The sequence below is a fragment of the Notamacropus eugenii genome, chromosome 1 (assembly GCF_028372415.1).
Source record: "Notamacropus eugenii isolate mMacEug1 chromosome 1, mMacEug1.pri_v2, whole genome shotgun sequence".
Lineage (NCBI taxonomy): Eukaryota > Metazoa > Chordata > Mammalia > Diprotodontia > Macropodidae > Notamacropus > Notamacropus eugenii.
Window position 1 is genome coordinate 618,854,231 of NC_092872.1, and position 262,251 is coordinate 619,116,481.

Consider the following 262,251-nt stretch of genomic DNA (forward strand, 5'->3'; position numbering starts at 1 on the left):
GCACACCAGTCCTGGACATGGGGTTTTCTTAGGGAAGATACTGGAATGGTTTACCATTTTCTTCTCTGGTGAATTAAGTAGCAGAGTTTAAGTGACTTGCCTAGGGTGACATAGCTCATGTGCTTCTGAGGCTATATTTGAACCTGCGGCTTCCTGATTTCAAGCCCCAAACTTCAGTACCCACTGAATCACCTAGCTGCCTCTGAATCAGGAAGTCAGGAAGACCTGAATTCCAATCAAGTCTCAGGCATTTAATAACTATGTGATTCTGGGCAATTCATTTAACCTCTTTTGGCCTCAGTTTCTTTAACAGTAAAATGAATATATAGATCTGGATTGTTGAGTCTGTCCCCTTATACTTCCTCTTTACATCCTCACCTATTGGACTCTTTTTCTACCTTCAAGAACCAGTTCAGGGGGCAGCTAGGTGGCTCAGTGGATATATTATAATAGATCCTTAGGACTGTTGTGAAGATCGAATGAGATAATATTACAAAGTACTTAGCATGGTTCCTGGCACATAGTAGTCACTTAATAAATGCTTGTCTCCTTCTATGGGGGAAATTTGATAGGGAGAAAAGTAAGATACAATGGAAGTGTGATGTGGTGCGTGTGTGTCTGGGGGCGGGGGAGGTAGACAGGAAAGGGAAGATGAGGTCTAGATAAAGGGATCACTTTCATTTGTGAAAATCTAATGAGGTAATATTTGTAAAGTGCTTTCCCAACCTTAAAATTCTATATAAATGCTAGCTGTTATTATCTTGGGAGATCAGGGAAGGCTTCATGGAGAAGATGGTTCCTGAACTGGGTCTTGTTTTTTTGTTTTTTAGGCAACCAGAGTTAAGTGACTTGCCCAGGGTCATACAACTAATAAGCCGAATTTGAACTCATGTTCTCCTGACTCCAGGGCTGGTGAGCTATCCACTGAGCCACCTAGTTGCCCCCTGAACTGGGTCTTGAAGGTAGAAAAAGAGTCCAATAGGTGAGGATGTAAAGAGGGAGTACGAGGGAACAGACTCAGCAATCCAGAAGAAGGTACATTTAGAATTTAAAATTCTCCAGTAGTTCAATGTGGTTGAAAGACAAAGCAATTATGTGTATGTGTGTGTCTGTTTGTGTGGTGTAATGGAGTTTGCTCTGATGGATTGGAGAGCAGGAAGTCCTTGGCTCTTAATTTCCTGTGCACAATTAATAGAAATCTAACTCGGTCACTTAGCAGTGTGAAAAAGGAACTTGATGTTTTCATTACAGTCCTATGGCTGGTGAAAATTGAGTCACTGGCCTAGAAATCTTGTCCTGGAGGCTCCTACTTTTCCTTTTCTCTCCCTACCCCCTTCTTCCTTTCCTCTCCACCTTCTGTTTTGTTGGAGCCTGCTACCACTGTCAGGAAGGCAGGGCAGTTGATAAAGGAACCCTTGCAGCGAGTGGTGGTAGGACCCTGCCAAAGTAGATGTTCACTTTTAAAGCTATGAATGATGCATCCCTTCCATTTTTGGTTTGTGCCAGTTTAAGGATACAAAGAAATTTATGATCCATTTCTCTGATGGCAATTTTCTGTTCATATCTGACATTTTGGCTGTATCAGGAGACTTTGCCAAATGTCCTTATCCTAAATGCCTAAAAAGTCCCTTTGAGGAGTGAGACCCATCCAGGGTCTCTTCAGCTCAGTATTCTGTCTCTGATAGAGTCATTAAGATTTGGTCGGGCAGGGTTGTTTTCCCTAATGTTAAGCTCAAAAGACTAGGAATTCATCCCAAGTAGCTTAGTTTCCTTTAATAATGCATTATTATTATTATTAGCTAAACCCTTCTTAAATCTATTTATATTTTCATCTTATAGTTAGGTAATAACACCAGAAGTTTACAACCTATTGGGTAAAATACCACTTCATTTTTGTTATCCTGAAACTACTTCTTTTAACTTTCAAGGGGAAGGGAGGCTCACTGATTCTAGATCCTGCTTTTGGGTGAGTAAATCTGTATTTATCCAGTCCTTGCCTATCATTATTGCATATTGTCTTTGATCTTAACTGAATCAACCCTCTTATTTTCCTTCTGGAAGGCCTATTGCCTGTAAATTTCTCCCCTGTAACTTGGATATTTTATTTTGATGCTTGACTGGGTGGTACAACTTGGTGATGCAGTGGATAGAGTACTAAGTTGGAACCAGAAAGACTCATCTTCCTTAGTTCAAATATAGCCTCAGACACTTACTACCTGTGTAACCCTGGGCAAAGGTCATCTAACTCTGTTTGCCTCCATTCTCTACTTGTAAATGGAGAAGAAAATGGCAGACCACTCCAGTATTTTCGCAAGAATGTCCCAAATAGGGTCACGAAAAGTTGGACATGACTGAAAAAGTACTCAGCAGCAACAAAGTATAGAGGTGCCTCTGGATTAGGGGCAAAGGAGCAGACAACATAACCTCTGACAGCTGTTCTAAAACTAGGAAGGTCATCCAGAATCATAGATTTAGAGCTGGGAGGGACTTAAGAGTCAGCTAGTTCATCTCCTTCATTTTACTAGTGGAGAAACAGAACCCAGGGTGACTTGCCCCACTTCCCATAGGTGGGAAGTGGTAGCATTTAGATCTAAATCTCTACCTGTGATGAAGGAAGTTTGTTACCAAATGGGCCATAGAGAGACGAATTTTTCAGCTTTAGCCACTCTCAAAGATTATCTGTTCAGCTGGTTTCCCTAAAGAGCGATACTCCATACTCAAACTTCAGTGGTTCCCTTTTACCTCCAGGATCAAATATAACATTTTCTGTCATTCAAAGTCCATCACAACTTGTAATCAGAGGGAGTATACTTTTCCAGTCTTACACTTTACTCCTTTCCATGTAGTCTTTGATCTGGCCTCACTGGCCCCACTTACGGTTGGCTGTCCATCCTGACTCACCCTTGCGTCCCATCTCCCCTGACTTCCTTCAAGGCTCAGTTCAAATCCTGCCTCCCAAGAGAAGCCTGCCCTGACCCCTCTCACTGATAGCACCTTCCTTCTCTCTGAAATGACCTTTCACTCACACCATATTTATTTGGCACATACATAGATGTTTACATATTGTCTCCCCTGTTAAGATGTAAGCTCCTGGAGGCAGGGACTGACTCTGCCTTTCTTTGTCTCTATGGCACTTAGTACACAAGAAGTGCTTAATAAATGCATCTTACTTAACTATCTATTCCCTGATGGCATCACTTCCTGTTTCCTCCAGGAGCTTGCTCTTTTTATAATGTACTCGATACTGCAGCCATCCTGTTCCTTATCGTTCCCATATGTTCCAGCTCCCTCTTCATCTTCCCTTTTCACAGGTCTGTCTGTCCACTATACCTGGAATGCTTTCTTCCTGTGAAATATCTCTCTTTATCATTTTTGATCTCTCTTTATCTGCTGGCCCTTTTCCCACTATCTCCAAACATTCTTAGATCTCCTCCATCCTTTCAAAAGAAACACCTCTAAAACCTTTCACTTGACTCTGCTATCCTGTCAAGCAATCATTTGAAATCTTTTCTCCCTTTCTTTGCCAAGTTACTAGAAAAAAAAGTGGTTATACTTATTGGGTGAAGAAGCATTTATTAAACACTTGTTGCATCCTTTTTCTGCCATGTCTGACTCTCTGTGGACCCCATTTGGGGTTTTCTTGTTGCTGGATCCAGATAACTCGGGAGGAGAAAGAGAGGCTGGTGACCTTGCACAGCCCTCCCTCACTCAAATCAAAGTCAACTGTGTCATGATGACATGGTCCTTTTGGAGAACGAAGGACAACCACCACAACCTGGTGTTTTCTTGGTGAAGATGCTAGAGTGGCTTGACATTTCCTTTTCAGTTCATTTGACAGATGAGGAAACTGAGGCAGAGTTAAGTGACTTACCCAGGGTCACACAGCTAGGAAGTGTCTGAGACTGGATTTGAATGCAGGAAGATGAATCTTCCTGCCTTCCAGGCCTGACACTCTGTTCACTGCACCACCTCGCTGCCATGATGATGATGCTAATGATAATAATACATAATGATGATGATGATGATAACAGTATATATTGCTTACTATGTGCTTTATAATTATTATTAAATGTAAAATATAAGCTTGTTGAGTCCAGGAACTGTTTCTTTTTCTTTTTCTTTTTTTGTCTGTCTCCCCAGAACTGTGCTGAGCTCATTGTAAGAATTCAATAAATGCTTGTTGAATAGAAAGCCCAGATTCTCTGATTCTCCCCATGTAAGAATCCTGCCCAACCTAATCAATTCCTTCTTCGAGCCCCACTCTGCTTTTTCCACAGCTTGTCCAGATCCAAGATCTCTATTTGTTTCCCTGAAATTGGATTTCATAAGGCCATGGGCCCTGAGGACCACTTTGTACTTGTTAAAATCACGTTGTGCTAGTCCCCCACATTCTTGTCCAGGCAGATCACTGGGTCTGAACAAACAATGGGGTTGGACTTGGCTGGCCAACAGAGATACGGAGAAACATGAAAGTGGATCTTCTGAGACTTAAGCCCTCATTAAAGCAGGACAGGAGATGGTTGGGAGAGGCTGACTCTCTCCTTGCCCACACTACAGGGGCGGCTGCTCCATTTGGAGAGATGGTTTCCAGCTGGAGGTTCCAAAGTATGCCAGTTGTAATTAAGACTTTTTATTTGGACTGGATTTCACAGTTTATCCCTCAGGGGAAAAACACATTGAAATGTGGGGAACATGTATAATTTCTTAATTTGTGGAATTATCATGTTAGAATTAGAAGAGGATCTTTAAGGTCATCCAATTCCCCATCCAGTATAGAAATCCCCCTCCACAACTTCCCTGGCAGGTGGTCATTCCACCTCTCCTGGGGAAATACCTCACATTGCATTCCATGTAGACCACTAAAAATGTATTTGACCACTAAAAAGTGTTTGTTTTTAACTCAGGCAGTGGTAGAAGATGGAAGGGGCAGCTAGGTGATACAGTGTCTAGAACATGGACCCAGACTCAGAGAGACCAGAGTTCAAATCTGACCTCAGACACTTACGAGCTGTATGACCCTAGGCATGTCATTTAACTCCTGCGACTGAACAACGAAAGGAAAGAGAATTATAAGAAGTTTTTTCATTGGGAAAATATAATTGAGTACTTATCAAGTTCTGCTAAGGAACAGAGATCATAGGATCACAGATCTAAAGAGACCATCCAGTCCAATCCTATTTTACAAATAAGAAACTGAGTCCTAAGAAGGTTAAGTGACTTATTCAAAGCCACATAGGTAGTACAGCCAGAGGCAGGATTTGAACATAGGTCCTCTGAATCCAGTTATTCCTCTTTCCATAGACCTCTTAACCCTATAATATATGAATTAAAAAAAACAAAACACCCTGTCCTTTTCCTGTTACACGGAAGTTCTAGAATGGAAGGAAGGTATTTAATTTGCACTTGACAAAGAGAATCTTTCATGAAGTTTTTTTTTCCTTAACTGGGAACCTGAGGTTTTAAACTTATAACATCATAGATACAGTCCTGGAAGAGATTAGATGCTTCCTAGTCCAACGCTTTCACTTTACAGATGAGGAAACCAAGGCCAGAGAATTTAAGCAACTTACTTAAGGTCACACCGGTAGTAAGAGTAGGGGTGGGATTTGAATCTATTTCTTCATACTCTGGGCAGCTAGGTGGCTCAGTGGATAAAACCACATTTCCCTCACAACAGTCTTGTACAGTATAAAGTACAAATGTTACCACCTCAATTTTACAGATGAGGAAACTGAGACTCAGAAAGGTTAAATAACTTTTGAGGATGTATCATAGATCTTGAGTTGAAAGGGATGTCAGAGGCCACCTAGTCTAGCCCTGATGGAATTCAAAACCAGATCCTCTGACTCAAGAGCCACTCTTTCCACTTTTTCTCTTTCCAATGTAAATACTGATGTAGCAACTCATGATTTGCAGACACAACTGCCCTGTGAAATAGGGGGTATAAGTACTTATTATCCCCATCATGTAGAAAGGCTGCTCATTTTACTGTATTCTAATTAAAAAATCAAGTATTTATTGAGCCCTTTGCTATGTGACCAGAACATTGTTATGGCTTTGGGAGAAATGAAATATAAGACCTGATCCAGGCCCTCAAAGGCCCTTTAGTCTAGTGGGTGAATCTACCCAATAAAACAATGACAAAAATGATATAATCAAGTGCTGGATTGTGTGGCCCAGACTCCAAGCTCTGTAAGAGTCTAGAAGACATCAGAGATAAGAGAGATCCAGAGTGATCAGGGAGGACTTCATGGAGAAAACTTCATGGAACATGAGTGCAAGCTCAAAGAACAGAAAAAATGTGAGTACAGATAGACAACAGAAGGGTGGGAATACTAGTGGAAAGAGCAAACATGAGTGAAGTCCTAAAAGTCAAAATAAATCTGTAAGACTGTTGTGCATGTGTGAGAATTGGGGACACAGATGCACTCTGTGGACACTTAAGCATGTCAGTTGGTGGTGGTGGTCCTTTGTTTTCAAAGAGGACTGATGACAAAACAGGGTGATAGCTTGACTCGATTGTGAATTGGATTTAGATGAGGCAGCGTTGCATCAAGATGTCAGCCTCACTCTGAAATCCAGCGGCAAGGCAAAAGTCAAGATGTCTGGCCACATGTCTCAAGATTCCAGGGCTGCAGGGGACATGGGACCCCTTAGCACAGGTCACTCAGAATTGCTAAGGGACAATTATATGCTCTGACAATTATATGGCACATACATCTTGGAGACTGGAGAGAGGATCAGGGAATTCCTCAAGAGTGAAAAGTCCTTTGTCTCAATTAAGTAATAAATAACTTATACAAAAAACATGAACAAAAAGCTGTATCTCTAACAAAGTATTAACCAGCCTTTGCTTGAAGATTTCCAATAATGGGACACCCACTACCTCCCAAAAGTACATTTGATTTCTGAACCGCTTGAATTACTATGAATTTTTTCCTTGCAGTGAAGTGAAATGGTTGTCTTGCAGTGAGCTGAAACTCACATGTTCCCAGTTCTGTCTTCCAAGACCAAGAGCAAAACAGGTAGAAAACTTCTTTCTCAGGATTTCCCTTCAAATACTTGAAGTTGGCTACTATTTATCCACTCTTTAGACTGACTTCCCAGTTCTTTCAAATAGTTCGTCATTTATGGTCTCTAGTCCCCTCAACACTCTATTCATCCTCCCTGGCCACTCCTCAACATCCTATTCACTGTCCTCAGGCCACTCCTCAATTCTTCTGGCCACTCTATCGCTTATCAATATCCTTCCTAAAATATGGTGCCCTGATGTAGAGAATATTCCCAATGCCATTTAATCATCACATCATTTAACCTTGCTCCTCCAGGTGGACTCTCCCCAGTCCCAAGTCCTAGATGCAACCTTGGTTTCAGCTGTTCCTGTCCATCATGATGCTGTGATAATGCCTTATTACTGTTGAATTTTAATAGGAGACTTTTTAAAGACTTAAAATGCTTTAAGACCCAAAGGAACAAAGATCTGGTGATTGAAATTCAGACATAGTGATAGCTGAGGGACAGGAGATTGTGTACATGAAGAGGAGCCCTGCCTAAATCACCCTTGAATTATCCTATTGGAAGTGGTCACCTACTCTGCTCACATGTAATACTGGCTCTCATGGGAAGTCCCTGTGACTTCCATTCCTTTGGAGAACCCAGAGGTGACCAATGGTATCTTTCTCCTTCTGAGAAAGAATAGCTGCCCTGAAAGCTATGGTTCTGACAAAGCGTCATTGTCTTTTGGCCCAGATATGCCTGGGAGAAGGGAGAAGAGTTCTGAAATTGTCAAGGCAGTGGTGTCCTTGGTAGATGTTTAACAACCAGCTTTCCAAAACACACAACACACGGTTAAGTTTAATCTGCATTTTCATCACTTTCTCCATAACTTTTTTAAGTCTAGATTGCAGGGGTGGTAAACCTGTGATCTCAAAGCCACGTGTTGTCCTCTAGGTCCTCAAGTGTGACCCAAAGAGGGTCACATGTGGCCTTGAGGCCACAGGTTCCCCACCCTTGCTCTAGACAGTCAACAAAACAATAAGTTAAGTCTTGATTTATAGTGTGTTCCAATTTCTGAAGTATAAATGTTCATACTGAAAATTTAATAACTGTCTCTTGAGAACCAGTTTGAGCTGGCTATAGTACAGCCCTGTAAAAGCTGTCAGTGATTATTCAACACATAGATATCAACCCTAGCACCAGTATCTCCAAAACTGTCTCCTAGCAGATTGTAGACACAAGACTTCCTCAGGTATATACACAAGAAAAGGAAACAGAGAGGCATACAGAGGAAGTTGCCTTTAAACAACAGAACCCTGACACCCACTGGTTTCCTCTGATGAGGTCTCATCTGCTTCTCTCTTTCTCACCACTGCTTTTTTCAATGAATCTGCTTTTATAGCCAACAGGACAGACAAGCTCCTCCTTTGTCTGCTATGCTCAGGAGGCATCTGAGCAGGAGAGAAGCTCCGGTCCACTGCCTGCAGCTCTGTTTGCCATCCCACAGCTCAGCTGGCTTCCTTTGTGTGCTAACAGAGGGCTCACAGTGGATGTTAGATCCACTAGCAAGTGGAAACTCATCTATCTACATGCATTTATGACCTTGTACCTTCCCACTACCGAATTCTTTCTTATAGACCTTTGAGAAAAGGCCTACTCTGAGTCCTTGGGAGAAATAAATATATTCTTCATCATGACCAGGAATGTGAACAGTTCCCCCACTGGGGATCAGCAGCCCCTTTTCTCCCAGGGACAACCTCTCTTTTTTCTCTATGTAACCAGCTCTCCCAAGCCATCTTCTCATGTCAACACCATTCTTTAGATTATGGTGAATCTGCACTTGTCTTCAACATCCCATTCTCCTTTGATGAAATCCGAGGATGAAACTCTTTAAGACTGAGGTACTTTGTGAGCTATGGATTGGGTGGGAGTGGTATTGGAAAGATGGAGGAGAAGATGATCAGCAGGGGGCAGCAAGGAGCTGTCATCCTGCAGATTTTTCATCCTCAGCCTTTGGCTTTGAGTTTAACCTCAGACTCATAGATTATGAAAGTTGGGTTGAATGTTGAGAATCATTTCATTCATTCCCTTTCATCTGAAGGAACTGAGCTCAAAAGAGAAAAAGAGGCTTGTCCAATATCATAGAGCCAGTTGATTGCAGAGAGAGCAAAAGGATTTAAATCTTTTGACTCCCAAACCAGGCCCTGAAGTGGTCATTTCAGACATATTCCTTATACTCTGGCCTTCTGGCTCTCTTCATAACAGCATACTTCTTTCCAGCAGGCTATGAACCTAGTAGGTTAGAATGGACCTGGTAGTGTCCTTCTCTGATATGTCCCAAGCCCAGCCTGACCAGGATTAAAGACAGCTGGGATGATGAGGCTAAGCCAGCTGCCAGAGTCACAAGGCAGGCTAACCTATGATCTGCTACAGAGAACCCCAGGTGCTGTGCTCAGGCTCAGGGGCTCTGGACTGGGTCTGCTTGTCAGAAGAATTTTTGAAAGGATAGACTTAAAATGCAGCCTTCTGATATCATAGCCTGGTTGTTTATGTGTCTCCAGAGCTGATAATGTTAAAAGCTAGGATAGTGGCACTATATGGGAACCTGGGGCATCATCTAATTTAGAGGTCCTTCACCTGGGTCTGTGAATAGATTTCAGGGGAGTCTATAAATTTGGGTTTGGGGGAGGTAGAGTTAAGTGACTTGCCCGAAGTTATAGAGCTAGGCAGTGTCTAAGGTTGGATTTGAACTCAGGTCCTCCTAACTTCTGACCAGTGCCATTGTATCACTTAGCTACCCCTATAAATTTGGGGGTTTTTGTATATTTTGATAACTACATTTTATTATAATTGGCTTCTTTGGCAATCCTCTGCATTTTATTTTATGCATTTAAAAACATGATTCTGAGAAGGGGATTACCAGACTGCCAAGGGGAACTATGTCACAAAAAAGGTTAAGAACCCCTACTCTAGTTCTTCCCTCATCATTAGGAAGGCCCATACCTCTAAACCAGGGGTGGAGAAACTGCGGCCTTGAGGCCACATGTGGCTCTTTGACTGAATCCAACTTCACAGACAAATCCTTTATTAAGGATTTTTATTTTTGTTTTATTATTATTCCAGCCAGGTAGAGACCACCTGGAAAGATTATCTACTCATCTTCAGTGTTCAAAGCTTTCCTTGTCAGAAAGGTCTTACTCACCAGCAGGACCATGATTAGGAATTATGGCACCTGAGGCAATTTCAGTTGAAGAGAGTGGGGTCCAGGAGATGATCACTCCAGGAAGTGATGGAGAAAGACTGAAGACAGAGGCCATGGGAGCTTGGAAGGCTCCATTTCCTCAGAAATGGAAATCCAAGGGGCCAAGAGATGACAATTAGCCAGATACAGAACTTCCTGGTGAGGAGGGAGAGCATATTGGAGATCCAGAGACAACACTGATAAAAATCTTAACTTGGAGGAGAGAAAGCCATGGAAAGATGGTGACAGAATGGCAGTGGGCAGCAGGGAGTATATGCCAAATCCTCCTCCTGGCTGTGAGTGTGTGTGTGTGTGTGTGTGTGTGTGTGTGTGTGTGTGTATGTGTATGCAGGAGCTATCCATGTGGCAAAGGTACTAAGAGACATGGTGTCTTTCTTTGAGGGGAAATGAGTTTCAGTGAACAGCAGAAAAATAGAAGGATGTAAGGGGAAGAGACCTAGATTGTGTTCCTAAGAGGGGAGGGTTCCAGATGCTATGGTGGAAGAGATCATGAAGGAAAATGGGAACTAGAGACAGATAGTGCTGAGCTGAACAGGAATGAGAGTGTGGGGCCAGGTACAAACACGTCAACCTGGGAGAAGCAGTCTAATCCTTCCTAGTTAGTCTTAGGGGACGAAGGGGTGGCCCATTGCCCTCTTCCTCCATGAGCCTCTGTTTTGAGTGACCATATGCTCTCTCGAAGGATTTTCTTTTCCCCCAACATCCTCAAGGATATGAGCCATTCAAGTACCATGAGGTACAAGGCAGTGGAAAGGGAGCTGCAACCCCTCCGGGATAACAATAATAACTAGAATTTATATAGAACTTCAAAGTTTGCAAAGCACTTTCTATGGCTTATTTCATTTTGCCTTCACAACAATTTCATGAGTTAACCTTTGTCATTGTCTCCACTTTACAGTTACTTGCCCAGGGTCATTATATCTATATATATATATATATATATATCTATATATATATATATCTATATATGTATATATATCTATATATGTATATATATCTATATCTATCTATCTATCTATCTATCTATCTATCTATCTATCTATCTATCTATCTATCTATCTGTCTGTCTATCTATCTATCTATGGCACTTGAAGAAGCGCTTCTGCTATCCTACCCTGGTTGTGGCTCTGCTTGTATATAATCTAACCTAAGTCCAATATGCTGCAGTTTGACCATGTTTCATCTTGGATGCAGGTGAAGAAGACGTGTTTAACAAAAAGAGGGTGATGAAATGCGGTGAAATTCTGGGCAAAATTTCCTTTTCTCAATTGCATAGGCAGCAAAGCCACAGCAAAGAAGGACCACTCCCACCTTGTGGACACACACTCATACATACACACATACAGCTTTGTTGGGATTCCCTGCAGTGCAGGAACAGCTTGGGAAGTATCTGCCCTGTAAATCTACTGCAATACTGTAACTTTTCAGATTCATTTCTATGCAACAAATGTTGATTATATTGGTCCTTGTGCTAGGTGAGAGGGATCTACAGTTCTGTTATCCAGGAGCATATAGTCTAATGGGATGGAGACAGGACGTGACAAGTGCTCAGATAAAAATGGTAGAATGGAACCAAAGGAAAGGAGATATCCAGACAAAATTTGACAAAAGGCTTTATTATTTTTAGTCTCTTAAAATGACGCCGGATCACCTAGAACATTGGATCAGTTTCAGAACTAATCTAATCATTGGGAAAGTTCCAATAAAGACTCGTCTCCCAGGTTCCCCACTCTGAGCCCTCCCCTAGCACCCTAGTCTGGCTGTGTTGGAGTGGACCCTCTGTCCTGAAGTCTGAGCTAGAATAAAACTAATCTTTAAGGTAAACTAGCAGAGGGGAGGGAGAGAGAGAGAGACGGAGACAGAGAGACAGAGAGAGAGAGTAAAAAAGGAGGGATGAAGGGAGAAAAGAATTTCACATCTTTGACCTTTCTTGCCTCTTTGTGGTAGATCATTTTATTGATCGGTTACTAAGTCTTTCACTCTTTATTATATTGGCATTAATCTCCTGGTTCTTCTCATTTCACTTTGCATCGATTTATACAAGGCTTTTCAGGTTTTTCTGAAATCATCCTGCTCAGTATTACTTATAGTACAATAGAATTCCATCACAATCATATACCATAACTTGTTCAGCCATTCCTCAGCTAATGGGCACCTCCTCAATTTCCAATTTTTTATCCCCTCAGAAACAGCTGCTATAAATATTTTTGTATGTATAGGTCCTTTTCATTTTCTTTGACCTTCTTGGGATATTGACCTATAATTGTATTGTTGGGTTAGAGGGTATACACAATTTTACAGCCTTTTGGGCATAGTTCCAAATTGTTCTCCAGAATGGTTGGACCAGTTCACAGCAATAGTGCATTAGTGAACATATTTCCCCATCTTCCTTCCAACATTTGACATTTTTCTTTTCTGCCATTTTAGCCAAACTGATAAGTGCTAAGTGGTAGCTCAGTTATTTTAATTTGCAATTCTCTAATTATTAGAAATTTAGAGCATTTTATATGAATTTTGATAACTTTGATTTCCCCTTCTGAAAACTGCCCATTCATACCTTTTGATCATTTATCAATTAAAGAAGGATTCTTTATTTATAAATTTGGCTCAGTTCTCTATATATTTGAGACTTTTATCAGGAAAATGGTATAAATACTTCCCCTTTTCCTGCTTCACTTCAAATTTTGGTTGTATTGATTTTCTTTGTGTAAAATCTTTTTTAATCTTATGTAATAAAAATGAACTGTTTTACCTCCCATGGACCTCTCTATTTCTTATTTGGTCATGAACTGTTCCCTTATTCATACATCTGACAGGTAACTTCTTTCATGCTCCCCTCATTTGCTTATACTACTTTTTATGTTTAAACAATGCACACATTTTTGTGACTCAATATGTGACATGATATGTTGGTCTATGCCTAGTTTCTGCCAGATTGCCTTCCAGTTTTTTCAGCAAATGATGAGTTCTTGCTCCCATTGATTTCTGATCCTCTCTCTGACTTACCTAAGTTAGCATCGCATGATTACAGACTTAGAGATGGACTGCACCTCAGAGATAATGTAGTTCAACACCCTCATTTTACAGATGAGAGAGAGAGAGAGAGAGAGAGAGAGAGAGAGAGAGAGAGAGAGAGAGAGAGAGAGAGAGAGAGAGAGGGAGGGAGGGAGGGAGAGGAAGAAGGAGAGAGGTTAAGGGACCTGCCTAAGACTGTACAAGTGGTAAACGGAAGTGGTAGGAACTGAATCCAGGGTCTATGACTCCAAATCCAATGAGATTTCCACTGTAGTTCGATAACTCTGGGACAGATTGGTATATAGCATCAGCACTGGATTTGAATCCAAAGATTCTAGGTTAAAGTCTCAGTTGTTATTTACTACTTTGTGACTTTGACCAAGTCATCTCCCCTAGAGGTAACAAACTCACTGTCTGCAGGCTGCAATTCACAGGTGTCCAAAACCAGATTAAAATGTAATTGGGAAATGTTTAACAAAATAAATAAAAGTACAACACAGAAAAATGCTAATTTGTCATTTTCTAGGTCAATATTTGACCCACAGAATCTGTTTCTCCTTAAATTTGATACCACTGACTTAGGCTTCAGTTTCTTCATCTGTAAAATAAGGGACTGGAGTACTTAATCCTAGATTTAAGATTCTGATCCTGCACTCCAAGGGACTAGCCACTGACCTCCTCTCATTCTCTGGATTCTAGTTGGAATCAAGATGGTGGGCGGTCTTTCTCATGTTCACAGTGAATTCTGATTTCCCTACAGTTCCTGCTTTGAACCTTCACAATGTGAGATTAATTACAATTTGTACTTCTTTATGATGTAGGTCACTTCTTTTTGGAGCAAACTTCCTCTTTGGATTTTTATGATCCATGGAAGGCAGAATAGAGAATGCTTTTGATTGATTGCAAATTTAAAAATAGTGTTTTCTATTTTAATAAACTCATAGCAGAGCCAGAGGGAGAACTAAGCATTTCTCTTATACCCTGAGGGATAATGTAGTGGTACTTCTGGTACTTTTAGAGGTGGAGGAGGAATGATGGTCACTGGTCAGTTTTTATTGGATATTCTACCTGGACATTTGGCATAATGGTATTTGTACATCATCACTTTCCTTAGAGTTGATGCAGTGGATAGAATGCCAGACCTGGAGCAGAAAGATCTGATTTCAAATATGGCCTCAGATACTTATTAGCTGTGTGACCCAGGGCAAGTCACTTAACCCTGTTTGCCTTGGTTTCCTTATTTGTAAATTGAGCTGGAGAAGGAAATGGCAAACCACTCTAGTATCTTTGCCAAGAAAACCTCAAATGGGGTCATGAAGAGTCAGACATGACTGAAAGAACTTAACAACAGCTCTACTGGGAGGCAGATGGCTTGCGCTGACCTGCACCTTTAATTCAGAAGACTGTAATATCCCTGCCCTTTAGAGGAGTCAGGATCAGTTACCATAGACTGCTACAGAATCACAGAACCTCAGAGCTAGGACTTTAAAGGTTCTACTTCTAATCAAAACAGGATTCTCATCAACAACCTGCTTCACATACAGAAAGGACAGTTTTGTTACTATAATGTTCAGTTTAACTCACTCTGAAAACAATGTAACAAAAGGTCCTGGTTTCTTTTTTGTTCTTTGTATATTGAAATGTTCATATTTGTTGAGGTTTATTAAGTTCAAATTTTTAAAAATTCTAAAAATCCTGATGTACCTGACAAGTGCTCATTCAGCTTCCTCTTGAAATCTTTAAGAGACGGGGAGCTCACTACTTCCAAAAACAGCCCAATACATTTTAAAATAATTTTATTCAATTGTTAGGAATTTTTTTTAGATTGAACTGCAATTTAATTCCCTGTGGTTTCTACTTATTGCTTTTGGCTCTACCCTTTGGAGTCAGTCAAAAGTAGTCAAATCTCTTTTCTACTGAGGCAATGACAAGGCAATATGGTGTGGTAGAAAGAAAATTGGACTTGGGGTCAAAAGAAATGGATTTGAGTCTTGGTTATGACCACTAAAATCAGAGGATCTAGAACTTAAAGGGACTTGCAAGCTTATCTAATTCAATCCCCTCATTTTAGAGATGGAGAAACTCAAGCCAAGAGAGGTGACTTACCCAAAATAACACAGGTATTAGGTGGCAGAGCTCAGATTCAAACTAAGGGCTTCTGAGGCAAAATTCCATGTGTTTTCCATGGTATCATAGCTACCCCCCATTAGTTCTGTGACCCTGGGAAAGTCGCTTCATCTCCTGGACCTCAGTTTCCCCTTCTGTAACATGGTCACAGTCATGCTTATGCTATCTGTCTTGTCTGGTTGTTTTGTGGTTGTGTGTTTGTTATGTGAATTGTGCTTTGTAGACCTTAAATCTGAGCTATCCTCATGAAGAAAATCTAACATATGATAATCTAAATTTTTAAAACAGGTCAATTAGGAGTTTATTTGCTTGCTAAAGAATTTTTCACCTTGCAAAGAGATTCACCACAGGATTCTCTTTAAAATGAGGTCCCCCAATGTGACTTAAATATAATTTAATTTACATGCAAACTGCTGAAATCCATTCACCAAATATTTCTTAGGTTACAATATTTATGAGTGGTTATTATGTGCAAGATACTGTGCTTGGCTAGGGAGAGTTTAACGATGAATAAGTTACAGTTGCTGACCACAAGGAACTCAGAGGCAAGTAGGGGTAACAAGCCATATACAAAATAAGTATAATACCATAGAATATGATGAGTATGTAGGAGAGGCACAAAGAATGTGTTACTGGAAGGCAGTAGATCAGAGAAATTTCATGGAAAAGGGGATGTATGAGTTAGGTGTTCAAGGATGGGTAGGATCAGACAGAGATCAAGGGAAGTGGATTCATTCTAGGCATATAAAACAACTTGTACAAATGCAATATAATGTATAAAAAGTTCGAGAGACATAATTTCTGGATAATTAGTCATTTTATTAATTAGGCTTAGAGAGTAATTAATAAAAGGATTGGTCATTTAGCTGTCTCTCCTGAACCAAAGATGGATTATGGTAGCCTATTGATTCTTATATGCCCTTGGTAGAGTGGGTGTTCCTGACAGGAAGAGAAAAAATCCTGGATCTACCCAATAGCGAAAAGTTATTAATAGGAGAGAAGTTCTCATTTCTCTCAGCAAAGTGATAGGAAATTGCAGTCCAGTATGGTGGACTATTATCTGTGCCTATTATCTGTGCTCCCAAGGAGACTGAGGCTGGTGAATATCTTGAGCTCAGGAGTTCTGAGCTGCAGTGGGCTACGCACAGTAGACTATGACCACCCTAAGTTTGGCATCAGTATGGTGAGCCTCTGGGAACAGGGTAGGTCACCTAAAGAAGGGAGAACTAGCCCAGGTCAGAAGTGGAGCAAAGAGAAGCTTTTGTGCTGATCAATATTGTGAACAGGCTTGTGAATAGTTCCTGCACCTTCAGCCTGAGTGAAATAAGGAAATCTTATCTTAAAAAACAAAATTTTAGTAAAAAATTGTGGTCAACATCTGCGCAACAACAGTAAGTGGTACAGTTGGGTAGGATTACAAAATATGTGAATAGGAGTAGAGGGGGAGAAGGCTGGGAGGATGGGTGAGCACCAGTCGGTAGAGGGTGATGAATACCTGGCTAAGGATTTGTGCTTCTATTTGGTGGCCAATAGGGAGACATTAGAGCTTTTTAATTAGAGGAATGATGGTGATCGGAATGATACATTAGGAAAGTTACCCTAGTAGATTACCCATGATTTCAGGATACTGCGAAGATGTTTGGGGATGAGACTTCTGGGACTGCTAAATTTCTGAAATGATGTCAACTGGGGGTACGCTTGAAGAAGAAAATCAGCATTCAGCCACCACCACTCTGACACATGGATAGTGCCTCTTAAGATCTATTCTCACTCTCTCTTCTCTCCTTACTCTCTCCCTGGGTGACTTCATTTACTCTCATACCATCAGATAGCAATAATAAATTTTAAGGTTTGTAAAGCACTTTACAAATATTATCTCATTTTATCCTCACAACAACCCTGGTAGATGGGTGCTATTCTTATCTCCATTTTACCGATGAAGAAGTTGAGGCAGACAGAGGTGAAGTGACTTGACCAGAGTTGCAGTAGCCACCTTTAAACAGATAACACTCAGATCAACGTCTGTCCTGAGTCTGTGGCTGCTCCTCAAACTGGACATGACTGTCTGATTATCCTTTCAGACCTTCCTTCTTAACACACCCAAAACTTGACCCATCATTTTTCTCTTCCAAACCTGACTTTCCTGTTGACTTTTCCATTTCATTGATGGCACCATCATCCTTTTAGCCCTCTAGGCTTGAAAGTCACCCCAGACTCACACCATCTCCTCTCATTTCCTTGCCTTCCTTCCCCCCTCTGTCCATCGAGGCAAACCTATCCATAGACAATCCATATAGATACATATATGTATATAAATATATTTATTTACATATATACATACCTAAATATGTATGTAAACATAAATATGCACATATAAATCCTATAAATAGATCTCATCTCTATGATGACTCTCATATTCATCTGCCCACTGCTAACTCAAAGGTGATCCCTCATCACCTCAATCCTGGTTTGCTACAGTTCCCTAACTATTCCATTTTCCAATCCATCCTAGATTAATCTTCCCAGATCTGATTATGTCACTCAAAACAAGTCCATTTGACAAGCATTTATTAAGCACCTACTATGTGCCAGCACTTCACTAAACACTGGGAATACCAAGGAAAACAAAGGATGATTCTTGCTCTCAAGGAGCTTATTATAGTCTAACAATCTATTCCCTTCTGTTTCAAAGTCATCAGAGGTTGCCCATTATAAATTACGTAAAACTTAAGCTTTTTAGTCTGACATTGAAGGCCATCTATAATCTGGCTTCCAATTACCTTTCTGATGATCTCACACTTCTCTGTCCTCCAGACTAGATAACTATTCCTAGACTCCCTGCCTCTATATGGTCCCTGTACATTAGAAGTACCCTCTCCTCCCATTCCTACCCATGGAAATCTTCTCCCTCTGACTCCAGTTCAAGTGTTACCTCCCTGACTAGCATAGAACTAGAATTGATTGATTTCAATACAATTACAGAAAAAACTTTCCAATACTTGAGCTGTCCAAGAATGGAATGACTTGCCTTGGGGAGTGATGAGTTCCCTGTCACTAAAGGTATTTAAGCACAACTGGATGGTGACTATTTTGGGATATTGTAGAAGGAATAATTTCTCAGTAGCTGAGAAATCCATTCATTAGTTCAACGGTTCTTAAATGTTCTGTGTGTCATGGACCCCTTTGGTAGTCAGTCCAATGGAGTCTATGGCTTCTCAGAATAATATTTTTAAATGTAGAAAATCAAATCTATAGGAATACAAAGGAAATACAAATACAAAGGAAAATAGTTCTACTGAAATACATACATATGTAAAACATATATATTATATATAAACACATATAAAATGTATATACATGTGTGTGTATATATATATGTGTGTATGTATACACATATACATACATATATGCATATAAACATTTAAATTCACAGACACCCCCCCCGAAACCTGTTCATGAGGTCCATGGATCCCAGATTAATAACTCTTGGATTAAATCATCTCTAAGATGTCATCTAATTCTGATACTCTATTATCATATAAAATGATTCCTGATTGTTTCCTCCCCATCTTCTCCCCTCCCCAAACTGGAAATAATCCCATTTGTTCCTGAATTTTCATAGTTCTGTTGTGATTCACTTATCATGCTCTGTATTGTATTTCTCTATTTACCTATCTAAGGTCTATACTAGATGGGAGGAAAGTCCATCTTTGTGTTCGTTGGTGGCAAGAGCCTAGCATGGTGCTGCCTTGTTGAAAGTATGTATCTAGTAAGCATTCAATAAATGTTTGGAAAATGAATTAATTCTTTCTCATGCACCCTCCCCTCCTCCCAACCTCCACATGCCCCCAGATGAAGCTATGACCATGCAGACACCTGACTAATGATCCAGCAGAACCACTATTTACTCAAGCAGCCTGTGCATTCTCAGGATCCATGGAATGGGTACTGGATGACTGAAGGAATGAAGGCAGCCTCTACAGAATTTCTTTGAAGCCTTAACATTTGTAGTCATCCATTAGAGAACAGAAAATTAATGTTGCATTTCCAAGTCTCTCTAAAGTCTCAGGAAGCTGCTGAGCTCTTGCAATGTAATGAGTTTCAATTTCTGTTCAATAGATGCTAAAGGGCAATCTCCTGGCGAAGATGAGAGGGCACAATCAATAAGCATCATTGGCACAGATGTGATTAAAATGAAAATGTTATTAAGCAGGCTAATTCCACAGAGGGTGGAGGCTATAACATTTCTTGCAATTAACGAACAAATGAATCAATCGATTACCAATATTCACAGAAATATTTTTGTTTAGCTGATAAACAGAAGGAGAAGCTAATGGGAAAGAAAATCATTTAGCGTGGAGTCTCTGAGTCTACAAATGTGCCTGTGTAATATGAAATGCCACACACATCTGGGCAGGAGGAGTATGTGTACTTTGGTTGTTTTTCCAGTAAAGGGGCTCGGTTTCTGTAGACCTTTCACCTTCTCTTGCCCATTTCCCCTTGGGAATAAGAGACAACAAATCAGAGAAAAGCAGACTTTTTGAGTATGAGTACCTCTTTACAATGTCAAAATATTTTTGCAAATTCCCCCCTCTCCTGATAGTATTATGGTAGTATGACAGGCAGTATGGTGCTGTGGATAAAGTACTAAAAGACTTGGGTTCAGATCCCACCCCAGACATTTATGAGCTGTGTGTCCCTAGGCAAGTCACTTAACCTCCACAAGCCTCAGTTTCCTCTCCTAAAAAATGTGTACCAGTAGTGCCAGCCTCACAGGATTGTTATATCAGATGAGATAATTCATGAAGATACTTTCTGAACCTTAAAGCACTTTACCAATGTGAGCCATTATAGTAAATATATTCTTAGTGTCTGTTGACCGAGGGAAAAAACACACATCAAGAAACTACTATGAGTTCAGTAGTACTTTTACATGAATTTGTAATCTGCTATTCATAACAGAATCTACTTATATTTGAAAAATCAAAATAGATATTCAAGGTACACAGACCTATAGGAGGAATGTTTACTTATTTACAGAGTTGCTGATGGTAGACTCAAACACAACCCAAGGGTTGTGCCCACATACAACTCACAACTCACAGCTTCCCAGCTAAAAAATCCCATCTTCTCCACAGAAGTCTTTTCCAGTCCCTTTAAATGCTAATGACTTCCTTCTGAGATTATCTCCAAATTATCCTATCAATATCATGTTTATACATAACTGCTTGTATTTTGTCTCCCCCATTAGAGTGTGAACTTCCTGAGAGAAAGGATTTTTTTAACCTCTCTTTATAGCCCCAGGACTAAGCACCATGCCTGACCCATAGTAAGTGCTTATTAAGTATTTGTTGATTTGACTTTACCTTGCTGTGACTCAATTTCCTTACCTCTAAAATTGGGGTGATAATATCTACACAAGAGGCAACTTAGGATAATAATAGATGGAGCGCTAATCTGAGAGTTAAGAAGATCTGAGTTCAAGTGTTTCCTTTGGCACATTCTGGCTACGTGTCTCTAGGCAACTCTCTAAGAAGAAAAATTATCTATAGTTCTAGACCTACATCAACAGAGGCTGTTTTCACCTTGGAAGCTTACTGTACAGATAAGATCACAGGTGTGGTCCAACAAAAATACTTGCACTCCCCACCCAGCAGGGTTGAGTGTAGACCAAAAAGTACTTTATGCATACAAAGTATTATTATTGTTGATACAAGAAACCTATGTGAGGTCAGGGCACCTCCTATAACCAGGGAGCAGAGTGAAGTTCCCAGGCCTGCACAAAGGACTCTTCTAAGATTTTGACATCTTTAGCACAAATTTTTAACCACCTAACCTAACACATTATAGATCCCTCAGGAACTAAACATCTTATGAGTCCAAGACAGACCCATCTTGTTCCCCATCCCTTGCCAATAATAGCACTCCTTGAGTAAGATCTCAGAGAACACTCCTCTAGAAGAGACGCCCCAGTTTTCCTTTTTTGGGGGTAAGAGCTTTGATCAACATTCAGGGCATGTACATATGCAGAAAAAACACAGCATTTTCTGAATTTCCAATATCACTTTCTGCCTTGCTCAGCGCTGGTAATTTTGACCAGGAAATGGCCTTTCTCTGCAAGAGCCATGAAATGGAAAAAACAGTGGAAAACTTGCAATGTTTGAAATGTAGGGGACATTTCTCTCCCACATTATTTTGACATCATCCTAAAACCAGGGAGATGGAAGAGATTTTTCTTTTTCTGGTTATTACCACCACTACTAATGATAAAATATTATATTATGGTATGATCATGTAATGGGTATTTTTAAAACTTTGTCTAATTATAATATTGTTCAACTGTGCAGAAAGTGGAAGGAGGGAAATAGAAAGTAAATATTTCTTCTTCCCAAGAGTTTGGCGCTCTTTCTCACATTGAACATGAGCCCCTCCCGCTCCCCTTCTTATCTACAACAACCACTTCTATCCTCTTAGACTTGTCTCTTCAATATGTTTCTAAGTAACTATATCTTCATCTACCAGCTAAAAGAAAAATACATTGATGCATTCTGAATGGTTTGGCTGCCTATCATTCTGACACATCCTTTATATGGAGACCATCCTTGAACAATTCTCTCTTTGGAGACTGGATGACCACTTGTTGGAGACAAAGGGGGATTACTGGTCAGGTGTGGATTGGACTTGATGATCCTGAAGGTCTCTTCCAACTCAGAAATTCTATGACTTAAAAAACTTATTGACCTAGCCATTAGAAGTAAGGCCTATACTTTGAGTTTCTTTTTTCTACTAGTAGAGATGAATTTGTACTTATCACACATACTCTTCCTCTCCCCCCCACTGCCAAGACCTCTTGTAACCAATGTCACAAATTTGTGAAATGGGTACCTTAAAAAGATCATCATAGAGTCATAAATTTATTCAATCATAGTGCTAAAAAGGTACCTTAGAGATCATTTAGTCTATGTCCATAGAAGACAATGAGATCAATTGATCTTTTTTGTTGCTGAAACATGTGATTTTGACTTCATTAGTATTATACTGTGGGCAGCTAGGTGACACAGTGGATAGAATGCCAGGTCTAGAGTCAGGAAGACTCAGCTTCTTGAGTTCAAGTCTGGCCTCAGACACTTACTAGCTGTGTGACCTTGAGCAAGTCACTTAACCCTGTTTGCCTCAGTTCTTCATCTACAACAAGCTAGAAAAGAAAATGGCAAACCACTCCAAATATCTTTGCTAAGAAAACCCCAGATGGGGGTCATGTAGAGTAGGACACAACTGAAACTGCAAGTATTATGCTCTAACCATTTGGCATTAATAGACTTTCCCTATAAAATTTTAGAAAGGCACATAGTCTATTCCACATAACCTGGGAGTAGGGCAGCCAGTTGTCCTTCAGGGTGGTGGTGTTGGGGCATAGGAATGTGGAGTCCAAGGTTCCATCTGAGTGAACAAATATCATGGAACATTGGTAGAGACCTATCAATACACTGATACAATAAGCTATAAAGGAGTTAGGCATTTAGGGGATTACTGTCCAGGTGTGGATTGGACTAAATGATCCTGCTTCTAATTCAGATATTCTATGATTTAAAAACTTATTGATCCAACCATCAGAAGTATGGTTGAGTTGTTTTTTATTCTAGTAGTAGAGATAAATTTGTGCCTATCTATACACACTCTTTCCCCCATCCCCCTTATAACTAATGTCACAAATCTGTGACAACGTCTACTTGGCAAAAGCAAAGGCAGTTAGTTCATAAGCCTAAGCATGAAGGTAGGAGTCAAGTCCATAGCACTGGCCATAACACAAATTCAGAGACTTTATCAAAAAAACAGTTAAGAAAATATCGTCCAAAAGTGTAAAGGCAAGAGCAGGGGAGAAAACAGGTCAATATTAAGAAGATAATTAATCCAGGTTTAAAGGAGCTTAAAGAACCAAGGGAATAATTGTTTTTCTCAAAGCCTAGAGGGTACCTCACTCATTCTTTTAAATTAATTAGCACAAAGTTAAGCCATTTTTCCCAATTCTATCTAATGTGATGTAACCTATAGACCGTGTAGATGAATTGATCATCAAACTACACAGTTTTGAGTAATTAAGCGAAAAAAAAGTAATGATCTCTAGAAACTAGCATGGGTTCATTAAAAAGAAGTCACATCAAGACTATACTAGACAGGCAGATTGGGGAATTCATTCAGTAAATATGTATTGATTGCTTACTTTGTGATAAGTATTGCAAAGGATGCAAAAATTAATAAATTTTAGTCTTTTCCCTCAAGATGACAGGACCTAGACCTATAATTTTATTGGCATAGGGAACTCCCAGGTGATAAAACTCTACCTACCTATGCAGGTTGGCATCTTCTCTGCTATTTTCAGTGAAGCAGTTGTTAGAGAATTGCCTGAAGCTGAGTTAGGTGACTTCCCCAGGGTCATGTGACTAGTATATATCAGAAGTTGACCTTAAACCCAAGTTTTTTCCATATCTTTGATGCCAGTTGTTGTTCCATTGTGCCACACTTATCTTTCCATTAATGAGGCTTAAAAATCTAGCAAGACTGATAAGGCACGTATACAAATAACTATAATAAAAGGTGATGTGGTAAATGCCATAAGAAAATCCTCCAGTAGTCTGGAAGGAGAGAATATCTATCAAAATAGGATTCCTCAACTTCAACAACATATTTGACAAAAATATCTTATGTGAGGGCTTATGGAAAATTATGTCAAAATCTGGTTGCCTGGAGAAGTTCATCAATATTGTACGTCAATTTCATGATGGTCTGTTCGCCTGGGTTCTAGATAATGGGCAATGCTCTCATGCCTTCCCAGTCATCAGTGGAGTGAAACAGGGCTGTGTGCTTGCTCCCATGCTTTTTAGCATGATGTTTTCATGTTGACAAATGCTTTCAATGAAGATGAACATGACATCAAGGTCAACTAAGTTCTTTGATTTGAAAAGCCTGCAAGTCAAGACCAAAGTGGAGGGAGTGTTGGTGCATGATTTTCTGTTTGCGGATGATTGTACACTCACTGCAGCCTCTGAAGCTGAGACGCAACGAAGTATATATCAGTTCTCTGCTGCCTGTGCTAATTTTGGCCTAATAATTGACACCAAGAAAACACAGGTGCTCCATCAGCCACCACCATCATACGTGGAACCATTGGTTACAACAAATGAAGAAGTTTTGAATGCTGTGGATAAGTTCATTTACCTTGGTAGTATATATACAGGGATATACACATTGACAATGAGGTTGATGCACACATTGCCAGAGCTAACTCAGTGTTTGGGAGGCTCCAAAGAAAAGTTGGAGAGAGAAGAGGTATTAGACTGACTACTAGACTGAAGGTCTACAGAGCCCTTGTGCTGACCTCATTGTTATATGCTTGTGAAACATGACAGACTACCAGTGCCATGCCAGGAAACTGAACTGCTTCCATTTGAACTGTCTTAGGAAGATTCTAAGGATTCTAAGGATTAAGGATAAGGTACCAGACACTGAAGGTCTTGCTTGAGCTGAACTGCCAAGTATTCAAACTATGCTTCAGAGAGCACAGCTCTGGTGATCTGGCCACGTTGTTCGAATGAAAAACGTAGGCTTGCCAAAAAGACTATTTTATGGAAAACTCACATGGTGGTCAGAAGAAACGATACAAGGACACTCTCAAGGTCTCTCTCAAAAACTTCAGATTTGACTGTGCAACCTGGGAGACACTGACACAGGACTGCTCAGTATGGCGTGCTCACATAAGTAAAGGTGCTGTGCTGTTTGAGCAAAGCAGAATTGAGACAGCACAAAGTAAATGCAGGATGCGCAAATTTGGGATATCCACCCCAAATATTCATACAGACTATCTGTGCCCAACCTGTGGTACAGCATTCCGAGCTCGTATTGGTCTGATCAGCCACAGTCAGACCCACTGAAATTTCACTTTATCATGGCAATGTCATTTTGGTCCTCTTCGAGAACAAAGAACAATAACCAACCAGATATCAGTTGGGAAGGAGGTCTCAACACAGTAGATATGTGTTGAGAAACAGTGTGCTGGTATACACAGGGCTGAGCATTCCACTGGTCTTTCCTTTTCCCTTCAGGAACCGTGAGGCCTGTGCTCTTTCTATACTTATGGAGGTCTTTAGTGGTATGTTAAAGGGTTCTGTTTGGGATACATATAAAGTAAGAGGATAACACAAAGACGAGAGGGATAGTTAATTTATTGAATTGACAAGATCAAGACCTCAAAATATTTCAGTAGGTCAGAACACTGGTCTAAATTAACAAATTGGAATTTAATAAGGACAAGTGGGGAGTTCCATTTTTAGATTTAAATGATGAATTAGCAAATACAAGATTCCTTGATGACAGTTGATGTGAAAATATCTTTGAAATTGTAGTTGACCACAAGGTCCAGATGAGTCCCAAATGGGATTTGGCTGGTAATAAAACCAAAGCAATCTTAGTCTAAGTTAGTAGAAATAACCCATCTAGCTTAAGGAGGTAATAAATGCAAATTGGGCAAGTCAGAAACATCTGGAGTATTGTGGCCAGTTCTGGGAGGTCATGTTTTAAGAAGGACACTGACAAATTGTTCAGATGTATGCGACTAGAAAACTTTGCCATGTGATAAATGGTTGAGTGAATGGAAAATGTGTAACTTGGAGAAGAAAAGACTTAGGAGGGTCACAATAGCTGTTGCAAGATATTTTTAGAGCTTGCATGTAGAACTGGAAATAATTTTTTTCTATATTGTTCCAAAGAACAGAAGCAATGGATGGAATTTTCAGTGAGGTAGGTTCCAGCTCATTATAAGGAAGGACTTGAAGATAACACTAGTTGTGCGATCTTGGTAAATCACTTGACTGAAAGGAGTCTCAGTTTTCCTACCTCCAAAATGGGAACAATGAAACTTGCATTCTTCAGACCAGATGAGGTAAAATGCATGTAAAAGTGCTTGACAAAAAAAAAAATTCTTTTTATTATCATGAACTTGACCAACACCAACATTTCCCTTTGCAAGAACAGGAAAAGAAGACTAAAAATGAAACCGTGCATTTCCACTACATATAGGTCTTTTTTGTTTTTGTTTATTACAAACTTAATATCATAGTTCCAACACTGTCCTGTTTGTCTATTCCCTTCTCTTCTGTGTATTTTTAATGATTTACTGATGCTGTTTTCTTTCTTTCCTTGTTTTTTTAAAAGCATTACTATCACTAGCTTCAATTCCTCCCCTTCAATGGTGCTCTCTTCACCCCATGAAAAAAGCCTTCCCTTATAACAAATAGCTATAGCCATGAAAAACAAATTCATACATCACTTGTGTCTGAAAATGTATGTCTTATTCTGTCCCTCCAGTCCATGATGTGTCTGCCAGGAAGCGGGAAGCTTGCTTCATCATCAGTCTTTAGAGTTGTGATTAATTGGTCTGTAGAGCTTAAGTCTTCCCCAGGTGTTTTCCTTTCCAGTGCCGTAGTGATTGTGTAAATAGTTCTCCTGGAACTGGTTCCCCTCTCTTCATTCTGCATCAGTTCATATAGTTTCTACCTCAATCTGTCCCTGTCACCATTTCTCATTTGTGCAATAACATTCCATTATGTGCCTGGAAGACTTCTCCTCCTCAATTCTGCCTCTTGGTTTTTCCAGTTTCCTTCAAGTTTCAATTCAAATCTCAGTTTCTGTAAGAGACTTTTCCTGGCACCCCAAAATTCTCATCTCAAATCCTACTTTCTAAAGAAGGACTTTCCTGATTCCCCTAGCTGATAAAGCCTTCCCTTCAGAGACTGTCTTCCATCTACTCTCTATATATCTTATATAGGCCTAGCCTACGTATTCACAGTTCTCTTCCATTAGACTGTGAATTCCAGAACATGGTCATGCCTGACCCATGGCAAGCATTTAATAAATGCTTTTTGAGTGATCTATGATTTTTTTGTTCAGCTATGGTAAAAGCACTTTCTAACCATAGGGTTCTACATAAATGTAAGCTGCTATTAATTTTAACACCATTACAGTTGTGAGACCTGTCCAACAATGGAACAATTTACTCTATAAAGCAACCAAATCCCCATCTCTGAAAGAGCTCAGAAAGAAGCCAGATGTACCACAGACAAGAAATCTGGGGAGAGTATTCCAACCCTGGTTGAGGGAATGAACTACAGGATCCCTACAGTCTCTCATAGTGCTGAGTTTCACTTCTAGGCCAATTAGTGGAGCTCTGGTTCACTACTTGTAGACAGCATATTACTGTCAACAGTTACCAGTGGCAGGAATTTTCCTTTGGGGGCCAGTTTTTTTTGCAGAAGCCACAACCAGATGAGCTACAGAAATTAAATTTCCTTCACTAAATGATCATTCTACATTAAGATGTGGGAACTGATAGAGAGAAAAAATTGCATGTTTGTTGGACTGAAGATGCTTTAACCTAAGATTCCAGTCTTCTTTGGGTTGGTAAAGGGCCTTCAGTCTTCATTCATTTTAACCTGATTCTCACCATGCTTTACTTTCCTTCCTTCCTACCATTCTCCCCACCCCCTGCCCAACTTTTCAGAAATAATAGATGTTTAAGAATGAGATGGACTTTCCCATGTTTGTAGATTGCTGATCAAGAGGTTGGAAATTTAAATGATAACTGTTGTATAATAATAGGTAACATTTATAGAATGCTCTAAAGTTCACACAGCACTTTGCCTACATAACCCTCCTAACAACACTGGGAGGTAGATGGTATTATTATCATCCCCATTTTACAGATGAGGAAACTGAGGCTGAAAGTGGTTAAGTGACTTGCCCAGAATCCCACAGCAAATAAGTATCTAGTTCAGGATTTGAATTCATGTCTTCCTTACTCCATATCCAGTACTCTCGCCATTATATCATCTAACTGGCTTTTAAAACAATTACTTAATGTTTTAAACTTTTGTGCCACAGAGGACATTCAAAGAAGTTGAGAAATGGGGGAGGGGAGTTCCAGACACAATTTTAGAGAGCCCCCCAATACACACACACATGACTCTTCCACCTTACTTTCAGTTTGTAGGAAACAGAACAGCTCTCCTGCTCTCCTCTAGGGAAAAATTCATTTGAGAGCTCCAGCAGGGTACATACTCCCATGGAGAGAGGCAATCCAGGCAGCTTGCAGGGGCTTGTCCTGACTCCAGCTTCCTTCCCATTGTCTTTTGTACCTTCCTAATGCAGACCTCAGCTACCTATGAAGAATTCATTCTCAATAAATTTATTAACTGACCTCCAACAAGTGGGTACCTCCTGAAAGCTTGGGCTTTGGCCAAAGTGAATATTATGTGTAAAGGTAGTGTTTCATGGTGTCTTAGAGAAATAGGATAAATGACCAGGTATGAATATCCCCTCCTTTTACCTTTGCTGTAGAGGATGTATTTATTGTCCCAGGTGATAATGTAAAAATGATCATGTAAAAATAAGACCCTTAATAGGCTGACTTTGACTAATTTGAAGAGTTTAGATCTTGTGGGTATTGGTACTCTAGTGATCACAGATCAACTATAACCATTCGACAATTTTGTTGAGAATTTCTTTGGACAAAAGAATATATCACCCTATGGCTAACCTGATGAAAAATTTCCCTAATCTTGGCTGGACTGGTCCTCAGAGCAATTGATTGCCCCATCTATTCCTGAAGTCTTTGCAGTTCAATAGGATGTGTCAGTTTGTGGTCCATTGGGAGAGACTCCAAAAGCCCTGGATCAGATCTCCATGCCATAATTAAGCTTTAAGTGTTTAGAACTGCACAGGATATTTGGGATATTCTGTATTCAGGGGACATTTAAACAGGGAATATGGTTAGGATGACCCTTCACAAGTGCACTGCCTAATACCTGTATGCATAGATGGCAAGTTGGTATAGTGGATTGAGTGCTGGCATTGGATTTAGAAAGACCAGGGTTCAAATTCCACCTTAGTCCCTTAGCTATATGACCCTCATTAAGTCACTTAACCTCTGTTTACCTCAGTTTCCTCATTTGTATAATGAGAGTTAGATTTGATGCCTGTTGGGGGTGTAAGCTCAGTTCCATGTGGACAGTCTTGGGCGGGTAAAGGTGAGAACTTCTAAACCTTAGAGTTCTCATGAGGCCCCCCAGGGAACAGCAAAGAATTGAGGTGTGAGACCGAGCTATCTCGTGCATTTCCGCCTCTTCCCGTGAGAAAAGTGCTGGGAGAGAGCATCCCCGCCCTCGAGATTGGCCCAGATCTGAGCACACCTATTGTTATCTAACAGGCACGGTATTCAGGTGCAAACTATGCGGCCGGAGAGCTTAAGTAGGGTCAGGAAAGCCTGAAGGCGCTCTTAGCGCTGAGGGGCCCTTACAGGACAGAAGGCCCCTCTTCCTTCTCTCCTCTCTTCTTTCTTCCCTCTCCCCTCTGTCCCCACTTCCACTTCTGCTTTCATTCTCTTCTGTAAGATCTTTGCCTCCTTGGGAGATTTCTCTCTCCTAAGGAAGAATTCCCGCTGCACATGTAACCAAGACCCTGAATAAAGCCTAACCCTTGTTCAACTCCGGAAAGTCTCTTCTCTCATACATTTATCCGGTTTGGCCAGCCGAAGACCTGCGATAGGTAAGGTAAGACTCGGGTAGCCCTCAGGCCTCTAGGCCTGGCAGATGCCTGCTCAGGAACCTTCCAGCTATAATCTATAATCCTATGACCTTCTGTGGCTGGCCCTGGACTTGAGGGACAGAGAGCCCAGAGAAAGAACTTGAGACTGTCATGAACTTGGATCAAGACATAGGAAGCAACCATCAAACTGACAGATGGCTTGAAGCTGAAAGGATTAGCTAATAAAACAGATAATAGTAAAAATTCAAAAATAATTTGACAGGCTAGAACCCTGGGCCAAATCCAATAAGAAGAAATGTAATAGGGATAAATGAGAAGGTCCCTACTCAGATTCAAAAAAATCACTTTAACAAATACAAGATAGAGGGAAAGGAAGGGAACGTGCATTGGTTAAGCACCTACTATGTGCATCAGGTTAAATGTTTAACAAATATCATCCCATTTGATTTTCAAAACAACCCTAGGAGATAGGTACTATTAATATCCCCATTTGACAGTTGAAGATACTGAGGCAGATAGCGGTTAAGAGATTTCCCAGGGTCACATTAAGGCCAGATTTGAACTCAGGCCTTACTGACTCCAAGGCCATGGTTTTATCTACTACACTACCTAGTTGTCTCTAAGTGAGGTGTGATTAGATAAAAATGTGTCTGAAAAAGACCTGGAAGATTTAATAGACTGCAAGTTCTATATATCCGCAGTTTGATAGAGCAGACCAAAAAAAAAGTGTTGAGGGGGGAGGGGAAAACAGGTTTACTATTTGAAGGGCTGTCAGGTGGTACAGTGGATAGAGTGCCAGGCTTGGAGTTAGAAAGATCTGAGTTCAAATTTGAACTCAGACATTTATTGTCTGTGTGACCCTGGACAAGTCACTTAATCCTATTTGCCTCAGTTTCCTTATCTGTAAAATGAGCTGGAGAAGGAAATAGCCAACCACTCCAGTATCTTTATCAAGAAAAATCCCAAATAGGGTCATGAAGAGTTGGACATGACTGGAACAATGACAAAAACCTCTCAAAGAGGGATTATGCTTATTCTTCTTGGCCCCAGAGAGCAGTACTAGGAACAATATATAGAAAGGCGGATTTAGACTCGATAGAAGGAAAAACTTCCCAACAATTTGAGCTATCCCAAAGGAGCTAAAATGGTCATAGGACCACGGAAGTGGAATCATCTTTGGGAACCATCAAATCCATTTTCTCATTTGAAGTTGAGGAGACCAAGGCCCAGGAAGGTTGTGACTCATCCATTATGATACAGGGAGTAATTGTCAGAGGTGGTGTTTAAATGACTCCTTAGTCATTACTCTTTCTGTTGTACTGTGTACCCTACCACCAGTAGGGGCTGAAAGTCTCCAATCAAAGGCTACATAGCCACGTGTCAGATTAGTTGTAGAGTATACTTGTTCATGTATGAATTGGACTCAATGGTTCCTTCCAGTTTGTATTCTGTGATTCAGCAGCTTGACTGTATATGTGACTGGGTGGGTGGGTGGAGGCAGTACTGATATGTATCTTCAGATATTTGAAGAAAGATTAGACCTATCCTATTTGTTCCCAGAGGACAAAACTAAGACTAATGGATGGATATAAAGGAAGCACATGTTAGTTCAGTATAAGACCTTCTAACAGAGCTGTCCAAAAGTAAAATGGATTTCCTTTAGAAGCATTGTCACTGAAAGTCTTCAAGCAAAGCCTGAATGAACATTCGTCTTACATGCTAATCATATGAAAGAGTTGATGAGATAGGGATTAGATAATTTATACAATGAGTTGGATTTTGAAGTATTTGAACGGCTGGACTGAAAAGTAGTCATTAATGATTTGAAGGAACCTTGGAAGAGCTCTAGCTGAGTGCGCAGGGCTCACTGATTGTTTGGTTTACCATTTTAAATATGATTTTGATAAAGACAGAGAGTACTTATTAAATTCTTTGGGGGGATATAAATTGGACAAGATGAACTCTGAAGTTCCTTCTAGCTCTGAAGTGCTATGATTCTATGACAAGGTTACTATCTCATTGTTCTGGCTGATTGCAGTAGGCCATTGGCAAAGCCAAAATGTAGAGGTCATAGTGTTCGTCTGGGTTAGTTAAGTTGAAATGGGATTTGTCTGCTCTAATTAGAAAAGATGAGGAAAATAGCTAGTACAAAATTTTGGATACCCTCGGGGATGCCCAAGCACTAGAAGTTTTTGACATTCTAAGGCTTTCTAGTCTATTTGTCAACAACCAGAGAAATATATAACATGGCTCATTTTACAACACTAAAGGATAGGATTCCTGGAAGTGCACATGACTGCATAAAAGATGGAAGAGCTCTTATGAGGTAATGAAGCTTTCTTGACAAAGGCGTTTTCAGGGAAGGAAAATTGGTCTAGGACTTGGCGCAAAGGTTCATTTCCCTCAGATTCTGGTTGGAGACTAAAATTCTATTGAGAGTCCTAGGACAGCAAAGTGAAACCATTTTATTTATTTATTTGTTTGGAAATAATTTAGCACATGGCAGCAGAGTCCATGATGCAGGTCTGTGCTCTTGAAGAGGAACAAATGTGCCCAGGCCCCATCTATCATCTTGAACCAAAAAACACTTAGAGGGCTAAGAGAATTGTTTACCTGGGAACATGCCAAGCACGTTTTGTCATCCTCCTTCTCCTTCTGCTTTTTTTCTCCTTTTTCTTCCCCTTCTTCCTCTGCCTCCTTTTCCTCCTTTTCCTTCTTCTTCTCCTCCTTCTTCTTCTCCTTCTTCTTCTTCTCCTCCTTCTTCTTCTCCTTCTTCTTCTTCTTCTTCTTCTTCTTCTTCTTCTTCTTCTCCTCCTCCTCCTTCTCCTCTTCCTCCTTCTTCTATTCTTCTCCTTCTTCTTCTCCTTCTTCTTCTTCTCCTTCTTCTTCTCCTTCTCCTTCTTCTTCTTCTTCTTCTCCTTCTTCTTCTTCTCCTCCTCCTTCTTCTCCTCCTCCTCCTTCTTCTATTCTTCTCCTTCTTCTTCTCCTTCTATTCTTCTTCTTCTTCTTCCTTTCTTTATTTTCTCCCATTTTTCCTTGGACTTCTCCTTGTCCAGCTCCTCCTCTTCCTTTATCCAATTTATTCTACAATCTTAACTCTTCCTCTTTCTTTTCTCCTCCTTTCTTCTTCATAGAACTTACTAGAAGGAAAACAGTTCTATGCATATAGCTTTATTCAGAGATATAAAAGGGGAGGGGAAGAGGAACGCAGTGTAACAAAAGCACTCTAGGTCTGGAATCAGAATCACTGCATCCTGGCCAGGACTGGCTCTTCCACCTACCTATCTGTGTGATGATTTTAATTTCTCTGGGCCTTAATTTCTTCATCTGTAAAATGAAGATAAGAATTCTGCTACTTACCTCTCATGGAATTGTAGATATAGATCCAGGAGGGCTAATCTAGTCTAACTCCTTTATTTTATAGATGAGGGAACTGAGGACTAGGGACGTTAGGTGACTTATTCAAGGCCATATGGATAGAAGAACCAGGATGAATCCAGGTTCACTTACTAGCTATGTGACCTGGGGCCAGTCACTTAACCTTGCTTGCCTCAGTTTCCTCATCTGTCAAATGAACTAGAGAAGGAAATGGCAAACCACTCCAGTGTTTTTGCCAAGAAAACCCCAAATGGGGTCATGAAGAGTCAGATATAACTGAGCAAAAACAACAACTATTTTTGACTTCTAATTCAGCACTTTTTTCCACTATGGCAAATAGTATTCCCCAGAGCGAAGGAGATGACATATTTAAATCAGTATAGTCATGAGATTTTTGTTATTAATAATGTTTGACCAAGGGATGTCGAATTAAAGACATAGAAGCCAATAGTCATCACTGAGGAGCCCAGAACTCTTTAGGAGTGAACAAAGAGATTTTGTGAGCTTATCCAATGACCACACCAGCTATGAGACCTAGTGAAAAGAAATTTACTTCTGAGGGACTTTAGTAGCTGGTCTATGCTCTGGACCTTCCCATCTGTTTTTTTACCATCTGTTTTCCCTCCCTGTAGAAACCTCTGCCCTGAGGTCTACTTTACTGATTGCTGAATCACTTTTCTATTATGTATCATCATTTCAAGAGGTGTCCTAGCCACATTTGCTTTATTTCAAGCTTGACTCACTCTCCAGAGCTCTCCATCTCTTCATCAGCCACTTTGTTCCTGCTTGGGCACCCTTTTCTTCCTCTGTCCCCCATTAAAATATAATCTATTGGAGATTTGTTGTATTTATTTGTATTTGTGTTTCCAGGGTGAAGCTTAGTGCATGGCATATAATAGGAAGGAAATGAACATTTATTAAATCCTATAATTTAATAATTAATGGCCTATGTGCCAGGTACTATGTAAAACACTTTACAAATATTATTTGATTTGATCCCCACAACAACCCTGGGAGGTAAATGTTATATTATCCCCATTTTACAGTTGAGAAAACTGAGATAGATAGAAGTTAAATGATTTGCTCAGTCACACATCTAATGAATGTCTGAGATCATATTTAAGCATTTAATAAACTTTCTAGCTATAATCTGTCTTTCTAACATTTATCTATTCAGATATCAGCTTCTTGTCAAATTGTTAGAGCAATAGGCCTATGGATATTTGTGGTGAGACTACGATGGATGAGTCAGGATCTGTTGAGTTTGGGGTTGAGGAGAAAGACAGAGGTGAAAGGGCCAAGAACTCCCAGCAATGATCATTCTACCACTGTAGGATATTCCCAATTATCTGTCCTGAGGAAAGAAGAGACAGAGGGAAGGAAGGTAGCAAAGCACAGATAAAGGAAATTCAAAGACAATCCAGAGTGTTCATTTCCCAGCCAGTTCTGCAGTCTTTTAGATTTGGGGGACTTCCCCACTTGATTATGCCCCTGCACTAGGTACCTCCTCATATTTCCAACCTCCTTTTGGGTGTTGTCTCTTCTCATCAAATTACATACTCCTCAAGGACAAGGGACTGGTTTTTTTTTTCATATTTATATCCCCTGTTCTTAGTCCAGTGCCTGGCATATAGTAGGAGCTTAATAAATCCTTGATTGACTGTCAGTAGTTTTAGGTTCCTTTTTTACCAACTCTTTTACAAAAAAATGCTAATGAGAAGGAACTTCTGAATTGATTTTCATCAAATTTCCCCAAATGCTAAATATAGAAGAACTTTTGGAGATGTTAGAATCCTCAATTGTCCCTAAAGTGAATATTTCTCTCCTGAAGTAATCAGCTGGTTCTTTGAGTCCCCACTAGCTACTTTGCTATGTGGAGTGTTTTCTTCTGTTTTTTTTTTCCTCTTTCTCCTCATCCCTCTCCTTATTCACTTTACCTCCCTTTCTTTCTCCTGCTTTGGTTTCTTCCCTCTCCTGCCTCTTCTCTTCCCCTGCCTCTTTTTCCCCTCTTATTTTACTCAGGAGCCAAAGCATCAAAATTATTTGGGAGCCAGGTTGGGTTAAGTGCCAAAAAATAAAAAATAAAGGATCAATTAATCTGTATACCTGAAAAAAATGGAGCTTTGTGTCTGGATGTGTTTGATTAATTGAGGATTATTTTCATCCTTCATAATGAAAGTCTTTCTAAGATATATTTATCTCTGCCCTTCTTAGAAAGTATAGTGTTCTGAATGTCAAGTCAAATATTTCTTTGAAAGTTGTTGATGAGTTGTTTCACTCGTGTCCGACTCTTTGTGATGCCATCTGGGGTTTTATTGGCAAAGACACTGGAGTGGTTTGCCATTTCCTTTTCCAGTTCATTTTACAGATGAGGAACTAAGGCAAACAAGGTTAAGTGACTTGCCCAGGGTCACATTGCTAATGAGTGTTTGAGGCCAGATTTGAACTTAAGAAGATGAATCTTCCTGACTCCAGACCCTAGGCTTTATTCACTGCACCATCTCGCTTCCCTCTTTCTTTGAATACTGAAAGTCTTAAGGTGCTCCAACTGGTATAATTCTGAAAGTTCAGTCTTAAAGTATTCGAGAGGCCTCATAGTGTCATAGATACTATGTACTATTACATAGTACTGGATTTAGAGTCTGGCAGAGCTGGATTCAAATTGGACCTCAGACCTTACTAAATGTGTGACCCTGAGCAAATTTATATACAAATAAATAAGTTTGCATACAAATATCTAATCTTATCCTCATGACAACCTTGAGAGGTAGGTGCTATTGTTACCTCCATTTTATAGATGGGAAAACTGAGACAAATGGAGGTTAAATGATTTGTCAAAGGTCATACAGCTAGTAATACATACACACATATATATGCATGTATATATATTTTAAATTTGCAAGTATTTTTCAAATATTAATGACAAATATTATCTTAACTAGATGGAATTTATACCAGGAATGCAGGGTTGATTCAATATTAGGAAAACTATCAGCATTATTGATTATATCAATAAGAAAACCAATAGCAATCATATGATAATTGCAATGGATGCAAAAAATAAAGCTTTTGACAAAATACAACATCCATTCCTATTAAAAACACTAGAGAGCACAGGAGGAAATGGAGCTTTCCTTAAAATGATAAGCAGTATCTAAAACTAGGAGCAATCTGTAATGTGGATAAGCAAGAAGACTTCCCAGTAACATTAGGGGTGAAACAAGGATGCCCATTATCACCACTGTTATTCAGTATTGTACTAGAAATCTTAACTTCAGCAATAAGGGAAGAAAAAGAAATTGAAATCTAGGGGATGCCCTTCAATTGAGGAATGGCTGAACAAGTTGTCATATATGAGTGTAACGTAATACTATTGTGCTATAAGAAATGATGAACAAGCAGACTTCAGAAAAACCGGGAAAGACTTATATGAACTGACACTGAGTGAAGTGAGCAGGACCAAGAGAACATTATTCATAGTAATAGCCACAGAGTATAAAGACTGTTTCTGATAGACTCAGCCCTTGACAGCAATCCAAGGACCTAAAACATGCCCAAAGGACTCTTGATGTAAAATGCCACCCACATCCAGAGAAAGAACTATGGAATTGGAATGTAGAATGAAGCAGACTATCTTCTCTTGTGTTATGTTTTGGTTTCTCCCATTCATTTTAAGTCTTCTATGCAACATGACTAATGTGAAAATGTGTTTAATAAGAATATGTGTGTAGAGCCCATATAAGATTGCATGCCTTCTTGGGGGGAGGGGGCAAGGGGAAAATTTAAGACTTATGGAAGTAATTGTTGAAAACTGAAAACAAATTAATTAAATTTTAAAAAAGAAGTTGAAGGAATTAGACTAGGTAATGAGGAAACAAAACAATTACTCTTTGCAGATATGATGGTATACTTAGAGAATCCTAGAGAATCAACTAAAAACTACTTGAAATGATTAACAACTTTAGCAAAATTGTAGGACATAAAATATACCCCCATAAGTCATCAACATTTGTATATATTACCCTCAAAACCCAGCTGCAAGTGATAGAAAGACAAATTCCATTAAAAATAACTGTAGACAACATAAAAATACTTGGAAGTCTATCTGCCATGACAAATTCAGGAACTATGAGAACACAATCACAAGACACTTTTCACACAAATAATGTGAGATCTAAACAATTGGAGAAAAGCATCAATTGCTCATCATAGGCCAAGCCAATATAATAAAAATGACAATTCTATAAATGTTATATTATTTGATCCTTGTAACAATTTCAGGAGATAGGTATATATTATTTTTATTATTTTTTATTTTATTTTATCATTGCTTATATTTTACTATATTTTTATATTTATTACATATAATATAATATTTTTATTATTTATTATCCCTATTTTACAGATGAAGAAAACAAGGCAGAGAGTTAAGTGATATGCTTAGTTTCATAAAGCTGCTAAGTGTATGAGGCAGGATTTGAACTGAGGTCTTCCTGACTTGAGACCCAGAGCCCTAACCACTGCACCCTCTAATTTACTTTAACTTAATCTCTCTGGAACTATCTCAGTTTTCTCATCTGAAATATGAAGAGGCTGGATTAATTGATCTGAGCTCCCTTTCACGATTGAAACCTCTTGACCTATGAGCATATGTGTGTGTTCATCCTTCGTTGCCGAAGAAGACAATGCCATCAGAGAAATAATGACATGACTTGCACTTGACTTTGTTTTGTGTGAGGGAGGACTGTGCACGTCACCAGCCTCACTTCTCCTCCAGAGCCATCTGAATCCGTTGACCAGATATTCATCAGGATGACTGGATGAGGCAGTTGGGGTTATATGACTTGCCCAAGGTCACACAGCTAGTGAGTGTCAAGTGTCTGAGGTGAGATTTGAACTCAGGTCCTCTTGACTCCTGCACTGGTGCTCTATCCACTGCATCACCTACCCTCCTCTACAAGCATGTAGAAGCCAGTGGAAAGACCACCAGTGAAAAAATCAGAGAACCAAGCTTTGTCTCAACTGGGTCCATCTCCAGTTATCCTGATCTATATCTGGCCATTTGACCCAGATGGCTCTGGAGGAGAGAGTGAGGCTAGTGACTTTGCACAGCCCTCCCTCACTTAAATACAATTCACTTACATGTCATGGCATCACCTCCCTGATGTCATTGTCCTCTTCAAGAATGAAGAACAAACAACAGTCTCAACCCTGACATGAAAATAGCAATGCAGCCATTGACAATTCCTTTACCCATTCTGGGCCTCAGTTTCCTTATCAATAAAATGGAGAAAAATCACATACACACTGACAATCTCACAGTGTTGTGAGTAAGAAGCTCAATAAATCTCTATACAAATTTGAACTGTAATGACTGTACCAAAGATGAAACCTGAGAAACTGAAAATTAGTCCGAACGTGTCTTGCCCTCCAGAAATGTTCTAGGAGTCACTTTTGAATACATCCCTCCCTTCTGTCAGCTTGTGTACCCGTCATTAGTTTTCTTTCTCCTGAAAGTGAGAGAAGGAAATGTTCCTTAAGTAGAGGGTTCAGGTGAGTTGAGTTGCATTAAATTAGGATGGACTAAAAATGGTCACTACCCACTAGAAGCTGAGTGTTTAAGACAGAAAACACCAGCACAGACAAATATAGCAATTCGCATTTCTGTAGTGGTTTTAGCTTTATGAAGGTTTTTCCTCACAGGGGACCAGCTCTGGCAGGAATTACTTAAGATGGAGAGGCTGCTACAAGCAAGGTGCCAGTGACGCAGTGTGTGTGTGTGTGTGTGTGTGTGTGTGTGTGGCCTCTAAGGCTAAGTTTGGTAGAGGGGGTTCATTCTCTGAAGCTTACCAGGTAGTAACTTGAGGGAGAAGGAGCAGGAAGCATAGTTGCCGCTAGAGTTGAGAGAGGGCACAACAAAGATCCCTGAGCCTCAGTTTACCTACCTTGAGTATCAAATATAAACTCTCCTTCACAACCTTACTCCTTCCTGCTTTTTCAGGTTTCTCATACATCATTCCCTTCACTGATCTCGACTGGTCCAGATACATCCCTCCCATCTTTGAGCCTTTTCCCTGGCTGTTCCCCCTATTACGGATTGTTCTCTCTCTTCTTCTACATCTTAGAACCCCTGGCTCCCTTTAATATTCAGCTCTAACTCTTGCCTTCTGCAGGAGGCCCCATAGCTGCTACTTTACTGTAAATTTACCTTCCACCTATTCCATGTGTATCTTATATATACATCTACTAATGTACATGTTTACTTTCTCATTAAAATGTAAGCTCTTTGAGGGAAGAGGCTGTTTTTTGCCTCTTTTTGTATCCCAAGCTGTTAGCACAATGCCTGGCAGGTAGTAGGTGCTTAATAAATGTTTATTGATTAATTGATTACTGCCTTTAGCAGCAGGCTGTTTGTAAGGAGAATGCGTTGTAACTTTTCTAAGTACTTCTCTCAGTAGATGTATGTGCAGCAATGGAATACGAATCTTTCAAAGTATTAAGAAAAAAAGGCCCCCAAATCTTGGTGGTTAGCCCTATCCTATCTCCCTGCACCCCATCCTGCAATTCAGTTTGGCCTGATTTAGCAGTGGGTTTAGGAGTGCAGCTCCTCTCACCCCATGAAAGCAGATGAGAGGATCTTGGTTGGATCCTGTATCTGAAATCAGGGCAGGTCCACATGGACTAGAGAGAAGGTTAAACTGTGGAGGTGATTGACATTTCAGGGTGCCTGACCTGAAAGCTGCTTACTGCTGCCTGGAAATGACCGATAAGCTGCTGGACATAGTCACACAGATAGAGAGAGAGTGAACTGGTAGGCCTGAGGGCTGTTTTTTAATGGATGCATTAGTTTTAGTTTTTCCATCATGGATTGGATCCCTCGGCTGACTACCCCAGACTGCAGTTGTAAGTGACAGAAATTATTTCAGGGTATCACTTATGTTTGATGGTTTCCTCATGTGGACCTCGCTTGTGCAGGCAACCATGAACAACAAAACATTGTGTTTGTTCATAGAATCACAGTATGTCGGAGCTGGAAGGGACCTTAGTAGTTCTTGCTTCCAATTCCCTCATTTTACATGTAGGGGGAAGGGAAGATGGGTCAGGAAAAGCCCAGGCTTCAAATACAGCCAGGGAGAATCATTTGTCTGGTTGGTGCCTTTTGTACGCACCTCCACTTTCAACCCAGCAATCAAAAGGCTGCTCTTAGCAGTTCAATAATCAACTGGGAAACAATTTATTTGTTCATGCCCTGAAGTGGAACAGTTGGCCCCTCCATTCCTGTCATCATGCTTGTACAGAAGCAAGCTAGGCATCAGACTCTATGTAGGGAATTAAATCAGGCAGAACTCGCTGCATGCGCTCTCTGGACTAGGGCCCAATTACATACAAATGAAGCCCCTGAGGCTAAGAGAAAGGAGATAACTCCCCCAACCCCATAGGGTCAGTGAGTATCAGAGACAGAATTTGAGCTCAGATCCTTGGACTTCAAGTAGAAGGCTCTTGCTCAGGTACTCTGCTGCTCATCTCTGGAGGGGACTGGGTGGTGTGAACAGGATTTCTTGTATCCAAAATGGTGACATAAGAGTAGCTCACATTAATGTAGTACTTGGAGATTTACAAAGGGTTCTTTTCACAAGAGTCCCATAGGCTGATAATAAAAATATTATTACCCCCATTTTCAAGTGAGGAAACTGAAACTTTTAGTCATTGTTACAAAGTTAATGTCCTAGCAGAGAGAAAGACAAATCTTATCTTCTGACTTGATCCAAATTCAGTGTTCTTTCTTTAATATCAAGCTGTCCATCTCTACATGGTGAATGAAGTTTTCTTTACCCATCAAGGTTTCTCCTCCTCCTCCTCCTCCTCCTCCTCCTCCTCCTCCTCCTCCTCCTCCTCCTCCTCCTTCTCCTCCTTCTCCTCCTCTACTTCTTCCTTTTCTCACTCATGCTAGAAGTGCAGTAGCCACTTATGGGCTCAGTCCTATTGCTGATGGACACAAAAGTTTTGACCTGTTCTGTTTCCAATCTGAACCAGCACGCCTCTACTTAGATAGCCCAGTGGTCACATAGTTCCTGGGGGTTTATCATACTGGTGCCAGATTTGGTGAGGATAACCCATCACCTTTAGCTCTACCACAGCCCAGAACTCCCAAGCTCAAGCAATTCACCAGCCAAAACCTCCCCCAGTAGCAGGGATTTCAGGTATGCACATGTTACTTCTTTATAGAGGTAACTCTCACACCCTCTCTTGGGTGTGGGACACTCTTTCTGTGAAAGCTTGAGCTAAACCAGCATGAATAGGTATGACTGATGACTTCAAATCTGTGATGAACTATTGTGTGGAGGGCTGGTCATACCCTGCTTGGCCCCAGGGGGCAGAACTAAGAGGAAAGGGAGGTAGACTTTTGGCCATTTTCAGGAAGAATTTTCTAATAATCGGAACTTCTCCAAAGTACTATAGTATAGACTGTCTCTGGAGGTGCAGTGAGTGTTTTCTATCTCTGTGGGGTCTTTAAATATAGACTGATCAACACTTGGGGATGTTACAAATGGGATTTCTATACAGGTTGAATTAAACGACCTCTGAGGTTGCTTCCAACTTTGAGGTTCTATGATTCTCTGAATTTTATACCAAGAAAGAAATTTTTTTCTTATAATACAAATTATTAAAGTTGAGTACCATATTTAGTGATTCTGAGTCTCCCTCCAAGAAAAGGTCATTTCTCTTCTTATATCCTATGCCTCAAATTACATCTGCTAAGGATTTAATTTCTGATTATTAATGAAATTTTTCAAAGATGTGTTCCCTATTTCATGCTTCCCATGGTTATGGTCAGATGCTCTGGCCCTGTTCTGCTATGATTCCCAGGCTCTGCTGATTCCTGCCAATACAGCTGCTTTGGAGAGTGGAGGCAACCCATGGGTGGGACCACAGAGGGTCATTTTTTTCCCCCTATGGCAGCTGTGACCTCACAGCAAGGTCCATTTTGAAACTGTAGAAAAGTGGAAGAGACAGATGGCAGCCACACTAGGGGACTGGAAAAGCAGGAAGAGAGGGGAAAGGAGAGTATCAGGTGAGGGAGATCAGAATCCTCCTCCCTCCCCCACGATCATTATTGTTCAAGTCAGTTCAGATCAGGACACAACCAGACAGTAACACAAAGGTAGAAAGGTATGTCTTTATAAATAATTGTAATTTTATATTTTATAAGTGCAGTAATGGGAACTGTCAAGGTAAGGATGACTACATCATTGTTGCAAGACACTATAAAAAATCTCTCACCTAGTTTCATATGTCATTGATTTCAGGTTCCTCCAGTTTCTTTGCCCAATGACCCCTGCCATTCCAGGGCATGGTGTACTCACTATATAAAACAACACTGTGCAAATTCCATTCCATTCCACTTGGCCTCAGATGTAAATGAAACCACTTCTAAAACCATAAGTTGTATAGACTCAGAAAACCAAGTCACGATAGGAGGATAGTCTTAGGAAAGCCATGCAAAGGTAAGCTTTTTCTTTGGAAAGAAGATCTGCTGAAGCATCAGTTGACTTTCCTGGCAGGCATGTAGAATAGTTCTGTAGCTTTTACTTCAGCCCCATCTTTCCTCCAAGCTGCTGTTTGGTGGTGACTCACCTCTGGTTCCCAGGAATGTTGTTATTTTTGGTCCCAGTGTCATTAAGATTGTGCCCAGAATCCCTGCAAATCAGTAATTAAGGAACACATGGGCCCCCAGTCTAGGCAAATTAAAAATAGAGGGAGACATAAGCCTGTCATGTGGCCCTTGGGCTGGTTAAACAGAGGACGGTAGCTACTCTGGAGGAAAGTCTTTTGGCCATGAGAGAAAAGCCAATGTTATTTGGGGTTTTGTCTCAAAGGATACCCCCAGGCATCCTGCCTCTGGAGGACGCCCCAGTATTCAGCCCAGACATTTGGAAGCATAGAGAGGGAGACCTCCATTGTGACATGAAATTCTCCACTTGGTGGATGGCTTTCTCACTGGTAGTCTTTGATGCTGGGTTCTGCTGGAAAGGTTTAAAGGAAAGATCTCTTTTTCAGTGATTCTCCCATTGTTTCTCTGTTGGAACCCTTTGGAAAGGAGTTATGCTGGAAGAAAAATGGTGAGTGAGTGGGTCTGCTGTATTTCCAATTAGAAATTCCCTTGATGCTGGGACTGAGGGAGGGTGGCGGGAGAAAGGGAGTGTTTGTTGTAATCTGCAGCCTCCATGCTGGAACCTCCCCTTTCTCCTTCTGCCTCTAGGCAGCCGGTGAGACCCGATAGAGAGCACTCTCTGCTCCTGATAAGGCCTAATGGGCCCAGGGGTTTGGGGCCCTTTCTGAGTTCAGGTGTCTTAAGGAAAGGCAGTAGCAGTGTGGCATCTGCCTCTACTGTTCAAACAGCAAAGCCCAGTGCAGGAAGGCTTTCTGGACCTTTAGCAACTAGAATGCGGGGGCCAATGTGGTCCCGGAGGGTGAGTATTTGCCCAGGGGTTGAAAGGAGGGTTTGAAAAAAAGATGTGTAAGAAGGAGGTTGGGTTGGAAGGAGAAGTGGGGAGGGGGGGAACATAAAGATGGAAAAGGCCAAGACTGAGATTGGGGGAATTGCTTCTTTTTACAATAACAAATCTGACTGAAAGAGAAGAATGAGTTTGAAATTGAGAAGTGATCTTCACCTACTTGGGAATGTGTGTGTGTGTGTGTGTGTGTGTGTGTGTGTGTGTGTGTGTGTGTGTTTTCAAACTGAGGGGTATATTTTATTGGTTAATAGCTTCACCACTTTCTAAGTTTTGTCACCAGAGATAACACTTTAGACCTTTCTTGACTAAAAGAGTTCAATTTGTATTTTTTATTGTCATTTGTTTACTCTCAAAGAATTCTAGTCTTAGGCTTAAGTTATGTGCTCTGTGTAGTAGAGGATTGGGGAGAAGGTCTTTGGGGTCATTAATGTACTCTTGCTTTCAAATGGAGATTCTAGAAGCTTATGTGGACTCTGGGATATGTCCTTTGAGCTCCTCACCTGGTAAGAGGGAGCACTCCAGAGTTACTGGTTTTGTCCTGTTTTCTGTTGCTGGATTAGTGGCACTTGGTTTGACCAAGGAATCTGTGTGATAGAGCTACTTTGGGGAATGAGGAGGCCTGGGGGAACTAGCTTGTTGATCCTTCATACAGTTTAGTTGAAAGAGCCCTCGATCTGGTGTCAGAGAACCTGAGTTTGAATATTGACTCTACTGCTTAGTAACAGTAAAACCTTAGATAAGATAGCTCATTTCCCTCCTATATTAAATGAAGAGGTTTCAGCACTATGCTAAAGAGGAGGATGATGATGATGATGTCTAAGGGTCTTGTCATCCCCAGATTCTTTGACCTGTCTGTGCAAAAGGGATTCAACTACTTTGTAGCCTAAACATAAGCAGTAGACTTCATAATTCACTTCATTATTCACCTTTTAGGATCCTGGAATTTTAAATTTTTACTATTTAAGAGGCAGAGATTGGAGGAAAAGTTCAAGTAAAGAAGAAAAATATTCCAGTGTGACCTCAGAAATTTGTGGGCTAAAGAAAAAAGTGATGGCATAAGATTGTTCAGAAAAAGATAAACTGATGTGGCTTCTCTGCTTTGGAATACCTCTAGGCTGGATGTTTCTGTGGTTGTTATTGTTTAGTTGACTCCTTGTGACTCCATTTAGGGTTTTCATGGCAAAGAAACTGGAGTAGTTTGCCATTTTTTTTCTCCAGCTCACTTTACAGATAAGAAAACTGAGGCAAAAAGCGTTAACTGACATGCCCAGGGTCACATAGCTAGTAAGTGTCTGAGGTCATATTTGAACTCAGAAAAATGAGTCTTTCTGAGAGTCCAGAACCCAATGTTCCACTTAGCTTTTCAAGGCGCCCTAATTAAAACTTACAGCCCTTTTTAGTTATCAAGCTTAGGGAAGGGATGCCAGGTTGGGCTTGATAAAGTCCCTGCCCTGCTTGACTGGTGGCTTAGGGAGAAAATGGACATTTTTGTGGTCTTCCAGCTAGGGGAGAGGGAACTAGCCTGCTAGTTCCTGGAAACTGTTTAGTGGCCTGCCATCTCTGAAACTTGGACCACCTGTGTTGCCTTTGGCAGGTGAGGGGGAAGTCACTATCATCAACCCCAAATTCATGTGGATTCTTTCACTTGTATACTCTTGACATAGAGTTGAGAAGTCTGGGCATACATAGGAGGATGAACCTTAGAACTAGTAAGACCCAAGATCATCTGGTCCAATACCCTCATTTTACAATTAAGGAAACCCAGGCCCAGAGAAATAAAGTCAAGGTTACTCAGGTGATCAGAAGAATTTGTCCTCCAAATCAAATCAAATAAGATGTTTGTGAAACTGTCTAAGTTACTAACGCTTAAAACTGCAGTAAGACTTTGGGAACATCCTGTTTGTTAAGTACCTTGGAAACCTGTAGGTGCTAGCCATCATTAGCAGCAGTGATATTATTGCTACTGCTAATAATAATAAATAGTATTAGTACAAGTAATAGATATACTTACTACTAATAAATGTTATTAGTATAAGTAATAGATATTAGTAATAATAATAATGAACATTATTGTAAGTAATAATAATAAATACTTAACTGAGAAACTACAGGATCACTTTCCAGTACACAGACAAAATAATGACCTTGGGCAAGTAATTTAACTTCTCTGGGCCTTGGTTTGTTTATTGATAAGAACAGGAATAGTATGTATAGGAATGGTGTGAGGATAAAATGAGATAATAGGTATGGAAATATTTTGAAAGGCACCTTATGTTCTTGATTACAATTCTATCAAAGTCCATTCTTGATGGATTATCTGAAATTGATTATAAATTCCAACACACTTCTCCTTATTGTTCAAGCCAGAGTGTTCTCAGAAAATGCAGACTAGTTGTAATATTATCCTAAGTGAATCATAATTAGAAAGGTAATTTTGTGGCAGTTCAATTCAGTATATACTTATTGAGCACCTGGTGCATGCAAGGCACTCAGTTCTGGAGACACAGAATGGAGTCAGACACAGTCTCTGACCTTGGAGAGTTGACAGTCTAGTAGATGGAATGAGCTATTGACTTAGAATATGATTGAGGGAATAAGAGAGGTCATCAGAGAGATTCAAGGAGGATCATTCAAGGAGCATTCCTAGCTAAGGGGACTGAAGAAAAAGCTTCATTGCCAGAGTAGCACCAAAGCTGAACCTTGAAGGAAAAGAAGGACTTCACACTAATAGAGACACTGAGGTAGTCTAGGCATGAGATATGGTCACTGACTCAAACCAGCGTCATCTCCTGTTCAATATTTTCTAAATAATTTGAGTGAGGGCATGTGTGCCAGATTTGCAGATGACATAAATTAGAGAGGCAAATAAAGCAAGCCCAGAGGATTACAGTCAGAATTCAAAGAGGTGTTGACTGGCTAGAAATATGAGTTGGATCTAAGAAGATTAAATGTAATGGAAGTAAATGCAAAGTTCTGCAACTGAGCTCAAAAATCAACTTCCCAAGTACAGAGTGAGAGACACAAGACAAGATAACAGTTTTTGTGAAAGAGATCAAGGGATGTTAGTGGACCAAAAGCTTCATGTGAATCAATAGTACAACACACCAGAGAAAGGACAAATGTTGTTCTAGTTAATAGTATTTCTTATTTTGTGTTATGAACACTAAACTAAGTTTAGAGAGATATAGATTTCAGAATGAAGGAGGAGGTAGGTATGCTCTACACTGTCAAGGTCAGACCACAGATCAAATACTGTGTTTTCTGGATACCACATTATGGGAAGGACATTGACAAATTAGCCCTCATCCAAAAGAGATGGGGAGAGGATTGAAGACTGAAGGATTGAAATTGCTAGGGATGTTTGATCTGGAGAGAAGTCTTGGGGATGATGATAACTGTTTTCAAGTATTTGAAAGGCTATAAATGAAAGAGATTAGATCTGCTCTACATGGCTCCAGAGGTCAACAATTAGAGTGGTCAGGAAAGTCTAAAAAACCAATTTTGGATTTTTGTCAGGAAAAACCTTCCCAACAATTTAGTATTCAAAGGAGGAATAAGCTGTCTCAGGGCTACCAAGGTCTTCATCACTGGTGGTCTCCAAGCAAAGGCCAGATGACTATTTGTCTGCTGTATTGTTGGAGGTGTTCTTATTCTGTTGAGTACAGCTTGGACTAAGATCTCTGAAGTCTCTTCCAATTCTGAGATGCTATAATCCTGTAATTTTCTTTTGACAGTAGTAAATAGTCCCTTAGTCTAAAAAGTTTGTCTGCAGACTCTCCTCCAATTCCTGATGCCTATCACTCACTCAAAAATCTTCAATGGCTTCCAGTTGGGTACAGAAAAAATTCTAAACAAATTCACTTGACATTCAAGGCCCTTAATAAGATAACCTCAAGGGATAGTTTTAGCTTTCACACATTCCATACTTTTTTAGACCATTGTCTCCAAACTTCTGATCATGTACATTTATTGGTTAAAAAAAGAGAAAGAGAAAACTCACTCCCAACAGATAAATTTACTTATTTGTAAATTATCTAACTGCATTACTACACCAATAGTTATATGCATTATAAAATGTATACATTTATAAATTTAAAAGGATAAAACAAATGAAATAATATTTTAAAATAACTTCTTATTAATGATACTAAAACTTTTTGTTCTCACTAAAATATCATTAATCAATATTTTAAATGTTTGTTGTTCAGTTGTATCAGACTCTTTGTGACCCCATCTGGAGTTTTCTTGGCAAAGATAGTGGAGTGGTTTGTCATTTTCTTCTCCAGCTCATTTTACAGATGAGGAAACTGAGGCAAACAGGGTTAAGTGATTTGCCCAGGATCAGACAGCTAGAGTCTGAGGTCAGATTGAATTTATGAAGATGAGTCTTCTCCATTCTAAGCCCAGTGCTCTGTCCACTTTGCCACCTAACCTGTCCCTATTTTAAGTGAGGTCAATGTAATTATATATGCTTCATTATTTTTTAAAATCTTGGTTTAACACTTTGTGATAGTGATTCAAAGGTCTGGTTCAAAGTTCAATTTGTTTCAATACCTGGTTTTAACATGTCTTCCCTGCAGGAAATAGTTCTTAAAGATATGAAGGAACACATGGAAGGACATTTATTGGTTGTGCCTCCATGATACTCATTTTTTGATCCCATTCACCAGTTATGCAAAGGTTTTGGTTGAGATTCAGTTAGTAAATGTCCATCTTCCCTGATGTCAATTAGTTGCTTTTGAAACTAACTGGAAGGTGTTATATTAAAAAAAGATTAACAAATGGTTCAAAACCCACCAAAGTGCTTTGCTTGGAAGATTTTAAAACAAGTTATAAGTCTATTTTCAAGTTTTTGAAAGTGCAGATGTGAGAATTTTTGTAGCAACCCAGAGAGGAGAGATTAAGTATCCAGGAGAAGAGAGGGCTCAACAGTGTTAAAGGCTGCAGAGTTGTGGAAAGGAACGAGAGGTGAGAAAAGATTGACCGATCTGTCCGTTAAAAGACCATTGGAAACTTTGGAGAGAAACTTGTTTCAGTTGAGTTGAAGAATGAGGAGGAGGTTGAGAACCTAGACTCTGGAAGGATGGTGCCACCCACAGAGACAGGGATGTTTAGAAGGAAGGAGAGTTTGGGGTGAAAGGTAATGTAATGAGATCAGTAATGCTAATCCTAGCCCTTCAAAGTCTGCCCATCCTGTGTGGCTCACTCTGTCACACCAAAAATGAAAAAGGGGTTATGGGTTTTCCTCACCACCTACTGCTTCAAAGTGGAGAGTTCCTGGTTGTCTAGATGGGGTGATAGGGGATGAGAAGTTGAAGCACAGAGGGATTTTGCCTGCACTATAGCTGGTGTGTCTGCTTAGGTCATGCTTATAAAGGGGGAAAGGGAACAAGCATTTATTAGACACCAGCAATGTACAGGCACTTTACCAAAGATTTGCAGTTATGATGTAATTTATATCAACTACTCTGAAGGGCCAATGTAGAAAGGGAATAGTTGAGCACTTGCACAGCCACAGGAAAACACCTCTAAGAGGGTATGACGTAGGGTGTCTTGCTTGCTAGTGAGTTGTTGTTTGGTCATGTCAGTCATGTCCAACTCTTTGTAACCCCATTTGGGGTTTTTCTTGGCAAGGAAAATGGAATGGTTGGCCATTTCCTTCTCCAGCTTGTGTTACAAAGGAGGAAACTGAGAACGAGGTTAAGTGTTGCCCAAGGTCACACACCCGATAAGTGTCTGAGACAGGATTTGAACTCAGGTGTTCCTGACTCCAGGTCTAGTGTTCTCTCCACTGCACCATGTAGCTGCGTTAACGGGAAAGGGGGATGAAATAATTATATAGGAGATAAATTCCATGGTTGATTATGGAGTGACAGTGTGATGCAGCCATCTTCCCACCCTCTGATTGATTGCCCGCTGATGTCCCGGGTCTGTGGCCCACCTTGGGGCTGCAGCCCTCACTTGGAGACCTCTGCTCTAGACATATTCCAGACTTTCCTCTTTCCACGCCCTTTCCCACTTTTCTCCTCCCCTGCCCCCTTCTCTTTCATTCCCTTTCAGCTTGGTCAGTCAGTCAATATTAAGCACCTACGAGGGCCAGACTAGGTGTGAAGAGCAGGAAATTCAAAGAAAGGCCAGACAGACCCTGTCCTTAAGGAGCCTGTAATTCAATAGCAGGAGAATATCTACAAAAGGAAGCAGAAAAACAGGGGGGAGAAGGTATCCAGCTTTGGGCCAGTGGGGAAGTCCAGAGAGGCATGGCTCTTTCTATCTGATGCTTAACTTTTCTTTCATGGCCAAGCTCAAATTCAGCCTCTTGCATGAAGTCTTACCCCATTCTTCATAACTGAGAGTACTCTCTTTTGTCTCCCAAATACCATAGAGAGTCCTTTAAAACTCTATCATCGGACTTTCCAATTTTCTGTCCCACTATCCCATTACCTCATGGGTACCTCAGGAGACCCTGGAGTATATACTCTATGCTTTGGGCAAGGCACTTATTCCACCTCTCTGATCCTCAGTCTCCTCATCTGTAAAATGAAGGGATGAGAGTAGATAATCTCTAAGATCCCTTCCAAATTCAAATCATAGGACTTCCTATGTCAATGTCTTCATTTCCCTACTAGGATGTAAATTCCTCAAAGGCGGAGACTCTGTTTTATTCATCGGTGTGACTTCTAGACCACTTAGCATTACTTTATACGTAGTAGATGATCCATAAATGTTGTTCATTCTTTGGTCTTGAAGAGGACCACCTGGATTTGATTGAGGTAGAGCTACGCAAAGTTATCGGCCTCACTCTCTTCTCTGGTCATCAGAGTCCAAAGGCAAGACAAAAGTGAAGTAGACTGGTGATGGCCTGGGATGCAGAGGGTGACCTTGGCCTTTCTAAATGAAGGCCCTTCCCAGGTCTCAGAATGTCTGAGGCCACACCCACTGAATGACTAAATGCTAAGTAAGCATTGAGACAAAAGATGGCCTTATTTACCATCACAAAATATCTATCTGAGAGGGGAAGACCCTGGAAGCTTTTGACCAGAACAAAAAAACACTGCTGTTTATACTGCTGGTAATAAACATGTATTCAGTGAATGAAAAGAGAGGAATGAAGGCTTACACAGTAAGATTCTAGTAGTATGATTTTAGCATGTCTATACTACTGTTTCTTTAGTGGGGGAGGGTAGCAAGCAGGGTTAAGTGACTTCCCAAGGTCACACAGCTAGTATCTGAGGCTGAATTTGAACTCAGGGCCAGAGTTCTATCCACTGCACCATCAAACTGCCCTATATACCACTGTTTCTTGGAGGCAAGTAGGTGTCACAGTAGGTAGAGAGCTACAAAATGGGGATAAAAAATAGTACCTCTCTCCCCGGGTTGCTAAGAGGATCAAATGAGATATGTGTAAAATGCTTCGCAAATCTTAAAGCCCTGTCTAAATACTAGTGATGATGATGATGACGATGATGAACTTTGATGAAAGTGCATTGGTGCTGTACAAATGTTTAATTCTCAGTCTCTGACACGTACAGACTCTGTGACCCTGGGTAAGTCACTTAACTTCTCATTTTTTAAGACTGTAAGCTGCAGAACAGAAGTCCATGTCCATGTTTCTTCATAAGGAGTTCTCTAAATAGAAATATAAAAACCCCTCCACCGTGTTGGCTGTTATTATCTGCTAGGAATCACAATTAAGCCTGGGTCTTGTGTGCTGGTTTTGGAGATCACCGCCCTGCAGTTGCTCTCCTGATGTGTGTATCCTGTCTCCAAAGGTGTCTGATGACAGCTATCTCTGATTGTATCATTCTTTTCTGACAGCCATTGACGGTTCTTTCAATAACTATAGCTCATCTGGGAGTTGTTCTCCCTTCTGCCCCTGGCCCTCCCTCCTCTCTGTGTATTCCTAGTTGAGCAGTGACTGATTTATTTCCTGAATTTGCTGTCATGGCACAGGAAGCATTAAGAGAGGAAGAGGTAAAACCAGGAAGTCCCATGTTGCTACTGTGCCTCTAACCAGCTGTTAAACTCCATTATGTTGTAACAAGAGATGGTGTCTATGAATGAAAAGCTTTAGAAAATTGTCTTCCACCAGACCTTATTTACTGACAGAACACATAAAAATAGCAATGTTCTCTCAGGACACTAAGACCAGAGGGTGTTAATCCATCTTGAGAAAAGGGTAGGCCCTGAGCATTACTCATCAGATGTAGAAAAAGTCAAGCAGTAGAGTGTTTGATAGTTCTTCCTGGAACTAATGGGCTAGTATTGGTCTACAAGCTGGGAATCTGTTAACTCTTTGCTTTCTAATGGTAGTTTTGGCGTCATTATTCGTGTGGAATGCCATTGGATTCCAAATGCCTGTCAGGTCTGTATAAAAGACAAAAATAAAAAGCCATCTGGTCCTTTTCCATTCTGTCTCATTCCCTAATGGTTACTATTGATTGAGGGTGATGATTATTTGCAAACAGTGGAATAGATTCCTAATAATATGACAGGCTACTTAGAAAACCCATTAGAGATGGTGAGGAAGCTGCTTTGAAACAAAACAGGGGACAGGATTTAGCTTGGGAGGAGGGGGATGGGGAAGGAGATAGAGGGAAGACTTTCTTTCCAAAGGTAAAGAAAACTAGGGGAGAGCACATGAAATGTAGGGCCTTCATGGTTAGCAGCTCCTGATGCCTCTGTTATCTGACTTAAAGACCAGTCCTCTCACTCAAAATACTCCTTTCACAATTGTATAGGCCCAATATGCTTTTCTCACAGCTCTCTGAGAAAGGACTGAGAGTCAGGGAGACCTGGGTTCTAACCCTACCTCTGATACTTATTAACTATGCAAGCACAGGAATAACAATTTCTCTGAACCTCTGATTCCTCACCTGTAAAATGAAGATAATAATACCATGGGGCAGTGGTTCTCAAAGTATGATCTGGGGACTCCTTGAGAGTCTCCAAATCCTTTCAGAGTCCATTAGACCAAAACTATTATCATAATAATGATGGAATGTTTTCATTTCTAATATTAACTTGATCAACATAAACTGTATAAACAAAAGCTTTTTGGAAGAGAGGGGTCCTCAGTAACTTATGTGTAAAGGGATCTTGAGACCAAAAAGTTCTAGAACTGCCACTATAGGCTCTAGCTCACACAGTTATTGAGAAACGTCAATGAAGTGACATTTGCAAAGCACTTTGCAAACCTTACAGTGCTATATTGTCAACTCTTGTTACCTGTTGGGCAAGTATGGTGATCTCCATTTTGCAGATGAGGAAAATGAGGCAGAGAGAGATTTAGTAATTTGCTCAATCACACAGTTAGTAGAAATAGGAGTAAAATTGGGATTAGCACCTAACTTTCCTGACTCTAAGACCAGAGTTCCTTCCATTATTCCACATTTTGAGTGTATAAAAAATTGCTAGAGTGGGGCAAAAAAAAAAGACTTCACCAAAAAGAAAGAAAAATTCATAAGTGTGTCATGGTTTGTCCTAAGAAGTCTCCTTTGTTTATTCCTCAGCTGCAAGTCCACAGCAGTGTGACTAGAGGTCTTCAAAGGAACGTTGGGCGACCTCTTGCCAGTGGTGCTCGTCTTGACTGGTTGGATTGAATGAGAGACTTTCCCACTCTGACTGGCTATGATTTTGACTTGGGGAGGAGGGAGGCCATTCCAGGAATAAAATAGAACATGAGTTAAAAACTAGAGATGAGAAAGCCAAGCTCTTGTTCAGGAGCAGGAATACAAAGGACTCAGAAGGGAGTAACTCTACTTGTGGAAGGCCGTGAAGGCCAAGTCAAGTACTTTGGACTTTGTCTGAGAGGCAAGAGGAAGTCACTGAATATTTGGGCACAGAGGAGTGGCATGAGCAGTTAATCATATACTTCCTCTTGGGTTGTCCTCTTAAATGGCTAGGCGACTCTTATCTTATGTTATTTAGTTATTATTATGTATGTATTTTGGTCAAAGACCTCTAGTTAGGGAAACCCACTTTCCATTTGGAGAGTTAATTGTTAGGATGTTTTCCCTTTTATTAGAGCTGAAATCTGCCTCTCTGCCACTTCCATTCACTGCTCCTGGTTCTGTCCTCTGGGACTAGGCAGATTAAATCTAATCCCTCTTTCCTAGGATAGCTCTTCACACACTTAAAGACAGCCATAGTTTCCTGTCACCCTTCCCTCATCCCTCAAGTCAACATACCTTCAGTTCTGCATTGGATCCCTATTGGCTGAGTGAGCCTTGTCACCTTTGGATGCTTTGCATAGTAATCCAAAAGGTGCAGATCTGCATTTGTAGATAGAGTTTCGTTATTACAGAGTTTTCTCTACTAATGAAATCCCAGACTCCTTCTCTATCTCATGTCTTTCCTGAATTTTCTCTTCTTTTCTCTGTCTCTTCAAAGTGTACTCAATGTTTAAAGACCAACACAAAAGCCATTTCCTTCTAGAAAACCTTCCCTGATCTACCCTGTCAGTAATGACCTCTCCTCTCTGCCTTCACATATCACTATTTCTTTCATAGAATACTTAAGCTTTGATTGATCTGTAATCTTAAAAGTGGGGTACATGCACAAGGGTGCAGATCATGATGCTTCCATGCCAGTCCACCCTGCGCCACGCTTGTTGGCAAGGAACAAGCCTTGGCCAAGGAACAAGCCTTTATTGATCAACTACCTACTATGTGCTAAGTGCTGGGGATATATGTATAGTACAGGGAAATACTCTCTACTTGGGTGAGTCTTATGTTCCAATGAGGGAGACAACAAGAACATAATTAAGCATCTTCAGAATAAATATCAAGAGAATAAATATAAATAAATGCTAGGGGCCTTCCTTTTTGACAAGCTGACATTGGATCCCAGAGAAGCAGGTGAACTGTCTCCTCCCTCTCTTAACTGTCTCTATGTGACTAGCCCACATGGGCCCAGGATTGGACAGGAGGAGAGTGGACTGGGATGTCTTTGGGAAATTACATGGTATGTTTGTTATTTTTTTTTAATTACCCCAACCTTTGCTCTTGAAACAAAGCCTCATCAACTTAATGCCAATTCTCTTTTAATCATGCAACACTATATAATGGTTGTTCATCTATTGTCCTCGATTCTTGAAAAGGACCAAAGTTGGTCCAACTGTGGCTGATAAGACCATCGTGTATTAAAGGTATCTAGGCAGTATTGTGGAAAGAATACCAGACTTGGAATCAGGAAGATCTGAATTCAAATTCAGACTCTGACATTAACTAGCTATGTGACCCTGGACAAGTCACCTTACTTCTCTGGGTCTGTTTCCTCATCTGTGAAATGGGGATAATAATAGCACCTACCTCCCAGAATTGTTTCAAGATCAAATGAGACAACATATTTAAAGTACTTTTCAATGCTCTGGATGTATTTACTGCTATTGTAATAATCATGGTTATTCCTCTATGAGGAATAAGAGGCTTTGATTCTGAGCAGTCAGAGGATGGGAATGGTGCCTCATGTCTTGACATAACTTCCATAGCAGCTAGTCCAGAGGGACTAGATGTTCAATAAATAGTTGTCAAGCAAAGGACCTGATGTGTCTTTCTGTGAAACAAGAGTTTTGCCTGTGAAGCTGTATCATGTCTATAGCCATTGAAGTATTTCTTCAAAATAAAATAAAACCTGGGACTAACTTTCCACACTGGCTTTCCCCAATGCCAGGGATGAAAGGAATCCCCAATAAACTTAGACAAGACCCTGAACTTTCATAGACTTTGGCTGAAGAGTACGAGCTTTTGTGGAATGATATCATAGTAGCCTGGAACAAGAACCATAGATTGGCGGTTGAGGGACCTGAGTGAGAAGCCCAGCTCTGCCATGTACTCCTTGTGTGACCAAGTTAATCTCTGTCTCCCGGACTCTGTTTCCTCGTCTGTAAAATGAGACATTTGTGCCAGATTCTAAATTCGTTGATCTTGTGATCCAAGAAGTTCACAGATTTAATTTCTTGGTTTTCATAGCATTTACTGCTGAAAATTTCATAGAATTTAGAACTGAAACTGTCTAGTTCAATTGTCCCCATTTGAAAGGGGAAGTGATTTGTCTAGAGTTACATAGTGCGGAAAGAAACTGGGATTCAAACCAAGACCTCTAAGACTCTAAATCTAGTGTGGTTTTTCTCTGCCTTATACAATGTTGCCTCTTGACTTCATGCAGTATTTTAAAGTCGATTCATTTCCATTATCCCTGTTTCTCTGTCTGTAAGCAATAAGACTTGCAGTTTGGGACAGATTGCTGAGTTAACATCAGCTGATTGTTTGGAGCTTTTAGGGCAAAAGTCTCTTTAAACAGGGACGACAATATTGCAGTTAGCGCTTGTGGGGTGGGACCAATCCTGTTTTATTCATTCGTGTCTTGTCCAATTAAGAACCTTTGCTGGCTTTAGCTGCAGATAGATTTACAGGACCTTGAGATCAGAGGAAGAAATTGAAACCCAAAGGGATTGAATGACTTGGGGAGGGAGGAAAGGAATAATACATAGTGCCCACTACATGCTAGGCACTGTGCTAAGTGCTTGACAAATATCATCTCATTTGACCCTCACAACAACTCTGGGAGGTAGGTGCAAACATTATCCCCATTTTACACTTGAGGAAACTGAGGCAATCGAGATGAAGTGACTTGCCCAGGGTCACATAGCTAGTAAGTATCTGAAGCTGGATTTGAACTCAGGTTTTCCTGACTGCTGGCCCAGTGCTCTTTTCACTGCACCACTTAGCCATCTCAAGGTCATGTTGGTAGTAAGTAGAATTTCTGTTTGAATGCACATCCTTTCACTCTCAGTCCAGTGCTCTTTCCACTGTACCACGCTTTCTCTCTTAAGCCTATGAGATGCATTTAGTTGGTGTCCTGGGCAGCCACTGAGTTAGGTCTTATTTGAAGAATTCCTTACAATAAAAGGGTGTTTTGTTTCAGGCCAGCCCAGCACACTAAAACAAACTGTGAAGTGTGGAATCACACAGCTGGGCAAAATTTGATTTCAAATTTTGCTGCCCCCTCTAAAGAAACATCCTCTTCTCTCACCCCCATACTCCTATTGAAGTCATCCCCAGCATTTCTAGGCAGCCTTTTCCTATGATTTCTTGTTCTCAGAATCTATCATTCTGTGAGATGGCAATCCAAGCTAAGGGGAAAATGGGATATAATTTACAAAAATTCTTCTTACTGCATAAAGCAGGACACACCCACCCTTGACTGTGGAGTGATTTTTCCATACACAGTTCATTTTCTTTCTGGCTTTAAAGGGCCTGGAGGACCATGCTAGTTAGAGCCTGGCTGCTTTAACAATTTTCTATGGATGTCAGAAAATCAGTAAGAATCCTATGAAATGGAATCAGGATGAGCAAGGCAGCTTCTGAGCTATGGGTATATTAGATCTGCCTTTACCACTCAAGTATAGAATCTAAACATCTTTCTGATCTGTAGGTATCTAATGAGCTTGTCTGCAAAATACTTCTTGCAGAAATCAAGCAGCTGTGTGGTTTCATCAGCATGAAGAGTCCTTTCACCAGCTCAGGTAGCAGACTTGACATTTTGTAGATCTTCTCCTCACAGCCTACCTAGGAATGATCTTCTCTGAACTTAAGTAGACTGGTTCTCAGGTGGTGGGCAAACAGGTTCTTGTTGGACCAGTACCTAAAGGCCTTACAGCTTTGAATACTACAGTCACAGAGTTGGAAGTGATCTCTGGTCAGGAATGTGCTCATATAGACTCCTGAGCCCAATGTGATCATTTATACCTTGGAAATCAGCAAACATGTTTGATTGACTGTCTAAACTAAAGAAAGTAATGGAGAGAACATTAATAATGCAAACAAAATTTAAGTGTATTGTGAGTACATTTTTTCCTGGAGTGTTGTTTAAGAATTTAGCAGCACACCCCTGCTTCTATTCCAACTTATATCACTTAAACTCTGTTTGCCTCAGTTTCCTCAACTATAAAATGGGAAAAAATAATAACACCTATCTCTCAGGGTTGTTGTGAGGATCAAATGGTCTAGTAAAGCACTTAGCACAGTGCTTGGCACATAATACGTGTTATATAAGTGCTAGGTATTCATTCTTATTCTTATCTTCCTCCTCTCCTCCTCTACCTTTTCTTCCTCTTCATCACATGAATAAAGATCCCGTCTATAGTGTAACCCATCAAGTCATCCACCATAAGTCACCCAGGTGGCATAGTGGGTATAGAAGGAGAGACTTGGAGTCAGAAAGACCTGATTCTGAACGCTTGACTCACATACTTCCTACCTGAATGCCCCTGGGCAAGTCACTCAGCTTCTGTCTCAGTTTTCTCAAATGTAAAATGGGAATAATAATGACACTTAGTGTTGTTGTGGGCATCAAATCAGATAATATTTACAAAATACTTTGCAAATCTTAAAGCGCTATATAAATGCTAGCTGTTGTTGTTAGCCATCTTTGCTTCCCTCTGAGAGGGAAGTCACTGGCTCCCAAAGCAGCCTATCACACTTTTGGGCAACTCTAACTGGCAGCTTGGTTGGCACCATGGATAGAGGGCTAGACCTGAAATCAGGAAGACTCCTCTTCATACAGAACTCTAAGTGGGTGAAATTCATATAGACTACTACTAGTACCACTACCACCACCACCACCACCACTACTACCTCTACTACTACCATTACTACTACTACTACTATCACACCACCATTACTACTACTACCACCACCACCACCAGTACTGCTACTACTACGACTACCACTAACACCACCATCAATCATTTATATAGCTCTTTAAGATTTGCAAAGAACTTTACAAATATTATATCATTTTTGCTAGGGTATATTATTTTTTATCATATAATGATATGATATATCATATCATTTTATCCTTACAACAACCCTAGGAATAGGTAATATTATTATTCTTATTTTTTAAGAGAGAAAATTGAGGCAAACAAAAATTAAGTAACTTACCTAGGGTCCCACAATTATAACTAATACTTATATAGTGCTTACTACATACTAGTCACCATGCTAAGCACTGTACAGTTATTATCTCATTTGACCCTCACAACAACCCTGAGATGTAGGTATAACTATTATCCTCATTTTACAGATAACGAAACCAAGGCAAACAGAGGTTACATGACTTGCTCAAAGTCACACAGCCGATAAGTATCTCAGGATGGATTTGAATTCAGATCTTCTTAACTATTACAGTTAAATTCAGGTCTAATATTTAGGGTGAGTCTCACAAGTATATATTACTTGAGAAGAAGTGGTATGTTGGAGGGTTGGGAGTCTGCCATAGTTTAGAATTGACAGGCTTGGCTTTGCTCTTTATCCTGATGGTGGCCCCCAACAAAGGACTTCTTCACTATAAAATGGGGGATAGTTCGTGGCTCAAACTAAGACAGCAGATAGGAGAAACAGTCTCCTCTCCTGAGAGATATTTGATATTCTTAGCACAAGAGGATGAGTTCATCTCTGTGCTCTCATCCATGTTAAGTTAAGTCATTCATTGACAAGTATGTATTGAACAGCTCCCTATGCCGCATACTTTGAAACCTCAGCTCTTTAGATCCAGGACTTATTTGTACAAAGTAAAATCCTTCCTGGCTTTTGAGAATTGCAGAGTCACAGAGTTTAAAAGTTATAAAGGGCCTCCAAGGCCACGCAGCCCAAACCACTCACAAAGAAAACCCCACCATAACATACCTGACCAGTGGTCTTCCAGTTTGTGCTTAAAGACCGCCAAGATGACGCAGCTACCACCACAAGAAGCAGCTCATTCCACTTTTGAGCAACTCTGATGATTGGGAAATTTTCTTCATATCCAGCTTGAATTAGCCTTTCTGTAGCTTTGACCCGTTGCTTCTCATTTTTTTCCCTCTGGGGCTAAACACACAAATTCAGTTCTTTCACATTAAATACTTGAAGACGGCTGTCATGACTTCCTTTAGCTTTGCTTTCTTTTCTTCAGTCGCTTGCACATAGTTTTGTTGTTGTCGTTTTCTCAGGCGTGCCCAACTCTTCAGGACCCTATTGAATGTTTTCTTGGCAAAGATATTGGAATGGCTTGTCATTTCCTTCTCCAGCTCATTTTACAGATGAGGAAACTGAGGCAAACAGGGTTAAGTGGCTTGCCCAGGGTCACACAGCTAGTCAGTGTCTGAGACCATAGTAGAACACATGAAGATGAGCCTTTCTGTTTCTAAACCCAGTGGTCTATCTGTCATGTCACCTCATTGCCCAGAGTTTTCATATAGTAAATGCTTAATAAATCCTTATTGGTTGATAGATTAATAAATGCTTTTTTGGTCTTCATTTTTTCATTGAAAAAGTTTATATTATATCAAGGCATAGCTAGTTCAGGCTTCAAATTAATACATCAGGCTCAAAATGCCTAGTTCTCTGATTCTCTCTAATATCAGAATGTAACAGTGTTACACATGGATGCTCTGCTCCCATGATCCTTTGCATCTAGAGGAAACTACTTGGGGTAGTCAAGGAGCAATGGACTGTGTATGCCGCAATGCCTATTGATATGCTAAAAAGAAACTTCCAAAGGAAATGAAGGAAGGGGAAGTTACCAGAGGGTCTGAGGAATGAGGAGCATCTTAAAGAGAGCCCTTCCATTCCCCCACCAACCCTCTTTCCCCACCTAAATTCCTTCCCCATCTTCCACTTGGAAATCTCAATTGAAATAGGAACCAGTGATGGTTTCTCTTTCTCAGCAGGAGCGCATTCCTCACTGTGATCCCCAGGCTCAATACTGGAGCCTTTCTAACATAAATCCCCTGCCATCTGTAGCTGGAGCATGTCCTGTAGACCACACATCATCCTAGTAGAAAGAGCAAGAAGGGACCCTGGAGATCATCAAGTTCAAGCCCTTCATTTTACAGAAGAAGAAACCAAGGCTCACAGAGGTTTCATTACTTGTCCAGGTCCTCATAGTGGGTCACTAGGATTCAGTTTTCCTGACTCCAAGTTGATCTCTAGAACCCTTGCCAAGACATATCTCTCAAAGTGGTCTAGGAAAGTATTAAAACCAAAGCTGTGTCCTGGGCCCTCTTCTCCCTCTATACCATCTCTCTTGGTGATCCTATCAATCGCCATGGATTCAGTGATGATCTCTACCTATAGATGATTCCTGTATCTACATATCCAACCCTACTCTCTTTCCTAAGCTCCAGGCTTGCATCACCTTTGATTTACTATATGTGTATTGTATGTACATAGTTATTTGTGTGTTGGTTCCCCTTTAGATTGTGGGCCCCTCGAGATTAGGGATTTCCATGTGATTGACTTTTGTATCCCCCATTGTTTGGCACATAGGAAGTGTTTGCCACATGCTTGTGAGTGACAGATTGACACCTCAGTGTTCACTTGGCTCAAGAGGACACCCTTTTGAAAGAAAAGACAATGCTCATCTTTCCCTTAGACATCAGAGGGAGGGGAATAGAAATGAATGTCTGGTATTGGATAATCAGAAGGGAACTCACCGGGTTATGAGTCTGTTGGGTTAATTCAACAAACCACTGCAGATATTTGAAAGGTGTTACCACCTGGAATAAGGAGAAAAGATTCAGAATAAAGAGAATATAACTGAAGGTTAGAGGTTAAAAACTGTGAAAGCAAACTCAGGCTGGGTTGAATAGAGACCTCCTCATTTGAAATCATTTCCCTAGGGAGAGCTCCAGGAAGCTTACTTCGGATTCCTTTGATTCAAATATTATGTTGTTGCCTCAGCGCACTTAGCAGTACATTTAAGAAATGCCTAATAAAAATAATGATAATAATTCGAGCAAACAGCCTGGGAGAACGCTCTCTGAGAGCAAGGGCAGCCACCTAGCATGGATCTTTTCAGGGTAAGGAGGAACAACATCCCCGGCTCTTTGTATCTTAGTCTGCCCCTCACTCAGTCCTCCTCAGATTGCTTTCCTTATGCCCACAGCCCTGTATGTTTATTTCTCTGCCCTCCAGAATACTGCCTTCTTCTAATTCCCTTCACCTTTCTCTGCCCTCTCTGTACAAACCCTCTAAGTTCAGCAAAAAATCAACCAACTCTGAGAGAACAAATTATGTAAAATTTTTAAAAGAGTATGTTTTGGGGGTATTACCTACTTCTTTGATTTTGTCCTAAAAAATCATGCCTTCTCATATGTACACACAAATAAGTGAGGAAGAGGAAGGGGGCAGGGTTGCTACTTGCCATCTCATTAATCTTCTGCTATTTGTTTCTAGGTACATGTGTTGATATTAAAATAGGTTTCATGAGGATGTGGAACATCTTGCCATCTTTCCTCCATAACCAAGTGCCTTGTACAACAGGCAAGAAATACATATTTGTTAATGATGATTCATTTATTTACTCATTTCTTTAAAAAAACACACATTTTATTGATGTCTTCTATTTTTATTTAATAACAATAGCTAGCCTGTATATAGTATCTTGAGATTTGCAAAGCACTGTACCTATGTTGTCACATCTGATCCTTACAACAACCCTGTGAGACAGATGCTATTATTATCCCCTTTTGATAGGTGAGAAAATTAAGGCTGAGAGAGGTTAAATGCTTTGCCTAGGATCAGATGACTAGTAAGTGTCTTTGGGCAAGACTCGAACTCAGATCATCTTGATTTCATGTCCAGAAGTTCTTCTTACCCACTGAACCACCTACTTATCCTAGTCATTTATTTATATACCAGTCATCTCTGGATATGCCTCCCCTGACTCCCCTGCATCCGGGTTCTACCATTGTAACCCTTCACTGTAACAAGGAAAAATACTTAAGTAAATGATAAAATGACTTCACCTGGGGAATTACGTAGCACTTTACTTCCATGGTCCCCTGCATCTGCGCCTAGAGAAGGAAGGCATGTTTCATTTTCCATTCTCTGGGCCCCATATTGGTTGTCCATTCACCTTTCTTTTAGTGGGACTTTCATTTACACTGTTACAGTTACCATGTATATTGTGCTCCTAGTTGGACTTATTCCTCTCTGCCTCAGTTCATCTAAGTCTTCCCTTGTGTCTGTGAATTCCTTATAGTCACCTGGTCTTACTGCACAGTAATGTTCTATTATATTTACATATCTAGGTTTACTCAGTCATTCCCCAATGAATGGGCACTCATTTAACTTCTAGTTCTTTGTTTCCAAAAACCAAATGTAAATAATTAAAAAAAAAAACAAATGTATTGCTATGGATTTTCATACATGTGGAACCTTTCTGTTTTTGATGTCTTTGGGGTCTAGGCCCAGAAGTGGGATTTCTAGGTCAAAGTATGTAAATGAGTTGGTGGCTTTTATATAATTTCAAATTGTTTTCCAGAATGACTGTACTCACTGATTCATTTATTTATTCAGCAAACATTTATTATGTGCTCACTATACGCTGAGGAAGATACAAACAGGGTGCAGGTAGGTACCTTCAAGGAAAATATAGTAATGCTAACCTTGCCTTTACTCTGAAAAACCTAGGAATCTTTCAAGGCCCAACTCTGGCCCCACCTTCTATGTGAAGCCTTTCCTAACCTCACTGTAGGCAGCTCTTCTTCCTCCAAAGCCCTGGGGCATTTAATACTAGGAAGACTCAGCTGGAACTTGATCATGATTGAAAGCACTGCTGTATTATTTAATCAGTTAGCAAACAGGTATTAAGCACCTTCTATAGGCCCAGCACTAGAGATGCAAAGACAAGAATTAAACAATCTCTGCTCTCAAAAAGAGCTGGAGAAGGAAATGGCAAACCACTCCAGTATCTTTGCTAAGAAAACCCCAAATGGGGTCACGAAGAGTTAGACAAAATGGGAACTACTGAACAACAAGTCTTCTGACTGTCTATTTACGCACAAACTAATTGGCACAGTGGATAGAGCACTGGGTCTGGGATCAGGAAGACCTGAGTTCAAATGTGACCTCAGACACTTACTCACTTCACCCTATTTGCCTTAGTTTCCTCACCTGTGGCAAAAATGTGCTGGAGAAAGAAATAACAAACCATTCCAGTATCTTTGCCAAGAAAGCCCCAACTCATGGAGTTGGAGATAACTTAAAATGGCTGAACAACAATGAGCTCTCAAATAGCTTACTTTCTGTCTGTAGAAACAGCATGCACACGTTAGTTTATACAAAATAAGGATACTCAGCAAAATAAACACAAAGTGGTTAGGGAAGGAGGGTATCAGCAGTTGAGCCACCAGGAAATGCTTCATAAACTACATCTCCGAGGAAGCAAGGGCCTCTTTGGTGCACAGATGAGGAAGGATTGAGTTCCACACATCTCTGACTTGTTTTAATTGTTCATGGACACGTATCATGCCTGCCTAACTAGATTATAAGTTGTTTGAGGTCAAGGACCATGTGTTATAAATTTCTTTGGATCCTCCACAGTGCATTGTAGCTTGCCTTTGTAGAAGACATATACCATGCATTCATGAATGAATGATGAGAGGAAAGATAGTGCTTATCCCTGGGTACTAGCACTCCCAAACTGTCTGCATTCCATGCATACCTATGCTTGGGGCTACCTCTTTGGTAGTGAACTTCTCTGAGCTTAGACAGGCAGACCATCACATGATAGATAGTGTATTGCTAAACCACACTGTCCAAAACCTTTCTACTTTGGTAAGATCTTCCGGAGCTTTTTACTTGACTGGCATAGTTCAGTAGGCCCAGTGTCACCTCTTGGCCATGATGAACCTTTGCAGGAGGACTTTAGCAAATGAATGGTCTGCCAGACACATGTACCTTCTTTCTAGCTTTTCCCAGGAACAACTCAGATATGTAGCCTCAGTCAGTAGAAAGGACACTGGACTTTGAGTTCTGATGCCATCTCTGCCAGTTACTACCTGGAAGACTTTAGACAAGTTGTTTTCCCATTATAGGTCTCATTTTCCTCCTCTGCAAAAGGAGAGTATTGGATTAAATGATCTCAAAGCCACTTTCCAGATAAAAAATTTCAGTTGTTCACCATTTCAAAGTTCAGTGTTGGGGGTGAGGAAGAAACAAAGTCATTTTGAAAAAGTTTTATGAAGACCAGGAAAGTAAGTCCCCTTAAGAAACGTCCAGCATGCAGCTGCTGGAGGACTTTTGCTGAAGCACCTTTGGCTTCTCAGGTCTGGAGTTCACTACAGACGTAGAATGGAGGGGAATTTGGACAGGGTTTGACTGCCGATTCATAGATTATTCTTTGACTTTTCCTATCAAAGCAATTATAGATCGATGATATAAATGTTTTATGAAAAGGGAATTGGATAGAGAGGCCAGCCAGAATTCACTGAAGGATTAAATAGAAGGATAATGGGCCCTATTTAATTATTAAGAATAATATGATGAGTCTTGTGTAAAAGATTATGTGTGGCACCTGCTCTCATTGCTTTGGTCCTAAAGAGAAAATAAGACTGGGAAGTGGAAAGGAGATGCCAAGGTGGTGTTTAGAGAGAGATGCTAAGTACCTTGTTGATAGGAGCTTAAAAGGACAGTGGAGGTTAAATATATATGTGTGTGTCATTTCTTGTTGAGTTTTGAGGAATGGCAAAATCTAGAGATGAAAGACTGGTCAGTGGCCTAATTGGGTTTAATTGCTTTCAAGTTGTTTGGCTCTAGGAAGAGCTAGGAAACTCTTTGAGTCAGCAGAAGCATCTTGACGAAGGCCAGCTGTATCCATCCCTGATCCTCAGCACCTGGCTGGAGCATAGTAGCCTTAGTCTCAAGGGGCAGAGTTCAGTTCCAGAGCAGAGTGCCCCAAGGGCACTCAATATCTCTCCCTCAATATCCCTCCTGTGGTAAGGTCTATGGATTGCTATGTAGGCTACCAAGCTTGATAGTACTTAGGAGTGGCCAGTGGAGCATTCGACTTGCAGAGGAAAAAGCCATCCTTCCAATCTTCCCACTGAGGTTAGATCTTGTCATTTTTCTCCCTCCTGAAGAAGTACTACCAGGACAGACTGGGTATGGGGGTGGGGAAACTGTGTTTCCTTACCCTTGAACTAGGACTAAGCATGAGTCTTGGCATTTCCAACCTCCCTCTAAGGGCCAGTGTGACTTGCTTCTGCTACTACCCTTCCATCCATTATAAACATGCATTTATAGCAAACAATGAGATATTTACATAGCGTTTCAGAGCAGGTTTTATAGGTGATATCTCTAATTGGAAAAGATTACAGTCTGAGGAATCTCAGAACTGATAAAGAAGCCTAGGGTACTCTAAAAATTGCCTGGGGAGTCTTCCCTTGGGTATGGCCAGCTTTGACTTCACTGGCTCTCATGTACAGCATTTTGAGAGCTACTTCATGTTCCGTAGTAGTAGTAGTAGTAGTAGTAGTAGTAGTAGTAGTAGTAGTAGTAGTAGTAGTAGTAGTAGTAGTAGAAGTAGCAGCAGCAGCAGCAGCAGCAGCAGCAGCAGCAGTAATATTTCTATAACATGTTTCAGTTTGCAAAGTACTTCGCAATTATTATCTAACTGGGTCATCACAACAACCTTGAGTGCTGTTGTTATTCTCATGTTACAGTTGAGGAAACTGAGGTAGACAGAGTTGTTAAGGACTTATCCAGGGGCATACGCCTAGCAAACTTCTGAGGCTGGATTTGAACTCAGTCCTTTCTGATTCCAGTTCAGTGCTCTATCTACACCATCTAGCTCCCATAGCATAGTGGAATGGGCATTGAACTACTCTAGCCAGAAGACCAAAGTTCAAATGTTGGCTTTATTATGACCTGTCTGTGTAACTCTGGCAAGCCATGGTCACTCCTGAACCTCAATTTCCTCATCTGTAAAATGGGGATAATAAGACCTACCCAACCTCCGCCAGAACACTGTTGTGAACAAATCAAGCATTTATTAAGTATTTACTATGTGCCAGGTGTTAGGTGCTGAGGCTGCAGAAACAATGAATGAGATAAATTCTGCTTTCAAAATTGTTACAGAAATGTAAACTCACACCTTGGTTTCCTTCCCCATCCCTGAGGTAGACCTCTCCCATGAGTATGTACAGAGCTGGGTAGCACATCCCAGGGTCAGCATGATCCTCAATCCTTCTGCTTCTGCTCAGGAGGACAAGGTGGGGAAAAGCTCCTCAAAGAATAGAGGAAGAACCAAGGGCAGAGCTCCCCCCAGGGGCTGACCAGACTCATTACAAGCATGCTTGTGGGACCCATCCTCTTCAAAGGATGCCTCTTGGGCCTTGTTCTGCCCTCTTCTTGCCTTCTTTTCAATCATTCATTTGAACATGATTTTACTTAATCACTACTTACTACCTCCTTCCGTCAGTCATCAAGCATTTATTAGACATTATTATTATATTTTGAGGTATTTATTAGATCAGGAATAAGTGCGAAGAAATATTGAGAATACCAAGAAAGGCAAAAACAAGGAACTCACAACCTAATGGGGGAAAAAAACATGCAAGCAACTGTGTACATGTAATATGGAGGCACTGTAAGGGGAAGGCGATATCAGAAAGTAAGTACTAGCCATGTGATGCCAAACAAGGTGTTTAACCTTTGGGGGCCTGAGTTTTCTATCTGTAAAATAAGGGGATTGAATAAGACGTCATCTGAGGTCCCTTTCATCTCTGAAGTATGTGTGTGTTTGTCTTTTGTTGCCAAAGAAGACCACACCATCAGAGAAACGATGACATGACTTGCACTTGACTTTGTTTTGAATGAGGGAGGGCTGTGCAGGTCACCAGCCTCACTTCTCCTCCAGAGCCATCTGAATCCAGTGACAGATATTCATCAGGATGACTGGAGATGACCCAGGATGAGGCAATTGGGGTTAAGTGACTTGCCCAAGGTCACACAGCTAGTGAGTGTCAGGTGTCTGAGGTGAAATTTGAACTCAGGTCCTCCTGACTCCTGCACTGGTGCTTTATCCACTGCACCACCTAGTTGCCCCCTCTGAAGTATTTGAGCCCTTGATTGTGGAGGTTTCTAGCTTGGATTCTTAGGAAATTTTTCTTCCATCAAGTCTAAGTCTGCCTTTCTACCCACTACTGTTCCTATTTCTTCCCTCTGGGACCAAATAACTAATCCTTCTTTCACAGAAGGTAACTATGGGTACCTGAAGATAGCAGTCATATTCCTCTGAGTCTTTTTTTCAAATTGAACATCTCCAATTGTTTTTTTAACTGTCCTCACATGGAAGGATTTCTAGTCTCTTCAGCATCCCACAGTCACCCTTCCCTGGTTACTCTCCAGCTAACAAGCTATCTTTATTGTCTTTCCTAAAATGTGCCCCCACCCCAAAAGTGGGCCTGATACTCCAGAGGTGGATCTGAGCAGAGCAGAAGGTGGCAAGACACAGCCTTTTTTAATGTAACCCTAAGATTACATTGCAGTTTGGGGGGATTGCCCTATCACTCAATTGACTTATCCAACAATCCCTCCACCAAAACCCTCATATCTTTTCTAGACAAATTGCTATACCTTATTTTAAGCTTTAGACCTAAAGAAAAGATGAGATTGAGAAACTGAAAGCAGAAGCCATAACTCCTCCATCTTGAATTTGTGAAATTGACTTTTTTTAATCTATGTACAAGATTTAACATTTATGCCCTATTAAATCTTATAGTGATAATAACAATAAGAATAGCTAACATTATACAGTACTTTCCATGTGCCAAACATGGTGCTAATTTCTTTACATTGATTATTTCATTTGATCATCTCATTAGAATTGGTCCAACATATTTGCTTGTCAAGATCCTTTTAGATCCCGACTCTATTAAATGTGTGAGTTGTTCCTCCCAGCTTTGTATTACTTGCAAATTTGATAAGTATGCCATCTGTGCTTTTATCCAAGACATTGATAAGTCTTGATAAAAATGTTCAATAGCCCATGGCCAAGTATAGATCCCTGGGTCACTCTAATTTCACAGCTGGAGGTGGTGGTCCACCAAGAGTCTACTTTTTTCTGGTCCTCACATCTCCCAAGGGCTGGCTAGGACCTATCATCCCCTAGGGAAGAGGTTGACCCATGGGGTGGTCAATAGAGGTTCCTCCGGTGAGACCTAATAGTCATTTTGGCCCACCTATGGACACAGGATTAATTGGCCTAAATGGGATAGCAGCTACTAGACCTGTGATTTCATTGCTATAGGCAACTCTCAGGTGAGGAAACACCTCCCAAGCAGGTCAGCACTTTCTCTACAACGTAAGTCTTAGAGAATTGTCTAGAGCAATGAAAGGTTCAGTGACTTATCAGGGTTATACAGCTGGTATATATCAGAGGCAAGACTTGAACCCAGATCTCTCAGGCTTCCAGACTGGCTCTATGTCCAAATACTAAATAAATCTAATTTAATCCTGTTTGAAAACAAATATCAAACAACAGCAAATCTAACTTGAATTTCTACAGCACTTTAAATACTTACCTCACAACACCACTCCAAACCAGGTGGTAAAAGTCTTACTATACCCATTTTATAGACAGGGAAACAAAAGCTCACAGATGTGAAGGAAATGACTTGCCCAAGATCACACAGTAAGTGGCAGAGCCTGTTTGTGCTATTTCCTTTAAGCTAAAAGTTCTCAAACTTTTTTTTTTTTGATAGTCAGGTCTTAAAGCCTCTTTCTAGAACAGGGGTGGGAAACCTGCAGTCTCAAGGTCACATGTGGCCTTCTAGGTCCTCAAGTGGGGTCTTTTGACTGAGCCCAAGTTTTATAGAACAAATCCTTTTATTAAGGGTATTTGTACTGTGAAGTTTGGATTCAGTCAAAATGCCCCATTTGAGGACCAAGAAGGCTACATGTGGCCTTGAAGCCACAGTTTCCCCACCCCTGCTCTAGACCCCTTCTCAGTGTAATATTTTTAAATGCATAAAGTAAAATGCACAAGATTACGAAGAAAACCAATTACATTGAAATAGTTTATCCATCCATCCATCCATCTATCTATTTATCTATCAATCAATCAATCATCTATCTATCTTAAAAAGCTTACAGACTCCAGGTTAAGGACCTCTGCTCTAAACCAAGATTGCCTCTGTTTCCCCCTCCCTATGGCAAGGGTCCTGTGTTAGCAGGCAAGGTCGCCCATGGTGCAACCTCAAGGTCATTCCTAGAAGAAAGGGGTGTGCAGAGAACCTCAGACTTGGCAGGTGACCTCCAAGGCATCCGGTAGGAAGTCTGGGACTGTGGGACTCCCGGCTTACTGCAAGCACACGAGCAATTTTTCTTATTTTTGGTATTAGCATATGCTGAGCCAGACTGATTTTTTTCAGTTTCTCCTGCTTACCCCATCCATCGTCCTAGGGAAGCAGGCGGTGGACTAGAGTTTCTGGAACATTTGGAAACAGTGGTCTGCGTTAGGGAAATGGAGCCATCTGGGATTGTCTCTTTCTAAGCATTTCCCCAAATTAGTGGAACTGGGGCTCTAGGTCCAGCCTTTCTAACTGGCCTAGAAACCATGACCTTGAAAGGTTGGTCTCTCAGTGCAGCACCTAAAATGGAGGGGATGGAGGGAGGGATGGAAGGAGGGAGAAAGGGAGGGAGGGAGGGAGAAGGGGGCCTGGAAGGTGATTTTAAATGGCTGCCTGACATACATGACCAGGGGCATTACTTCTAGAAACTCATTTGTATTCATGAGCCTCAAATGTTATCTCCACATCTGCACACTTTAAATACATCTGCAGCAGTTTGAGATGAAATACTGAGGCTCTTCTTTCTTCCCAGGCTTTGGGGTTAAGAAACCTATTTGATCTGCCTGGGGTCTCTAGCTGCAATTGAGCACTCCAAAGCAGATTGTCGAGACTGACTGACGCATGAATAAGATTACAGCTTGTCCCCAGAACTGCCAGGAGCTCTAAGCAAGAGCCTTAGAATTTGGAAGCAGATGGGAAGAAAAGCGAAATGTTCCATCACTTAGGCAGTCTGTAGGACCCCCGCACAGATAATTTGATTGATGTTTTTCACACAGAAGTCAAAGATTTTTTTTAAAACTAAATTATCAATTGCACTGACGAGTCATTTTTGACTCAAATACTTCTTGTTGGCCTGGAAAATGTAATAACCTCAGAGAAAATACAATCTCAGAACCACTAATGATGCCTGTGTAAGCTTGGACTATTCTAGCGACTGCTCAGAAAACTCTCTACTTAGGATTCAACTAAGGCCCTGTAACAGAACCAGTACTTATAAGCAGATGTTCTAGGTCTGTTAAGGGTTCCCAGCACTGACTTTCTCTTATCAGAAATGAGAGTCAATAATTTTTAGTCAGCTGAGGACTTCTTACCTGACACAAATATATTTCTTGTATTTAAATTACTGTTTTTTTTTCTAATGATGATGATTTGGGAGAGACAGTTGACTTGGGTTCTTGTGTTTAATCTTTACTACTGGAACAGATTCTTTCCCTGGCTCCTCATTATGGCCTGGAGTGAAGCTGGGTTCTTGAGGGTAGGCCAACATGGAAGCCAAAAGCACTGAAGCTGTTATGTACAAGAGTCCCTTTCTGATCTCTCTCCCCACCCCAACCCCCACCCCAGCTGTCAGAGCTTCTCCACAAAGCTGGAAAGGCCTCAAGCTCTTTGAGAAAACAGCATAGTGGAGAAGTGGGTAGGGAGACCTGGGTTCAAGTCTTTGCTCAGACACTTACTAGTTGTGTTACTGTGGATAAATCACTTAACTGCCTAATTTCTTCATTTGTAAAAGGAGTGGGATGGGGGAAAGAAGGGAATTGACTCGATGGTCTCTGAGGTCCCTTTCGGCTCTAAATCTTCAACCCTGTAAGTACAGACCTGGTCAGGCACGGTGTGTCTGTTTTCTGAGGACTAGCTAAATTCTGAAGAGATTATCTGACTACCAACTGATTAATTTTTTGGTCACAGTAACTAGGAGACAGGGCCTGGAGTCAGGGAGATTTGAATTCAGATCCGTCCACAGACACTTACCTTGTGACCCTGAGCAAGTCATTTAACCTTGGCTTCCTCAAATGTAGAATGGGGATCATAATAGCACCCACTTCCTAGAATTATTGAAAGGATCAAATGAGATAATATTGGTGATGTACTTAATACAGAGCCAGGCACATAGTAGGAGCTTAATAAATGCATGTTCCCTTCCCCACCTCCTCTTTCCTCCCTCCCCCTTCCCCAGCAGGGCTGATGAGGGAGGGAGGATATCTCACCTAAAAAACTCCACCAAAGGCAAGTCTATTCCCTCTCTCATCCCCCTCCAATCTCCTTCCAGATAATTCTTCCTTACCGCTAAGCTAAATTCATTTTATTGCAATCCAGACCTAAGTGGTGATAAGTGACATTTTAAAATTGTATTTTGTTCTTCCCCACAGAGTGAAGAAATTCAAATTCAAAATATTTAGAACTCATTGCTCAACTGTTGATAGATGTTTTCTCTTGGGGGAGATTTAAAATTGTGTTTGTGGTTTGCTTGTTATTTTAAATTTCAAAAGTGAATTTTTTTCAGATAAAATTAGCAAGTTAAGAGCTGAGCTAACATACTCTGGATCCCAAAGCAGACACAACCTGGGTACGATCACTTAAAATTCTTTCTATCTTGTCATCCATCTACTCAATAAACTCCAGTAACTCCCTATTACCTCCAGGGTCAGATTGAAAGTCTTCTGTTTGGAACTGAAAGCTCTTCATAACCTGGCCCCATCCAACCTACCTTCTTACATGTTAACCCCACCTCTATACAGTCTATAATCCACTACAATGACCTACCAGCTGTTCTTCATAAATAAGGATCCATTTCCCATCTCCAGATATTTACACAGGCTGTCCCTCCCATGCCTGACTTACTCTCCCTCCTCACCTCTCTTAGTTTCCTTCAAGACTCAACTTACAGTCCCTGCAGAAGGCCTTTCCAGCCCTTGCGGCTTCTGGTGACTTCTCTTGAGATTGCCTTTCAACCAAGCTGTCTATGGTTTGTTTGTACCTAGTGATTTACATATGAACTCACTCATTAGAATGGAAGCAGGGACCATGATTTTTGCCCTTCTTTGTATCCCCAGCTCTTAACCTCATGCCTGGAACATCTGTTACTGCTGTTCAGTTGTTTCAGTTATGTCTGACTCATCCTAACCCCATTCGAGATTTTCTTGGCAAAGAAACTGGAGGGTTTTAACCTTTCTTCTCCAACTTATTTTACAGATGAGGAAACTGAGGCAAACAGGGTTAAGTGACTTGTCCAGGGTCACAGAGATAGTAAATGTCTGAGGCCAGATTTGGTCTTCCTGACCCCAGGCTTGGCCCTGTAACACTAGCTGCCTACCTAGAAAAGAGTAAGTTCTTAGTCCATGCTTTTTGACTGATTAATTTTTCCTGTGGGAACTTTAAGAGAACGTCTAAATTTTTTTTTTACTTTTGAGGGGAAAGGGTACAGTAGAAGGAAGTTAGGATTCTGGGAACCTCTTCTTCCTCCCATTCTTGTCCCTTTTCCTCAAAAGTGTGCTGAAAAGCTTTTTTGCCACTTTGCCTGTTTGAGCTCCAAAATGAACTTTAGTGAAAAAATATGATATATCTTCATAGGTAATATAATTATTACATAAGTTTTCGGAGATAGTATAATAGAATATGTCTTAATGTGTCTTTCCCTTCACTAGGGCAGTTTTGGACTTGGAAGAGAGCTTACCCCCCTATCTTCATTCTCTTATCTTTATAATACCATAGCTGGGCTTCCATGGAGAACTCTAAGTATCTTAGAGCATAAACCTTGAAGTGAGGGGGGTGAGAAGAGGGAGCAGACACATGTGCTAAGTCCTGAGGGGTATGCAAAGATGAATCACCTTCTCTCTTAATCATTTTCTAATTTGTGTCATAGTAACTTTCCACTAAAGCCCTCCTCAAATATCTTGGCATGGCTAGAGGCAACTCTAAACTCTATAAGACTTCTGTCAGAGGATTGCAGGCCTGCTAGGGCCTACTGAGCTGAGAAGGCTTTCATTATGGACCTGGTGAAAAAATGCGTATTTTAGCTTAGTTTAATATAAGAAGTCCATCACCAAGTTGCATAGGATCATGAATTGAGAGTGAAAAGGGATGCTAGTGGTCACCTCACCTAACCCCTTCATGGTACAGATGAGGAAACTGAGGTCCAGATATGTTAAATATTTTTCCTAAGATCACACAGGCAGTATGTAGTAGAGCTGGAATGTAAACTCAGTTCTGGAAAATAAATTTTTTTAAATCAGCAGCCTCTCTCAGATATGATCTACTAAGACATAGAGGGATGACAGCCTGTATTAGTAGAGGGAAAGTAGGAGGGAAAGAGAGCAAACATTTATCATTATCTACTATGCACCAGAAAATATGCTAAGCACTTTACAAATATGATCTCATTTGATCCTCACAGCAACCCTGGGAGGCAGGGGCTATTATGATCCCCATTTTACAGTTGAGGATACTGAGGCAGAAAGAGGTTAAGTGACTTGCCCAGGATACCACAGCTAGTGTCTGTGGCCAAATTTGAACTGAGGTCTTCCTGACTCCAAGCCCAGTTCTCTATCCACTGTGCCACCTGGATGCCCCTCACCAGTGCAAGCACAGATCTTTGAACTACTGAATCTGTGTACTCATCCCACCCTCCTAGTAGACTGTGAACCCCTCAAGGGATGGGATTGTGTACTTTTCCATCTTTATGTTGACTCCACACAAAGCTCTAGGGGTTTTTAGTCATTAAAGTTCTAAACTCACTAATCTTATTTGAAGAAAAGTCATTTTTAAAATCTACTTTTTCCTGACAAGGAATTACTGTAGGCTAACCTGAGGGCTCAGGGAGAGAAAGGGGGCAGTGAGAAGGGATAGTACTGAGCAGGATGCAATGGCACAGCAGCTGAATGTGCTCCCACTTCAGTTGGGAATTTTGGGAGAGTTGCATCCATCCATAGGAGCGAGGACTGGATAATTTCAGATCAAAGTGTAAATTACAACTGATTGGTCAGGGACTCTTCACCTGAAGGTGAAACGATGTACAATAGTTTTTAAAAAACATATTAATGAAAGTGATGACATCAATCAGTTCACCTAAGGGTACTCCTAATGCCTTTATTTCACTGTTCTTTTCAATAAAATAAAATAAATATGTACCCAATAACCAATCACTCAATCAATCAACACATATATTAAGACCCTCTGTGACAGTCACTCTGGTAGGCACTAGGAAAGCAAAGAAAAAAGTCTCTGCCCTGGAGGAATATATAATTTGGCAAGGGGAGACAACATGTAAATAGATATAGGTATAAAACATATGCAAAATGGACACAAGGCAATTTTATAAGATCAGTATTTAAAAAAAAGTATTTCACACATAAAAGTATCCCATACATTTATATCAATGAATTTTTTCTTCTCTAAATGTCAAAAAGGAAAAGAAAAGAAAAAGGAGATCCAAGACACATTTTTGATAAAATATAACATCCCCACTCACCCTCCCACCCCCACCCCCAAAAGTTTATTGAATCTAATTGAATGAGATCTGGTCCTTGCCCACAAGGAACTTAAAATCTAGTAGAGGAGAGAATTGCATACTAAAGGGCCAAGGATCCTTTTTTTCACACTGGAAAGAAGGGGGAGAATAATTAATGAAAAGAACTTCAAATCTGCCCCAGCAGCAGAAATCCTTTTCCAATCCCAGGACTCATTAGGAGTTACAGAAATTCCACTGAGTCAATGCCAAATGAAAAGAATGCAGACCAATAGGTCAATATTTAATTAGAGTTTCCCTTGGAAGAATAGTATATGTCCATACCTGGGACTAACAAGGGAAACCCCTGTGGCTAGATGACATTGAAGCAAGAATCCTAGAGTCTCTCTTGTGGTTTATTACCCAGAGATCTCCAGTTCAGCAACACTGGCCCTCTCATAGGATCCATGAAGCACTTCTCTCGTTGGTATTAAAAATAGAACATGGGGCTGCCAACCCTCTTAAAAGGAACACATTGGAGATGAGTGCCAGGCCATGGGAGGAACTGATATTCGACTCAGATCACCTCCTTAAATAAACTCCAGGGCCTGGGATCTCTTGCTGCTGCTAATTACCCTGACTGCGAATTCTGGCTCTTCTCTGTGGATAGGAGAACTAAGAAAAATTCACTTTTTTCTTTTATTTTTCATTTCTCACTTCCAAGTGTGTTACAAAAGGATTGTAAAGTCTTGGGGGACCAGAGCTGTGTTTGATCCTATGTTTTGTTAAGTTAATACTCAGTTAATTGAATTGAATAATGAGGCTGGGAGTATGTGATGGAGTTGAGGGTGGGGATGGGGAGGGCAGGGATGCATAAGCAAAGAAAACCTGTTTCTTTCCCATCACTATCTTTATTTATGGTTCACAAAATCCCCAGAGAGGTCTACCAGGCCCCAGGTAACTGATAAATTAGCCTGGCTTTCTTGGTAATGGGTGGAGCTACTTTAAACTACCTTTATCGACAAGCTACAGGGTTTCTGAGAGCTAGGGTGACTCCCCTGCCTGTGGATGAGGGGCAGGAGAGATAGGAGATAGTCAAGAGCAGACATGCACTGCACCTGTCAGTGGGCTAAGGTTATAACACTCTTGGAGAGGAAACTGCTGGTGAGCAGGCAGAAGCAGAGATCTCAATACTATGGAATCTAGCCATACACACAGCTTGGCATTTTCTCCAAAATTGGCTGGAGAATTGTTTTCCAGAAGTCTGTCTCTAGCCTGGCTCACTGCGGAGAAAGCTGAAATTGAGAATGGTGTACTACTGTCCCACGTGATTTAGTTCCTACATCAGAGATTTGGGGAGGGGAGGGGTGGTCTTACTTCAGAGCGTTTCTAGATGGAAGGAACCTTTGAGACAAGACAGCGGGGAAACAGTGACAAGAACGCTGGCTGAAGAGGACCTTGATTCAAATAGCAACCCTGGAATTAATTACCTTGGGCAATCCACTTAATCTTACCAAGCCTCAGTTTCCTAATCTGTAAAGTAAGAAGGTTAGAATAGATGTCCTCAGAGGTCCTCACCAGCTCAGAATCTTTGATCCTGTCATCTTATCCAGCTTCCTAGGCACTGTGATAAAGGAGACTGATTAAGTGATAGGCCTGGAGTCAGGAAGACTTGGCTTGAGCCCTGTTTCTATGGAACTGTGGGAAAGCTGCTAATCATACTGCTCTTCTGTGTCCTCATCTAGGAGAATAAAATTCATAGTACCTACCTCATAGGGCTGTCCTGAAGCTCACAAGAGAGCATGTAAGTGCTATATAAAATTCTGTTATAATTATTATTTCAGATGAAAGTGAAGTAATACAGATAATAAAATAACAATAATACTAATGATAGCTAGCATTTACACAGTACTTTAAGGTTTACAAAGCTCTTTACAAATATTATCTCATTCCATGTTTACAATGCCGGGGTAATCATAAATATCATTATCCTCATTTTTTTCAGATGACGAAATTGAATCAAGGGAAGTGACTTGCCTAAGGTTACACAACTAAACAAAGGACTGTATCCTAGAGGTAGTAGGGAGTTTATTTGAGAAGGGTAACATGGTCAATCTGACTCTTTAGGAAATTATTTTGGTGGCTCTATGGATGATGGATTGGAGTGGGAGAGACTGGTAGCTTGGAGGCCAATTCAAAGTCCCAATGAGAGTCTGTGAGGGCCTATGCTAGAGTGGAGGCTACATATGGATGGAGAGGAAGGATGTATGCAAGGCATATGGTAGGGAAAACAATCGCAAGATTTGGCAACTGATTGGATATATAGATAGAGAGGGAGAGAAGAGAGCTAGAGAAAGAGACAGAGAGAGGAGAGAGTATCAGAGAGAGAGAGAGTGAAACAGAGAGAAAGAGAGAGAGGAAACAGACACAGGGACAAAGAAAGAGAGACAGAGACAGAGAGGGATGGGCTGAGGATGACACTGAGGTTGTGAACTGGGGGACTAGAAGGGTGGCGGTATCCTCAAAGTTCCAGATAGTGCCCCATTGAGCACCAGACCGATTGCTTTAGTTTGACCCATAGAGGAGCTGCAAAGCTAGGATCCCAACGTAGGCCTTATAGTGCTCTTTCTGCTACGTTGTGATGGACAAACCTTCTAGCATTTAGAGCTCTATACACATGGAACAAGCGACTTTGAGAGGTGAGCACCCCCTCATCTCATCAGAGCTTGTCAGGTGGAGACTTGATGGTCACTTGGCAAGGGATGTCATAGAACAAGCAGTTTTTAAAGTGGAGTCAAAACAATATTCATAATAACGCTATGATGTTTTAATTTCTAATGTGGCAAATATCAATAGACATAACCCAAAGAAGCCAAAGGTTTTTAGGGTCTTCATTAATTTTTAAGGGTAGACATGGGTCCAGGGACCCAAAAGTCTGAGAAGCACTGTTGCGGAAGATATTCCTGTTGAGGCTGCCAGGGTTACTTCCATATCTGAGAGTCTACATTTTAAGGGCCATCTCTGACCCCAAGACAGTAAAATACTACAGGAGCTCAGAAGAGGGAGACATCATTGAGGGCTGGGTTAATCAAGGAAGGCTTCCTGGAAGAGGAGAAGACTCAAGCTGGGTCCAGAAGGGAGATGGTGAGACAAGACATGTACATGGAAGATTAGCTAACAATAATGAAGCTCCTGCCTAGTATTCCATGAGAATGGACTAAACAAGTGTTACAGGATGAGAAGCAATGAGATGTAATGGAAAGGAGAATGGACAAGAGATGAAGGAACTCAAGTTCAAGTTTTAGCAAATCACTTCCAACTGAGGCAGCTAGGTGATAGAGTGGATAGTGGATAGAGTCCTGGATCTGGAGTCAGGAAGACCTGAGCTCAAATCCAGTCTCAGACACTTATTAGCTGTGTGACCTGGGCAAGTCACTTCACCTCTGCTTGCCTCAGTTTCCTCATCTGTAAAATGGGGATCATAGTAGCATCTACCTCCCAGAGTTGTGACAATAAAATGAGAGTATATTTTTAAAGCATTTTGCAAACTGTAAAAAGTGGTACAAATGCCAGCTATTATTTATTTCATCTCTGGGCCTCAGTTTCCTCATCTGTAAAATAAGAAGATTGAACTAGATGGTCTCTAATGCCCCTTCCAACATCAACATGCTATAAATCTTACCCACTGTTTCTGGGGCATGGCCTTGGAACCATAGCCTTTGCTATGGGGGTCCTTTAGCCAGGTTAAGAGCAATGTTTGTCATGTCACTCTGGGCTAGCAGGTGGTCAGGGACAAAGAGGTAGGGACAGACAGCTCTTGACATTTCAGAAAAAAACAAATAATGTCCACTCAAGCACCCTAAGCTTCATCTCAGGGTACTTCTTTTGTATTTTCCTTAGTTCCTGATCGTGTGTGTGTGTGTGTGTGTGTGTGTGTGTGCTATGTGCGCACGCTCGTGCAGAAATACGTCACAAAAATAGAAATGAGCCCAGAGTCTGAAGTATCACAAAGTGTATCTTTTTCCTCCCATAGGGAGAAAAAAATCTGACAAAACCTAATTTATCTAGAAGGACAAACCACACGGCATAGGCCCCCAGTGCTTTGTTGTCCTTACTCAAGAAAAAAAAACCTTCACAGACTTTTGCTAGAATCTCCCAGTTTCCTTATCTATAAAATGAGTGGATTGGACTAGATCCTACGTCCCATGGCACTTATGGACCTATCTTTTTTTAATCATACTGTATTATGGTTAGAGTGCTTATATGTGTGTCAGTGAGAGAGACACACACACACAGACAAAGACAGAGAGAGACAGAGAGACAGACATAGACAGACAGAGAGAAAGAGAGATGAGAGTAAGAGAGAGAAAGAGAGTAAGAGAGAGAAACACAGAGAGAGAGAGACAGAGACAGAGACAGATCCCACATCTGAATTATGAGCTCCATGAGGACCCCAGGAGTATCTAAAGATTATCTCCCCCAGCACTTATACACTCTGTACATAGTAATATGAATTTAATAAATGTTTGTTAAAATTGAATATTATTCCTAGGGGTCAGTTCCCTTTTAGCTCCAACCTCCCATATTCTATATCTACACTCTGACATTCTATAATCTATGTTCTGAGATCCATTCTGGTTCTGACAGTCTATACTCTAAGATATATTCTAGTTCTGCTCATCTAAATTCTAATTCTGACATTCAATGATCTATAATTCAAGTTTTCAAGTTAGGGAAGGCAGGATGGTGAGAGAAACAGAGAGAGAAACAGTCTCAGAATAGGGAAGACATAGGTTCAGATCTCAACCACCAGCACCCCCACCCCATGCTTACTACCCATGTAACCGTAGGCAAGTCATCTAACTCTCCTGGGCCTCAGTTTCCTCATGTGTAAAATGAGAGGGCCCAATTGATGGTCCTATAAATATACTGATTTTGTCATGCTAGAGAAGCCATGTAACCTCTCGATGGTTCTAGGAAGTTGACAACTGCAGGACAGTTGAAGATCTGAATGAAGATCGAGAGATAGATAGATAGATAGATAGATAGATAGATAGATAGATAGACAGACAGACAGACAGACAGAGAAAGAGAGAGAGAGAGAGATAGATAGGTAGATAGATAGATAGATAGATAGATAGATAGATAGATAGATAGATAGATAGATAGATAGATAGATAGATAGATAGTTATAGTTTGGGGGACAGGTAACTAGTGTAGTGGTTAGGGTACAAGGCCTGGAGTCAGGAAGACTCCTCTTCCTGAGTTCAAAACTGGTCTCAAACACTTATTAGCTGTGTGACCCTGGGCAAGTCATGAAACCCTGTTTGCCTCAGTTTCCTCATCTGTAAAATGAGCTGGGGAAGGAAATGGCAAACCACTCCAGCATCTCTGCCTAGAAAACTCAAATGAGGTCACAAAGAGTCAAACACCACCAAAAAACAACTGAACAACTAGATCCATATTACAAATAGGGAGAGATGTTATAAGAGGGAGTTTCCTCATTGGAAATTCCCTACCCTGATGAAATGCCAGGTTGGGATCACATTGCAAGGTGCCTGCCAACTCCAAGGTTCTGAGTATGGTTCTAAATATTTAGCAAATCTCTGAAAAACAGCCTGCTTACACACAGCATGTACACGCTGTCTGACCTCCAGGGAGTCTGATAGCCCTTTGCCTCCCTCAGCCCCAGTCTGTCAGAAGCTTTCGAGGGAGGGTCTGCTCAGACGTGCATGAAGATGATTAGAGCAGCTTTGGGGGAGTTAGAAAAGAGCATTTAAAAATAGGTGACAGTAATAATAGTTCATATTTATATAGCCCCTTATGGGTTGCAGAGCGCTTTCTTCCCACAGCCCTGGGATTTAGGTAGTACAGGCATTATGAACCCCACTGTACAGACGAGGAAATGAAATCTGAGAAATTCAACAATCCCCCCCCCCCCCCCCCCAGCCATGCAGCTAGTAAGTGCTGGAGCTGACACTTGGACTCAGGTCATCGGACTCCAAATTCTGTGCTCTTTTAACTAGGCCACAAAAAGAAGGGAATACCTTTGTGGTCTAAGAGTGTGGTGAGGGAGAATCAGCTGGAAAACCATTACTAATGTTTCCTTCTTCTGAAATCAGAGGCCTAAAAGACCTCACTTTCTCTCTCTCTCTCTCTCTCTCTCTCTCTGTTTGAGTGTCTCTCCTCCTCTCTCTTCCTCTCTCTCTCTTGCTCTCTGTATGTCTATCTGTCTCTGTCCTCTCTGTCTCTCTTCCTCTTTCTTTCTGGAAAATGTGGCAACTCACAAAGAAAAGTTTACGGGGTGCCTTAACATTCCTTAACAATCTCTGTCTGTCTTTCTCTCTGTCTCTCTTTCTCCCTGTCTCTCTTTCTCCTTCTTTTTCTTTGTCTCTCTGTCTGTCTTTCTCTCCTTTCTCCTTCTTTCTCCATCTCTTTCTACCTCTGCCTCTCTGGATCTATCTCCTTGTTTCCCTTTGTCTCTCTCTTTCTCCCTTTTTTCTCTGTCTCTCCATCTGTGTCTGTTTCTGTGTCTCTGTCTCTCTTTCTCCCTCTTTCTGTCTCTCCTTTCTCTCTGTCTCTGTCTCTCATTCCTAAAATTCTCCAATAAATATTCCAGGGGTTCTCGCAACTCAATTATTTTTCCTTCTGTCTCATCCAGAGTCTCTCTATTGCAATTTAACCCCATTATCTTCATGTCCCATCCTTGCTGCATACGGAGAACAAGCAGACACCATCTTCTCTCCAAGAAGGGGCCTGATGCAAGCACGTTACAGATACGTGAATGTGACAAGGCATGATAAGCGGTCAGGACCAAGACCTCATCATCTCCTCTGCACTTAGGCATGGCCCCAGCAAGGAGAGAGGTGAAGCAAAGAAAGGAGATCCCATAATCCCCCGAACTAGGGGCAAATATCAGCTAAAAGAACTGGGGTTATTTATGCTGCAGAAGAGAAGTCTCAGGCAAGATGTAATCGTTGTCTGAGAGTATTGGAAGAGTTCTCATGTAGAAGACAGGTCAGTCAGCCAGTCAACAAGCATTTATTTGGCACTTATTAGATACCAGACACTGTTTTAAATGCTGAGGTCACAAAGGAAGGCAAAAACAGTTACTGTTTTCAAAGAACTTATATTCTAATGAAGAAGACAATAGATAAATACCAGGGAACATATATCTACATAACATATACGGAGACTAAGTGGAACATAGTTTCAGAGGGAAGGCACCAGCAGATGAGGGGACTTGGAAACACCTGCAGAAGTTGGGATTTATGATGACTTTTGATGAGAGCCAGGAAAGTTAATAGGCAGAGAGATGAGGAAGGAGAACTGAAGTAGGAAGATAGAAGTTCCAGAGAGGTAAATTTAAGCTTGATATAGGAAAACAAACAAAAAACAAATAAAAACTTCAGAACAAGTCTCAAGTGCCTCGTAAAGTAGTGGTATCTCCTATTGGTATGCGGATAAATATGTATCAACTGGTTCTTGCAAAGGGGAGGAAAGTGCATTTGATACACTTTAAGTTTAATCTCCATTATAAGCATTTTCTCCTTCACTTTATTAAGTGAAGACTTAGACAATCAAAAAACAATAACTCAAGCTTTAATTTACAGCATTTGCCAGTTTTTGAAGTGTGAAGGTTAGGTATTTAACAACCAGCTCTTGAGCATACCCCTGGCTCTCCTTCATTGTAGGCCTTCAAGTTAAGGTTGGGTAGAAATGCTGAGGAAGAGACTCTTATTCAAGTCCGGATCCAGTTAGATTACTTAGGAGATCCCTTCCTGAAGGGACTTTGCCCTTCATGTGTCAATCAACTGATCACCTCCTGTTTGCTCAGCACTGTCAATTCAGGAGCCAGAGCAGGCTCTAAAAACTTTCAATATTGTCCCAGCACTTAGGACTGAATAGGGAAGATAAGGCCTAGGCATGAAATGTGGAAGAGCTATGAGAAAAGTAGAAACCAAATGGCCAACACTGATAGTTCATGTATCTTTGGATTGGAAGGACAAGAACAGCCTTTCTTTACAACTCTGTGAGGTATCTGGTGTGTAAGAGTTATTATCTCCATTTTATAGATGAGAAAAATGAGTCTCACAGAGGAGAAACATCTTGCCCAGGATCACATAATCAATTACAATTAACAAGCATTTATTAAGTGCCTACTATGTGCCAAACACTATGCTAAGTGCTTTACAAATATTATCTCATTTGATCCCCCCAGCAACCCTAGGAGGTAGGTACTGTTGTTGGCCCCATTTTATAGTTGAGGAAACTGAGCCGGAAAGAGGTCAAGTGATTTTCCCAGGGTTACATAGCACAGTAAGTGTCTGAGGTAGGATGTGAACTCAGGTCTTCCTGACTGGAATGCTGTACTGAGCCTGAAGTGAAGAGGACCTGAGTCTTCTCGCTCACTAGCTGTGTGACCCTGTTTGACTCAGTTTTCTCATCTGTGAAACGAGCTGGAGAAGGAAATGGCAAACTGTTCCAGCATCTTTGCCAAAAAAAACTTTAAGAAGGGTTTCAAAGGGTCAGATGTGACTGAAAAAAATGACTAAACCACACTAGTTTTCTGATTCCAGGTGCAGGGTTCTATCCACTGCATCTAGCTGCTTATTCACAATCTAGCTGCCCTTACATTGTAGATTCAGGTTCAGCTTCAAATCCACTGTGACTTGCTTGGGTTTTTTCCCTGTGCACGATCCATATCATAACTGCGTCATTTTGTTCTCGTTAAACATCAAAGAAAACCCAGTTAGAGTCTATAATAGTAACTTAGTGATTGAGAACTCATCTTTGGGATTCCTTGTTACTGTGGGATGTGGAGATTTTGAGCCCAGTTTCAATTCCCTGGGATATATAGTTGGGCTAGGATTTGGTTTGCGTTAGTCATTCTAATTTATCAATGGAAGTAGGACTGCAGAATAGAAAAAACAAAACAAAACACTCGACTTAGAGTCAAGAAATCTTGACTCAGCTGAGTACTTTTTTTTAATTTATTTAAAAATTGGTTGAGTTCTAATTTCAGTTCTTTCCAGTTTAGCGCGATGTCTTTCAAGGATACATAGCTAGCATGATACAGTGCAGAGTTCTAAACTTGGAGTCACAGATCCCCTGGTTCACATCTAGCTCTTGAAACCTGTGTGATACTTTGGGCAAGGCATTTAGCTACCTCAGGCTTCAGTTTCTCTATCTGTAAAATGGGGGTGTTAAATCTTGTTCTGACTATGATGAAGAGTAGACAATGCAAATTTACTTTGTGTAAATGCTAGAAGAAATATAAAATAAGTATATTATACACTTATATAAAGTATAAAAGAAGTTATTATTTGTCCTTCATTCTCAAAGAGGACCATGACATCAGGAAGATGATCCCATGACTTGCAAGTGAATTGGATTTAAGTGAGGAAGGGCTGTGCAAGGTCACCAGCCTCACTTCCTCCTCCGGAGCCATCTGGGTCAGTAATTCTGATACAGATAAGGATGACTAGAGATGACCCCCATGAAGCAAGTTACCTGGATAGAGAAATACTTCCCTTCCAGAAATAGGGAACAATTCCAACAGCATCAGGATGGCCTACCAATTAGACATTGGTGCTGAGTCCTTTAAGGAAATTACCATCACTTCCTTTTTTTCCTGGGGAAAAAGCAATGACCTGCCACACTTAGAAGTTGGATATCATGAGAATCTGTCTGATCTGCTTTGTGGAGTCCCACCCAAAGACACTTTCTCCAAGGATACAGCACGGGTTTAGAAGAGGTAAGGAAAAGGATTTCCAAGTGCCTGAGATTTATCAGACCTCATCACAGTCTTCGCCTGAGAGGTGACCTGACTTCATTTGAAGCTCTGTGCTCCAGCATATCACATTATCCTTGAAAGGCAGCATGCTGCAGAGGAAAGAACACTGAACAAGTCATCAAGAAACACCCTAACTCTGCTAATTACTGCTTTGTGACCTTGGCCATCACTTTGCCCTTTGCCCTTTAGTTTTCTCACCTACAATAGGGGTTCTTAACCTGGGGGTCTGTGATCTTAGTTTAAAAAAGCTTGGTTTCCTTTGTAACCCTATGTATTTTATTTTATTTTTTTCCTTTGAAGACATTATTCTGTCAAAGGGACCCATGACACAAAAAAGGGCAAGAGCTCTAGGACTAAGGCCCTATCCACTTCCCAAATCATGTGCTCACCTCTGCGAGCCTTAGTCTCCTCATCTGCAAAATGGGGGTGATACCTGCCCCATCCACCTCATTTGGTTGTGTGGAAAATGCCTCATAAAACTGTAAAATATTGCATATATACAAGCTAGAAGTTTTATTACTGCCCCCCTCCCTTTGTTTGAGATCATTTCCCCACTCACTTTAAAGACTTCACTGTGGTCATCTTCAAGGCATATCCTAAACTCTGGAAGCATTTTTATCATTAACATATAGAGACCAAGAGTCAAGAGACTTGTTTGAGACCAAACTCTGACACTAACTAGCTGTGTGAGCTTAGGTAAATCCCAGGGACTCTATGGTCCTCTGTTTCTTCATTTGTAAAATGAAGGGATTAAATTAGAAAGCCTCTAAGGTCCCTTTCAGCTCTGACGTTCTATTCACTCATGAGTCTATGGAGCCATCTCTGGGGAGGGTGAACTTCAGCTAGCTACATCACACCTGCAGGCTGGGGCAGTGAAAAGAAAGAAAAAAGCTTACAGTGATCATACAGAGAGACCGAGGAGCTGCAGGCCATCAGGAAAAAGGATCTCAACAGCAATAAAACTACAGATGTGTTGGCTGTGGCCTACCTTCATGCCATGGCTTTTGCTGATAAAGTCTCATCCTTTAGATCTTGAGCCCTGCCCTTGTATAACCCTGGTGTCATCCAAAGTATTTTGCCCAGTACCCTTGGGTCAATGAATGAATTTAGTGTATTTGACCTCTGTGACCTTTTCAGGAAGTTTCAGCAGCCTCTTGAGGAAGGAATGACTCTCACAAAGAAAAAAATAATAGTTATTACTGCACCAAATGCATTCATTGACAATCCTACAATACTGTGCTGTAGAAACTCAAAGCAGAGAGAAGGGGAAGAAAGAGGAAGGGGATAGAGAGGGAGAGATTTGCAGGGAAGGAGCAAAGGGGAAAGACTGACTGCGGGACTGACAGATGGACTGCAATAACATTTTCCTGGCCATTTCATTCCGTGGTTTAGCTCTGGAGCAGGCTGGAATAGGCTGATTAACTGGGATCTTAGAACAGGATATAAGCACTTGAAACATGCAAATTGGTCATGGGGCATAAATAGAGTTTGCTGAGCTCACCCTAGGCATCTCTGCCGACTTCAGGGCCCCTTCACTCTGTCATTTAGGGTGGGGAGGAGGAGGTAGGCTAGGAAAGCCATGCAGCTCAGGGCTCATCTTCTCCATTGGACGTATACGATCTCTTTATGCATCTCCCGGACTTTTCCTCTCTCCCATTTTCAGGACAGCACCTGCAGCTCTGACCCACCCCCTTCTCTTGGCAGCAATCTGCTTCCCTCCGGAGACGGTTCCGTATTAACTATCCCGTCTGACATAATAATGGAGAGAAAATGAAGAAATTCCATTAGTAGCTGGCCAGCGCAGGGTCTCTGTGGTGCGCTGGAGCCGGGAGGAAGAAGCCTGTATTTTTAGCTAGAATGCCATGTAACTTACTGGCTCTCGAGATGTAACTTACAGGGCTCTGGCAAAGCTGGGGGAATAGATAACTAAGGTTGGGGGGGCGGGGTGGGGGAGACAGGGCTCGGATTTCAGCTCAAGTGCTGGACTATGGCAGCGAGACAGGGCAGGTCCGATCCAGACCCTGCTGTGAGTATACAACCTGCTTGTCATTGGGCTCTAATGAAAGAAAGCTTCTTGTCGCTTTTCTGTTTGTAATTACGAAGGGACTTGGGTCTGCCTCGCCTTTTCCCTGGGCTCTGGGAAGCCGGCCAGCTGCATGCGAGCCGCTTTGCTATTGGAGCCCATGTGTTGTTATGATTTTAATCTGTGTGAGGGCTGCTGTAACTAAATGGACCGGGAAGCGGACTGCTGGAGGGGGTAGGGGAGGAGAGTGGAGGGGGGTGGTTGGGGCGGGGGGGGTGAGGAGAAGGGGCTTTCCATGGAAGGGCTTTGGTGCAGAGATTGATATCCCTTTCCGGCATAGCCGAAATGCAGCTGTGTCCTTCTGCTGCCTCATACTGAGACACACAGGGAGGCTTCTAGCAGAATCCAGAGGAAAATTCCTCCGGACTTAGGAAGCTGCAGCTGAAAATGGTCCCCTAATTTAGCTTGCTGTGAATGCTCAAAGATCCGGCTTAAAAAACCTGTAGCTTCTAGGCTGCGCTTCCCTCCTCCCCCTAAGGGGAAGGGGCAAGATGTGTCCTTCTGAGGAAGCAATTTGGAATGAACAGTTCTGCCCCATCAGGTTCCTCGCGTAGCAAACAAACCGAAATCCCTGTTGCCCCGGCCAGATTTCTCTCCTGTCATTGGCTGCCATCCTTCACCTCAATCTCACAAACCTGGCAGGTAAAACTAAGGTAGGCATTACGTTGCTTTTTTTTCCTTCACCAAAACAGAACAACTCCCCCCGCCCCGCCCCCAGCCCCTCTTCGGTCCAAAGTAGCTCTCGTAGAGAAGTAGAAGCTTGTGGTTTGTTTTCGGAAGTTCATTGACAGTATACTGCCTTCGTCAGAAACTGCCCCTGTGGATGCCAACTGATTTCCTCCCCCACAGTATGAGAATGTTCTCACTGAATGGGTCTCAATGAGGAAAAATCTTCACAGGGGCTCTCTCTGACTCACCTTCCCCAGGATACTACAATGTCCTGCAGAGTTATTATTCAGGCCCAAAACGACTTACATCCCCCCTCCCCAACAGTATTTTATAAATATTTGTCCTAGTGAGAGGCAGTGGATATATATCAGAAGCTGACTTTGTAATAAGTAAGACATGGGTTCAGGTTTTACCTTGAAAGCATACTGGCAGTGTGTCCCAAGGTGGGTCACCTAACCTTCCAAAGCTCCTAATTAAGTCCCTAAGACTGTAAGTCCTAGTGTGAGCTGCCAATATAAAATAGTATAGGGAGTCTCCTTATTGGGAGTTTCCTAAACCAACAAAATTATAAGTGTCATATATATATTTTTTAACAAACCAACACCCAACCCTAGTTAGGTAAATAAATGTCTTACTTTGTATACTGGGACTTTAGAATGACTGAGGCAGAAGGCTTAAGGTCTTACAGCAATGAGCTTCTGTAATAGGTAATGACTGCAGAAGGAGCAAGTACTGAAGCTTATAGATTTGGATCCAGAAAGGCTTTTGAGGCAGTGGAGTACAACCCTCTCATTCTATAGATGAGGCACTAAGGCTCAGAGAGTGGAAGTGATTTGTCCAGGTTCACTCAGCTAGTAAGTATCTCCAGAAGTAAGTCTCCTGATACCAAGTCCAGCACTCTGTCATTCCTGATGGCATGATTTTTCCAAGGTACCACAGCTATGCTGGAGATTAAAAAGAACCTAGGAATCCTGATTCTCTAGCCACGCATTCCCAGTTTTAATTTTTCAATGTTCCTTTTGATTTTCCTGTTTCATGTTTTCAGTGGGAGGGGTACAATTACAATCTCCTGTGATACTGTATAAAGCTTTATTTGGCAATAAGACTTCCCAGAAAAAATTTGAAAAATGTTTTTATTATCATCACTATTAAACAACTCACTGTAGCAGAAGATTGTCTTTTGCTTAGGAACTGAGGGAATGGGAGCAGAAGACACACAGGCGCTGCCCTGTTGTTTATGGGCTTTTTTATAGAGGCTAGAATCAGTTCCCTACTGAAACCAGCCATGTGACTGATGCTTATCATCATAGAGGGGTGGGGGTGGGGGTGTAGGATACACAAAATATCTCAGTTTAGAGAATCTACAAAGCTAAATGGGGATTGTATCCGCAGGGACGTAGGGATGCAGTCTACGGTTTCTTGTTAGAAGAGCTAGCAGTGGTTTTCCAAAACTAGCAGGGTTTCAACTGAAATGAAAACCCTTAGGAAAGAGGCTCTTCTGGGTAGCTTGCTGTTTGAGCCTGAAGGGCAGTTTTCTGATCGTTTATTCTGAGTTCACTTTTTTGTCTTTTATTTTAAATCAGTGTTGTGCTGTGTAAAGATTGTATACAAGAGCTCTCGTGTGAAGTCTAAGGTAACTGGAGCATTTGAGGATACAGAGAGAGATAGAGAGACAGAGACAGAAGAGATGAAGTCAGAGATAGAGTTAAAGAAGAGAGTCATAGAGACAAAGAGAAGAGAGAGACAGTGTTAGAGACAGAGAAAGAAACAGACAGGGAAGAGATAGATACAGAGATCAACAGACAGAGGAGAGAAGAAAGTGAGAGACAGAGAGAGACAGGAGAGAGGGAGACAGAAAAAGAGAGGGGGGAGGGAGAGAGAGAGACAGAGAGAAAAAGGGGGGGAGGGAGGGAGGGAGGGAGAGGGGTAATGCTAGAATTCTATCCCTCTGGGGTTCATGTCTTCTTGAAAACAAAACTTCACCCACCCCCTGTTATGTCACAATCCCCACTTTTGACTGTCTTCTCACCTATGTTAAAAAGCATGCTGACATTTAAAGGGATTCTTCCTGCCTCTCCCCTCGCCCATGGTGAGTGTCCCCTGGGTTTTTGATCTATTGCCATATTAGCATCTCCTCACACAGGAAGAGCAAAGTTTAATAATAGTCTGGGTGTCTCAGTAACCTACAACTCATTCCCCTTACATCCTGTACTCCATTTGGAATTTAATTCACTTCCTTTTCCTTTCCTTGCTCTTACTTCCTCTCAGGACTGTAGTTAGCCTAGACTCTTTTAACTCAGATGAATTACTCCCTCCCTCTAGTTTAGAATACAGAGGATTGCCAATGGAGAATAGAAATAGTTGGTTATGTGGCTGTGTGTGTGTGTGTGTGTGTGTGTGTATGTGTGTATTTGAGAGGAATCCGAGATTAATTTCAGTCATCTCTGAGGGCACTTGACAGAAAAGTTGAGAAATTATACCATCCTTGTCTCCCTAATCCCACTATATTTAGGCCAGTTAAATTTAGTTTGCAAGACCCATAGAAATAAAAGAAGAGATAGCTTGGTTGGTTAAGCAAGAGTGAGGGATGGACAGTGTCCGAGAATATACTACAAGACTCAGAGGAAAGCTGTCAGGTAGATCTATCAATCAACTGACAAATATTATATCTGTTATGTGCCAAGCACCATGCCAGGTGCTAAGGATACAAATGAAAAAAGCTGTAGTCCTGGTCCTCAGAGGGCTTAGGTCCTGTCAGAAGAGGAAATACATATATATCTTCATAAAAGATAAATCCCCAATGACATATGGGAGGAGATAAAAATAGCATGAGAAATCAATTTATCAAGAAGTATTTGTTAAGTACCTACTATGTGCTCGGTATTCTGCCAAGCACTGAGGAAGTGTGAGCAGATCCTCTGTAATCATAAAGCATGAGCAGGCATGAATGAGTGATGATCTTCACGAGTAAAGGGAGTATTCATGCCAATGAGACTGGATTGGCTAATTGTCAAAATATGTCAGATTAAAATGAATGTTGTAATATGCCAGGTGCTGTATAGATCTTTTTTTTTAATGGGAAGATGTCACTGATATGAAATGAGGCAGTATAGCAACAAGGGCTGGCTTGTGTGACTCATCTCATGCTCCAAGATCTTAGACAAGGAAAAAATCACTGTACTTTGGAGAAGGGGAAGGTTTTGGGGAGATGGGACTTTGATGGTCATGTAAGGTCTTAAAGGTCATATAAGATTTGAATTGACAAAGAGGCCAGGGAAAGATATCTATATGAAACAGAAGCATGAAGGCAGGAATGAGTCAGGGTTTGGGGGCAGGGATTAGTAAATAGATCAGTCTGGAAGAAATGGAAAACTCACGTTGAGGAGCAGGACATAAGAGGAAGATGGGGGTCAGTTGATGCAAAACTTGGAATGGCTGCTATCTGAATAGTTTGGGCGTGGTCTATAGGCAATGGGAAATCACTGTAGGATCTACAGCAAGGAAGGTGACATGAAAGATTCAGTGTTTTAACAAAATCTGTCTGGTGGCAATTTGAGGGATAAAATAGTGGGGTAGTCTGGGGGTGTGGGGTGAGGTTCAAAGGCTGAGCCTGGTTGGAAGTAAGCATGGTTGGGTTTAGATTTCCTCTAATGGAGATTTCAGCAACGAACTCACCAGACAGAGGAGGAGATCATAGGTATAGAGACATTGTCAGTAGTGCTCCATTGGGGCAGAGGTGGAGAAAGAGCCTGGAATGAGGAAGTGAACGTGTCTAGGTGGGTCGATTTCTTGGCCATTTGCCACCATTGTGGCCATGTGCAAACTCACTTAACCTCTCTGGGACCCAGTTTCTTCATCTGCAAAATGAGGAGAGTCAGACCAAATGATTTCTAAATTCTCTTTCATCTCTGACCTTCTATGACTGTGGAATTTAATTTCAGATGCTGAGCTGATAGAGGGCAACTAAGTGGCAACTGGAACCAGTTCGCCTTTTTTATAGAAGAGAAAACAAAGGCTCAGAACAGATCCACGATCTGTCCAAGGTGACAGGTTGAGTAGCAAAGGCAGTGCTGCGAGAAACCTTAGAATTCATGTTGTCCAGCTTTCTTTCCAATGCTGGAATTGTTGGTCTGGGTTCTACTTGGATATTTCTAGAGATGGAGAGAATTCACTACTTTACAAGATGGTCTGTTCCATTGCTAGACAACTGTAGGGTCAAATATTTTTTTCTGAAATTTCTCCACTTGATTCTCTCAGTTTTGTCCTTGGGGACCAAGCAGAACATGTTTACTCCCCCTTCAAAGATGACAACCCTTTAGCCAAAGAAAATGGCATATACTCCCAGTCACTGAGGCCTGCGATCTCCATGTCATCCTCAATCTGTCACTCTCTTCACCCTACATGTCCAATCTATTGCCCAATCTTGTCATTTTTTTCTTTCATAACATCTCTCTTATATGTCCCCTTCTCTCTGCTCACATGACTGCAATCCTGGTTCAACTTCTCATGACTGAACTATTCCAATAGCCTTCAAACTGGACTCCTGAAATCCATTTTCTAGTTAGCCACCAAGGTGATTTTTCTAAAGCATAGGCCCAATTAACCGTGTCATCCCCACCCCATCCCCTCTATAATGAACTTCAATGGCTCCTTATTACTTCCAGGATCAAATATATAAATATTTTTGGGGGCATTTAAAGCCCTCTGTAACTTGGTCTACTCTTACTTTCTCAGTCTTTTTACACCTTATTCCCCCTTTACACATTCTGTGATCTATGAAACTGGCCTTGAGGTTCCTCCCACATGATACTGTATCTCCTGACTCTGTACCTTTTCATTGGCCACCCCCCATCTTGGAAAGGCACCTCAATTTGGTGCCTTTGCTTCCCTGACTTCCTTCAAGACTAAGCTCACATTTCATCGGTTGCAAGAGGTCTGTCTCAGTCCCCTGGTTCCTCAGCACCTTCCCCACTGAGATTACTTTCCTTATAGTCTGAATGTATCTTATTTGTACCTAGTTGTTTACATGCATTTTCACTCATTAGAATATAAGCTTCTTAAGAGTAAGGACTCTTTTTTTCCCCTTCCTTTGTAGCCCCAGCACTGAATGCTTAGGATGATAAAGGCCAAATAACTGTTTGTTGGCTGACAGACAAATTGTCTAAACAGGGAAGAAATGATGAGAGTGGGGAAGGAAGCGTAGGACAACCAGGGAGAGGAAGGAAGCCGCTAGATTCTGATCCTTTGAAAGAATGTGGTAAAAAACGTAGTCTTGTATGGCCCGCCACTTGATTTATTGCTCTTGCTTAATGTGAGAAAAAGAAGCCACAAAACCTGGGGGTGTTCATTTATTTTTTTGGTTCTTGCTGCCTCCGGTTGGTTCTTTGTATCCGAGATAAATAAGTGTTCTCTGTGGTAAGTGGTCTATATGGACAAAGAGGAATTAGGCTGATGAGCCAGTCAGGAAATGAAACTTTCACTTTGATGAGAGGAGCAGAGGGGGGATTCAGATCCTCGTCTGTCTTTCCTCTTTATCTTGTATCTCTCAAGACAACAGTAGTGTTACATGCTCCCACCCCACCCCCACCCCTAAGTCATCTCTTCTTTGTATTAAACATTCCCAGCCTCTTCCAACTGTGCCCCCTTAACAGTATCCAATCCCTTCATCCACCTGGTTGTTCTCTAGATTTGCTCCAGGTTATTAATGCCCTTTTATTGCTAGTTTCATTTCCTCCCAAGCCAACAGTCTATTTGACCATACAATTTCTTTTAAGTTAAAAGGAATGAATTAGGGTGGAGCAAATGTAATGCTCTTCCAGATTTTACTGTTAGTGTCATGGGCAACATCATCCTTCCATATAGCTAAGTTAATGGTCTCAATGTCGGCCTCACCTCTGCATCCTCACCCTATATGTCTGATCAGTTGTCAGATCTTCTCGTTTGTACCTCCACAATATTTCTCACAAATGCCCCCTTTCTGTTCCCTTGGCCACTGTTTTATTTCAGGACTTCATCACTTCTGGCCTAGCCTATTACAATAGTTTCCTATTTGATTACCCTGCTACACTCCAATACATTTTCCTCACAGCCTCCAAAGGGTACATGTGAACATAGTCATCCTCTCTCCTCAGTCAATAAAGTCCAATGGCTCCCTCTTACTTCTAGGAACAAGGGTGTCCCAAAATTCTTGGTGCAAGTTAAAACTTTAGTAACTTCAAAAGTATAAATGCTACAAACTTATCCAAAAAGCATCATAATTTGAAAGTCTATTTAAAATTCTTTTATGCTTATTTGGTTTCATGAATTTTTTTTAGTAATTTAATATTTTAATTTTAACAATGTGGAGCACTCTGTTATTACACATTATGTGTTTGACAGTTTCTGGATGATACTTTCTCAGAATGGTAGATCAAAGAGGAGATCAGTCTCCTTTATTGGCCACCTTGATCACTTAGTTGATCTCAATTATCAATTAGTCTATTTCCTGTGGGGTCATTTCAAAACAATCTTGTATGTATCAAAACCTTATTTCTTGGATGTTCTTTGGATGGGTTCACTCACTGAGAAGCAACTGACTGAAGTTTTTACAAAGTCTGAAAATCTGTTAGAATGATATATAGCACAAAACAGTAGTTATATGGAATTCTAATAAGAAACCGATATTTTTTTTAAAAATTTAATAATTTAACTTTTAGGATGTTGCTTTTTAGAAGTTTGAAACATTTATGATTCTGAAGTTAATAAAACTTGAGGCTGCATTAAGACTTTTGGGATACTTTATATAAAGTCTTCTATGTGGCATTTAAATCTAAATACAACCTGGCTCCATCCTGCCCTCTAACCTTCTTAGACATTACTCTAATCCATGCATTATATGGTCTAATCAGACTGCTCTGTGTGCTGTTCCTTGTACACAAATCTGCATCTCCAGTCCTCATACCTTTGCACTGGCCATCCCCCCTGTGGTTGGAATGTTTTCCCTCCTTACTCTCACTTCTTGGAATTCCCGATTTCTTTTAAGACCTCAGATCAAGTGCTTCCATTTCCATGAGATATTTCCTGATCTGCTCCTCTAGCTACTAATGCCTTTGTATTTGTTAGGTACGTTATTACTCTTACTCATAGTAGGTGTTTAATAACTACTGCTTGAGTTAAGTTGAATAGTTCAGAAAAGAGATAAATTTTATCCCCTTCCTTTACTGCGGTAGTAGAGGGAAAGGTTTGGTCTCCTTTGAGAATCTAGTGGGCATATATCATAACAACTCAGAGATTCAAAGAGGAAAAATCACAATTAGTGGTTTGTTTTAGAGTCAGATGATTATACCTTCAGTTCATTGTTGTATATGCACACACACACATTCCCATATATGAGTTATATTACTATTATAGGAATCTCTACTGTCATTTCCTTTTGAAAATATTTATAGTACTTTGAACAAGATGGTAACATTAGCAGCCAAAGGAATTTGAAAGACCGTTTAAGTAATTGGAGTAATATTAAATTGTGACCATCAAAAGAGTTGAAAACAATGAATTCATACTAAGAGGAGTACTTTCAAGATGATCTGGCCACATCATATAAATAGTTAAGTAATTTGCTTTGTTTCACTTTGTTTCATTTTTAATAAAGTTTCTTTTGCAAACAAGAATAACATTTAGTAGACTTATACTTTATGATTTTTGTTGTTTGGTCATTTTTCAATTGTGTCCAACTCTTCATGACCCTATTTGGGGTTTTCTTGGCAAAGAAACTTGAATGGTTTGCCATTTCTTTCTCCAGTTCATTTAACAGATGAGGAAATGAAGCAAACAGTGTTCAGTGATTTGCCTGAGGTCATACAACTAATAAGTGTCTGAGGTAGGGTTTGAACTCACAAATAGGAGTATTCCTGATTCCAGGTCCAGTACTAGATCCACTAAGCTACCTATCTGCCCCATACTTTATGAAAGAGATAGATAGATAGATAGATAGATAGATAGATAGATAGATAGATAGATAGATAGATAGACAGACAGACAGACAGACAGACAGACAGACAGACAGACAGACAGATAGACGGATGGATGGATGGATGGATGGATGGATGGATGGATGGATGGATGGATAGATAGATGATAGATAGATAGATAGATAGATAGATGATGGATGAATGATAGATAAATAGATATACATATGTTCATATGTACATATATAATACTTTGAGAATGTAATTTCATTAATGTGGGTGCTATCTACATAGATGCTGATCATGACCCCTCTAGAAACTAAGCAGATGACCTTAATAGTTACTCTGGACAAAATATTCATCTGTCAGTAGCTAACTTGATGGTGAGGCTTTTTAAACTTCAACTAGGCTGGTCCTATATCCAAAGAAATAGTACATCCCTGGGCCACTGTTCCAAAATTTTCCAATGGGGGTAGTACTGGGTTTCATTGACTCAGCCTTTGAGAACCCAAACCCACCCCCAAACCATGATTCATCACTGGAGGAGGACTTTTGTGAAATCCATTCTAAGGGAGCTGTGGGTGAAAGCCTCTCCGGGCTGAGTGATGACTCCTGTAGAATCTCTAAGAAGATGAATTGCACCCCAGACAGAAGGAAGACTTCAGTGTCTAGTCTCAACTTGTCAGTTTCATGTTCAGCCCCCTCGGTCTGACATTCAATGTCATCTGTCTCTCTGTCAGAGGCACAGAGCAGTGCTCCTTTATTTGGTTCTCAAATAGACATGGAGTATCATTATTTGACTTTCTTGCTTTTCTGCTACTGGCCTCAAGGTTTATCTTGCTTCCCATTACTTTTTGCAGGGCCTATGGGCTGTAATCTGATAGTGTTGGCAGTGGGATGGAAGAATGACTCATGGTTGGTCATTTTTTCTCTTTGTAGGCCGATGCTGCTACCAGTTTTCTGAGGGCAGCAAGATCGGGGAACTTGGACAAAGCTTTGGATCACCTGCGGAATGGGGTAGATATTAACACCTGTAACCAGGTAGGTGGCATCTCCTTTGAGTTCACATGTTACTGCTTCTTTCTGGAGAACGGTTTTTGCCTTGTCTCATTTAGTGAACATTGGGAAACTGCCTTCATTAACTTGTTGATGGGCCAAGGGTACTAAGCCAGAGAGGGGTCCTTCTCATCAGTGTTTGCAGACTCCTCTACAAATGATTTCCTGAATGGTAGAGGCTGCAGCTAAAAGTAGGGAATGCTCAGGCTCATGACTCCTGCAGAGGCTTCTTTGAGAAGTTCCATTTAGTCCCTGCTGGTGCATTTAGAAAATGATCTTTGAAATTTAAGAGAAAGAAGAGTCTTTGAAAGATGATTAGACCACTGGTGACATTAGATCTACTGTACTGGCCAGCAACCTATCTAGGAACTCTGTTGGGGCTGAGGAGAAAAGAAATGAACGAGTGTTTGATTTTTCAGATGTTAGTAAAATTGGATTTTCCTCCAAAAGTGTAACAAAGATCAGGCTTGTGGGAGCCAGGAATGAGTTGTAGGTGAATGTCTTTGGGAGAGAAGAAGTTAGCTAACGTCGTTGGGTTCAAATGGGTGGTACAGGGTGACAGATCAGCTCCCTGGCAAAAAGGATCTAGACTTCAGCAGGAACAGAGAGATAACTGCTCTCAGAAAGAGGAAACAAAAGATGAGCTGCTCAGGGGGAGCATGTGGACTGGATGACCTCTACAAAGCCAGCTGGGCAGATTCCCAGAATGCCAGACAAAGTTTCCAAGGGCAGCAGGCCACCATTTCTCCAGCTCTGTCCACCTCTTCATTCCTCACTCACTCTCCTTTCCCTCCTCCCCACAAATACAGAGAATACAGCTTAGTATAGGCCATTGAACTGATGGCTAATTGGGCTCTTGGAATGCTAAGACTTCCACAAGATCGCAAGAAGAGGCAGATGGGGATGAGAGAGATATGTAATTTGGAGCTGCAGGAGGGACACTCCAGTGGGGGCTTCACTGACTCATAGAACTGAGAGCAGGAAGGAATCTCACAGACCATTTAGTCCAGCATCCTCATTTTGCAGAAGAGGAAACTGAGGCTCAGAAGTGACTTGCCTAAGGTCAGATTTTGAACACAGATTCTCAGAATCCAAATCCAAAGAGTTTCCTTTCTATCTTGTGGCCTGGCTTAAAAAACCCCAACATTATCAGAGTCTCCTGGTTTCCCAAACTCAACTTGCTTTCTGTGCCAGGCTCACTGATTCTCTTCCTTAGAAGGAAAGTGTTTTGTAAACCCTAAAACTTGTTGTTCAGTTTCAGTCATGTCTGACTCTTTGTGACCCCTTGGGGGTTTTCTTGGCAAAGATCCTGGAGTGGTTTGCCATTTCCTTCCCCAGCTCATTTTACAGATGAGGAAACTGAGGCAAACAGGGTTATGTGACGTCTTACTGACTCTAGGACTAGCACTATATTCACTGTGCCACCTAGATGCCCTAAACCCTAAAATACAATGAAGATTTTATTATTAAACACAGCTACATGCAGCATGAGAAGCAATATGGTGTAGTAATAGTGGATAGAGTGCTAGATTCAAAATTCAGAAGACCTGGGTTCAAATTCTGCCTCAGACACTTAGCTATGTGACCTTGGGCAAGTCACTTAACCCCTATGGACCTCAATTTCCTCATTTGTAAAATGCGACTGATTGATTTGGTGAACTTGATGATGACTAATATCCCTTCCAATTCCAAATGTCTTATCTGTGATAGAATCACGTGCATGGATCTCATTGAAACCATCAAAGTCATATGGTAAAATATGTGTTGGTTTTGTTCAGTTGAGGAAATGTTATGATAGTAACACTTTTCCTACAGTCTTCATGACAACCCTGTGAGGTAATCAAGTGAGATGCTACTTGTCAATCCTTCAGCATCGTGTCTGGCATACAGTAGGTGTTTAATAAATGCTTGTTCCTTCCCCTTCTCCCAAGTAGATAATACAACTAGAGCAACAATTTGCAATTTTAAAGTGTTTTGGTAGCGTGGGGAATTGGTCCCAGGCAGGAGTGTGCTGGTAAATGTTTAACAATTGGCTCTCTGAAGAAAAAATAATGTACAGGTCACACATTTTTTTATCCTGCATTTTCCTCATCACTTTTAAAATTCTAGACAATCAACAAAACAATAAATCGAGCTTTAATTTGTAGCATTTGCCTCTTTATGAGGTGTAAAGGCTCACACTGAAAATTTAACAATTGATTCTTGAAAGCTATGAGTTGGCCCGAGCACGGCCCTAGACCCAGGTCTCCTGACTGCTGCTAATCCCATACTCTTGTGACCTCCCTTTCTGCCTACTTCCCGATTAAAAATGGAAGAAAGGTTAAAGTGATTTGCCCAGGCCTATCCAGCTTTTTAGGGGTAGTTCCTGGAGTCAGGAAGTCTCATCTTCCTGAGTTCAAATCTGGCTTCAGATACTTACCCACTGTGTGACCCTGAGTCAGTCACTTGACCCTGTTTGCCTTAGTTTCCTCATCTGTAGAAATGAACTGGAGAAGAAGGAAATGGTAAACTGTTCCAGGATCTTTGCCAAGAAAACCCCACATGGGGTCATGAAGAGTCGGATCTGACTGAAAACATCTGAACACCAATAACATAACCCAGTTTTTAAATGACAGGGTCAGAGTTCAAGACTTTTGCATCTACCTAATATTCTTTCCCTGACCCCATGGATACCTTACTCACCTCCACAGGATGTGAGTCTCACAGTGTCAGGCCAGTGAGTTGGTAAAGGGGAAATTGTTTTCCAGGCTTGTTACTCTCCCAGGAAGACTGTTGGGATGCATAATGTGTAAGTACTATTATGAAAATGGTAGAGTGGCCAGGGAAGGAATCGGGTCCTGGGTTTCGCTGCAGTGCAGTTCATCTTACAGAGTGTCAGGCTTGGAGAGCTCCTCTTCTCAGGAGTCACATTTTGGTCCTCTCCAGAATTCCATGGACAGTGGCAGAAATGGGGAGGTGAGAATGCTTGCCAGCCTCTAGCCAGTGCCAAGGCCACGTATTAGATTGGGGAATTCTAAGGACACCCTAGGAACATGACTCTGGAATTTGATTCTGATGAATGCCCTATGGGTGTGGTTAGTGTCCTGGGCTGTATCTGGCCTGTCTTCACCCCTAACTCAATAGGCACGTATCAGGTCCCCTCACTGGCTCCTTGCATGCTGAACCCTGCAGCCACCAAGGAATTATTTACACTTTATCGACAGAACATATCAAACTTGGACTTGGACCAAAAGAAGCAGATAATAGCCTCTACCAGAGCCCCAGAGGGGCCTTTTTGGTTCAGTTGTAAGGCTGCAGGCCCTTGCCCAATTCTTTTGAGATCAATTTTACCTCCAGGGGAATGAGGAAAGGAGAACTTTAGAATCGGGAATTTCTGCTGGGGAAGAGGAAGACTTTGCAAAGCCCCAGTTGGGGGATCCGCTGCCCAAGAAATCGTCCCAATCTGGAACTCTGTTTGCCTGCATCTTTCTTATTGATCCAAGCTTTGCAGTGATGGTGAGCTGCACACAGGTTACACCTGGAAGAGAGAGTTTCCATTTTGCTGGAGTTTAATTGCTGGATCTGTACACTTAATTTTAGGGAGGGTGACAGGGAAGAGGAGAGGAGGTGAGCTTCCAGCTTCATTAAATCTATTAGAATGCTTCATGAGATAGTGATTCATTTTATAAAACTACATGAAGATTTATTTCTATATTGATTTATACTTAGTAGCTCTCTTGGAATGGCAGAGAATGGTCTGCCTTTCAGTATAGACTAAGAATAGTCTGTTTTCACATTTTCCAAGGAGCTTCTTCTCGTTTCTGGTAATACTGAAGGACGTTAACATAATGTATGTCATATGAGAATTGGTTGAGGGAGATGGGGTTCTTTAGACTGGCAGGGGGAACCAGAATGGAGAGAAGAGGGGAAAGAGAGAAGGTAGTCACAAAGAGGACTCTAGGCTTGATATAAGCAGAAACTTCTGAACACTTAGAACTGTTGCTGTTCGAATTTTGTTCTCGAAGAGGACTGTGACATCAGGGAGGTGATGCCATAACATACAAGTGAATTGGATATAAGTACAGTTAGAACTATTCAAGAGTAGAATAGATCTCCAGGATGGTCATACATTCCGAGTTGGAAGGACCCTTAGAGATCATTTGAGAGAAGAAAACTGAGGCCCAAGAACATTCAGTTATTTTCTTAACATCACCCAGGTGTCAAGGCTGGAATATGAACCAGAGACCTTTGACTACAAATCCAGCACCTTGCTAGATCAGGGCATTATGCTATAAGGAAGATCAGTTAAAGGAATTTAGGGCTGTTTAGTCTACAGAAGATTGGGCTAGGCAAGGAATTGGGGTCATGATAGCTACCTTTAAACATCTGAAGGGTTGTCATGTGAGAAAGAAATTAGACTTTTTTTCTTGCCCCCAGAAGGTGTATTTAGGCTGGAAGTCAGAGAAAAATTTCCTCATGATTAGGGTTGTCCAAAAGTGGAATGAACTGCTTTGGGAGGACATAGGTTTCTGCTTACAGATGGTCTTCAAGAAGAGGTTGGAAGACCCTTGTCAGATGTGTAAAAGGGAGCCTTGTTCAGATGGATTAGATGACCATTGAGATCCCTTTGGTCTCTGAACTTTGGTAATCCCATAGTATAATTATCACTGTCATGACCACTATGGCTCAAAGACAAATATATAAAACACCATCTGATTCGTGTGTACTCTTACTCCAAAATATATGTAGATTTTCAAATAGTCACACTGACCTATATTTACATGCATAAGCTTAGCTTGGTGTTGACAGTTCCCAGAATCATGGAATGTTCTAGAATTAGAAGGGACCTTAAAACTCAGTTAATTTCCCCTCCTCATTTTATGGAGGATGTAACTGAAGACCAGACAAGGGAAGTCATTCAACTGAGGTCACGCAGTTAGTTCACTAGAGACCAGAAGCCAGGATTTCTGGTCTGGTCAAATGACATTTTCATTGGCAGCTGGATTGGCACAGTGGGTAGAGCACTGGGCCTGGAGTCAGGAAGACCTGAGTTCAAATTCAACCACAGATACTTATTAGCCGAGTGACCTGAGCAAGATACTTAACATCTGTTTGTCTGTTTCCTTATCTGTAAAATGGGGATAATACTAGCACCTGCTTCCCAGGGGTTGTTGTGGGGATAAAATAAGATTATATTTGTAAAGTGCTTTTCAAACCTTGGAGTGCCCTATAAGTGATAGCTATCATTATTGTGAACATTTATTAAGTGCCTCCTGTATATAAGGCATTATGTTAGAGTCCGTGTTTATAAGCAGAAAAGATGACACAGTCCCTGATCTTTAAGAGTTTATATTCTACTAAGGTAAAAGGAGGAGTTATGACATATACCCAAATAAATACAGTACAAATGGGGTGTGGTGGAGGCAGAAGTGTTGGATGGAAATCTGAGGAAGGAAAGAACACTTTTGGCATCAAGGAATCCTCTCTGGTTTAAGCCGTCTTGCAAGAAAACTGATTCTGAGTGGTGAGGGTGAGGAAAGAGTGCCCTCCCTGCATGGGAGATGACTTATGCGAAAGTAATAATCACAATTATTGCCATCACATGTTGTTGTTTAGTTGTTTAGTCATGTCATCTCTTTGTAACCCTGTGGATCATAGCATACCAATGTTGTCTATGGGGTTTTCTTGGCAAAGATACCGCAGGAGTAGTTTGTGATTTCCTTCTCCAGTGGATTAAGGTAAACGGAGGTTCAATGACTTGCCTAAGGTCATGCTGCTAGGAGGCAGATGGGTGACGCTGTAGATGTAGCGCTGGGCTTGGAGTCAGGAAGGTCTGAGTACGTATCTAGCCGCATATAGTATCATCATTATGAGTAGTATTTGCATAGTGTTTATTATACGTCGGGCACTGCGCTAAGCACTTTAAAAATAAAATCTCATTTGATTCTCACAACAACCCTGGGAGGTAGGTCCTATTATTATTCCCATTTTACATTTGAGGAAACTGAGGCAGACAGATAAGAGATGGAATGTTGAGTTCAAGGAATAGCATTTGGCCAGTTTGACTGGGACATAGGATGCATGGAAAGGAGTAATGTTAAATGAACCTGGAAAGGTAGCTTGGAGCCAGATTGTGGAGGGCACTGGGATCACCATTAAAGGTTTTAGAGCATACTTCTTCTACTCAGGTGTCAGCTTAATAGACATTTTTTTCAAAACAGAACCTCTCAAACTTTAATAGCTGGGCCACGCCCATCAAAAAACATTTCCTTGAGTACTTAATTGGATTTGCACATAAAATAAGATAATATTTGTAAAGTGCTTTCAACGCATTTGTCTCAATAAGAGGGAAATGAGATGAGAACAGTAGGAGCCTTTGCTCTCCTGGAGTTCCTGGAATTATTAATCCATCACTGACCTTCCATCAGGAGACATGGATTGTGATCCCAGTAGTGAAAAGTCCTGTTATCTTAGTTTTCTGTTCTATTCTTGTAACTCTAACAGGGTTGGCTCCCTTGCTCTGCCCAATGGGGAGGAGAGCATTGTAAGCTGGGACCCTGGCAGAGTCTTTGATGCTGAAGAAAAAAAAGTTCCTGCCAGAGGACCAAGCATTGGAAATAGTGAGCCTGCCTTACCACAGGAAAAAAAATTGCTGAGGGGAGAGAGAGAGAGAGAGGTGGATAGTGATAGATAGATCAGACAGATAATCAAACAGATAGATGACAGAGAGATAGAGAGATAAATGAACATGGCTATCTGTACTTTTATTGAAGTACAGATAGCAATAAGAGAGAGCAGCTATTTTGTAAATGACCATGACGATGATAGCTAACAATTATATGGGGACAGATAGGTGGCATCATAGTGCATAGAGCTCTGGACCTGTACTCACATTCCTGAGTTCAGATCTGGCCTCAGACACTTACCAGATGTGTGACATCAGGAAAATCACCTAACCATTTGCCTCAGTTTTTCTCATCTGTAAAATGAGCTAGAGAAGGAAATGGCAAACCACTCCAGTATTGGACATGACTGGACAGCGATAAGAATTTGTATATCACCTACCATGTACCAGACATTGTGTAAAAGACTTTACATATTAATCTCAGTTGATTGACAGAGATGATCATGATTTCTTGATAAAGGAATACTCTCTCTCTCTCTCTGTCTCTTTCTCTGTCTCTCTCTGTCTCTCTCTGTGTCTCTGTCTTTCTCTCTGTCTCTGTCTGTCTTTCTGTCTCTCTGTCTTTCTTTTTCTGTGTGTCTCTGTCTCTCTCTGTCTCTTTCTCTGTCTCTCTCTCTCTGTCTCTCTCTCTGTCTCTGTCTCTCTCTCTGTGTCTCTGTCTCTGTCTCTCTCTGTGTCTCTGTCTCTGTCTCTCTCTGTGTCTCTGTGTCTCTGTCTCTCTGTGTCTCTGTCTTTCTCTGTGTCTGTCTGTCTTTGTCTCTCTGTGTCTCTGTCTCTCTGTCTTTCTCTCTGTCTCTGTGTCTCTGTCTTTCTGTCTCTCTCTGTGTCTCTGTCTCTGTCTCTCTCTGTGTGTGTCTCTGTCTCTCTCTGTGTCTCTGTCTCTCTCTCTGTCTCTGTCTCTCTCTTTCTCTGTGTCTCTGTCTATCTCTCTGTCTCTCTCCATTCTAGACAAAGTGTCTCCTAACTGTCTCCTACACATGACTTTCCATCTCTCATCTCTCTTCCTTTGTTCTTCCTCTGGGCTGGAAGTCCTACCTCCTCATCTCTGCCTTTTTCCTTCTTCACAAGACCTGACCACCACCACCCTGACTTGTTAGTGCTTTCCAGCTCTTGCAAATACTTCGCATTACCTCATATATACACATTTCTGTTCATGTTCTGTATTTCCCTCCTTCCCAGCAGAATAAAAGTTCCTTGACTGTTCTGTCTGTCTTTGTCTTTGTTTCCCAAGTCCAGCATAGTACTTTGCAGAGAAGATCGCGCAAGAGGGGGGACTTTGGAGGCCGTCTGCTCTAACTCTGTCATTTTACAGAGGAGCAGACTGCAGCCCAAAGGTGAGAGAGAAAAGCAGTGACTTAATAGAAGGTGACACAGGCAGGAAGAGGCTGAATCAGTATTAGAATCCAGCCCACCTGAGTCTAAATCTCATCACTCTTTCTTGTGAACCAGACATTCCTCTTCTATCATAGTAGGTGCTTAATATTGAACTGAATTAATGAATGTTTTCAAAACACTGGAAAGATCCATAAATTATTTTAAGTAGATGACAATGAAGTTGAAGAGCCTTGTTGTTGTAGTTTCTAGTGTTAACTCATTGTGACAAAATGAGTTCCACTGGCCAAGGTTGTGGTAGTGACAACGGTATGAAGCAAGGAGCAGAGGAATAGAGAGTGAGATAGGGAAGGGGTCTTCAGGGCATGTTGTCCAATCACCTTATTTTATAGCAAAGGAAGCTGAGGCTTATAGCGTTTAAGTGGCTCAGCCCAAGACACTCAGGGAGCATGTGACAGCTAGAAGAATCTCTTGGTGTCTACAAGTCCAGAAGTATAACTTTCTGAAGTATTGCCAAGGAACGTTAGAACCTCAAAAGTTTTATAAGGCATCCAATTAATGTGTGAAAAGCAGCCTCACATCAGTCCTTTGAAAGAGCCACAATTTCATCAGCCTGGGCATTCCTTTACCCATTTCCATCAGAGGCAGCTGGGTAGTACAATGGATGGACCACAAGCCCTAGAATTGGAAAGACCTGAGTTCAAATCCAACTTCAGATACTAGTTGTGTCACCCTGGGCAAGTCAATTAAACTTTGCCTCAATTTCCTCAACTGTAAAATGGGGTTCATAGTAGCACCTACCTCCAAGGGTTGTTGTGAGTATTAAATGAGACAATATATGGAAAGCACTTAACACAGTGCCTGACACATACTAGTAGGTACCTAATAAATACTTTTTCTTTCCTTCCTCCCTTCCTCCCTTCCTTTTTTTGTTCCTTCTATGGAGATAACCACACTTCATTGTCTTAGCAGGTAGTCTACGTGAGATGCTCAGAACAAAAAAAACTTCCTCCCTGGTGGCCAACCTCCAAGTGATGAGCTTCTGTGCATTTGATTCAGCACTGACATATACATGGTCCAAGGCCAGACTTGTGATTCAAAGGGCCCTCTAGGTCATACTAAGTTGGCAGGCCTTTGAGATCCCATTCTGATGAGTAGGATTTTAATGGAAAGAGGCCACTCCCCACCCCCATTGCTCAGCCCTGTCAAAGCCACAGATTTGTTTATATTTAACATGTAGATTTTTTTTAATGTTTCTACTAAATGGGAGGGCTATAACAGTGAGTTTCCCAGAATTGGACATTTATCAGATAGAAGGATGTTAGGTTTGCTGGCAAGAGTTTGTTGGGTAATGTTACTTTTCCAAACTCGTAGAATCTTAGGCCCAAAAAAAAACATTAGAAATCTCTATTTGTAGATGGAGTAAAAAGACTAGCATTGGCATTAAAGACAAAAAACCTGGATTAGACTACCTGTATGACTTTAAAGTAACTTAACTTTTCCTTGGTTTCCCCATCTATGAAAAGAAAATGTTGGATTAGAATCAGATTTAGAGATGGAAGGAACTGTAGAGGTCATTAAGTCCTTATGTTATGGACCCTCATTCTACCAATGAGGAAACTGAAGTTAACAAGCCAATAAAGTCTTGACTTGCCATAGCTGGGAAGGGTCTGAGGTGGGATACAAGCCCAGGTCTTCCTGACTCCAGGCCCATCACATTATTTACTATGCTATATGGCCTCTGAGAACTCCTTCAGCTCTTGATCTTTGGTCCTATTCCCCTATTTTACAGATGAAGAAACTGAGGCCCAGGGAAGTTACTTTTGTGTATTGAGTAAGTCTTGTGAATTTAGGTATCAGAAGAAGAAAGTTGGGAGACACAAAGTTCTTGCCTCAATGTCTTACTTTTTCATGTACTATGAACTACTTATATAGGATGTAGCAGTCACAAAGTGTCTCCATACACATTGCTTTATTTAATTGGTCCAACAATGTTATTTATTTAGGCCCTTAATAGGAGACTGAGACTAGAAATGGAAGCAGAATAAATGAATATCTGCTCTTAACAAAACAGCAGTCCAGGTCCCTGCCACTATTCTACCCAAGAGGATTTTTTGAGGGGGAAATGTATGTATGTATATGTGTGTACATGTATATATATATATATATATATATATATATATATATATATATATATATATATATATATATATATATATATATATATATATATATATGTGTGTGTGTGTGTGTGTGTGTGTGTGTGTGTGTATGTGTATACATACAACACATTATATATGTATATATGTGTATATATGTGTGTGTTTGTATATATACACATATATTTTATATAGATATATAGAACACACACACACAGGACTTTTTCTTTGTTGTTTCTATTTTCATTTACTGCACTGGGGAAGTGCTAAATTCAGTTATGTTGTGACCCTCAAATGAGAAGATGATTGTAAAGTACTTTGAGCACCTTAAAGGACTATGTAAGTGCCAGTAATTATTATTATTGTTAATGTTAGTATTAGTATTATCGGTCTACAATCACCAGGTCTCTGGTCTGGTGATAATTCATTCCTTGAGTCTCCTACCATGCGCCGCCCGCTGACCTCAAGAAATGTTTATGGAGCAATCCAGGGGTGTGCTGGTAAATATTTAACAATGGAGTCTCCAGGGAGAGAATGTATGCACACATGCTTTCAAGTTTAATCTGTATTAACCCCTTCTTAAGTCTAGGCAACCCATAAAACAATAAATCAAGCACTGATTTATAGTAATATAATTTCTGAAGTATAAATGCTCACACTGAATATTTAACAGTCGTGTGGAAGGCAAAGAGACCTTCGAGACAATCTTGTCCCACTCCATGATTTTATAAATGAGGAAACTGAGGCCCAGATAGCTTAAAGGACCTAGCCAACAAAAGAGGTAAGTGGCAGACTCATTATTTGAACCCAGATCCCTTGCCTCCAAATTCAGGGTCCTTCCCAGTGTACTATGTCTGCATTTCAGGGATTTGCTTGACCTCCTCCACCCCCGAAATAAAGGAATATTAATTCCTTGAAGGGGCTCACAAGTCCCTTCTCATTTTCTCTCTCATTTCAAATTGCTAGATCTGGCCACTCTTATGGTATCAGAGGGAGATGAGAGGAGAGGATATTAAAGCCTTCCCTGCTGATAAAGCCAGAGATTTAGGCAAAAGCAATCCCCTGAGTAGCTGAATATATGCATCCATGTTTATTCTAGCACTCTCCTCTAACATACTTCATTTCCATTTATTCATAACTTTTCAAAATGGAAACTAGTGAAAAAGGTGGAACTTGGCCTTTCAGAGATCCTCTTGCTCTAGTCTCTCTTGAATAGGAAATATTCTTTCCTTTTTTTGTATCTTAACAGATAACATGATGTTTAAAACTCATTTTGCTAATTATAATTCCATAGATATAGTTATTCTTATTTGTGCCTTTAACAGTAAGTTAATTCCTGGGAGTATAGAAGCTGAAAGTTTCGAAGGGGTATCCGAGATCCTCTAATCCAATTCCACCTGAATAGGAATCCCCTTTACCACATTCATTTAATCCTGCTGTTCTTCAGAGGTTTCTTCATCTGTAAAACAAGAGAGTTGGATTTGATTGCCTCTGAAGTCCTGCTCTAATCTATGATCCTATAACCCCTTATCTGATATGGTATATAGCAGAGATAACATTCATGGGTTGACTTGGACTGAATGGCCACGGAGATCCCTTCAAACTTCCCAGTTCTGTGAAAATCTGTGAAAAATATGAGCTCTTGTCTAGGTACATCTTCTTTACCCCATACTGGTTCAAATGTTTTTTGATTTTTTGCAAACTGGTTGAAGGGCTTTACACCTATACCTCATACTTCATTTTTGTCTGATTTGGCCTCTAATTCTAGGATGTTAATTTTTTAAGACTCCAATTCTGTCATCCAGTGGATGAGCTATTCTGCTCAGATTTGTTACGCAAATATTCAGCTGTTTCTTGTGAGGTATATTAACCCACCACACTGAAGGCAATGGTTTACATTTGTATATTATCATATCTTATATAATCCATGAAACAACCTTGATGTATTGAGTTGATATTTTATTTTCCTCATTCAAAAGATGAGTTTGAGGACTAGAAAAGTGAATTAAGTTTCTCAAGATCTGAATTCAATTCACCTAAGTCCTCCACAACTTGGCACCTTCCTATCTTTCTGGCTTTATCTTACGTCACTCCTATTCATCAGTGCTACATACAGTCAGACCAGACATTTGTTATCCCTTAAGCATATCCAGCACTTTTCCACTCCAAGCTTTTGCTAACGCCATTCACTCTCCTTAGAATTCTCTTTGCCTTTTGAAGGGCTTTAAGACCTGGGCCAAATGCCACCACTCTAGGAAATCTTTCCTGATCCTCACAGTGAGAAATGATCTTTTCATCTTCCAGCCTCACATAATACTTTGTAAATGTGCATTTATTACATTCTTACCTGCTCTATGGTTATTGCACATTTGTTACATAGTGCTACATATTTTCATGTTTCAGATCTCCTTGCTAGACTAAAAGTTCCACGAGGGTAGGGACTGGGTCTTATCAAAGTTTTGTGTGTCCCCACTAGACAATAGAATGAAAGAATGAATGAATGACTATGAATTGGAACTTGCATCTAGGGATAGCATCTAGGATGACTCCAATAGATTATGTTCTACTTCATGGTTTAATTGATGTAAATTTGAATATGAAAGTCTCTTCAGGACCTGAAAAAGACAAAAGATATGTGCTGAGCATATATGGGTGTGAGTGTGTATGTTTGTGAGTGTGTTGGTGAGAGACAGAGACATAGATAGACAGAGAGAGAGGAGAGAGAACTACAGAGCCAGAAGAAGTAAGAGATACAGTATTTATGGGGGATAGAGTTCGGTTTGGGATTGCTTCTTCAATACACTGACCTTTAAATCTAATTTGCATATCTCCAAATTATGAATATACATATGAAGGTTTATGTCTGATCATGGATTCTTTGGTTAATGTCAACTGTCTTCTAAGAGCTGTGTTTTGATTAGAAGTGTAAAGATAGAAGGGACCTTAGAATATAGAATATTAGTTCTGGAAGGGACTTTGTAATATGGAATTTCAGCATGAGAAAAAGCATTAGAAACACATTAGCCCTGGAAGGGACTTTTGACTATTGATTGTTGAGACTATAATGAACCTTAGAACAAAGAACATCAGAGCTGGAAGAGACCTTAGAAATAATCCTATTTACTTTGTGGAAAAGGAAGCTGAGGTCAGGGAGGGGAGGTGATTACCCCAAGGACACACAACCAATTAGTGGCAGAACTAAGGCAAAAGACCCAGGTCTTTCCTCCTCTCCCTGACTTCCTTCTAAATGGAAGTTCTCAGCCTGAGGTTGGTGAACTTAAAAAAAAAAAATCAATAATTACATTTCATTATGATTGGTTTCCTTTGTAATCTTGTGCATTTTATCTTATGATTTTAAAAGCACTATTGTAGACTCATGGGTTTCACCAGACTGCCAAATGAGCCCATGAAAACCAAAAGAGTTAAGAATCTCCACTCCAGATCTTTATCCAAGTGAGCAGAAGACACTTGAATCTCTCAGACAAAATAAAGATGAGTTGGTACAGTACTCTGGGGATCCAATTCAGAAATATTCACCAAGCACTTAATTCATGCAAAACATTGTGAGGTACTGGAAACACAAAAATACAAATGACATAGTCCCTGCCTTTATGGAGTTTACATTCCTTTAGGAGGATACACATGCACATAAAGGTTCTCTTTTAAGGTTTAAAAGCAACACTGTCATTGACAAGACCACGAGAGACATGAGCGTTCTGATGACAAAAAAAACCTATCTCAGAAGGTAAACTGGATATAGATTGGGAATGTTATGCATCTTCTTAGAGACGAGATCTAAGCCTCCTTGGAAACCTTACCCAAGACTGTTGGAGTGTCCCTCTCAATGTTGATGGTTCCAAAACAACCTCCTCCACTCACTGTCTTCCTGGCATGAGTCGCATCAGCACACAACACAATCTTTTCAAAGCTCCACAAGATTCTGCCCTTAAATACAGGAGACTAAATTATAAACTTCTGCTCAGTTACCAGAGAGAGGGCATCACCAGGGCTGGGCAGTGTCTCCTATAGTAACGCAAAAGGCGTATGAACTTTCTTTCTAATAACTTTACTTCTCACACAACCAAGTCTCCTAATCCCAATCCCAATTCTTCTGTTATATCATATTATATGGCTTCTGAAGCTTCATCATGTTTGTTCTTTTACCCAAATGGTACTGATTTACCATGGGCATTCTAGAAAGACCTATGCCACCTGGACTCACCTAACTACCCTTTGCTCCCTGAGGTTAGGGTAGGGACAATTTTTCTCACTTGTATTTCTCTCTCCAGCACTTAACACAGGGCCTGGCCCATAGTAAGTATTTAATAGCTGCTCTACTTACCTATCTACCAATCTACCTATCATCTATCTACCTCTTCCCTAGTCGCTAGCATCTTTTCCCCCAAATCACTTTGTACCTGTTTTGTATCTACTTATGTATCTACCTGTTATCTCCCCTGGCTGGATTGTAAGCTCCTTGAGGGAAGAGAGAGACCCTTTCCCTTACCTTCTCTGTATCACCAGTGTGCCTAGCACAAGGACATAGTATATGCCTCTTAAATGCTTGCTTGATTGATTGATGCCAGGCTCTTTCTGGTCCCCTGAAATTATTCTTAGCTGCTCTGCTTCATTTCAGAGCCCCTTTACTTCATTAACTGGAGCTGCCACTTTTTCCCCTCAAGCCAGGCTCCCAAGGGGTCTGCAAACCCTTGTAACTGATTTGCTGCTGAGCCACACTGATTTCCCAAAGCGTGGAAGCCATTGCTAGCTTCATGAGATTAGGAAATAAAGAGAAGGTGATATGAGGTTGATTCATCTCCTTGCAGTACTCTGAAAATGTGTTGGGGTTTTTTGTGGTCTTTAAAAAAAAGATAATGAAAAGGATTTGCCTGGTTTTTTCCCCTCGCCTTGAATATCTAGTAAACCACAATCTTGTGAAATGCCTTGGTAAAAGAGCTAAATTTGGATTTCAGGAAAAGAAAGTGGAGCAAATGCAAAGATCCAATCTTGCTCCTTTCATTGGTGTCAGTTTCATTTAAGTTTGAGGGAGGTTGAGTTTAGCTCTCTACTTCTTCCTCTGATTTTATCTTGCTTTTTCCCACCACAGGAGACAGGTTTGAAGAGATAAAATGTGGTTATCCACTGGCGTTAAGGTAGTTAGTACAGCTTTGTCTGGTATCTGATCCATTAGATTCCAAGATTATATGTCTTTAGCAGACTTTTCCCACTGAGTCAGGAAGACTCATCTTCCTGAGTTCAAATCCTGCCTCACATACTAGCCTTTTAACTCAGGGTAAGTCACTCAGCTTTGTTTGTCTCAGTTTCCTAGAGAATAAAATGGCAAACCGTTCCAGTATCTTTGCCCAAAAATCCCCAAAGGGCTCACAAAGAGTTGGACGTGACTGAAACAACTGAACAACAAATCTTGGTAGTTACTAAATATCCAGGTAGGAAGAGGTTGAAGATTAGGGAGACATGATGGAAAATAAAGCTCTGACCCCCAGGAAAGGATTCTTACACTGACTGGTTTCTATACTGGACTTATGGTTTCTAAGGGTCTGACCTAGGTTTTCTCATCATGGTCAGATGACACTTTGGTGTTTCCATCCAGAGGAATATCGGACCTATGCAAAAGGTCCAACTTCACATGTCCTGTATGTAATAAAGAGGGTTATGTGAGGTCGGACCTATCCCACAGGCCCTGTATTCTTACACATATAGAGACCTTAACATGCCACCTGATCTCCATGGTCAGCATCTTCGTCAACATTTTCACCTCCCTCATCAGCCTCACCCTTTGTTGCTTCCTCTTTTTCTTAAAGTCTAGACCTTTAATTTCAGTAGGCAGAGGGGAATCGCTTTGGTTAAAGCTCTCTCCACGAATGAATATCAGCAACTAATCTGTAATTTATAGTCATAGACAGTTGCCTAGGGCACTGAGAGATTAAATAATTTGCCTACAATCATATGGCTAACCTGAGTCAAAGGCAGGACTTGAACCCAGACCTTCTTGACTCCAAGGCCAGCCCTCTGCTTACTGCCCAACATAAATTTCCAATTGGGTGAAATATAGTGCCTAAAAAATGGGAAAATTCTTTGGATGGTTTTAATTCTGTTCTCTTGCTGATTTCTAGCAAGAAGCCCTCCCATTTATCATTCCTTGGTTTTCCCTTCCAATTTTCTTTCCTTTTTTCCTCCTCTAGCCTTTCTTAACTTTCCCCTTCTTTCCCCTTTTTCTACTCACTTCCTTTTTCTGTCTTCATCTCTTTACCTTCTCTGCTTCAAAGCCGTAAGCGGTATATTGCATAGGCATTGCCTTCGATAACCTGAGACCCAGGAAAGACCTTAGCTTAAAAAGACCAAGGTCTCTCATTGCATCCGGGACCATCACCAATCATCCTGACCTATGTTTTGCCACTGGACACCCATCAGTGGAGGAGAGAGTGAGGTCGATGACTTTGCACAGCTCTGCCTCACATATCTAATTCACTTGTAAGTCAAACCATCACGTTCCTGATGTCATTGGTCCTCTTCGAGAATGAAGGATGAACATCAAGTGATATATGAAAAGATATTAGGATCAGAGATGAAGCTAGGGACCATTTCAATTCTTTTGTTTGTTTATTTGCTTCTTTTCTCCTCTTCAATCCTTGATTAAATATATACTTTGATGTGTTTTGGAGCTGCAAATCTACAAATAAATTCTGTTTTCTATTTAAAATATTGCATTACTGATTGCTTCCAATACTGCTCCCTTCTCAGTAAGCACCAAAAGGGAAAAAAATGAGTTTTTCAGTTTCTTTGTGTGCTGATTTTTAAATGAGAGTCATAATCTTATCTTGAAATTACCCTGAACCTGGAATAATAACCTGGCAAGTTAAATCTCTACTTGAGAGCTTTCCAATGCTTTCTCTCATTACTGGCGATTATAAGTCTTATAAGATATATAAGATTATATATCTCATTACTGATGGATGAGGAGGAGCTTCGGAAACTTGTAACTTAGACAATAGTTTAAGGAAAGGTCTAGCCAAATTCACTAAACAGTTGGTGATTCAAGTATCCCAGGACAAGGTCTGGAATCTCTCTAGCTTTTCACAGACATAAAAAAAAAAATCAGTGGGGTACTACAAAGGCATTCTCTGAGGTATACAGAACATAGGACAACTACCTTGGGCCAGGAATAGTACATACATAGAACACAGTTTCACAAATGAAGGGGCTTGTGATCAGATGCTGAGAGGGCAGAGTTCCTTGCCATGTTTGATCCTTCAAAAGTGGGTGTGTTCGTCCTTTGTTGATGAAGAAGATCATGCCATCAGAGAAATAATGACATGACATGCACTTGACTTTGTTTTGAGTGAGGGAGGGCTGTGCAGGTCACCAGCCTCAGTTCTCCTCCAGAGCCATCTGAATCCAGTGACCAGATATTCATCAGGATGACTGGAGATGACCCAGGATGAAGCAATTGGGGTTAAGTGACTTGCCCAAGGTCACACAGTTAGTGAGTGTCAAGTGTCTGAGGTGAGATTTGAACTCAGGTCCTCCTGACTCCTGTACTGGTGCTCTATCCACTGTACCACCCAGCTGCCCCTCCTTCAAAAGTATCCTTGTACTCAAAACTCCCTAAGATACCATGCTACAGAAACCCCCTTAGTTTACCACGGGTCTCCTAATGTCAGAGATAGCCAATAAGATCCAGGGCTCCCTTGTTGGATTTTATAGTCTTGTCTAAGTTTGGAGCTGCCACTCCTGCCAAAACAGTGTGGGCAGTCAAATCAAATTGATAAGCTAAGTGCTAAGCACTAGAAATACAAAGATAGGGGAAAAACAACCAACCAACCAAGCCAAAAAAAACCCCAAAACAATCTCTGTCCCTGCTCTGAAGGGGCTAGCAGTCTAGTTTATCTTTGATATCTATAGGCCAAAGCCTCTGAGGTTCTGTGCCATGGCTAGTGACCCAGCTGTAGTCATTATGGTATGACCATGGACTTAATACAACTTAGTACAACACAATGATAAGCTTTGTAGCTATTGTCACTAATACTTTTGGGGCCTCAGTTTGAAAGAAAGAAAGAAGGAAAGAAAGAGGGAGGGAGGGAGGGGGAAAGAAAGAAAACAGTAGCTTCATTGGCTACTCACAGTATTGTAAGGAGCGATTAAGACAGAATCAGACAATGCTACCTCCATAAGGGACTTTCAAGGTCATCTAGTCCTGTGTCTTTGGTTTGTTTTTGTTTTTTTACAGAAGAGGAAAGTGAGGCAGAGAAAAAGAGATTGCATTGCCTAAAGTCCCATGTAATGTTAAAATGAACTAGAATCTAGGACTCCTGACTCCCAGTTCACTACTTAATAATATATACAGAAACACTTTATAGAGCCTCATTCAAATACATACCAATATTATCGTTGTTGTAATCTTGTTCTTACCATGATGTAGATTGTTATTTTTTATTTTAGGTTGGTTATTAATATTGATCATTATCTTCATTGTCATCATCATCTCTATAGTTGTTACGCGCAGACTGATAGTATTGTAGTTGTTACATATGTGTTTTCTCTTCTTCTAAGATGATTTCATATAAATGTCTCACATTTCCCTGAATTCCTTATATCTGTCAGTTTTGACAGTATAATAATATTCTATTTTTATACCCACAGTTTGATCAGTCCTTCCTCATTTGATAGGCACCTATTTTGTTCCAATTTTTGGCTACCACAGAGCACTTACTATGAATATTTTGTTCTGTATAGGACCTTTCTTTCCATTGTTGGCCTCATTGAGGTACATGCTCTGGTATGAGATCATCAAATCAAAATATGTAATTAGTTTAGGGATTTTTGTCATATAGTTCCAAGTTGTTTTCCAGAATGGTTAGCCCAATTCACAACTCTACCGACAATGAATTCTTGCTTCTGTCTTTCCATATTTTCTCCAAAATTGGCTAGTGAAAGACATTTTAAGAGGTACTTTTGGACCAGGTTCATATATTGATATCTCTTGGGATCACCTGTTCCTTTTGGCTGAAAATCCAGAAGGCCATGTTGTAAGGTTGTATATATTTCTAAACAAGTCAATGTTGGCTTTGGCTATAGTTCATCATTTCAAAGACTTTTCTATATTCTGAGGAATTCAGGGTCATGATTCTTGTCGGTCAAAAAGAGCTCCTTTCTCTTTAATGGGACCAGAGTTAAATTCCCTCTGTCATATCTACTATATTTGTATATTTAGAAATCAGCTAATGGAATTGGGGGCAATCAGAGGAACTAAACAGAGGAATAATTTACTGAGAACAAATGTCTGAAATGGCATATTTTGCCAATGGTATTTCTCACAGTTGGTACAGGAAAATACTCCAAATTAAATCATTCAGACTGAATGAGGTTTATTGTTTTTCCCCCTTGCAAAATGTTAAAGGAAACACAGCCTGACTTGGCTCTTCTCTTCACCCTCCATCAAACAGATTGCTTCTCAGAGCTGTTTTACCTGAAAAAAGTGCAAAGGCAGATGACAGATCCTGCCTGGAAGGAATATTTTTTTCTTTTCTTTTTTTTTTTTTTTTGTTCATTCAAGAAACACTTATTAATTCCATGAAATGGGACTGATGACAAAAGCTAGCACTCTATTTGCATTTATTTATATTTACATCTGATCCTCACAACAACCCTGGAAGGTAGGTGCTACTAGTATCCCCATTTTACAGACTAGGAAACTGAGACAAAGGCTAAATGAATACTTTTTTCAATAGGAGTTTCTGGAAGCTTTTTTGACTGTTTCTAGTGCTATGTGGCATCAGGTCATATGGGGCCAAGTGACCTCAGGAAATTCCCTTCAGAAAGTCTGTTGGAAAATGAGTTGGGTAAACTGATATTCTCTCTAATGAGAGACATAGAGTATTATTTGAAATTGACCACCAGGAGTAGTTAGTTCTTCGTTCCTGGACTTCTAATTTTAGTCTTTACTCCTCTCTCTCTTTCTCTCTCTCTCTCTCTCTCTCTCTCGCTCTCTCTCTCGCTCTCTCTCTCGCTCTCTCTCTCGCTCTCTCTCTCTCTCTCTCTCACCAGTTCTCTCTACCCTGTTTGTTATTTTGAGAAAGTAATAGGTGATTTGTTTTTTTCTACTCAATTCCCTGGGCAGGCTGTCTGCACAGCAGCAGCAAGAGGAGGTACTCAGTAGACTTGCTCAGAGCTTTAGAGGCTATTTGCTGAAAAGAAGAAAAATTTTAAAGCACATTCATACTTCAGCTGCTCTGACCAAGTCTTCAGAGGATCTGCCAAGGAGAAACTGAAGTTGAAGTTGATGTCTGTCCACAAACACATTTTACAGTCACATCCACAGATGTTACAGAGAGATTTACTCTTCTGATTCCTCTTTGTTTTAGCAGTACACTGTCTGCTTAAAAAGAGGAAAATTGTAGGAATAAATCTGGTATTTACCATTAGAATATTCTTAGATGATGGACTGTCCGCCTTAGGCTGATTTTCTTGTGTGTACATTAAGGCTTACTTTTGTTCTTTAATAAATTTTACAAATCTTGTGGAGGAGAAAAATCTTCCAACCCACTATTTCACCACTTTTTGAAGATACTATAATTTTGTCTAAATCTATACAGTCTAGTAAACAGGCTGCCTGCTATCAACATGACAGATACTTATTAAATACCTACTGCGTGCAAACTACTATGCACTGGGGATACAACGATGAAGTAAAACATGGATCCTGCTCTCAAAGGGTCCATAATATAAGCTAGAATGTGATAGAAGATGGGCGAAAACTAAACCATAGCTAAGTTTATGGGTGATAGCTAAGTTGTGATTTGATAATTATGGGTAATGGGTGATAATTAAGTTATGTAAGTTAAGTAAGTTTCCAAACTATAACTAAGGTGGGGTGATCAGGGTTTTTCTCCAGGGTGCCAAAATGTAGAGGGTTCTGGCAGCACATGTACTCCTTCAGCAGGTGGAAATAACTGAATTTAGTATGTAAGTAGCAAGAATACTTAGTTAAAATAGGGGGAAAAAAACAGATACTAACTTCCTCTCTGACTTCCATAAACACATCAAATCAGCTGCTCCCTCCCCAGCAGTAGACTGATATCCTGAGGTTTCTTCTCCTAAGGGGATTTGAATGCTGAGGTTTAAAGTCTCTATACCCTCTACATTAGAATTGTCTTAAAGAAATAATTCAAGAGAGCCTCTTGTGCTTTCCTGGGGCCAGAATTGCTAGTTATGACTCTACATGAGGGATGGGAATGAAGGAGGATTCACTTCTAGCTTGGGGACAGAGGAAGGCATCATAAGATGCTGTGTAACCCTGGACAAATCACTTAGCCTCTGTTTCCCTCAGTTTCCTCAACTATAAAATGGGGATAACATAGTACCTACTTTGCAGGGTTGTTGTGAGGATCAAATGAGATAGGAACTTACAAAGTACTTAGCACAATACCTGGTATGCAGTAAGCACTATATAAATGCTTATTTCCTTCCCCTTCACAGAGGAGGTACCAACTGACCTGGGCCTTAAAAGAAGGGAGGTGTATAAAGAGGTAGAGATGGTAAGGTAAAGATTTGTCTATTCCAAGAATAAGGGCCATTGTGCACAAAGGTACTGAGGTAAGAGAAGCTGGGATAAGACTGGAAAAGAGCTAGTAGTGTTTGGTTGGAGCATAGATGGAATCCTGTGGAGTACTGTTAGATAAGTCTAGAAAATTGAACCCCTCAAGACTTCCCCAAAAGGCAGGAAATCGAGCGAGCAATTCTTACCCAAAGTCACCTAACTTCCCTCATTGGGATGTTTAGTTGGTCAATCCAGCAGGCATTTATTAAGTGCTCTTAATGCTGGGAAGACAACGACAAGAATGAAACCATCTATCAATGAGCTGACAATCCACTGAAGGAAGTTTAGAGAGCTAGAATATCATGTGTACATAGATAAGGAAATACAAAAAAGGCTGTGTGAGTGATTGTAATTATTGAAGCCAAAATGGGGAAAGCCTTGAATGCCAAACCAAGCATGTTGTATTTGCAAGGGTAGGCCATGAGACCTCCACTAAAGTGGATGATGCCCCCTAGCTCCAGGTTCTCAGACTGTATACCAGGGAAGAAAAGACTCTGGCAGGCTCTACCCAACTGGAAAGTCTTCAAGTACAGTCCAGCAGTGACCCTGCATGTCTATAATTGGAGGTCAAGTCTGGCTAAGTTCGAGGAAGCTCAGCACCAGAGGTGATGCATTTTCTGTTTTTGCTTTTGAGGAGGTGGGAGGAGACAATGATGATTCATGAAGAACCATTTACTAAGTCATAGAGGATTCATGATCCATCTCAGTAGAATAAACACGCACAAGCTCGAAATCACAGATTTCTTGGGAAACTGTGTAAAGAGCTGTGTGTAGAGAGAGTGAAACTAATGACTGGGAAATCTATTAGGAAGCTATTACCATCCAGGCGAAACTATTACTAAGACAAAAGCAACTGTACACCTGCATTGCAACGTGGGATCTTAATTAGAAAAGGTGGCTAGCCTTTTTTTTTTTCAATGCAAATCTCTTTGTTTTGTTTTTTTTTTTTATTTTTATTTTTATTTTATTTTATTTTTTTTTAATTTTTTTATTTTTTTAATGTTTAACAATCACTGCCATACAATTGCGATTTTATCCCTCCCCACCCACCCCCCACTACCTCCCTCCCTCCCCACGACTGCATACAATTCTGTATAGATTCTACATATACTTTCCTATTGAGTATATTTTCACTATAGTCATGCTATGTAGAAATCTCTTTGTTTTGTAATTAACAAAGGATGAAACTGAGAGAGGGGGATCCTGAAAGTTTGGTTTGGGGACCAGATTTAACGAATATCAATGCTTACCATCCAATTAGAATTAATAAAATGTTGGTGCATTAAGCTCTCTGGGGAACTAAGAAAGCAACGGAGTGAACTAAACCTGTGATGAATTACAAGTGCCTATTTACATAAATGTTCTCTAGACACTTGTTCATGCACTGTAGTTGAGAGGCAGTGGGATTTAGTGGAAATTAGCAATGACCCCAAAGTCAGGAGATTTGAAGTTGAGTCCTAGTTTTAATATTTACTTGCTATGTGGGCATAGAAGTTATTTCATGCCTCTATTGCCTCATCTGTAAAATGGGGACAATAATGCTCACAACTATCTACCTCACAAGCTGTTATGATGAAAAGTTCTTGGTAAATCTTAAAGTTTAATAGAGATTTGAATTGTTATGGCCTTGGCTAGCAACAGCAGGCAACAACAAATAAGCTTGGGGCAAGCAATATGAATGGTGCTCTTGCATCAACTATATTATTCATGATATAAAAATAATATAAAAAGAAACCTAGACCAAGTCAATTGAGCAAAAGGAGTATTCATTACAATAGTGGCTTCTATATTGCTAGCGGAGTGCATTATGGTAACTTTCCAAGCCTTCTAAATGTTGCCATTCTGGTACCAAGCCTGTCTCCCAACCCTAGTTTTAGCTATGAATGATGTTATTGGCCCGGGGTCTCTCTGAGCATATATTGTTAACTATACCAAAGGGGATTTCTTAACTTCAGGAATTTTATTAGAAGATTTAAAAATTAGCTATGACGAACTTAGTAGTATCTCAGCAAGCAGATTTCATTTGGTAAAAGGGCACCTAGAGATTCCTGGGTTCTGGTCCCTGTTGTACCTGTGGGCTTAAGTGCCCCCTCTTTGAGATGAAGACACAGGATTGAACCAAATCTCCATCTCTTCCATAATGTGCTGTAGCCAGAAAGTGGATTCAGGTTTCCTGATAAAGATTTGAACATTAGCTTCTGCTGTCAAAGCAGGAGCAGTCACAGGACCTATCTGGGACTGTTCTTCAATCTCTGACTGCTGTCTAGCTTTGGTATGGAGCATGGTGTATATAGTGAATGCCCAGCTCAGCGGCCCTAGGGAGGGTTTAAGAAAAATAGGAACATCCAGACACTGTCACAATTCACTGAGATCACAGAATTTTGTTCGGCTCAATGCAGACTACAACAGCTCTGAAGCATTTCCTTCTAGGGCCCAACTGACTACAGAAGGATTCCTGCTGGAGCATTGGAATTCCAGAAGTGGAGAACCACAGGATGCTCCAGTCAGAAGGGACCTTAGAGATCATTCTAATTTAACCCTTTTATTTTCTGAATGAGGAGACTGAGGCCCAGAGAAGACAAGTTATTTCCTCATGTTATTGAAAATAAAAATTAGGACTCAAACATAGGTCTTCCAGCATCAAGTCTAGGGTTCTTTCCATGTCACCACACCTGCAGAGAGGTCAGACTCACTGAGCTTAAGGGGCAAGTGTTATAGAAATGTCCTGTTAACTGGCTCAAAAATGAGATTCTTAAGAGGAAGAGGTTATACTGATACTTATAGTGATGGGGCAGCTAAGTGCCATTGTGGATGGAGCGCTGGGCCAGAAGTCAGGAAGACCCGAGTTCAAATTTGATCTCAGACACCTTACTAGCTGTGTAACTCTGAACAAGCTATTTAACTTCTGCCTTCCTCAGTTTCCTCATATGTGAAATGAGGATAATAGCAGCATCTTTCTCCCAAGGTTGTTCTGAGGATCAAATGAAATAACTTTGGTAAAGAGCTTAGCACAGCACCTGGAGCATGGTAGGCACCATATAAATGCCTTGTATTATTATACTATATTATTATACTAGTGCAAACCCAAGAAAAATGTTGAAACAGTCAAAGCTATAATTTTTTAAAGAACTCTTCTGTGTTCTTGGACTTTTTAACAGAAATAAGATATTCAGCTTATATGAGATGACGATACTCCCATGTTCATCTGCCCTGGTCACATTTGAAGCATTGTGTTCAGTTCTAGGTGCCACGTTCCAGCTCACTGATGAGCTAGAATGGTTGTGGCTTAGGGTAACAAGGATAGAGAAGAAACTTGAACAAATTTTCATTTCATTTCAACAAATATATCTGAAGGATCTACCATCTGGAAGGCTGAGAGGCAGGGTAGTATAATGATTAGAGAGACTTCCTTGGAATCAGGAGGACCTGGTTTTTAATCTTACCTCTGATACATACGATCTATGCAACCCAGGACTAATCATTTATTCTCTCAATTCCCTAGGCAATTCTCTAAGATTCTGAGTTGCCAAGAAGGTGCCCATCTGTACTAATAGAAGCTCTAATGAAATATACAAATGAAACCACAGGTCCAATGCTACCTCTTTGTAAGACACTGGACTAAGTCCTCAAGACATAACAATACCTTTGGGTATACCTTTTGATCCAACAATACTACTACTAGGTCTGTATCACAAAGAGATCATAAAAAATTAAAAAGGATCCATATGTACAAGAATATTTATAGCAGCTCTTTTTGTGGTGACAAAGAATTAGAAATTGAGGGGATACCCATCAATTGGGGAATGTCTGAACAAGATATGGCATTTATATGTAATGGAATACTGTTGTGTTATAAGAAATGATGAGCAGGCAGATTTCAGAAAAACCCTGGAAAGACTTACATGAACTGATGCTGAGTGAAGTGAGCAGAACCAGGAGAACATTGTACATAGTAGCAGCAACATTGTGCGATGATCAACTTTGATAGACTTGGCTCTTCTCAGCAATACAATGCTCTGAGACACTTCCAAAAGACTCATGATGGAAAAGGCTAACTACATCCAGAGAAAGAACTATGGAGTCTGAATGTAGATCAAGGCATTCTATTTTCACGTTTTTTTGTTTTCTCTTTCTCGTGGTTCTTCCCTTTTGTTCTGATTCTTCTTTCACAACATGACTAATGTGGAAATATTTTAATATGATTAAACACATATAACCTACATCCGATTCCTTGCCATCAGGGAGAAAAAAATTTGCAACTCAAAATCTTATAAAAGTGAATGTTGAAAACTAAAGATAAATAAATGGGGGAAAAGATATAATAATACCTCTGAGTGGATTTAAGGGCAAGAAAATGTAGCCAGAAGGGAAAATTTTAGAGATCATAACCTTAAGAGTAGAGCAAATTTCTAGTGATGAGGAAGTATATGTGGTCACCTCCTACTGGGGGACTAAAGAGAATGGAAATGAAAGTCATTTAAGTTCAAAAGAATGTGCCAAAAGATGTTATCAAGATGTTTCTCCTCTGTCAATTTTGAAGTCTTCAAGGATAATAGGAAAGGAAAGTATGGAGAGGAGGGTTATGGCCCAGATGCCAGAATCATGGAAGAAGGTGAGAAATTAACTGAGAGACTTATAGATGATAGTGACAAGTATAGAGAAGGTGGTACAATTGGATGGTGTAAATTTAGGTTGATATGGTTGAATGATAGTGACAAAGCAAGGGTTTAGAATTGGCAGGAGGAGGAAAGGAGTATGCCAACACCCTGTCCTGAGAGTCAGGGAAAGTAGGAACATGAGCAACTAACATTAGAGGGTTGCCAGAGACACAGAACTCTCAGGGAAAAGTCAAGTTTCAGTAAACGTGTAGGGAGTGTAATAATAAGAAATCAAGAATGAAGAATTTGTTAACAAGTAATGGAGTTCCAAACTGGAGGGGAAGAAAGGCATTGCCAGTGGTAGTATTGGGCTGTATGAAGATAGTATAGAGAAAATAGCTGAATAGATCATGTGTCTTGAATAGTGACTGGTCATAGACAGAAGCAATGAAAGAATTAAGGCTATTTAATCTGGAGAAGACTCAGAGGGACATGACCTCTGTCTTCAAGTATATTAAGTACTATTTTGCAGAAGTTAGATTAGATTTGGTCTTTTTTGGTCCCAGAGGAGCAATGGGGTTGGGGGGAGAGCAGCATTGCAGAGAGATACATTTCAGCTCAATGTGAGGAAAATCTTAACAATTAGAGCTATCTAGTCGTGGAACAGCTGCCTCAGAAGATAGCAAGTTCCCTGTCACTGGACACATTTAGGCAAAAGCTAGATGGCTTCTTTTCAGGAGTGTTGCAAAGAGAATTCCTAATAGGGCATGGACTTGATGACTTCTGAAGAACCTTCCAACTCTAAGCTGGATTCTGTGATTCTTTCAAGGTCCTCTACTGCCTCTTCTCCCCAAAATCCTTTCTTTATCTCACTATGCTTATGTTCTCTCCATCTTCACCCCGTCTAAATTAGCTGTAATTTAGTGTACAATCCCTCTAAGGGAGATCTACATTTTAATTTTTAATCTTCAGATAAAGGAATGACTTTCAGAATTTCAGACATCAAAATAATAAGTCAGTTAATCAATAAGCATTCATTAAGCACCTCTTGTATGCCAAGCACTGTGCTAAGTGTCGGGGTTACAAAGAAAGGCAAAAGGTGGTCCCCAACCTCAAGGAGCTGACATTCTAATTGGGGCAGACAACATACAAAAAGTTCTGTACACACAAGATTTATACAAAATAAATTGGAAATAATCAACAGAGGAAAGACTCTAGAATTAAGAGGGATTAGGAGATTTTTTGAGTAGAGAGAGAAGGATAAATTTCCCATTGTCTCTCCAGACATGCCACCTAAGTCTGACCTTGCTGGGATGCAGGTGCAACATTCAACTGTTGTATGTTCTTTGGGGAAGCTAGGATGACTGTGGGCACACTTGTGAAGTAAATGAAGCTGCCCAAGATGCCTCCCAAAAATAAACCCCATTTCTATAGATCTTTAAACTCTAGGAAAACACTTTCCTGATGCAAGTGAAGTGGACAATACAACTATTGCTATTCCCTTTTCACAGATAAAGAAACTGAGGCTCAAAGAGGCAAAGCAACTTGTCCATAGTCCCATGCCAAATAAGTAGCAGATTTAAAACTTAAATCCACATCTTCTGCATCTTAAATCCTGGACTCTTTCCAATGAAAACCATAGACATCTCTCTACTTTAGCAGGGCTTTTTTGCTCTGGACTTCCCTAACCACATTCAATTCTGTTCTAACCACATCTCTTTCTACTGCCCTTCTGCATAAAGACTCCTCAGACTTTGTTTCTGTCATTCAAGGACCAGCCCAACTAAACTTGGAAAGACTCGTTACCAGATTAGCACAAGAAGGTGAATTTTTCAATATAGCCAAAGCCTTACCTACAAATAAAGCCTATAAGGGCTGTTACCTATACCATCAAAGAGAGTGCCCGCATGGACAAAATCAGAGATCATATAAGTATGCTAGTACACTTAACAGCTGTGCACTCAGATTCAGTTGACCTTTGCCTGGATTTCAAAATTCCTGTTTTACACAATATTTATGTCCCTGAGAAAGGCTTAGTCAGGCCCTTGATGCACCTTGGTCCCTTCTTTCCCTGATCTGAGGCTGCTGTCTTCAGAATTTGTAACAGCCATTCCAGTGAGGTAGTTACTCAGTGCCAATTCCAAGGCTAGAATAGGGATTGTTGGTGCCTGGAGCAAGTTAGTGAGAAACATACCCTTGCATCAACTTTTAGAGACAAATCAGTTGAGGTCTGGAGGAAAGATACCCACACAACACTGGTAGTCCACTGTTATTCTGATGAATTATTCTTGTTATGTGCAAAAGTCAGTTGTTTCTATGCAACAGTCCTATGAAGGATTGTAAGCACTGTTAACATCCTTTAAATTTTGGAGTCCTGGGGCAAAGCACTTGTCACCCTGCCCGCATTATAGCTATGGGAAATATAAGATCAAAGGTTACTTCTTGATTTCTCTACCTCACAGCAGTGGGATTCATAGCCCTATCCTTCTTTATTACCTCCTATATGCCTAAATTTACTGCTAAATGAGAATAGAAAACATGGATACTCAAAGTCATTGTAGAATGACCCTAGTCTGTAACCATGTTTCATTTAACTCCACAGCCACTAAAATTCTTTCCTTCTAGCCCTCCAAATCTCTCATCCCTGGGAGCAGGCTTTATCTGCAATTCCTACAGACAGCAAGCGACATGATGTACTTGATCTGACTGTGTTCTATCCTTTACAGAATGGGTTGAATGGTTTACATCTGGCTTCTAAAGAAGGCCATGTGAAAATGGTGGTAGAGCTTCTGCACAAGGAAATCGTTTTAGAAACTACAACGAAGGTGAGTCCCGGAGGGACTGGGGATGCCACAGAAAAGTCAGGGCTTCTATCTGTCTAGCTAATACATTGTACCAAATGGCAATCCATCAGTTCATACATTCACCAGATAGTCCTAACAAATTTATTTCAGTGGGATCATCATTAGCCTTTGAATCTACCATTTTGCTTCTCTGAATTCCTTGGGTGAATAGAAATGAAGGAAACTACAAGAACCACACCCATGGCATCACAAATTCTCAGCAGAATATCAGGAGCTGTGTATATATTTGTCCTCCAGATTATCCATATACCTAGATTTTTAAATGGAAATCTGAAGTCTTTTCTTTGTGATCTCGTGGCTTTAGGGTTTTTTTGTTTGTTTCTGGGTCCTTGACTGGACTACTTTTGTGAACAAGTAGAGAGCACAAACCTTTGATTGTTATAGGAGCCCAGTCCCTTGTTATTTCTCTTTCTCTACAAAGACCTCCATTACTGGAAGTACTACTCCCCCTTCTCCCCACTCCCTGCCTTCTAGACATCCAGGGCATCATTCTCTGATCGTTCAATCTAGAAGAGTTTATTAAGCTTCTCTTTTGTGCCAAGCATTATGTTAAGTGCTGGGAATACAGAGACAAAACTACAACATCCCTTTGAGGAGTTTATATTCTATCAGAGAATGATTGTGGGAGAAATTTGGAATATGCTAATAGATCTTGGTGTTCAAGAGAGATGTAACAGAGGGGTATCCCCATTTCAGTAGATCCTAAAAATTCCATTACATGAACAATTCAGGAATACAGTTAATAGAAGTGTGACTATAAAGTAATGAAACTAATTTGTATATCTGTCTGTCTTGTGGGTTGGCTTTCATTACTCTGTAGTCAAGCCTTATCCTTTCTATTCCATTTTTATAAATACACAGGTAACTTTCTGAAAAGCAAACTAACTTGGATTTCCACAATACTGTCTCTCGAGTTGCCTTTCTCCCCCCTCACCTTTCCCTCTTCCTTTCTTTTAATTTTGTCTCTTTTTTTCTCCTCGAGTTTTTCCCCATCTCCATCTTATTTTGCGGTTTTGCTCTTTATTAAATGGCTTCGCAGGCAGCAGTATCAAGCCGCAAATGTTTTGCCACCTTTAGCGCAAAGAGCCCAGAACAGCACTAGAGAGAAGAGGGTATAATTTATGGTTATGAAGGGAGCCACCAAAATATTGTGACAGTGGAATCATCTCTTTGAGGTAAAATTCTGTAATTTTCATTTCATTTGCAGAAAGTGAAAAAGAATCTTGCCATGCAGATCTACAAGGTTTGGCGATGGCTTTGTAAACCTGTGAGGTAGTTTTTCCCAATTTAAATGCTTTACTCTGTGTCCCTTGTGCGAGATTTTAAAAAAAACTTAATGTTTTTCCCTCTCCTGATGCTATCACCTGCCTTGGGTGCAGGAGCCAAGCCATCTGACAAGGCTCTGAGACACCAGAGACTAAGATTCTCGCTTTGGCTGGTCCCCAAGAGCTGCAAAGACAGTCTGCTTCAACATTTTTGACTGTCTCTGAATTTCCCTTTCAATGGTTGTTTTTGCAAGGAAATACTTGGTGTATCCTTCTTTATTTATAGAAATTTCCTAAGCCAATGTGAGTTTCGGAATTTCATGCAGAAGAGAGGAGGTGTAGTGATGGGGACAAACGGAATCTGGGAAACAATTGTCCAAGTCAGGACAGATTTCAAAACATGCAGCATCCCGCTGGCTGGAAATGAAAAAAAAAAACACTAAAATCCACCCAACATGCCCATAAGCCATGGTTAGTAATTTTTTTTAATGTGAAACATCTGCATTCTCCCTTCCATCCCACACCCCCTAAGAGCAGAGAGCCACGGCTCCCTGGTGGCTCTGAGTCTGTCCATGAAGACAGACAGCAGAGCAGAGCTGTGCTCCTCCATCACCTTTATTAATCTCCATGGGAGGCCCCCTCCTCCATTTCCATCCACTCAGCACCAACTGCTGACCCTCCTCCCTTTCACGAGATCTCTTGACTTCTTGCAAGCGGAGAAACCGGGTATTTTTGTGCATCAAAATACAGCTAAATAATTTTTCCTGGCTCCTTCAAGGGCAGCTGTTACCTCAGGCTGAAAGATCAAGCAGAGAAAGAAGCGCCGCTAGCACGCCCCTCCCCCTGCGACTCTTCCCCTGACCTAGGGGTAGGGTGCGCTTGTCCTAGAGCACATGCAGAATGTCTTGGGGGTAAGTCAATTTCCCAGTGTCTTCCAGTTGCTTTTGTTCCTCCCCCAAGGGTGTTTCTGCACCACTGAGTCCTAGTGTGGACCGGGATCCTCACTAACTCAGTACTGCCCCTCTTGCCTACGGAGTCAGAGGTTAGGAAGCCAAGGTTGTCCTCCTCCCTGAAAATATCCGCCTCTGAATAAAATGAGGACTGGAGTTGCCTTGAAGCTGGGGGGTTCTGTTAGTCAGACCCCTCAGAACTCCACCTTCCATCTAAGCCCTGATTCCTAAAGACACTATGTTGGCCAACAGACCTGTTACACTTGGTATATAGCAAGTCAGTCTCACACAAGGGCCAAAACTTCTTAAAGAAAAAGTACAAGAGCTTGAACTTCTATAAAAAATCATTAGTCTCTGTGCATTCACTTAGTACTTAGTACTGACCTCTTTTGGTAGGGGGATGATCCTTTTGGTGATGAAGTGGGACCAGTGCAAAAGTCAAAGAGAAGACCTCCTCTGCTGAAAGGAGGACTCAGTTCCTGGGCTTACCTTCCCAGATGATAACACAGTGGTACCACTGCTCTGTCCACAGAGGTGTCTGAGTGGCATGGGATCTGAGGGGTGTGGTACAGTGCCCTTTTGTTCCCATGGCTGAGGTGATCTCAGCAACCCAATTTTGACCCTATTGGCCCTTACAGACAACACCTGTGGTGTGTGAGCACTAAGGTTTATCCCTCCAGACCCTCTTTACTCTCCCAGCTAAAGGCACAAAGGAAGACAATTAGGGGACTTGGATGAGGTACTTGGAGAGGAAGCATAGTTTTAATATCCAGTGACCCTTCAGTGAAATTTATCTCCATTCACTTTCTATATATGGATTTTTTAAAGTGGTCCTTGTGCCTGCAAGCAAGGCCCTTTGTAAGTTGTTAAGCACTTCTCAGTGCCTTGGAACAAAGTTTCTTTAGCTACCATGGACAGTGACAGTATCTTTTTTAGGATCCCTTGCTTGTCTGGTCCTAAATTTCCTGTGATCGATTAAGTGTTTAGGTGGCTGTTGGCTAAAATCCATGCACTATATTTGAGTTGTAAAGAATGAAGTCAGATCACCCCTCCACTGCTTAAATTACTTAGTAATTGAATGAGCTCAAGTAAGGTTCTTGCCCCTGACTTACAAGAACGGACAAGTCCAACATCCCCAGCCCAAGTCAGCATCCTAAGGGGGTCACATGGGTGGTGGTGATCCAGCCACTCCAGAGAATAAGTGACATTTATATATATTATGCTGTAAAGGTTTGCAAAGTGCTTTACATTCATATGAGCTCATTTGATCATCACAACAAGACTGTGAGGTTGCTTTCATCATTATCCCCATCTTATAGGTGAAGAAACAGAGGAAGACCAAGGTTACATGATTTACTCAGAGTCATGATAAATGTTCGAGGCCACATTTGAACTCAGGCCTTCCTGACTCCAGACCAAGCCCTTTATCCACTGCACCATCTAAAATATGCTGATGTGTTCCCATGGGATTCACAAGAGAGGAGGAAGAATACAGAGGCAGGCAGGCAGCCTGGGCTCCATCACTACCAGCAAGCAATGCCTACTAATCCCTCTCCTGCCTTTTGATTTGGTTTTAAATATACCCAGGACCATTTCAGGGCAAGTAAAAAAAGAGAGGGAAGAAAATTACTGTCTCTTTCTTGGATCCTATATGACTTTCTGATCTCTCTATTATTTCCCTTTATTCGTAAAGAACATTTCTCTCCAGATTCTCATTGCCTTCCTATTTTGCTTCCACTATTCATTCTCTGGCATCTTTTCCTCCCTCATTTGGCTAATTCTTCCCTATTTCATTTGTTCTCATTATAATCAGATCACATTTTCTTCTATCTTTTGTTTTTTTTCTTTCTCATTTCCTTTAACATTTCCCTTTCTTATTTCTTAGGTTCTCCCTCCGTTCCAATTTTCTCCACATAATCTGAAGCCCACAAACCTCATGTCTTTGTTCTTTCCCTTTTTCTTTGCCCCCTAATTTGCCCTCCTCCCAACTTTCCCATTCTGTTAGGCCTTCACTTAGGCACGAACTTTTCTTTTTGCATTTGTTATGGGTATTTTCCCAAGTCTGAGTGCTGAGAACACAAAAACTGGGGGCCTACTCTTTCTGGTTGTTCAGGCTTGGCTGAGGGTCCTACACACATGCCATCATCCAGCAGAACCACAGACAGACAATACAGCAAGAGATACCTGAGGAAAGCATCCTTGGGCTTATCCAAGCAGTGGGCATCTGGAGAAATGCTGACTATTTGTCAAACCAGGAGCATCTCTGTCCAAGAGGAGTGTTGGACACACATACACACACACACACACACACACACATATACACATATACACATACACACCCTATTCCATCCTCCCATGAAGAAAGTCAATTGAAGCCTCTTTTCCTAGACTCATAGAATTTTAGAGACTGAAGGCACCCTAGAGATCATCTACCTGGCTTCTTTGTCCAAATATATTTAAGGAGTTGTTTGTGATGTCTGTATAGTAAATGACCTTTGCCCTTCCCATCCATGATGCGTTTCAGAAGGGGAACACAGCCTTGCACATTGCTGCCCTAGCAGGTCAAGATGAAGTGGTTCGGGAACTCGTCAACTATGGAGCTAACGTCAACGCACAGTCTCAGGTAACATACTTCCTTTCAGTAAACTGAGTCATGTTTTGACTGTCTGGAAGGCAATACCTTTCTTCTTTGATTATTCTTCTACCATTCTCACCCAACTATGTGTTGATGAGTTCCTGCTCAAATAAACACACATCTATATCTTTAATTCTGCCTCCAACAGTAATGATAATGGTTTCCAAGCATCTATTTATTATTGCTCTTACTTCATTTCTATTGTCATTATGTTCTGTGAATTTTAAATCACAAGTTTCTGAGCATACTAAAACTAGATCTCCATCATGGACCTCCATCACACTAGGTTGATAGGGTACTGAGGGGTGGTAAAAGGGCAGGGAAGTACTAGATGTGTAACTAGGGCAAAGCAACTAGGGCTTTGTCCCAGTTGCCAACATCAGGGATGGGGAAACACTCCCCACAGCAGTCCATAGAATATCATCCCCATCCTTTATAGCTCTGGGTTAGCCCATCCCCCTATAAGGTTGGAGGAAAGGATGAGAACAGCATAGGGTCATAGACTTAGGGAAGTCAAGAGAAGAGGATGATAGAAGCGGCCCTCTCTCCAGGTTCTAGGACTCCTAGTTATGGCTCTGCTAGGCCAACATTTACTGAGTTTCCATCTTGGGCATATCTTTCTTGTGGTTGAAGTAAGTGAAGAAAACAAAACCAGATCAGTGTACACAGTGTGTGTGTGTGTGTCTGTGTATGTTATTATATGTGTGTATGTATATGTTTATATATGCACATGCATGTATATGTGTATGTATATATATATATATATATATATATATATATATATATATATATATATATATATATATATATATATATATCATGGGGTGGATTAGCTAAGAGAATGAAAGGAGACATAAAGGGAGGGACTAACTGTTGATACAGATATCTATAAGTTGATGGTCTTTGTTTTCCTTTAAGTTTAATTTGTTGCAAACTTTTAAGTGTTTCTTAAAATTTTATTATTGTTTGAAGTTAAGTTTATAATAAATAACATATTGAAATGATGGTGATAACAACACCTAAAACCAACCCCCTTCCTATAACTACAAGGTACAGGATTTTTCTTAATTCTGTCCCTTTGTCAACAAACATATGGTTGGAGGAATCACCTTCCTACCCTAGAGAGAGGCTTGCATTTTCATGTGTGAAAGAGAATCATACATCTTCTCTCATGCTCTTGAAGACTTTGAGACAGAGATTCCTACAGAAATGGTGTAAGGCCAAAGTAATAAACCAGTTACCCCTTTTTTAAAGAGAAAGAAAGTTGGAACATAACCACTCATTTGTTTTTCAACAGTCAACATAAAGTCCAATTTAATAAAAAAAATTTTAAAATAAATCTCATTTTAGTTATGGTTAGGTGAAAGAAGGGGAGAGAAAGCAAAATGAAAAATGGAGGATGAGCAAAAGAAAAGGACAGATACATAGATGAAGGCAGAGAAAAAAAATGAAAGAGTGATGATCATGTTCTAGCCTTTAAAGAGGACACTACTAAAATCTCATGACTACTGTGCATTTTTGCAATGGTAGACCAAAATGGAAGGGCCTTTCTTGGTACCTGATGAAATGGAATTCAAGGCAAGCTTCTTCCCATCCCTGCTTGAAAAAGAGGCTAATAGAGGGTCTTACTTTAATGCCCATAATGATTTATTTTCTTGGCTCACAGAAAGGCTTCACGCCCCTCTACATGGCAGCACAGGAAAATCACTTGGAAGTTGTTAAGTTTCTGCTGGAAAATGGAGCAAATCAGAGCGTCGCTACAGAGGTGAGTACCTGGGTCAAATGCCATCATCCCTCTTAGTCACATCCCTCTTAGTGGCAAATGTACTTGTCCATAAAGATACACTGATGGTTGGCAACACTTTTATAAAGTCACCACCGTAGTCAGGGGAAGGACATTCCTGCTCAGCATCTGCTATTTGGAGACCACTGGATTCCCATGGTGATGGTGGGAAAGGTGCCCAGGGAGTAGAGTATATGATCCCTGACCTTTCAGAATTTGAAGGGAAAGATAGGAAAAACACCAAAAGTCGCTAGAACCCACTATAGCACAAACTGCTAAAGGACAGAATATGAGGGAGAGAGACAGAGACAGAGGAGACAGAGATGGAAAAGAGAAATGGAGAGGGGGAGAGAGAGAAGGATATGGAAAATAGACAAGAAGGAAGGAAGGAAGCAAGGGAAGGAAGAGAGAAAGGAAGAGAAGAGAAAGAAAGAAAGAAAGAAAGAAAGAAAGAAAGAAAGAAAGAAAGAAAGAAAGAAAGAAAGAAAGAAAGAAAGAAAGGAAGGAAGGGAGATAAAAAGGAAGATAGAGATGGAAAGAGGGAGGGGCAAGGAGGGAGAGAGAAAAAAGACAGAGAGGGAGGGAAAAGAGAGATAAAGAAATGGAAAAGAAAGAGGGAAGAAGAGGAAGGGAGGGGATGGAGGGAAGGAGGGAGAAAGAAGAGGAGAAGAAAGGGGAGAGGGAGGAGAGGAGATAAAGTTGGAGAAAAGAAGAGGGAGAGAGAGACAGGGGAAGATGGAAAAGAGAAAAGAGAGATGGAAAGAAAAGGAGAGAAGGGAGAGACAAAAGGAGGAAGGAGAGAGAGAACAGACAGAGAAGGGAAGGGAGAAAAGAGAAATAGAAAAGATATAAAGGAGAGAGAGAGAGAGAGAGAGAGAGAGAGAGAGAGAGAGAGAGAGCAAGAGCAAGAGCACTCCAAGAACCCTCATTACTAGAAATATCAGAGAATCAAATGCTTGTGGATGATAACAATGGTAAACATAAGAGGTGGAAGGGACCTTCAGAGCATCTGGTCCACCCCCTCTTTTTTTCAGAATAATTCTATCACCTTGGGCAAGTTAATGAACTGCTCAGGGTTTATTTCATCACCTACAAAATAAGAGATTTCAACTATGTGGTCTCTATGGCACCCTCCAACTCAAGGGTTTTCAACTCAACGATACTCTTTTTCCCACCTTAATTCAGAGAGTCCTAATTGTGGACATAACCAACTAGAACTCTAAAGAGTTCTGCAGAAAGCCTGTAATGTGATGTTGTCAAGTAAACAGAAGCACTGTCCTGGCTGTCAGTCTGCATATATGTCCTCTTCAAGCCTAAGTACACACATGTAAATTTCCCACAATAAGTCAGCTTTGAGTTACTCCACATTTCAAGGAGAGAGGGCCAACCTGGTGAAAGGTTATATCTGCTTGTAGAGAGAGCATTGGACTAAGCATCAGGAGATCTGGGTGGCAGAAGTGGGGTGGGAAGGATAAATCTGAGACTGATGTAAGAAAAAAAAGATCTTCCTAATAATACCATCCATAAATAAGATGGCCCTCCTCAGGCGGTGATCCATCGGTTCTCTTTCCTAGAAGGTCTTCAATTGAAAGACTGAATTGACCACTTTGTTGAGTAGGTTGTAGAGGGAATTCTTATTCATAGCATCATAGATTCAGAGCTGGAAGGAACCTGGAGGAGGAAAAAGTCCAGGGTCCTTAAATGATTTGTCTAGGGTCACACAGGGAATAAATTTCAAAGGCATGATTCGAATCCAGGTCCCTTGACTCTAGAGTCAGAGTTCCTTCCACTCTACCACACTGCCTCCTTTCTGGATTGGATTAGATGGGCCCTTTTGAGGTCCCTTGCAACCCTGAGTTTCTATGATTCTCTGACTTCCAGCTCTACTGCTTAATACCTGACTGGTCTTAGCTTAGCTGCATTGTCTCTGAGCCTTTTCCCTCATCTTTAAAAAGAGTAGTTGCTCTAGGCTGTCTCTAGGGTCCCTTTTAACCCTAAAAATCAGTTGTTGCTTCTATCACTATTATTATTAATGACAAAGTTTTGGAGCTATAAGGCTAAGTTGTTCATTTTATAGATGAGGAAAATGAGTATCTGCAAAGTTAGTTGAATTACTCAAAGTCATCCTCTAATATGTCGCCCTGTTCCACTTATTTTCTGGTCAGGATGGCTTCACACCACTGGCTGTGGCTCTGCAGCAGGGCCATGAGAATGTGGTAGCTCACCTGATCAACTATGGGACAAAAGGAAAGGTGCGTCTGCCAGCCCTTCACATCGCAGCTCGAAACGATGACACAAGAACCGCCGCCGTCCTACTCCAAAATGACCCAAATGCAGATGTGCTGTCCAAGGTAAGGGAATGATTACACAGTTGAGGAATTCAGATGTCTAGAACATTAAATCTATGGGACACAGGCATTGTCTAGAGCCACTGAACAGAGGCTTCTTCTTGCAAGTAATTTATGAGATGTTGGGCATGAATTAACCCAAACCAGTGATGAAAATGAATATTATGCAAATTCAGTACCAAAATGGACAACCCCCAAACTATGTATCACAATTAGCCTTGCGGTAGAAATACCACCGGCAAGCAGTGTGTATTTCCTATCACCCTATGTCATCCACAAATGTGTCCAGCCAGGTTATTGTGGCCATATGACTGATCCAGCACTGAATTTTTCACCCTTTTTTTTTAACCTAGCTTGCCTTCTGGCAGAGGCTGTAAAGAGAAATGATGAGTAATGATGAGCAATGGGCTAAGGCCACCCCTGGACCGTAATAGTATGTATTTATCTCACACTAGGCAATTTAGAAAGCAAGAGCCCTGTGAGGTAAACGGCTCAGTGTTTTTTTATAGATGTGCCAATTTTATAGATGAGAGAACTGAGGCTCAGAGAGAGAACTCACCCAGGGCCAAACAGTAAGGAAGTATGAGAGCTGGAGCCCCAAACCAGGTCTTCTGATTTCCAAGTCCTTCCTTTGTACCACACTGCCCATTTAGCATTATCATCCTTGTAGGTAAGGAGGACACCACTAACTCCGTTCATTCATTCATTCATTCAATATTTATTAGGCCCCTGTCAGGCACATGGCACTGTGCTTTGAGTTACTATGCTTAGGATATATTCACTGAGTCCTGCAAAAGCAGGACCAAGAATGGATTTACTATTCATATTCTCTCCCTCCTGCTCCCTCTTGTGACTATAAGTATGCATTTGCAACATGGTGAGGCAGAGTTAGACAGGTAAAAATCCCTAGGTCAACAATCAGAAGAGAAAGAATCAACCCACCTTTCTTGACCTTGTTGGGAAGTAAATAAGCAGGTATTTGTTAGGTACTTACTGTGTGCTAGGCACTGTGCTAAACTCTTTACAAATATTATTTCATTTGGTCCTCAAAACAACTTTGAGAGAAAGGTGCTGTTATTATCCCCATTTTACAGTTGGGGAAACTAAAGCAAACAAAGATTTTTTTTTTTAACTGACTTGCCCATGGCCATATCACTAGTGTCTGAGACCAGATTTGAACTCTGGCCTTCCTGACTTCAGGCCCAGCTCTCTATCCACTGCCTTTCAATGTGGTTCGTATTATTCACTAATTAGGTGAACCTATTGACCATCAAGTCCATGAATTAAGTTGAAAAAATCCCATTTACATCTTGGATCCTGATTGATAGTGAGCTCATGATGATTCTATATACCATGCTTACCTCCTGGGGGGATTCCAGTATGCCACTAGATAAATGACAAAAGTCATTCGCTATGTTCCTGTAACTCACCAAGCAGGGATCTACCAGTGAACATTTGGCCCCCAACAGGAAATATTTTTCATCTGGCCCCAATCTGGAGTACATTGGTAGTTCCTTGGATCACAACCAGTGTCCCCAGGTACCAAGGCAGTCAGTCAGACTCTACTGATCAGTTTTTCTTCTCTTTGTTCAACAGACAGGATTCACACCTCTCCACATAGCAGCCCACTATGAGAACCTCAACGTGGCCCAATTACTACTAAACCGGGGTGCCAGTGTCAACTTTACTCCACAGGTAACAACTTAACCAGGCTCCTCTTGCAATCATCCCGTGGGGGTCTGAGTGATGTAGTGACCTTTTAAGGAGCCTCTGAGTATTCTTTCTCACTCTGACAGTTACTAAGATACTTGGAGAATATTTCAATTTCACCATTCAACAAATACATATTTTTAAGGGTGTGTTTTGTGTGAGGCACGGTACTAGCTTTTAGGCATGTAAAAATAAACAAAACAGACTCTGCCTTTATGGAGATCATATTCTACCAGGAAGGAGGGATACAACATGTATGCAGATAAATAAGTATAAGATAATTTGAGGAGGAAGAAAGCACAAACAACTCAGGGTGGGATGGGCAGGAAAGGTTTTCTATAATAGTTGACAACTGAGCTGAAGCTTGAGAAAAGCCGGGGATTTGAAGAACTGGAGGTGAGGAGAGAATGTATTCTAGGCAAGGAGAATGTACAAAGGTGTGGAAGTAGAATGCCAAATTTCAGTAACAGCTAGTATGTCAGTTTGGTTGGAACACATTGTGTATAAAGAGATAGTATGAAATAAGTCTGGAAGGTAGGTGGAAGCCTTGTTGTGGTGAGCTTTAAGTGCTGGGCTGAGAAGTTTGTATTTTATCTTAGAGGCAATGCAGAGCTATTAAAGGTTTCTGAGCAGGGGACTAGCGTCATCAGACCCATTTGTCTAGAAATATTAACTTAGTAGTTGTGACATGGAGGGTTTGGAGAAGGGGGATTCTAGGGGTGGGGAACCCGTGACCTTGAGGCCATAGGTGGCCCTCTAGGTCCCCAAATGCAGCCCTTTAACTGAATCCAAATTTCACAAAACAAATTCAGATTTGTTCTGTGAAGTTTGGATTCAGCCAAAGGGCTACACTTGAGGACCTAGAAGGTCATATGTGACCTCGAGGCCACAGGTGCCCCACCTCTAAACTAGAAACAGGAAGATATTAATAGTCAAGCACATCTCTGGTCCTTGCTAAAGTCTTTTTCATCCTTTCTGGCAAATTCTCTAGGCTTTGACCCTTGGTGATAATGGCTTTGTTTGTTAATAATCAGTTACATTCACCCTTTCATTTAATGGGACACACAACCAAGTTTTTTCTTATCATTAAGTTTTTCATTCCAATTCAGCAAACATTCATAGTGTGTGTCCAGTGTGCATAGCACAAGGCTAGACCCTGGTGGAAATGTAAAGTTAGGATGAACTATGATCCCTGCCTTGATGGAGCTTGTCATCCAATAAGGGTTAGATCACACACAGACACAGCCATAATACAGAATAATGTCTAAGAACATTAGAGAAGTATGAGGAAAGAATGGTGTGAGGTCTGAAGCAGGAAAGTAGAATTAAGAAAGACTTAATGGAGATGTGGGCATTAGAGTTGGGCTTAAAATGATGGGTGGGAATCCAACAGTCCTAGATATCAGGGAGGCAGTTTTGGGTATGGTATGAGCAAAAGTTTAGAGGTGGGAAAGACCAGGATAGAGGGAACAGTATAGTTTGGCAGAAGCATAGAGGATGGTGTTGGAGAGTAGGGGATAGTTGTTACCATTATTCACCCTTCATTTTCAAAGAGGACCAAGGACATCGAGAGGGTGAGGTGTAAAGCTGAAGAGGGAGGGTTTCCACAGATTGTGGAGAGCCTTGAATGCCACACAAAGAAGTCACTGAAGGTTTGTCAGAAGAGTGCTATCACCAGATCTACTAATGAAGATCTGCTGGAGCTGGCTACCACATCCCTGCCACAGGACAGAATTTGGTAATCTTAGGAAGATTCATCTGGCAGAGAGGGCACGGAACTCGGAACTCATTTCAATCAGTGTTGGTTGCGGCTGCATTACCATAGATAGCCTTGCTGGTTCCCATCTTTTAAGTGTTTTTGAAATACTTAAAGGAAGGAAAACGTGTGCATGAGAGGCAGGTTGAATGGGAGCTGCTATCCCCAGAGCAGTACATCATCTGTGTCTGAGATAGAGCTCTGACTTCTCTCTGCCTCTTTTCCAGAATGGCATCACTCCCCTTCACATCGCTTCTCGCAGAGGGAATGTGATCATGGTACGACTCCTGCTGGATCGTGGGGCTGAGATAGAAACGAGGACCAAGGTAGGTTTTGTGCTTGCCGCACCCACCAGGGAGCTCAGCTGTGGAAATGCAAGGGGAGGGATTTTTGCACTGGAGGCAGATTCTCTGGATGAGCAGTGGGCTCTCTCGGTGACCTAATTAACAATGCACCAGAAAGGCTAGCGGAACAGTGTGAGGCCACAGTGCAGACAAAGACAAAGGGATCGTCCTTATGGGTACAACGGCACTCTGTGTTAACAAAGGGTGGCTGTGAGGATGCTCATTATCGTCTTCTTTGAGTGGATTCTGATAATTGAGGTTTTGTTTGTTTTGTTTTTGTAAGGATGAATTGACTCCTCTCCACTGTGCAGCTAGAAATGGACATGTGCGAATCTCAGAGCTCCTGCTGGACCATGGGGCTCCCATCCAGGCCAAAACCAAGGTGTGTGCCTCATTCATGTTTGAAGGCTCTTTTCCAAGGTCAAAATCTGAAGGTTGTGTCCAGATTTGTTTATTACTACGAATTCAATTCAATAAACATTTATTTAGCATCAACTAGCCTCAGTCACTTTCTAGCTGTGTGACCCTGAGCAAATCACTTAACTCTGCCTCAGTTTCCTCATCTCTAAAACAGGCTGAAGAAGGAAATGGCAAACCACTCCAGTATCTCTGCTCAGAAGACCCTAAATGGAGTAAAAAAAAGTCATGCATGATTGAAAAGGACTGAACAAGGGTCAGATGTGCCAGGCCCTGTGCTAAGTGCTGGGAAGAAAAGACAAAACCCAATGAATAACTCATTTCTATATGCTTTGTTTAGATTTACAAAGCATTTTCCTTACAATAACCCTATAAAATGGGAATCATAAGTATTCCTGGGATCACAGGTTTAGAACTTAAATGAAACTTAGAGTCCATTGAGTTCCTCCTTCCCATTTTACAGATGAGGAAACTGAGACACGGAGAACTTAAGTGACTTGTCCAGGGTCCTACAAGAAGTATCTGAGTCAGGATTTGAATCCACATCATCCTAACTCCAAGTCTTGTGTCATATACAACATGTACAAAGGCACTACATGCAGCCCACAGTACTCCTGAATGCAGCCTGAGCCCAGACTGAAAATGTAATTAGGCAACATTTAACAAATAAATAAAAATACAATAAAACATAGATAATGTTAATATGTGGCTTTCCAAGTCAGTAGGCATCCTTATTTATAGTTTAGTGGCCTCTGTTTCTGTTTGATACTACATCCTACACCATACTGGCTCCCTTAGATAACAAAGGGCACCACCCCAGGCCACCTCCACTGGGAACTTTCTACTTTAAGAACAACAACTGGTGTCCATCATCTCTGTTAAACTTATGTAGACATGTCCATATTGTTCCACATTATTTATAATACTGGAGGATTCCTCCCCTGAAAGGGGCAGGAAGAGTACGGTCTCTGTTAGATTTGCTTTTCAGTCCTGGTTCCATCCCTGATTTGCCCTGTGACTTTGAACTAGTCACTTGACCTTCTCTGAGCCTCATCTAGAAAATAAGCCCACTAAGAGAACTGTTCAGGTTTGTTGTAAAGATCAAATTAGTGGCGCCCATACTTCCTTATTCCCTTGGATCGAAGGATTAGAGCTGGGTCATAGGATCACAGAACTAGAGGCCATCTGGCCTGACCCCCTCATGAGAGCTAAGGAAAATGAGGCCAAGACATAGGAAATGACCTGCCCAAGGTCCCACAGGCTTTCAGTGGCAGAGCCAGGATTTGAACCCACATCTTCCAATTCCAAATCCAACACTCCTTCCTTTGCATCATGTGTGTGAAAGTGCTATGTGTTTCTTTTTCTTTTTTTATTCTTTGCTACAAGGGATGACTGTCTAAATAAGGGAAAGGAAGGGATATATTTGGAAATGAAGGTAATGTAAAAACAAGAGATATTAATTTAAAAAAATTTTAAAGCATTTTGGAGAATATAAAGCACCATGCCAATGAAAGGTAATGCTACTAATGTTCATGTATATGAGCAACCTTTTAGAAAATTTTCTTTCTGGGCCCAGAATTTAATCTTCTACCACTATACTATAATGTAAATTGTCTATCTTTAATTTCATTTACCATCAAATTAACTCAACATTCAAACAAAGTGCTGTCACTGAATAAATGAACATAAGATGAATATTTATTGACCAAATTGAATTGCCAAGAAACAAAAAATAAGAATGTAAGAAAAGACTGTGTATATGTGTTTGTAGGTTTAGAGCAGCAAAGGGATTTCATCCCAAATTCCATTGGCAGCTGGGCCATGTAATGGATAGAGAGGCAAGCCTAAATCAGGAAGACCTGAGTTCAAATCCAGTCTCAACCACTTACTAGCTGTGTGTTGTAATAGATCATCAGATAAATAATAGCACCTACCTCTCAGGGTTGTTGTGAAGATCAAATAAGAGAATAATTGTAACATGTTTAACACAAAGCCTGGCACACAGTAGGTGCTATATAAATGGTGGTAGTGGTGGTAGTAGTAGTAGTGGTGGTGGTGGTGGTAATAGTAGTTACTAGTTGGTAGCAATGGCAGTGGTAGTAATATAAGGAGTGCTAGACTGAGACAGAAGACCTAGTTATGAGACTTGGCTTTGCCATCACACCCTCCATATGACTTTGGTTAGGTCGCTCTACCTCTACCTCTTCAGCCTAAATCTCTTCATCTAAACAAGAAGGGTTTGGGATGGATCCTCTCTCTGGTTGAGTGCAGTTCTCACATTCTACCGTTCCATTGATAAATATTTGTTGAGTACTTTCCCCATGTATTATAGTACTATTAATAATCACAGCTAATGCATACATAGTATATTAAGGTTTACAAAGATCTTTACAAATATTATATCATTTGATCCTCACAAACCTGAGAGGGAGGTGCTCTTTTGATCTCTATTTTACAGATGAAAAAACTGAGGTTAAGTGACTTACCCAGAGTGACACAACTAGTAAGTGTCTGAGGCTGGATTTGCACTCAGGTCTTCCTGACTGCAGGCCTATTGCTCTAACCACTGCACCAATCTACCTGCCTCATTAAATGTTCTTAGCACTGTGATCAATAGTGTCTGCCCCCAGGAGATTTATAGTCTGTAAGGTAAGATACACACACACACACACACACACACACACACGCACGCACGCACGGAAAGTTGTTTTTTTTTTTTTAAAGTATCAGGAAGTAAGTAATTAAATGCTAAAGGATTGGAATAGACAAATAGGTATCAATAAACGGATTTAGATTTGTGATCTCACTGGTAGAGGGGAATTCCCAGAAGAGAAAATTCCCTCTATCCATGAAGTTTATTGTTATTCAGATGTTTCAGTCTCTGTGGCCTCATGTGATGTTAGTGTGCCATTTCCTTCTCCAAACTCATTTTACAGATGAGGAAACAGAGACAAACAGGGTTAGGTGACTTGCCCAGAGTCACACAGCTAGTAATGGTCCAAGACCAAATTTGAGCTCAGGAAGATGAGTCTTTCTGACTCCAGGCCTAGTGCTGCCAGTGATAGACTTTAGAGATCTCCTAGTTAATCACCCTCAGTGTATCTATATTCAAGACAGCTTGAGACCTGGGAAAGGCCTTAACCAGTCATTCTGACTTTTGTCTTGTCATTGGACCAAAATGACTCTGGACAAGAGGGTGAGGCTGCAGATGTTGTCCAGCTCACTTGAAGTCCAATTCACATACAAATCAAGACATCACCCTCATGATATTATGGGTCCCCTTCGAAAATCAAAGACAAACAACCACAATTTATAGACAAATAAAATGAGACATAAGGAGGCTAAGTCACTTGTCCTACATCCCACCAATACTAACAAATGGCCAAGCCAGGGTTAGGACCAGTTCCTTTACTCCAAATCCAGGATTCTTTCTACTAGATCATGGTACAGAGGTATTCAGGAGATAGATAGCTCGACTAGAGTGGAGGCCACAGTTCGGTAGGTCTGGAGAGAAAGTTAGAAAGGTGGTTCTGAAGTTGCATGTTTTTTTCCTCTTTTCACCTAGAATGGCTTGTCCCCTATCCACATGGCAGCTCAGGGTGACCATCTAGATTGCGTGCGCCTCCTGCTACAGTACAATGCAGAAATTGACGACATCACCCTGGACCACCTGACGCCTCTCCACGTAGCGGCCCACTGTGGTCACCATAGAGTGGCCAAGGTGCTTTTGGATAAAGGGGCCAAACCCAACTCCAGAGCCCTGGTGAGTGGAAGGACAATGGAAAAGGCTGAGGGCTGAGGGCTAACGGAGGAGTTTTTGTCCTAAAAGTGTCAGTAGCATTTACAGTCTTAGTGTGAGTTATGAGACATTTGACAGGATTCAGACAATTGTGAAATATCATCCCTCCTCACCCAGTTCTGAAAGCCCCAAATGTCCTGCATTATTGTCCCACCCTGGGTGAATACAAGAGGGGGAAATGCCCTTAGTCAGGATAAAGTTTTCAACGAGATTTGCCCAGGATACTTCATATCAGTTGGCAATTCACATGGGGAGAGGTTACTCCAGTCTGAGTTGTCATCAGAGAACAGAAACACTTCCAGAATCTTTCTGCATATGTGTCCAGGCCAAATGTTTGCCTTTTCAAAGGAACTCACAACCCCTAGAAGTGAGTCCAAATCTAAAGCAAGAACTCTCCAGATGTTGTAAGTATCTTCCCCCACCCCTTCTAAGGAGTTCCTGAAATTATTCTCGGGCTCTCCTATATGTGGTCAGGGAACTCTCTACAACTCAACACCAATTTGAGTGTTTATGCCACTCATACTGTGTGCCTAGGAATCTAGTTTTGCCACTCTGGCCAGAAGAAAGAAAAGGGAAAGGTGTCTGGATGGTCCCTGTCCCCACACAAGTTGTTAGCTCATACTACAGATGCACCTTGCTCAATGCAAACCTCACGCACAGAAGTCTCAATTTATACAAATTATCATATGGGAACTGGGAGCTGCATAAATTGCTTTACAAAAGAATTCTTCCTATAGAGAAGAATTCAGCAAGGAGTTCCTTAAAAGAACATATCGCTAGCTGGGTGTAGTGACACATGCTTGTAACCAAGTGGTGTGCTGATAAATTTTTAACAACCAGTCCTCAGAGGGTGGAGTGGGATGGATACATGACACACTTCCAAGTTTAATCTTCATTTTTGATATTTTCACCATCACTTTATTAAGTCTAAACAATCAAAAAACAATAAATCAAGTCCTGATTTATAGCACTGGTCAATTTCTGAGGAGTGAATCTTCACCCTGAAAATTCAACCATCAGCTCTCATGAGTGAGCTTGAGTTGGCTCCAGTATACCCTGCCTATAATCCTTTCTGCTGGGTAGGACAGGTTTGTTGGATCATTTGAACTCAGGAGTTCTGAGCTACAAAATGGCTAGAGCTGACCAGATATCCACACTAAATCCAACACCAATAAGGTGAGCTTCTAGGAACAAAGAGCCACCCAGCTGACTAAGAAGGGGTGAGCTGACTCAAGTCAGAAAATACAAACAGATTAAAATTTCTATTTCAATCAGTATAGGAATCAGGTCCATGATGGGTTCACTCTACTTTCAACCTTGAGTGAGATAGGAAGACCCAGTCTCAAAACCCAAACCCCTCAAAATCCTAATCTCCCCTAGCATATATAAACATTAGATTTACAAAATTTCTTGGCAGCTAGAGATTAGGATGGTGATTATGATATTACTTGTTGAGGAACATTTTATTGCGTAAAGGGAGACCCACCTGTATGCCACATGATTTACATCTATTTGCATTTCATGTGTGGAAACCTTCTGACTTTTAATGACTGCGAAGGCTGCAGTCTAGACACAGGGTGACATTCTGTGCTCTTGAACTGGTGTGTGGGATCTCCTATCTGACTGTGTTGTAGAACGGCTTCACGCCCTTACACATCGCCTGTAAGAAGAACCACATCCGCGTGATGGAGTTGCTGCTCAAGACGGGAGCTTCCATAGATGCAGTCACTGAGGTAGGTAATCCACTTTTCCACATTCAGAGCCCAGGGAGCACACAGGTTACTTTCTGGCAGGCTGTCGGATTCTTTTCTTGGAGGTTTTGTTGTTCTTTCCTCAGTTTGAGCTCCCAACCCAGAAGCTTTGGGGATGTATATCTTATTAGGCAGAGCAGCCCACTAGAGATTTCCTGTGTCTCAGGATTTGCTTCCCATTAATGGGTGGATTTGTGCAGCTCCCAAGTCCTAAGTTGCTTTGACCTTATCTGAGGTGGGTCATTCCAGCAGGTTATGCTGGTGGGGTGAAATGTATCTCAGCTCAGGGCCTTTTCCGGATTTCCCACAAAATGTCCATAGCTCTCTTCCAGACACCAAGACCATTACCAGAAGGTAGCTTGAGTGTTTTGTTAAGTCTTTCAGCCAAATCATGGATGATTTCCACGTAGCTTTAATCCTCCCTCCTGGTTTATTACCACACCCATGGCACCAGGAGTCACAGGGAGTAGGCTGGAGTGTTCCCCCTCCAAGGACATACCTCTGGTAGGTAGGGCTGACTTCTGGAAACTGATCTTATCCTGCCACTGACCAAAGGTCATAGGCTCAGGTAGACTCAGGGTGACCAGTGCTTCACCTCAGCCTGGTAGTCCTTTCAGTCCTGCTTGGAAGAAGTGTCCTTTTCCCAAAGGACAACCTGGCAAGTCAGTTCTTCATCTTAAAATTGGAATAATAATAACACTTACCTCCCAGAGTTCTTGTGAGGATCAAATGAGATAATTGTAAAGTGCTAAGCAGTGTGTCTGGCACACAGTAAGCGCTATGTAAATGATAGCTATCATCATCATCATCATCATCATCATCATCATCATCATCATCATCATCATCATCCTGCTCTTTAGGAGCTATCAGACCACCCCAGTGCACCGTCTGCTCACTCCCATAAGGCACCAGGGCACAAAATGCAAGTTAAACACATATATACCCAAGAAATAAAGACCAACCCTGCCACCGCACACACACACCCTCAAAAACCACCACCATAGGTTATATAAGGTAAGTATTCTCGACATTTGGCATTTGCCCAATTAAACAGTGAACTTGCTCTTACATTGATTTTCTTTGTTGCAGTCTGGACTGACCCCACTCCATGTAGCGTCCTTCATGGGGCACCTTCCCATTGTGAAGAATCTTCTTCAGCGGGGAGCATCACCTAATGTCTCCAATGTGGTAAGGTCTAAAGCCTGTTATCTTAGCATCCAGAGACCAGGGAAGGGCTTTAATTAGCTTTGTGAGATCATGTCTCTTGGGATGTGGCTATGATTCCCAGAGCAAGAGAAACTTCAGGGTGGGACGTGATACTCTTTTTATACTGACTCCCTACAAATTTAGATATACAGAAAGAACCTCTGAATGTTGGAGGTGAGCTGAAATATAATAATGATGGTGAGGGCAGTGTCGGTCTTTTGTTCTGGAGAGCAATTCAGGAATGTCCTATGTAGGTTACCCGAGTACACTTTTTAAGTGCATTTAAAGCAAGCTGCACATAATAGAGATTCATGGTTTCATACACAAATCTCTTTTTTGTGTGTCTTTTTAAAATGTAATGAAATGTTCCTGTTTGTTCATGTCTAATTGTAAAAATATAAATAAGATTTAATAAATTGTTTAAAAGGAAAAAAGAAATCCACTTACATATATTTTTATCATATCTAGAATATATATGTATATGTGTAGATAGATAGGTAGATAGATAGATAGATAGATAGATAGATAGATAGATAGATAGATAGATAGATAGATAGATGACAGATAGTCTAGAATTTAATTTCTTTCAGATAAGTGGAGAGGAAACTGAGTCAAGGGGGGGCAAAAGTCAATTAATGCGACTGTCACCATGAACTCACATTGCCATAGCTAATTCCTTATGCAAAGCAACTCATCATAAGTTAAGACCCCAAGCTCTCCCATTTCTGCTGCTCTTCTGTTCTGTGGCAAACACCTTGGCTAAGACCACCTAGGACTCATTGCTCCCAAATTCAGGTCACATTTTCCTGCCCAGTCATATAGTGAGTGTATTTCCATTACACCATCTAATTGGTCACTCTGTTGATCTCTCTATAACAGGCCATTGTACTTAGCCTACATTGGTCCCATTTCCACAGGCTACTTAACCCTCTTTGGTCTTTTCATGACCCACTTGTCCCCAGCCTTTTCTCCACTATCCTAGGGAAGGGGGCACAGCAATTTTCCTTACAAGGCTTCCTAAAATTAAGAAGAGGTACCTGCTGGGAGAACTCTAACTCCTAAGAATAAAGATACATTAAGAGATACATTAAGGAAGAGCCTGAGAGTTTGCTATGTATCATTGGGGGAATGAACCACCCATGAACACTTGAGAAATTTTTTTGTTTTATAGAAAGTGGAGACACCACTGCATATGGCAGCCAGAGCTGGGCACACAGAAGTAGCCAGATATTTACTCCAGAACAAAGCCAAAGTTAATGCCAAGGCCAAGGTGAGTTCAAGAGGGGAAAAAAGGGAGGGGGTGGGAGGAAGAGGGAAGCTCAGACCTTCCATTTCAGTGAAATGCATTTCTTCTTAAGACTATATCTGAAGCAGAAAGCTTATCCATCACTCATGCTCAGGTTGGGCAAAGAGACCAGCTTTGTGAGCAATTCTCAGGAGCATGAGCTCCTAATATTTAGAACTGGAAGGTCTCTTAGAGACTGTCTACCCCAATAGAGGGAGAGGGAGAGGGAGAGGGAGAGGGAGAGAGGGAGAGAGGGAGAGACTTAATCCAGAAAACTCTGCCTCCATCTGACTCATGTTTTTTTGGTAGCCTTTAATCAAGGGATAGAGTTTGGACTTGTGATTTCATTGCTAGAGAAACTCTCAAATGAAGAAACCTCCTCTACCAGTGGAGGTGGGCACTCTTTCTTCAACCTGTCTATTGGAGAGGTGCCTAGAGCAGAGTTATCACTCACAGCCCACACCAGCATGCAGCAAAACTCTCAACCAGATTAAAATGTAGCTGGGAAATATTTTAAATAAATAAAGATACAATAAAACATAGATAATGTTACCTTGTGGGTTTCTAGGCATGCAGTCATTTCTATTTGAGCTTGACACCATTGGCCTAGGCCACCGAGAAGGGAAGTCACTTCCCCATCGTCACAGAGCCCGTCAGAACTCAAACCCAGTTCTTCCTGGCTTTGAAGTCTCTGTCTCCCATGCCATAAAACCTACAGATTCTAAGTCAGAAAGGGAAAGGGGTGACTCCAAAAGAATACAAAAAACAGCAACTTTCAGAGACTGTATTCCCAGTGTAACAAGAACATACATTCTTTGATCCTGAATGACTTGCCCTTGCTTTGAAGTAAATGGTAGGAGTGTGAGTAACTCATAGAATAACCAAAGGACTTGTACAATTGACTAAGATGAGGGTCAGTGTTTCCTTCCCCTCCTGCCTGTTGGGGACAGAAGGCTGGCACTTTGCACAGTGTGACCCGGGATCTTGGATGTGTTCTATGTGAACAGTGAATCCTGGCTCAGTAACTCAGATCTCTCTGGGGCTGAACAAAGCCCAGCAACCCTAGGGTGCAAACAGAAGAGTCCAATGAAAATGTCTCCTTTCCCTTTCAGCAGTTCTAAGTAAAGCTCTGGTTCCTGACATCAAGGAAATCCAAAGCAGAGTAGGAAATGGATCATCCATCAGAGTTTATAGGACCTCATTTTATAACACCCTCATGATAGATGATAAGTAGATGGATGTATAGAAAGATGAGTACTAGGTAAATAGAAGGATTATGTATAGATAGATAGAAAGATGATAATGACAGAAAGATGATGTATAGATAAATAGAAAGATGACAGATTGAAAGGAAAAAGAAAGAAATGAAGGAAGGAAAAAGAAAGGAAAAAAGAGAAAGGAAGAAAAGAAGAAAGGAAATTATATAGATATCCTTAACATATGTTCCAAAGTAAACATGGAATTACATACAACAGTTCATTTCACTCTTCCTTTATGCCCCCAAGTGCATGTCACATAAAGCATCTGTCTCCTCACTTGTTTCTTTCCTCCTCATTCAGGATGACCAGACCCCACTTCACTGTGCAGCTCGTATCGGTCATACAAACATGGTGAAACTTCTCCTGGAAAACAATGCCAACCCCAACCTCGCCACAACTGCTGGACATACCCCTCTGCACATCACAGCACGAGAGGGTCATGTGGAAACAGCCCTGGCCCTCCTAGAAAAAGAAGCTTCCCAGGCGTGCATGACCAAGGTTTTTATCTCTTTCTCTGTACCTCTGAGGAACAAATAGGCAAGTGGATGGCTGGACTGATTGTGGGAGGGGCATCCCTGTGTAGTCATCTCTGCTGTCTTGGTGATCCTAAGAACAGCTGGGGAAAGTTGGCATCCTCAGGCTTGGCTCTGTTGAGAGCTCATAGAATCATAGAAGCTGAGAGCTAGGAATGGGCTCCATAAGGCATCTAGTCCAATCCCTATGTGAAGAGTAAATCCCATCTGCACATCCCTACAAGCCGTCATCCAGCCCTACTTAAACACCTGCGATGATGGGAAACTCAACTATGCTGGGAGATGAACTGTTCATTTCCTAATTGTTGGGAAGTGTTTCCTTATGCCAAGCCCCCAATCTGCCTACCTGTGCCTCTTATTCATTGGTCATGATTCTGTCCTCTAGAGCCAAGCAAAATGACCCCTCTTCTATGTCATAGCCCTTCAAATATTTAAAGACAGTTATCACGCCCTTCCTAAGTCAGCAGTTCTGCCTAAACAAGTACACATACCCCTGCCCAGTTTCTTCAACCAGTCTTCCTGGCATTGAGTACTTTCCTCATTTCAGTCATTTGCTCACTTGGTAAATCAACATGCATTCATTAAACACTTACTTTGTACCCAACTCTCTAATAACCCTGCCCTCAAGGAACTTACGTTATAATTGAAGACATGAGTGCATTCTCCTTCAGACATGCTCCAGTTTGTCAGCTGGGCATGTCTCTTCCCTTTCCAGAGTGGTGCAATAAAAGGAATCAGTACATAAATGCATGGTTAATTATTGGCCATGTACTAGGTGCACAGCATTCTACTAAGTTCAGAGAGAAATAAAAGAGGGATAAGATATGATCCTATTCTGAAGACACCTATTTCTTTGGTGGGGTCAAGGAGTCATGTTCACAGGAAAAGTTAAATAACCTTTCCAGGCAGCATGTGATAAATGATGAATCAGTGGCACAGTAATTAGAGTTGCATGAAGTCTGGTGATTTCCTGACTGCTTTTGCTCTCTGAGGTAGTGATCAGTCACTCTCACCTCTTTAGTAAACTAGTTCTTTCTCCATGCTCTTATAACTTGGGGTGTCTAGTTTTTACTATTGCTATTATTACCATTATTTATTTATTTTAACATTCATTTTTTTAAAAATCTGTGTTCCAAATTTTCTCCCTCCCTCCTGCTCCTCTTTTACTCATTGATAAGGCAGGTAATATTATATCAATTACACAGGTGAAGTCATGCAAAGCATCTTTCCATATTATTCATGTCGAAAAACAAATAGAAACATAAAGAAAGTTTTAAAAAAGCATGCTTCACTCTGTGTTCAGATTCATCAGTTCTCTCTCTGGAGGTGGATAGCATTTTTCATTCCAAGTCCTCTGGAATTGTCTTGGATCATTGTCTTGATCAGAGTAGATAAGTCTTTCACAGTTGATCATTCATAAGCTATATTGTTACTCTGAACAATGTTCTCCTGGTTCTGCTCATTCCATTGGGAAATAGAAGTCTTTCCAGGTTTTTCTGAAACCATCCCCTTCATCATTTCATCTCACATGCTAATATTCAACCACAGTCATAATACCACAACTTGGTTGGCCATTCTCTAATTGATGAGCATTGGGGAGTCTAGTTTCTTAGAGCATCTGACCTCCCTTCCTTCTTCCCTCTGATCCCCTGTATTCCCCCAAAATGTTGCTCATTCTCTGCAGGATTCTAATGTTCTTTGTTTCTCCTCAGAAAGGATTTACCCCTCTCCATGTTGCTGCTAAATATGGAAAGGTAAACGTGGCTCAGCTACTGCTGGAAAGGGATGCCCATCCAAATGCAGCTGGAAAAGTGAGTTTGAACTTCAGAGTCCCTTCCTTTCCCAGAAAGAACCAATTCCTTTCTTTGGCTCTTTAAATTTAAAACATCCCTCCTGTCTCCACCTCCGCTTCCCCTCAATCTGACACCCTATAGCTAGAGTCATTAAGAGCTAAAAGAAACTTTAATCTAGTCTCCCCTCCACCCCCCTCATTTTATAGATGAGAAGACTAAGACCCAGAAAAAGGAATTGATTTGTCCAGGATCACACAGTTAGTAAGTGGCAAAGCTAGGATCAGAAACGTAATCTTCTGGTGCCAAGTCAATCCAGGGGCACTGTGAATCAGGGCTCTGAATTTTGGCACACTGCTCCCACTTGGCATTGCCAGTTGGACAGTGACCGGGAGAGACAGTTGGTGGGTGAGAAATACATGGTTCTGACAACAGACAGAAGGAGACCTGAACCTCTTGTGGAGAAAAGCAGTCCAGAATCCCTTCAGCCCCATCACTGCTATCTCCAGTATGCAATCAAGAATAGGATAGCTTTCCTTTCCCCATTCCCTCACCCTACCACCCCAGCCACAGTGTAAGTTGCCCTCCTTTCCTCGTCAGGGCTACCCTGGGTCTTCATTTCACCTTGTCTTTGTTTCACATTGACCTGCTTGGGAGAGAATAAGAGAAGGAAAGGGAGAGGGAGCCCATAGTGTGACTTGTCCCTGTTCAGACTCCAATTAGGAAGGCTTGAGCCCAACATGTAGAAAATGAGCTAGTGTTCAACCTGGGTGGCTTTTAAATTTTTTTTTTCTTTTTTCTCTCTCTGTAGAATGGCCTCACCCCTCTCCATGTGGCTGTCCATCACAATAACCTGGACATTGTGAAACTTCTCCTCCCTCGGGGTGGCTCTCCACACAGCCCGGCTTGGGTAAGGCCCCTCCCTGCCTTTCTCCATGCCTGGCAGACTGCCAGGGGACTGGACATCGGCCAGGATTGTTGATTCAGGCAGTAGTTGGAAGGTTTGGGGGCCCTGTGAGCCTTCTTAACTTCAGGATTTAAAAATCTTCAATGTGGTTGATATTATTCCTTCACCATGAATGAGTAGAAAAAGTAGGAAATAGCACTTTCCAACCACAGATCTCCACAAACCACATGGATAGAACTCTGTTTCTACAACAAATGTGTTCCTCTGAAACATCATTGGTAAATCAAAGTTTTGTAAGTTGAATTATGTCTTAGATAAACTCAATGAACTTGTTTGTTTAAGGCACTTGGAATCCTACAATTAATCCATTGTAAAGTGAAGGATTTATATATGTGTGTGCGTGTGTACATGTACATATACATGTATATAAATAAAAAATAAGTATAATCACCCCCAAAATGTGTATATTTGACAGGAATAGGAACTGGACCTGTGATTTCAGTATTGTTGTTGTTCAGTCATGTTAGACTCTTTGTGACCCCATTTGAGGTTTTCTTGACAAAGATATTGGAGTGGTTTGTCATGTCCTTCTCCAGCTCATTTTACAGGTGAGGAAACTGAGGCAAACAGAGTTAAGTGACTTGCCCAGGGTCACATAGCTAGGAAGTATCTGAGAACAGATTTGAACTCAGGAAGATAAATCTTCCTGAGTCTAGTCCTGGCACTGTATCCATTGTACCACCCAACTGCCCTTCATTGATATAGGGAACTCTTAAATAAGAAAACTTCATCTACCAATTCAGGTTGGCACTTTTCTTATAACTAATTGTCTTAGAGAATTGGCTAGAGTCCTGACAGGTGAAGTAACTTGACTAAGGTTATACAACCAGTATAATCTTAAGGATGGATCTTCTGACTTCAAGGCTGGTTCACTACCCACTATTCATTCCATGTTGTCTCTATGAATTTGTTCATTGTTTGTTTTCCTTAAAATGAGATGAACTTCTATACCTTATACAACATATACATTTTCTTTATATAAGCCACAGTCAACTGTGGGGAAAGTCTGGTATAGTAGAGAAAATATGGAGTTTGGAGTCAGGAAGACCTGTACCTTTGACAGATGCTAGCTGTGTGATGCTGGACAATCACTTGATTTTTATGCCCCTCAGGCCAGGTGAGAGGTCTGGAGACTATACCACACAATGAATAGTTGTATAAACTTAGGTTAGTGAATCTGAAAAAAAGTAAGACTTGAGAAACTGCCTTGAAGTATTTGAAAGGTTATTTTATCCTGCTTGGCCATAAAGGGTCAAACTAGGAGCCTTGGGTAGAAACTTCAGAGTCAAGTTTTGGCTTGTTATAAAGGAAGTTTTCCTAACAATAAGAATTAAACAAGAATGAAATAGGCTATTATGAGGAGGTAGTGAGCTTTTCCTTGCTGGAGATCCTCAAGAAGAGGACCTCAGTCCATTGTGGAGAATATTTTATTTAATTTTACTTTTTTCCCAGTTACATGTTAAAACAATTTTTAAACATTTTTGTAAAGTTTTGAGTTCCAAATTCTATGCCTCCCTTTTTCACCTCCCCCTCCCTGAGTTGGTAAGCTATTAGATACAATTTATACATGTGCTATCATGTAAAATGGTGTGAAGAATGTTTTAGAGGGCATTCCTGCCTCAGATAAGACTACATTGACTGCATGACTTCTGAGATTCCTTCCAACTCAAAGACTCTATGATCTTGTGAAATAATAGGGTATACTCAACTTTTCTCCACTATCCTTTTGTTTCTTCATACTGGTACTTTTGTTTAAAATGGAATTAAACAGAAATTAGATTTTCATAAGAACATCATAGAATCATAGATCTTGATCTAGGAGACATCTTAGAGGAGGATGAGACCTAGCTTGGTCCCTGATGATCCGTTAAAAGCTATCATCTTGGGTTTTACCAATAGAAGTATTAACGTCCAGAGAAAATGGCAATAGTGGGTGTGCCAGACTCCATTTAGTCAGACCTCATCTGGACCACATCTAATAAACGCCTGTTGTCGGAGTATTGCATTCAGTGCTCAGAATCACATTCTAGGAAGGATATTGACATGTAGAATCATGTCTGGAGGAGGGTGATTGGGATGGAAGGGGAATTGTAAAACATGCCCTACATGAAAGAGCTGGGGAGGGCTAGACATGGGCTGAAAAGGGGAAGATGTGGGGAAAACAAGATAACTATCTTCAAGTATTTAAAGGGTTGTCATAGAAAAGAATAAGTGGATTGGTTCTTCTCAGTCCTAGAAAACTGATGGGTTGAAATTAGCAGGGAGAAAAATCTCAGTTGAGCATAATTAGAACTTTTCAATAATAAGAGCTATCTATGTAATTATAATGACCAAGCTTGCCTCTGAAGAAGAGATAAGAAAATGTGCCTCCCTCTCCTTTGCAGATGTGGGAGATTATGCTTATGAAGCACTGACAGACCCAATTTATGTGTTGGTTGGTTTAGTTGTATTTGCTTTTTTTCATCCCGCTTTTAAAAAAAAAACAACTAGGTACATTTCATTGGGTAGGCTTGGGAGAGGTATGTTAGGAAAAAATATGATATCAATAAAAATTTCAAAATGACAAGAGCTATCAAAGATGTAATGGTTTGACTTCATTGCAAGTAGGTATCATTTCATTCTTTGTAGTGAACTCCTCCTCATCACTGGAGGTATTCAAACAGAGATTGGATAACCATTTAGCCATGATTCCTATATTATAGTGCTTTAAGGTGTGCAAAGCACTTTAGTCACAACAACCCTATGAGGTAAATGGTACACTTATTATTTTATAAGTGAGGAGGTTAAGTGACATGATGGTCCAAGGTTCAAATCACAGTCTTTGGATTCCATGTTCAGTGTTCTTTCTACCTCATCACCTTGATATTTATCAGAGATGTTGGTGAATGATATTCTTCAGATTCTGGTTAGAGTAGATGGTCCCTTCTAACTCTAAAATCCAATCTTGTGAATTTGTGACCTCAGAGAGATTCCAGTTAGATCAGGAGAAAAGACTGAACTCGGGAAATACTCTTAGAACAACATATAATAGTAGATAGTCTAATGCTAGATCATGGAGTGCAGATCTGACTGCTTCAGAGAAGTGATCAACGTGCTGGCCAGCTCATGGACCTGGCTGAAACCTCAAGGTTTCCAAAGTAGATGCAGTCAGCCCATCCATTCAACTTCAGCCCTCCATTTTTGTCCCTTGACATGGATGCACTACTTAGCTTTTGTTTTTCAATCAAGTACCTATCAGTTAACCCTGAAGTTTTACCTACAAGTCCCATTATCTCTCTGGATCTGTACCCCTGCTGCTACTGCCAGTCATAGACCCAATCTTGCCATTCCTAATTCAGCCCCTCAGAGAGCTGACTTACTCGTGCCTCCAAAAATAAAAAAGTGGGCCCCTTCCCCTCCCACTTGCATAAAAGAAATGGGAGCCAGTTTCATGATATTTAAAGAGCACTGATTCCAAGTACAAAAGCTACGCAGATGGATTTTTGTTTCCATGGTAAAAAAAAACAAAAAAACAAAAAACCACTCTACAAAGTCACATCTGACAATTTTGTAGAATTTCACATGCAAATCTGTATATACCACAAACTAGCTTTAAAAAACCCCCAACAACTTTCAAATCCAATGTTAACGCTGATTAAAATGTCTGTGGATTTTTCTCCTGTACATTCCTTTAGATGCATTTGAGGAGAAGAAGAAGTGAATATGTGTGTAAAAAATAGTTGAACAACAGTGACCAGTACATAGTAGGTGCTTAATAAATGCTTAGAGCAGGTAGGTGGTGCAGAGGATAGAGTGCCAGGTCTGGAATCAGAAAGACTTAACTTTGTAGGTTCAAAAGGGGTCTCAAATACTTAGTAGCTGGGCAGTTAATTCACTTAACCTTGTTTGCCTCAGTTTCCTCACCTGTAAAATGAGCTGCAAAAGGAAATGGCAAACCACTCCAGTATCTTTAGCAAGAAAACCCCAAATGGGATCACAAAAAGTCCACACAAGTGGCAAACAACAATAAGTGCTTGTTGGCTGACTGACAGTTATCTATCCTGGTCTTTATCCCTTCATTTGCTTTTCAGTGGAAAATCTTGTAGTTTTCTTAAAGTCTCACGGCCTCCCATGCTATTTTGAAATGAGATAATGAACATAAAGCTCATTGTAAACTTTACCAGGGGTGTTCGACAGTCACCTCAAGCCCGGCTCATGAGAACTGATTGCTAATATTTCACTGTGAGCATTTATTTACAGGCAAAAACATGGGGAAGCTAGGTAGTGCAGTGGTTAGAGTATGGAGTCTGCAGTCAGAAAGACTCCTGTTCCTGAGTTCAGATCCAGCCTCAGTTCCTAGCTGTGTGATCCTGAGCAAGTCACTTAACCCTCGTTACCTCAGTTTCCTCATTTATAAAATGAGCTGGAGAAGGAAATGACAAAGCACTCCAATACCTTTGCCAAGAAAACCCCAAATGAAGTCACAAAGAGTTGAAAATGACTCAACAAATCCCACTCTGATACTTAACTCCACATGAGGTAAACTTAAACAATGATGCCTTATTTTTCCCAACTATAAAATGATAAAGTTGGGCTAGATGACTGACCAAAGCCTGCCATCTTCAGTCCTTTCTGGTTATATAACTATGCTGCCCTTATGACGAGAATCTGGGAAGATATTAGGGCTAGATACATAGGTGTAGGATTTATGTGTGTAGAATTGCTAATTGAATCTATAAGAGTGGATGAGACCATTAAAGGAGAAAATGTAAAAATAGAAAAGGACCTAAAATGACACAACTTTAGAGGATACCCACAGTCAGGTCATGTAATCCAACCCAATTGTTTTCTGACGTAGGTAGGAAATGAAAGTTTTCTTCAAAGCTCAACTCAGGTGCTGTGCTCTGTTGTTTGTTGTTGTTCAGTCATGTCTGACTCTTTGTGACCCCATTTGAGATTTTCTTGGCAATGACACTGGAATGATTTGCCATTTCCTTTTTCAGCTTATTTCATAGATGAGGAAGCTGAAGCAAACAGGGTTACGTGACCTGCCTAGGGTCATGCAGATAGTGTTTGAGGCTAGATTTTAACTCAGGTCTTCCCGACTCCAGATCCAGACCTCTATCCATCATGCCACCTCACTACCCCTGCACAAAACCTTTCTTGATCATTCCAGTTCATCAGTTCTCAAACTTTTTGGTCTCAGAAATTATTGAAGACTTCAAATATCTTTTATTTATCTGGATCATGTCTCTTGTCCATTAGATTGTAGGCTCCTTTAGGGCAAGGACTGTCTTTTGCCTCTTTTCATATTCTTAGCAGAGTATCTGGCACATTTGTTGTTGTTTAGTTGTTTCTGACTTTTCGTGACACCATGGACCATCCTGCCCATGGAGTTTTTCTTGGCAAGAGTATTGGAGTGGTTTGCCATTTTCTTTTCCAGTGGAGAAAGCACATAGTAGGAGCTTAATAAATGTTTATTTATTGATTGAAATTTATCATGTTAGAAATTGAAATTAATAATTTTAGTGATATTTATTAATTTGTTAAAAAGAACAATAATAAATCCATTACAAGTTAACATAAATAACATTTTTATGAAAAAACTATACTTTTCAAAACAAAAACAAATTTACTGAGAATAGCATTATTTTACATATTTACGCAGATTTCTTTAATATCTAAGAAAAGACAGGTAGACTCTCATTTGCTTCTGTATTCAATCTGTTTTGGTTGAAGTATATGAAGAAAATCCAGCCTCACATAGATATGTAATTGGAAAAGAGAAATAATTTAATATGTAAATAGTATTAGTGAAAAATATTCATGCTAGGGGTCCTAACAGGGTCTCAGGGACCCTCAGGGTTTCCTGGACTACATTTTGAGTGTATTTTAAAGTAGATCTTCACCTTTTGGGGGGAGCAGGGTGTAGGGCGGATGGTATTGAGATCCTTTTGGCAATCAGCCTGGCAAAGCTCACTTCTCAAGTAATAATTTTTCTAAATGCATACAGTAAAATACACAGGATTACAAAGGATATTAATTATATTGAAAGACTACTATCAAGTTTGTTTTTTTAAAGAAGTTCAGGAACCCAGGTTAAGAACACATTACTACTACTCTCTCTCTCCTCAAGCTATCTTGTATTTGCTTATCTAAGTGAGTGCTGTACCCCCAATAGAATAAATATTCTCCCAGGGCAAGAGCTCTTTTTTGTATTGTCCTTATATTCCCCATGCCTTAGTTTGATGCCTTGTACATAGTAGGTGATTAATAGGTGCTTGTTGAATGACTAACTGAATGAATTAAGTAACTTGCCCAAGATCACGGCAGTCAGATTCAAACCAACGTGCTTTGATTCCAATCCAGAGTTTTCCATGCCACTGCACTGTGTCCTAGTGAATAACAGTAGCCTGGCCATTAGGGATAGTCTCTTTAGAAGATTTGCCATTTATGGTGCCACTATGGATTTCCCATCACTGCCCTTCTGGTAGACTTATCTAGGTCTCGTTCCTTTTCCAGAATGGCTACACCCCTCTACACATCGCTGCCAAACAGAACCAGATGGAGCTTGCCAGCCACTTGCTACAGTATGGGGGGTCTGCAAATGCTGAATCAGTACAAGGTGTGACACCCCTTCACCTTGCGGCCCAAGAGGGTCATGCGGAAATGGTCGCTCTGCTACTCTCGAAACAAGCTAACGGCAACCTCGGGAACAAGGTAAGTTCTGGACTTCCTAGCATCCTTGAGTACTGCCCTGCAGTGTCAGGGATTGGGGCTGGTAACCAGGTTGGCTGAGGAGACTGCTAGAGAAGATTCCATCATTCATTACCCTAGTTGCCTGGATTCTGAGTGTGGGGGTGCAGACTCCCAATAACCTTGTCATACAATGCTATATTGAATATTCATTTCCTGAAGGACAAACCAATGGCCTTGAGGAGACCTTTCTGTATACAGTCTTTGGAAAGCCAAAGGAGGGAATAAAATTTAAGGGTCATTTAAACTTCCTAATCACAAGAGTCCCATTAACTCTTGCTGCCTTGGGCTGAAAAGCTCTTTTTGTCGAGGAAAGAACAGAACCACTGACAGTAATAAGGGAGTCAGCACATTAGGCTCATTGGATTTAACAGGAGCCCAGTGACAGCTGCATTTTGTGTTGATGTCTGGTTTTCTCTGTTGGGTTGTCTTGTGGCAATTTAGCCCACGAGTTGATAATGATGATGGCAGCCCTCAGCTACTACAAAACATTAACTAACCCATACAATAGCCCCTGGAGGCAGATTAATGACTGTATTGCTCTGATAAACTCTGCATTTATATACAATATCCACTTTGGTCAAATCCTTTGAACTTGAAGGAAATACACTTCCATAGCTTATATGATGGAAGGATCATAGGATTCAACAGAGGAAGAGAGCCTGGAGATGATCTAATGGAAAGTGAGGCTCACACAGGTAGTGAGTAGGCCAGCTGGGATTTGAACCCAAATTGTCATCATCTTCATCATGATCTTCTTCTTCTCCTCCCTCCATCTTTTCCCTCCATCTTCATCTTCCTTCCTCTTCCCCTCTTTCTCCTCCTGCTCCTCCTTTTCCTTCTTCTTCACCTCCTTTTTCTCTTTCTCTTCCTTCCTCTCCTTCTCCTCTTTAGACTAGACCTGGAATTTTATTGGTATGAGAGACTTAGACTAGATGGCCTGTAAGGTCCTTTCCAACTCTAAGTCTATGCTCCTACATATATGTAAGTATGTAAGTATATGCAGACTCCATGTGTGAGGATAAATACAAAATAAATGTAAGCTACTTAAATACAAGTTAGGGAGTAAAGTAGCAATTGGTTGAATCATTGTATAGAACATGATGCTTGAGCTTCATCTTGAAGAAAGTTAGGCTTCTATGAAATGGCAACGAGGAAGGAGTGCATTCCAGGCATGGTAGACTGCCAGTGGAAAAGTATGGAGACTGAATGGAGCATCATGAGTAAGGAATAGAGAGAAGTCAGCATCCACAACAGTCTCTTTAGACAACTCCTCTTTTTTCCTCCTCATCAGAATGTTTTCTCTTTGTGCTACCAGAGTTTTATTCTTTTTTTTATTTTTTAAATTTATTTATTTAAGTTTTCAACATTCATTTCCACAAAATTTTGGGTTCCAAATTTTCTCCCCATTTCTCCCCTTCCCCCACCCCAAAACGCCAAGCATTCTAATTACCCCTATCACCAATCTGACCTCCCTTCTAGCATCCCTCCCTTCCCTTATCCCCGTCTTCTCTTTTATCCTGTAGGGCAAGATAATTTTCTATACTCCATTACCTGTATTTCTTATTACCTAGTTGCAAGAACAATACTCAACAATTGTTCCTAAAACTTTGGGTTTCACCTTCTCTTTCTCCCTCCCTCCCCACCCTTTCCCTTTGGGAAGGCAAGCAATTCAATATAGGCCATATCTGTGTAGTGTTGCAAATGACTTCCATAATAGACGTGTTGTGTAAGACTAACTATATTTCCCTCCATCCTATTCTGCCCCTCATTTCTTCTGCTCTCTCTTTTGAACCCTGTTCCTCCCCAAGAGTGTTGACTTCTAATTGTTCCCTCCTCCCATTGCCCTTCTTTCCATCATCCCCCCCACCCTGCTTATCCCCTTCTCCCCGACTTTCCTGTATTGTAAGATAGGTTTTCATACCAAAATAAGTGTGCATTTTATTCCTTCTTTTAGTCAAATGTGATGAGAGTAAGTTTCATGTTTTTTCTCTCACCTCCCCCTTTTTCCCTCCACTGAAAAGTCATTTACTTGCCTTTTTTATGAGAGATAATTTGCCCCATTCCATTTCTCCCTTTCTCCTCCCAATATATTTCTCTCTCACCCCTTAATTTAATTTTTTTAAGATATGATCCCATCCTATTCAACTCACCCTGTGCTCTCTGTCTCTCTCCCTTTGTGTGTGTGTGTGTGTGTGTGTGTGTGTGTGTGTGTAATCCCACCAACTACTGAAAGATACTGAAAAAAGTTTTCAAGAGTTACAAATATTGTCTTTCCATGTAGGAATGTAAATAGTTCAACTTTAGTAAGTCCCTTATGATTTCTCTTTGCTGTTTACCTTTTCATACTCCTCTCGATTCTTGTGTTTGAAAGTCAAATTTTCTTTTCAGCTCTGGTCTTTTCATCAGGAATGCTTGAAAGTCCTCTATTTCATTGAATAACCATTTTTTCCCCTGAAGTATTATACTCAGTTTTGCTGGGTAGGAGATTTGTGGTTTTAGTAATAGTTCCATTGACTTCTGGAATATCATATTCCAAGCCTTGTGATCCCTTACTGTAGAAGCTGCTAGATCTTGTGTTATCTCAATTGCATTTTCACAATACTTGAATTATTTCTTTCTGGCTGCTTGCAATATTTTCTCCTTGACCAGGGAGCTCTGGAATTTGGCTACAATATTCCTAGAGGTTTTCCTTTAGGAATCTCTTTCAGGAGGTGATTGGTGGATTCTTTCAATATTTATTTTACCCTCTGGTTCTAGAATATTAGGGCAGTTTTCCTTGATAATTTCTTGAAAGATGATGTCTAGGCTCCTTTTTTGATCATGGCTTTCAGGTAGTCCCATAATTTTTAAATTGTCTCTCCTGGATCTATTTTCCAGGTCAGTTGTTTTTCCAATGAGATATTTCACATTATCTTCCATTTTTTCATTGTTTTGGTTTTGTTTTGTGATTTCTTGGTTTCTCATAAAGTCATTAGCCTCCATCTGTTCCATTCTAATTTTGAAAGAACTATTTTCTTCAGTGAGCTTTTGAACCTCCTTTTCCATTTGGCTAATTCTGCTTTTTAAAGCATTCTTCTCCTTATTGGCTTTTTGAACCTCTTTTGCCAATTGAGTTAGCCTATTTTTAAAGGGGTTATTTTCTTCAGCATTTTTTTGGGTCTCCTTTAGCAAGGTGTTGACCCACTTTTCATGCTTTTCTTGCATCTCTCTCATTTCTCTTCCCAGTTTTTCCTCCACCTCTCTTACTTGATTTTCAAAATCCTTTTTGAGCTCTTCCATGGCCTGAGCCCACTGAATATTTATTTTGGATTTTTGGGATACAGAAACCTTGACTTTTATGTCTTTCACTGATGGTAAGCATTGTTCTTCCTCATCTGAAAGGATGGGAGAAGATATCTGTTCGCCAAGAAAGTAACCTTCTATGGTCTTATTTTTTTCCCCTTTTTTGGGCATTTTCCCAACCAGTTACTTGACTTTTGGGTCCTTTGTCAGGAATAGGGTATACTCTGGGAATCTGTAAGATCTCAGTTCCTCCAATGTGGTACAATCAAGTATGTACACTAGTCTGGAAGCAGGAAGAGATTTTTGTGCCCAGAATCTTAGCAGTTACGTCTCCACAGCCACCTGGCCTCCAGTTCTGCCAAGCCAGCACTGGGGGGCTGGGATTCAGTCAAGCTGTGAGGGCAGGGCTACCATTCAGTGCAAGACAAAGACCAGGTGCCTCAAGGCCTCCACACAGGGCTGAGGTAAGACTCAGCTCTTCAGTGCCCCCAGGGGTTTTTACACTCCAACAATGGAGTGGGCTTTAGGGGCTGCTGTGCAGCCTCTGTGACCACTGCCTGCTGCCAGAGCTATGGGAAGGCCCTTCTCCCTTCCTGGCCAGCTGAAAAAACCCCCATCACTGACCTTTGGCACCTGTGGGTTGAGGGATCTGCAGACCTCTGCTGTGACTGGAGATTCTGCCCCCAGGTGTCCTCCTCCCAGAGTCATGCCACGCTGTGGGGTCAAGGCTGGGCTGAGCTGGGCTCTGCTCCACATTGGTGCAACCCACGTTTCCTATGGGCCTTTCAGGTCACCCTGGGCTGGAAATCTCCTCCACTCTGTTGTTCTCCACTTCTGCTGCTCCAAAATTTGTTGAGAGTCCCTCTCTACAGATGTTTTGTGGGCTGTGTGGGTGCAGCCTCCATAGTGTGTTTTTCTGCTCCGCCATATTGGCTCCACCCCGCCAGAGTTTCATTCTTAAGAGCTGCCCGTACCAACTGGGCTGACTTTCTCTGCAGTACTTTAGTTCATGGGAACCTACCTTATCCTTTCTGTGAATCCGCTGAAATCTGCTCTAAAAATCCAGAGAGCACATCAGAATATTATACCTAGCTTTCCCCTCCACTATTACAAATGGCAGTTTCCTCACAAGAGGCCAATAATGTCTTTTTCAGCAACCAGTTCCTCCTCGTTGGAGACAATAAGGTCTAGGAAGTAGCTCTCCCCACAGGTTCTTCCATCTTTTCAAGAAAGGAAAATATAGTTAAAGCAAGTGAAGAAATAATTAGCTCCTCTGCTTTGGAGAAAGAGAGAATCTTGCAGACATTTGGATAATTGAAGTGGCCCCCACCATGACTACATTGCACCACCATGCTTGTCTTGTGCTCCGTTTTCTGAATATCTCAACTCTTCCTTCTTTCTGTCCAGGCTATCGATGTGCATCCTTCCTAGTCAAATCTCTTGACTCTGGTCCATACAAAGAACCAACTCAAAAGATAGGACAAGAGTTTCATGGTTCTGGATGGTGTTCATTTGACAGTAAAGTCTATTTTTTTCTGTGCTATGTAGATTTCCCATTCTAAAAAAGTATTAATGCTAGTAGATGGTAACAATAGCATTTATGTAGTGTTTTAAGATTTGCAAGACACCTTACAAATATCTCATTTGATCTTCACAAAAACCCTAGGAGGTAGGTGCTATTATTACCCCCATTTGTAAAATGGGGAATCTGAGGCAGACAAAGGTTACATGACTTCCCCAGTGTTACACTATTAAGTGTCTGCAGCTGGATCTGCACTCAGGCCTTCCTGACTCTAGACTCAGAGCTGTGAGTGCTATGGTGCTACCTAAGCATCTACTTAACATTTCTGTAGCACTTCATATTTTTCAAAGTACTTTCACATCTATGGCCTTATTTTATCTTCATAAAAAATGCAGAGTAAGTATTCTCTCCCCCGTTTTCCAAATGAGAAAACTGAGCTCCAGAAAAGTGAAACTAGAATTCCAAGGTTATTAAGACCTTGGTCTCCCAACATTATCTCTACTGGTAATAGTAGACTCAGGTGGCTCAGTGGATAGAGGACTGGGCCTGGAGTCAGGAAGACCTGAGTTCATATCTGGCCTCAGACACTTGCCAGCTGCGTGACCCCCAGCAAGTCACCTAACCTCTGTTTGCCTCAGTTTCCTCAACTGCAAAATAAAGCTCCTGCTTCCCAGGTATGTTGTGAGGCTCAAATGAGATAATTTTAAAGCACTCATCACAGTGCCTGACACATGGTGAGTGCTAAATAAATGTTAACTAGTATTATTATTAATCCAGCCTCAGACTCTTACTAGCTGAGTCTCTAGGTAAGTCACTAAGTCTCTATCTGCCTCAATTTCTCCATCTGTAAAATGGGGATAATAATAGCACTTATCTCCCAGGATTGTTGTAAGGATCGATATTATAATTATAAATACAGATAATTATAAAATGATTGGCACAGATTAAACACTATAGAAAAGTTATTGTTGTTTTTATTATTATTTACTTTATTATAATATTAATTTTATTAATTAATATTTCTGAATATTATTTGTTGTTATTATTAATTATTATTCATCTAGACACTAGCTATGTGCCTCTATGTAAATCACTTTGTTGCTGTCTGCCTCAATTTCCCCAATTGTAAAATGGGGATGATAATAATAGCAGTTACCTTGCAGGGCTTTTGTGAGTATCAAATGAGTGCCTATGTAAAAGTGCTTTGCATACTTTAGAAACTCTATATAAATATTATTGTGAATCATTCCACTGTCACATACTGAACTACAGATCTGAGACACAGATCAAGCTCAGTGGGTGGACCTCTGATACTTAGGTTGGTCTCAGCAGTGATGAAACCTTGTACTGTTTTTCTTTTCAGAGTGGCCTCACTCCTCTCCATCTGGTGGCTCAGGAGGGCCATGTGGCAGTAGCGGATGTGCTCATCAAACAAGGGGTCACCGTCGATGCCACCACACGGGTAAAACAATGAACCTGTTTCAGTCAATGAGTTGCATGTGTGGTGTTCCTTTTCTATGCTCCCTTCCTCTACTTTCATCTCCCCACCACACACATAAAAACAAACAAACAAAAACCAGCGCTGCTTTTCATGTGACTTCCCTTTGGTTTACTATTGTAAAACCATGGTGACCTCTTACATGGAACTTCAAGATCCCTCCATGCAAACAGTGCCTTCTGGAGAAAGTTGCAAGGGTTGAGATATGTTGAAAAGTCTAACATGCTTCATATTTTCTTTTCAATTTGGACTATTTTCCCAGGGCCATGACTCCAAGCATCTCTAGGGAAGGTGTTTAAGTGAATGGATGATAACAGCTGGGATTCCCACAGTTCCACTTTAAACTTTATCAGAGTGCTTTCCTTATAACAGCTCTGGGGTCATTGCTACCGATGTGAATATTTCCATTTTACAGAGGAGGACTGAGGCTTAGAAAGGTTAAGTCACTTGCCCAAGGAAATGCAGCAGTTCTTGTTGGAACTGAAACTTGATCCATTTTTTCTGAGTCCCAGAGCAGTGTCTTTCCCACTGCACAACACTGCATGAATTTGAAATCTATTTTATAGCATTAGAATGCAGAATACATCACTACACAGATCACAATGCATCTATGATTTAATAATACCTAGCACTTAAATGGTGCCTTAAGGCTTGCAAAGAGTGGGACAATATAATTATCTTTTTTGACCTTTGCAACAACCTTAGGTACTATTATTATCCCCACTCTACAGATGAGGAAACTGAGGCTGAAAGAAGTTAAGTGATTTTTCCCCAGGGTCATCCAACTAGTGGTGTCCAAGGTGGGATTTGAACTCAGGTCTTCCTGATTCGAAGTCCAGCGTTCACGCCCACTGTTCAGCCTTGCTGACTAACATTTACAGTTGTCTCCACGTCAGAGAAGTTATGACTTACCTATGGTAATAATAGGGGCAGGATATGAACTCAGACCTTCTTGTCTCTTCTAGTATTTCTACAGTCTCTCGGTTGTACCATATTTTGTCTTCTATTCTTAACATTAAACCCCTAAAGCCATGGTGGCTGCCACAGTGAAAAGAACAGGAAGCCAGACAATCCCTAGAAGTCCTCTGAAAACACTCATTAAGACTAAAAGGAATTGTTCACATTTCCCATCTGATTCTCACAACTACCTTGTTAATTAGGAGGTGCAAGTATCATCCTCCCCATTTTACAGATGAGAGTACTGAGGTCTGGGAAGGTGAATTACTTACTCACAGACTAACAGTTAGTAAGCATGAGTCTCTTGAGTCCCAATATAGGGCTCCTTCCACTACATCATGAGCAGTGGTTTCTACAGACAAAGAGTAGGATACTTAGAAGAAATGCTTCTCTTTGTATCTCTAACATCACCTTATACCTTGTAGGTGCCCCAAAAATGTTCACTGAATTGAACTGAATTGAATTAATTCATCTTTCCTTTTTCCCCCCAGATGGGCTATACTCCATTACATGTGGCCAGCCATTATGGAAATATCAAGCTGGTAAAGTTCCTGCTACAACACCAGGCAGATGTTAATGCAAAGACCAAGGTACAGAAGAAAGTGTCTTCCTTGGGGAATTCAGACACTTCTATGGGCTCAGTTACCCCTACACAGATGATTCCCAAATGTATATATCCAGCCCTTATCTCACTCCTGAGCTCCAGTTCCATATCTTCAGCTTCATGTCCCAGAGGCATTTCCAACTAAACATGCCCAAAATGGAATTCATCCTTCCCCTATAAAACCACCACCATCCCTATTTCTGATGCAGAAACCACATTCTTCCCAGTTCTTCAGTCTCAAAACCTCACAATCATCCTTGACTCTTTTTTCTTCATTCCCTGTTCCCTAAATCCAATCAACTGACAAGTTCCTACTTCCACAAAATACTTCCTGTCCATCCTTTCCTCCCTGCTGACTCAGTCATCATCCTATATTTCCTGGATTTCCTAATTATTTTTCCTATTTCACTTCTCCTGCCTCTAATCCTCTCTTTACATAGCAACCAAAATAACCTTCCTACAGCACATTCTGACCATATCACTCCCCATTCAAAAACTTTCTATGACTTCCTATTACCTCTAGGATAAAATATGAACCCCTTACTTAAGGCACTCACAATCTGACACCACTCTACCTTTTCATTCTTATTTCCCATTACTCCTCCTTACAAACTCCACATTCTAGCCAAATTAAGCTCCAAGCAATTACCGGTACACAAAACATTATTTTCTTCCCCTATATATTTGCACAGGCCATGAGCCATCCCTGGAAAATACTCCTTCCTCTTTTCTACCTCTTCCTTCAAGGCTTAGCTCTGCTACCTTCTCCTCTGTGAAGCCATCCCCAATCCTCTTTCTTTCCCTACCCCCACCCCAGCTAAAAGTGATCTCTCCTTTCTCAAATTTGTCTAAAGTACTTTGCTACATCTTTCCTTTGCTCCCATCAGTCCCTACCCTGAATCACACACATCTATGTACACATCACTTCTTTCCCAAGGGGAATATAAACTCATTAAGGATAGGAACTATACCAACACAGTACCCTGCACATAGTAGGCACTTTTCATAAGTGTTTATTGAACTAAATTGAGATGCCCTAGTTCCAGTTCTTATATTATCCCATACTAACTGTAAGATTGTGATGTACCTGGAAGAAATTCTGAGTAGGTGTGGCTTTACTCCTACTGGTGAAGATTTAAAAAGCAAGTTTGAGGTGCAAAAATAACCTGGAGGGAAGTTTTCTCCACTTATCATGTTTCTATAAACAGTTACAATCTTTTTGGCTGTTCCCCACCAGAATACTGAATGAACAGAGTGTCCCAGGATTTGAGGTATTCCCTTCTCCAGCAAATAGCACAGCTTAACAAAATCCTACCTTCCATTGCAGCTAGGATACACTCCTTTGCACCAGGCAGCTCAGCAAGGACATACAGATATTGTGACTCTGCTGCTGAAGAATGGTGCTTCCCCCAATGAAGTCAGCTCGGTGAGTGCCTTGTGCGTCTTTTACTTAGACAGCTGCTGTCCAGAGACCACTTCATCAAGGTTCTTTCATCCACTGAGGTTCTTTCACCTGACATTAATTGACTTTAATTGTAACTCCCTGACTTGAACATCCTTTCAATCCATACTTAGAAATCATATAGCTTCACCTAAATATTCAGAAAAATAAGGGCTATAATGGTAGCAGTTATGGAATTCAGAGGGAATTTTTCAAAAGAATTAGACAGAAAGCAATAGATCATTAACTACAGCAGTTTCCAACTAATCCAAAGAAAGGCCTAAGGAAGGCATATGGGAGTGCCTGGGACAATTTTCAACAAGGGAGAACTATAACCAGATTTATCACCAGGACCTTGGGTGCATGGGTCTTTAGGTCACAACAGAAAGAGGAAAGGGTGAACAACAGAGCAGCTGCAGCGAAACTTTCCTCAGATCTGACATCCCTAGTTCTGGTGACCTTGCCTAATGAGTGCGGGTGATACCTGGGTTACAGGTGTTTTCACAGAAGCATCGCTCCCTGAGACAGCCCAAAGTTGGGGATTTTAAGCTCATCAAGAGCAAATATTGTATTGCTGCTATTTTACATCTCCTATGGGGCCCAGAACAGAGTCTTTTTAACACGCATGTTGAACCATATCATTATGAATCAGTCATCTTCACCAAGTTCTGGAGGCGGATCTATGGACAGTGTAAGAGATGAGACGGAAACTACCACATAATGATCCCAGGACATATCTTGTACCTTGAGTTCTTTTTTTCTTAATATATTCCTCCTGCCCATATGTTTTCTTGCTGAAGGACCTCAGTCCTTCTAGCCCTGTTCTTCGATGATATAGACCAGCCCTGACTCAGAATGGTCTGGTTGTTTCAGTTTGTGATTGGAACAACATATAGCAATTAACAAAACTTAGCCATAGAATGGAAAGGATATTCAGCAAGAATTCAGCATTGATTCAAACAGACACAGCTTCCCAGACTCTGGGTTGGCCAGGTTGGTACACCAGTCATACAGATGGGTCAAAACCGAACAAGAAGCCCCTTCTGTCTTTAGGTCACTAGGAACTATATCAGTGGCTTGAGCCATGGTTCCAATAACTTCCCAAGGATGCTTCCAAAACCTTTTAAGGAAAATTTAGGCTAGCATGTGTGTAGTAGATTTTGTTCCTATGGCACCTACCTAAATAAAAAAAAAAAATCCTTGAAGATGTCATGTGATAGAGAATTCACTGTCTTTCAAAGCAGCACATTTCATTGTCATTAAATAGCATTTAATTGTTAGGAAGATTTTCTTTATATTGAACCAAATTCAGCCTCCCTTCAACCTCTCCCCTATCGGATCAAGGGCAGGGACTATCTTTTACCTTTCTTTGTTTCACCAATACTTAGCCCAGTTCATGGAATGTAATAAGTGCTTAATAAATGTTAACTGACTTTTTTCATAGTTCTTTCTTCTCATGCTCTTCACATAACAGATCATCGGATGATTAGAAGCAGCTCTTATATCACCCTAAGCCTTCTCTTCTCTGCATTTAACAACCCATGAGCCTTCAACCAACCTTTATATTGTCCCCATTCTGATATCCTTATCTGGATGTACTAGAACTTGTCAATATCCTTCCTAAAATGTGATGCTTAGAAGTGAACATTCAAAATATCCTTTGGCAGTTTCCCATAAAAGTATAATGCAAGATATATCTCTTCTCTGCTTACAGTTATTTGAAGGTTTTATTCCAGTAGATTGAAGTTTCATCATGTTTTGATCCCTAGTGATAGAAAAACAACAAATGGATCCTTGGATCTTTGTGTCTTTAAAAACCACATATAGGGATTTCTCGCCCTTTTCTCAGTCAAAAATTCAAGTCAACAAATATTTATTAAGCACTTGGTTTGGGTCAAGAGCTATATACTAAGAGATTCTAAAAATAGTCTCTACCCTGAAGGATGCCACGTTCTTATGGATGTCATGATAGAATTTTACCAAAAAGGGTAAACTGAGGCAGATCTGAGCAACATAATATTTATTAACAGAGGTATGCTACCTGTCAATAGGATCAATAAGAAAATGATACAGAGTTAATCTTAATCTTCTCATGGGGAGATATATGGACAAACAAGACACGTACAAGATTAACTGGAAATCAGCAGCGGGAAGGCACTAGCATCAAGGGGGAATAGGGAAAAGTTTCTTGCAGAGGGGTGGCAACTGAGACTCAAAGGAAGCCAGGAGATGGAGGTGAAGAAGAAAGCATGTTAGACATGGGAGATAGCCAGAAGTGGGAGAGGGGGTATCTTTTGTAATGAATAGCAGAGAGGCTCATGTCTCTGGATAACAGAGTCCATGGAGGGAGAGTAAAGGATGAGGTGTTTGCTTTTTTTAAAGTACAGCACCTACTATGTGCCAGGCATTATGCTAAACACTTTATAAATACCATCTCTTCTGATCCTCCAACAACCCTGTGAGGTATGTGCTAAGGGCTGAAATGCCTGGAAATAGAAAAACAAATGGAAACTTTTTCCAATGCAATACAAGTTCCATATAACTTAGACTGATACATGCTCCCACACTTGCACTGATTTGTGCTTTTGTGGCCATCAGTCTATTTACCCAGGTCCAATGAAGCAGGCACACAGAAGCATGGATCCCAATGGAAACAGAGTGGGTTTTCTCCCAGTCCTGTCTTTTCCTCCCCATTTAATCCCACCTTCTTTTCTTCCTTCATCAGAATGGAACTACTCCTTTGGCCATTGCCAAACGCCTTGGCTACATATCTGTAACTGATGTGCTAAAAATTGTGACAGATGAAACCAGTGTTGTGGTAAGTACAATTCTCTCTGTAGGTCACCCCAGAGACATCAGTAGAAATGTTTGAACTCAGGACAAGTCCTCCAAACTGTACTACGGGCAAGCAGCATTAAATACACCATCAGTTCAATAGGGGACAGGGAGAGGAGGAGCAGGTTACCACATTGGAGGGAAAAGGGGCAGGCAGGAGACAAAGATCCTAGAACTCAGGTGTGAGGCTTCCTTCTAAATAGAGCACCCTGAGTAAAACACCAACAGCTCCTCCCTAATTACATCTCATTATTTGCAAGAATCTTAACCAATGGACTGATGGCCCAGTGGGGGGTCCATTTGGGAGCAAAGGTCAGGGCCTTTGCAGCACTTGCAATAGACCAGTATATTGATAATACTCGAAGGTTTTTCTCATATCCCCACATAGGGTCTTGCTGCCATCTAGTGTTATTGGGAAACCACAGTGACTGGGTTTCAGGGTATTAAAATGAAGATGTGTAGGAAAAAGAGAGAGAAAATAGGAGTTGGTATTTTCTATTTAATTATTCTGACAATAACCAACTTTCTTGAGGTCAGTTTCACTGTCTGAAACAGCTGGCTCCAATTTTGATAACTGAGTAACCTACCTCCTTCCTTCTTCCCTCATCCTGGTCCTAAGTCATTGTGTGGAAGCATATGGAAGAAAGCATTGGATTTGGAGTCAAAGAATGTGGGTTCAAGTCTTGCCACTTATTAGGGTGACCTTGAACAAGTCAATTAAGTTCTTTGGGCCTCGGTTTCCATGTATGTTAGATGAGGATAATGAAATTTACTCCATCTAGTTTCACAAAGAAATACCATAAGCACAGCGCTTTGTTAACAGCCTCTTAATACTGGCAGCACTAGGGTCTCTAAAAAGTCCCAGAGTCAAGTCTGTGTTTTTCTTTCAGTTAGTCAGCGACAAGCACCGAATGAGCTTCCCAGAGACAGTGGATGAGATTCTGGATGTCTCTGAAGATGAAGGTAAGGGGTGGGGCCGCTAAATTCAGGACAAAGAAGAGGGACAGGACACGGAGATCTTTGTTGATACCTCCTCTTTTCTAGGGTATTCTAACACTTCCACTTCTGGGAATCTGAAGGGAGATTCTAAAATTCTTTCCCCCTACCCCCCACTTTTATTGCTGTTCTTATTAAAATGTACCACCACCCCAAGCACATGTGCACACACACACACACACACACACACACACACACACACACACACACACCCCTTATAATCATAAGAATTCTAGAATCAGAATGAACCTCAGAGACAGAAATGTGCTGAAGTCAGCTCCTATCATCAGCTCCTGAAAGCAGATGGTTAAATTTTCAGCGTTATCATTTCCACCTCAGCAATCAATAAATGCTACAAATTGGGGCTTGAGTGACTGTTCTATTGATTTCCAGACTTAAGAAAGTGATGGGGTAAGGTATTACTAGTGCAGACTAAACTTTAAAAGTCTACTGTGTGCACCATCTTCCCCCAAAGAACCAGTTGTTAAATGTTTACCAGCACAACACTGCTTAGTAGCTTTCTGATCCAATATCCTGCCCAACAGATGAACCTCTTCTCTCTCAGAGTTATTCTCTCCACTCATAGTGGATAGTACTGGAATTAAAGTAAGGAAACTGTGGGTTCAAATTCTGCCTCTGATCATTATAGGCCATGTGACTGTGGGCAAGTCACATAACTTCCCTGAGCCTTTGGCAACTCCATGAGGCTTCTTGGTTAAATTATAAACACTCTGTATAGGTGGATTTCTTACACCCTGACAAAATCTTTTACATGTTGATATAATAGCAATGTACATTCCATGTCCCTTCATCTGATTTTTTTTCATTGTTTGAACTCAGTATTTTCTTTAATAAGCTGTCTTGTGGCCAGTGATGAAATCCAGGCATTTTCTTTGTCATGAATTATCCAAGAGCCGCTGTCCTTTTGCCTAACTTGAGTTTGGAGATGGCTCTCATCTTCTCCTACCCTCATCCACGAAGTTCGCCAACCAAGTGAATTCGTCCCTTTCTTTGGCTTGTAGGGTGACAGATCTGAGCTATATAACCTGCCTCTTGCTATAACACTGACTTGAATCCTGTATTTCCTTAAACTTGGCTCTTTTTTGCTTTCCAGGAACTGCTCATGTAACTATAATGGGTATGAAATACTTTCTGTTTCCTGTGGTCTTTTGTCACCAGAGTACATTTCACCCTAAGCAACCCCAGCTCTCACTAACCCATCCCTCACCACCACCGCTTTCTAGCTTTCTGGGCTGGCTAACAGACCAGGAGCAAGGAACTTGATTAAATTAGGAACTGTATAATCATGAGAACCATCCCCTTTGGCAGGGAGTCCCTGCCCACCCATCTCTGTGTTTGTTCCCATGCTGCTGTGTTTGTGGTATTACTTGCATGAGCTGTTCTTTCATTCTGTCAGCTCCAGACTCACAAAGCCAGAAAACCTACTTTGTGGTACCAGGGAAGGTATCCACAAGGTCAAGGTCATGGTCTCCTAAGCAAGGACTAGCAGGGCTGGGGGAATGAGGAGAATTGTGACTAGATATGCAGATGGCCAATTCAGTCATATTTGAAACTTCTTTGTAATGGGTCCAACCCAGACTTAAATAATAGTATTGTGGGTCTTACATAAACCACATGAGTGGGCTTTAAAATGAAAGGTTTCAATTCTATTGTAGCAATTTTTCAATTTATCCCTCATTAATGCATGCTTTGGGAAGAATGAACTCAGAGAGTACTGATATCTCAAATACTCTCCTCAAAAAGGTCTGCTACAAATCAAAGTACATCAGGCAAAGAGAATTCCTTCTGTCTTCTGTCTGCCTTTTCCTGGCCAAGTTTATTGATGCATTGGGATTTGTATGTCCCTTCGTGTAGCATCTTATTGAGCCTAAGGCTAGAGGAAATAAACTAGTCAAATCAGTTTCTAATTTCTTCTAAAAGTCCTGATCCACCTTGTGCCTCTCTCTGTGGTGGAAGTATTGGGAGGAAGACCAGAGGAAAGCATTTTAAAAAACAAAAATAATCAAACACCCAACCCCCCCAAAAGAATCTTCTTGCCTCTGTCCTGTCCTGAGTTTAAATTTGTGCCCATTTCAGGAGAGGAACTTGTGGGCTCCAAACCTGAGAAGCAGGATGCCAGAGATGCAGATGAAGAGAAAGAACTCCTGGACTTTGTGCCCAAGCTAGATCAAGTGTAAGAATCACTTTCCCAGAGGAAGAATTCACATGAATGAAAGAATGGATGGATGGATGGAAGGATGGTTGGATGGACAGATGAAAGAAGGGATGGATGAATGGATGAATGAATGAATAGATGAATTAATGAAAGAATGAAAGAAAACAATTTAAAGTGCCTACTATGTTCTAAGTAATAGTCTTGAAAGAATTTGTATTTTAGCAGGGAGATATGCTGCACATAGAGTAATGTGGACTGGGAAGGACATTTTAATTCCGGAAATCATAGGGGTGGTAAATTGAGCCTCAGGGACTCTACCTCTAACTCCAATCCTAACCCCTAACTTCTAACTCTATAATCAAATCTACAGAAAGGAAAGGCAAGTCCTTGCTATGACCACTATCAGATACTAGAGGCTACTGCAGGGCTATTTGGCCCATGAGCATGACCCACCAGGCCAGTGGTATTCTAGGTCAGGATTTTTATTTGGCACTACTGCAAAGATAAGGAAGGAAAGAAGAAAGCAAGCATTTATTAAGTACGTACTATATACCAAGCTTTGTGCTAAGCACTTTGCAAATGTTTTCTCAGTTGATCCTTACAGCAACCCTGGGGAGGGGGGAGGTCCTACTATTGTCCCCATTTTACAGTTGAGGAAACTGAGGTAAACAGAGGTGAAGTGACTTGTTCAGGGTCACACAAGTAACTATCTGAAGTCAAATTTGAATTCAGTGCTCCTGGCTCAGGTCTGATGCTCTGTGAATTAGGGTGCCACCTACCAGCCTCTGGGAAGCAGTGGATCTGTAACAGGAAATTGATAGTTTTTTATCCTCCTACTACTATGATCCCAAGATCCCATGATCCCCCCTTCCCCAGCCCCACCACAAGCACCCATCTACACATACTCCTCACTTCTTACTAGGAAAAAAAAATCACTGATAGAGTTTTTTTATTTGAAATTTGTTGCCCAGCTAGGATTATGAATGGCTTCTCCTTTCACTGATAATGTATAAAGTGCCTTTTGTTGATCTGTTACATTTAATAGCAAGCCCAGTTGATGTGTGCAGTTGGATCCCATTTCTTTGCAGATGTACACTGTACAAAGACAGATGCCTTTGTACATGTGGATATGCGTACTTGAATCTTTCTTCTCTTAATAATAACTGAACCTTGTATATGTATGTGTTTGAAAGAGAAAGAGTGTGTGTGTGTGTGTGTGTGTGTGTGTGTGTGTGTCTGTCCATCCATGTAAGAGGGTGGGGGGAAGAGGTAAGTGATTTCTGGTGAGACATAAGCCTGCCAAGAATTCTCAAAGGGAGCAAGACAGATTTGTGAGGCAGGTAAAATTTCAGACATTTGGGCACTTGTTATGGTACCAACACTGGGGATCCCCTCCCAGTCATAGGAGATGCTAAAGGGTGATAAGACATGGTTTTTTCTTACAGGAGGTAACAGTCTAGCTGGACAGGCCAGGAACACATGAAACAGCTGTATATAAGACTTAGATTCCAGTGCCAGAATGAAGAATATATCCAGTATGGCACAGAAAACTATAGACTGGAGGAATATTTCACAAAAGATTCATAGATTTGTAGACTATTGGAGTTAGAAAGAACTACCTCATTTTACAGATGGAGAACCAGAAAGCCAGTCCCAGAAAGTGACTTGTCTAAAGTCACACAGAAAATGAATGTCAGGGAAGACTAGAATTCAGGTTTCCTGACTCCTCACCCATTGCCTTTTCCCTTCCCTATCATACTTCCCTACCTTAAGGAAGTGGGCATAGGCCTTAAAAGCAGGGTTCAACTTGTTAGTCTGAGAGAAGGATAAAAAGGGTGCAAAGAAGGGATGAGTCTGATGCATTGGGTGGGCACTGAGACCAACTAAGGTGGAAGATATATGATGGGGAGTGGAGGCAGGGTTGGATCGTATAGTAGGAGAAAAACAGGGGGTCATCTTATTAGAATATTCTGGGAAAGATAAAGGAATATCAAGTTACTAACTACAGCTCTCACACTGATTTTTTTCCATGTGATTTGAACCCAGGGTGGAATCTCCAGCTATTCCAAGGATTCCATGCGTCACACCTGAGACTGTGGTGATCAGAGCAGAAGAGCCAGAACAGGTAAAAATGCTTCACTTAACTTCTGCTCATTCCTACATAGGATCATGGGATCTGGAGCCATCATTTGGTCCAACCCCCTCATCTTTTAGATAAGGTATCTTAAAGGAAACAGACTTCCTGAGATAGAGAGTTTGAGGGAAAGACCTGGGAAAGGTATAGTATATTCTCCCCACCTGTTCAGGGCAACAACACACCTTATGTCAGTTCTACTCCAGCTGTTATAGCTTTGTCCCTGGTGGAGCCACAAGGTCAGGATTCAAGGCCTGGAATTAATATCATCTCTTGGTTTCCTTGTCCATAAAATGGAAATACTGCTTGTTGTTCTACCTGTCTCATGGAGATTATTGCAAAAATAAAATGAGACCAAACCTTCAAAAGCATCATAAACAGGTGATACCAAAAGAAGAATGATCCTGATACATCCAGTGGACAGGAAGACTGTCCTAGTTAGAGCAAGAAAACAAGAGGACGTAAGAATGTATAGAAAGTATGGCCAAGTTGACTCAGAGCAATAAAAATCAGGCTATGTAGTTCAAAAGCAGCTGGGTGGCTTGATGGATAGCACACTGGGCTAGAATCAAGAAAACTCAAGTTCTAATCCAGCCTCAGGCATTTACTAGCCATGTGACCCTGGTCTGCCTCAGTTTCCTTATTTGTAAAATAGGAACCTACTATGAAAGGAAATGGCAAACTACTCCAGTATCTTTGTCAAGAAAACCTCATGGACATTGTGGTACATGGGGGTCATGAAGAGTCAGACATGACTGAACAACTGAATAACAACAATGGGGAATTCAAATTTAATCTGAGAGGTAATGAGTAGCTATCCTGGAGTCTTCTAGGATAGGAGAAGATGCTGGCTTTAGAGTCTGAGGATCTGAGTTTGAATCTTGGCTCTGTACTTGCCATCTGTGTGATCTTCAGCAAGTTGCTTAACCTCTCTGGGCTTCATCTGTTAAGTGAGGGGGTTGGGCTAGAAGCCCTCTGAGGTTCCTTTCAAATGATGTGGAAGTAGGGAAACTGAGAACAAGTTGGCCTTAGTCCCATTTAAAGCTATGGTAGACACTATAAAATATTTGGAACTCTACCTGCCAAAACAAACCCAGGGACTATATGAACACAATTACAAAACACTTTTCACACAAATAAAGTCAGATCTAAGTGGAAAAACATTATTTGCTCATGGGTAGGCCAAGCTAATATGATAAAAATGACAATTCCACCTAAATTAATTTACTTATTCAGTGCCATACCAATCAAACTACCAGATAATTATTTTCTGGAGCTAGAAAAAATAATATCAAAATTCATCTGGAAGAACAAAAAGTTCAGAATATAAGGGAAATGATGAAAAGAAATACTAGGGAAGGTGGCCTAGCTCTACCATATCTCAGATTGTATTATAAAGCAGCAATCACCAAAACCACTTGGTACTGGCTAAGAAATAGAGGGGTAGAGCAGTGGAATATGTTAGGTACTCAAGATATAGTAGTTAATAAACTGTTTGACAAAAATTTCTGGGAAAATTGGATAAAGTGTGGAGGAAACAGAGCATAGACCTGTGCCTGACACCATACACAAGAATAAATTGGCCTTAGAAGGAGAGTGATTTACTCATAGTGCTGTCTGTGGGACAACTAGACATCCTGAGGTCTAGTAAGTGAAGGGAAATGGTGGCCACTTTTGAATATGATCTTTTATCTCCTCTTCAGGCATCTAAAGAATTTGATGAAGATTCATTAATTCCCAGCAGCCCAGCAACAGAGACCTCAGATAATATTAGTCCTGTGGCCAGTCCAGTACATACAGGGTGAGTGTGTCAGGTTCAAGAAACCACGGCTGGATACACCTTCATCATCTTCTGTCATATAGCAGCTTCTCTCTTTCCTTAGGGGCTGGAAGTGATTGATTTTAGTTTATTTGTTTTTTTTAGGGGGGTAGTCAGGCAGAGGGATAGAGCCCTGAGAAGGGAGAGGACATTAAGCAATCTGTTTTTCCATCTGACCTCCCAGCTTCCTGGTGAGCTTCATGGTTGATGCCCGTGGGGGCTCCATGAGGGGAAGTCGGCACAATGGCCTGAGGGTCATCATCCCACCCAGGGCATGTGCAGCACCCACTCGCATCACTTGCCGCCTGGTCAAGCCCCAGAAGCTAACCACACCACCACCCTTGGCTGAGGAAGAGGGCCTGGCCAGTAGGATCATTGCACTGGGGCCAACGGGGGCCCAGTTCCTGAGGTAAGTGTGATGGGGAGACAAGAGAAATAGAATGGAATTCACTTTCCCTGAGCAGCCTGCCTTCAATCTACTGCTCTCATGAGTGTAGCACTGGGAATATGGCCATACTGATACAGCCAGGAGAGGCAGGGGAAGGGCAATCCAGCTCCAGGAGATTTTCTTACTGTACTTTATGAAGAGGAGGAACAATGTTGAATTTTAATCCCCAGTGAATTGATGGTTTTATTCCCTTTTTTCCTTCTTTTCCCTTGCCTTCTTGGGAGAGTCTATAGCCCTGGAAGATTTCTCTGTGCCTAGAACCTGACCATTGTGGTGCCTAATTAAAGCCAACATAAAAGTTTGCCTGAGATGCCATTCAAAGGGGCTTAGTTACTAACCCACTAAAAGTCTCATTCTAAACTGGTCTTCCTTGTAAGACAATCCCAGATAATGGATTCTAAGGGCAGTATTCAAGAAACATGGATTAAAGGCCTCTTCTGCACAAGACACTGTGCTAGGTACTAGGTATAAAAAGATGAAAAAGAAAATGACAATTCCTGCCTTCAGGAAAAGTCTACTAGGAAAGATATAAAATGTACATTGGTGAGTATAATTCAAGGTAAAATGTTACAGAGGCAAAAATCTACACAAAAAGCTCTAGGAAATTTTGAGGAAGAAGAATCAATATAGTATTATTTGAAGTCTAAGAGAGGAAAGGCAATATATTTCCAACATAAGGAATCAGAGAAAACTGCTTGGAGGAAGCAGCATTTGAGTTGGTCTTCAAAAGATGAGTAGGAATTCTAGGGATGTAGGAGTCAAATCTCGACTTGGTCTAGAGCCTAAGGTAAAGCAAGAAAGGTAGATTGGTGCCTTGCTCTGCCCTTACCTGTTGTACAGAGATCAGGTGAGTACAAGATGAGAAAGCAGCAGAGTCCAGTGGAAAGAGCACTGTATGGACCTTGGTTCAAAGCCCTGCTCTACCACTGGGCAAGTCATTTCACTTTTTTGATTCTCTATTTCTTCATCTGTTAAACGAAGGAGTTAGATTATATTATCATTTACAGAATCTCCTGGTTCTAAATTCTGAATATGTAAATAAGAAAAGGAAGGGACATAAATTCATTTAGCTAGGTGGCTCGATGGATTGAGCTTTGGTCCTAGGGTCAGGAAGACCTGAGTTCAGATCCAGCCTCACTTATTAGTTGTGTGACTCTAGCCAAGTTACTTCACTTCTGTCTGCCTCAGTTTCCTCAACGGTAAAGTGGGGATAATAAAAGCATCTATATCTTGAGTTGTTGTGCAGATTAAATGAGATAATATCTGAAAATATCTGCAAATATCAGTGCCTGCTTAACAAATACTTTTCTTCTTCCCTTCCCAGCAATCTGAGAAAAAAAATTTTTTTCCCTGATGGGGCCATGCCACCTGGTAGTTTTGTCACAAACTTACCAAGTTTGTGGTCACCTACAAAGTAGAAGGAAGGTAGGGGCTTCTACCTTCCAGCCAAGCATTGTCTTCTCTCTCCTGGGTCCCTTACCTACCTGAGATTTCTTTCTATCCTCCTCATCCCTTCCTGAGTCTTCTTTTTGCTCCTAGCCCCGTGATTGTGGAAATTCCCCACTTTGCCTCCCATGGTCGAGGAGACCGAGAGCTGGTGGTACTGCGGAGTGAGAATGGCTCTATGTGGAAGGAACATCGGAGCCGCTATGGAGAAAGCTACCTTGACCAGGCCCTCAATGGGATGGATGAAGGTAACTGGGGTCCCAGCATCGTGTACAGAGCCAGTGGTGGGACAAGAGGCCTGAAATGGGATTCAGAGTGGATGGGTTTCCTTGAGCAAAGGCACCCCAAGATTCCTCTAGATGATGTCCCATTCAGGTCGAATTCCTAGGACCCAAGACAGTCAGTGTGGTGTGGTGGAAAAGGCAGTGATCTCAAAATCAGAAGACTTCATTTGGAGTGCCAGAACCTAGTAACTGTATAAACCTGGGCGAATTACCTAACTTTGCTAAACCTCAATCTCCTTCCTCATCTGTAAAATGGGAACCGTGATACACTCTCTACCTCACAGGATTGGTGTGAGGAAATCACTTTATCAACTTTAAAGCCATGAATATACATACATACATACATACATACATATGTTTGTATCTATATGTCTAATAATGCTAATAGATAGCATTTATATCAAGCTTTCAGGTTTGCAAACACCTTTATACAAATATTACCTCATTTGATCCTCACAACAGCCCTGTGAGATAGGGGATATTATTATCATCTCTATTTTACATATGAGGAAAATGAGGCAGACAGAGTTCAAGTGACTTGCCCAGGGTCACATAGTTCATAAATGTCAGGCCCAATTTGAACTAAAGCCTTCCTGATTCCAGGTTCAGTACCCTATCCACTGTGTCACCTGAATACATACATGCAAACATATATACATGTATGTGTGTGTACGTATGTATATACATACAGATTTATAATATATAATATACATAAATATATCTTCACATACACGTATTTGTTATTATTATATGAACTCAGAGTTTACAATGAAATTCATGAATATAGACATATACATATTATATACACAAATTGTTTTCAATTGATGTGAAAGAAATTTGATACTATTTTCATCTGTGCTGGTTTCTATTTTTATTATTTTATTTATTCAAATTAATGTAATGGAAAGATCAAATAATAGTCATGTGTTGTCTCCAGACACCATTGTTCTAATGCACTTGTGTGGCCTCTGGATAGAGAGAGAGTTCCAAAGAATTCCTATAACTACCTCCCATTAGCACTTTAGTGCAATGAACTTAACAAATTAGCTCATGTTACCTCCTAAGGAAGATATTAGACAAAACAAAGAAGAAAAGAAGGAGGAAAAAAAGCCCTGAGATTGGGGCTGGGGGAAGGCAGGAGGAATGTAGCTACAGTGATGGCAACAGCTAAGAATAGAAGGCCCAATTGCTTCCACCACCATCCCAATCCTGCTGTGCTTTGGGGAAAGGGGATAGGAAAGGTACAAGAGTTTGAGGGCTTAAGATCTACCTGCTGCTATCAAAATTCCAGATGTATAATAGAATGAACAAAGAATTAAGAGCCAGGAGACCTGGACTTGACCCCCATGTCTATTATTCCTGACTATATTACCTTGGACATGTTATTTCAGCTCTCTGAGCCTCACTTTTCTGACCTACAAAGTGATGGGGTTGAATGGATTCTCTCTAAGGTCCCAATTCTCAATCCTGTGTGAACAATCCAAGCAGTCATTGTTGACTCTTAAGGCATCACTCCTGGTTCTCCTGTCCAGACCCTCCAGGGCATCAGAACTACCTTGAATTATGGCATGTGGTTTGTGTTGGGGAGAAAGGCAGCAGAGTATAAGATGACCCCACTCCTCCAAAAGCAGGGTGTTGGGTAGCCATCTGTCATGACCAGGAGGGTTTGGGGTTTTTTTGGTGTCTACAGAACTGGAGAGCTTGGAGGAGCTGGAGAAGAAGCGGGTTTGCCGGATCATCACCACAGACTTCCCCTTGTATTTTGTGGTCATGTCTCGCCTCTGCCAAGACTTTGATATGATCGGCCCTGAAGGGGGGTCTCTAAAGAGCAGGCTGGTCCCCATGGTGCAAGCAACCTTTCCTGAAACTGCTGTTACCAAGAAAGTCAAACTGGCTCTCCAGGTAAAGTGACCCAAGCCCTCCTTAGCAGAGAATGAGTATAATGGATAAAAGTACCGGAGCAGGAGGTCAAAGACCTGAGCTTCAGGCCTATCTCCATTACTTGATGCTTACGTAATTTTGGGGAAACTGCTTAGCTTTTCTGGGCCTCAGTTTCCTTACCTGTAAAATGATAGGTCCTCTAATGTTCCCTAAAGGCCCTTCCATCTCCAACTCCTTTGATCTGATGATGCTAAAGGGTCCCAGCATGTAAGTTATAAATGAGGCCCTTTGACCACCCTCTGTGAGAAGGTACAATCAGCCTGTTGACAGGATTTTTACTATGCTTTCTAGGTATGTCAGGAAGTTCTTTCCCACCATGTAAGACTTATACTAAATAGGATACCCTTGAGTGAAAGTCCATATTAATCCATAATAGTCTTTTATGTCTCAGTGAGCATGAGTTTTGGTTAATTTCATAAGAATAGGTGGAGGTGGTGATGGTGGTGGTGGTGGTGGTGGTGATTATGGTGGTAGTGGTAAATGGTAGTAATGGTAGTTGTAGTGATGGTGATGGTGGTGGTGATGGTGGTAGTAGTAATGGTGGTTGTGGTGGTGGTGGTTGTTTTTAGGGAGGGAGGTAGTGGTAGGGTACCAGGGCAGGGCTTGGGAAGGGATGTCATTCAGGACCTGAAAAGAATAAAAACCATCTTCACCAAGGCAATGTAGAAAGAGTAAGAGAAAGAGCACTGGATTTGAAGTCAAAAAATTGGAATTCAGATCCTGAGTCTAACATTAGCTAGCTATGTGATGGTAGGCGTATCACCCAATCCTCTGAGCCTCATTCTCCATGAAATAGAAATAATACTTTGTGTGTTACCAACTTCATGGAATTCTTCTGAGGGAAGTGCTTTGTAGACTCTGAAGAACTCTGAATTATTATGATGTTACAGTTTTGTTCTGGACTGGTGAGTGAGCACGAAGGCAACTAACATTGAAAGTTATGGCCCATCAAGAAAGATGGAGGGAAGGGGAGGTGGGGCAGGAAAGTTCCTTAAGTAATGCAATAATGTAGGCCCCACTGTTCACCCTACAGACTGACCAGAAAGAGTAGTAATTGAAATAAAGTGTCCGCAGTTGTCCCCTTATCGAGCACTAAGTTACTTCACTACCTTCCCAGGCTCAACCTGTGCCAGACGAACTAGTCACCAAACTTTTGGGCAACCAGGCAACTTTCAGCCCAATTGTGACCGTGGAACCCCGCCGGAGAAAGTTCCACCGGCCCATAGGGCTCCGGATCCCTCTACCTCCTTCTTGGAAAGACAATCCCCGGGACAGCGGGGAAGGGGACACCACAAGTCTCCGCCTACTCTGCAGTGTCATTGGTGAGAGACGCCCTCCTGCCTCTGTCCCTGTTTCTTCCTGCAATAACTTTGCCTCTGCCATAGCAACTCCTGCAGAAGCAGCCAGGTGGGAATACGTACGGGCGGAGATTGCGTCCCCCTCCTTTCATATACTGTTCACCTCACAGTGTGTTGACTTCACTCATGGTGATTTGTTCTTGGAAGGAGGTGTGTAGGGATGATGAGCTTAAATTAAGATCCATTCTCCTGTGTCTGGGTCTCTTTAATCTGAAGGAGGCAAGTGGGATGGGGTGGTGCTAGAGAGGGAGGGCATGATAGAAAAAAAGGCTTTGTTTAGAGAGCCAAAGGAAGCTTCATGTAGACCTACCCATCTTTGTCCTTGTATGTTTGGTTCCTAGATTTCTTGTGAATTCAAGGGGAGCACAGAGGCCCTGTGAAGTGGCCCTCTGTAGGGGTGTAGGTGCTGATAGGACATCCCTAAACCTCATCATTTCTCTGCCCACATTGCAGGAGGAATAGCACAAGCCCAATGGGAAGATATTACAGGAACTACCAAGTTGGTCTATGCCAATGAGTGTGCCAACTTCACCACCAATGTATCTGCAAGGTGAGTTGGGTTGAGGGGAAGAGATGGGAAGGGATGGGTCTCATTCTCTCCTTATAAGCATATTGCATCTGGTGTCATAGAGAACTGGATATGGAGTAACAAGACCTGGGTTCAAATCTCAGCTTTGCTCCTCACAGATGGTGACTCTGAACAAGTCTCTGAGAAGCAGTTTCCTTATCTGCAAAATGGAAGGTTGGAATAAATGACATCTAAGATTCCTTCCAGACCTAAATCTATGATCCTGATCCCACATATACAAGTTAATCTGCTTTCTCCTTCAGTCTAGATGTGGGGTGGCAGAGAGTGCTAATTTCTTGACCTGACCTGACCTGACCTGACCTACCAGATCTCATGCTATCTGTCTCCTTAAGGGAGCAACAGAGATTTTTTCATATATGACTTAGATCTTGACTCTTCATTTCACATGACCTTCTGAGTTTGAAGTGGGGTTAAGGGGTTGACCCTGCCTTAAAAGCTACGCTTGTTCCTTAGGTTTTGGTTGTCCGATTGCCCACGGACAGCTGAGGCTGTGGACTTTGCCACACTGCTGTACAAAGAACTGATCGCTGTGCCATATATGGCCAAGTTTGTGGTGTTTGCCAAGATGAATGATGCAAGAGAGGGACGGCTACGCTGCTACTGCATGACAGATGACAAAGTAGACAAGACCCTAGAGCAACATGAAAACTTCACTGAAGTAGCTCGGAGCAGAGACATTGAGGTACTCAATGCTGCCAGAGAACATTGCTTGGGAGAGGCAGTCATTCACACCTTCTCTGCCCCTAGAGCTTCCATGCTGAGAGAATATCTAAAGCAGAAAGAAGGGAAACCAGAAATGGCTTTCCAACTGTCCCAGGTCATTGGGAAACTCCAATCCCCTAAAGAGAGTGGGAGTCTCAACTCATGTTTCCTGAGAAGTTTGGGCTGTTTGATTACAGGCAAAAGGACATGCCATATTATCTTAAATAAAGGATATCATTTCTCAAATGATGCCTCTTTGAAAGGCAAATACACGCACATTGATTTTTGTGTGAGTGTTCATTAAAAATGGCATCTACTGTGGTTTACACTTAAGATTTATACAACTTGGACCTAAGCTGTAGTCTGCATTCCTACCAACAAAGTTCAGAGGTATTTGAGGAGAGACCAGTGGCAGTCTTGCTTTGTGTTAAATAATGAAGGGGTAGAAGCAGTGTGGTAAAATGGGAAAATAACAATAATAACTAAAATGTCACATGGGCAGCTAGATGGCAAGATAAAGTAGATAAAGTGCCAGGCTTGGAGTCAGGAATATTCATCTTCCTGACTTCAAATCTAGGCTCAGATACTTACTACTAAGTCACTTCACCCTGTTTGCCTCAATTTCTTCATCTGTAAAATGAGCTGGAAAAGATAATGACAAACCATTCTGGTATCTTTGACAAGAAAACCCCAAATGAGGTCACAGAGAGTCAAACACAACTGAAAAATAACTGAACAACAAAAAATTCACAGAGATTTATAAAGTATACTTTACATATATGATTTCATTTGATTCTCATGGGAAAGTCCTATCATTATCCCCATTTTACAGATGAGGAAAACCAGTTCTGAGAAAGATGAAGCGACATACCTAGCATCATAAAGCTAGTAAGCATCTGATTCCAGCTTTGCTATTTACTAACTGCTTGACTTTGGCTCCATCACTTTTCTCTGGATCTCAGTTTCTGTAAAATGAGAGCTTGGACATAGAGACCCTCCAAGTCCCTTCTAGCTCTAAGATCTATGCTTTGGTTCTCCCCTGGTGCAGAAGCCATAGAGAGGACAGAGTGAATGATAGGAATAAGTGGTGATTCCAAATCGGGAAGGTGAATCTTATTAGTCCTTCTGGAATTTGCCATGTGAGGTTATTTTCTACAGGGTAGGAGACATCACACAGCTGCAGGATCCATAGTGGACTGACTGTGGGACCCACTGATAGAGAAGTAACCAGTAGCTAGAGTCCAGGGTTAGAACCTCAGCTCTGCCACTTACTAGCTGAGTGACTATAGGGAAATGAATATAATGATACCTTCACTCCTCATCTCACTAAGGATAGCTTAAAATAAGATGTGGAAAATCCTTTGAAATCACTCTACACATGCCAGGCATTGATTGTTGTTACTCTAGGTGATATTGTTATTCTAGGTTACTCATAGGTGTTACTCTGAGGTTAGTCTAAGAAGGCTACTATGAGGATGAAATGAGATTATATTTGTAAAAGTACCATTCTTTCACTCTTTTGTATGAAGTATAAGATGAGTTCATGTGTTAACAAGATATCTCTCACAAATTCTCCAGCCATCTTCAGCACTAGAGATCTTTTGACCTTGGCACTGGGGTATCCTGGTCAACTGTGTCCAATAAATCCCTGCACACATAGATTTTCCTTTGAAAACTGTGTAAAGAACAGGCAAGATGAAAATATCTATCAGTTATTTGGAGCGTGACTTTAACTCTAGAGCAAGCATGCTAATTTCCTTGGACAAATTCGTTGCCTGGGGAACTTTCACTCTAGTAAAATTCTGACCAAATATTCCCTCAAATAAAATAAGCACACAAGAAGGAGGTATATTTTTCCAGGGATCAGATCAGTTTTGAAGTTGGAGGTCTGTTGAAATTCGAGGTATCTCAAGAAAACCAACTGAAAAGGAGTGATACAAGGACAAAGTATGGTGTGGGAGGGCTATCTGACCCTGTATTCCAGGGATTTTAAAAAAAAATGAAAGAAAAAGAGTTCTGTTTCAGCAAGGGTATTCAGGAACAGAAAACTCCCCATCTCTGGTCTTCGATTTCCTGTCTTTACCCAACTCATCTGCCTCCTGCTTGATCGCTTCCTAGCCATCCAAGACCTCCCCATTCCTACCCCAAGACTTGTGATGTGACCTCAAGAGAAGGCTGTAGCTAAGAATGAGAAGGAGGAAGAAGGGTCTCAGAACTCCTGGAATTTTTACCACTTCCCTGAAAAGCTGAAGGTGGGAATTTCTGCCAGTCCCCATTGAGCAGCCTCTGATTTAGCCAGATAGTTATCCACCTTGAGAGAAAATCAGTGAAGTCTTAAGGAAAGCTCAGCCTTCCCTTTATTTCTCAGTGTTACTTAGCCTAATTATTCACTTTGGATTTTTTTCTGACTTGAATCTGTACCCCATGGTACCTGAGGGGCAGGTGGCACAGTAGATAGAGTGCTAGACATGGAGTCGAGAAGATCTGAGTTCAAATTCCAGACTCAGGCACTTACTAGCTGTGGGAGCTTGGGCAAGTCACTTCACTGCTGTTTGCCATGTTTCCTCAACTGTAGAATGGCACCTTCCTAAGAGGCTATTATGAGGATCCAATGAGATTATATTTGCAAAATTCCTTACTTAGCACAGTGTAATTGGCACTACATAGATGCTTAGTCTCTTCCCTTGCCAAAAGGTACCCCACGAAGGAGGTAGCATAGAGTATCAAGGGAATATCCAGTACTCCTTATGGTTACACTGAACACTATAGGGCAGTTTGCCAACACTATGCCTTATCTGTACTATGTCATTAGTACAAATGTTATGCTATAATGATAATTATTCTGATAAAGATCATATATAGGGATTCCTAAGGATTCCTCTCCGAGCTGCTCTCCCTGTTATATGGTGGTAACAGAATAGCCTTCCTCAATTAAAATAAAATAGCCCAGTAAGAGAGATGAATGATCCAGTTCTGGCCTTCAACATCTGTCCCCTGGAGTATTGCTATAACTTCCTAATTCTCTCTACTTCCAGTCCCTTACCCCCCATCTAATCCATCTTCCAACAGCTGCCAGATTGATAAACCTAAAACACAGGTCTGACTCTGCCGCTCGCTAGCTCAAAAAATGCCAGAACCTTCCGACTGCCTCCAGGAGAGAGCAGCTCCTCTGGAAAATAGAAAGACCTCTGGAAAATGTAAAATCCCCCAGCATATTAAACCCTTCACATCTGGCTCTGGCCTTTCTTTCCATGCTGATTCACACTATCCTTCCCCTCCTGCATGGTCTGTGTTCCAAACTTTACTATTTGTTCTTTCCCAAGCCTGGAATGCTTTCCCTCCTCACGTCTATCCCCTCCCTGTTCTCTTTCCAGGCTCAAGTCAGTTGCTCCGTTCTACAGGAGGCCCATCTTAATCCTCCATGACCCCCTCCCTCCACCAAAGTTGTAATATTTTGCATTTTCAGAGGCAGCATTGAATAGTGGGTAGTTAGCTGACTTTCGAATCAGGAAGACCTGAATTCTTGTCTGAAGTCTTGTCTCACCTTGGGCAAATCACTTAATTTCTCAGGGCTACCAGGAAACCCTCTAAGACTATAGATTACACCCCAAAAATGTTAATCTGTATTATAAAGGACCCTCCCAACACTGATAAAATTACAGGTCTGGTTTAAAAAGAATAATAATTATTAAGTGACATTATAATATATTCTATATGATAATTATTATATTATATTTACCTATTGTGACCCAGAATGTAAGCTTTTTGAGAATAGGGACTATTTTTTTCTCTGTATTCCCAGAAACTGAGTAGATTGTCATGCACATAGTAGATATTTAATAAATCCTTGTTGAATCGATCCAATCAAAGGAAGGATAGCTATGTGAGGATTCTTTCTGACATGTCCTGTGGCTTTATCTCCTTCCTTCCTCTAGGTGTTGGAAGGAATGCCCCTCTTTGCCGAGCTCTCTGGGAACCTGGTACCTGTCAAAAAAGCTGCCCAACAGCGGAGCTTTCACTTCCAGTCCTTTCGAGAAAACCGTCTTGCCATACCTGTGAAGGTACGGATGCTTGTGGGACCTCTGCTTGAGACCTTGCAGGGGAGAAGGGACGCGGAAGTCTGTGAGCCAGACATACATTGAAGTGGTAAACACACTGATCGACTGAGGCCCTTTCTACAGGAATCCCCTGAGTCTTTGTTCCCTCTCATTCCCTTCAGGTTAGGGACAGCAGTCGAGAAGCTGGAGGATCTCTGTCTTTTCTGCGAAAGGCGATGAAATATGAGGACTCTCAACATATCCTCTGCCACTTGAACATCACAATGCCCCCATGCACCAAAGTAAGCCACACCACTCTGCTCCCAGTGTCTCCTTGCTAGGGTCAAGTGATTAGGAATGACCTCAGGAGTGGGCTAGCCCTTATCCAGGACCAAAAGCCTGCTGTAGTCCTAGTGACTTGGTCACTTGGTACTATTTCCTAATATAGAACAACAGCCTTTGAATTGTATCTCAGAGATACAATCGGACATTCCTTTCCTCTCAGGGCCAGTCATCCACAACCTGAGAGGGAGAACGTAGCCTGCCTCTTTCAGCAAATGCAGCCAGCCTTGGCCATAGTCATGGAAAGGGCACAATAATACTAGGAATGGGATTTCTCACTGGGTTCTCTATACTTTCATTTTTAAAAAATCCAGTTACCTCCCAGTGCCTTGGTCCTTATAGCCTATCTTCCCCCGCATGCCAAACCCAGAGAGAGAAGGATCATGGGGCTCTGGACCACAGTCCTAGTGTTTCAGAAACTCAATACAAACTCACACAGGCCCTGAACCCCAAAAGAATCAGAAGATCTCAGAGTTGGAAGGAAGTTCAGAGGCCATCTAGGTCCAACCTGTACCTGAAATTAGTTCCCGCCCCACATTTTACAGATAATGGAACCAAGGGCCAGGCAGGTTGTTACTTGACCAGGGTCACACAGATATTCATCATCTGAGGTAGAATTCAAACCCAGGTCTCCCTAATTCCAAGTGTAAATAAAACCCTATCCACTATACTGCCCTTTCCCTCTGAAGCACAGAGGACCTGGGTTTGAATCTTGGCTCTTTTAGTCACTAGCTGCATGATCTTTACCTCTCTGGGACTCAGTTTCCTTACTGGTAAAAATGAAAAGGTTAAGGGAAGCAAGGTGGCACAGTGAATGGCGCATCAACTCTGGAGTCAAGAGGACCCGAGTTCAAATGCAGCCTCAGACACTTACTAGCTGTGTGACCCTGGGCAAACCACATAAGCACGATTGCCTCAAAAAGAAGTAATAATAAAACATGAAGAGTTTAGATCCAAGATGCCATCTAAGGTCCCTTTAAGTTCTAAATTGTTTAAGTTTTTTGAAGAGGACCCTGATAAAGAAAAAAATACCTGGTACCACCTTTTCTTCTTTTTCTACAGGGAGCTGATGATAGGAGAAGGACTTTAACTCCTCTGGCCTTGAGGGAAAGATACAGCCTCCTCAGTGAAACGACTCTTGGTACAAACTTCTGTGTGATGTTCTGTATCCCCCACCTCCCAGCATTCCAAAAAGGCTGCTCATTGGATTATTTCCCTGACCCCTCTTGAAGACTCATGCAGGCTGCTACCATCCTAGCCATGAGCCTGGCTTGACTAATCCACTGATTTAACTCTTGCCCTGTGCCTAGCACCATGCCCACCATCACCTGGTCACCATTCAGACATAGCCCACCTTCGCTTGACAGTGACAGTGACCAAATGAAGCCTCATGTTTTCTCTACAGGTTCTCTCAGTGGGACAGACAGAGCAGATATGAAAATGGCTATTATATCAGAACACCTCGGCCTCAGCTGGGCAGGTAAGTCAGAGAAAGGAACTAGCCCCATTTCCATCTTCTGGTACTGTGTTTTGTATCCAGTTCCTCGTAAGTGGGTTGTTCATATAGTATACTGCAAATATTGTTGTAACTCTTGCCTGAGTGGCCCTTATGGTGCCTTTTTTAAGGAAAGGGGGAAGGGGAAGGGGGGAAAAGGGAAAGGAAGGATGCAGGGAGATAGAATTAGATGGGAAAAGTTTGTTATTGTTCAGTCATTTTTCAGTCATGTCTGACTCTCCATGACCCCATTTGGGTTTTTCTTGGCCAAGGCACTGGAGTGGTCTGCCATTTCCTTTTCCAGCTCATTTTACAGATGAGGAAACTGAGGCAAACAAGGTTAAATGACTTGCCCAGGGTCACACAGTTAGGAAGTGCCTAAGGTCAGATTTGAGCTCAAGAATACAAGTCTTCCTGACTCCAAGTGCCATGGAACTCTATCCACTGTACCACCTAAGATTCTTAGTAGGGAAGACAGAGAGAGAAAGAAAGAAATGACAGATAAGAATGCAAAGTAGAGAGACAGAATGTGGTAGTTCTGTTGGGTTTGTGACTCTATCATCATAGGATCTGAGAGCTGGGAGGGACAAGAAATGGAAGCCCACAGAGGTGGGATGGTTCTCCAAAGGTCATGAGGGCCCCTGAGTGCAGTTGGGTGCTCCAGTCACTCTAGGAGATTAGCCTTTTCAAATGGTGCCTTGAATGGTAGGGGATTCTCCAGGATTTGCATTTATAATCCCTAGAGGTAGTTGTCATCTGCAGGGTGAGGGGCCATCTTCATCCAATTGAGAGAGGTGACCAGAAGGACAGTGGACATTGGAGATTTTTCCTCTGTTTTACTTCTTAATCCTTCCTATGATGGGAAACTCTTCATCCAGTCACTCCTGCCAGCCCCTCAATGAAAGCTTTGGGAGAGCCCATGGGAAGACAAGACTAGGGACCTGGAAATTCAGAAGTCTGTTCTTTAAATCTTGATTCAGCCATTTCCCCTCCCCCCCCGTTCTCTCTCTCTCTCTCTCTCTCTCTCTCTCTCTCTCTCTCTCTCTCTCTCTCTCTCTCTCTCTCTCTCTCTCTCTCTCTCTCTCTCTCTCTCTCTCTCTCTCTCTCTCTCTCTCTCTCTCTCTCTCTCTCTCTCTCTCTCTCTCTCTGTGTCTCTGTTTGTCTGTCTCTGTCTGTCTCTCTCTCTGTCTCTCTTTGTCTCTCTGTCTCTCTCCCTCCCTCTCCCCTCCCTCTTTCCCTTTCTATCTCCCATCTCCCCTCCCTTCCTCCTTACCTGTTTTTCTCTCTCCTTTGTGCTCTTTATCTGTCATTTATTTCTCTCTCCCTCTTATCCTATCTCCCTGATTCCTTTCTTCTCTTTCCCCCTTTTTCCTCTCATTCTCTCTACCTCTTGCTCTCTTTTGTGTTTTCTCTGTTTCTTACTCTTTTCCTGGCTATTGGCCACCATCCTATCTTTCTTCTCTCATCTTCTTATATGTTCTCATTATCTCTTGTGTTCTTTTTCTTATTTTATCTCCATTTTTATTCTCTTCTTTCTTACTGTCTCTGCCTTCTTTAATCTCATTTTCTCTCTCTCTGTTTCCTTTCTCTCTTCCTCCAGCTCCTTCATCCTTGAAATGAGTCTTTAATACTCTTCTACCCCTCAAAGTACTTATAGAACCAGTATTAGAGTTGGTACCTTTACATTTTCATTTTAAATGCAAATAAAATCTTTCTCCTGAGGAAATATAAATACAGAAATAGAGCATTATCTAAGTATTTATAGGTCGGTTGGGTTTGGGGGTTTGTTTGGGTTTTTGGTGATAATAGACTGTGTGGTAAGATGAGTGAGAGGCAGTATGACCTGGTCACAGGTCACAGGTCACAGGTCAAAGGAGTTAGGGGAAGCCAGATTCTAGTGTAGCTCCACTACTGTCTATGTGATTTTAGGTAAAAAGAGTACATAATAATATAATACATATATATGTAATATGTGTTACGTGTGTGTTGTGTGTACATATATATTACATTGTATTGTATATTTCTTTCTGGTATATGTGTTGTGTGATACATGCATGTTATATATGTTATGTTGTGTGTGTTATATAATACATGTGTATAAAGTATGTATTGCTTACGTATGCATATTTTTTTAGAGAGAGGCAGAATAGTAAAGTGGAAGAGAGATGGTCTCAGATTTGGGAAGACCTTTGTTCAAATCCTCTGACACGCTGGCTGTGTGACCCTGGGCACATCACCTAATCTCGCAATGCCCCAGGCAACTCTTTAAGCCTCTCTAAATTACAGGATAGGCACTGTTTGACATTAGTAAAGGGATTTTCCTTGCTGGGAGTTCCCTACACCAATGAAATTATAGGTCTAGATATAGATAGATAGTATATTACACATACATATATTTTATAGATATAATATATTACACAAATATATACGTATATTCTAAATATTACATACATGCATGTAGTATATTATATACATGGAATATACAGTTTATTACATATACCACATATAGAAGATTATACGTACATGGTATTTATATGTATAGTTTATTACACACATATAAATATCATTATATAGTATCATATATACATATTACACATATCATATATAGTTTACTACACATGCATACATATATATCATATTTACATAAATTGCATTTAGCCTATAATATATACCTATACATATATTACATGTTACCTACCTATTATAATATCATATGTTGTAGATTATAGATGCATATATTGTATATCTATAGTATAGAGTATTTTATACATTGCACATACCATATATGCTATATTATACTATATTATACACATATACATTACATTACATATTACATTCTTATATTTTATTTATGCATACATCTATGTATCATATATACATATATATTTTTATATGCCACATACATTATTCCATTTGATCTTTAGCATATCTCAGTGAAGTTGGTAGTCCAAGCGTTGTTCTCCCGTTTCACAAGTGAAGACATGTTTCAGAGAGCTGGAGCTTTTTGCCAGGTCACACAGCTGGTCGTCTGATCCAGGTCTTCAAACCCCCTCATCTCACCCAGATCTTCCTTCACTTGTACCAACACTCCTCTCAAAGTCACTTTTCTCTTTGTGCCCCAGTTTCATTTCCCATAAAATGGTAGCATGAGACCAGATAATCTCTAAGATATCTTTCCATCTGTAACACACTAATGCTTAAAGAGAGAGGGAGATGTGGACACTATAAATCCCCACCTCAGGAGCTGCCTCTCCATAAAGAACTGCAAAGCTAACATGTCGCGGTGTTATGGCAGAAGGAAGAATGCTGGGTTTCGCATCAGAGGCCCTCGGGTTGGGATCCTGGCTCCATCACTTACTACACTGTGTAACTTTGAATGAGTCACTTAGCCTTCCTCAGTTTCCTCATTTCCCAGAGGAAGGGGTTGGATTAGAAGATCTCCAAAGTCTCTTCCATGTCTAGATCTCAGATGATGTGATCCAAAGGAAGACCTCTTCTTTGACTTCCTGGCAATGGTGGGGTATCCCAGTGCTGGTGGGAGCCTCTTGCTCTGCTTACATGATTCGGGGGTTTCTTTTGCAGAATTGGCTCGTGAGTTGCAATTTGGCGTGGAGGACATCAACAGGATACGTGTGGAGAACCCCAACTCCTTGTTGGAACAGAGCTCAGCCCTGTTGAATCTCTGGGTCATCCGTGAAGGCAAAAATGCCCAGAGTCAGTATCCCTGGGCTAAGGAAACCTTCCTCTTCAAAAGGTTACCCCAGGTTTTGGAAGCAGAAATTATCCTCACCCTGAGTTTGTGCTGTCCTTGCCACAGGCTCTATCTGTGATGTTAAGTCTTTCAGGAAATGTAAACACACGCACACGGCACGCATACACACACACGTCTTAATTGCATTAAGATACAACAAATGTTACTTTAAGTGACTGTGTTAGATACTATGATGCCTGCCCTCGTGGAGCATTCACTCTAGCTGGGGGATAATTAGAATACAAAATAATGCATGATAAGTGCATTAGAAATAGGCAAAAAGTGCTGTGATTACCAGCTAGGGAGAAAAGGTGAACATGAAGGAGATGTCATAGGTATTAAGATTTAAAGGAGGGACAGGAATTTCATGGATCTAGGAGGGAAAGGAGAGTATTCTAAGCAGAAGGAATGTCATATGCTAAGGTATAAAAGGAAAGGAATTGTAAAGTGTATACTGGTGTACACAGAAGCAAAGAAAGTAGATTTCCCTGAGATTGGGTAGCCTTGAATGCCAAGACTGTAGAGGGCCTTGAATGCCAAGGCGAAGAGGAGCCACTGAAAAGTGTTGATCAGGGGTGTAATGTCACTAGATTTGTGGGTAAGGAAGGAAGGTAGAATGTTATCACGATGTTTTGCCTGGCGATTAGGACAACATAATCTGTACCAGGTTGCTAGGGAATCCTGCTGAGGGATTGGAGAATCTTGGTACCAGAATCTCTCTTTCTTAATAAAATTTAAAATGCACCAAAATATTCAGTGAGTGCAAAACTGATAAATGACTGGGATTTGAGCTCTTTGAAATTTAGCTTCAGAACCAGTTGGAGCTCACTCTTGCAGGAATAGCCAGGGACAGTCTAGGCACGCCTCCTTAATCCCAGGGAGAGAGGAGTCTGTGCTCACGTTTTCATTCATGGAGGGACCTCTTTGCCCTTAGCCAATTCCACACCTTCATCCTTCCAAACCTAGGATGGAACATGTGGTCATTCATTCCTGCCATCTCCACTCAGCTTCCTGGAGAAGAGAATTTCAAAAGGAATCTTCTCATTTTCTCGGAGTTTGCCTATTAGTCACTGAGAAGTTATTCTATGAAATCTACCCACTTCTTCCAGAGAATGCTCTGCGGCAGTTGTTGGGGGGGTGGGAGGGGTTGTAATCTGCCAAAGTGTGAAAAGCTACTCTCTGGAGAGAGACTTGTTCCAGATTCTGACAGGGGGTGTTTCTACTCTCTGAGAAAATAAGCCATCTCTTCTATTTCCACATCTCCCCACATACCACACAAACACCCCCAAAATGATTGTCAAACCTCCAACAGTCTCCCTTGCTAGCCTAAATATAGGCATGGTTCCCAATGAGCATTCTTTCACGTAATGCCTGATTCTTTCCTTCCCCACTGACAGTGGAAAATCTTTACACGGCTCTGAGGAACATTGACCGGAGTGAGATTGTGAATATGTTAGAAGGTTCTGGCCGGCAGAGTAGAAGCCTGAAACCGGACAGGCGGTATCCAGACCGGGACTACTCTTTATCACCATCCCAGATGAATGGTAAGTTCTGCTGGCCACCAAACCTGGGCTCTGCCCATAAGGATCTATTGTGGGAAGTCCCAGTTCCTTGGAAACCAGCTGTGTTCCAAAAGGAAGGGTGGGTTAACTCCTCTAGTATGAGACCTTGGGGAGGCCTGGGCAAGAGCAGGGCTGAAGGAGAGAGAGGCCAACTGGAGGCTTTAAGTTCTTTCTATGAGGGCCAGTGCCCCCAGACAGAGCACTTTGGACAGGGCCTGGCTTCTGGTCCCTGCCTGTTCTGCTATTATGAGGGGTACATATGACCATGGGGCTATTCAGTTCTCTGGGTCCCTCTTTGTAAAATCAGGGCTTTGGATTAGATGATTTTTTCAAGGTCCTTCCAGCTCTATTATGAATAATTTTAAATTCTCCCTAGGGAAGGACTTTGGAGCATTGTCTCTTTAACAAAGGCTGCCTGGCTGGTTGTGGATGCCAAATTTTAATCCCTTCCTTTTGTGACTGCCTCTATGAGATCAAGACCTTCACTTATTTTTCCAAAGTCAAATCTCTCTCTTTCTCTCTCTCTCTCTTAGCTCTTCCTCCTTCCTTTTTCTAACCCCCATTTCTTTCATCTCCTCTCATTCTAATGTGGTTCCGCATGCCATGGACCCTCCAATAGCCTGGCCTAAAGAAAGGGAGCCAGAGGAAGACATTGACCTCTGTCTACTGTTTGTTCCTTCTGTTGATGGAGGACTCAAGGGATTTTTCCAGGAAGATTTTTCCAGTCTTGCCCTGTCCTTGATAAAGTAGGAGCCAATAGAAAGAGAGAGATTGGGTGGGGGATACATTTGGCTTGGACTCAACCCTTGGGCTCATCCCTTAACTAAGGGGAATTGACTAAGGACACTAATCCCAATGCCATCTTGGTATAGTTGATTCTACACCCTCTTCAGCCAGTACATGGTATAGTGGAAAGAATACTGGTTTTGAAGTCAGAAGATGTGGGTTCAAATCTTGGTTCTGCTATTTACAATCTATATGACCTTGGACAAGTCCATGTAACCTCTCTAGACCTCTGTTTCCTCATCTGAAAAATAAGGGGGTTGGATTAGATGATCTCTAAGGTCCCTTCCAATTCTCAATCCATTATTCTATAATTATCTCTGGATCTTATACAAGGTTACAGCCTCTAGACTGACATTCATGCCTTTTAATTTAAAAAAAATGAAATAACTGATGTAGTAGAATGCTCAAGGTCAAATTCCAGCGCCAACACTTAACTACCTGACCTTGAACAGATCACCAGGCCTCAGTTTCCCCCAACTGTAAAACGAGGAGGTTGGACTATGCAGTTTTTAAGGGTCTCTTCCAAGTCTAAGTCCTGTGATCTAAGGTCCTACCATAGAAAACTTAACTTGGCATTTATTTTCCCAAATACGTGATTATACCAATCTTCCAGGAGCTGCTGATGTGTAAATGGTACATGGAGGCATGAGGTATGCCTCTGCACCAGGCCTTCAATAAGTGGGGATGGAGTCCCTGGGGAGCAGGGATCGGGAAGTGGGCACCCCCAAAGAAGGGGATGCTATTGGAAGAGCTGTGGCCCCCTACCACCAGGGAGGCCTGCCTGGCCCCAAGCCAGCTGGAGTCTCTGCATGCCGAGCCCCTCACACTTTTCTCTTCTGTGTTCTGTGTGTCCTGAAACATGCCATCTAGTGCTGCCAGATGCAGGCCACATCCTGTGTCGATCACTTCCTGTCACCTTTCTCTTCTGCCTCTGACCTCATCTTGACCTCTAGTTTGCTCATCCTTTTGCACCTGCCTGTCTCCACTGTCTCCACCTCAGCCAAGTGTACCAGAACCACCACCAGCCTCCAGCAGATGCATGTCATGAAGACCTCCTAACCCTCTCCCCTCCTCCCAATGCCCTGTCTCATGGTTGAGGTGCCTGGCTGTGTGTGTCTGTGTGTCTGCGTGTCTGTGTGTGTGTGCCCATATAGGTGTCCTGTGGCATGAATTCTTAAAGAGGGCTAAGTTACAATGGGACTACAAGCCCTTTTCATGGACAATCTGTCTTGTACACTACAGAGACCCCTAGGACCTGAGGAAGCATTTCAATCTACCTGATATTTCACTCTGATGCAGACCCACTTGTAATGAGAAAATTGTGACTTGAGGTAGAAGCTCAGAAATGAGTCCTGGAGGCTTTGGAAAAGCCAAGTCAATCCTGTTGGCAACCACCTCTACCTTCCTACTGGCTGGCCCGGCTCTCATGCTGTCTTTTAAAATGTTCCTACTGCATTTAAACTTTCCAATTGATTCAAGGTGACCAAAGATTTTTTGGGCCCCTACAATGTGCCCAAGGTCGTCTTTGTTCTATAGCAATACAGAAGAAATATAAGGCAGGTTTCCCTCCCTTGTGGAATCTCACAATAAGGTTGGTGAAGTAAGGTTGACACACGCACGCACGATGCACACACGCACACACGCACACACATACATAAGCATACAAAACTCAATTACAGAAGTGCATAAGGCAGTATAGAATCTAATAATGAACACTGTACTACAGACAGACAGAGAGGGGCTAATAAAGCAGAGGGTCATTCACGCTCTTCTCAGTTTCAGAGATGAGTTAGAAAGCAGGAAGATGCCCAGGAGGGCCTCACCCTGTTATTCGAAGAAGAACAGCTCGTATCATCCATCTCCCCAGCTCAGTGTTACTGTCCCTTTTTAAGGCAGAATAGGAAAACAAAAACAAACAGCTGATTGACCTCACGTTTAGTCCCCACAGTTTCTAAGAGATGAGTGTGGGACCTCTGAAATCCTTGGTAGCCTATGAGTACTGGATGCCAACCACATGTGACACAGCTCAGAGAAGTCCCTCACCATCTCCCTTTAAAGCCAGACTTACCTCTCTACAGGTTCCCACATGAATACCCAGCTGCCCTCTCCCCTCCCTGGCTGCCATTCGTTGTTCTGAGACCTTGACTTTACTGCCCAATCAGAACCAGATTAAAAAACAACAACCACCAATAGCCTATGTGTTTTCCCTGTCCTTTCTTCTCTTCAGGCAGGCATCCTCCTTATCTAGGTCTCCTTCCAGTTATGGGGAATGATTCCAACCCTGACTGGGAGTGGAGGAGGAGGAGAACTGCTGGAACTGAGCAGTTTCCACCAGCCTCTTCATCCTGAGGCTATGGTAGTTTCCAAAGGGAAGCTTGCCCTTGGAACCATATGAGAATCACCATGTGGCTATTTGTGCTGGTGCCAGGCCTGCCCTCTTTAATTGATAACTGCGATCTTTGCATCTGTTCCCTCTGTGCCTCTGCCCAGCCGCCTCTCTAATCTGTGTCTAAGCCTTGAACATGAATTTGAGCTGGAGAGTGAGTGATAATGTCGAGTCAGTCCTGCCTTCCTTTGGGAGTCTAAGAATCTTAAAAGACCATCACCAGCTAAGAAGGGTTGCTCAGGCTTCCTTCCCACATAGATCCTTCTTACCATTCACAATAGGGTATGAGGGAGAAAGGAGGACATTAAGGAAAAAGACAGTTTGCTTCCCTTCCAAATGCACATCATTTTTTTAATTAACAAAAGAAAAAAATACAAAGAGCACAGTTTAAACCAGAGACCTTGGGGCCATGTGTAGATAGTGAGACTTTTATATATAACCTTTCAAAGAAAGTAAAGAAAAAATGCTAATAATTCCAAAGAATTAGCCCTCTCTCTACCATCCCATCCTGCCAAATAAAAACAAAGCTGACTTCGCAAACGCAGAAGTATAAATGAAGACATAACCTAAACATATATCAGTTCTCTTTGCTACTTTAGTACTTTGGTAAATTCATTTCTTTGTTTGGTAACAGTGGAGGGATTTCAAAATAGATTGTTTACGTGTAATTCTGCCTAACAATCATTTATTAAGTGCCTACTATGTGCCAGGTGTCATGCCAAGTGCTGGGGATACAAAAAAAAAAGCAAAAGGAAGGTACCTTCCCTCTAGGAGTTCACAATCTGATGGAGGAGACAACATGTAGAAAACGATGTGCATGCACAGTAGAATAGAGTATAAATAGAAGATAATGGCACTAGCAGTGGGAAGTGGGGATACTGGGGAAGACATCCTATCTAAGGAAGGATTTCAGCTGAGTCTTGGAAGAAGCTAGGGAAGGCAGGAGGTGAGAAAAGAGAGCATTCCAGGCATGGGGGACAGCCAATGGAAAGACATGGAATTGAGAGATGGAGAATCTTGTGTGATGAACAGCCAGGAGACCACTAGCACTGGATGAGAGAGTGCGTGGAGTGAAAGGTAAGGAGACTGGAAAGGTAGGAAGGTCCCATTTTGTAAGGTCTTTAAATGACAAGAGCACTTTATATTTGATCCTGAAGGTAATGGGGGACCACAAGAGTTTATTAAGTAGGGGCATGACATGGTCAGCCCTGCCATGTTAGGAAAATCACTTTGGCAGCTGAGTGGAAAATGGATTGGAGTGGAGAGAGATTCCAGTGGAGGAGACCAAGCAGAAGGCTATTACAGTGGTCTAGATGTGAAGTGATGAGGGACTGTACTAGGCAGGGCAGCTGGATGAGTGGACAAAAATGAGATGCAAATCAGATATGTCGTAAAGGTAGAAACAACAAGACTTGATCACAGAGTTGACATGTGGGGTGAGTCCAAGTGAGGAGTTGAGTTTGACACCAAGCTCACATGCCTAGATGACTGGGAGAATGGTATTGACTTTAATAATAATAATAGGAAAGTTGGAAAGGGGGTCAATTTGATGGGAGGATGATGAGTTCTATTTTAGACATGTTAAGTTTGAGATGCCCATGGGGACACTCAACTTAAGATAGCCAAAAAATAGGCCGTGATATGAGGCTGGAGCTCAAAAAAGAAATTAGGGTTCAATATATAAGTCTGGGAATCATATATAGAGATGATAGTTGAATCCATGATTGTTTATGATGTGATTAAATGAGATTGTGTAGAAGAAGAAAAGAGGGCCTGGGATAGAGTTTTAGGGGACACACAGTTAGTGGGCATGATCCCAGTGGAGGTCTAGCACAATGGATGCTGAAAAGCTATCAGACAGATAGCAAGAGAGAAGACTGTCACAAAAACCTAGAGTGGAGGAAGTATCCAAAAGAAGGTGATTGACATTTCACAGGCTGCAGAATGATCCAGAAGGATGAGGACTGGGAAAATGTTACTAACTCTGGCAATCGAAATGGATGGTAATTTTGGAAAGAGGAATTTCAGTTGAATGATGAGGTCAAAAGCCAAATTGCAGAGGGTTTGGAAGAGTCAGAGGAAGAGAAATACAGGCACTTTGTAGGAATAGTTTTACCAAGGAGTGGAACTGAGAAGAGAGGCAGCTACGTGGAACACCAAAACTAGGAGCAGAGCTCTGGGCCTAGAGTCAGGAGGATGCATCTTCACGAATTCAAATCCAACCTCAGACATTTAGTAGCTGTGGGTAAGTCACTTTCACCTCTGTATGTCTCAGTTCCTCATTCAGATGAAATGGAGAAGGAAATGGTATAGCACTCTAGTATCTTTGCCAAGAAAACTCAAATGGGGTCATGAAGAATTGGACACAGTTGAAATGAATCGACAACAATTAGCTGAGAAGGGATGAGCTGATGGTTAGCAGGGATGCACTGATTAAGTGAAGTCTTTTTAATGATGGGAAATGTTTGTAGGAAGGAAGGAACCACTAGAGAGGGAGAGACTGAAAATTAGAGAAAGTGGAGATGATGGAGGGGATCTGTTGGAGAAGGGCGAGGGTAGGACCAAGTTCATGTAGAAGGATTGGCCTTGGCAAGGGGCAGAGATACCTCTTCATCTAAGATAGGGGTAAGATGGAAATGGTGGGGAAAGGCATCTGAGATATGGAGGAAAGAAGAGGGAACTCTTAGAGAATGGTCTCCATTTTTTTAGTGAAGTATATAGATTCTCAAATGAGGATTCCTATTCCTTGACAACACAAAGTCCTAGTTACCTTCTTCCCCAAGAATAGGGAGCCATTTGCCAACCCTAGGGTAATTTTTCAGCTCTCAGACCTTCCCTGATGTGGCAAAAGATCTTTCTTTTTCTTTTTTTTACTTCTATAGACCTTTTAGAAGGCTTCTTGGAATCTCTCAGATTTTCTTTCAGGATTGATCAAGAAGTAGATTGTTGTAGAAATTTCCACCTTCCTTGGCTCAAGCAGATTGCAATGCAGACAGGGTGGCTCTCTCCTGTGAAAAGGATGCAGGAACCATGTGTCTTTGATCCCCAAGTCCTCAGCAGATTTTAGCCCTGTATATTAACGATTTGGGCAGACCCACAGTAGACCTTTGTCAAATAACCATTTCTATACGTTTCTCTTTGGTTCTGCCCTCCCAGATGTTCCCAAGCCAAAAAGGTGAGCTCCCCTGACATGCCAATCACTCTAATCAAATATCAATTTATAGAAGCATAGAGTCTCAGAGTAGGACTGGATCCTCAAAAATCATTTAGTCAATAATCAACATCCCTAATGAGGAATTTCTTCTATAATTTAGTTGAGATGCAACATGGCATAGTAGATAGAACCTTGAATTTAGAGTTAGGAAGACCTGGATTCAAAACCTGCCTCACACACTTATATGTTATGTAACCCTGGGCAAGTCCTTCATTGCTCTATTCCCCAGTTTCTTCATCTGTAAAATATAAGGGAGTTAATCTTAATGGTTTCTAAGTTCCCTGCCAGCTCTCTATGATCCCTGATCCAGACTCTTTAGAAGACCATCCTTAATTGAGGACTCAACCCATAATGCAACCCTCTGAAACTCTTACTTGTTCCTCCTAATTCAGACTTTGAATCTACTTTCTGAGCAGTCCTTGTATGGCCAACACTATACTAGACCCTGTGGGAGGTACAGATAAAATATGATCCCTGACCTCAAGTAACTCAAAGTCCCATTGAGGAGATAAGACCAATATGCACAAAATTGCTAACTGAATATAATACACAATATCATTCAATTATAATAGATAATGTAGTCTAAGCTCTAACTCCAAATTCTGTGATTCAGACAAGTGTTGTAAGAATTAAGAGATGACAAAAAGAAATCTACAGCATCAGTGTAATACAATAAACGGAGCATAGAATCTGAGGTCAGAATACCTGGGTTTAAATGCCAGTTCTGCTACACTACAGGAATGTCCTTGAGCAAGTCATAACTTGTCTGGTCCTCAGTTTCCTGGTCTTTAAATGACGGCTTTTAACTAGTTGGTTTCTAAGGTTCTTTCTAACTCTAAATTCTATGAGGCTTCCTGGAGGAGACATCTTGATCTGAGCCTTGGAAGATGGATGAGATTTAGATAAGTGAGGAGAGGAGAGGATATTCCTAGTCAAAGAGGGATCGAATGAAAAATCTGAAAGTGGGAATGAAGATGAATATTCAGGGGCAGCAACATGAGGAGGGATGTTCACCTCTAGGCTCTCTACTCCTACATTATATACATGCATACTACATACATACATACATATACATATATACATAATCACACATGCAGACACATGCAAATATACACCATGAATACCACACACACATTTCTACATTGTGTATATGTGCATATACGCTTTATATGTGTATGCATATGACACACATAATGCAAATATACATTATGCATCATACTTTCATACCACATATTCACATTTACATATATGTGCTCAGTATACCTATTGAACAATTATATGTACATATTAATTCATATGTGCCACTTGCATGCAATACAAAGATACACATATACCTATACTTGGCATCCATTTACTTGGGTTTCATTGTCATTGTTGAAATGCAGGGGGTCAACCAACAGGCAACTAATAACCTGGCAAAGGCTCTTGTTTTAGCCAGTCACAGAGGGGTATACAAATAAACTGACAGTCACATTTAGAGATACCCAAAAACATGGGATGGTCCATATAGCCCCTTAGATTTAGCGGCTGCCAGAATTAGCTAGTACCAATCTAGCTTGATCTTTGGGTACTTGGGACTAGATTAAATGGTTTAGAGCCTGTCAGGAGGGAAAGAGGGAATGAAGGACCCTGGAGGTGGAGTTGAAGAACACTGTCCTAGAAAGAGAGAGAGACAGAGAAAGACAGAGAATGGAGAGAACAGATAGGTAGGTTAGAAAAGAGAGAACAGATATCCAAAAAGATAGATACACAAATGGATAGATAAAGGATAGATATTCATAGGTTAAAAAAATATTGACATGTTAAAAATGGATAGATCTAGATAAAGAATAGATAGGTATCCATACATAAAAAAAGATGGAAAGAGAACAGATATATATCCATAGTTTAAAAAAAGATATCCACAGGTTAAAAATGAATAGATATAAAGAATAGCTAGGTATCCACATGTAAAAAGATAGGTAAATAGATAGATATCCATAGTTTAAAAAAAGATATTCATAGGTTTAAAACAGATATAGATAGAGAATAGATAGGTATCCAGAGGTTTAAAAAAAAGAGAGATAACAGAGCAGTCTTAAGAATTTATCATGTGTCAGGCACTGTGGTAGATCCCTCCCCTCAAGGAGCTTCCATTCTAACAGAGAAAGGTAGCACTAGTAGAACGGGGTTAGACTCAAAGAGAAGCGAAGCACTGCTTGGTATCCCCAGTTATTTTATTTTACTTTGGGAAATGACCTTTACTTGGCCCTGAGGTTTTGAAGCAGCGACTCTCTTTGGAGAGCTGATCTTGGAAATCTCTCCCCCATCCACTGTAACAATGTCTCTGGACCCAAATGAAAAAATTTCCTTCGAGGCTTTCTCTACTAGGGCTATAGGTGATCCCAACACAAACTGAGAGATAAATACACATCACAAAACTCCAAAGTTCTTACACAACAATCCTGGACTGCCTGACCTAGGACTAGGAGGGAAGTCAATCAAATAAAGCCAGTATTGCAAAAGAAGAGTTGGTTTTGATTACTGAATGCCTGAAAGTGATTTTTGAAAGCTTGTGAAGACTAGGAAAGAACCATAGGACTGAAGAAGGTCAGATGGTCTGGATGTGGGTTTGAATCCTGATTCAAAGTAATAGATTACTTCCTACTTGTGAGACTGCAGGTGTCAGTCTCTGGACCTTAGTTTCCTCATCTGTAAAATAAAGGGGCAGGTCTAGATGAACTCCAAGTTTCCTCCAGAATTAACTCCATAATCTTTAGATATAAAATTGTTCACTAGAGCAGCTTTGGAGATAAAGACGCATAGCCCTCTTAGACCATATCTAGGGGGGTTTGGTTACAGAATTCCCAGAGCCTCTGAGGGGGCAGATCTCACCTTTAAAATGGTGCCCAAGCTCCCCATAAGGACAGAGTAAGATTTCCCCAATATGACTTTCTCCTTCAGCCCACACATAGAATTTCATCAAATCTTTAATGCTCTTTACATGTAATATAGGGTTTCTATGTGATATATGTGTGTGTATATACATATATATTAATTATATATGTGTTGTTTTATCTCCCACTAGATTATAAATTTCTTGGGGGCAGGAATTCTATATTAGCTAATCTGTATCTCTTCAGGACATACTACATTATAGATACATAGTAAATGTTTGTTACATAAATGAATGAATTTTGCCCTGTCCCTAAGAACCAAGGTTTACAACTGATTAGAAAGCACAGCTCAGAGTTACTGTATCACCTTCCCTTGGGAACAATATTTTCCCGTCTGGTTTTTAGGGCTCAGTAATAGAGGATTTCATTGTATTCTATTCAACAAACATTTATTGAAAAGGTAGAAGGATCTCTGAGATCCCTTGCCTTAGAGAGTCTGGACTCAAATCCCAGCTTGGTTACTTATTCATATAACCTTAGGCAAGTAACCTCACCTGTGAGCTTCTGCTCACTGTTCTACAAAAAGAGTATTTGGGCTGAAAGAGTTCTGTTTTCCCTTCCAGTCCTACATACTATGACCTTTTTAGTACCTGTTTTGTGTATAGCACTAAGAGACAACTAGATGGTGCTAGGTCTGGGAGTCAGGAAGACCTGAGTTCAAATCCAACCTCAAATATTTACTGTGTGACCCTGGGCAAGTCACTTAACTCTGTTTGCCTCAGTTTTTTCAACTGGAAAATGGGGGATAATAGTTCCTCTCTCCAAGCATTGTGAGAATCAAATGAGATGTTTGTAAAGTGCTTAGGCATGTAGTAAGTATATATAGATGTTAGCTATTTTATTATTATAATCATTATTATATAATATTTGCAAAAGATAATAACAAAAATATTTGTTGTGAGGATCAAATGAGATAATAATGATAAAGCACTTAACATAGTACTTGGGACATAGTAGGCATTGTAGAAACATTTCTTCCCTTCTCCTAGGTGGTAGGGAAGACACAGAGATTAAATGAAACATGGTATCTGACTCAAGGAACTCACAATCTGGTGCAAATAATCATAATAAAACAAAACGTCCATGAGAGGAGTATATTATTACATCAGAGCGGTGCAGAGTGCTGCATAAGGTATGAGGTGAGAAGAGCTCATTACTGAGAGGAGATAAGGAAACCTTAGAAGAGGATTGAAAGGATGGATAGAATTTCAACAGATGAAGAGGGAGAGGAGGGCCTCCGAGGTAGAAGGAAAACATCATGAGGAAAGAGATAGAAATATGAGAGTGCCAAGGAGTGCTGGGAGTGGTTCAGTATGACATGAGAAAAGGGAAGAATTATGAAAAAAGATTAAAAATTGAAGACAGAACCAGATCACAGAGGGCCTCGAATGCTGAACTAAGGAATTTGAACTTTATTTGATGGACAGCCACCCCCTGAAGAATTTTTATCAGAGGGGTGACATACATGTTCTGTGCACAAGGAAGATTAATCTGGTGTCTGTGTGAAGTATGGAAATAGCTGTGAATATTATCTGCTTTTTGTCAACCTGGTTTGATCTGGAGAGGAAGACAGAGAAAGAGAGAGAGAGAGAGAATTTATTCTCAGAGAGGTTCCTTCCTTATCACAGGGGTGTGTATGTGTGTATGTATCTGTGTGTGTCTGTGTGTGTCTGTTTCCATGTGTCTTTGTGAGTGTCTGTAGGTGTATAGATGTGCGCTTGAGTAAGTGTGAATGTGAAAAAAAATTGCTTCTGGAGCCTGTCCCCCTCTGTCTGCCCATCCAGGTTATACCTCGCTGCAGGATGAGCTGCTCTCCCCGGCCTCCCTGCACTACACGCTGCCCTCTCCCTTGCGTGTAGATCAATATTGGAACGAGGTGGCCATCATTGACGCCATCCCCATGGCCCCCACGGAGCACGATTCCCTGATGGAAATGTCGGACATGCAGGTGTGGTCCTCGGGCCTCACCCCTTCCCTGGTCACCGCTGAAGACTCCTCTCTGGAGTATAGCAAGGCAGAGGACTCTGATGCCACAGGAGACTGGAGGCTGTGGGGCCCGGTCCTCGAAGATCCCCAGGGCCCTGACCAGCTGGGCTCTCTGGAGCTCGTGGAGGACGACACAGTGGATTCAGATGCCACAAATGGCCTTATCGATTTGCTTGACCAGGAGGAAGGTCAGAGGTCAGAAGAGAAGCTGCCAGGTGGTGAGAGACAGGATGACTCAGCCAGCAAGGGACAGGATTCAGAGCATGAAGTGTCTCTTCTTTCAGGCCAGCAGAGAGTACAAGCCCGAATAACAGAATCCCCCACTGTGAGTCGAGTCATGGAGAAGAGCCAAGACAGGTAAGTGGTATTTCTACCACTTCAGTTCCTGTCCTAAAACCCTAGTGAGAGACACATCTGGGTACTTCAGAATTAGACACTATGGAGTAATGAAGATTAGACTAGGAATCAAAGCTCTTGGATCCTATTATGTTGGGTCATCTTGGGACACCAGTGGATAGAGAGCTGGGCCTGGAGTTAGAAAGTTCAAATCCAGCCTCAGACGCTTACTAGCTGTATGACTATGGACCAGTCACTTAACCCTGTCCGCCTCAGTATCCTCATCTGTAAAATGAAGATAATAATAGCACCTACCTCTCAGGGTTGTGGTAAGGATAAAATGAGATAATAATTATAAAGTGCCTAGCTCAGGGCCTGCACATGGTAGGTGCTAGACAAATGTTAGCTATTATTACTAAATTTTAGTATTATTACTAGCTCTCCCCCTGATTTATTGCGTCAATTCCACTCAGTTTGGTAGACCTGTCAGCTGACTGCTATGTGCAGAATGCTATGTTCTAATTGCTATGAGAGGTATACATAAGCAAGATGTCCCTGCCCTCAAGATGCTTACAATCAAGGGATTCAGGGAGAGAAAAATAACTGGATAACTATATTACAACATCATCAGTGAATAGCGTAGAATGAAAAATGAGAAAACTGGTTGACATAACTGAAATAAATCTTAAGTTAGCCTAGTACAAAGATTTAACCTAGAGAATACTGAAGCTCTAGTCATGGAAAATTCTTCTGGCAACCACTTGATATAAGGGAATTAGTTGTAATAAATTCTGCCCCAAGATATTTTTATGGAAATGATGAAAACTGTAAATTCTGTCCTACCTTAACTCACCTTGGTCCTTGAATCTGTAGCTTTTATGACTGTTGAATTTCCACTGGAATTAATAGAAATTAGGGATTATAAAATTGTACCTGCAACTGCTGGATGAAGAAAACCAAACAGGAAAAAAAAGTGCATTGGGGAGTTCATACTCATTTCTATGCAGATGACTTCCAGGTCTATATATCTAGTCCTAATCTCTCTCCTGAATTCCAAGCTCCTATCTTCTTTCGAACTATTGAACCTTGAGGCAGCTAGGTAGCCTAGTGAATAGAGCTCTGGGCCTAGAGTCAGAAAGACCTGAATTCAAATAAGCTTCTTTGTTATGTAGCCTTGGGCAAGTCAGTTAACTTCGGTTTGCCTCAGTTTCTTCATCTTTAAATTGGAATAATCAGAGCACCTTCCTCCCAGGGTGAGGATAAAATGAGAGAAGACTTGTAAAGTGCTTAGCACAATGCCTAGCACATGGGCACTTTTTGTTGTTTATTGTATCCTGCCCGTTCTGACCCCATTTAGTTTGGTTTGGGTTTTTTGGCAAAGATACTGGAGCGGTTTGCTATTTCCTTCTCCAGCTCATTTTGCAGATGATGAAATTTTAATGACAAGGCACTTTAAAATATGCGGCTTTCTTTCCTTTCTCATAGTGTGGTAGAAAGAGTGCTGGATTCAGAGTCAGAGGACCTTTGTTACAATCGCAGCTCTGATACTTACCACCTGGGCAACCTTGTGCAAGTCTTAACTTCTCTGGGCCTCCGTTTCCTCAGCTGTAAAATAATAATGATAGTAATAACTAACATCTATATAGCACTTACTATGTGCCGGGCACTAAACTCTTTAAAATTATTATTTCATTTGATGCTATTATGGGTATTATAAAGCCAGAGAGTTGGACCAGATGACCTCTAAGGCCCTTTCCAACTCTGTCACTTTGATGGTTTGATCCTCTGGTTTCCTACTAGAGGATCATAGGCATCTCAAACCCAACGTGTCCTACAGGTCCTATTCTACATACAGGTCCCTACTTTTGTCAAGAGCACCACCACTTTTCCAGTCACTTCGAGTCCCAGTCTTGAAATCATTCTCTACCTTTCCCTCTCCCCTTGACAGCTCCCAATATCCTATCGGTTGGCTAAATCTTGGTAGGTCTGCCATATCTGTCCCTTTATCAGCCCTCTCATGGCTGCCATCCTATTTCAGGACCTTATTACCTCTCACCTAGTCTTTTTGATTTGAATTCCATGCCTCTGCCTTCTTAATTCATCCTTCACCCAGCTGTCAAATCGATAGTCTTAAAACTGCCTCATCCCCATTCCTGGAATGCACTCCCTCTTCACTTCTTCCTCTTGGAATGCTTAGCTTCAGTGGCTCAGTGGATGGAGTGTGGGGTCTGGAGTCAGAAGCACTATACAAATGCTAGTTTTTATTAATATTTCAAGGCAGCTAGGTGGTGCAGTAGATAGAGTGCCAGGTCTGGAATCAAGAAGATCTGAGCTCCAATGTGGCCTTAGAGCCTTACTAACTGTGTGATCCTGGGCAAGACACTTAACCCTGTTTGCCTCAGTTTCTTCATCTATGAAATGAATTTGAGAAGGAAATGGCAAACCACTCCAGTGTCTTTGCAAGAAAACCCCAAATGTGGACATAGAGAGTCAGACATGATTGAAACAGCTGAACAACATGTACCAGTCACTTTGCTAAGAGCTTTACAAATATTGTCTCATTTAATCCTTACAACAACCATATAAAATAGGTATTATTATCATCCCCATTTTACAGATGTGGAAACTGAGGTATACAGAGATTTTAGTGACTGGTCCAGGGTCACACAGCTCGTAAATATCTAAAGCTTCACCTGAATTTGGGTTCTTCCTGACTCGAAGTGTAGTACTCTGTGCATTATGGCACCACCTAGCGGCTTCTGATTCCACATTCCAACATCCCTAGACATAGGCTGTCTCCCAGCTGTTCACAGAGTCAAGGCAGGCTGTGATAACTGTGGGCAGTTTAAAATAGAAAAACTAAGGTTGTTGTCTAGCTAAGTCCCCTACCCTCACCACCTGGATGTCTTGTATACAGTAAAGGAAGAAAATTTCTTCAGAAAATTGGATGCAAAGCTTCTGTTTAGATTTCCAGAAGAGTACCTGTACACTACTGATATTTCTACTTAAGGGATAAAAATGAGATATTGGTATCCTCCAAGGCAGTTAAATGGTAGAGGGCATTGCATGCTGGGCTCAAAATCACGAAGTCTTGAGTTCGAAAAAGACCATGGACACTAACAATATAATCCTGGGACAAGTTGCTTAATCCCTGTCTGCCTCAGTTTCCTCAGTTGTAAAATATAGATAATAATAATACCTACCTCCCAGAGTTGTTTTGAGAATCAAAAGTAAAATAAAACATTTAGCACAGTGCCTGGTACATAATAGTCACTTAATAAAAGTATGTTGCTTCCTTCCCCTGAAAGGAATAATAGTCTTACAACAGTTCATGGTCATAGGCTGTCAAAGTTGGAAGGAAGTTCATAGGTCTTCTCTTTTAACCCCTTCCCAAATCATCAATTCCCCTCTACATCATTCCTTACAGGTTATCATCCATGCTCTGGTGATAGGCAGTCCATCCCACTTTGGGAAACTCTTAATTGGTAACAAGTTTTTCCTTCTGTACCTCCTCCCACCTTTTCCCACCTTCATTCTTAGTTTCTGCCCTCTAGGGCCAAGGAGAACTAAAGTGATCCCAGTCTTTGCTTGGTGTATTCTAGGTCAGTAGTATCCAATTCAAAGAAAAACAGGATCCCTTGCTGTTGTTTAGTCATTTTCAATCATGTCCAACTCTTCATAATTCCATTTTGGGGTTTTCTTGGCAGAGATACTGGAGTGGGTTGCCATTTTCTTCTACAGCTCATTTTACAGATGAGAAAACTAAGCCAAACAGGGTTAGTGACTTACCCAAGGTCACACAGCTAGTAAACATCTGGGACTGGATTTGAACTCACAAAGTTGAGTCTTCCTGATTTCAGATCTAGCATTCTATCCACTGTAATCACCTAGGTCCCTACAGGTTGTGTATTCACTTAGAAAACCACACATACTTACGTATTTCTTTTTTTATTAATATGTAGACAATAAAACTTGATAGGAACTACATTAAAAACCATATGCCTTGGCACCTCTGCTCTGGGAGACTCCTGTCTACTACTAGAACTCTAATCAGTTGTGTGTGTTGCCACACACTCCCAGTCTAAGTTTGACTAGGCCATAGGGATGTTTAGTGTTTCCCACCATTTTGAATGGGGTGGGATGGAGGTAGGGAGCATGTTGGGAGCAGGTAACCATGTGACTAGACTACTTTTTCTCTTCTCCAACCATTGCCTCCTGATCTGGGCTCCAGAACAAAGGACTGGGACACAGATGGCTCTATCACCTCCTACCTGAAAGATGCCGCACAGAGCTCTTGGCAAGAGGAGGTCACAGGGGGCCCACAATCAATTCAAAGAACAGTGACCACCATCTCCTCTGTAAAAGACCTGGAGCCCAGTGGGTCTCAGGAATATGAGAAGATCCTGGTGCCCACAGTGGAGCACATGCGGGTTGACTCACTGGAACCATCAGAGTCTGAGAGCCCCCTAACCGAGAGAGAGCATGTCATGAGTCAGGACTCTGGAAAATGGATGGAAGAAGCTGAGAGTGTCTTCTCCACAGTCAAGGTAAGGGCCAGGAGGGCAGCTGGGCGCCTATAGCCCTTTGCTGGAGATTCCTATGGAACTCCTCAAACACAAAACCAAGCATTTCATTCAGGCTGTTCAATAGCAGCTGGACTTGACTCAATACAGAAGCAAGGAGATGAAATTATTCCCTACCTTCCTTTTTTGCTGAAACCTACCAGGTTTAATAGGCCTAAGGCAAAAGTAGTCAGTCACTGCTAAGTTGCACTTGATCAGTTCCCATCATAGGTATCTCTCTTTTCTCATTATCCCTTTCTCTTTGTGCTCTGTTCTCTCTCCTTCTTTCCTTCCCTCTTCCTTTCCTTTCCTTCTTTTCTTTCTTTTTTTCCTTCCATCCCTCCCTTCTTCCTCCCTCCATCTCTTTCCTTATTTCTTTCTCATCTTCCTCACTTTCTCATAGACTCTAAAATCCTAGCTGGAAGGAACCTTAGAAATCATCTGTTCCAACTCCCTGCATTTTATAGATTAAAGAGAACCATTTTCATCTTCTAAAGAAGTAAAGAGACTTAGCCAACATCATATAGCTGGTAATTGACTGAGTTGGGATCAGAACTCAACCTTTCTGCCTCTAAACTTAATGTTATTCTTACTATATTTTATCTGTTCTCCTCTCCCCTTTTCTAACTCTTTCCTGTCTTGGGTCTGTCAGTAGTCACCCAGGGTTATCACTACTCAGTAGGCCTCAGAGTCAGGGTAGATTCCAAGATAATCCCAGATTCTTGGCTCCAAGAACCTGCCAGAAGTTAAATAGTTTTATTTAGAATGCTGTCCTGCCAAATATGTGAGTGTTGGACTGGCTACTGGTCTCCATTTATAACACTGATCTACCACCCTGCATTCTCCCTAATTGGGTTTCTGCTATACTCCAAATCCTTAGCACCTCCCCTCACCAGCCTCTCCCAGGAAGGACTAGAAAGGAGTGTCCAGGAACAGATACAGCCTGAAATGGACCCTGCTACCATCAGAGCACCTTGCACTCCCTAGAAGAGGGGTTGTTAACCTGAGGTCTATGGATCCCTTGGGAGTATAGATTTAGATGGGTTGAAACTACAGCTTAATTTTTACTAACTTTTGGTTTCCTTTGTACTTCTATGTATTTTCTTTTATGCATTTTAAAAAACATGATTCTGAGAAGGGATTTGTAGGTTTCACCAAACTGTCAAGGGGGGGTTAAGATATAGAAAAGATTAAGTATACTCATCTTAGAGCAAGGGGACAGTGAAATGTGGAAAGAAGACAGAGGAGAGAGAATTGTTACATGAATCACAGGGTCAAAGAATCATTAAGATCTAGGGCTGGAAGATGTCTTAGAGGTCATTTAATCCAAAGATTCTTAACCTGAGGTCCATAGACCTTCTTAGGAGCCTGTAGAGAGATTCTAAGGGGTCCATGAATGTGGGTTGGGGAAAAAATTGCATCTTTCACTATTTTATTGTTATTCAGTCCTTTAAGTTGTGTCCAACCCTTTGTGACCCCCATTTGGGGTTTTCTTGGCAAAGATTCTGGAGTGATTTGACATTTCCATTTCCATGGCCTCTAACTAAAATCAAACATTTTCTTCAATTATGATTGTAGGTAGGGATGGGCTAGTAAATACTTAACAACCGACTCAGCAAGAAAAACAAATGTATGCATGACAACTTTTATGTTTAATTAGCATTATTAGTATTTTCTTCATCACTTTCTTAAGTTTAAGTGATCAACAAAATAATAAATCAAGCCCTGATTTAGAATATTTGCTGATTTTCAAGGTGTAAATGCTCACACTGACAATTTCCTCATTGGGAAGTGGTTTGAGCTGGTTCCAGATCACCTCTGAATGTAGACAAGCCAGCAGACTGCCAAAGGGGTTCTGTGTCACAAAAAAGGTTAATTAAGATTTCCCAGGCTAGTCTCTAACCTTTCATTGTCTCAGATCTGAGTCCCCGAGTATCTTATGTGGCTTGCCCACAGGGCAAGTAAAAAGCCGAGGTGGGATTTGAACTTAGATCCTCTTACTCAATCTGGGGCTTTTGCATAACATGAATTGGGCAGCTGAACTACGCACCTACAGCAAACAGCTGGGCTGGGGGGCTCTCACAGAGGACAATGGCCACTGATGTTTCCATTGATTCATTGAAGCTTCTGTTCAGTTGCATTGTTGTGTTTGTCCTTCATTTTCGAAGAGGACCATGACATCAGGGAAATGATGTCATGACTTGCATTTGACTTTGATTTGAGTGAGGGAGGGCTGTGCAAGGTCACCAGCCTCAGTTGTGTCCAACTCTTCACAACCCCATTTAGAGTTTTCTTGGCAAGGATACTGGAGTACTTTGCCATTTCCTTATCCAGCTCATTGTACAGATGAGGAAACTGAGGCAAATAGGGTTAATTGACTTGCCCAGGGTCACACAGCTAGTAAGTGTCTGCATTTGAACTCAGGTCTTCCAAGCTCTTGGCCCAACATTTCTATCTCGTGTACCACTTATCTGCTCCCAAAGGTAAAGGGGAGTGCTACCAAGTAGAAGGATCAGGAAAGGCCTCATGTGGGAGACAGACCTTAAGCAAAGCCTTCAATGATTCTAGGGATTCCAAGCAACAGAGGTGAAGAGCTAGAGCATTCTAGGCATGGGGCAAAGGCACAGGGGAGGGAGATAAGATGCCAAGGGTAGACAGCTAGCTAATTTCCCATTAGATTGTAATTTCCTCAAGGGCAGGGACTGTCTTTTGCCTCTTTTTATATCCCAATCCATTAGCACAGTTTAATAAATGTTTGTTGACTGACTGATTTGACTGGAATGTAGAGACTTTTGAGGAGTAAGGGGAAATCTGGAAGAAGAGGTTGGAGAAAGAGGCATCAATTGAATAAACTAAGGATTTCTATAATATGCAAGTGAAAGGGGGGTGGGGGCAGGAAATCCTGAAGCAAAACCGTAGCTGTTTAAAATCGAGGGGAATCACCTCTCCCACTTGGCCCAGGTGTCTGGACTAAGTTCCATAAATTCACCAGACACCACTTTCACTTGCTGAGCTTATTTTTTGAAAGAAACCCTACACTTCCAGGGCCTACTCAAAGCCCCAGCTCTGGTGGCAAATGGGTGCTGCCAGATGCATTTCCTGACCTGATTTTCTCTTGAATCCCTGAATTTTCTCATCAGTGAAGCACACCCACCCCCCGTAGTGGGCCTTCTCTTTGGCAGGGGGTGCCTTGACATCCACTGGGCATAAAGACTCCTAAAAGAAAAACAACTAAGTAAGACCCTCATCTACTGGTCCTGGGAGAAGAGGGAAGGGTGGAGAAACCGGGGGTGTCACTTTCCTGGGTATAAGTGACTTTGACATGAGAGTCCAGCTCAGAGGACAGCTGTACTTGCCCACTTCCTTTTTGCCCAAATGAACAGCCCCAGCCAGCTGGTATGCAGGGGCTAAAATTACAGGACCATGACGTCACCCTTGGGCCCAGCCTGGGATGGCTGTGTCGGAGGGCGGATGCACAGACCCAGGGCCGCTCCAGCTATAGGGCTCCTCCCTTCTACTGCTTTTCTGAAGCCTTGTACCCCAAAAAAGCACCAGATAAAGTCTGAGTGAGCTCATGAACCCAGGGAGAGGATGAGAAGTCAGATCCCCTCCTTAGCTGGACCGTTGGCACCGCTCGGCCCCCACAGGCTAGGGCATTGAGGGGGAAGCAAGGATGTGGACCTTTGTTACCCAGCTCTTGGTGACATTGGTGCTGCTGAGCTTTTTCCTGGTCAGTTGTCAGAATGTCATGCACATTGTCCGAGGCTCCCTGTACTATGTGCTGAAACATTTACATCAGGAACTGGACAAGGAGCTAGGGGAGGACGAGAGCCTGAGTGATGATGAGGAATCCGTCTCCACCAGGGTGGTGCGGCGTCGGGTCATTGTGAAGGTAATGGCTAGGTGGAGGGGAAGGGAGAGCCCCCTCAGGGGCAGGGGCCTGAAGAGGCCTCTACAGGGACTCAGGGGGAAGAGAACAGGGGTGGATGGAAGCCTTAAGACCCCCACGAGAAGTGGAAGAAGGGCAAAGAGAGTGAGGCCCTGTCGGTGGCTCTGATTCCCCATTGGGAAGCAGATAGGTGCCCATGATACAGTACTGGAGAGTGGTCCCAGTCCTAGGTGGTAGAGAACATAAGGTGGTGGAAATGACACCTGATTGAACCATTAACTCTTTAAATGTAATCAACTGACAAATTCTCCATCTTTCTGACTGTCTTCTGGAAGACTGACATCTTCCAGACAACTTGAACTACTCATTGTTCCCTGAACCTGAATTTTGTCTCCCATATCTCAGTGTTATTCAGTCAGTCCCCCTATGACTGAAAGTATTCACCCCTTAAATCTACCCCACAAAATCTTTTTTTTCTTTCTAGGCTCAGCTCACTCTGTGAGCTGCCCCCTCACCCTCCTCTGATCACAGTTAGGGCTCTCTCCCCCCTCAAATGATCTTGTGTATGCATTGTATTTCTCATGAAGAATGTAAGTTCTTTGGGGGCAAAGAATGAGTTTGTGTGTAGGTATGAAGGAGTGGATGATTGGCGGGGGAGGGGGGTCTCCAGTCCCAAGCCCATCACTTAAAGCTTGGTTGGGCAAATCACTCAACTTCATAGATTCCTACGTTATTATTAAAATGCTAAATTCCTTGAATACAGGGATTGTTCGTTGTGTTTTACTTTCTGTCCCCAGCCCAGTCCTCTTGCCCTTTTCTGAGAGGGGAACAGACCTATAATTTCACTGATTTAGGGAACTCCCAAAGAGAAAACTCCCTCTACCAGTGCAGTGTCTGCTCCAAAATGTAGCCAACAGTTGTCAATAGGTACTAAGAGGTTAAAGGACTAGGCCAGGGTCACACAGCCAGTATGTATCTGAGGCAGAATTGGAACCCAGATTTTTCTGATTCCTATATTACCCTCATGTTGTCTCTTACCTTGCACACAGTAGACACTTAATTGATGTTTGTTGGATTGGTTGAATTGAAGGTAACCTCATTCACCTAGTCCAATCCAACCCTATCCCCACCACCATTACTTAGGTGTAGAAACTATTTCCTGAACTTTGATTTCTTTACCTATAAAATGGGAATAAGAACACCTGTTCTGACTACTTTTCAGGGCTGTTGTGAGGTTCAATGAGATAACAGATGTAAAAGTACTTTGTAAAACTATTATATTTCAGTGGTTTTAAACCAGGGTTCTTTCATTTCTTTTTGTGTCATGGACTCCTCTGGTAGTCTGGTCAAGCCTCTGGAACCCTTTCTCCAAATAATATTTTTAAATGTGTAAAATAAAATACACAGGTATAGAAAGGAAATGAATTCTAGTGAAATACCATTATCAATTTCTTTCCTTTTTTAAATTTTTTATTCATTTAGAATGTAAATTCAAAAAGATTTTTAAGGACATTTCCATGTACATAGTACAACATAAAGACAGGATTCAATTATAAAACCATGAATTTCTATTTCAGACAGTTTACTTTAAAAAAAAACTCTCTAAGTATTACTACACATTGTTTTCAAAGCTACCCTGCTTTTCTGTGCTTCCTTCTAGATTTTCTTTTGTTGTCTACTGTGCACTTTTGATTTTTTCTCCTCACCCTACCTAGAGAAGACTAGAATTAAACTATATATAGTCATATTTTAAAAAATGCTCTAAATCATTTTGGTTAGAGAAATGCAATTAAGATGTCTTTTTAAAAATAAAGTTCACAACCCCAGGTTAAAACCCTCTGCTTTAGAAAGTGTGTGATTCAGTCAGACTGGGCATTCCCTCCCCAGATGCAGATGACACCTTCTCCCCAACACCTTATAGAAAGCATTCTTGAGTTGATATAGTCAACAATATTCATGACCAGGTGATAAGACTCTTGTCACCAAGCGAGGTTGGTCCTCAGGCAGCTGACACATAGTCCCTATTATCAGGCCTGTTACACAAAATCTTTCCAGGTTATTCTGACCTGTCACAGCTTCCCTTTCTTGGACATAGCTTTCAGGAATTAGGCTTAAGGGGCATCTAGGTGGTTCAGTGGATAGAGTACCTGCTCTAGAGTCAGGAGGACTGAGCTCAAATCCAGCCTCAGACACTTAGTAGCTGTGTGACCCTAGGCAAGTCACTTAACCTTGAGGAAGGATTGATGGATGGGTGCATGACTTTTGTGGTGTCTGGCAGACCTGCCCACTGCTCCCTCCTGCCTCAAACCTTGTCATCCTGCTCCATATGGACCCACGTGATCAGATCAACCACCCACCATGCTGCTGGGTCCCTATTTTCCTTCTGTGATTATAGCATCTGCGGATGCTACTGCTTCGCACTGATCTCTTTCCCCTCCCCCCCATCTCCCTGGCCCCTGCCTTCCTTACCTCATTAAATTGGACATTTCCTCTTCTCTAACTAGGGGAATGAGCTTCAGGACATCCCAGGGGAACACGTGACTGAAGAACAATTCACGGACGAGCAAGGCAACATCATCACAAAGAAGGTGAGAGCCTAGCTGGGTGGAGAAGGGTCAGCTTGACAGGGAGCAGCAGGGGCCTTTGCCTCACCAAGAAGAAGAGGGATGACAATTAATCCCATGAGTGCTTGAGGCTGCTTTTGCTTGCTTCCTGCAAAGGAGGCAAGCCACTGGAGATGTGGAATTCTCTGTGTCTTCTGGAAAGAGTGACTGTCGTTTCCAAACCAAAATTGGCACATGTGGTGTCAGAGAGGAAATTCCCTTTGACAGCCTGTTTTCTTTTCTTGAAATCAAAACTGTCCCAGAAAAAGAGATCTGAGACATTCAGTCACTACAGGGATAGGGACAAGACTGGTGGTTCTAACGTTCCCCTTGACAAATGGATGAGGACACTCTGTACCAAAGCAAGCACCTTCTCTTCAACTTACAAACTTGGAGATGCTCCTGGGATACTGTGAAGTCACACTGACTAGTCCAGGGTGACACAGAGGTGGGATTTGAAGCTAGGTCTTCCTGACCCCTGGGATGGGATCTCTATCCATGATGCCATGCTTGTTTTCTATGGTTACCATAACCCTGGCTAAACCAGATTTCATCTCTTGACAGCATTTCATAGATTACACAGAACTTACTCCAATCCCATCATTTTACAGATAAAGAAACTGAGGTCTAAAAAAGTTAAGTACCAACTATAATAGGTAGCAGAGGCAAGATTCTAGTCTCCATCCTCTAGATAACCATAACAGCACAACAATAATCACTAACATTCATCCAATGTTCTTTCCATTACAACAGTTTACTTCAAAGGTTTTAGTAGGAAGGGTCCTTTACCCCTTTGACATTTTTGTTGCCTTATTCCTCAGTGCCTCTGCCTGCTTTGACCTGAAGCATTACTTCTAAGATCATAGGTACTGAGTTGGAAGAATCCTTTAGACCTACCCCTCATTTTATGACTCCTCCATATTTCTCTGAGGTCTAAACATGCTAGTTTGTCAACAAAGAGATCAAGACAGGATGGAGAAATAGAGGGGAAAAGGAGGAAACGACATCCCCTACCTAAGAAGGGTCCTTTGTGGAGTAAATGAAATGTTGTAAGCAGAACTGGCCATAGTGTTGTGCACAGAGAGCTCCCTTGGGCCCAGATCAGTTGGACAAAGGAGGAAATCCTGTCTTTTTCTCTTTCAGATCATCCGCAAAGTGGTTCGACAGATAGACACATCTGGGGACACCCAGGAACTAGAGGAGGTGAATACTGAGGGGTCTCTGCAGGAGCCCAGTGAGCTGGAAGCAGATATTGAGGACTTTATGGTGCATGCCAAGGTATGAGCGGTCTCTGGCTTCCAAGGAGGCTCCCATCACACTGGGGTCCTTAGGAAGACCTCAGCAGCTCTGTGGAGGCCATAACCAGGCCACCACTTCTTTTTTTCTGCTAGCCTGAACTCTTTTTATTTCTGGCTGTCTCTCATCTCTTCCAGCTCAGCTTGGGATTCCATCTGTATGTACCCTGTTTTCCATTCCCTTGGTCTCAGCTCCCTTGAGGCACCTTGGGAAGAGAGGAGAGCCAAGTGGCCATCCCTCTTTCTAGAAGAGCCTCGTTCTTACTCTTTGCCTTGCTGATTCCTTTTCCATCCTTTTATCCCTGTTGTCTGTCTGTCTTTCTCTTTCCATGTGATCTGCCCTGCCTTCCTGCCTCTATTGCCGGCTCACCCTAGGCGGAGGTGAGAGGGACTAGCACCCTGCAGTCGGAGCTGATCGAAGGGAGGAAGGGGGCTCAGATAGTAAAACGAGCAAGCCTGAAAAGGGGGAAGCAGTGATCTCCTGGCTCTTCCCTGTCCAATGGCCTCTTTGGAGGTAATTTCACCTTTCTTCAAGTTCACTAAACTCTGCGCCAATGTATGCATGCAAGGGAGGTTCCATGTTCAGTGCTGAGATGGCAGAGAGGAGAAAACAACACTGATCCCTATGAACTAATGCTCTCTCTATTAGAAGCAATACAACATAGGTACAAAGAAATGTGTACAAAGGACCATGCAATGAGGATAAAGGCAAGATCCATGCAAAATGCTCTAAAATGACGAGGGAGAAGACACTTTTAGCTGGGAGCAATCAGGGAAGACTTCATGGAGGAAGTGGTATATAAATAGGTCCTAGAAGGAAGACAATCAAAAGGGAGAGATGAGGACAGGGGGCATTCCAAACATGCAGGACAGCTTGCACAACTGTCCAGATGTGAGGGACAAGAGACTGAAGTGAAGGGGGAGAGAAGAGAACAGTTTGGCTGGAATGCGAAGGAGATCAAAGGGAATAGTTGTAAACAAGGCTAAAAAAAGTCAATTAGAGGTAATTTGCAGAACTCTCAAATGCTATGGAAGGTCAAAACCCTATTTTTGATCCTGTAGGCAATATGAAGCCACTGAAGGTTTTTTGAGAAGTGACATAATAAGGATAACATACTTATATCCTATTTTAAGGTTTGTTCATAGAAGGATCAGTTCACAATTGGTACATAGGAAAGTCAGAAGACAAGGTGGTCCAGTGGATGAAGCCCCAGATATGGGGTCAGAACTTCCTCAGAGGGCAGATTCCTGCATGGATTGAGCAAGATGACCTTGGAAGATCCCTTCCAACTCTTAAGTTTCTCTCATTCTGGGGCTTAGATTCAAATCCCACCCTGATAGTGGCTACCTTTGTGAGACCTTGATCGATGATCCATTTATCTTTCCGAATCTATGAGACTAAGTTGATAATACTTGTAACTGGTTACGTCACAGGGTGACCAAGCAAAAAGCACTTTGTAAAATGAAAACTATCATAATTTCTTTTCTTTTTGGTTCAGACCCATTATGTCATTGGTATGGGCTAGAGCACTCTCACTATAGAAATGCCTCTCACCAGTGTAGATGGGGAAAGGGGAAGGCATTAAGCATTTATTAAACACCTACTCTGTGCTGTGCATAATGCTCAGTGTTCTACAAATATTGCCTCAGTTTACCCTCACAACAACCCTGGGAGTACTGTTATTATTCTCATTTTATAGTTGAGCAAACTGAGACAAACAAGATTAAATGACTTGCCCAAGCTTACGGAGCTAGATGGGGAACTAGACTATAAAACACAGTCTCAGAGAGTTGCCTGGACACAGCCCAAGGTGACACAGTCCACCTGTATAATAATAATAATAGCTAGTGTTTATACAGCTCTTTAAGGTTTACAAAGAGTAGTAAATATTTTTAGCATTTATACACATTATCTCTTTCATCTTTTATAAACTTTATGTCATTTGATCCTCACTGGAACAACCCTGGGAGTAAATGCCATTATTATTTCCACTTTACAGATGAGGAAATTAAGGCAAACAGAGGTTTAAATGGAGGTACATAGAAGTTAGATGACTTACCTAGGATTACACAGCTAGTAAGTGTCTGAGGCTGACTTGAACTCAGGGCTTCTTGATTTCAGGACCAGCATTCTAATCCACTGAGGCCACCTTGAACCTAGGCAGAACTTAAAACCAAGGAGGCCAGTTCTGTATACATTACACTACACTGTGTCTGGCATGATTATGTGTCTAGATTATTAACTTTAACAAGAAAAGGCTTTGGGGTGGTTAGGTGGTGCAGTATACCAGCCCTGGAGTCAAGAGGACCTGAGTTCAACTCTGACCTTAGACACTTGCTAGTTGTGTGACTCACGGCAAGTCATTTAACCCCAATTGCCAAAAAAAAAAAAAGACTTAAATTGAGTTCTTGAGAACTTCTAAAGAGTGCTGGAACCCCAGGAATGGAGGCATAAGAGTTGAACAGCCTTAGCCCAACAGACCAGGAAGACTGATTTTGTGCAGAGGCTCAGGACAGACCTTCCCTGGGTTTACCTTGAGTGTTTACCTTGAGTGTGTAGGGGATAGGGGAAAGAAAGGCATCAAGTGCCAACCAGGAACCTTTTGATTGGCTCTGCAATAGCTAGGCAAAACAGTGACAAGATTGTGCAGATGGAGGTTGGCAGATTCCTGTTTCCAGCCCCCTCTTCCCATCTCCACCCCCATGGGGCAAAGCCCTGTAGACACAGAAAGTTGGCAAAATGCTGACTGGGCTCTTCTTGTCAAGTCCCAACCCTTCAGGAGAAAAATGACTGGTGGAGTCAGTTTATAGGATAAATTTAGCGCTGTGGCAACTCAGCAGCTTAAGCAGGTCACAGAGTTAACCCCAGCCTTGCCGCAGGAGCCTGCGTCAGGGAGCTGTCTTAGCATATGGTCCCTTCTTGATTAACTGAGCTCCTGGGCTGGACCAGCAGATGCCTCTGCTCCTGGCAGGCAGCTTTGGAATCGATCTCACTTTCTTTACAGTGTGAGTACATTTCCATGGCTGTCGGGCCTCATGCTCCACTAACGTCCAGCTTGAATTCCCCAGGGCACCCCTGTGGCAGCTGGCATGCGGGGGAGAAGCAGGCCAGTACCATATGCTGAGGGTCAGGAGGAATCTGTAGAGTGCACCTCATTGAGAAACAGGCAAGAGGGGGTGGTAGGGATTGATTCTACCCGGGGGAGAAGACCTGGTCTCAAATCCTGGCTCTGACACTTAATTGCCTGCATGAGACTATGATGAACAAATTAAGTTGCTCTGTTTTTGTCACTTAGAAATAATCCTTAGAAATAATGCTGTGAGGCAAATGCATTGTAAACCATAGCGTTTCATAAATAAGTGAACTATTCTTCAGACAGGAGTAACAGGTGGAGTCCTGGACCTGGAGTGAGGAAGATCTGGATTCAAATCCAATCCCTGATACTTATTAACTTGAGAAAAAAAAAAGAAAAGGAACTAGCATCTCTGATTCTGAATTGATTCATCCGTAAAATGGGAAGAAAATTTGAAATGTTTTCCTCAACATTTCTTAAAATACAAAATTAATTTAAAGAATAGGAACACTACACTATATGACTCAAAGTAGCTAAATGGTATAGTGAATAGAGCACTGGACCTGGAATCTGGAAGATCTGAATTTAAATCAAGCCTCAGAGACTGGCTGTATGAACCTGGACAGATCACTTAACCTTTATCTGCCTCAATTTCCTCAACTGTAAATAGGGGATAATAACAGGACCTCTCTCCCTGGGTTATTGTGAGGATCACAATAGACCTCATTACTTGAACCCTTCTCCAGAGTTCCCTTCTCTTCCCTGTAATAATGGAATTCAAATGGACTGGGTTGTCTCTTCTGAGCAGAGAGCCCTAGTTGCCCTTGGGGTGGTCCCTGGAGGCTTCCCAGCATCCCCCTGAGTAGCAGTTAGAACTACTACTAGTAAGGTCCCACCATAGTGGGTAGTGATTTTGTTACCTGCTCCCATGCCATACTTTGGCCACCAGTTACTGGTGTGACAGCTCAGAATCCTCCTTAGAACAGAGACACACTAAGTTCCAGTTTGACATGCCTGTGGGCCTATATCTCTGTCCTCGAGGCACAATGACAAGATGCCCCAAGTTCAGACACCAGAGAGCTCAAAGAGGGGAGAAGAATCTGCATGGATGACAAGAAATCCTTCTTCTAGTACATAATCAAGACCCTAGGTCCTTGAAAGTTGTGCCATCAAAGCCTAAATTCTAGCCAATCCTCCCCAAACTCAATGGCTTCATGGAGAGGCCTAGGGATGTCCGGCATGCTTGTCACCTGAAGCTCTAGAGAGATGAAGAGAAGCCCTCTCTATCCGAAGGTTGGTCACCAGGTGAGGAGTCCAATCATGAAGACTCTCTAAAAGGGTGGAGGAAGTTCCAATCTGCAAAGGCCCTCACCAAAGAAAGGATGACTCCTTGGAATGCAAGAGGAGTGCAGATGGAGATGATGACTGTGAACTCCAAGAGAGTGGGCTAATCAGCCATAATAATAGCTCACACTTGTATAGTGCTTTAAGGTTTGCAAAGCACTCCCCATTTTTCATCCCATTTAATCTTCACAACAGCCCTATAAGGAAGATACTGTTAACATCCCCACTTTATAGATGAGGAAACTGTGTCTGTGAGAGGTGAAATGATCTGCCCAGGGTCACTCGGCTAGTAAGTGACCGAGGCAGGATTTGAATTCGGGACCTCCTGACTCCCAAGTCTCATGCTCTGTTCACTTCACCACTCTACCGTCTAAGTAGATGATTCCAATGGTTAAGTCCATCTTTCAGCCCTTTAACTCCATAACATTGATGGTGATGCTGCCACAGATGGATCATGACAATGAGGACAGTGATGGTAGCCATGGTTCATGCTTTCACCTGACTCACTGATAGAGTCTTCATCATCTCTTTTCTCGTGATTCTTCCCACTGACAAAGGATTAGTTAAGAACATGTAGTTTAGAACTGAAAGGAATTGCCAAAATTATCTAGTTGTAGGATGATAGGGATGTTAGGGGTCATTTCACGCCCTCCATTTACATATGAGGAAACTGAAGGTTTGCTCCTCTCCTTGAGCTCCTCCAGCAAGAAGAGACTAGCTCAAAAAAAAAAAAGAAAAGGAAAAGAAGAGGCTTGCTCAAGGTCACACGGGAAGTAAATATCCCAGTCAGGCTTTGCACTTGGCTCTTCTGACTCAAAATCTAGTGCTTTTTTTTCTCCTGTATCATACTGTAGTTATACTAAGCAGTTCTCAGAATATGAATTAGATCCAGCGGAGTTTGGAGAAAGGGCCAGTCAGTCAATAAATACTTTTTAAACACCTGCTATGTACCAGGTATTGTGTTAAATCCTGGGGATACAAAAAGTGGTGAAAACTCGTCCTTGTCCTCCAGGAGCTTACAATATAACAGGAGAGACAGCAAGCAAACAACTATAAAAAACAAACTACATGCAGGCCAAACAGAGAATAATTAACAGAAGGAAGAGATGAGAATTAAGAGGGATTGGAAAAGGCTTCCTGCAGAAGGTGGGTTTTTAATTGGGAGGTACAGAAAGCCAGGACAGCCAGGAGGTAAAGATGAGAAAAGGATTTCAGACATAGAGAGTTACCTGAGGCACAGGATTTGAACCATTTTAATTTGTTTTGTGAGGGCAACTAGACGATGCAGTAGACAGAACATGGCAACTGGAGTCAGGAGACCCATGTTCAAATCTGGCTTCAGACACTGACTAGCTATGTGACCTAAGCAAGTCACTTAACCCTGTTTGCCTCAGTTTCCTCATCTATAAAATGAGCCGGAAAAGGAAATAACAAACCACTCCAGTATCTTTGCCCATAAAACTCAAATGGGGCTGTGAAGAGTTGGGCATGACTGAACAACAACAACAGACTGGTTTTCTGAGCTTGGGGTTGGGGGTGGGCATGGAGGGGAAGAGAAGAGGGAGAAAGGAGTGCAGTAGAGAAGGGGGTCAGAGAGACAGATGTCTCCTCTCTCTTTAGTCACATTACAGTGAGAGCCACAATGGGTCCTGTTAGTAGACCTACTAGTTCTTACAGCTGGCACATTGGGATAGAGGTGAAGAAATCCCATAGAATAGCTCAAGATAGGGCCTTTTCTTTCATCGGAGGACTGGAGATGCACTGTGAAGTTAGGGGACCTGGTTACTAGACTTGGCTGTGCCTCTCACCACTTTGATGTATGAACTTGGACCTTGGACCCTGGACCTTGCTTAATCTGCTCATCTGTAAAGGGAGGTGTTGGATTAGATCATCTCTCTGGTCACTTCCTGTCTCAGAGACTCACTTTCCTTATAGATACAACAGCAGGTAAGATTATAGTTCTTACTATTGAATCATATCCAACCCTACTTGACACCATGGACTTTACCTGTGGTTTTCTTGACAAAGATACTAGAATGGTTTGCCATTTCCTTCTCCAATGTCTCCTCATTTTACAGATGAGGAATTGAGGCAAAATAAGGCATTAAATGACTTTCCCAGGTCACACAGCTAGTAAGTGTCTGAGCCCATTTTGAACTCAGGTCTTACGGACTCCAGGCCTGGTGCTCTGCTACATCACCTAACTGCTCTAGGTGAGATTACATAACTTCTAAAATCCCTTGAAGCTCTGACATTCTGTTATCTATGGCAAGAAAAAAAAAGCGATGAGGTCTATACCAAGAGATGATTAAGTGATAAGAGATGATTAAGGCAACAGGTGGCACCATGGATAGAGTGCTAGGCCTGAAGTCAGAAAGACCTGAGTTCAAATCCAACCTCAAACACTGTGGAACCCTGGACAAGTCTCTGTCTACCTCAATTTCTTCCACTGAGAAATGGGATGGGAATAATAATATCACCTACCTCCCTGGATTGTTGTGAAGATCAATGAGATAGTATTTGTAAAAATCACTTAGCATAGTACCTGATGCTATATAAATGCTAGCTTTCTCCCCTCCTTCTTCACTCCCCACTCCATATGCTTGTCAAGTACATCTTTGGAAGGTTCTAAGCTTAGGTGATTTCTGAGATTCAATATTTTTTATAAATTTAACATTCATTAAATATCTCCTGTGTGATTACTAGAGATGCAAGGAAACATCTCTTTGGTTTCTGTCTTTACAAATCTTATGGTCTAGTCAAGGAGACAAAACATACCCACAGAAAACAGTGCAAGAAATGTTTTAAGACTCACGTTTCTCCAGCTCCTTTTTTTCTTTAAAAAACAAACACTTTTTCTTACAACAATTCTATGAGGTAGGTTGTACAAGGACTATTATCCTCCTTTTACAGATGAGGAAACTGAGGCTTGGAAAGGACAAAGGTTAAGTGACTTGAGCAAAGTCTCATAGTAAATAGCATTTAAGTGAGACTTAAACCTGGGTCTCCTGGTACCAAATCTAGCTGCCTTTTCACTGCACAGAGAAATGCTAAGTACTATGGGAGTTTAAAAGCAGAAAATACAAGTGTGGGCTTGAGTCAGAAAGACCTCATGGAGGAAGTGAGCCCTGACATGGGCCTTGAAGAAAGTACAAGATTTAGATAAATGAAGAGGAACGATGAGGAAAGGGAAGAAAAAAAAAACATTAATTGCCTATTTCACTATTCCACAGTGTCTCTAGAGTGAGATAAAGTAGGAGGAGTACAGATTGGGAAGGGCTTTGCAGGCAGAATCTAAGGAGTTTGTAGATAATGGAGAGGCATTTTTTAACCCATTAAAAAAAAAAAAGACCCCTCCATTGTTTTTTTTAACTACAGATGAGAATTCATAATATAAGTTGCTCCCAGTAAGGAACCACCCTTCACCAATGCAGGTTGGTAATAATTTTGCAAATTACAATCAGCCCAAAGCACTGAGAAGTTAATTGAATTCTCCTAATAAGTATCAGATATAGGACTTGAGCCCAGGTCTTCCTAACCCTGAGGCCAATGGGATAACTACCATACCAGGCTGCCTCTCACCCCTCATTTTTAAAGCTCTACCAAAACAAAGCACTTTCCTATGCAGCTTAGGGAGAAGGGACTAAAGTTGGGGTGATAAGAAAGAAGGATGATAAGATAGAAGCAACCCAGGGGAGAGACCAACAGGAGCCTCAAGGCCGCCAGAGGCCAACAGTCACTAGAGGGATCTAGGGAGGAACCTAGAACATTGAAATTGGAGTGGACAAGTGGACATGATGAAATAGGGATCTGTGAATGAGGTGGGGAGCGAAGGGTCAATATCTGGTAGAAAACAGACCTATGGTAGGAAAGCCAAGGGCTTACCAGAGAAGGGAAGTGGATACCAGCCAGCAGGGATGTTATGTAAAATCAATCAATAAGCATTTATTAAGGCTTTTCTATGTGTCAGTCAATCAACCAATATATATTAAGCGCTTAGGTGCCAGGAACTGTGCTGAGCACCAGGCATACCCCCAAAAAGGAAAACACAAAATCAAACATGGGCCCTGGCCTTCAAGCAGCTCATAGACACCCTCCTGGTTTTGTTTTGTTTTGTTTTTTCCGGCTTTAAAGTTTTCATTGCGACACACCCACACCCACGCCCCAAGAACCTTAATTCTAGCAGAAACATAGTGTATGTCCAGGTTGGGTCCTGAATTTCTGGTTGCTCTTCGTAATAAGAGCATGTGGTGAGTACCTTCCTTGATGCTGTTTTAAAGGCTTGAGCACTTCACTTCTCTGTCTCTTGCCCCATTTACTCTCCTCGTTCTTGTAACAAAGAAACAAAAGTTTTAGCACAACCTCTCTCTTTTTCTCCCTCTTTTCCTCAGGATCACACCTCAACACCCAACCACTGAACTCCACACAATTTGCCCTGCACACTGGAGGAGAGCCCTGCGCGTGGAGGGCAGCAAAGCCGGCTGTACATGTTTCTATAGGCTAACGGCATGATTTCTGTAAGAGATTTCCTTTAACTGTCCTATTCGCATGAACGACTGGCTGTAGACGCATGACCTACAGTCTTCAATCCTGTCTCTGGCAACGGACATCTGATGGAAACCAGGACACAAGAGCACAGAGAGAGAGAGAGAGAGAGAGAGAGAGAGAGAGAGAGAGAGAGAGAGAGAGAGAGAGAGAGAGAGAGAGAGAGAGAATGAATGAGAGAGAGTGGACAAGGGCTTAGTTGTGGCCAGGGGTGGTGTTTTTAAAAGTCATTTTAATTTTGCTATTTTCCCTATCCCAATCTCATCAATAAGAAATCCATGTGGATTTCAACCAGACAAAAAACCAAAACCATATCCATGAAATCAGCTTGAACCTAAGTCCCTTTGTTGTCATTTGTCCGTTTGTACTCACCCTTCCATTGACAGACCCTCACCCTGTCTGATCACTTCCTCTTCTCAACACCTCTCTCCTTGGAATATAGGATACACGTCAACACACAGACACCTCTTCACCTGCAATATATACACACAGAGATTTTTACTGTGAAGTCTGAGGCTGTATAGTAATCTCCTGTGGATAAACTGGATAATTTTTTTATGTTGTCTCTCTCCCATTTTTATCATCTCTCAATGGAAAACAATGATCTTTAGTGTGTTGGGGGCTCAGGAAGAGAGAATCCCAGGCTTAGTCACAGGGTTCCCAGGGAGGCAGCAGCCCACCTGACAGGGCTTTCTTTCTCAGTTGGTGACCCAGACAGGTGGCTGCCCCAGGACTGCACCAGCATGTTCTATAGAGAAGAGGTTTTCTATTTCTTCAAGCACTTATCTCATAGTTTGTGTTCAAAGTGTAAACTGTACAGTAATCAGCCTTGTGTATATGAAAAAAATAATAATAATAAATACTATGCAAACCAATAGAAACACTTTAGCGGTATGTACAAAGCACTAACAGCCCTGCTCCTGAGGGCTTCTTCAGGCTTCGGGCCAGGGAGCCGCAGCCTGTCCTCTCTGTGGAAGAGGAGGGAAAGGAGTAGGTAATAGTGAATGTATCCGCAAGTTCTTAGAAGTCAGCGAAACACCAAAAGTATCCCAGAGCAGTACTTGGTGCTCTTACTTCCGCATGCCTTGTAGGGTTAAGTAGGGAGGCATGGAAGCAGGTACTGGGCTCTGGGCTCCAGTTAGAGGGTGTGGGTCACACACAGGTGGAGTTGACGTCTGACCAGGGGCCAAGTCCCTGACCTGACTTAGAATAACTTGAGTTTGAGGGGAGGCTGAGCAGGTGGAAAACGAAGGCTATCCAAAGAGGGAAGACCTCGCCCAGCCCCTAGGTAGCATCTGGCTGGGCTTTGGTCCAGGACAGGAAGGAAATAGACAAGGGTTCCATGCCTGGGTACCATCAGTGAAGAGCCTTAAGGTGATTACAGCCGAGCCTCCTCCAGAGGCTAAAATCAGCACAATCCCCACGTCCTCCCCGTCTCCCTCCCAGCAGGGCAGTGCAGGCAGCATCCTGGGCCAGGGAGCGTTTCCTTGACCTGCTCTCTTAGATGCCGAGAGCATCTTCTTGCCCCTGTAGCCCTTCTGAGATTTCTATGAGATGCATCAAAACCTTCCAAGTAGCACAGTGCCCCTTCTCTCTTCTTATCAGAGACCCCGGGGGTCCAAGACCAGCCCCAGTGACCAATTATAAACATTCATTGACCTGAGAAAAGAAGGTGCTGCTGCCAGTACCATTGATGATTCCAGGCAGCTAATATATATCTTTCCCCTTCCCAGGCCCTCAACCCTGCCCGCATTAGGCTCTGGCTGCCCCAGCAGGCATCCCAGCACCAACAGGACTGGAACCTCCCAAGCCAGGCTGGTTTTGCCTTTGCACAGCTTCTGACCTGACCTTGAACCCTTCAGGCTAGATAACAATAATAGCAGCAGCTCACACTTCTATAGCGTTTTAAGGTCTAGAAAGCGCTTTCCAAAGTCGAATGACCCCAGAGCTGCTGCTTTCTGAGCTCCATAAAGGATTCAGTGGCCGGTGGTAGTTTATTTGTTTGTTGGTTTGTTTTAATTCTCTTTTTGTTTCTGAAGGGGTGGGAATTAAATTTATATTCTTAGTTCGTTCCAGGGTGGTCCAAGGAAATGCCAACTCCTCTTCCTCTTTGGCCTCTTTCAGTTTCCACCCCCTGCCGCCTATCCCCAGCCAGCATATTTTAGAGTATAAGAGACTTGCCTACTTTTTCATTTTAAGTAGGGAAGTTTGGCTCCTATAGTTCCCTTTTCCGGGAGTACACAATATAGTCTCAGCTGTGACTATAGAGTGGGGAAAGGAAAGGGGGTATCAAAAAGATACCCTGCCTTTTTCTTGAAAAATTTCCATCGTCCCACGTTGAATTCTTTGTACTTTTATTAGTAAACACTGCCCAGCATAAAAGCAAGCAGACCCAAAAGCTAAATGCTCCTTCCCCACCCCTGTGGAGTGGGAGTGACACTGGCCTAAGGAGGGGTTCCCAGCTCCCAATAGGTGGTACAGGGGGGTGGGATGCACCCCCCACCGGCCTGGGCTGTATCCAGCTCCTGTGCCTGGCCTACCCTTTCTGAAGTGAGGGACAGAGGAAAGAAAGAGAAGGGTGTTAGTCTCTAGTGATCAATTCAGAGAGGACACAAGGGGAAACAGGCTCCAGGGTTAATCATCCCAGAGACAAATAGCACTAGCTGAGAATGTGCAGCTGTACGGCACCCAGGAACACCTATAGTATCTCTTTCTGTACCATAATCTCCCTAGAATTGCTGATGCAGCTGAAACCAATAGCATCTTCATAGAGCCTTGTGTGGGTTTAAAAGCACTGGTCCATGCTTTGGCATCTTATACCCCGTCTGGCATGGCTGCTTTAGCCCGTATGGCTCCAGGCCCCCTTGGGTAACGTTGCTTTGTGCTCCAATTGCTAGTTGGAGCTGTTAGAGGAAAAGTTTGGGGTCTCAATGTGATACCTAGAGAATGCTGCAGTCTGCGCACTAGACGCTTTTTAGAAGTTTTGAAATTAACCTTTATCTCTTCTTTCTTTTTTAAATTGTTATGAAAACAAAACCTTTTTTCTGGACTCTCTCTTCCCACATGCTCTGTTACCTTGAGAGAGTTCCCTTCCCAAGTTCTTCCCTGCCCTTTCCAAATGTATAAATCATTCTCCCCTACACCAGCTGAACAGATGTCAAAATTAATAAAGAAATGAACACATGGAGAATGGCTCAGTATCTCTTTGGAGAGGGAGGGGGGAATAATGGGGGTGGGGGAGGACAAAAACTGGGTTGAAGAAGGCCTAAGGGGAAAAAACTGAACTCATAGAGAAATGGCAAAGATTTAAGGACACTACATTTCTGAAAATAGCCTGTGAAGTCCTCCCAAAGAAATGTCTGAAAAAGATCTCTGGACAGGGACTAAAGGAGAGAGAGAGAGAGAGAGAGAGAGAGAGAGAGAGAGAGAGAGAGAGAGAGAGAGAGAGAGAGAGAGAGACAGAGACAGAGACAGAGACAGAGACCGAGACCGAGAGGCAGAGATAGGAACAATGTCTATGAGACTAGAAAGCAGATACCATCTAAATAAAGACAGCATACATACACTGTGACCTGTAAGCAGGGAAAAAGGAAGGGTGGGGGGAGTGCTGATAGAAACAATCAGGAGGTAAGGAAGTGGGGGGCTGACAATATTACAACCTATTAGAAAGGCTTCTTCACCTGGGGTCCATTAACTTTAAAAAGTACATATTTTGATAATGAATTTTATATCATTATTTTCCTTAGTAATTCTCTTATTTCATTCATTTAAAAATATGATTATGAGAAGGGATCCATGCATAGGCTTCAATGGACTGCCTGCCAGAGAGGTCCATGACACAAAACAAGTGAAGAATTCCAGGGCTTAGGTTGTGGAGACACCTTCCCCAATGGGGTTCTCTCGAGCTCTGTATTCATCCCATGCACAAAGAGGCAATTCCTCACTCCCCAAAAAGGTCTTTTTTATAAGCTAAAACCATTAGAGGGCAATCTACTCACATTTTCTTTCCATCTGCATTGGTGAAGCTATTCATAGAACCCTTCAGAGGTCATCCAGCTCATCCCCCTGCCTCTGGGCAGCATTTCAGGGAAGGAGGGAAGGAAGGAAGGAAGGAAGGAAGGAAGGAAGGAAGGAAGGAAGGAAGGAAGGAAGGAAGGAAGGAAGGAAGGAAGGAAGGAAGGAAGGAAGGAAGGAAGGAAGGGAGGGAGGGAGGGAGGGAGGAAGGGAGGGAGAAAAGGAAGGAGGGAAGGATAAAACTGTTAAGTTAAAAAGTACATTTGCAAATACTGGGATGGTCTTCCTTCAGTTGTTCTTGGGAATAATACCTTACACACAAGAGTAGTATACTTTACTGTTTACAAAAACCTTTTCCATCCATTATCTCATTTGCTCCTCACAGCAGCCCCATGAGATGAATAAGACTGGTTGGTAATAATATCTTCATTTTTTTGGTAAGGAGCCTTTCATCTCAGAGATGTGACTTGCCTAAAGGTCACCCAGCTGAACTATAATGTGCTTCTGTTTCCAAGGCCAGTGCACATTCTACTCCAGGGTGCTGCCTCTGTATCAGTTGGGTGTTGGGTTCCACTTTTCGGAAAACACATCAGGGAAGCAAAACTATGCCTCCCCCCCATAATGCTTTAAATCTGTATCCAATTGTGCAGCAAAATGCCAAAGAATTAGGAACCTAATCCTATTTTCCTAGGAACCAAATTATTCTGCTTGGCTCCCAAAAACAGAACTGAGCAACAGATATAAAGAGACAGATCTCATTCTGAAAGAAAGAAAATTCCTTATCCTAACAATGTGTTGTTGTTCAAGGGTGTCCATCTCTTTGTGACCCCACTTGGGGTTTTCTTGACAAAAACACTGGAATGGTTTGCCATTTCTTCTCCAACTCATTTTTACAAATGAGGAAACTGAGGCAAACGGGGTGAAGTGACTTGCCCAGGGTCACACAGGTAGTAAGTAAGCATCTGAGGCCATATTTGAACTCAGGTCTTCCTGACTCCAGACCTAGCTCTCTATCCACAGAGCCTCCTAGCTATAAAATAATGATATAAATTAGCTATCCTAACACTTACAAATATTTGAAAGTAGATTGAGCTGCTTCTTGAGATTGTGGTTTCTCTATCACTGGAGGTTTTTAATCATGGGCTGAATCTATCTACACATGTCCAGAAACATAGGAAAAGAGATTCTTAGTAGATGTTAGATTAGATGGCCCTTGAGGTCCCTTCCAACTTTGCAATTCTGCTACATACCAGCTCTGTGTGTGATTTCTTAGTGATCCTGAGTAAGTCACCAAACCCTCATGACCCTGTTGTCTAAATAGGGATTGATTAAAAGCAAACAAACAAACAGGCCAGAAATGGAGGGTTCTTAGAACTACATAGCATATAAATAAAGGGAGCACATACACACCTTAGACTTGCCTATTAGACTTGCCTGTCATCCTTAGCTCCAAAGAGAAACAAGATAAATCCAAATCCCTTTCAGATCTGTATCCAGAGCACCCAAATATAAATCAGCTCTAAAGCCCTCTGTCACCTGCAGTCACCTACCTCCCAGCCCCAGGTACACAGGCTCCCAAGGTCCATCCCCTCTTCTTCTTGTACTCATGTTAGGGAGAAGGTAATGAAACATATAGACACCCTGAACTGCATTCTATGTTCAGAGGCTGACCTAGCAGAGTAAGAGAATTCAGAGCTGCTCCAAACCCAGGAAGAACTTGGGGCATGAGTCCTGAGTCCCCAAGTACCTGGGGAGAGCATCTGCCTAGCAGGGATGGGCGACCTCCATTGACAGAGCCAGAGAGCCAAGAGCTATAGGAAATTCAGGCAGAAACCTCAGCCCAGGTACCTCTGTCTCAGGTGAGCGGGTCACTCAAGGGCTTTTGTAATGGTGGCCTCTTCCGGTTTCGGATGCCCATACAGCCCCAGAAACCCTAAGGAGGTCCTCGGTGTCACCTTCTCAGAGCCCTGGGGATATGGCGAGGGAGGTGGGGGGAGGGACTGCCTCTGAAGATGAACTGAGAGCTTCAAGACCTGCCGAGCTAATGAACACACACACACACACACACACACACACATGCACACATGCGCTCCCGTGCACACACTGATTTTACAGTCAATCTTTCAAAGTGCAATTTGTCCAGGAGAAGCCAATATGAGGCCCGTCCGGGGCTCTAGCCAATGGCAACACAGTTCGTCTGGCTCAGCCAGTCTTGGCCCTGTATTCTAATAGGCCATATCTTTATCAGGGAAATGTTGGTTCTCCTGAAGTTAAAACTTCTCATGGAGGGACCCCTGGCTCAAAAACAGAGGAATGGTTTGAGCCGAGGAGTAGGGAGAAGCTACCTAAGGGAGACAGTATTGTCTAGCCTCCAGTCCGGAGACAGAGAACTGAGCAGGAACCACATTGGCTAGACCTTTCACCCACTCTAGGGACAAACTGAGTTCCAAGCAGCTGACGTGGGTGCCCAGCGCCCTCTACAAGCCGCAGTGGGTGAAGGCCGAGGGTGGGGGCCGGATGCTCAGGTCTGGTTGGGTGGGGGGGGATTGACGGGGAGGCCGTGGGCTACGCTGTTGGCGCAGACCTTGCAGACCTGCTATGGGATCTCAGCCAGGAGCCTAGACGCTAGAACTGTAGGGGCTGGGTGTTTGGACTCCAAGGGAATCCCTCACCCCCAACGTCTCCTCTCCCCAGCTTTGGGGAGAGGGGGCAGCAGATCATGGAATCCAACCTACAAGGGACCTTCTTGCTGAACAACACGCCGCTAGCCCAGTTCTCTGAGATGAAGGCACCTATGTGCCAGTACTCAGTGCAGAATTCTTTCTACAAACTCAGCCCCCCAGGGCTGGGCACCCAGCTGGCTGCCGGGACCCCCCATGGGATTACAGATATCCTCAGCAGACCAGTGGCAACTCCAAACAGCAGCCTTCTCTCAGGCTATCCCCATGTGGCTGGCTTTGGTGGACTCGGTTCCCAGAGTGTCTACTACGGTCCCCAGGTGGGGAATTTTTCCAAGGCCGGCAATGAGTATCCGTCTAGGAGCAGGAACTGCTGGGCAGACCCTGGGCAGGATTGGAGAGGACGACAATGCAGTAATAGTGAGTACTTGGCTTGCCTTCCCCAACTAGCCTCTCCAGGGAATAGGACTGGGCCCCTGGATGGGGAGGGAGGAAGACCTAATAAAAAGGGAAATCTTAGGAATACAGACATGCTCAAGTGGACTGCCATTTAGGAAATCTGTCCTTAACGCTGCCTTTCCCAGGCCTTTTTCTCAGTCTTCCTCTTAACTCCTCCACAAGTATCTACTCATCCACCACTTAAATTACCTTGTCTCCTGGGGGTCTTGGGGTCTAGTGAGTTTAGGACCTCACTTGGCATGACCTTTTAGGGCCCATACTTGAGGAACTTATCACTTTAGCTCTATTCCAGATCAGCCTTTCTTCACCCTCTCCGATGCATGTCTCCAGCGTCCATGTAGCCATTTTTGGTCCACAGCATGTGACCAGTATTCAGTCCCATTGGAAGAGACTCCCATCAGCCCCCTTCCTTACTGAAGTCTTCCTATCACTTCAGTTCCCATTATATGTTGTTTCCATTTCCTGAGTACTCCCCATCTCTTTGATTTGGGGAAAATGGGGAAATGGTTTTCCCCACCACCTACCACAGTATAGGTCCAATCCATCTGGCAGCTAAGCCAGAACCCAGAGTCATGGGCATGCCCTTGACCTGAGAGCAGCTTTTTCCTGGACTCAGTTTCTGGTTGGATCACAGGGAGGTGCCCCCTTGATTCCAGCCAGTAGCTAAAATATCAGGAAAGGAGTTGAGGAAAGACAAGGAGAGAGGGTAGGAATTTTGTGAGTGTAGGTCTGTTACCGGTGGACCCACATCCGGATCAGGGAAAGGAAGGGAAGGGAGGATGGAATGTCAGCCAGTCGGAATCCCAGGGCTCCTCCCATTTCCTGTCTGCCCTCCGTCATCCCCACAGATACTTCAGCTATGGTGGAGCCAGGCTTATAGTCAGAAAAGTATTCAAATACCTATGGAAAGACCTCTTTATTCTGTAGGTTCAGGTCAAGCCTGGGCTTCTCAGAAAGCCTGTCACAAAGCGACAGATAGCCCTCAGCTCTCTCTCTCTCTCTCTCTCTCTCTCTCTCTCTCTCTCTCTCTCTCTCTCTCTCTCTCTCTCTCTCTCTCTCCTTTTAGAGAAAGCTTGTTGCCTGGTCCCAATCCCCTCACCTGAACTATGGCAGGATCCTAGTGTATTTTGTCAGACTTCTCTCCCTCTAATCACTGCTGGGCAGCTTTCATTCCAAATGTTCCACCATCCTGGAAGGGAGGCACCAAAAGTGGTCTCAACTGCAAAATGAGGGTAAAGGAAGAGGGAAGTGGACAGAAACAGAAAGTTGGAACCCTGCTTACTTTGCTCAATACAAATGCTGCATAGCCTTCAGCCTTTAGCCTCTCCCTATGAGACCCATTCAGGGTCAGGTCAGCCTGGTCAGGGAGCCCAGCAAGCCCCTTCTGAAAAAGATTCAATAGAACCTCTTCAGTTCTTCCTGATTTAGATTTTCCAGACTGGCTCCAATCAACAAGTTGTAGACATGGATTGTCCATGTGTTTATGATTAGGCTATAGACCATTGTTAACCACTTCTCTGGGTTCATCTCGATTCTTAGTGGATTTGAGCTAGGAGAACAGAGACACGAGAATCCACTGCCCAGAGATGATGTTGACATGAGGGTATTACATCAGTTCCCATCCCCCCCACCCCCATGCCCATGCTTGCTGTGGTATCATGAAAAGGGGCCCTGCCATGAAGTTCTTGGTACTAGTTTGGTCCTCTGCATATGACAGGAAATGCTGCCCAAAGGAAGGGCACACTCCCACAAGTGCAAGGCTTTTGAAGAGGGCACTGTATTGCATAACTTCTTGGGGGTAGAGCATTGCTCAAGGGATAATGATGTCTTCCTTGGGCAAAACCCTTTGAGAGATTTAGCATCTCGAGGGTAGTTTAGACATGAGTTCAAATCAATGATTGTTATCAAATTGTTTCCAATAATTGTTATCTGAGACTGCAGTCCACACTCACTTATTTGCCTTCTTCCTCCCTCCTGCCAGCCCCAGACCCCTTGAGTGATAGCATCCACAAAAAAAAGCATACCAGACCCACTTTCACCGGACATCAGATCTTTGCCCTGGAGAAAACTTTTGAGCAGACCAAGTACTTGGCAGGGCCTGAGAGAGCACGCCTGGCTTACTCCCTGGGGATGACAGAGTCCCAAGTGAAGGTGAGTTGTTACCTACCTGCTATGTCTCAAGGTTTGAACTCAAAAGGTCTTGGTAGGAATGAGACATTACTGTAGGTAGAAAAGTTGGGTGGTGGACAGCCCTGCTGTCTCCTGCCCTGGCATCTAATTTCTAATAAGGTCATGGAATTTTAGATCTGACAGACCTTAGAAATCCTTCAGACATCCTCCTCCTCTTTTAGAGGTGAGGAAAATAAGAACTAGGGGATAGCAGTGGCTTGCTGGAAGTCACCCAGATTATAAATAGCAGGTCTGGAATTCAAACCCTTAACTTCTGATATTAAATTGAGGATTCTTTCCTACCTCCCCACATCCACCTTCTAGCTTCCTGGAGAAGAAAGAAAGTCTTGGCTGTAGAATTAAGGCAAGGAAGAACAAAGCAAACAGAAAAGTGGTCACTTATTTGTTTTACTTAATGTAGATCTGCAGGGACCACACTTCTTGAACTTAAGCTACTCCTTACCTACCCAATTCCAGCCCCAAATAAAGCCAGAAATCTCAAGATGCCCATGTAATGTAGTAAAAGGCATTCTTCTTTAGGAGTCAGAAGACAAGGTTCTAGTGTTACTTATCCCCCAGCGGATGAATTCCCTTATCCGTAAAATGGAAATGACAACAACTTCCATTTATCTGAATAGCATTTAAGCACTTAAAGTTTGTAAATTCATTAATTTCATTTGATCCTCAGAACAATTCTGTGAGTGCCATTACAATCCTCATTTTATGGATGAGAATACACTGATAATACTTGGACTACACATATCCATGGCTCTGTTGTGGAAAACATGTTATAAACCACTAAGAGGCATATAAAATATAAGCTATTAATATATGTACTATTGACCTCAAAGAGTGGTAAGAATCTGCAAAGGCCCTCTGAAACATACATAGGCAAATCAATGAGGTAAATTCATTTTTCATGGATACCATTTAGTAATAATATAATCATGGCTGACACTTGGTGGGCACCTGAGAGTTTATGAAGTGTTTTTTACAGTCATTATCCAACCATCCTGTGAGATTAGGTGGAAGAGGTATTACCAGAGCCATCCTACAGATGAGGAAACTGAGTCTAACAGCACTTCAGGGATTTACCCAGGGTCCAACAGATACTAAATGACAGAGCCAGGATGCAAACTAATGCCTTTTGAATCTGATACCATTGCTTTTTCCACTACAATTCAGTCCCTACCTTATTTGATATCTTCTTTACCGTGTCTGATTATGCAGTGTTTTCAGTATAACAAAGTTGGAAATATTCTTGGATGTCTTTATGAAGCAGAAAATTGTGAAGTTATGTTTAAATTCATCCTACTCTCCTTGTATCAAAGTGCTACTAAGATGTGAAATACTCATTTGACATTTTGATAGTCCCTTGGTACAATCCTTCCTTTCCAATATACTCAATCAACTAGCATTTATTAAGCACCTACTAGGTGCCAGGTACTGTGCTAACTTCTCATAATCACCAGCCTAAACTGACCAAGGCTGGTACGAGCTGGCATAGTCCCTATGCCCTCTAGCCCCCAGCCCCTCACAGCTTCTCCTATTCCTGAGCTGGGTAAGGCACCTCCAGAGGAGCTTTGTGCTGTAATGATTGAAGGAGAAAGCTTGGAACCCCAACCGAAACGCAGAAATAACATTGGATTGAAAGACTAGACGAGTTTCAGAAAGAAAAGGATTCCTTTCTTGGAGAGTGGAAAAGGTACCTAATAGGAAGGGACAGCATGATAAAGTGGCTGGTTGTCAGAAAACCTTGGCTTAAGTTCTTGCTTTACCACTAATCAATCGATCAATCAACAAATATTTAGTAAGTTCCTACTGAGTGCCAGGCACTGCACTAGGTGCTGGAAATATAAATACAGTGAATGAAACAATGGCTCTGGGTTAAAAATCTACGTGGAAATATAGACACATAAATATAAAGGGAATAAATGCCAGTACTAGGTGGGTGACCTTCGACATTAGGCTAAATAATCTTTACGTTCCCTTACAGTTCTAACATTTTGTGAATCTAAATTAAAGGGAGAAAAACGAATTTCTCAGACAAAAACTTAAGTAGTGCCTTAAGTAGAGAAGGGAGATGATCTCAGATCGAAGCTTCTAAAGATGTTTGCTTCGGAAAAGAGATTGGGGAGTGCCAGAAGGAATGCGACAGCTGTTCTAAGGATTGGACCTTTCTGCTCAGTTACAAGAAGCTGCTAAAGCAATGAAGAGGCCAGTTTAGGCTTTGGGAAGGGAAAACTTTATAACAAGTAATCTGAAAAATAGAACCGGTTGCCTCGTTCCGCTTCACAGGAGGTCTAACCACTTGTTAGGTGTATTTCTGAGGAGCCTTTCTGATCCAATATGGGTTGAACTAGACGATCTTCCAACTCAGAGCTTCTGTGATTGTGTATTAGGCTAAGGGACAGGAAGGGCTATGAATGTGAGAGAGAACGTCCTCCCCTGGGGAGCCAGTGAACTGGGTTTAACATCAGCTATTGTCGATGCTGACCCGAGGGTACCCATGCCTGCCACGGTAACATGGTGGGGTGGAGGGTGGGGGGCGGGAAAGAGAGACCTGATCTGAAAGTTCTCAGCACTGGTCTGGTTCTCTGTGTATGATCGGAAACGCTTCCCAAGGGAAGGGCACTTTCCATCAAGTACGGGGCTTCAGAAGAGCTGTCTCCTTTCCCTTAATTCAATCTCCAATTGTAGGTGTGGTTCCAGAACCGAAGAACCAAATGGCGGAAGAAGAGCGCCCTGGAGCCTTCATCTTCCACCACGAGGTCCACGGGAGGAGGCGGTGGAGGCGGGGACCGAACGGCTTCAGAAAACGAGGATGATGAGTACAACAAGCCCTTAGATCCGGACTCAGACGATGAGAAGATTCGGTTGCTGCTGCGCAAACACCGGGCGGCCTTCTCCGTCCTCAGCCTGGGGGCTCACAATGTCTGAGGCCGCTATCTCAACATCCCTCACCCAGTGCCCATCATCCCCACCATTCTGTGTTATCAGATCTCCCCCTCCCCCCAAAGAAAAAACCTGCTCCCCTTCCCTTTAACACACGCGGTGTGTACCAAAGAACCTCCATGAATTGTCTGCCAAAAATCCATTCATTTAAAAATGCATCAGTCTTGTTTCAGCTGGAGATGGATCTGATAATTCAAGTTTGATATCTCATTAGGCCAAGCCAGATAATAGAACTTTGAAAGCTGCTGAAAAGGTCTGAATTTCTTTTTAGCTTAAAACCAATTGTAGTTGCATCATTTTCTCCTTCCTTATTCCCCACTCCCCACCCCCACCATCCCTCATTCTGTTAGAGGGATAATGTGAAGATTCATGAAAATGGGTGAGTGTGAATGAGGTTTGACCCCTGAGGGGGAAAGGGCAAGGAGGGAAAGAGCATGAGGGAGAAAGAAGCAAAGGGGAAAAGGAGGAAAATAAATTGAATCAGTGAAACCTTCCCCAACCCCTTGACTTTAATTTCTTGGATAGATCCCAGAAGAGGGAGGTCTTTTTCTTCTCCCTTTTATAAGCAAGGATGCCCAGAAGGGTTGGGGGCGTATGCACATCACAGTTATCAGAAAATGGACAGACATAGAAAAGTCATAGAAAAGCAGAATGAGCTTTTTCATAATCCATCTGGATTCCCCCTTGAAGAGAAGAGAGATAAAAAATATATGGCCATTAGGGCTGTTTTACCCCAATTGGCCACCCATGCCAGAGAGAATCCCCAACTCAGACAGTTTCTACTTGGATTAAGGGAAAAGAGAAAGGCTCATAGCTGCAAAGTGATAAAGGTTGAAGTCCAAACTGGAAGGTCATATATACCCCTAAGGGAAGCCTCATGGTAAATTTCTCCCCTCCTCTCTCTGCCTAGAATGCTCAGGTCTCTGCCCTCCCTCTGTCAATCTGGCCATCAGACTTTATATTTCTGCAGTGGGGGAGAATTTAAGGTGAGAGCCATGGCAGATGGTGTGGGGTCAGGGGTGGGAGGAGTGCCTGGAAGAAATCCCAAGCATTTATGCCCACTGGGACTTCTCCACTCCACACCTGGACCTCCCTGACTTACAGAAAAACAGGAAAAAAGGCTGTGAGAGACCAGAGTTGTCCTCTGAATGAGGCATCTCCAGATGGGACATCCAAGCATATTCACAGACAGAACAAAGTAGTAAAAGGAGACCAGGCCCTAAGTCTGTGTCTCCTGCCTTCCTCCAGGTTCTCTTGGGTGGAGGGAATAGGGAATGTAGCTGTGAGGAGAGGGCTTGTGGATTCAGTGTGCTTCCTTTTCTCCATATAGTCCCAGTGCCTAGAGCCCAGAGAAGGAGGCCAGTGAGAGCAAGAAATTGCTTTCAGTTTAACTGAATCCTGTGTCACAGCAGAGCAAAGGAGATAGGGAAGGGAGGCAGCAGCCTTGGGAGCCTCATGGGGTGGGAGGGAGAATGGGGTTGGAGCAGAAGTGACGGAGGAAGCTACCCTGCAGGAGGGGAACATTGCACTTACTGATCACCTACGGTTCTGAAGGAAATCGAATAAAAATAAGTCCCAGCATCGTTCCCTTGACTCACGAGTTTCTGTGAAAGGCATGATTCTTCTCTACTGTAGAAAATTAGCTATGTTTATTGCACATCTCCTTCTCACTTGTCAAAGCTCCGCTTCATGACAAACTTGCTTCCTAAGCACATGAGTTAGCTACTGAGAACCCTCTCCCTCAGCAAGGAGAGGTGGTTTTACACACACACACACACACACACACACACACACACACACACACACATACACACACACACATATGGATGTATATCGATGTATGAATACACACATACACATATGCATATGCATATATATGAAAAGTTTTACAAAGCACTTTACAAATATTATATCATTTTAATTATCACACCAAGCCTGGGGAGTAGGTGTTGTTATTATCCCTGTTTTACAATGGAGGAAACTGAGGCAGACAGCGGTTAAATTTCTTGCACAGAATCATACAGCTAGTTAAGTGTCTAAGGCTGGATGTGAACTCAGGTCTTCCTGACTCTAGGTCCAGCACTCTATCTACTATACTACCTAGTTGCCTTTAACTGGAGTAGTTAAAAATGAAAGGATGACATTTCACAGGTTCTGAGAGGAGACTTTTTTAGGCAATGATAGGGCAAAAAGATTAGAGAAATGTCCAATCCAGTCTACGGCTATGCCTTTCACATAGTGAATTTCCCCATCAAGGTTTCAATATATCAAGGGCTGGCCTAAGAAATTAAATGGTAATTTTTTGGGAGTCTTATGCAAGCCACAGATGACATGCAAAGGCCAACAGATGACACAGAAAAAGTTTAGAAACACAGAAATGCATAAAATATATGTATAGTATTATATATCAACCCAAATTTTACAATAAGGTACTGTAAACACTCCATGAAAGAAAAAGAAAAAATTCAGACTTCTCTGATTCAAAGACAAGGCCAAAAAATTTCCTGCAGATTTTCCATATCACAGGGGCATCAGGCTCCTAACTCCCTCAATGTGGAACGGATAACTAGCAATCATTTACTAAGCACCTACTTAACTCCATGCAGGAAATTGTGCTAGACAAAGGGAAGTACCAAGATAAAAACAACAACAAAAAAACCCATTCTCCTGAGGGAATACAAGTATAAACAGATACCTATGTCTATGATGTTTTGAGAATGGAGTGAGCACTGAAAATTAAGGGAAGCAGGAAAGATCTTCCAAGGGATGTGGCCCAGGGGCTATTTACTCGAAGGAAGATGGGACTTCTAAGAAGTGAGGGTTGAATTGGGAATGCCACGTTAAAGGACCAGTAACTGGGTTGGTTTTAATGGAACAGAGAGTGTGGCAAGGAAATAATGTGCATTTAGTTTGGAAAGATAGCTGAATTGTGAAGAGCTTAAAATACCGACCAGAGGAGTTCGTATTTTGTCCCAGAGACAACAGACAGCCACTGAGTGTCTTGAGAAGGGGAGCACAATGATCAAACTTGTGCTTTAGGGAGATTACCTTAGATGCTTGTAGAGCATGGTTTGAAGACAAAAAAGCTTGGAAGCCAGAAATCCAATTAAGAGGCTGTTACTTCTGTCCAGGCCAGAGAAGATGAGAGCCTTAATTAAGATGAGAACAAGAGTAAATGGAGATAAAGGGGAGTGTAAGGTGTATTGTGAAAACAGAATTGAGAAGATGCGGCAAATGATTGAATGGGAATAGGGAGGAGGGAAAGGAAGGACTCTGAGGTTGTGAGCCTGAGTGACGAAAAGGAGAGTAGGGTCCTCAGGAGACAAAGGGAGAAATCTGGAGGAAGTGTGGGTTTAAGGAGACATGTTTTGATCACGCTGAGTTTGGGAGACCATGAAGTGGGAGGAATGCACAAACAGGAAATTTACAATTTCTTTAAACTACAGTACCAAAGATCTGATTTAGCCCCAGTACTCAAAAATTCAGCCAAGTACTTTTCAAATTCCTGGTAAAGAATCTAGAGCTAGGGAAATCAAGATGGAGAGGCTTTGGAAAGGTAATATACTTGGAATCAGAGAGACTTGGGTTTAAATACTGACTACTATTTACTGGATGATAATAGGCTATTCAATTCCCTTCTCGAAGCCTCAGTTTCCTCATCTATAAAATGATGCAAGGACACTCTCAAGTCTCTCTCAGAGAAGGTGTGTGCTCTATGAGCAAAGCAGAATTAAAATAGCTCAAAGGAAACCCAGGATGCATAAGTTTAGAGAATCCACCCCAAGTGTTCACACAGACTATTTGTGCCTCACCAGTGGTAGAACATTCCAAGATCCCATTAGTCTGGTCAGCCACAGTTGGACACACTGAAACTTGACTCTAACATAGTGGTGTCATTTTGGTCCTCTTAAAGAATGAAGACAACAACCAACCAATAATCCCCATAAGGATCTCCATCTAACAAATTGAAAACTGAGCCTCAGAGAGATGAAGGGACTTGCCCGTGGTCATGTAGCAAGAAAGAGTGCTGTCAGAGTCAGAATTGGAACTGAGATTATTCAACTTCCATGTTCAGGGCACTGTCTAGTGTGCAATGCTGACTTTAGGCACCTCTAATTTATATTCAGTCAATCAAGGTTAAACCTCAGAGAAATGGACTCCCCTGGAGTGGTGGGTAATCTTTCCCCACATGAGTCCCATGAAATTCCAGCTAGTTAATCTTCAGGACCTGGTAACTAATATGCTTTAAGGGACCAGACGAGGTCTTCCAGAGAACAATGACAAGACTGAGGAGAAGTCCGGAAACCATGTCATAAAAGGACCTGAGAGAAAAAAAAAAGACTTGGTCTGGGAGGAAGGGAAGAGCAAAATGGATGGTGGAGATGGTGCCAGGATAGTGGAAAATGCTGGGTTTGTAGTAAGAGGCCCTGAGTTCAAATCTGACTTTATCCATTTACTTGTGATTTTTGACAAGTGCTCTAACCTCTCTAATCTTCTATAATCCTATTCATCAGTACCAAGAGAAGGTTGGACTAGATGACCTGTAAAGGCCTCTTCTAAGCACCTACCACAGTGCCTGGCACATAGTAGGCACTTTAAAAACTGATGGCTAATTTGACTTTCAACTGTAAATCAATGGGTATTATTTTCTCTCCCTCCATCCTGTTTTTCCCCTCCTCTCCTCCTGGAGAGGAGAAGAGAGGACAGGATAGGACAGGACAGGACAGGAGAGGAGAGGACAGGACAGGAGAGGACAGGAAAGGAGAAGAGCAGGAAGAAGGGGGGAGGAGAGGGGAAGAGAGGAGAGGGGAGGGGAAGGGAGGAGAAGAAAGGGGAAGGAAGGGGAGGAAAGGAGAGGAGAGGAAAAGGAGAGAGAGAAAATCCTTGCAATAAGTATGCATAGTTCATTGAATGTTTTCCAACAAAGGATAAATATACATCTGTCTAGAATGCTTTCCTGTCCAAGTAAGACATTCCTTCTGATTCTGATTTCCCATGGTTCTATGAAAAATGTTTCCAATTTTCAAATGTTTAAAATTGTAAAGATTTGGTGCTTCATATGGAAAAGTCACACACACACACACACACACACACACACACACACACATACACACACCACCAGAGAAGTGAAGTTCTATTGGGTACGTGTGCTTGTGGCTGACTCACTAGTCTCAAGTTTCGTGACCTTTGTGAAGGTTGCTGCAAGAAACAGAGGAAGATCTTGGGAATGAGGCCATGGGTCACTGACTCACCTCGGAAACACAGCCCCAAGAATGGGGTTTTGGGCCCCCAACGAGGCTGGAATTCAGTTCACCTCAACAAGCATTTGTTAAGGGCTTGCTGTGAACAAGGCCTGTATGCAGGTACTAGATAAAAAGACAAAAATGAAAAAGTCCACCAGTTGCAGGGGGATCCAGGAGATCTAATCTTAAGATCCAGGAGAGCTAATAGGCAATAAAACTGGAGGGACAGTAGGCCAAACCAATGAGTGAACAAATCTAATTTGGAGGCTAAAGAAACACGCTTTCATCCGTCTATTTCAAACTAAGCTATGAAAAACACTAATGCCTTGCAGTAACTGAGAGCTCTATAGTATTTCACATATGGTGAGAGGGTAGGCAGTGCGGTCTAGTAGAGAGAGCACTGGAACTGTAGTCCAGAGAGACCCAGAGTTAGACCCTGCCTCTTACATTTTCTAGTTGTGGACCAAGGGCAGGGACCTCAGGGCCCTCCCTGGGACTTTAACCAGGAAGGTACAGAGGGGCCACAATCTGCCATGATGGAGGAAGCTGCCCATGTTTTCACATGCGATAGTCAACGTTACATTGTGATGTATTATCATTGCTCTATAATTATATTCATAGAGAGATGACGGATTCAGAGTGCAGAATGAGACACTTATTTCTGTTTCCAGCCATCAAGGGGCTATGCACATTCATTACAAGAAAGTGGGGGGTGGAAAGGAAAGAAAATTGATTTCTGTTCATTTTTTTTTTAAATAGAAAGGAGGATGCTACAGATAAACAATGTTGCATACGCATTTCCAGAGGTGGTTACAGAATGTTATTAGTTTTAATCAACTGTTTGACCTTGTCACAAAGTGTGAAGCGGAAGTAGCCTATCAATATAACGTAAAAGCAAAATGAATGCAGTGGTAAAATGTTTAACAATTAAAAAACCCCCAAAAGTAATGACAGCTGGCATGTATGTAGTGCCCTTGGTCTCATTGGATCCTCCCAACAACCCTCAGTTATTGTGTTATTATCATTTCCATTTTTCAGAAAAGGAAACTGAGGCACAGAGGGGTCAAACAACGTGTCCAGGGTTACACAGAGAATAATTATCAGAAGCTGAATTTGAACATGGATCCTCCTGACTCCAATTCAGCAGCTTTCTACTGGCCCATGTCCCCTTTCTATAATGTCTTCTTTGATCCTTACAACAGCCCTGGGAAGATGGCAGGACAGGGATTATTTATGACTCATATTTTACAGATGAGGAAGCTGGGCCAAAGAGAGGTGAAGTGGATGCCCAGCATGGTATGGTCAGTAAGTGTCATGGCTCAGATCAGCTTCGAGGCCTCCTGAACGTAGTTCACACTTCTTTCCATTACCCTTCCATGCTAATAAACCTACATGGGCTTATTTATTCTAAATTTATTTATTCTAAAAATTTTTGGTCAGGATCTCCCTGTCCCAATACACTTCAGAGATTATTCTTCAATTTACTGCCTTAGAGAACTGCCTGGGGAAATCAAGTGACTTGCCCAGAGTCACACGCAAAATTTGTGTCAGACAGGTCTCTGAGTATGGTCTCCTCTATCTACTATACCAGATTCTCTTGCTTGTTATTAATACTAAAAATAGGCTAGCATTTTATATGGTACTTTAGGGTTTGGAAAGTTCTTTACAAACAAACACGGTCTCATTTGATCCTTAGAACAATCCTGAGAAGTAGGGGCTCTTGTTATCCCCATTTTACAGATGAAGAAATCTTGGCAGAGGTTAAGTGACTTGCCTAGGGTCAAACAGCTAATGCATATCTGGATTTGAACTCGGTCTTCATGACTCCAGGTCCAGTCCTCTATCCACCATACCACCTTATCTGCTCCTACATCTTAAAGATATAAAGTCCTTGTATTGAAAAAAAGAAAGAAAGAAAGAAGCTATTTGGTGAAAGTCACTTTTAGTTAATAAGATATTACCTCAATGACTAAAAATCAGAACTAATGAGATTTTACAGGAACTTTAGGGCTGTAGGTACAACTACAAAGATGACACACGAAGGCAGGATGTGGGGCTAGTTACAGATGCAGTAACTTCTAAGCCAATTATGGGGTGTGGAGGGGGGCTAAAGGTGAGTGAAAGTAAGGAATAACTATTTCATGCCAAGGCCCCATTACTACGAACTCCCAGAACCACATAAATCTTCTTATGTGATAGAACCTGGCCTTCTTTAAGATTCCTTAGAATTATATAGGTGAGGAGGGAAATGTCACATGGCATAGGGGGAAAATACGAAACTTAGAATCAGAAGACATTGGTTCAAGACCCAGTTCTGTCACTTCCTACCTATTTAACCTCCCTTCTCTGTGCCTCAATTTCCTCATCTGTAAGGCGAAGGGGCCGGACTAAACAGTCCCTAAGGTGCCTTGTAGCTCTAATATTCTATGATGCTTTTGAATGTTAGAGGCATAGACATCTTCTTGACCAAAAATTTCCCCTAGAATAGGGTTTGAATACAGCAGGGTCAGGTTGTTTTTTCTGTGATCTAGAGACTCAGGAAAACTGTTCAATGCCATATAGACAAGGATTACTCTACTTCCTGGAAAGGCTGAAGTAAAAGGGTATAATGGTAATTATGAGAGTTAAAGATCTTCTCCACCCATTAATGGGTTTACCCATTAAGGGAAGTTTGATTAGGAGAGATTTGTTTTGTAGGAAGGCCCATACCTTTTGTGAATTTCTATTGAGGCACAGGATGAGAGGGTAATGCCCTCTGGCTCTGAAAAGTATATTCATTCTGAGGTGAGGTTTTACTTTGGGGCTTACTCTTTGGAAGTGTTTGTTTGGCCAGAAGAGACTGAGCAGGGCTAAGGAGCCCTCCTCCTTGTCCTCCCTTTCAAAATCCAGATGTTGGTGCCTCTCTCTCTGTAACTATCTATGTGTTGCTTATGGTCAGACAGTTGGAAGCCCTGTCAGTTGATCTTTATTTCTCTGTCTGTATTTTCTCTGAAGTTCAGGGTGCTGACTTTCCCCCCTAAACTAAGTGAATGATGTATATGTGCTTGATTAAAGCGATTGTTGACCCCTCCAAGTTGCTTTCCTTTTAGAAAAGCAGATTTAAGAATCTGTAACAACAGGCCTCTTGTGTATGTTGGGGTCCTTGCTATTACAAAGGGATGACTGGGTTTAACATGAAAAGGAGTTCAAATCCAGCCTCAGATACTTATTAGCTGTGTGACCCTGCATAATTCACTTAACCCTGTTTGCCTCTGTTTCCTCATCTGTACAATGCTCCGGAGAAGGAAATGGAAACCACTCCAGGGTCTTGGTCAAGAAAATCCCAAGTGGGGTCACAAAGAGTCTGACACAACTGAAAAAGGACTAAGCATGACAAATCTGAAAGGTAGATACTATTATTAGACCCATATTACACATGAGGAAACTGAGGCAGTCAGAGTTTGAATGACTTGCCCCCAAAGTCACATGACTAATAAATGTCTAAGACAGGATTTGAACCCTGAGTTTAGGTCAAGTATTCTATCCACTGTACTAACCTAGCTGCCTCTACTACTTTAAAGTTTGATGATTGCTTTTCCTGTGTTATCCCCACAGTCTCTCCTCTTCTCCATATTTTGACCCCTTGGTGAACCAATGCAATGATATATTGCCCTCCTCTCTTGAATTCCTAGCATGCTTATCATTTCACAGTTATACCCACCCAAGCCTTAGCCTTGAAACCCTCCCACCATTCATGGACTTCACTCCTACACACATGCTGCTGAACAAAGATGGAGAAAAACCTGGGTCTGCTACCAATTTATGTTACCCAACCTCAGCTGGAGCCCTCTCTGCTGCCAGACCATCCTACTCTACCTGCCTTATCAACTTGCTGTTCCACTCTCCACAGCAACTCGTCCAAACCTTTTCATCCTTCCTCAAACCTCTCATGGCTCCCCACTATCCAAAAAAATTGAGGCCACTTGCTTTGAGTATCTTTTCCCCCAGTTCTTCACCTATCACCCTGGTGCTTTCTTCTACTATCTCCTCCTTCACCTGTCTCTCACATGATGAGGAGGCCTGACTCATTATCAAGGCTAATCCCTTTACTTGTTCAAGTGATCCCATTCCATCCCATCTCCTCCAACAGACTGCCCCTATGTCATCCCCACTCTGCCAGTCACTTATTTTCAATCTCTCCTTATCTTCTAGCTCATTCCCTTCTACTACAAATATGCCCATATCTCCCCCATTCTGAAAAAAAGACTGACTTAATCCATCCCTTCTAACTATCAGCCTATATTTCTTCTGCCCTTTGTACCTAAACTTCTCAAAAAGGTCATCCACAAAGCAGAAATCTGGGAAACAATTTTTACAGCCAGTGTCTCATTTCTGAAATATATAGAGAACTGAGTTAAATTTATAAGAATATAAGTCATTCCCCAATTGATAAATGGTCAAAGGATATGAATGGGCAGTTTTCAGATGAAGAAATTAAAGATATGTATAGTCATATGAAAAAAATGTTCTAAATCACTAATGATTGGAGAAATGCAAATCAAAACAACTCTGAGGTACCACATCACACCTATCAGATTGGCTAACATGACAAAACAGAAAAATGATAAATGTTGGAGAAGATATGAGAAAATCAGGACACTAATGCATTGTTGGTGGAGATGTGAATTGATCCAACTATTCTGGAGAGCAATTTGGAACTCTGTCCAAAGGATTATAAAACTGTGCATACCCTTTGTCCCAGCAATACCACTTCTAGGCCTATATCCCAAAGAAGCCATAAAAAGGAAGAAAGAGAAAGAACCAATATGTACAGTTCAGTCTTTTCATCTGGAAAATAAGAATGCCATCTCTTGCCTGATTCACAGGCTTGCAATGAAGGTAAAACGAGGCCAGATAGACAGTGCTGGACTAAATTTTATTACTGTTAGCCACCTCTCAGTGTCCCACACTGATAAGGGACTAGACTAACATAAATGAAATCCACAGTTTTTAAAACAAAAAGCAAAATCCCCCCAAAACTAATTTTTTTTTTCCATTGATTCACCCTCCCTGACCTAATCCAGTCATTCTCTAGGGAATCTGACAAGGAACAGAATTCACCATTGAGGATTTTACTTCCTCTGCATGAAAGAGGTACTAATAAGGAGGACAGGGAGGAAGAGGGAGGAGTCTGAGAAGCAAAGGGTGTCAGTCTTCCACCAAATGGATGAATGACCCAATAGACTACCTGAAAACTGACTGCATTCTTCAGATGCTATCAAATGCATTATTCCTCTGACAGTAGTAGGTCTGGGAAGGAAGGGCTGATAAAAATGTTTTATCAGCTACCTGAAGTTTTCTTTTTCTTTCCCCTTGATAAGGTTAAACACTCCAAAAGGGCTAGAGTGTTTTACATTCAGATGAGCTGGTATCCTCCTTGGACTAGGATAATCCTGGTTTTTTCCTAGATGCCTCAATCCTGGGACTATGGGATGTCAGAGCTAGAAGGAGCATTATAGCACATCTAGGCAAACTCCTTTTATTTTTAGAGGAGAAAACAAGTCATAGGTAACAGATTTAGAATTGGAAGGAACTTTAGAGGTCATCAGATCCAACTCCTTTTATTTTACAGATAAAGAAACTGACAACTGGAGAGATTAAATAATTTGTTTAGGATCATATTGTTAATCCTACAAAGTAAAATGACCTGCCCAGAATCACACAGGCAATGAGGCAGAACCTTCTATTTAAACTCAGGTCTTTTGACTCCAAATCTAGTGTTCTTATCAATTTACCACACTGCTAGATAGCTAGGCTAGGAAACCTCCCAAGTAGAAAGGACCCCATGTTCATCTTGTAGAAAAAACTGTAAAGTGAATACATCTGCTTTGTGAATTACAGCATTTACCATACACTGGCAATGCTAAATCATGAGACTTCTTAACTCTTGGTTGTGTGAAGCTCTGTATTCTGGGAGTCCTTTCTCTGGAATGGTTTTAGAGAAAAGATAACCTTTAGCCCTCAGTGCTCCTTCAATTTCAATAAATTTTATGAAAACAAGTAGGATGAAAATTACTAGATCTGTGTTGGAATTTGCCAGTATCCCTTCCCCATCTGGTTTTGTTTCCTTCCCTCTGCTCCCTTAAGACTGAATTGACTAGCTAAAATCATGGACATCTGTGCTTAGGGGTGGCTCTAACCTGCCATCCCCACACTTCCCAATTTTCCACTGACTTGACACCATAGCTCTCCCACCCACATTGTGACTGCCTCAGCTCTGTCCTAGGCCACCTATCCTGAAAGTGCCCACATCTCTTCTTGGGGTTATTCCCTTTTTCTCTCAGTGCTTCTGCCCTATACCCTCACTGAATCCTAGGGCCCAGGGTGATGGGCATTGCCTCATTTTTTTTTTCTATTGCCTCTGCTTGCTATCTTCTCCCAATCTCCATTTCTTACTGGAAGTCAGGGAGGGATGAGGGAGAAGAGTCAGGGGTTATTGGCTATGCCATTGTACATTAGACTGGACTATCCCAGGGGCATGTTTTCCCTCCTGTAGTATGACTATACCTGGTTGTGAGTGTCTCACACAAAAACCAGCCATTGCATAATGAAGGTCAAGGCCATGTTCCTGGTGTGGGTTCCTGAAACATCAAAGGAGTTTCTTCTAGGCCTAGACCATGCCCTTCTCTCCCCTGAGCCTCCTCCTACCACTCCTCCATCTGCCCACTTTGTCACTACTTTGTCACTCTTTGGTTCTTAGTTATGGTTCTGGCCCTGGGTGGGCCACAGACATAAAATGCTGTGATCACTTCCTAGTGGCTAATTATGGTTAACTTTGGGTGACTAGGTGGCACAATGGATAAAGTACCAGATTTGGAATCAGAAAGATTCATCTTTGTGAGTTCAAATCTGGCCTCAGACACTAATTAGATGTGTGACCCTGGGCAAGTTATTTAACCCTGTTTGCCTCTGTTTTCTCATCTGTAAAATGAGCTGGAAAAGGAGATAGCAAACCACGCCAGTATCTTTGCCAAGAAAACCCCAAATGGGGTTACAGAGAGTCAGATATGACTGAAACAACTAAACAACAACATGGCAAACTTCAAAGTCTTATTTACAGACCTTGATAATCTAATGAACATATGACTATGTCTGCCACCTGATACCCTGACACCCCGCAGTAATCTCCTCTGGCTACATTCATATTTTTGGCCTTGCAGCCTTTGGCCGTAAATAGCCTATACCTGTCTCTGACTGAATAATAATAAATAATCATGGCAAAAATAACAACCATAAAAAGCTCTGATCCTGCTTATGCTAACAGCCATAAGAGCCAAATAGGAGCCATATCATTGGGAACAGAACAATATGGGGAGTGACAAGTGCAGAGAGCTTCTGGTCCATCTCCACAAGGGAGCTAAGGGAAGTTAGAAAGGGAACAAGCCTTCATGAATGAATTCTGTCAAGTCAGCCAAGAAGGTCTCAGAATCAATGCTGACCACTGGGACAAAGAGAAAAATTTGTTCACACACTCTCAAATTCAATAGGTATTTACCAGGACCCTTCTGTGGACGAGGTGATATGTCCAATGCCAAGGGAACAGAGGCTGAACAAAACAGTCTTTGAACTCAAGGAACATCCAAGTAATTTCTTTGGCTTCTGTGTTTTTAATGAGAAAAAGGCACTAGACAATAGAATAGAATCTCTGATTTTTAAAAGTGTCTGGGAACGGGTTTGGGGGGCTCCATTTCTGCCTCCTCTTACAGCATTTTTCTTGTCCCCTCCTCTGTGACCAACCCAAAAGCCATTAGTTCAAAAGTCCTTCATTAGGTCCCTCTTTGGAACACATTAGCAAGCAAACAAATATCATTTATCTTAGAAAAGTGAGTGAATGCATATTCACCTGTCTGGGCAAGAGAATTAATGCAGCATCAATAGGAAACCACTGTTTACCTCTGCCCCTCACACCCTCCTTTTACTATATTGTATATGGCAGGCTGGTTGGTCAAACACCACATATGGGAGTGAAAAGAATATGAAGGGATAAGTCAACAGAGTTAACCTCTAGTAGGTGCAGAGGGGACTCAGATGGTTTAAGAGCTAGTTACCTCCAGTCGGGAGCAGAAAGAAGAGACTGCAAAAGTGCTCCATCAAGGAGACTGAATGGGCTGTGGTAAGAAAGTCAGGGAAAGGGGCAGCAGTACAGAGAGAGAGAGAGAGAGAGAGAGAGAGAGAGAGAGTGTGTGTGTGTGTGTGTTTGTGTGTGTGTGTGTGTGTGTGTGTGTGTGTGTGTGTGTGTGTGTGTGTCTCCAGTTAAAAGAGTACTCCAGAGGTATTTTCCATCCTGGGGAATGCCCCCTGCAGAAGGATCAGGAGAGCAGGAAGGGCGTGGGGGGTAAATGGGAGAACCCACAGGGAATAATCTCATGGGTGTGTACATGCCTGTGTGGCCCAGGAAAAGAAACCAAACAGGTTGATAAGATCTCTCTGTTACCAAAGCAGAGCACCAATTAAACACCAGGCAGATGTGAGCAAACAAGGCAGTGGCGTCCAAAGAGAAAATCGATACCAGATTATGTGCTCTGCCCCAATCATATACCAATTAATATAGAACAGGTGGATCCTGGGGGTGGGAGGTGGGGGGGGGCACACACACAGAATGGAAGGTGACCACAGGCTAGTCAGCCCCAGGGATATCGGCTGATCCTGGAGCTGGTTAGTGAGTGAGTGGGCTCCCTGGATGATAAGGAGACCTCCCCATCTGACACAGGACTCTGCAGCTGACTCACCCGAGCTGAAATTGACACTGGTCCTCTACAGCTGACTCACCCTAGATGAAATTGGCGCCGGGTCACAGCAGTTTCAGAATATTTCAACATTTCCACCAAACTGGGGTGTCAACCCCAGATTCCCTTAGAGTCAAAAGGCTGTAACCCCTAAATCTAAAAATGCCTTAGCCAATTATGTCCAGTCTGATTATCTGTATGAAGTGGAAGGATGAAGGGATGGGGAAGGGGGTGAATCATGGAAAAAAAAAAAAGTAAAAAGTAGTTGGAGAAAAAAATCATACTAGCTCTTCCTCCATTGGATATAGGGAATGAAAGGGAGGAGGAGGAAGAGGGGAGTTCCACAGGACAGTGAAGAAAGGTTCTTGGTGGGGGGATGATGGGGAGGAAACTCATCCAGATGTGCAGAGAATCTGCCATGTGGTCAAATTTGGCTGTAGAAAAACAGGTATTGTTTCTTCTCTAAATGTGTATCCCTACCAGAAAGGTTAGGAAATCAGGTTGAAACAACAAGAGGAATGTTGTTCTTTTTTTTTTTTTTTTTGTATGTTTGTTTTCATTTCCATACCACAAGAAGAGCCTGAAAATCCTGGTTTGCAGCCACATTGAAAAATGTGACTGGGCAATTCATAAATACTTTCCCAGGAAGATGGCAAAAGACAAACCAGGGGGTATCGCAGCAGACAAGGCCGGTGGAGGTGAGCAGAAAGCACTGTCTGTGTGTACCAGGGTGGTCACCATAAAGATGATTGACATCCAGGGGGCCAGAATTGCAGAAGAATTTGCCTGTGGAGAGAACTTTTGCTAAGTTTTCCTGAGATGGATCAATAGCAACACAGATCTTGAGCAAGAAGGGACCCTTAGAGGTGTCTAACCCAAACCCCTTCAGTGAGTTCTGAGAGGTTAAACAACTTGTCCAATGTATCACAAGTATTAAATGTCATAGGTAGAATTTGAACCCAAATCCTACACTCTCTCCCCTGAACTACAGTCAAGAACTTCAAATCCAGAGTCTGGGAAAGAAAACAAAAAAACCATAGCTAGGGGTTTAGTTCATGCCTGCACAAATACAAATAGGTGAATGGAAGCAAGAGGCCCAAACTTGTGACTATCAAAACATAACGCCCTAAAATTGCCTCTTTCCCTGAAGCTTTCCAAGACTCAGGAAAAGGCTAAATCAAGGATGCATAAGTGAAACCAAGAAGCAAAGAAGGAAGCAAGGAAAATAATATTTTCCCACCAATGCCTTTCTGCTGACATAAAAGGATACTGGCTCTTATCTGACCCTTTCTTAAGAAGGCAGCCTCACTGGCCACAAACTTTGAAATCTGTAGCTTTTCCTCGACCCCTAGCATCTCATGTCCCCTGATGCACAAGCCCCAGAGACAGAGACTTTTTGTGAGGGGGTGGTCCATGGTCCATGGACTGTTGCATGCTAAAGAAAAACGAAATTTGCTAGCCGAATATTTTTTAGACATTTTGCAAGATGCACGGCCTCCCTGACAATTTTTAATGTACTAACTGCCTGGTTCAGTGAGCTGATTAATTGGTGCTGGAGAGATCAATAAAAAACAGAAAATTAAAACAATTTTAAAGTGATTAAGTAGTTTAACACCTGTCTCCCGTCACGTCAGCGCAGGAAGAAAAATAAAGCAGGTGTCGAAGGGGCCTCCTGAAGCAAGAGAAAACAGTGCCTGCCTTGGAGAAATGACAAATCATAGCTGGTGGATCAATCTGAAGGCTGCTTGCACTTCCCTAACCCCAATGCTGCTAACAGAAGGCTGGGGACCTCAAGGAGAAGGCTTGGCATTTCCTTAGGCCTCTCCTGCATTGGTTCATGTCTTGGGAGCAACCACCTGGCCCCAGTTTCAAGAGATCCTTCTCTTCTTCCTTACTTTGAGGGAGTTCATATACTCAAGAAAAAAAAACAAAGCAGAAAGTAGCATGGAGGGGTTACTTAAGAATATTTCCTTATAGCTTGGAAGAATCTAAAATGCTAAGAGACCAGTCAAGCTTCTGTTATTGTCCCAACCATTCAAGAGGCCAAATGCTGTGTAATCTAGATGCATTTAAACTGCATCAGGTCATTCATAGGGATGGAAAAAAGTATCTGCATCACCCTCATTTCTAAAAATTAGCACACTCCATCCAGAGGGGTTCACTTCTCCTTCTCTAGCCTACAGGGGAGCTTGGACAACAAATAACTTTGGAGCCCCAGCTACCAGCATTCTTAGCTTTAAAAAAATAACATAACCAAATCTCAGGACAAAAGAACTTGAACAAATCCTTAGAATCTGAAGACTCTGCCCATATCTTTATGAGGAATCATAGGATTACAACAAATCAACTGATCAGTCAGCTCTTTGCTGCACTGTTCCATCAACAGGTAGTAAGAATGTGACCAGCTGGCAGGTGACAGGAGAGGACAACACCCCAAACACTCCTGTAAGATCCTTGTGTTGTATGTGTCTTCAATAAGAGCAGCACCTTCACAACCTGAAATCTTGATAGGTGAAGGTGTTTTTCCATTGGCCTCACAGAAGGGAGAAAGCAATGGCTCTACCTACCTGGCAGCCTCTTCAAGCATCAGAATCTATGAGCTCAAAGGGACCTGAGAGCTAATCCTACACTTTGATTTTACAGATGAGGAAATCAAGCCTAGAGAGATGAAGAATGTTGACCAAGGTCACTCAGGCAGTAAGTGGCAAAGTCAGGATTCAGACCTAGGCCTTCTCATCTCAAACACAGTACTTGTCCCATTGTGACTTCCTGTTGCATTCATCTGAATCCACTTCCCTGAAAGTCAATCAATTGAGCACAAGAATCCTTCACACATTGGCTAGTGGAGAGGCCCAACCCCAACATTCACCTTGAATTTGGGAGCATGGAGTGGGCAACAGATGGGATGTTTTCGCACAAAGTACTCTGCGCACTTCTGCAATAGTACTGTTGGGACCTGGGGGTATACTTCTCACTTGAGAGATCACAGGGTACTAGCCATTTTTGCTAAGTGATGGGGATTTAGATCCAAGAAGTCATATAGCAACCGAGAGCTAAGTTCAGAGACAAAATCAGTTCAAAATTTCTCTTGGCAGACAAAGCCTTCACCAGCCCCTCTCATGTTTCATACTGTCAGACACTGAGAAGCAGACGGTATGAAATGCATAGACATGCAATATTAGCAACAAGGCGGCATACCTTCAGGATGTTAATTGAAGTTATTTACTCATCACCACGCTGTCTGCAGGGAGATTAACTTCATGGTTACAGCAACTCTCAAACAAGGAGGGACATCAGTGGAGACAGTGGAAACACTTAAGAACATTTTGGATCTTTGGAGTTTTGAAGCGGTTGTCTACCATCAGATTTAGCTGATACCCCAGCAACTTGCCTCCAGAATCCTAGGATATAATGAGCTAGAACCTTTTCAGGAACGAATTGATCAGAATAGAGATTTGCAGTGTGGAAGAGCAGAGAGCTGACCTCAGAGTCAAGAAGAGCTTGGTTCAGATACTGACTCTGAGACTACGGTTAAGTCATTTATCAGTGTCTCAAGCAACTCTCTAAAACTGTACTTTGCAGAACAGGCATTGATCAGTATTGGAGGAGGAAGCATCCTCACTAGCATTTCCTATACCCATAAAATAACAGGTCTTGCCCTCTCACCCAATACAAATCAAATCCCCAAATGACAAACAAAAGACACCTAAGCGCCTGCCACTAGACTTCTTAGTCCAAGCAATATTCAGTAGAACCAAATCTCAACAAGAATTGGGATAATCTTGGAGCTTGCTGAAATGATGTGATCTTTGTACAGATGGAAAGTCAAAAAGAGAGCAAACAAGGCGCCATAGGCTAACTTTTCTCCTCTGTCCCAGACGGCAGTGTGCAAAGAACATCTGCTTTGGGGTTCACCTTTCAACTTGAATGAGACCTGATGAGGACTCATCTGGGCAAAGAGGAGTCAATGGCATCCCAGAGGGCCACTGCAAAAGAAAGTCCAGCCCAAACCCCTTTGGCACTCTCAGAAATAGTTCTGATTGTACCACTCTCAGGCCCAGAGCAGTTCCCTACAGTGCGACTGGCTGACGGAGATAAAGTTTCCCTGGGCCCAAGTTCCAAACTTGGCTGTTTTGTTTCTGTTAAAATGCAATTGTTTTTCTCCAGAGTGTGCCATGACTGCTCAGCGTCAGGAAGATGTATGGAAAGCCCCACTTCAATTCGGCATCCCTTTTCTCCCAGACAAACATGGTCGGATTTTAATAAATCAAAGAGCCACACTGTTTAATAAAAATTTATTGACTTACAAGTGATTATTTATCAAAAGGCCATTAATAGCAGGTACTGAAATGATGTGTTACTGGGTGGTGCAGGGAGACTAATAGGAAATCAATGCAGCCAGCCAGCCAGAATGCATATGAGAAGCCCACCCCCCTAGCCAGAGCAATTTCACCAGCAAAATTCACCAGACGCTACCCCTGGTGCAATGAAAAGTTCTCCCTTTTTATTTATCGTTTACAAATGAAATGATCGATACTTTTAATCTAGAGCAAAATTTATTAACTTTCCCATCGGAGAGAGACATATTGACTCGTGGGGGGTGGGGTGGGAGGGTGGTGTTAGTGCAACAGAAGATGGATGGTTGGATGGTCAGCTCTTAACCTGTCCAAGAGTCGGTGTGTGTCCAACTGCCCTTCCGGCATTGACATCAGAAGCCATCTGGGATGACACTGAATGGAGAAATCAAATCTGACCACCCAAAGGTGAAAGCAGACAGATGCTGCCTCAGTAAGATCCTTCAGGAGAGAGGAGAAAGCAGTATTCCTCAGGTTCTAAAGGGCCTTGGTTTTGTGGTCAATTCTCAGAACAGGATGGAAGGATTTATGGACAGGGCAGACTCCAAAAATACTAAAGTTACTACCCAGCATTGGCAAGGATTCTGAACTAAGGACTTGAAGGGGATAGGTCCCTCCACCTTCACCTAGCTCAGTACTGAAGCTTTAAAATTGTAGGCTGGTTTTTCACTACTCATCATCTCATCAATTTTTTTTTCCTTTTAATCATCCATGGGCAGAAATGGGGTATGTTAACTGGATGAAGTTATAGGGCAGAACAATGAAATCAATGTTGGTTGATGAGGATGACACCTTTGCAAGTACAATTTTTTTAATTGGCATAGTTCTCTACTGAATCTTAAGTGCTTTTACCAGCTGTAAGCTAAAAAAATAAAATTAAAAAATAACTTTTCAGAATCCATTGTAGGAATCATAGTCCAAGGACAGTAGTAGTTTCCCTTAACCATCTTAGAATCCATGGGTGTTCTTTAGACACTTGAACCAAACAACTGAGATAAAAAAAAATCCCCTAGTGGGGGACATATGGTTGGTATCCAGGCTCAAGAGATAAGAACCAGCATTGTGAATTAATCTACACTTCTGGGTTTGAATACAGACACAGGGATCACAGGGATGATACATTTTTGTTTTTTCAAACTCTGTGCAGTACCCTGCATCACACACTTAAGTAAATGTTATCACCCCCTTCATGAAATCTTTTTCTGCTCTCCCCAACCAGCCAGTTTTATAAAAGTGTTCCCTACTTACTCACAGATTTTGTCTGGATTCCTTCTTCACCTCTATATTACAATCTGCACAATACCTTACTCATTTGTGGGTATATTATATACACTTTATGCTCTGCAAATTGTTTGAGGGCAGGGACTATGTCACTTTTCATCTAGAAGCACCTGGAACCCAAGGAAACAAACTGGATTATCCTGGGTCCTTCAGAAGCCAACCATAGGGAGCTGAGTGGATGAGTTTGTGGTACATTACAGTACCATACAGAAATTATTTTAACTTTTTCCCACCCACTCTTCCCCTACCTGCCCCTTTTTCTGAGTAAAGCATCCTACCTTCTCTTCTGTCTTTTGGTATAATTGAGAACTTTCCTCCAAACCATGAGAAAATCACTTTATATCTTTATGTTGCAAACAAGGCCGCATCACCTTGCTCTCAAGTACAAAGATCACCCTTCAATGTCCAAAAACAAGATGAGATTTGAAAGCACTCGTCTGTCTCCAGTACAAGTTATGTGATGCTCCAGATTGGTAACAACTTCCTTGTATATCAACAGCCACAGGCTTAATCTTGTTCTTTGTTAGAAAAAAGAATAAACCAAAACAAAAAACAAAAAACCTGCATCTATAGTATACAATAAAACAAACCCTCAAATATATACAAGGGTGCTTCAAAAATTTACACGTATTTTTAAAAGAACAAAATATCTCAAAAATCTTTTAAGACTAATTTGAAAAAATATTAGGGTATCAGCTTAAATAGATTTCCCAAGGAACTGAAAAAATGTGGAAGTCCTATTTATAGACAAGAGAATAAACCTTTTCTTGTTAGAACATTTCCTGAAAGAGGGTCCAAAAGAAGATGCTATTGCAACCAGAGTAGGTTTGAAATGGGGCAAAGGGAATGATTAGTAGATTAGTAGTAGAGTACGCTTTCTCTGGCAAGATCTGGAAGGCTATTCAGAAGACTGATAGGCCCTGGCCATGGGGCCAAAGAAGCAGAGGCCCTCTGCATATAAAATGAAGACTGAGTGGCAGTATCTATTTAAGAAGCCATGTTCCTACCATCGCCAAAAAGCCTAATCCAGAGATTCACTTACCATGGCCTCTGGAGGACTATGGATGACTCTGTACATTCAGGTGCTGAGGAGGCCACAGAGCCAGTTCGTGGCTTGACAGTGGTAAGGATTTGAGAAAGGGATGACCCTCGCCAGCTCCAGCATTGACTCAGAGTAGCAACAGGAAATTTGACTTTGGATCTTGCCTCATTATAACTGAATAAGCTAAGAAAATCAGAAGATGTCTCTTCCGGCTTGAAGAAAAAGGTTAAAGAACACAATGCCCATTATGCCCTTTTAGATCCTACCAGATTTCTTAATCCTATATTGCTGAAGCCACCATGTTTATTCCTTTACCCCCAAGCCCTCTCTTAAATTCCACCAGGTCCAAACCAACTTTTTGACTGATTCTTGCTACCCCTTCCCTCTCTACCCTTTGAGTGAGATCATGGATCCCTCTGGCACTCTGGTGAAGACTGGAGATCTTTTCTCAGAATAGTGTTTTAAAAGACATAAAATACAGAAGATTACAAAGGAAGACAGCTAGATTGAAACACAGTTATCAAAATGTTTCAAAAAATCCAAGTTCACAGACTGTAGTTTTAGA

The 262,251-nt window shown here is 41.7% G+C and overlaps 2 protein-coding genes and 1 long non-coding RNA gene across 11 annotated transcripts; 2 read left to right on the forward strand and 1 right to left on the reverse strand.

Annotated features, from left to right (window-relative positions):
• Positions 1-42,552: 42,552 nt before the first annotated feature.
• On the reverse strand, positions 42,553-86,756 carry LOC140520793 (uncharacterized). Of its 2 annotated transcripts, none has more exons than XR_011972646.1 (4): positions 86,528-86,756; positions 62,681-62,728; positions 61,367-61,429; positions 42,553-43,072 (listed from the first exon to the last, which is right to left on the reverse strand). It is a non-coding gene; the product is annotated as an uncharacterized lncRNA (long non-coding RNA). The 2 variants fall into 2 exon arrangements; XR_011972645.1 differs by having other exon boundaries at positions 42,553-43,480.
• On the forward strand, positions 43,675-231,915 carry ANK1 (ankyrin 1). Of its 8 annotated transcripts, none has more exons than XM_072635086.1 (44): positions 43,675-43,845; positions 96,664-96,765; positions 125,877-125,975; positions 130,754-130,852; positions 132,531-132,629; positions 134,813-134,998; positions 136,592-136,690; positions 138,689-138,787; positions 139,089-139,187; positions 142,788-142,985; positions 144,656-144,754; positions 145,862-145,960; positions 147,150-147,248; positions 148,823-149,020; positions 150,768-150,866; positions 151,657-151,755; positions 158,314-158,511; positions 164,718-164,816; positions 166,301-166,399; positions 167,741-167,839; positions 170,580-170,672; positions 171,580-171,652; positions 172,800-172,823; positions 173,783-173,879; positions 175,908-175,986; positions 177,699-177,796; positions 177,999-178,223; positions 179,802-179,956; positions 181,683-181,894; positions 183,051-183,255; positions 183,745-183,841; positions 184,334-184,562; positions 188,518-188,643; positions 188,802-188,921; positions 190,024-190,102; positions 190,367-190,441; positions 194,039-194,170; positions 195,605-195,751; positions 206,876-207,434; positions 211,645-211,960; positions 218,369-218,452; positions 219,611-219,670; positions 220,138-220,276; positions 228,572-231,915. In XM_072635086.1, exons 1-43 carry the CDS (start codon positions 43,819-43,821, stop codon positions 220,237-220,239), a joined length of 5,682 nt encoding a protein of 1,893 aa, XP_072491187.1. In that variant the 5' UTR covers positions 43,675-43,818; the 3' UTR covers positions 220,240-220,276; positions 228,572-231,915. The 8 variants fall into 8 exon arrangements, with proteins under 8 accessions (XP_072491187.1, XP_072491185.1, XP_072491186.1 ...); XM_072635084.1 differs by lacking the exon at positions 43,675-43,845 and adding an exon at positions 86,988-87,052; XM_072635085.1 differs by lacking the exons at positions 43,675-43,845; positions 220,138-220,276 and adding an exon at positions 86,988-87,052 and having other exon boundaries at positions 219,611-219,745.
• Positions 231,916-235,311: 3,396 nt separating this feature from the next.
• NKX6-3 (NK6 homeobox 3) lies at positions 235,312-241,252 on the forward strand. Its single transcript, XM_072645280.1, has 3 exons — positions 235,312-235,837; positions 237,858-238,027; positions 240,746-241,252. Exons 1-3 carry the CDS (start codon positions 235,459-235,461, stop codon positions 240,983-240,985), a joined length of 789 nt encoding a protein of 262 aa, XP_072501381.1. The 5' UTR covers positions 235,312-235,458; the 3' UTR covers positions 240,986-241,252.
• The last annotated feature ends 20,999 nt before the right edge of the window (positions 241,253-262,251 follow it).

Excerpts from the sequence above, each read along its gene's own strand:
- ANK1 (XM_072635085.1), top strand. The coding sequence starts at position 87,014 with ATGGCAGCGAGACAGGGCAGGTCCGATCCAGACCCTGCT. Across the intron at positions 151,756-158,313 it reads CTCCACACAGCCCGGCTTGG|AATGGCTACACCCCTCTACA; the intron begins GTAAGGCCCCTC and ends TTCCTTTTCCAG. Across the intron at positions 166,400-167,740 it reads ATGTTAATGCAAAGACCAAG|CTAGGATACACTCCTTTGCA; the intron begins GTACAGAAGAAA and ends CTTCCATTGCAG.
- NKX6-3 (XM_072645280.1), top strand. The coding sequence starts at position 235,459 with ATGGAATCCAACCTACAAGGGACCTTCTTGCTGAACAACACGCCGCTA. Across the intron at positions 235,838-237,857 it reads AGGACGACAATGCAGTAATA|CCCCAGACCCCTTGAGTGAT; the intron begins GTGAGTACTTGG and ends CCCTCCTGCCAG. Across the intron at positions 238,028-240,745 it reads TGACAGAGTCCCAAGTGAAG|GTGTGGTTCCAGAACCGAAG; the intron begins GTGAGTTGTTAC and ends CTCCAATTGTAG.